The 288358-nt window shown below is 36.6% G+C and overlaps 1 protein-coding gene and 1 long non-coding RNA gene across 2 annotated transcripts; one reads left to right on the top strand and one right to left on the bottom strand.

The window, feature by feature from the left end:
- Positions 1–44165: 44165 nt before the first annotated feature.
- Positions 44166–47986, top strand: LOC135083766 (uncharacterized). The gene is made up of 4 exons (XR_010259693.1): positions 44166–44768; positions 45614–45828; positions 46520–46747; positions 47507–47986. It is a non-coding gene; the product is annotated as an uncharacterized LOC135083766 (long non-coding RNA).
- A 74593-nt stretch (positions 47987–122579) lies between these two features.
- Positions 122580–257384, bottom strand: LOC135083922 (5-hydroxytryptamine receptor 1). The gene is made up of 5 exons (XM_063978677.1): positions 257101–257384; positions 220851–220870; positions 190249–190278; positions 127163–128571; positions 122580–126622 (listed from the first exon to the last, which is right to left on the bottom strand). Exons 4-5 carry the CDS (start codon positions 128126–128128, stop codon positions 125879–125881), a joined length of 1710 nt encoding a protein of 569 aa, XP_063834747.1. The 5' UTR covers positions 128129–128571; positions 190249–190278; positions 220851–220870; positions 257101–257384; the 3' UTR covers positions 122580–125878.
- Between the last annotated feature and the right edge of the window lie 30974 nt (positions 257385–288358).

The following is a 288358-nucleotide window of genomic DNA, read 5'->3' as shown; positions in this document are numbered from 1 at the left end:
ATCGTTTGATGTGGAAACTTTTTAGTTTTTGTAATTTGTAACCGATTTTATTCTTTCTTCAACAGTTATTCACTCCCGTATTCACAAACATTACTGTGAGGTCTCACAGTGCGCACAGGGTGACACACGAACCAATCACAGAGCTCTATTCAACGCTGTGCGTTCGATTTGCTGCTTCACTTAAGCAAACATCGTTGGTGAATAATACGGGTGTAAGTCATTAGGTATACTTTATGTCTCTACATAAAAATTTTGATGAGACAAATACATTTGAATACCAAATGGTGTTACGTAATCGCAAAAAAATTCACGATTTACTTATTGGTAATGCAAATTGGAAAATGTATTCTCTCTTTAATCTATGGCGGCCAATTTGTTCTGTTCCATTTTGCTTTGACTAATCTTAATTTGGTAAGTACCTACTCGTAGCAACTTCAAAAATATTACCTAACTCAACCAGATGGATTCTTTAGTGTAGTAACATTTAGGCGTACTTTATTTTGTAACTAATAAAAAGTATTTTTAATTTAGTTATTTTTGGTCACTATCGCATAAAATGAACTTCACAGAATAAAGCCGTTGCTTATTCTACCTTTAAAGGTATCATTTACGACTTTTGTCTGCGGTATCTGCCTCCAAAACGAATTCAGAGATTTACACGGTAAACAAAAAGATAAGAATGGGTTTTGTCTGTTTACTTTGTAAAATATTTATCATTAAAATTATGGTGGTTTTTGGTGTAGAAATGATTATGTAATAAAGTTCCAGTAACTGAGATAAGCTTGAAATAAAATTATGAGTTTAGCAAATAAGAAGTAGGAAACGTACTTTGTTAAAAAAACTACATAAGGTGATCTGGCGATTTTAATCTAAATAATATATAACTCAAAGGTGAATGACTGACTGACTGACATAGTGATCTATCAACGCACAGCCCAAACCACTGGACGTATCGGGCTGAAATTTGGCATGCAAGTAGATGTTATGACGTAGGCATCCGCTAAGAATTTTACGAAACTCCACCCCTAAGGGGGTAAAACGGGATCCACGCGTACGAAGTCGCGGGCGGCCGCTAGTATGTCTATTCTGCAAGATTAAAATGTCACTTCATTGTCGTTATGTGTAAAAATGTCCAAGGATATTTATTATGTTTCCCGCGTATTTTTTAATAAAACATCAACTTGCTGAACAAGTCTTTCTCGTTTTTTGACCCCATCTCAGATTTGATATCGCTATGAAACTCGGATCATAACGCTGAGAGGGTTAGCACTCCGACTCTAATCTTTGTTATGACGCTCACAGCACTATTGCATTTTAAATCCCTCATTTGGCTAGATCGGACGAAGGTCGACGAACTCCACAAATCTTATATTTAATAAAGTTTCAAGTATCAGCTCCACAGTTGCAGGGAGAATATTAAAAACTTTCTTTAGTCCTTTGACCTTTAAAGGTACCAAATAGAACGCTAGCCTGACGTCGCGCTATAATAGCGCTATAGCGGTAGAAATGTAGACAGTTTCATGTCAAATGTCAAAGCAGTACACAATTCTCTGTCGTGGCCTATGGTCCTAACGCCGGCGCTGTTTGACACATTAGTTAATATTCCTTCGGAATAGAGCAACCTTCGAGCAGTCAATCGAAACCAATTTTAGGATGTCACAGGACGTCATTTGTGTATCAGTTTTCAGGATTATTTCACTGTTTTGTACAACAATCAATCACTACACCAGTTACCACGTTTTTGAAGAATTTCTCATAAACATCTACGAAAAAAATCTGAAAAAATCTCAGAGCTCAAATTTTCAGCGCGCCAATGGGTGCTAACGAACTGTCAAATAGTTGCAAAACCGGTTAAGTTACGTCGCATCACGCATCTCTTTCTATCACACAATGTTGCTACTAGTAACATCTCGCTCGCTTAGTCCTTTGTTGCTATATGTATTTCGCTAGGTGTATTATCTACGCGAAACTATCCACATTCTACCAACACAATTCGGCGCTATAGCGTGTAGCGTTCTAGCGCGCTAGGTACGCATTCTGTTTGGCAAAACCCTTAGACCATTCCGGTTTTGTTCCAAGTATTTATTGCCTTCCCAATCACTGTCCTTGTCGTTACCCCAGAAATGTCGTGGACAACAATACAATAGATTGAGATTGTAAATCGACAAGGACTTCGATGTAGTCAACCCTTGTCAAGTTATAGGTGAATTTCTTTATTCTAGCTCGTCTTCAATTAAAGTTACTCGGCTCTTTTGTGCCTTGCGTAGGATTTTATATATTTCGAGGTTACTGTGGTTGTCAAACTGATAAAAATTCTGGATCAACGAGATTTTTATTAACTAACAACTAATGTCTGTTTTTTGTTTGAGAAAAAATCCTTGATTAAGTACCTCCACATGTTCCTATGGAAAAAGGCCTTTGATTGAGAGATTGAAAGAACTTACTTTAACCGTAACTATAACAATAGCCGGTGCTTTTTGTATGGAGTTTGACAGCTTCTTGACGTTTGTTAAAGCTAAAGTAAAATGGTGCATCTCAACCCTATAGGTTAAGTTATTAATTTTAGGTCGTACCACAACCTAAAAAAATTGCAAGTCATAAGCCTCCGGTGTTGTAGAGAAAAATAAAAATATAAAAACTGAATGAAAACGCTCCGCAGAATTGGCATAGGTTATTGAAGCGGGAATTCAGTTATTGCTTTTGTGCGAAACATATTTTAATTTCAAACATTGCCCTGGAAACCGAACGGGATAACTTTTAAGCCTTTTTGTAAGCTCTATAGTTGGTATTTTTCGATTGCAAATAATACAGGCACATAGTACGCAGAACTGACGGCCGATAGTACAGCAAGGTTCTGGAATGGGGCTGCGTACCGGAAAACGCAGCGCTGGATATCCACCCACAAGGTGGACCGATGACATCATATAGGTAGCAGGGAAGCGCTGGACGCAGGCCGCTACCAATTGATAAACATGGAAAGCATTGGGGAGGCCTATGTTCAGTGGACGTCCTATGGCTGAAATGATGATGATGATGAACATCATAGTCTTATTATCAGCTTATATTGTATAATTTTATAACTCTATGCCTTTATGTTGCACCATCTTATTTTATCTGTAACAAACGTCAAAAGTCTCAAACTCCATACAAAACACCGGTTAAAGTAATAGTTACGATTAAAGTAAAAGTGGTGCAACTCGGCCTACGAAGAAAAATATTTATTTTTGTTTTTACCGAATATCTGTTAACTGGGCCGTCAAAATTCTATGTACTCGTATTTGTCGTAGCAACAAGCTTAAAAGTTGACTACGATGATTGGGATACTAACTACGCCGTAGCTCAGCCTCGTAGTACCTACCAGCTACGAAATTTTAATTTAACACAAGACCGCAGTTTTACTCTCGTGTTTTACCAACATACGGCCGCTGTCGGGTTAACAACAAGGTTTCCGTGTTTTACGTTGTAGTTAGTTTGAAAAAATTAAGACTTTTTTTTCCAGAAAAACTCAGATTTTTTTTCTTAAAATTACATGTACCTAAGTCTCAAAATTATCACACAAGATGGTTTAAAACCTCTGTTTTTTCGTAGAAATTTTTTGATAATTTTTGTCATTATTATTTTGAATATTTCAGGCGGTCACTAGCGCCTGGGCGACCTTGTATTTTTGCACTGTGAAAGTTTGTGGTACTTATAAACATACGCATACTATAAGCAGTTAGCAAACGTTGAACTCAAAGTATTCGAAGTCACTTGCACGAGTAAGTAATCACTACTGAGCACTTGCTTTTTCGATGGCTCCTACGTATAAGGGCGAAACTGCCGCTTACGCCTTTTTCCAATTATTTAAGCAATGATTTCACTTTGCTCTAATCTATAACATCAGTAAGAAAAAAAATTTTTTTTTCCATTAGATACAAAATAAAATTTTAGGCAAATAGGCGTATGTGCAAAACTACGCCACGTATAAAGCCCAATCATACGATTCGTCAATCTATACGAGTAGTTGCTTACATAAACATATATTTTTTATAATCCAAATCTTAAATAAAGCCATGAAAATATTTAGCAAATTGTTTTATTTATAAATTATGACACATTATATAGTTATTTAATTTTTAGTGTTAAGAGTCGCATCTCAAACTAATTTGAAAATTATAAATAACTTGAAAAAATCGAACTGCCTAAGGCATCGTGGGTTCAATTCCCGCCTTAGGCAATTCGATTTTTTCAAGTTATTTATATTTTTTAAAAATATGACACATTATGTTAAAAGACCTAACTAAATCTCGAGCACAGTATATGGGCGTATTTGCGTTAAAACGTAAAACGGTACATTAAACGACTTTTTCTAACTGATTTATTATTGATATAGCACATGATAACAATTAAAATAATTACATGCATAAATAAAGAGAGTAATCGCTTAAAATATTATATTTACGTTGTCATTTAAGTCTCTTTACGTTGAACAATATACATGAAATTATAGAAATATGCCGACGTAAAAGGGCAATGCGTAAAATCTCAAAATATATAAGAAAAATATAAAAATTGATAACAGCAGTAGCAAAAGCATTACATGTTAAGGCTAAATGTGAAATTTCATTAAATTCGTTTTAGTAGGTCAGAAGATATGACCCAAAAATATGGTTCTGGCCACTAAAATGGCTCTCCTGTAAAATTTACTTTTTTCACTTACGCCAGTATACGTAGGAGCCATCGTTTTTACCAATTTACATCTCCCTCCCGGTATTAACCGATCACTGGCCTGCAGCAAATTCCCACTGAACTCTTAACCCTTAAAATGGAAATGCCCTAAATTCATCAATAAAGCAAACATCCCTAACATTTCGTTTGTTATCACAAACGCCTCGGGTCGGGGCAGACAGATTCCGGCAATAATCATCAACATAAATATTCCACGGCGGCCATTTAAATATGGCGGTCTTTTGGCCTCTAGTGTTTTTGAAATTGGGATGCAAAATATTTTTTATTATAATAAACAAAACTGCCAATCACTTCAAAAATTTATAGCGCGGGCGCCCATACCTCAAAATAGTTATTATCGCGCGCCCTATTGATTTTTGCACTTTAACTGTGGAAATATCATGACATGGATGCGAATTTTTCTATGAATAAAGTATAGTCCTCGCGTGCTATTGACGTAAAATAATAATTATGAAAAATTAATGAAGTCACTGATTCTATAAGATTTTAAACTTTGGCGTTCCATTTCAATTAAAATAGTAACTCATTAATAAAAGTCGCGTTAAGACCCGTGTCTTACTATTTTAGTCACTGATTCTATCTGAGTCACTCCTGAAAATTTGGCGATACCTTGCAATGTCGCAAAAATATATGTTAGGTACCTACTGGTGAGATTCAAATCCGCTATTGTTCCGGTACGCGGAAAAGTCATTATTTAATAAAACTTTAGATTTTGTTTAAACATCGATAATCGACAATCGACGCCTCGCATCCCTTTATTCTATTCGAATTGGGTCGCAAGCACTATCTCTATCAAAATCTCCGAACGGATATTTAAGCCCTTCGATGCTGCGGTATGTACACAGTCGTGACGTCACATCAAACTATGCGCATAAGTAATAACAACATGTTTTTGTTCTCCCAAATACTTATGTACAACAATGGTTAATTAGTATTAAAGTTAATATTTTTAAGTAAATTAATATCACTATGTTTTTTTTACAGAATATATATAAGTAGGTAATTAATTTGTGTTGCACAAAATACTAATAGCTAATAGTCCCGGTAACCCCTTTTCTCTTTATGATTGAGTCCGTCACAAATAGACCAGCGGCAGCGGAGTTCGAACCAGCGTTCCTATTCTCGCTTAGAAGTATTTTGTTTTGAACAATGAACGTCTTACCTTCATGCAAACCATGGACTTATTACAAAAAGTTAGTCACAGTTTGAACCCTGGTTTAAATTGACATTTAGTATGGAAATTATATTTTAAACCAGAGTTTTTCCCCGGTTTAGCTTTTTTGTATTAAGGCCCATTATGTTCAACATGGACATTATCTATGTCCAACAACTAACAAAGCAATATGCAGGTCAGCGAGCACGGGCCTAAATCCGGACACACACTGCAGTACACTGATTGCCCGGGAAATAGGCCCAATCAATTACTCAGCTCGGAAATTATCGTTTATCGCGATTGTGATTACGCTGCGTTTTCATGCTGCGATTCATTTCAGTTAAATGGTTAAGTGTGAGTAATACATAAAAGTGCTTATTTTATACAAAATATTTTTACATGTGCCGAATCATTTGCTAAAATAACCAATCAATTAGAAACAGTACTGAGAAACAGCGGAAGATTTAGAGATAATTATTAATAATAAATAAGTCTTATTTGTTTCAAAAATGTTGGTTGAAGAAGGAGTGGACTATTCAGCATTGGGCGTCCTATGGGTTAACTGATGATGATGATGAAAGATTTGGAGGACCTATAACATCGACTTAAAAAACGCAACATGTAAACGCGGCGTGATTCGAAGCGGGACATGTTGGAACGTTGCGTATTATGATAATTTATTGACAGATTCATAATGTAGGTACGCTAATACGCTATGTTGTATATGCGTAAAAATGATTTTGAATACAACTTTGACTATACTGGACTATTCCCACCTCTCGTTCCAACCGCTGCAACTCCTGCCGCCTATAAAATCCCAGCCAGTGAAGGTCAAGTTTGTCCCTGGGGAAAGTTTAACTGTCATTGGACCCAACCACAGATCACAGAAACTAAAGGGAGATGTGACAAAGGGGCGGGGCCGGTGTCGCAGCAATATGCCCAAAAACGGAATACATTGCTGCAGGCAGACGTCATAATGTAAAACAATTTACATTGCTTGCGTAGTAGGTACTAAAGATTATTCGAATGTTGAGTACTGATACCGCAGTGGATAATGAGTACATATTTTGATTACTTTGTGGGTGTCAATTTCTAATGCGACACTGAGTTTTGAACTCAGCGCATTCATTGGCATATCTCTATATCTCTATGGACCCAACACACAACTTCGACTTCGTCTATCAAATAACGCAACATGTAAACGGGGCGTGATTCGAAGCGGGACATGTTGGAACGTGGCGTATTGTGATAATTGACAGTAGCCATTTGAAATGTAAATCTGTTTAGCGTTTGAGTGATTCGAACGGGTTAAAGTTAAGCCGTCAGTGCGCTGTCAAAACGTTTGTTTTGTTCGGATTTGGACGCACATTTTGATGACATTCGTATACTACTGAATAAGTAAAAAAATGTAGTGTGTACCCGATGCCCTTGACCAAAGTAGGCAGGCATTGCCAAATTGTCTACATACAATTTAATACATTCGAATCAGAAATAAGGAGATCCGTAAACGAACTAAAGTTGCTGACATAGCCCGACCGATTAGCAAGCTGAAGTGGCAATGGGCAGGGCACATAGTACGCAGAACTGACAGCCGATGGGGCAGCAAGGTTCTGGAGTGGAGGCCGCGTACCGGAAAACTCAGCGTGGGACGTCCACCCACAAGGTAGGAGGAAGGACATCATAAAGGTAGGAGGAAGGCGCTGGACGCAGGCCGCTACCAACCGGGCAATATGGAAAGCATTGGGGGAGGCCTATGTTCGGCAGTCGACGTCCCATGGCTGAGATGATGATGATAATGAATTTGATACAAATCTGCGCCACACGTAGTTATAACATTATATCTCTGTATTATCTCAAATAAACTCATAATAATGTTACACTGTTGCTCACTCCTTTAGGATTTCCCTCGACATCATGCTAAGTAACAATTGCACTACCAAAGTAGACCTTATTCCGTTTGAAATAAGAGCGATGTTATTGGCAATATGTTACTCTCGATGTGCCGTGCTGTCACATAGTCGCTAAGGATCTTGAAACAGTAACCAATTGGCTAATGGCTCATTATTTCCCTAGGATCAATTTCCTCGTGTCTTTATGGTGGTGACGTCATTTAATGTGTTTCGGGTGGGATGGCCATGCTTCTTAAGTTACCGGATATTATTCTCTCACATGAAGTTGTCATTGCAACTCCTGTGAGAACTTAATAGCCAATCTATAGGTACTCGTAAGAAGGATAAATTGCCCAGAAAATTTTGTAAGTAATATGAAAAAAATACGCAAGCAACAAAACATTTAAAAGATCTATCAACAGAATATGACGCCTATGTTTTTTGTTTAAAGTGACCTTTTATATTTTATTAGATTTTTACGTGTGTTTTATTTTTTTAGCTTTATTAAAATTTTAAGGATGTATAAATAAAATAGGATGATTAGGTATTACTGTTAGGTATTACTGTTATGAAAGCCTCTTATGAAAACAAAGTTATTTATTTTATCTATGATACTAATGTTTGTTTCCAGTCGGGCTAGGATGCGCGCCGTGATAAACTTTATCGACGTCAAAATGTATGGGCAAAAAATCTAGGCCTACAGGAGGATTCGAATCTAAAACAATCGTCACTGCACAATGCCAATCACTGGCGTTGTTGTCCAGTATGTGAACCAAAAGCCGTTATATTTAGTTAAGTATACAAGATTTATTATTATATCCGAAAACAAAAACAATAATTGGTAACCCTAAGAAATTCCCTATTGTTGGTTCAGTTCTTAAACCCTTGAGTGTCCTTAGGACATCTCATCCTTATAAACCTTCTTCAATTGCATTACGGTCTATTTTCGTACAACTATATCTGACCCAAGAGTCCGGTCTAACATATACAATCTATACTCAATATTTTGCTATAGGAATAGAGTTCATTTTCGAATGGCTGTTTGTGTAACAAAAGTGTCAAGCCACGTTGACTCTGTACCTTTGGCATTGCCGCTCTTTTGATTGGAAATTGGAACTAAGATACACAATGGTTTTTTGTCTAATAACGTTAATGGATATTTGTTATTAATACGTTAACGAAATAATAATACAAGAACCTGGAGACTATTGTCATATTGTGCTATTGCTGAAAAAATGGCTATTTGCCAAAAGACGTGGCTAAAATTTGACTGCCAGAGAATGCCACATGGCATTAAGTTCGCCACTGTACAGTTTTATGTGCAAAAAGTATAAATAAATCTATACAATTAATTTTGTTTTTCTTATTCAATAATCAATTTATTCAAAAATTAATAATATTGAATTTGAACGTGTCATGATCACACAATCTAAAAAAAGCGTGATCTTATAATCACGAAATTCATCATAAATATTTTAAAAAGTGGCCAAAAAACAGCGTCAGATATTCGACTATCAGATCTGCGATAGTTGATCTGAAAGCGAGCGGAGTGGAATCACGAGAATTCATATCCGAGCTCATCACTCGCTGTTCAGTCGAGTCAGTTAAGACCCTTCTGATGGCAACCGTAACTAGTCTCGGCGGAGACTATAAAGTCCGGAAAAAATCAAATGATATCGCGAGCTAAAGGCGCACAGTGCCATCTATTGGAGTTGCTGCGTAAACTTATACACGCGTGCTATTGAATTTGAAGGTGAAATAATGTGAATGAAAACGTGTTATTATTTTGACATTACATTTAGGAATGACAATTTTTATGAACAGGAACACTTTTTACCAAAAAAATGGTGCCAAAAAATGTCATTAAATGTATGACGGATTGTACACAGCGCCCCTAGCGAAAACTTCAAGACCTAAAATTTTCATACATTTTTTTTACGCGCTCACTAGTTACGACATTTGATGTAATCTCACATTAAGCCCTCAGAATTGGCAGAAGAAATTTAGTCACCTTTGTCAGCTTCTATTTATTCAATAAAATATTATCTGAATTTTCCACAGATTTTCAATTCAACCAACGTAGCCGAACACTTCAGCGCTATCTACGAACGATGAATAATAAATTAATTATTTCTGAAAAAAATAAGAGATGTTAAACATTTTTCTCCTGGGCTCCTGGGCTAAAGAAAAGTTAATATTATACAGTGTGAGTCACGTTAAAGTGTACATATGAAAATAGATGAAACTAGACCTGTATTTATCGACAAAAAAGAGGTCCAAAAATTTTTGAGATTTTTTTTTAAATTTTTTATCGAATTTTTTTTCTTCCAATTTCTTATTGTAAAGAAAACTTAATAACTTTTAAACTAAGCGGTATATCCTGATAAAATAAAAACAGTAATAATGCTAAATAACAGGCGATACTAAAAAAATACATGAAATACACAAAAAAGGCCAACAAATAATAAAAAAATATACTTTTTGAAAAAAAATCTGCTTAAAAATTCGTGTTTTTTTTTTGTTATTTGATAAATTTCTCCAAAAAATGTCCCTATAACCGGTAGTTTTTATTACTTTGTATTATTCTCTATCGTATTACCTTCGTAAAACCAAAAATCGCATGTCTCTATCCCTATCACAACGTTTGCAATGATTGTTTGAACTAAGCCTCTCCGGGCGCGCCATTCAACGCTTCGTTAACAACGAAACTGAAAATGGCTCTAGATTTGTAATTTTGATAAAGACAAGTTAGATTTCAAATAAAAACAAAAGATTTCGAAGTAAAATAAGCATTTTAGTTAAAATTAAAATTGTCTCTACCTGTAGCGGAGAATAATGTTGTGGCAGGCCTTTGTTCAAACGATCATAACAAATGTTGTGATAGGGATAGAGACATGCGATTTTTGGTTTTACAAAGATAATACGATAGAGAATAATACAAAGTAATAAAAACCACCTGTAATACGGGCATTTTTTTGAGAAATTTATCAAATAACCAAAAAAATACGAATTTTTAAGCAGATTTTTTTCAAAAAGTCTCATTTTTTATTAATTTTTGGCATTTTCTGGGTATTTTATGTTATTTTTCAGTATCGCCTATTATTTAGCATTATTACTATTTTTATTTTATCAGGATATACCGCTTAGTTTAAAAGTTATTACGTTTTCTTTACAATAAGTAATTGGAAGAAAAAAAATTCTATAAAAAATTAAGAAAAAATCTCAAAAAATTTTTGACCTCTTTTTTGACGATAAAAATAGGTCTAGTTTTATCTATTTTCATATGTACACTTTAACGTGACTCACACAGTATTATGGCCATTAAGTTTACTCAATTTTCATTTTCCGTGTAACTTTTCGATTAACAACCAATTATTAGCCTAGGCGCAGACCACCGACTTTTAGTTAGCCGATAGTTAATCGGGCTGTTGAGAATCGGGCTCAACTATCGGCCAACTAATTTGGTGGTCTGCGCCTAGGCTTAATTTTTATACATAGTACTGGATATGGATTTATAAGACAAACCAAATAAAATGGACAAGTAATAACGTTAGTTAAAGCCTACTTAACGTAGAAAATATGTATAGCAAGCTTCTACATAAGAGAAAAGTTTAAAATGCAAGTTAGTATGTAATCCAGCCAGGCCACGGTAAAGTTTTCTTCCTAAAGATGACAAAAGCGTAGCAAGTAATAAAAAGAAATTTCATTACCCCGAGAAAAATGTTTTACATTGCAGTTTCAATTTTAAACTTAAACTAATCTCATTTGAATGCATCAAAGTTGGTACTTTTGTACTACGTGACATTTTTTTCCTTCATTCGAATTCTGGGTAGAAAAATAGGGAATGTGTTCGTAAATAATGTAATGTATCTGTAATAGTATTTTTATTACGTCTGGAATTTTATTCTAAACGTAGAATTCGGGAAACCTTAACCAGTTGGTTTAGCGTTTAGTTTGAAGAATATGAAAATTCCTACTATTACCTATTATTATTATTATTATTCAGAAAAAACTGTTGATTTTGAAATTTGAATTGAATTTGAATTTCATTTGATTTTGATGTTTGGTTAAAAATAAAGAGTTAGATAAGTATGGGTATATTTTCTCCATATATTGTAAAAAGTGCGGTATTGTGTAATATTTTAAGAAGGATATAAAAATATAGCGCCATTCGGTGTCAAAGTTACGAGAAGCATATTTTTAAACTTCGCCCACTACAAGGAGCGTTCAAACTAGAACACCCACATGTAATAAACAATTTGAATTTGAATTTGTAACTTTTACCTAGAGGCGAATATAACCTTTATTGGTTGGGTTTTTATGGCGGTCAAGCTGTAGATCCTGGCTACACAGGAGTTGGTGGTGGTGGGAACGAGAGGTGGGAATTAGAATTAGTCCCGTTAGTGGCAAATATTTTAAACTACGAACTATTATTTTATTGTATTTACTTCGTATTTCGTATCATACCATATTTAGTATGTTTTATTGTAGTCTGACTCTACTTTTCTCTCTGTCAAAATAATGCACCTCCTGTATCACGAGAATCTACAGTTTGGCCTCCAACTAGTGACTAACTGAAATACAACCAGTGAAAGAGTAGTCCTTGGGATAGCTTACTATCTTGGAACCGTATCGAACATCCCTTTCTTGATTCCGAAAATTACACGCGAACGCTTTAGTTCCTATCCTCCTTTACACACCAAGAAATATTACGCTCACAGGCGAAGGCGACAGCATCAAATGCAGCGGTTTCACAACGATGGAGAATTTTCCGTTGCGCTAAAGTTTGCGGAGTAACGGAACAACCATAGCGCGCAATTATAACGGAGATGAAAGAGTGTGATTGATGGTGGTTCGTTGTTTGTGGACTGTGGAGTGGTGATTAGTCACCTTTACCACAGTATATATTATTATATGAGCTAAATCTACTGTGCCTTTATTAAGTAGTGTGGAATGAGTTAGACTATTCAACACAGTTTGTGATCTTTACTACATTTGTGTCACAAAGTAGTGTTGTTTACAAGTCTTGCTTTACTATGGTGTTGTCCAGTCAACAATCGTTATTTATATAAATAAATAAATAATGATTGTTAAATAATGATGTCGTGCCCTGCGTGCCCAAATAACTGCACGCAGGAAAATTTAATGAAGGCTACTGACAACGCCACTCTTGTGGTGGAGTTTTGGGCTGACGCTGTATAGGTTTGTTGTCGACTCGACAAGAAGAAGAAGGTTCTATTGTAGGATTTTTAATAATCATGGTATAGTAAAGTATGTTCCTTTTTATCTCGCTTTTATTAGATCGACTTGTAACGAACGAAATAACTGACTATGTAATAGACGAAGATACAATATAGAATAACTAAAAGTGTAATATCTTAAAGAGCTATAGATCAAAACATATTTACATGCGCCTACCACGTGTCCACCCACGCGAGCAATCTATCAATGAGAAGGCAGTTGTGTTTGTGTCGAACAAAGGGTGGGTGAATTGGAACTATTTATGTAACAAAACTGCTATAGATATTGAAGCGCTTTTTTCCATTTTTAAGATAAGATAATTTATTTATTGCACAGAAACATGGTACAGTACATGGTTTAGAACTGTGTAACTGTAAAGTTACAGATTTGTGTGTGGTCATGGGTTCCCTACATGACATTCATTCTATTCGATGTAGCGACTTTGGATGTTCTTTGGGAACCCTGAGGCATTTGTTTAAAATACTTAGAACAGCAACTGTTTGTATACTTTGTAGTAGATGTTAACATTACTGATCAGACTATGGCCAGCTATTACCAGTAGCTGTGACAAACCATTGTTGCTATTATATCGCGGAATTACCACCGTTATCTACAAAGGCTATCGCTCCGTTACTCTGTCTGTAGTGGCCAGATTACTTATCTTAGTGAATACTAGGCGCGACGTATAGCAATCGAAATAAATGGTATTGTAGTCTATATTCATCATCCCCATATTTCAAACTATAATTTAAAATACCTATCAAAAAAGTTCTAGGAACTTGAACATGTTTTTTGTAATAATTACTAAAAATCCTAAATTATTATCAGTAATACTAATTAAAATTTTTAGAGGTTGTTTGAAGCCAAAAATAACTAAAATTCAACAAGTTCTCATTAAAAGTACAAAATTAAATTAATTCCACAAATTCTACAACATAATCTTATTATCTGTAAACTGTTAACTGTGGTCAAATACCTGCCTTGTCATGCATAAAAACATATTAAAATTAATAAAATATTAAATAGTGTAATCAAGTTTAAAACGACCCGATGTCAAATCAAATAGATGTATTGATAAATCAATCAAAATAATCCGATGTCGACTGGTATAAGTGTGCGTTTATCCTACAGATTAGCAATAAGTCGTGTAACTAGGTAGGCATTTGATAGTTTGCAGTGCAGCAATCGAATCGGATTGCAGACACAACGCTGACAGCTCAACTTAATTGAATACTTGCCATTTATGTTTGGTTATTATTTTTATTCTAGGGAGGTTTAAAATAGATCCTTAGAAAAATCAAGGTTATTTATTAATGAGCTAGCTATGTACTCGGAACGGAAGAATCAATAGACAATAAAAAAGTATTTGGCAAAGGCATATCGTGATTATTCCCACCTCTCCTGCAACAGTAGCAAGGATCTACAGCTTGACTGCCAATAAAAACCTAACCATATGGCAAAGGCATTAAGTGAATACCTCTTATTAAAAGGCAGCTGAATGAAAGTAAGTTATTTAGAGTCACCGCTTCATTATCGTAGGAATCCATTTAATTAAAGATTATACCTGTAATTGTAATAAACATGCTTGGTAAAGGTAAAGTCGCCATCACATCCGACTAAAAATTTGTTGCATAATCGTTATTATTACAACTACAGTTAACAGTTGGTTTCTGTAGAGTGTAAGAGAAATCGTCTTTCCGTTTAGTGTGTTCATCAATCAATGGAATTAGAACTTAGCCAAATAAATTATCCGTAGTCTGATAGATCCCAGAGCCTGGGACCCAGTCACGGAGCAATCTTCCTTATCTTTTATACAGTGTGAGTCACGTTAAAGTGTACATATGAAAATAGATGAAACTAGACCTATTTTTATCGACAAAAAAGAGGTCAAAAAATTTTTGAGATTTTTTTTAAATTTTTTATAGAATTTTTTTTCTTCCAATTACTTATTGCAAAGAAAACGTAATAACTTTTAAACTAAGCGGTATATCCTGATAAAATAAAAACAGTAATAATGCTAAATAACAGGCGATATTAAAAAAATACATAAAATACACAAAAAATGCCAATAAATAATAAAAAATGATACTTTTTGAAAAAAATCTGCTTCTAAATTAGTGTTTTTTTGGTTATTTGATAAATTTCTCCAAAAAATGCCCCTATAACCGGTGGTTTTTATTACTTTGTATTATTCTTTATCGTATTACCTTCGTAAAACCAAAAATCGCATGTCTCTATCCCTATCACAACGTTTGCAATGATCGTTTGAATTAAGCCTCTCCGGGCGCGCCATTCAACGCTTCGTTAACAACGAAACTGAAAATGGCTCTAGATTTGTAATTTTGATAAAGACAAGTTAGATTTCTAATAAAAACAAAAGATTTCAAAGTAAAATAAGCATTTTAGTTAAAATTAAAATTGTCTCTACCTGTTGAGGACAATAATGTTGTGGCCGGCCTTTGTTCAAACGATCACAGCAAATGTTGTGATAGGGATAGAGACATGCGATTTTTGGTTTTACAAAGATAATACGATAGAGAATAATACAAAGTAATAAAAACCACCTATTATATGGGCATTTTTTGGAGAAATTTATCAAATAACCAAAAAAACACGAATTTTTAAGCAGATTTTTTTCAAAAAGTATCCTTTTTTATTATTTGTTGGCATTTTTTGTGTATTTTATGTATTTTTTTAGTATCGCCTGTTATTTAGCATTATTACTGTTTTTATTTTATTAGGATATACCGCATAGTTTAAAAGTTATTACGTTTTCTTTACAATAAGTAATTGGAAGAAAAAAAATTCTATAAAAAATTAAAAAAAAATCTCAAAAAATTTTTGACCTCTTTTTTGTCGATAAAAATAGGTCTAGTTTCATCTATTTTCATATGTACACTTTAACGTGACTCACACTGTATAACTTATAACAGACTGATTAATGTTAAGACTATAATAACGGAATTGATTATGTAATTTATTAGGGTCATAGATAATGAAAACAAAGACTGTTTTCCCAAATCATGTTTATAGTAGGTATCATCATCATCATTTCAGCCATAGGACGTTCACTGCTGAATCTAAGCCTCCCCCAATGATTTCCACAATTTCCGGTTGGTATAGTAGGTGTACTTATTTACAATATATTTTAATAGGTTTCTTAATCCTTCTATTAAACTGTTTTAATCGAGTGTTGAAAATGTGTATTATTAAAAAACATAAACAAAACAATTTTAGGGATTTAAATGTTTTGCAAAAAAAAAAAAAACAGCTAATCTGTAAATAATTAGGGGAGGCCTATGTTCAGCAGTGGACATTATGTGCCTGAATTGATAGTCCATGTGTCACATTTTCAATATTCGCTTCGCTCTCTCTTCCAATATTCCAATATTTGTCTAATAAATCAGTCCATAATTGCCGGAAGAATATTGGATAGTGGAAAAAAGTCGAATCGGAAAAGTGGCAGGATTTTTGATAGTTAAACGGTTATTGAAGATAATAACCGTTTGAACCGTTGGACGTAGTAAAAAAGGTTTGATCGTTTTTTTCTGAAAGGGTTTGCTACTTAAAAAAAGGTAATGGAAAGTAAATAAAAATTAATAATGAATGCTTGGGTATGGCCGTGGTATTTTTTCAGTTTTTTTTGTGTTTTGCTTGAAAATATTTATGCGAAGTGTCAAGCATGTAATTCGCGTAAATAATAAAGTTATTAACTTAAATTCGTGTTTGAGATTCAATTGAGTTTCAAGTTTCACTTTTACAATAGGTAAGATTTCTAGATTAGAAACAATGACTGGCTATTTTTAAATGGTTTCTTAAGTTGCATGTAACTTCTAATTACACATAGATTTTAGTTTACTATTAGCATGGAATAATAATAAGTAATGTATTAGTATAATGTCACTTTGTCTGATATACAGGTTGTCTTTCAATAGATATTAATCAAAAATACGACCGTTACATTTGAGCTATGTTTTAATGAACGGAAAGGAGTTTATTATTAATCGCTTTGAAAAAATTACCCTTTCCCGAGAACTGTATAATTGGGGAAAATTAACGAGCCTCAACTTTTTATTAGACTTTTTAATGGCGTCTCCAGTGATGTAAAAATATCAGTTGGTACATCTTATCAATAAAACAGGAAAAATATTTGTTAATTAAAATAATAAATACCTGCTTTTGTTGTTATTTTAAATTATTTTTATTTACTTTGCTTAATACTCGTAATGAATACTACGTTGTAAAAACTGTTAGATGTTTTTTATAATAATTTTAAATGTTCGTTTTTTGATTGTATTGTAATCTTCTTAAGTGAAACTGGAAAAACTTAGATAATTCTCTAGTATTTCCGTCCAATAATATAGACTATTAATATAGTGAGATTTATTCATAAGTAACTTTTCATAGTTAGTGTCGTCACGGCTTAAATAATAAAATGTTATTTCACAGGTAGAAAAAGTCTCGATAAGTTCGTAAAAATTAAGCTAGTACAACACTCGGCTCAATCAATTTTTGTCGAGGTAAGTAAAATCCTGTAAAACACCCTTCTGGAGAGATTGTGATACAGAATAAACTCATTCATTAATAAAGAAACTTGAAAATATATTTTGCTACGTTGTAATTTTTATAGGGGAAATGTTGCATTTTTATCATCATCACCATCATCAGGCCATATAGTCTCCACTGCAGGATCATGACCCTTTCTAATGTACCAGAGGAAAATGGAGGATTTAGCCTTCACTCCCCACACAGGCCAGAAAACTGATAAATTATCAGTTGTATCTTATAGTTCATCATCATCATCATCATCATTTCAGCCACAGGACGTCCACTGCTGAACATAGGTCTACCCCAATGATTCCCCATTCCATATTAACCGATGGGTAGCAGTCTGCATCCAGCGTTTTTATGCTGCTTTTATTTATGAGGTCGTCGGTCCACCTTGTCACGGACGTCCCACTCTGCGTTTTTCCGTCAGTTCTGCGTACTATGTGCGCTGTCCATTGCCACTTCAGCTTGCTAATGCCTTGAGTTATGTCAGTGACTTCAGTTCGTTTACGGATCTCATTTCTGATTCGATCTCGTAAAGAAACACCGAGCATAGCCCTCTCTATAGAACGCTGTGCAACTTTAAGATTCTTTATAAGGCTTATGTAGTTATAATAAGTGCTATTTTTGCACCAAACATGTAAAGCTTGATGTGCTATCGACGGTACGTTTTCAGTTCAAAACTCTTCAACACGTCAACGGAAAACCAACACGATTTCGATTTCCGGGCGGCAACCGATAGAATCATTTAATCTCCTTTGGTATTTCTGTTAGGAAATGTTCCATTTTAAATTATATTTTATTTATGAAAAATTCAATTTTGTATTCAAAAATAATTTAATATATTTTTAGCGCATTTAGGCGCTTCTTAGTTTCATGTACCTAGGTACCTAACATAAACATATTTATTTACAATAACACTCAAAATTTTACGTAGTTAGCTGTGCTTCGATGCAATATTAACCTGTCAATCTGCATTAAGTACCGAATATTCGTTGCATGGTAATGAATTATACGTTTTATGTATTTTGTTTTGTTTAATAACTAAGTAGTAGTGCACGTAGGAACCGTGACAGAATTTATCAACAAACAACTTGTATAGTAAGTAGTAAGTCTACTCAAAAGTTATTGCTGAATATCAACCGCCAACATGAAAGTGATACTTTGACAGATCCCTTAAAGTTTATGATTTATGGCAAAGGAATATTCCATCCATCGTTGTGACGTCACTTAGGTACTTACCTACTTCGTTTATAGGTTTTCCAGATAGACATACGGAACAAAAACAAATGAAAATCGAGCAAGTAAAAAATATGGTTCATTTGTTTTTTCAACCCATTGTCTGTAGCTCAATATTAAATAACAATTGACAGTCGTATAGGTACAAGAGCTATAATATAATTCTATGAAACAAATGCACGTCAAAAAATACGATTTTCAATTGTTTCAAAGTGAATTCCTCAGTCAGCTTGCTATTTCGATATCAAATAAAAGATAACATCGGCGCGCTTGTATTTTCAGCCGGTTCGAGCTTGTTATTCTGGCTTGTTCCACTTTTGTCAGGAGCTACCAATTCGCTGTGAAATTGGATATATTTTAAACTGACTTTCCCTGTGGAAAGTTTCCATTTGATAAACTTTGACTGCCGCCACCCTGTATTTTGTAAATTGAGGCGCGAAAATGGGTACATTTTTTACAGGACAGATTTTTGTTTTCGAGGGAAGAAATCTGTTTGAAAAGTGGGTACAAACGGTGAATACTATAGGTAAGGTAAAGTTTTTGCCCGTTTAGCTTCGTGAATTTAAGTTTGTTCTAAATAATGTAATTTCAATTAGTATAGATAATGTCTAATAATGTAATTTCAACAACTATTACAGAGTTCAGTTGGTTATTCATCTAGTTCTAGGTAGCTCTATTCAAGTAGCTCTTTCACGCAAAAACTACTGGACTGATTTTTATCTAACTTTACGATGTTAGAGCTGTCAGAATCTCTACTAATATTATAAATGCGAATGTAAACGTCACGCCTAAACCACTGAACCGATTTGAGTCCCGGGAAAAGACATATGATAGTTCTTATCCCGGTTTTTGAAAAAGGGACGCGCGCGATAAAGATTTTCTGTGAAAGACAAAATTTCACGCAGGCGAAGCCGCGGGCAGAAGCTACTAGCTTCTCGGACTTACACGGGACTATTCCCACCTCTCGTTCCCACCGCTGCAACTCCTGTGTAGCCAAAAGCTAGTACGTAAAACATAATTAATTAGTTAAGCTAATTTCTACCAAAATCTACCTAGACAAAATAACAGTCAAAAACGTAGTAGGTACCTAGGTAAGAATAATATTCCAACCAGAAATAGGTACTTAAGTTATCAATAATTCGGGGATGGAGAAGTAATTAAGTACTTACTACCACAACAAGCAGTGAGTTGGTCTCGAATTAAAGATCAACATGGGCTTATTTACTTAGGCGCCGACAAAGGTGAATCCACCAATTTGATGATATGAAATGAAAAGGAAGCAAGACTTGAAGGCCAGCAGAACTCGATTTGAATTTTGGAATTCGAACTTAGAATCTTGTGGAATATGAACTTCAAACTTATTCGCGAATCTTGCGACTACGTTTTTCTTGTGAGGGAAGTACGGAGTTTTGTTTATTTTAAAAAGAGTTACAAGATAAGTTTCTAGTTTTTATTTTACTTTACACCAGCCAGTAAAAAAACATTCCTTATTTAGAATTTTTGATATATTAATTAAATACGTTTAAGGTTGATCTCAAAAGAGCGTTTTTTTGTTTATACTAGTTTATCTCCAGATTTAAAACTCCAATATTTAAAACTTTGAATGGCGGATAAGGCTAAAAGCTAACTAGTGTGTAAATAAAAATCTTTCTACCTGCATGTTGCTATAGCTCGTGTTTATGATAGTAACATATGAGCCCAATTCAACCACCAAACTAGGCAACCTTAAGAAGTAACTTAGTAATTTCTCGTCTTCTTTGTTTTATTTGTCTCTCTATAATTAAGGATAAGCCTTATAAATTAAAGTAAACAATAGCAGCTGCTCTGTTGTCGTTGTAACAATAAATCTAATTAGCTAAGGGTAAAACTTAAATGTTTATTACAAGAATCTTGATTAAAGTAATGCTTAATGTTTTTAGGAAAGCTAAGCCCGCGCCAAGCGTTTCAATAACTCTTTTATAATGCGAACAGCTAGGGACTGGAATTTGCTGCCTGCTGCTGTCTTTCCCGAACACTATAATCCGGGCCTTTTCAAGGTGAGAGTGAATAGGCACTTACAGGGCAGATATTATGTACCATCCTAGACTGCATCCCACTTAACATCAGGTGCGATTGCGGTCAAATACCTGCCTTGTTATGCATAAATAAGGAAGCTTTTTACAATTTTCAACGTACCTACTGCTATATGTGAAATTAAAGAATGTGGGCGTGAAAAGACGAATTTTTAGCGAAAAACAAGTTATTTTTGTTTCCATTTATTACTTTTTTATCTAAGACTGTTTATGGTAGCCATAGAAACTTTGTAGCTTCCATTCTATGTGGGAGGTTAATCGTGTTGAATAACGGAAAAGCGGTTTCAATTTATTTTTCTGATGATTGGTGACAGACTTATAAACTGCCATTGGCATTTGTAACAGTTCAATCGTGCTTGACGTGCTATCAAAATGATTGGCACATGCAATCCATGTTGATTCAAGCTTGCTATAAATCAACCAGAACCAAATTGGTAATCATTAATTTCTATAATTTGTGATGCTACTGATTATCGAACCCGGTTTAAGGTATAAATGAATTGAACTCGTGAAATAAAAGAAATTTTGACATTGTAATTACTAAAAGGTCAATCGATACATTTTTTATGGATTCGACGAAGCCCGAAACTTTAAAAAAAATCTTTGAAATTCTCTACGCTTTTGTGAAAAACCGTAACTGAAAAGGTTCAAAAGCCTGATTTTTCCGGTTAATAAAATTTTAACGTCAAATGAAATACATTTAGTTAAAATGCAACACAATGACGTTAAGGTAATAATAGCATTGTGACCCTTTGTGCGTGTAGTAGCTGACCTATTAATTTTCAGATGCGATATATTTTTTCAAAAAAAGTCTAGTCTAGTTAGTATCTACCGAGCAGATTATACTTATGTAAAGTAAATCATGATTTCAGCCACATGACGTCCACTGCTGAACATAAGCCTCTTCTAATGTTTCAATGTTTTCCATAATGACCGGTACGTAGCAGCATGTGTCTTACAAAAATAGGTAATACGAAATTGCGTAGTATAATAAACAAAGTAGTGACGTGCTAATGTCTATCTAGACTTATGGATAACTGGCGCCGCCCGCGACTTCATACGCGTGGATCCCGTTTTACCCCCTTAGGGGTGGATTTTCGTTAAATCCTTTCTTAGCGGATCCGTCCAGTGGTTTGGGCTGTGCGTTGATAGATCACTATGTCAGTCAGTCAGTCAGTCAGTCAGTCACCTTTGAGTTATATAATTTAGATGTGTTGTGATCATACCCATGATGGTAGGTGTTTAATAAAGTATGAAATTAAGGTATTAGGAAAATAAGATTAAGATAAAACTTTTAAGAAAATGTAAAAGAGTATAGTCAAGTAAGTAAAACACCAGAAGAAAAATTAATAGCTTTAGGACCTTTATAAATAAATCACTTTCATTTCGTAAATCTTTGACAAATCTAGACAGGATAAAAATTACAACGGACTCCGCTATAGGTGTCTCTATCTTTGATGGCATAAAGTTCAAATTATGCTAGAATATTTCAGTGTCATTCCACTAGGGTGACATCATACTTGGGCTTTTTTGGAGACATTTTATTTCCATTTTTTTAACTTTGCTGAACGCTTCGTTGACCCAGAGTGGTCAGAGAGTTGAATTCTGTCAACTCTAGTGTTTTGATAATATCACTTCATGCATTTTCCTAGTTTGGTAACGTTATTGCAGACTTGAATCAACATGATTGTCGGTAAAAATATGATTGTGTTTCAAAAATACACTTTTAAGCCGTTTATCGTGATTAAGTTAGTCTGACTCCTGAAGTGGTTTATAAAAATTAGGCAGTGACCACATCCATGATAGAAAAATATTGGAGGGTCGTTTGTAACTATGACTAAGTTTAAAAAAAAAACTGTTTATTGTAAATAAAGATAACCCACTATGACTTATAATTTTTCCTCCTTTTGTAAATTATAGAGGATGGTGCTCCTGCAGTGCAGACTAAATTATAACCTGATCACGATTAACATAATTCCCTGGATATTCCTGTAAGTTCCACTCGCTTGGTCACCCCACATTCGAAAGCCGGACGAGGGATTTTTTCAACTAATCAAAGTTGTAAGATCTACATTAATTTGGAGGGAGTGGGGATAAGAATCTCTTTGGGAATGTAATGGATGGAAAGCTAATTTGATTTGTATCACTTAGCGGCTGTATTTTTGTACGAAAACTTGTCAAAAATGGCAAAGAAATACTGAAAGATCCAGTGTTCCTTTGCCATATTCGAGCAGGTTAATTATTTAATTGTATTTGGAATTCTTGTCACTTACGGTAAGTAATACCTAGATAAGAAAAGCATAAATCTCGTTTTAACAAAATGCCGTCCTTTGTATAAAAAAAGCCCCATGGATTTCCACAATGACCGGTCCTGCGCTTCCCGCATGCAGGTGCTTCCCGTGACCTTCACCAGGTCGTCGTTCCACCGAGGCCTTTACACTAATTTAATTTACGTTACGTCCTTTACAGCGTAGGCGAAAGGCGTAGGTATCTATGTAATGAAACCTATATGTTGGTCAACCTTTCCTAAGAAACTGAGTTCTTCCCTTCCTGTTTATTAATTCACCACCCACACTAAAGTGTTTCAGATCCCGCATGTAACCAAAACACCTTCCCAAATTAAACTTTAACTACATCAAAGTTAAAACCAATCCTTTGTCACCGAAGCGTGCGCGTTAAGGACGTAGCACACTTATCAACCCGGAAAGGGAACCGTATCAACTCGAGACGGTCAGTATTCTTTTTAAGGAACTCCATACTGCAACGCCCACTTTATGCGCACCGTAATGTAAACGCCTCGTGGTTGACAGCGCGCGAAAGATGATGATAGCTCGCGAAAGGGATACGGTGTTGATCCCTTTCTAAGTTGATAAGTCTGCTATGACCTTTACTTAGAAACGTACAATTAACATGCTTTTGTTGAATAAATAATGCTCATGTAAACACGTTTGCGGTCGCGGACAGACGCGGTCTCTGCGGTCAGAGCATGTTGGAATGTATTTACGTTAATTTACGTCATAATTTTCCATCCATTTTACTTGCAAACCTTTGAACACTTATTTTTCATGAATACAAATAGTAATATTACAATGGCTGTATAATGGTATTTGAGTTACTGAATAAGGGTAAAAAGCTTTATTAAATCCGTTGAAAAAAATATTATCTTATTTTAGATTTTTATTCAAAACAGAGTATTCTTAATCATTACCTTTTTATTTAATTCCGTAACAGTTACTTGCTATTATAATATTTTAGTACTTAGCTGTGCCTTAAAATCTGTAATTCCCAAGTCCCCTTTACCAAACATCTGTCACTTAGTAGGTTTAATTTAAGGGACAGGGTAGTACTAATTCTGTAATTTATCATGAGTCTAATTGGTCGAGTAAATCATTAGGGATGATGCGGGGCAAACAGGCCGTTTGCTGTGGTCACTGTGCACACAGGACTTGTGGTTATGGGCTCACTGGCTGTAGCCCGCGGCGTTGACCTTTCCTGAAAATTGAATTTGTGTAACAGAGAATCTAGGTTTGGTTGTCCCTAATACATAATAGACTTACATTTTCGTTTGCAGGATGATTCTTTACGAGAAGAAATGAGGAGATCCGTGAACGAACTAAAGTCGCTGACATAGTCCGACGGATTAGTAAGATGAAGTGGCAATGGGCAGGGCACATAGTAAGCGAAACTGACGGCCGATGAGGCAGCTAGGTTTTGGAGTGGAGGCCGCTTACCGGAAAACGCAGCGTGTGACGTCCACCCACAAGGTGGAAGTAAAACATTTTTGTTACCTAGTGATTAATCTCAGAACAAATCGTCAGTTTTGACACATTTCCCATACTGAAACTGTCAATGTGCCAGTTATACCAGGCCCCCTAGACAAAACGCACTTTTTGATCGAATCGAAAATCGAATCCGTCAAAACTCCATACAAAAAAGGGGCTTTTCGACCACTTTTCGACTGGTTTGCGATTATAATTTGCACTTTGTCTAGACCCACAGGAGTTATTCTCGGATAAAGTTTGGTCGAATCGGGCCTTAGTCGGTTTATTTCTCCTCGACTCTGTTAATTTATTCCCTGTATCGTTGGAGAAGTACATAAGTACTTTGAATACGTCTCTGTTGTGCTTAAATAAGCAGCTTAAGGGAACTGCTTTAATTTCAAAGGAATAAGATAATAATATTATTATTATGTTAGACTGCAATTCGCTTAATATTATTGAATTGTAATGAAGACTACTTGTTGGAAAACTTGGTATTGTGCTGTAATGGTGGGTTAATTGATAACTTTACTAGGAAGCTTTCTGTGTCTTTTTAATGATCTCAAAGATTTATTTGTGTATCTTAAACCCGTATTTCAGCGTTCTTACAGTCAGAGTGATGTCGACTATTTTATTAATTTCACTGTATGTTAGAGTCCGGCAAGCGAAAGGTTGTGGATTCAAGTCCCACTAGAGACAGATTGTTAAAATTAGTTTTTAACATTTTGAATGAGGTTGGTTGGAACCGTAACACCTTTCCTTCAATAGCTTGTATTACCAATACGAATATCCCAAGAGCATTTATTCTGAGAGCAAGTTTCAAAAAGCAATTTGGTCCTCCAACCGACCACATTTCAACTGCACGACCGCGCAAAGAGAATTTCTTCGCCCACAAGATGGTTTCAAACGGACAAACAGAGTGATGGGGTTAGGCTCTCAGCATACGTTGCAACTGTATCATGGGACATATTGAAGATTCGAGAAACGCTAGTTTGAACTTCAATATCCGACGACCGGCTGGACTATAAATTGTAGTTTAACTTATAGTCGTTGCAATTCACGAAGGCAAGTGAGCTTTACATGTGTGGTGGCTTCGTTACTGTTCGTTTTTCAAAAGTGTTGATAGACATTACTTCCACTTTTCGTGTCGACAACAAACCTACTCAGTGTCAGCCCAAAACTCCGCCACAAGAGTGGCGTTGTCAGTAGCACTCATCAAATCCTCCTGAGTGCAGTTGCTTGGGCACTCAGGGCACGACATCAGGTACTTCAACAAAACCGCACCTGCACTCCATGTTTAAGCCGTCCAAGAATCCCCACCTGACCAGATTGTCCTTACTACGGCCAACCTGCGTCCGAAGTCTATTTAAAGACTTCCAGGCAAGCCAGGGGAGCTCATGTCCAGGTGGAGGACTCTCAGACATAGGGGCAAAAGGGCAGGGGAGATCAGCTCTCTCGCGCCATAACCTGCATCTCTCTTTTGACCGATCGTCATGAAGAAGAGGGGACACACTTTTTACAAAATTACTTCGGCTTTTTAGCCTTGAGCCTTTTAGATCGTTTAATTGTGCATGTACACTTACACACACAAGTAAAGCTCACTCGCCTTCGTGTGTTGCAAGAACTATACCTAAAGGGGTTAACGGAATTGTCGAATTCGTTGGCAATAAATTGGATAGTAGGACTAGCTCCCTACTAAGCTAAAAAAATCTTTGAATAACTTTTAAAAAAAATAAAACCGACTTCAAATGCGTGAACACAAAAAAAAACTAAAAATTAAAAATATTGCGTATAAAAAAGTTCATCCCCAATTTTCCACCCTTGGGGGTGAAATATTTTCTTCAAATTCGCATGAAACCACCCTTTTGATAATACCTATTCAACAAAAAAATAATCGTTCAAATTGATTTATAATCGGCGGAGATATTGCGTATAAAAAAGTTCATCCCCAATTTTCAACCCTTGGGGGTTGTTTTTTCTATTATTAAATTTAAATGGGACCACCCTTGAGGTATTACCTATACGCCGAAAAAAGATTTGTTCAAATCGGTTCATAATTGGCGGAGTTATCGCGTAACAAACATAGAAAAAAAAAAACATACGGGTCGAATTGAGAAGAATCCTCCTTTTTTGAAGTCGGTTGAAAATAGTAGTGAAGGCGACTATAACGAGTGCGTGCGATCAACTTATCGAACAACAAAAAATGAAACTAAATATTGAATATGCAAACAGAAGTTCGGTAAAATGTGGTAGATTAGGTACTTACACTTCAAGTAAGCTAATTTGGTGTTTGTAGTTGCTGCAATGATTGCTTGATAATTCCAACTCTATCAATATTAGTAGGTACTTAGGGCATCATTAAATAACATTATTCTCTCGTTTTAATTAGAGGCTCATTCGTCAATTGTTTTCTTCCAGCCTATCTACTGTCTAGGAAATTAGCTACTTCGTATGCGGCGGCCCTAAATGCACCAGAATTAAAGTCCAGAACACAAAATGGCTTTTATCCGGGCTGCGGTTAGGGTTAAGGCAAAATAGCTGGTTCAGCCGGCCTGTACGACCCGTCCATGCAAATGTTGCAGGTTAACCTACCGAAATGACGAATTCCCGCAATGTATTTTGAACTCTATATCTATGTAGTAAGGTTCAATATCGATAGGTAAAATTTTAATTCTTGACGTTTTGTGGTAGGTGTCTGTATGCTCATCATGCTAAACTGAGCATCTTAAACGACGTGATTTTGCAACGAAAATAAGTAGTAGTCGGATGTGCTGTTGACGGTACAATTTAGGTAGGTACTAATTATTTTTATTATTAAATTCTATAGAAGATAATGCTTTACGCAATTTAGAAACTCCACTATGATTTAAAACATGACAAAAAATATTCAGCGACTACAAAAATCATAACAATGGTAATTTAGAGCCATATAATATTTCCTGTTGGTTCATCATCATCATCATTATTTCAGCCACTGGACGTCCGCTGAACATAGGCCTCCCCCAATGCTTTCCACAGCCTCTTGCATCCAGCATTTTCCCTACCGTCATAAGAATAAGAATAATAATATACAGATGTGGTTTTGTAAACAACGTCCGGCTCGGTCGTTTCGTCTTTCAACATAATTATTATGAATTTATGACAAATCGACATAAATTGTACGAGTAATCAAATGTCATCCCCATTGACTTACTGCCACTCAATGCTCGGATACGATTACATCCTGGAAATTTTCCCAGAATACAAGCGTAGATCCCGTATTGACATAAAGATGAGCGTTCTCTGGAAATATTGGTATTCCTGGAAAGGTACACCCTGTATGTCTTTAAATAGGTCATGACCAGGTTACCCAAATCCGTCTGAATAATAGAGCAATGCGTAAATAACTTGCATTTTGTGGGACTATTTTTTGTTTAAAATTAATAACCGGGGACTTAATTAACGAACGACCTTTTGCGTAGGTGTTTAATATGGTTTCATTTGACTTTTTTTCTACCTTTAGAGAATATTTTACAGTACTTGTCGTCTTACGTTTCAGAAAATTAGGTTAATATGAGGCAGATGACAAAATTTCCACATAGGATTTTAAGTAAGTACCTAAGTATCAACCACTTCTTTAGTAAAGGCACGGTGTAGGTTAGGGAATTCAAATACCTTTGATCTTAGGCGATATACAGGATGCACAGAATAAAATATTTGTTTAGATGACTTTTAGACACCTACAACAAAATGACCTCAAAACTCTGACAACAGAATGACAAAGTACACTTGTGTCAAGGGACCTGTCATTTGTCATCCATCAGTCTCAAGTTGACGACTTTTTGCTAAAGTAAAGTGTGGTAAAACAAGGCTGATTCGCTGATATGGCGCGCCTGGTTTTGGCGAGAAAAATGACAAATTGACATTGGATTCAAGTTTTGGCGATTAACTTAAGCGGCCTGTTTAAAAGTAGAAGTTTTTTTTATGTAACAGGAGGCAAACGAACAGACGGATCACCTGATGATTAGTGATTGGTTGACTTCATTTTAATGACAAAGCTAGACCCAATATTTTTTTAAGTAGATATTGAATACCTGGATGCGGGGAGCGCAGGACCGTGCATTGTGGAAACCTTGGAGGAGGCCATTGTCCAGTAGTGGACGTTATTTGGCTGAAACGAACGAACGAACTGAATACCTAATTGTACAGTAATTATATTTCGGCTTCGTTCCATTATGTAAATATTAATTAAGACTCCTGAAAGACTAATTAACCGAACGTACATTACTTAGTTACCGAAGTAAAAAAGAGGCGTACACTCAAAGGACCCCATCAATACTAACTCTAAATCCCCTTTAAACCCTCCAAAGACCGGTTCAAGACAAATCTTGCAAAAAAATATGTCGTGTAGAGCTTACCAGGGTTCTCTAAATAAACCTCGGGATTTCATTTACTGACGGCTTCTATTTATAAAGATTATAGCGGTACTAAAGATGTATTGGAATTTGGTGAAGTTTCTGCAGCTTGAATTAGTGATGTTGATGTGCAGTCGATATATCGATAAACAGTTCGATGGGCTTAAGAGAAAGTGTGGCTAACTAGTATTGACATTGAATTGACTCTGCCCCTAGTGATGTAGGTGCATAAACTTATCTCTCTATCAAAAAGTGAAATGATGGTCTAAATAATAAAAGTATAGGCTTTATTTTAATCGATTTTCATCATATTAATTTTAATTTACGAAGGCTTAAACTGTCTGTACTATCATACTTTTTTTAACCACAAGTCCCAAAGTGCTGTGTATAAATAACTAAGCTCATTTTGGTGCACAGGTTTATTTTACACAGGATTATTCTTTTCATATTAAAATCTTAACGTGTTTCACCTACTAAAAAGTCATCTACTTTACAGACCTTTTAGTTTTGAATCATCATCATCATCAACAGCCCTTTTCAGTCCACTGCTGGACTATGAGTCTCCTCCGCTATAGTGGAGGGTTTTGCCATAATCCCCACGCTTGGTCGGCGGATTGGAGATCGCAGTTTAAAAGACTGATGTTTTTCAGAGAGCGCTGCTGCCCGTTCTCTGTTTGATTATGAGTTTTAAATATAAAAAGTTTTAAATGAGTCACTCTTACACATTAATAAAGCGATAATTAGGGTTATCGATAACAATATAAAAGTATCGATACATTAGCAACACTAGTCGAAATTAAATTAAAGCAACTTGGAAACACTTTGAGGATGATAACTGAATAACTCCGAGTATTGGAGAACGATGTTTTTATTTGTCTGATGAAGTTAGTTTTTGCTTACTTTGTGTTAAAAGACAAGTTGCTTCATATTTATTAATGTTATTTCAGATTATTGTGTTTTTACGATATTATAATTATGCAAATGTAAGACTAAGCTGGCTAAATTACTTGATTTTAGCACTAGGTGCCTATAATAGAGAACTGGAAATATGTAATTAACATAAAAGTTACCTAATTGTGTTGGTGAACGTTATGGCTGTGGTTTTAGGGTTTGGCTTGTAAGGGATATTTTGACAGCTTATAAATGTTTGTCAATTGATTAGAAGTGTCAATTAATTACTCAATATTACACGTAGTTGGTAAGTAATTAATTATTACGTGTACGTGGGTTTTAGGTACAAAAATATCATCGGATATTAAGAAACGCTATGAAAATCAATGAGTAGGTAGGTACGTATTATTTTTATCAGAAAGCGCTGTACTTCAGGACTTATAAAATAAAGTACATTTTGCATTGGCCATATAATTTTATACATCAATTCAAACTTAGTATCGCCAAATTACCGGTCCAAACTTGGAAAGACCTGGGCTCCGCCATTTTTGATATTGATGTTACTGGTTTCGTTATCTTCAAGCTATTTTGTAAGGTCGTTATATGGAATTGCTCAAGAACTTCTTCTACATACAGCGAAGACATTTCAGCGAAAAGTTTCAGGACGATGGTATTAAAAATTTGTGTACTGTGCCTGAAGACAAAGTAAAAATTGTTATACGATGCCTTATTATCGTAAATTACTATGTGATGTTTTCTACGCAACTTAGGGCGTCGTAAAATAACAATTTCTACATAGATGGGACTTTTTATTTTGCTTTGGTTGCGGGCAGGGCAGGACCGGTCGTTATGGAAATCCTTGGGGGAGACCTTTGTCCAGCAGTGGACGTCATTTGGCTGAAACGAACGAACTATTTCTTTATTATATTCTAGCCCCCTTACTAAATATAAGTTAAACGCTTTTTGAACAGTGTCTCGACATTTCCATACTAAACGTCATTTTAAAGCACTGTTCAACGAATATTTTTTACTAGCGGCCGCCCGCGACTTCGTACGCGTGGATCCTGTTTTACCCCTTCATCTATCTTACGCGGTTTAGATTTTTTCATACAAATGTTTTTTCCCGCTAACTCCCGTTCCCGTTGGAATTTCGCAATATCCTGTTTAACTAAGCTTTAAGTTTACTAAGGGACCTGCATGCCAAATTTCAAGCTTCTAACTTAAGCGGTTTAGATTTTTCATACAAAAGGATTTTCCCGGTAATTCCTGTTCCTGTGGGAATTTCGGGAATTCCTTTCTTAGTGCACCTCTACGGTACCTAAGCTACGTCCCTTATAAATTTGAAGTACCTACGTTTAGCCGTTTAGGCTGTGCGTGGGTATGTCAGTGAGTCAGTCATACAAAAGGAATTTCCCGCTAATTCCAGTTCCCGTAGGAATTTTGCAATATCCTGTTATAACTAAGCTTTAAGTTTACTAAGGTACCTGCTTGCCAAATTTCAAGCGTCTAACTTAAGCGGTTTAGATTTTTCATACAAAAGGATTTTCCCGCTAATGCCCGTTCCCGTGGGAATTCCTAAGTATTCTATAACCTGCCCAGAAGTATGAAGAATAATTGTACCAAGTTTCGTTAAAATCCGTCGAGTAGTTTTTGTTTCTATAAGGAACATACAGACAGACAGACAGACAGACAGACAAAATTTTTACTGATTTCATTTTTGGCATCAGTATCGATCACTAATCACCCCCTGATAGTTGAAAATATATTTCATGTACAGAATTGACCTCTCTACAGATTTATTATAAGTATAGATAAGGGGGATGGATACCTGTAGTTTATTAATATTCGCGAGTAGAGCCTGGATGCGGGCAGCGCAGGACCGTGCATTGTGGAAAACCTTATAGGAGGCCTTTGTCCAGCAGTGGACGTCATTTGGCTGAAACGAACGAACGAACGAACGAATTAATATTCGTTGAATTTTGGGACACGATGTAGGAATATTTGGAAAATATGTTTGAAAAAATCGCTCGCTTCTGTCAAGATATGGATAACTGTCTTTACAATCATCAAGTTTTTCAACAAACATCCTTAATATTAAAGGAAGAAAGTATCTACTTCTCTTCCAAGAGAGTTAATTTTAGTAGTCTTTAAGAGCTTTTAAACTCCCTTGCGGCCATCGTTTTCAATAAATAAAACTAAGTTATTCTTCATTTATTTTTATTAAAAGGGGTAAGTGTTTTTCTTTCAATGTGTAAGCTTAAGTAACAAATCTATTAATAAAATAACCAAAAAACTGTTTCATTCTTGGCAGCAGACCCTTGCTAGATGGACTGACGACCTAAAACTCGACTCTAGATGTAAAAAGCAGGGGATTGTACTGTATGGTGGTCTTTGGAACGTTTAACTGACTTGTATAAAACATTCGCATGCAAATAAATAATTTTCATTTTCAATTTTCATTTTTCAAGCAGGGTGAACTTTTCTAACATCAAAGGTGTATTTTATTATGTCAAAAAAAGTGCCTTTGATTTTCAATAATCAGGATTATAACGCCAAATTCCAGAAAGTATAAGGTTAATAAATATAATATTTTATCGGTAGCTTTCCACATTGTATTCCCCGAACAATTTAAATAATTTCACCGAAGAATGAAATTTTATCCAACTCGTTTTGAAGAATTTGTTATTCCTCTAACCAATTTTGGTTTTCTATGAAGTATGTCAAAACAATGAAGATTAAACGAATATCAGTGAAACAGTTTTATTTTTGACTAGTAGCCCACCCCGGCTTCGCACGAGTAGATACTTTTATGCCTTTGTTTATTAGAAAAAAAAACTGGGTTTTAGTGGTGAAAGAATTTTTCAAATCGATCCAGTGATTTCGGAGCTTATTCAATACAGACATACAAAAATACAAAATCCTTCCCTCTATTTGCAATATTAGTATACATTTAGGTATATCGAAGTAAGTTATCAGGGAAGCGAACGGTTAACGCAAAGTTATTTGCAACCAAAGTTTCTTCTTTTGTTTCACTTGGAAACTTTGGCTCTCTTTTTCATATGAAAGTAAAAGATTTATTTTCCAACCAGTGCAGTGGTAACGATAGAGGTAGCAAATACTTTGTGAGATTTTAAGGGCTATTTATATTCTGTACATATTTATATCTGTCGGCCGTTTGGTGTACTTAGTGGTTCGAAACGGACTAGTACTATTCCGGAGTTAGCAGGTTCGAATCCCGCACAGTACAAACATTTGTGTGCATGAACATATTTGTTTGTATTGGACTGAGTGTTTTCTATGGTATAATAAGTACCTATGTATTTACAAAAAAAAAGTATTTAAGTATGTTTATATCCGTTGTCTAGTACCCATAGTACAAGCTTTGCTTAGTTTGGGACTAGAAGCGCAGTGTAAATGTCCAATGATATTTATTTATTTATTTATATTAGGTATTTATTTTTCAGACATTCTGCTTCATTTATACGACTGTTATTACGGATAATAGCACGTCAAGGTATCTTTCGACGTACCCAATCATAATAGAGGCAATATTGCAATAAATTATTTATTTATTTATGAATATGATATAGTCTGATGTGCTAACTCACATAAGTAATTGGGAATAACGTAACGAAGTGTTTTTACAGTCTCATATAAAATCAACCTGAAAACACACTACATAAACTTACTAGATTTTCGGAACAAACATTTTAGTGCTTTCATAAATTGCTTGGTGAATATTTACCAGACCATTTAGTCTCCATTGCTGGACGACTCTCTCTCTAAATTATGAGAAGAAAATGGAGGCAGAAAAAACTATTATCGTGACTCAAATACTGTCCCAGTTCGATCACTATAAAAGAGTTAATAGCTTCTGTATAATATACATTTTCACTTCAGCACTCTTGCTTGATTTCCGAGCATAATCCTCCAGCAAAAATATTTAGCGCAAGCCAAATTGTTTCTTATTAAAACGTGATAAGTCACGAATGGCCTCGCTAAGTCTTAAGTCTTTATTTACTCAAGCAGAAATTATGTTTAAGCTTCGTCTAATGGTGCAGTTACACTCTTGATCGAATCAGATAGTGTAAACAGCAGTTCAGTTCGTTTCGCCGTGCGTAGCCCATACTTCTGTGCGCGTGTTCGATCAAGTTCGCGCATAGTGTAACTGCGCCTTAAGAACTGAAGAGTTAATCCCAGTCTGTACAATGGCTTTGTTCGGTTATTCAAAGCTAGAAAGAAATAAATGCTATGTTGCAGTATTCTATTTTATCTACTGCATTCAAGTATGCAGTATTGGAGTATAAATGGTATTAGTGAAGGGTGCAACTTTATCGATAAAAAGATTTCTAAGACGTTTTATCAAGTTATTAAAATATTACAAAATAACAGAATTGTATAAGGGTATGAAAAAGATTGCGCTGCTCTAGGGCCATCATTTACCTGTGATACTTATAGTTACAATATAACTACGAGTAAATAATGGAGATTGTTAATAGTAGGTATAATACCTACCTTATTGCTAGTACCACTTGTAGCAATTTATAGTTAGTTGAACTCTAAGGCTGGGTTGCACCATCTTACTTTAACTTTGAAAAACGTCAAAAATCTGTCAAACTCCATACAAAAACACCGGTTATCATCAAAGTTACGGTCAAAGTTAGGTGGTGCAACTCAGCCTTAATCTACTAATACTATTGTACCTAATTGGTACCTACCTACCTTCACATTAATTCATACATTGAATAAAAACTAGAAACTATTCCAGAAGTTGTAACAGCATTGGAATATTTAAAAATATGTAACACGAGCACAAAATAGCAACCCTTTGGGCGTTCTTCCCTAACGTTAGCAAACGCCTACTCTCTATAAATCAAGTTCAAACTGGCACATGGGTGGGTAGTATAAATCGATATTTTGATATATCTTAGCTGTTGCCCATCACCTATAGAATAGAGCGTGCAATGTGCGGCACACAGGCATTTCTTAATCAACCTATCGAACGGGATGTAGGCGTAGGATGAGTTCCCTTTCTCATACTATTGAAACTACACATAGCTATAAAATCAAATTAAATTATTTATGATCTACCTCCTTCTAGGTGGACGTCTCACGCTGCATTTTCCGGTACGCGGCCTCCACTCCAGAACCTTGCTGCTTCATCGGCCATCAGTTTTGCCAGCCCTGCCCATTGCTGGGCTAAGCCTTATGAATATTCATTATCATCATCATCATTTTAGTCACAGGACATCTACTTCTGAACATTGGTTTCCCAGTAATTTCCAGATTGGCCAGTTGGTATTAGCGGCCTGCATCCAGCTTCTTTCAGCAACCTTCATGAGGCCATTTTTTCCATCTTTTAGGTGGACAAGCTGCCGATAAATTAGTTATGCAATGTATAGTATAATGTTACTCGTGAGTGACGTCACAATTGAGCTTTCGTTTTTGTCGCTTCAACAATCTACCTACATCTTTTGGAAAAGTACAAAAATGAAATTTTTAATAGTTTTATGCTGAGTATACAAGATTGTTTTATTAAACATAGAAGCCCTCAACCTCATGTAAATGAATAAAATAAAATTTTCCAATACTTGTTTAAAGAATTTAGTATAACAAATAAGTAAGAAATTGTGCGTGATAACACAACAGAATCAGTTCGGTTATTGTTTCAGGCGCGCAACAGTCGCTCCATCGGATACCGCCTGAGCCGAACGCGTCAAAGGCATTTTACTGACGTGGAATACAGACGAAGGGCTTAGATTAGAACGCATATTTATGGACATCATTTCTATGAAATTTGGTAGGTCTCGATTTTTTTCTTTCGGAAAATGCTTTGCCTTTTTTGTATCGGGAATTACCCACTACCTGATGGGGACGGCCCGTGCGTTATGTGGGACTCTCCTCGCCAGAAGGATATCCACTAAACACGACTTTCATCCGCGGATTGTCAGGCTTTTCCCTGTTGTGAGTATATTCTGTGGGAAATTGACAATAGTTATGGCGAACAAGAGTCGTCCACCTGGAGGAGTAGGCTAAATCCCCCATTCTAAAATTAGATGGGGTCGTTCTACTAAGACCTTAAAAACACATAAATTTGACACAGTAAAATCAGACTACCTACATAATTATATTTGAATAATACAGCTCGCCTTTCCCTACGTCTGTATTCCCGTACCCTAGAATTCAGATTGAAAGGGTTACTTCAGAGTTCGGGCGGAACGATAGTGTCTGTAAGCGATTCTGCGATCCATTGTTGCTTGATAAACCGGCCTATAGTATGGCAGTCGAGATAATTGGAAGAAACGCTGATATGCCACGCGAAATTCCACCTTCAGGCTTGGGGATAGAGGCAGGAGTGAGACAAAGGATCGGAAAATGCAACGGAGAATTGGTTTTTGAGCTTGTTAATCATCAGTCAGTCTGTCGAATACCAGTTTTCTATTTCCTTTTGTGAGGATGGATGGATCGATTTTTGTTACTTTTTCATGAATGACCGACCCTGACTCATTCATGGATTACAAAAGATTAATGCAATCTCCACTATAGGTCTAAAGCCTGGTCCGTGAGCACGTAGAATTTTGTCCAATGACCCCAAGCTACCCATCTTTATCGCTCGCGCGTATCTAATTATATTGCTGTCGCGACTGTGCGACAAAATTCTACGTGTTCACGGACCAGGCTTTAGACCTAAGTCGCTAGCGACTTCATAATATGCTTCAGATTTGTTTGTTCACGTCACAATATTATGTTATGTCACCTTTCCCGTGCCGCTCCCATGACATTAACCGAGTTAATAGCTAGACCGAAGATTTGATTACTTGTTTGTATCCGACTCCGAAACTACTGAACCGATTTCAAAAATTCTTTCATCATTCGAATCCTACATTATATTTTCTAAAGAATAGGTATAGGCGGGGCAGCGAACTAGTATTACAGTATAAGGAATAAAAATGACTGCTATTCCAGCATCGTGTGAAAAAATATCACACCAACTTAAACATAGCGGATGTCACTGTAACGAGTCAGAAGTTTGATAAATGAAAGCTACACGCCTCGCAAGTTATATTAGAAAACTTGGAGGCCTAGCCTAAACATGTCTGGGAGTCCCCCTGTCCATGTTTACTATGTAAGAGCTAGATTTTCTAGGAAAAGGATACAACTATAAACATGGTTAAAAAAGAAATATTTTTAGGTCATTTACTTAGGATAACAGTGAAAATAAACAGGGTAGAATTTTGTAGTTTCACCTGAAGGGAAACTACTATAATACTGTAGACAGAAAATTTTACTCAAAGAAAATATTCCTTTATTTTTAAAAAGAAAGAGAACTACATTCAAAGATTCGAAAATATTCAGGTGGCATTAAATTCCATCCTGTATAGCTGACCCTGCGAACTTTGTACCGCCAATAAAAAGTTGTCTTAACTTATCTATACTTAAAATATGTTCAATAGAGATAGTGTAGGATTGTAATGGCAAAAGAAGTCTTCGGTCTAATAGTCTTGAGGCCTACAAACAAAAGAAGTAACAATCAAATATTTCCTCCTTATAATTTTAGTGTACTCACGAGTACCTACATTATTTTATAAAATGTTACAGAATCACGTTCTTACGAGTATTATAATATGTATTGAGTGGTATTGTTTCTTTTTAACAAGGCACCAAAGATAAATAAAATAATATTCGTCTTACTTACTTTTAAGCATAAATGTTCTTATGATTTTTGTATTGAACCTACCAGACTAATTGGTTATTATAGTGAATTCATGAGACTTTTATTTAAATAAAAAGTGTTGGAAACATTATTTTCAAATACAGTGCCGTTTATCCACATTAAAATAGAGTTACAGAAAAAGTTCCACGTTGAATGCTCATTATTGTTTTAACACGTTACTGTTAAAGGATAAACCTACACGGTTTCCCTTTTATACTGAAAAGCCGTGTAAATTATTTAACGTACGAGCAACGTAAGACGAAAAGGAATGTTTTGGAAACGTAATCTTATCGCCTCCAGGGAAGGATAACGACTGAGTTCTATGAAGCTTAAAGGACGTCGCACATTCGTCAACTTGGAAAGGAATCGTTACCGTACCAACTCGAGGCGGTCAGTACCTATTCTTTGTATGAAACTCTGCAACGCACACTTATCCGCGCCGTAACGTAAACGCCTTGCCTCGCGATTGACAGTGCGCAAAAGGCGATGACAGCTTGCAAAAGGCGATGGCAGTATATAATAGTAGTCTTTGGGCGATGGTTATGTTAGATACGATGTTGATCCCTTTCCGAGTTGATAGCCTATGTTGTCACAATAAAAATAGTTTAGTTGTTCCTTTTATTGAATTGTATTCTGTGGTTGTGCCTTTAAATAAATAAATACATTTGAGTAAGTAATAATGAAAAAATAACGACAAAAGGAGCTTTAGCTACTAAAAGTCATAAAGGTCATTTATTTTCCGCAATAAGGCTTTTATAACCCTCCTTCTGGCAGTCGGGTAAAAAGTGCTTTTACAATAGCTTTTATACATATTCGTCAAACATATGCCTAATCTATTCATAAAAAATTGCTCCTACCGGGATTTGAATCCATGACCCTTGTATACTATCTAGGTCGCTAATCTAAATCTTCGCGAGGCCATTAGGTTTATTATCAGAATGTTTTCCCGAAACTGTAATTAAGATTTAATTTGTCTGATGGGACGTTAAGCGCTCAATTAGCCCGAGAAATGTATCTTCATTTCTGATTTTTTCTTCGCAATGTTAATGGTCTTAGGGCGGATTGTAATTGAAGTAAGCAAAATAGATATTTTTATAACTATGAAGTATTAGAGCTAACTTTTACATTATATTGCCTCATTTTATATACAATTTATCAAGCACCAAAAGTGCCGCGCGCGTCCCTTTTTTCTAACGTTTTTTAGTGTGACATTGACATTACGTCACTATGACAGCAGCTCATTGGCTATAACGATACCGTTATTTTACGTTTTAGATTTTTCACAATTATTAACAGTAGTAAACATTTACAGTTAATGGAATTTTTAAGCAATTACTTGATATTTACTGAATAAAACTCACGCAGGCGAAGCCGCCGCGGGCAAAGACACGACAAAAATATAAATCGAGACGTACGAGTTTTCACATAATTGTACAATCGATTAATATTAAATGACTCTCGTCCTCGCGTAACCTAGTTACCCGAAATATGACACGTGATTCAACGTTAACAGAATTCCCTTGTTATGCAATTTAATAATTATTTTATCGCGTTTCAGCTCTATGCTTTTCCCTCAAAATGGCAATCCACAATGAAGAATGTTCACTAATTTTGTTTTTTAGCTTTCTGTATTCTCTGTTAAAAATAAAAAATACACGTGAAAGAATTATTTCGATACGTCAATTAGTTTCCAAGATATTGAATTTTAAAAGTGCGGGCGGCGGCCGGCCCGCCATTTAATGCGCGTGACGTCATATTACAGTGACTGGCTCATATTTGTATGGGTGGAATCTTGCAAGCTGAATTACGACCCACTTCCGGGCAACCGATTAAGCTGAAATTTCGCATACACATGCGATTTGGATGACCATGCAATATTATGATGACGTGGAGCTGATCTGATGATGGAGCTGGAAGGTGGCCATAGGAACTCTATAATAAAACGACTTAAATCCATCGAGTTTGGGCTCGTTAGTTTTGTATTGATGAGTACTTTAATTCTATATAGTAATCAGGGTCTGATGATGGAGCTGGAAGGTAATTCGCAATAAAACGACACAATCGCATCAAGTTTGGGTTTGGTTCAATTTTAATTTCTGTCATGGGTCTGGGTGTTAATATGTATAATGAGTATGTATTTACAAAAAAAAATGTATTTAAGTATGTTTATATCCGTTTTCTAGTGAGCGGCCACTGTGAATGTACGTCACGCGGGGTCACGTGACCGTCGGCGGGTCTCGATATTTAAGCGAACTTTGAATGCCTATAAAATCATAACTACTTGGTATTTTTGAATGAAATAAAAACAAATGTATTTGTATATGTAAAAGCTTAACTGTAACATAGGTTTCAAGTGATTTTGCATACCTAGTAACATTCTCAATTCTCCAGTTACGAAACGAATCCGAGTGGAAAATAAATAGCGACGATGGAGAAAACTTGCTACGATTAGAGCTTAACCACTAGTGCAGTAAAAGAATAGACTCATATTAAAATTACAATGTTTTCAGGAAATACAAAAGAATAGACTAATATTAAAATTACAATATTTTCAGGGCACTCAACATCATCATTGAAAGATTTGATTGGTTGTTTCTATTGAATATGCTCCGAAACTACTGGCCAGATTTGAGACATTCTTCACCATTAGAATCTTAGATTATTTCTGATGAACATAGACATATTTTAGGCGGTACGAAATTCGCCGGTTGAGCTAGTATTTAGCCTAGGCGCAGACCATCAACTTTTAGTCAGCCGATAGTTGGTGTAAAATTGATGTAATGTGTGCACTGTAATGTCCATACTGATTAACTGCCCGACCCTACTATCGGACAACGAAAAATCGGTGGTCTGCGTCTAGGCTTATAATTTTTATTTTTCGAACTACGTAACTATAAGTGAAACTAATCGTACAAAAGCATCGACTAGCAAACAGTTTCAAGCGGAAAGCGCTCGCCGAGCGGAAAATCCCCCGGAAGATTGCGAGCGGTCCTACGACGTGAAATAATGCAGCTAGCATAGCTAAACAATACCTATACGTTACTGTAAAAGCCCGTATAGTAATAAGTATTAACAGGCCTGTTCATTTCCGCGAGTTTACATCGAAAACAAAACACGCACGATGGCCCACCTACAGGATACTATTCGACAAGGCCTCACATACGAGCGAACATTGACTCACGCACGCGTATTCTTGTGTATGATAGAAGAAAATAAAGAAAATGGTGTACTAAATACTGTGCAGTATTTAACTGCCTAAATAATAATAAAAACACAGAATGTACTTTTTTAAGTTGCCTCAAGACACTGAGAGGTAAATAAGTAGTTAATATAATTCATGATAATTCATGCTAAATCATGTATTTCCTCCGCCATTTTCCGCAGTTTGGCACCTCACGTCACATCATTTTATCGAAGTCAGCCCTATAGCTTCGGCGCAGTGCCGATCACTGACGTTTGTCAACAAAATGGTGCTTGACTCTTAAGACAGGCTAAATTACAACATATTGTTAATGACATTGAGCATACATTTTTTTAAATACCTTCGCGAAGTAAAACTTCTGTACGTAGTACTTATTATTATTCTGTGGTATTAATTACTAGCTATGGCCGTTTTAAATTTTGTCTGTCACAAAAAAACTTTAGCGCGCGTGTTTCAAAATATTGTAGAGCGCAGTAGCGCAGGTATTGACTGCAACATGTTAGTACTTGTATCATTAGTAGAGTCTTATTGTAAAAGGATAGCAATGATTTCCATTTCCCACTATACAATGTGTCTTGATAAAGTGCACATATAAAAAATAGGTGAAACTAGACCTATTTTTATCGACGGAAAAAGTGTCAAAAAATATCTGAGATTTTTTAATTTTTTTATAGATTTTTTTTTCTTTCAATTACTTATTGTAAAGATCAAACCTCACACTGTATAGTATCTATTTAGCTAATATTTCAACAGGTACCTACAGCCGCGATGTAGCGACAAAGTTGACACAACTTTGTGCCGGTAATTTATGTGTCGCGCCTCCGAGAAGTTGGTTATTACGCCGAGTTATGTCTCGTACACAGTTTCAGAAGCAACGCCTATTTTGGTGTCGATCGACTCTTTAAAGCTTCAGCTAAACCAACGCGTGCAGATCGCGTCGGCGATGGCGATCACTGCGCGTGCATAGATAGGCCAATGACAGGAAAAATCTGTCAAAAGTGATATTAATGCGCAAGGGCATCAGTCAAAACCACTTTTGACCCTTTATACATTTCATTAACATTGTGTAATAATTTATTGTTCATCATCATCATAATTTCAGCCACAGGACGTCCACTGCTGAAAATAGGCTTCCCCCAATGACTTCCACATCGCACGGTTGGTAGCGGCCTGCATACAGCGCCTTCCTGCTACTTTTCTCAGGTCGGCGGTTCACGGACGACGAAGCCCGACGGATTAGCAAGCTGAAGTGGCAATGGGCAGGGCACATAGTACGCAGAACTGACGGCCGATGGGGCAGCAAGGTTCTGGAGTGGAGGCCACGTACCGGAAAACGCAGCGTGGGACGTCCACCCACAATGTATTATTATATCTCTATTATTTGCAGTAAAGCAACAGTTTTTCTAAAATTATTCGTGATCGGCAAAGTCAAAGTCATCAAAGTCAATGCTTTTATTCAGTAACTTAGGCCCTCTCTCCAGTAGGGTAATTCAAGTGCAATCTGTCATTTCAATCTATTCTATTTGTCATTTAGCTTGTTTAATCTGTGCTGAATAAAGTGCACAATATTTAAGCAGGATATGGTTGCACGCGGATTTTTAGAGAGTTAAATCTTTTGGCCAATAGAAAACGTCATAATAGTTATTATATGAACTGGGATTGGTCAATGACTTTTGAAATTAAAATCCGATGGCCTGAAAAAATCGGTTTTCCAACAAACGTCAGTTACGCGCAAGGAGGTTTAGCTATTTATCCATCGAAGTTAATAAGGGAGAAGACATAAGACTAATTTTATTATTTGCCTGCCGCGACCCGGTTTTTACGAACAATGACGATGACGAACGATGAACCAGTAACGAGGAGCACACTTAGCAATGCTTCCAGGTTGCGCCTCGGTATCAATTAAGTAACATTTTCCGTTAAGTTTACTTTAGGGCCAACTAAAGGACTTTTGCCGTCTCCATGGACAAACTCGAAGTATGATAACTACAGTCATTGTCAAAATTTTGCACTGCCATTGCCGCTGGATACCATATATCGCTACTATATTCATAGATAATAGACTTTCAGTTAATCGTCAAAATTGACATTGTTTTTTAAATAACAACAAATGGTATGAATTTTTAAATGTGATATTTTTATAAAGGTAAGTCCCCAAAACAACATTTGATAGCCTATTTTCTTTCGTTGGCATCTAAGTTCCTGTTTTCTACATATATGTTACTACTACCTATTGGATAAGTAACTAAGAACTTTGTCGTTTATTCCATGTGAACAAAATCCCTAAAAGCCCATTTGTATTCTTACTAAACACTGCTGAAAAAGGACTAAACTTCTGAGCTATGAACGTATAATCCAGTAGCATTAAGTAGGTAGGTACGTATAGCGACGTTGGAACTTGATATAGAAGTTAGCTGTTTTATATTTTTTTTCACAGCAGAAATCTTTATCTTTGATCTTAATATCTGATCGTACGTATTGTCTTTTAAAATATTACATTTGCCTAAATAAAAATAACCGACCTGCTGCTTATGTAAATTATAATTATTTATAACCCTACTTACAATGCATAACAATCATAATTAGGTATTATAACCCTACTTAACAATGCATAACAATCATAAGATAGTTTGGCGTATAAGTAGGTAGGTAGGTACTATCTAGGCCGAAGGTGGAAGCGATCGACCCGGAAATATTCTCAACCATCTCAACTATCATAATATGTATTTAGAACAGTCCCTCCTTACCAATGATATTATAGATAATACCATTGCTCCTTACCATCAATGCAATCGAGCAGACAAAGGACATTGATAAAAATCGCCCTAAGATTTTCAAAGACTTAGTATGTACCATAATTTTATGTATATTTTATTTATTTACTTGCAAGTGTCCAAACCTATCGGACAAGTTGCAGTTCGAAAAAATATTTTAAAAGTATTTAAACGAAATCAAAGTCACCGACATATTGACAGAGCAGAGACAGAGATGCGCTTTTTTAATTCGATTTAAGTAAATAATGGTATGATCGATTAGACTAGAGTCTAATCATTAGACCTTTAGACGGGCGCAGATCCGCCGCGCCCGCGGCGCTTCAGTGGATTATTGCATTTTATGTATATTTAATCACATTTATTTACCTACATTTACATATTTACTCTTTTCTTTAAGTGTAGACACTGTTTATGTATAAGTCCACTATTGCATGCCGTGGCAACCTATAATTAAGGCAGCACTTAGATTAAGTTAAATACGTTGTAAATATTGATTGTCTTCCAGTGTATGTCTTGTTGGTTGTCCTATTAAATAAATAAAATAAATATTTATAGCAACACAATGTTTAAAATAATTTTTTTCAAAAACGATCAATTTAATCGATTATGTCTATTCTAAATGGACATCCCTATTTGTTAGTCAAATTGTCATTCACTCGCATCACCTTTTCTCTCTCACTCACTCTTGCTGTGTTGCTGTCTTGCTTGATCCTTCTTTGTGATTCGTTTGTGTTTTAGCTTTTATTTTCGGAACTTTATTAACTACAAACTTGGCTATTCAAACGGACTCTGATTGATTGCAATAACGACATACTCAGCCTGGGATTTACTGTTTTTGTGTGGCTCGGCCAAGGCTCGGCTGGTGGTTCTATGGTGTTAGAAAATGAGCAACTTAATTATACACAACAATGGGCAGCACCTCGATCGGTAAGTACCTACATTTTGCTCTGCAATCTTATGAATAAGTACTAGCCTTGCCAAACTTCTGAATTGCCATTCTCATGGCGGGTTGTCTTGAAATGAATGTTCCGCTTTTATCTGTGGTTCAACCCTGGACAGTGTGGACAGCCAGGCCCGATTCGATTGTAAGAAACTAGTCGATGGTACAGCGCAATGGAGGCATGAGCGAAACAACAATTATGTTGACAATCCAGCTGGTTTTGGTGTGAAAATGAAAATGAAAATACTTTTATTAAATAAACACTTTACAATTACAAGATATGTGCCGCTCTCGTATAAGGTTAACCTGTGTAACGAGAGTCAGGCTCCTCCTCAAAAAAACATAAGACTAAAATTTAGTGTTTAGATTAAATTTTATCTTTTAATTTAAAAAATAATTTAAATAGGAAAACAAAACAAAAATGTGTGTGTGATAGTGTGAGTGTGATTTTGTGTGTAACTGAATAAGTGTGCTAAGAGAAACTAGTAATTGTCTGGATTAACTTTTCTAAAGTGTCGTACGTATATTGTTCCATCCATTTTATAATAAGTTTTTTAAACGTTACCGAAACAAGTTGTGTGATGTCTTTACTTGTTGCAAGTATTTTGTTGTACAGTCTAGGGGCCATGTGTGAAAAATGCCGTTTCATGAGTGCTGAGTGTGTTATGGGAATAGTGAACCTAGGGACTCTCCTTTTGTCTAATGTAGTATGTGGGACTATTTTGTTGTGGAATCTACATAAGGTTAATAGTATGTATAATTTAAATCTAAGGAATTATTTACTTTGACACTATCTCCCTGCTCTCAATGAAAGCTTGTTTTGTTTTGTTTTTTGGAACTAAGACTACTAGATTATTATTTTTTGTAACTAAGTTTGTAACACGTCATAATTAATTATTATAACAACAATGCTTATTTACTAAAGCTGTTTAACCCTACCCTCTGACCCAAAATTCTACTAACAGCACATAATATTGAATTATCATTTTTTTTATGGTTTGCGGCTCAATTTATTCAACGCACAGGAGTATGTGTGGCATGGCATGCAATGAATCTATTTATTTTTACAGGTTACAGCTCATGATCTTATATGCACAACATGTTGGACCCAAGCCCAAGATACAACACAAATGCATCTACTTCAAATCTTAGCAGAAAATGTGTGCTTTGCAGTAGAACACTAGAGCCTAGAACACGTTCACATCAGCTCATGTCCCTGAGAACTAACACTCAACATCATATTAACATCAGGAACATAATTGTGGAACGACTAACTCCATTAGAGGTAATGCACGCTAAAGTCCTTATTTAATAAAATGTTATTGGCTATACAATCAGTCTAATTCTTGTAAAGTTATTGGTTTCTGTAAATCTATACTTATAATAAATCTGTAGAGAGGTCAATTCTGTACATGAAATATATCTTCAAAATAACTATCAGGGGGTGATTAGTGATCGATACTGATGCCAAAAATGCAATCAGTAAAATTTTTGTCTGTCTGTCTGTCTGTCTGTCTGTCTGTCTGTCTGTCCGTCTGTATGTTCCTTATAGAAACAAAAACTACTCGACGGATTTTAACGAAACTTGGTACAATTATTCTTCATACTCCTGGGCAGGTTATAGTATACTTAGGAATTCCCACGGGAACGGGAATTAGCGGGAAAATCCTTTTGTATGAAAAATCTTAACCGCTTAAGTTAGACGCTTGAAATTTGGCATGCAGGTATGTTAGTAAACTTAAAGCTTATTTACAACAGGATATTGCAAAATTCCCACGGAAACGGGAGTTAGCAAAAACATTTGTATGAAAAAATCTAAACCGCGTAAGATAGATGAAGGGGGTAAAACGGGATCCACGCGTACGAAGTCGTGGGCGGCCGCTAGTTAATACTAAAATAAAATAATTTAAGTGCGGGACATTAAAAAACTGATAATTTTTTTAAACTTATTTCTAATTATTATTATTTTTAAACAGGTTACTGCAAATGACTACATCTGTGGGGCTTGTCACTCATTATTGCAAAGAGATACCACACCTACTTCACAAGACTCTCCAGATATGCCAACCGGTGCCCCGGTAGGTCACCAACAAGTTTGTGTTGGATGTGGTTGTTCATTATTGCGAACTTGAAGTCATTGTTTGGATACAGAGAATAATCAAGATATATTAAACATTGTTCGAAATTGGATTCAACCCAGAGAGGTAAGAGCCCTGCCAGTTTTATAATACATAAAAATAATTATGCCGGTTTATTATAATAATAAAAAAGGTTTTTTCCGAATCAGCCTTCCCATCCTTCAACTCCTTCCATTGCTTTCAATCTGCCACTACTCTCATCCATACAGGTTATACAGGGTGGAAACGATAAGTGATCTCACTCGATTATTTCTAAACTACACAAGATATCGAAAAACTGGTTACTCATCCTGAAAGTGCTTCACGAGCTCTTTCTAACGGTATCAGTAAATAGTTACAGAATTAACTGGATCTATCCGAAAATTCAATGTTTTCAGCCTCCATACTAAATGTATGCCAGCCACACAATATTAAAAGTGTTATAGATCACTTATCGTTTCCACCCTGTATAATACAAATAGACTTATATTATTAAAATATTGCAATATTATTACTTACATAATATTAAACATAATTTTTACTATTATAAAGCCAGTTAAAAATTCCCTGAGCCAAATAAACTCAGTAAAGTTTTATTTATACTTCCTGCATAACAACAGACTACTCTTTTAAACTACCACTATTCTCACTCTCAATCCTCGTTCCTCATTCATCCCTTTCGTTTCCTCCATAGACCAATCATTCCTCATCATTCAGCGTTCAAATCATAAATTATCTTTCATCACTCATCTTACTATTCCGTTACACACAAAAGTCGTTAATCCTATATAAATATTGCTCTTCTTATTGTTGAACTGTGAATCTGATGTTTTATTTTATTTTCAGATTCGTCCTTCAGATCTTCTTTGCCATAGATACTATCAGAGAGCACGAATTACTACAGTTGGTGCTTATTTAATGAAGCTGAGGACCGGTGATTCAGATGACAGAATAGCTACATTACTTGGCATTTCAAGGAGTACTCTTACAAAATATGTAATGAAAGCACGCAGTATGATGGAGGAACATTTCGTACCAGCACATTTAGGGTTACAGCATATTAGTAGAGAGGAAGTAGCCCAAAGAAACCTTTATGTTCCAGTCTCTTTTCGGGAAGCCAGGAAACGATTTACCACAAAGAAAGGCTATTGTCATCATGGATGGTACATACATACATTTATGTGCAAAAAAGTAGCAATTATGCATACCAAAAAAAAAACTTATTCCCTATACAAATATCGGAATCTCGTTAAACCATTTATGGTACTTTGTTGTGATGGCGACATCATTGATGTATTGGGCCCATATTTAATAGAAAATGTAGAACATGACCATTAATAAATAATAAGTACCTACATACGTATTTTCATTTATACCTACATAACTGCCTACTTACCCTTGGGTCGGAATAAAGATATTTTTGGATTTAAATGTAAGTAAAATATATTAACTTCTTTTTAAAAAATGTTTGGCTTTTCCGTAGGCATTCCTATTTTTCCAATACGCAAAGTTCTATTTGCTGCTATTCATACGGTTTGACAAAGGGGTTCTTTATCGATCTACGATTTAAAGTGTAATTAAGACGTCTCTCCTACATATCTATACCTACTTATAATAAATCTGTAGAGAGGTCAATTCTGTACATGAAATATAATTTTCAAAATAACTATCAGGGGGTGATACTGATGCCAAAAATGCAATCAGTAAAATTTTTGTCTGTCTGTCTGTCCGTCTGTATGTTCCTTATAGAAACAAAAACTACTCGACGGATTTTAACGAAACTTGGTACAATTATTCTTCATACTCCTGGGCAGGTTATAGTATACTTAGGAATTCTCACGGGAACAGGAATTAGCGGGAAAATCCATTTGTATGAAAAATCTAAACCGCTTAAGTTAGACGCTTTAAATTTCGCACGTAGGTACTTTAGTAAACTAATTCCCACGGGAACGGGAATTCGCATTATTATACATATAATTCTTGACAATAAATAGTTTTATTAGCAACTAGCGGCCGCCCGCGACTTCGTACGCGTGGATCCCGTTTTACCCCCTTCATCTATCTTACGCGGTTTAGATTTTTTCGTTCAAATGTTTTTTCCCGTTCACGTGGGAATTTTGCAATATCCTGTTGTAACTAAGCTTTAAGTTTATTAAGATACCTACATGTCAAATTTCAAGCGTCTAACTAAAGCGGTTTAGATTTTTTTCATACAAAGGGATTTTCCCACGAATTCCAGTTCCCGTGGGAATTAGTTTACTAAAGTACCTACGTGCGAAATTTAAGGCGTCTAACTTAAGCGGTTTAGATTTTTCATACAAAAGGATTTTCCCGCTAATTCCTGTTCCCGTGGGAATTCCTAACTATACTATAACCTGCCCAGGAGTATGAAGAATAATTGTACCAAGTTTCGTTAAAATCCGTCGAGTAGTTTTTGTTTCTATAAGGAACATACAGACAGACAGACAGACAAAAATTTTACTGATTGCATTTTTGGCATCAGTATCACCCCCTGATAGTTATTTTGAAAATACAGGGTGTTTGGCGCATCGTGTGCCAAAATGATTTGGCGGATAGAATGGGTCATTTCCTATATTTTCAGCCCCCATAACACGTTCCATGCCAGGCGGCTACTTTTAAATTAATTTTTTTAGTAATTTCACCAAAATACCCAAATCGCATCATTTAATTTCGATTAAAAAAAACTACTAGGCGCAGCCCTAAAGTAAATATTTTGTTTTGACGTGCATTAATGTAGGGTTGCATCAAATCTAAATTTACTGGCAAATATCATCTAGTTTTTTTAAAATTCAGCTTTGAAGTTTTCAGAAAAGTTAAAAATGGACTGAACATTTAAGTTTACATGGGTATAATTTTCTTTTTTAAAAGAGATAGCGATCTTCGGATTTTATCAAAACTTCTCTAGTCTATCCTCATTCAAACGGTATACTAATCTTGTTTAAATAATAACAACAACTTCACAAATTACTTAAATTAGTGCATTGACTCTACTCGGACTGATTTGCGAAATTTGTGTTTATAGCCCCTTTATGTGTGAATAGCACGTTTAACACCTACAGGTAAAAATTATTTATCTTATGCAATGTAAAAACCTTTTCCCAATCGTTTTTCAATGTGGATTTCTTGAATTTAAAGACGAAAATAATTATTTTGATCGTTAATTAATTATTACAAATTTTGTTCAAAATGGCCTCGGCAACGTATACACTCACGACATCTTCTTCTAATTTTCTCTTTTTATTACTACAAAGGCGTTTTCTACTCGTGGATTGGAAGAGATGGCCCTATACAGTGGCCTACACGTTCCCCAGACCTAACTCCGTTCGATTTTTACGTCTGGGGACAAGCTAAAGAACTGGTGTACGTAACGGATTCAAACAATAGAAAAACTACAACGAATAGAAAACGCCTTATTAGTAATAAAAAGAGAAATGTGGCTGCATACGACAACAGTCGAAATTAGAAGAAGATGTCTTGAGTGTATACGTTGCCGAGGCGGACATTTTGAACAAAATTTGTAATAATTAATAAACGATCAAAATAATTATTTTCGTCTTTAATTTCAAGAAATCCACATTGAAAAACGATAGGGAAAAGGTTTTTACATTGCATAAGATAAATAATTTTTACCTGTTAGGTGTTCTACGTGCTATTCACACAAAAAGGAGCTATAAACACAAATTTCGCAAATCAGTCCGAGTAGAGTCAATGCACTAATTTAAGGAATTTGTGAAGTTGTTGTTATTATTTAAACAAGATTAGTATACCGTTTGAATGAGGATAGACTAGAGAAGTTTTGATAAAATCTGAAGATCGCTATCTCTTTTAAAAAAAAAATTATACCCTTGTAAACTTAAATGTTCAGTCCATTTTTAACTTTTCGGAAAACTTCAAAGCTGAATTTTAAAAAAACTAGATGATATTTGCCAATAAATTTAGATTTGATGCAACTAGGGTTTCTGATTTCTCGACCTATTTTTTTTCTCGAGTTTCGGGAATTCTCGAGGCGAAAGTCTCGAGTTTTCTCGGGTCTCGAGTCTTATAATTAAAACTGTTGAAATCGGTTGAAATTTAATAAAAACACAGGTTTTTTAATCTAATATACCTACTTTAATGCACAACAATCAATATTAGAATTTAGTACCACTTATTTTGGTAAGGAAACAAACAAAAAATGAAATCTTTTTACATAATTAATATTAAATAATAATCATACCTAACTTCGTTATTAACTAAAGGAACAAAAGTCATAAAGTCGCGTGTACTTTAAGGATAAATAACAATAAAAAATCTGGAGCTACAATTGAATCACTTGTTTTCCAAAGGACATAAGTCCAAATAGCAAAATTACGATGAATAGTTTTTTTTATAAACAAAAAACAATTTTTAATATTTTTTTAATTTCTTTAGGATAAAGACTTGAATAAACTTTACGACGAGGCACAAGTACCTAACCTAACAGACAGTTAATAAATTTTTCGGTATTTAAATCAGTCAGAGTTAAACATACATAATAAATAGGTATAGCATACTCGTAGGTAAACATTATTACTTAGTTTCGATTGAGATCATTAATTGCAAATCAAATCAGTTAAAAAAGGAAGACTAGGCCAGTCTAAAAGCAACGTTAACCTATTAAATAATTAAAAACTTACTTTTGTCTAAGAAAACTCAAGCTTTCAAGAGTATTTAAGCTTCAAAATCGAAACTCGAGAATTCTCGAGCTCCGGTCATTTTTTTCTCGTCTCGAATGAAGCCAAATTTCTCGAGTTTTCTCGAGTTCGAGAAGGCTCGAGCAGAAACCCTAGATGCAACCCTACATTAATGCACGTCAAAACAAAATATTTACTTTAGGGCTGCGCCTAGTAGTTTTTTTTTAAATCGAAATTAAATGATGCGATTTGGGTATTTTGGTGAAATTACTAAAAAAATTAATTTAAAAGTAGCCGCCTGGTATGGAACGTGTTATGGGGGCTGAAAATATAGGAAATGACCCATTCTATCCGCCAAATCATTTTGGCACACGATGCGCCAAACACCCTGTATATTTCATGTACAGAGTTGACCTCTCTACAGATTTATTATAAGTACCTATAGAAGATAGAAAATGGAAATGTACTTCTGTTATGCTAATAACCTCAAAATCTGAAGCATTTTTCCTATTGTAACGAATCTCCCGCTTATCCGTGCTTTAAGTCGCCCATGACTATTAACAATGTCGTATGTGAAAAACAGCAACTTTACAGGAGAGCGTTTCAAAGTTTAAAATGCTCATAATTTTGTACTTATTTTAGGCAGGGTTATGAAAGTTTGGAGTATTACTATGAAAGTTATTTATGTTTAGGACAATATTATGAGTACCCGGTATTTAATGTGTAAATATGAGAAAAGTCACTTGTGACCTTTTTAACGGAGTTATACTAGTGCTGATTTGTCATATCTACCAGAACCGACATTGTTGCTTGAACGAAATTAGTGATTACTTGTCGGAAATGCCACTTACGTCCTTGTTTAATTATTTATTTATGATTATACGTATGTCGTATGTAAAAATTACTGAAAAAAACACAAAAAATCTATAGAAATTATATACAGGATGTCCCAAAAAGTAGTGTCAAGTCGAAGCCCAGAGGTAGAGCATCACTAGGGCTACCCAAATCACCGTGACTTTTGATAGTTTTCGAGTTATGATTTTTTTTACAACATACAGGATTTTAGTTTTCATTCGTGTTATGGATGTAAATAATGCTGAATTAGCTAGGCCTAGTATTCATCTAATAATAATAAAAATATCAGCCATGTAACTTGACTATTTGAGCCACAGTGACCAAAAAAGTGCCTAAGCACAGAAATTTAAAACAATCATAACTTGAAGACTATAAAAAATCGCGGAACATACATGGGGGTGATTTGGATAGCCTTAGTGATGCTCTACCTCTGGGCTTCGGAGCTATTGAGTTAAGCATTATGTCACGTATAATGTTTCCAAAGATCACACTCCCACAAGATATGATGGGCAGACTGCTCATGACTGACTTCATCAGAAGAACACTCACAAAAAGGAGACGGAACTAGTTTGAATTCGTGAAACTTAAGTTTAAAGTTGCCTTGCCCCTTAAGGAACTGCGACAAGCAATGGTCGATATCTAGTCATCGCCTAGATATACGTTCGCGTACATTCAGGAAGAATTTATATAATTGACGCCCTTTGACTGACGTATCCCATCTTTTTTGCCATTCAGTAACTAATTCCTCTTCAACGACTTGTCGGGAATCAAATAATCAGCTTATTTTAGAACGATCGCGTTATTGAAGAACTTGGAGGTTATATTTTCCCGTGATGCGAAGTACATAGACGCACGCTTTTGTACCTTTAAGTCGACCGGCAGTACACCAGCCAGGACTAGCAGGGCTTTCGTGCTCACAGTTCTGTAAGCTTTGCAAAGAAAAATCAGTGCAAGGCGTTGACTTTGGAGTAATTTCCGTCGAGCGGCTCCTATAGTAGCTCTGTTGGCCCAAACTGGTGCACCATAGCAAATGGAGCTTAGACACGTAGCCACGTATATTATTCGGAGCATTTCAAATGATAGACCCCACGTCGAGGTTGATATGTGACTTAGAGCATAAAAGTTTCTTTGGTGGTGGAAGTGGTGACGGTACCGATGTTTTAACGGCGCTAGTAGCATTAACTTCCTTTACTGATAATATCTCGTCATCGTCATTGAATACATCACTAAGTAATTCCTGCATTTGAATCAATTCCTCTCTCTTCTTCTCTTCCTCAATAACTATAAAAAACTATAAGTAATTTAAATTATGTAAGGCCCGAATTAAAAAAAGTATAGTAGGTATATAAATAAAAGAAGGCATAAAAAGACATTTGCAAATTCATGCGTGCGAACAAAAATTATTTATAACAAACATGCTTATTTTATTTTACAGTCAGACAGTCAGTCAATCATCGTCATACAAGATACTAGCGACATTTTAGTATTTTACAAAACAACTAACAATGGCTAATAAGTTACTACCGAAAGTTTAACCCATTTGTAGAACGTTATAATAATGTCGGATGTGGAGCTACCGACATTTAAATTATTTAAGAAACATTCAATAACGTCGAATATGGTACTTCTGACATTTATCCCCTTCAAAGAAAAGCTTAACAACGTCGTATGTGGTACTACTGACATAAAGTGTTACAAAAATAAGATTAACAATGTCGGATATGGTACATCCTACAATTTTAAGTTATGTGTTAGGAAATGCTAATGCAAGTTGGTATTACATTCAAAATTATTTATATTTAATATAACTGCCGTAAAAAACAAATGACAACACGACGTCCGTTCATCCCGCTAACATAGCCAGAAGTGGGAGATCGCACGCGCTCACCCGCCTCCGCGCACCGCTAAATACGTCGGGAACAACTATCCGGCATTGTTAACGGACTATCTAGGCAATATCCGACATTTTTAATGTAGTTATCTCAAAAACTATGCATAAAATCATAATTTTTGTTTCACCTGATGATAGCTTGTATTATTTACGCACAAATTATGAAATAAAATGAAAATGGCAATTTTGCAGTTCCGACTATGTTAATAGTCATGGGCGAAGTATCTACACTAATATTATAAAGAGGAAAACTTTGTTTGTTTGGTTGTAATGAATAGACTCAAAAACTATTGGACCGTTTTTATTAAATTCTTTCACCATTCGAAAGCTACATTATCCACGAGTAACAGGCTAAATTTTATTTTGGAAAATAATAGGGTTCCGTAAAATATGTAGGTACCTAATGTAGGCCACGCGCGCGAAGCCGCGAGCGAAAAGCTAGTGGAGTATAAGGTGACAATCGTTAAGTAATTTCACATATAAAAATCATTATTTCATTGCTTGGGGGTCTTGGGGCGAACGATGTATGGACGCAGAACAATATCCTTTATTTTCAAATTTAAGCAAAAAGCATTCTGTGGTTATAAAATACCTATGCTTATTTGCACCTAGTTTATCAATCACCATGTTAATTCCATGCTTTCTATCCAGTCGACTGCTCTAACGACAAGGGTGGGCAGTCGTTGAGATGACAGCGCGAAAATCGTCGGCATCCACTAATTATGACCCTTATGTACCACTATATTGACAAAGTTCTCCGTCTTCGTACGCGATATTGGAAATTTGGCATCTACCATCGGCTGATCTGACATTAGGCGTAGTCTGGCTTTGATATTCAATTTTCAACTGTATTACCTTGACAATCAGTTCAAAATTGATTACTAGAAAATTATTTGACAGACGATTTCTACTCTCGACAAATGCATTTGAATTAGCCCACAGGGCATTTATACACTGAACTGTACTGAGCTGCAGGATTAACATTGAACTGTACTAATAAAAACTTAAAACAATTTAAGAAGTTATAATGTAATATGAACTGTAATTAGTAATTATCTTCCTTGTGAATAGAATACATAAACTCGTCCGTTCCAGCGCTGTTGATAATACCCGCAGACACCATATTTCATCACCCATAAATATCCTGTGAACAATAAATTTCGTCATCATCATTTAATTTGCATACATACGACTTCTACTGCTGGACATAGCTACGTCAAGACCTCAATATACACACCAGCATATTTAGGGGAACGGGAAAAAAGCATCAATACATCATTTCGAATTTTGGGTTCGAATCCCACCCCGCCGCTCGACTATTGTGGTGAGCCCACTCGTAACATAAGTACCTATATTTATTTGGCTTACCACGAGGGGCTAACGGGACAACAAAACACTAATAATCTATAAAAAAATTGAGGGGGACATACCCGTGATTAATTATTTCATTTGGTTAGTATTAATTCGAGCGACTCCAGAATCACTTTTTCAGCAATATCATTTTTACTCACCTTTTACCGTCGCCGTTTGGTCGTGATATTAAATTCTTAAGCGTGTACTTGTATGTGTGATCACACTTAAACATTTAGGTAGGTACTACGAGTGTGTGTCTTTTATTTAAGAATTAAAATTATTAATACCCATTGTTAACAGCCCGACAAAATTCTACAAGCCGACAAAACAAAAATTCTATATACAAGGAATTCTACGATTCTACAAAGACAAAATTCTACAAGGCTGGGTTGCACCACCTTATTATAACCGTAACAGAAACAATAACCGGTGCTTTTTGTATGGAGTTTGACAGATTTTTGACGTTTGTCATAGTCAAATTAAGATGGTCCAACTCAGCCTTCGTATTTAATCAGAAATATGGTAGGTACTTACTGAATCCTCGCTTACAATTGTACCAATACATATCACAAACCGATGGCAGATTCTTAAATGCATAAAAATCATTGGTTGGCCGGTGCATGGCACATACTGGATGACGAATCGTTCTGAAAATTCGTAAAGTGAATCAGTTTTAGAAGAAATCTTGCAACCCGATCGAGCTGAACTGCGGAACTAGCGGAAATGCGACTCTCCCTCGCACTTAGGCCGTTTTCTGACTTTAATCTATACATATAATAAATCTGTAGAGAGGTCAATTCTATACATGAAATATATTTTCAAAATAACTATCAGGGGGTGATTAGTGATCGATACTGATGCCAAAAGTGCAATCAGTAAAATTTTTGTCTGTCTGTCTGTCTGTATGTTCCTTATAGAAACAAAAACTACTCGACGGATTTTAACGAAACTTGGTACAATTATTATTCTTCATACTCCTGGGCAGGTTATAGTATACTTAGGAATTCCCACGGGAACGGGAATTAGCGGGAAAATCCTTTTGTATGAAAAATCTAAATCGCTTAAGTTAGACGCTTGAAATTTGGCATGTAGGTATCTTAGTAAAAGCTTAGTTACAGGATATTGCAAAATTCCCTCGGGAACGGGAGTTAGCGGGAAAAAACATTTGTATTAAAAAATCTTAACCGCGTAAGATAGATGAAGGGGGTAAAACGGGATCCACGCGTACGAAGTCGCGGGCGGCCGCTAGTAAATAATAAATAAATAAATAATAAATATCCTTGGACATTTTACACTACGCTTCTAGACCCAAACTAAGCAAAGTTTGTACTACGGGCACTAAACAACGGATATAAACATACTTAAATACTTTTTTTTTGTAAATACATACATATTATACATAGTAACACCCAGACCCGTCACAGACTTGTGGGTGCGGTAGCGGCACGACAACATCAGCACGCTCGGTATAAAGTACGTGGTACCGAAAGCTTATCAATCGCATTCCTTGATTGGCGCGGCACAGATTCAATCAGGAACGCTCGCTTGTTACCGCCCGTATCACCCCCGCATACCCCGCTACACCACCGAGTACCAGAGAATGAGGTGAATGACCGATAGCTCGCTCGCGTAACAATACCATAATTTCCTGATGTGTCGTGTATACTACCATCCCTGAGATGAGCGTTGTTTTACAAAACCACAAGGTAGGGCTAAGTTTTGGTAGGGCCCAAAAGATAAGGAGACGTGTAAAGTGCCCCATAAGGGTTACCTTTTCTTTTTTTATTATTTACTATATTTTGACGTTCATACGAGTAAGTGTCACTCTTGTGGTCTAAACTGAATAAATATTTTTGATTTTGATTTTTGACAATCAATCTTGAGACTAACTACAACCGGGCAACCGCGCCACCAGCCGGCCATTGTGGAAACCATTGAGGGAGACCAGTTGTTCAGCAGTGGACGTCCTGGCTGAAATGATGATAATGATGACTACAAAAAGCAGTTGACTTACTGACTCAGAAGACACTTGACGTAGTGATCGTAGCAGGTATACTTGCTATCTGGTTGGAACCAGTTCAAGTATTGGTCGTTGACGTAAGAGTAAGAGACCGTCGAGTACGCAGCATCAGGGTACACGTGTAATGCGTCATCGAAATCAGATTCTGGCATGTTTGTTTGCTCCACATAGAACGGTGCTAAAGTGCTTTTTCCTGTAAAAACAAAAATAAAAATCATAGTATTAATACATACAGGGTGAATTTGCAATCAGTATCCAAATTTTTAGGAGCGACCCAGATTTACGTAAAGAAAACAAAATTCATTCATAGAAAAATACGAAATTATTATCGGCTAAGGCATGCCTTAACCTTTAAAACTTAAGATATTTTATGGGCACCCGCGAATTAGATTTTCAATATTTCTTTTTTGCGAAAAATACCACGAATAAAAATAATAAAGATAAAGAAGTATTAAATTGTTCTATAGAGATTATTAGAAAAAAAATTGATGCTGTTTACAAAATCACTCTGTATAGAAATAGACCACTACTTTTCTGTTATTCCACACTATCTATGCAGTCTCAAAATTTACTATCAGTAGGTATATTTGATGGTCCTACTTACCCATATTTTTATCGTCAACAGTGTTGGAAAAAGAGAAAGACAATCCAGTTGTGGACTCTTGACCGAAAGCGCACAAATGATGCAATGTAAAGAACAAAAATAACGATTTCTTTCTATGTCCCATGGTCTTTTCTTTCTACACTGGACCTCAAAGAAAATGGGTCGGTTAGAAAATCTACTAAAACCCGGTCTCCGAGCACGTAGAATTTTGTTTTTTTCACGACAGCAATATAATTACGCGCGAGTGATAAGGATGGGTAGCTTGGGGTCATTGGACAAAATTCTACGTACTCAGCGACCAGACTGTACACCTTCAAAAGTACATGACCTAGCCTGACCGGAAAAACTAAATAAATAAATAATACCTTGCGGTCAAATACCTGCCTTGTGTAGCATAAAAAAAAATCTTTGGCCAATTTCACACAGCGCCAGCTAGCCCCAAAGTAAGCATTTTTATTTAATTTACGTTTAAAAAAACTAGCTTTTGCCCACGAATTCGCCCGCGTAAGATTCAGTTTGTCACATACCTACTTAATAGTATGTATGTATATTCTGGTGAGTAAACAATAATATTGTAAAGCTTCATCAAAATAACAAGTAACAAACATACATACAATTACATAGATCCACCACACAAACTTTTATAGTATAAAAGCTTGAATTAATTAATAGTATTTTTCCTAAATCAGGTACTTTTGAATATTTAAGATTTTCTGACCCTTTTTCTTTGCAGTCCAATGTAATTAAGGTACAACAGAAGTGGTTCAAATAAAGATGGATTAACGGAACTCTTAAGATAGTTCCACCATCGCCAATGTGATTAAAACTAATAAACACCATTAAAATGGAGTCATTAGGGCAGTGGGTGTACCGAGAGCGATGACGCAAAAGAAAAACTTTTTTAATATACATTTTTTTAAGAATTTCCGGGCCTTTTCAAGGCGAGAATGAATAGGCACTTATAGGGCAGGTGCATCCTAGACTGCATCTCATTTAATATCAGGTATGATTGCAGTCAAATACCTGCAATGTTCTACTTAAAGTGGTTAGCTAAGCTAACAGCTTATGTGATAAATCCCCATAGTACAGCGAGCTTACGAGCACGCACGGGTAACTTGTCACGGTGACAGTATATCTCTCCAAAGATAAGAATAAACACTACATTGTCTCTCTTTTTTATTTCATTCGTTTCAGCCAAATGACGTCCAGTCCTGTGCCGCCCGCATCCAGGCACCTCCCGCGACCTTCACCAGATCGGACCACCTAGTGAGGGGCCTGCCTACACTCCCGGCGCGTATTTTTCTATTATCATAAAAGTATAAAAGAGAAAGATATTATTATGTCACGGTGACAAAAAGGGTGACTTTTTGTCACCGCGCGCATAGATTTATACCTTTTCGCTTCTGTACTTCTACGCTCTCAGTAAAACCCTAGCCTTACACAGTTTAATCTTCCTCGTGCTTAAGTAGAAAACTTGTTAATTGCCAATCAATCTTTTTATGAAACAGGTTTAAGATTCTTAAAACGCCATATTTCAGGAATTTCGTTATTCTTATGTAACTAAATAAAATGGTCAATTATTTTTCGTGAAAGAAAAATTGAGAGAGTTGGTAGTACCGACTGAAAAAACTTCAAGTACCTATAAAATTGCCAGTAATACGTTTCTATCGCCCGTATTTACAAACATTACTATTAGGTCTCACAGTGCACGTGGACGCACAGGGTGACACACGAACCAATCACAGAGCTCCTTTAAGAGAATCACAGAGATTTAACGCTGTGCGTTCGATTGTCTGCTTCACTTAAGCAAGCATCGTTTGTGAATACGGGCGTATGAAAAGTACTTCAGTTAAATTGTACTTCAGAAGCGTATTAAATTGTTACAAGTTTTAACTTTTAATTCACATCTTAATTAGAATTTTATTAAGTAAAAATATAATTCAAGGTTTTTTGCTTCCCACTATTGTTCAACATCTTATTAAATTAATCTAGTCCATAAATTCTTAAAAGTCAAGCATAAAGGACAAAGCACATTATTATCAACCTGGAAGGGGATCGCAACCGTATCAACTCGAGGCAGTCAGTATTCTTTGTATGAAACTCCATCCGGATCGTAACGTAAACGCCTCGCCTCGCGATTGACAGCTCGCGAAAGGCGATGACAGCCTTCGAAAGGCGATACGATGTTGATCAGTCTGCTATGTATCGTATGCTATCGTAGTTCGAGCAACTAAGCACTTTCGATTTATGTATCTAAGGCGGTAATTTGTTTACAAGCAGTGTGAACTGGGGCGTAGTGGTGTAGAGCTATCAGTGTGAAACTGTCGATAGTTGGATTTAACAGGAAACGATATATGACGAAAAAAAAAGAATAAAATTGTTTTCTTTGTCAAATCAAGGTTAAGATGAATTTATGTTCATCCTGTTCAATTCAAGTTTTGTGATGGAGATAGGGAATATTGAGATGAAGGTTTGATATTTTAATAGTACCTAAGTAACTACCTACTTTTTAGATACATAAAAATGTCTTCTCAATTACTGCCTCTACTGTACCAAAAATTTGTGTAGTTAGAGAGAAAATGCGGCGGTAAAGATTAATTGCTAATTTTTCCAAAAAACTACATAGTGCGACCGTCGTTTGTCCTCGTATAATAACGTAACGTATAATAACTAACCCATAATCCTACCATAGGATCCTACTCCCCAATATCTAGACTCTGTAAATTGTATAATGAGTACAGCACTGAACTAGACTTATTTGGCATGTCGATTAATAAATTTAGGCGTCAAGCACACTTGTTAGATAAGTAGATCAATGTCTACAGTAACATACCTACTATTACGTTCATTATGCATGCTGTGTTTGCCCATCATATATTGTACAATTAGAAATTAAGTTAGAATTTAGTAATATAATACAAGTATTATTGTACAATTGTTGGCAGACCAATAAAATAAATAAATAAATAAATAAGACTTGCAACCGTTTATTGACTTCATTTTCGAAGTTATCGATACAAGCAAGTCGTATGTTACATCACTGGACGGACATGGGATCGCCTGACTTCACCTTTCAGCCTTGTCACTTTACAACTTGATAGGTTGACTTGTTGACAAATTCGCGTTTGCTTTGGTCACTTGCACACACTGTAAATTGTTATGTAACCTATGGACTTACGATTTACGATTATACAGTCACTATAAGATCAGAGGGCTGAGTGTGAGTTTACATCTAAAGTCGTCACTAGTGAGCGTAAAAAAATTACATTAAATGTATGACGGATTGTACAGCGCCCCTAGCGGAAACTTTCAAGAACTAAAATTTTCATAATTTTTTAACGCTCTTACTAGTGAGGACGTTTGATGTAAACTATTAATATTGCAATCTTTTAATATTGTATTTTTTTTTTTTGTTTTTTCTCTTTTGTTTGTTTTTTTTTTGTGTATTGTCTCATGTTTGTTTCCAGCTCTCTCCAAAAATGGTCACCGCAGAATAACAGCGTCATGTTCTGGGATTTATTTACCACTCCAGAGCATGACACATGCTGAGCGGTGGCCAATTTTGGTTCTAACTTGTTCTTGTTTTTTGTTATCTGATTCTGTGTGTTATATTTTAAGTTGAAACCAAATAAATGTTTTTCTTTCTTTCTAAACTCACACTAAGCCCTCAGCATAATATGAACATAATGTGACTGAGTTTCTTCCGCCACTTTCCAGCACCAGGCCATAATTATGTAGTCCCACCAGATCGGTGGTAGGGAAAGCTTATAATATTTGGGACGTGTATTATAAGCGCCCTGGAAAGTACTGAATAAAAGATTTGATATTAGTGAAGATGCTACAGGTACGCGTAAAATTTCCTACCACAAATTCAAATTCTTATTAATAAACAAAACACTAGTAATTAGGTACTGTACTGTACGATTATTGCTGTTTAAATGCATGGCTCGCCCTTGGGAGATATTGAAGTGTCGTATAATGTAGACTGTAGAGGTATACATCTTCACTTAACCTATTCTCAAGACGCTTTCTGAGATTATATATTTTTGTATGTAAGACAAGACAGGTATTAGACCGCAATCGCACCTGGTGTTGAGTGAGATGCAGTCTAGGATTGTAAGTATCTGCCCTGTAAGTGCCTATTCACTCTCGCTTTATAAAGGCCGGGATTATAGTATTCAGGAAAGACAGCATCAGGAATCCATAGCTGTTCGCATTATAAAAGAGTTATCGAAACGCTTAGTGCGAGCTGGTGACCTCATTAATAGCAAATTGCGGCAAAAAATGACGTCACAATGAAATATAGCAATCAAATTCAACAATGATTATTCCAATCCTCTAAAAGCGATCGTGTTTGTTGAGCAAATTGTTTGGCCAAGAACCGCTCCGAGCTTCAAAAGGCTGTTTGTGTTCAAACCAGCAAGCCTTCCTATGACACAGTATACATAGAGGCAGCAGTGTACTTGTCTATTTGTATACATTTTCCGAATATACCTACATAAGTTCATCTATGGGATTTACTGCGCTTCATCAACATCGTTTGCAAAAGTCCGATGGAGCGTGCTACGCTCGGAATTCACCTGCGTGATCGAATCAGAAATGAAGAGATCCGCAGGAGAACCAAAATGATTGAAATAGCCCGCAGAATCGCTAAAATCAAGTGGCAGTGGACGGAGAACATAGTTCGCAGAGCTGATGGTCGCTGGGGCAGAAAATTTCTCGAGTGACGAAGACGTAGTGAGGGCAGACTCCACTAGGTGGACTGACGATCTGGCGAAAGTCGTGGGAAGTGTCTGGATGCGGGCGGTACAGAACCAGTCGTTGTGGAAATCCTTGGAGGAGGCCTTTGTCCAGCAGTGAACGAACGAAAATTAAGAAATTTTTGACTTTGACTTATAAAATCAAGCACATTGTGGGGCTTTTGACCCTTTCTGTTTTATAGCCGAGACCGTTGCGTGCCTGTGTGTAGGAACAATAGAATGGAGCAGACCTTTATTTTTCCTGTCGGCGGAAATTGGTGGTGTAACGCGGCAACTCCGAAGCGATCTCGTGAATATGTAAAAATTACTCTGTACTGTGAAATTGGCAATCACTAGGTGAAATCTCTTTGAAAGAAAGTATTTATTTGATGCGAGTATTAATAGCTCTGTATAGTACTGTATAGTCTCTTTCTTTAGTTAGTGTGGCAGTCTTTTATTTATTTTAAAATTCGACGATAACACAAAATTATAATCTTTTTTTATAGAATTAAAAAAAAACATTTCCATACAAGATACTTTAGGCGTCTAAGGCTTGGTTGCACCATCTTACTTTAACTTTGACAAACGTCAAAAATCTGTCAAACTCCATACAAAAAGCACCGGTTATCGTCATAGTTACTGTCAAAGTAAGATGGTGCAACCCACCCTAAGATTCAAAACTTGTGTTACTATAAAATCCAAAACACCCTAACAAATCAAATAATTTATTATACAGTGGGCTCTATGCTTAACCTATTCAGGTACATTATTTTTTTTGTGACAGTTAAATTAAATTACAGTAACTTTATCCACCTAGTTTTTACCTAGTGAAATGCTTAATTGTTTGCCATATATTTGGAGTTCTGTATTTTTACAAGTATTTTACTTGTTTTTTACCGCAAGCGATTGAAATCAACTTGTACTGTTATAATAAACGTGAATCGCAGTTTGTCCACGTTGTTTCTTGGAGGGAGTTGTCCACTGGGAAGGTATAATCTCCTGATCAGACCAGGGTATAGACAACTCTATTCAATAGATTCCACGAAAAAAATACCCGTCATAATATAAAAACATTTTGCTAATAGAAAAAATATAAAGGAAACAAATGGCTGTCTAGAATGTGGAACGTAATGATGACTTTAAAATGTAGTCATCCATTATTGAAAAAAAAAAAATAGAAGTCTCATGCTGTAAGACGGTAGGTACCCAAAACTAGATATTTAAGTTTCTAGCATAACTTGTAGGATTAGTCCTTAGACCACCTGGCCAACTAACACCGTAGCACCTAAGTTTGTGGCCATAACAACAATGTTAACAGCATTGTTATGATTCTGCAGTTTTGAGTAAGATAGTCAATCGAGTGTCTGATGAGTAAGAAACTTCATAATCATAATATCTTTACTGCTTCCTTGAAACCTAAGAAACCTTAGGCTTCGCTTTCCAACCATCAGGTGAGACGTAGGCCCAGAGCATGCCAATTGAAATAATGTATTTTAAATATGTGATTGTGATAGGTGCTCGCGTTTCTACTTTGGTTTCTACTAATCCACGACTAATATGAAGCCACGATAGCCGAACGGTGAAGGGGTCGGACTGGCCGACTCGTGATCAGGGGAACGCAGGTTCGGTCCCCGCCGCCGCTCGACTATTGTAGTGAGCTCACTCGTGACACAAGCATATTTAGCTTAGTACGAGGGGCTAACGGTCTAATAAATCTTTAAAAAAAACATGGCTCTCGACAGTTGCAGTCTAACAACTAAGTGGTCTACCTCATGACTTCGAGCGTCCGCATTATCCCTTGACTTGGTATACAAAAGCTATACCAGGAAAATATTATGTGCACTTTCAATATTCATCATAAAGGATGAGCCGTGGTCTATTGACGCTTTGTTGTGCCCCATAACAACGGGTATAATTCGAAGAAATTGAGTCATACAGAGGACCTTTGTCTTTACCTTTTTTCTTTTGCCGATCTGTACAACGAAAGGTACAGTCAAGAGCATTAGACTATTTTGCTGTAAAATAGCACCTAACATAATGAAATAAGGTGCCATAGTATTTAGCTTGTACCTAGTATCATTTGTACTGTAAAAATTGTTGCTAAGTTACAATAATGCTTAAAAAAATTGTAACGATAAAAATACAAATGTCGAATGGCGCTGTGTGCTTGAAAAATCAAAATTTGCGTAGAGTAGCGCTAACAATTTTTTGTCATTCGTTAGTTTCAGCCAAATGACGTCCACTGCTGGACAAAGGCCTCCCCCAAGGATTTCCATAACGACCGGTCCTACGCTGCCCGCATTCAAGCTCTTCTCGCGACCTTCACCAGATCGTCACTCCGCCTTGTGGGGGGCCTGCCCATGCTACGTCTTCGGGCCCATGGTCGCCACTCGAGAACTTTTCTGCGCCATCTGTTTTTTATTAATTTAGCCAATATCGTGTCATTCATCATCGACATCATCAGGTCGTATAGTCTTCACTACAGGAGTACCACCTCTCTAGTTTACCAGAGGCAAATTTAGGTTTTCAAACATGCTTATATTAGGTCGTCGTGTATGTAACTATGTAATGGAATCTAAGAATCGGAATTACACGCACTTATAATTCTTGTCAAGGTCACCCAAAGGGCGATGGAGCGTGCTATGCTCGGAGTCCCCCTGCGTGATCGAATCAGAAATGAGATCCGTAGGAGAACCAGAGTGACTGACATAGCCCGCAGAATCGCTAAAATGAAGTGGCAGTGGGCGTGGCACATAGCTCGAAGAGCTGATGGCCGCTGGGGCAGGAATGTTCTTGACCACGAGCCGGAAGACGTAGCGTAGGCAGGCCTCCCACTAGGTGGACTGACGATCTGGTGAAGGTCGCGGGAGGTACCTGGATGCGAGCGGCGCAGGACCGGTCTTTGTGGAAATCCTTGGGGGAGGCCTTTGTCCAGCAGTGGACGTCTTTCGGCTGAAACAACAACAACTAATTCTTGTATCATCATGAAACTTGGCAATTATTTATATACATAAAAAACAATACAATATTATGGTTTGATAAAGCTGGTCTGATGATGGAGTCGGGAGGTGAACTATTAATTTATTATTTAATTTAATGGTACTGATGTTCGTTTTGAGCAAATGAGATATTTGATTTGATTTCGCATATCTCGTGTAGTTTCGTAATTCGATCAACACTTCGCACTCTAATTGCCTCCACGCTTAATCCGAGATGAAATTAAGACCGTTAAGTCTAATGAAGTGTCAACTCCTTCCAGTTTCGGTAAACACTTGGCGTTGGCACAATAACATTAGGTTCAGAAGGCACTGTTTGAAGGGAAGTCGACCTTTAATTTAAAATTTATTTTCTTTTGATTGAATTATTTTTTGATTCGATGCCTGAATCACAGGCCGCAAAAACTCAAAATGATTTCTTGTTAGTGACCAATGCAATAGAGCACTAAGAAGCAATAGGCTACAAGCTTCAGTGAAAAAAAAAGTTTTTTTGTAAAGATCTTTACAACCTGTAATAAACAACAACAATTTGTAATTGCTGTTCGCAAATAAAAATGAATTGATTTGATTACATATTAATATTTTTGATGCAAAATACTAAGGCTGAGTTGCACCACCTAACTTTGACCGTAACTATAAAAAAAATAAAAATTTTGCCTTCGAACCATTAGTGAACCACCATCGAACCTTACTATAACGTTAACCGGTGCTTTTAGTATAGAGTTTGACAGATATTTGACGTTTGATAAAGTAAGATTGTACATAGATGTTAGGTACTTATATGTATACCTACGTATTGTATTACAGTACTTACACTCATACCGTTGCTTGATCTTCGTCTGCCCTAAGTCTTAACTTATTTCTCTCCTAGACTACTGCATCCGTATTTGTTGTGGCGCCGGGATTAGCCGCGAAGGTTTCAGAATGTCCTGTGACGTCACACCCCAATGCATTTAAACGGGCACATTTAGACGCCATATTGCTAACAGACCGTAACTCATGAGAGGCGCACTGCGGATCTAGGGGATTTGAATTTATGTAAAATACGTAGGTAGTAGGTATATGGAAGGTTTTCTCACGCGTTAGGTATATTTGGTTGTCGTGCTGCCTATCGCTTTTGTGATTATCAGTAAATATCACTCGTTCCTACTCCTTTATAACGTAACCTCATGAACTAGTCAGTAGAAGTCCGCAATCAAGTCAAGTTTTACCACAAGACGTACTGCTGAAAACATTCAGAGTTCTTTTTACGTGTAAGCAGAAGTGTTTTTTGGCATAATCTAGATACGCAGCAGCGTGTCAAGCCAGTTTCAAATAACAAAACTGGCGAGTGTGTAATATTTTATATTACGAACCATTTTGAACTTTTGACCCCCTCATAACTCAAAAACTATTTCACATAAACGTGTCAAATTATGTACTACTTGACATACTTTATAATGCAATTAAATAATTTTAGTAATTATTTTGCTCTAAAAAACTAATTGAATATTTTTAAATAATATGTTATCGTTTTCAGCCAAATGACGTCCACTGCTGGACAAAGGCCTCCCCCAAGGTTTTCCACAATGAACGGTCCTGCGCTGCCCGCATCCAGGCTCTTTCCGCGACCTTCACCAGATCGTCGGTCCACCTAGTAGGAGGCCTGCCCACGCTACGTCTTCCAGCCCGTGGTCGCCACTCGAGAACTTTCCTGCCCCAACGGCCATCGTCTCTACGAGCTATGTGCCCCGCCCACTGCCACTTGATTTTAGCAATTCTGCGAGCTATATCGGTTACTTTGGTTCTCCTGCGGATCTCCTCATTTCTGATTCGATCACGCAGGGAAACTTCGAGCATAGCCCGCTCCATCGCCCTTTGGGTGACCTTGAGCCTTCTTATGAGGCCCATAGTAAGCGACCACGTCTCAGCTCCGTATACCATCACTGGCAACACACATTGGTCGAATACTTTCGACTTGAGACACTGCGGTATTTCGGACGTGAGTATATGGCGAAGCTTCCCGAACGCTGCCCATCCGAGTTGGATTCGACGATTGACCTCTTTCTCGAAGTTGGATCTACCTAACTGGACTGTTTGTCCCAGGTATACATAATTGTCAACAACTTCGAGTGTAGAGTCTCCAACCTTCAGAGGAGTGGGTGCAACACGGACATTAGACATGATTTTTGTCTTGTCCATGTTCATTCTGAGGCCCACTTGTTGAGAGGCTCTACTGAGGCCATCGAGCATTGTGCCTAGATCCTTCAAGGTCTCAGCCATGACTACGATATGTTATAAATAAATATTTTTAAATGTTAATCATTTTGAACATGAACAAGGCACGTGTATTCCCATAAGTATTCATGCCACTTCTAGTCCCATTTCGAAATGCTCTAAAATATAGAACAAGGACAGGCTAAAGAGCCATCGATTATTTATGTGAAATAATCTGAAGCCATTACAGCAATCAAATCCTAATGTATCAAAGCGTCGACTAGTGTAGGGTTGCCACGTCCGAAAAACAAAAGCCGGACTTGGCGCGTAATTTGGCCGGACATTTTACCTTAAATGAAATAGTTTATTCAGGCCCGTTCCAGGGCACTTATACAAGTCTCAAATATAGCTTGAGCTTGCCCTACCACCACTTCGGAACAACATATTATGGGCTGCTGCTGAGAAGGAGCTGAGAAGAACTAAAAACCGGACATTCATGGCTACGTTTATTCCGAAAAATATTGTTATGTGCTAGCAAATACTTTTGTGTTTTTTTAGAGCGTGATGCCCTAAGCAATTGCTGAATTTCATGGGTTAATCCTACATTAGGTATACGTATATTAGCTAGTGTTTACTGCGTGCGTCATTCAAAAGTTAGCAAATAAGGCCACTTATAAAGGCATAAAAAGCCTAACAAAAGCCGGACAGGCCGAACGAGAAAATATTTGGCTGGACACGTGCCTAAAAAGCAAACATTGTCATGTCCGGCTAAAACCGGACACTTGGCAACCCCGAGTGGCACGCTCTACCCTCTGCCCAATCAGTCGGCAGATAATGGGATGATAAGACGAACAATCTTACGGATGACTGGACGACTTTAGATTTCTAATACGACCTCTTTTACCCATACATATAAAAAAAAACTATAGGGATGAGAACATCAAACTTAGCACTGTATGTAGTTCGAATAAAAATTGAAATTCTTTATTCATGTAGACCCTTTTCAAGGCTTAGTGGTTTGGCTAAATGATGAGCTCATAAATTTTATTTTTAGACATTATTAGGTTAATTTTAAATTTTGATGAATAAAGCTATAATTGCATAAGGAATTCTGACATTTAAAACTAACGCAATTAATTAACGAAGGTTCTATTCAAGCAAAATAATTAAATCATTGAAAAGTTGGCAAATTATTTTTGATGATAAAACTAAAAACCAAGTTATTAGTAAAATAATTGGTTATGTCTAAAAAGCTTAGAAAGCTAATAATTAAGAGTAGTTTTTAAAATTTTCAAGAATTTTTAATTTAATCACATCTAATTTATCTTTTAAAATCTTTAAAGATTTTAATTGGGTTCTGCGAATAGTTCAGAGTATATATATAATAATAATCCTAATTAAAGGATAAGAAAAGTATACTAAAAAATCTACTTCAAAATAGAAAATAGTTTACCTATTGTATAATGTTTATTATCAGAACGCGAACGTCTACTTTGCATCTAATTCATTATTATAAATAGAAACTTTTTAATAAAGATATAAAGTAAAAAAACTAAAAATGTTCCATGAATTCCACATCGTGGGGAGTGTGGGTCATCTTTCATTTGTCAGTGGCATATTTTTTAACGAAAAAGGCAATTATTTTGGACTATTCTCTCAGTACCTACAAAAGTTACCGAAGCACTATGTGAAATGAACCGGATTCAATATCTGAAAAGTGTTTGTAATCGGGAGCCCATTCGTGCCCTTTTGTGAAGGTAAATGTACAGTCAGCAGGTAATATTTACTTCGGCACTGTCGTTTGCGTCAATTCCAGGCTATAATTTTTTTTTTTCAAAGAATAATGAGAAAGTGCCATCGCGGGTTTAAATCTTATTTTGAAAAGATCAGTTATGAGTTTATTTCTTAAATAAGGTACCTGTCTAGTAATTATGGTAGGGCAACCTAGGTGTGTGTACCATCCTAGACTTTTTCTTATTAAGGTCCTAAACTAACAGATCTGCATAATTTTGCTATACATAATATAAGATTTAGAAATGTCAGATAATAAAGTCAGGCATAAAATTAATGTTTTTTTTACAAAATGATAAAACTCCATTCAAAAGTTAAGACGGTTTAACACATAAGGAGCCTCTACAATTTTACATTTTCAGTACTAACGGCTTTAAGACGAACATTAATTTGGCAAGTGCTGAGAAGAAGCGTTTACTGTATAGCCCGGTTATAGCCATTACATGATGGAATGACATGAAGGCGCAGCTGCGTTCGGTACACATAGCAATAAGGTAGTAAGTAGGTCAACACTTGTTTTTTGTTTGAAAATAAGACAAATACAATGGATTGCCGTATTAAGATTGGAATGTGCATAAGTCCCCAAAAAGGGCATATTATTATAGACTAATAAAAACAATATTTGAATACCATGCAGTATGTATCTAGAATGTGATATTGATGAAAATCAATCAATGGCTTGGAATTTGGCATATTTGTTTTCTATGATATATTTCTGACGGTAATTTGGCATATTTCTGACGGTGTAGAGAGAAATCCGTGGAACACAATTTCTGACCTCGGGACTTTATTTAGACTAGTTAGTAGGTGAACATAGCAAAAGTCCCCGCCCTTAGCCCTTGAGCCGGCGGGGAGAGGGGGGTTTAAAGGTGCTACTTTTCGGTTTTTCGCTTAATCCTCGGAAACTATGCGTCCTAGTGACATGACTACTATGAACCAAAAAAAGCTTATTCAATTTGCTACAGGTGAGATAGTCAAGTTTTTCTATATCTTGTATGTTTTCGCGGCATCTGCTCTAGAAGGTCTGTAATATTGGAAATTTTATTTTTGTCTTACATGTTCCCATCAGGAGAAAATCGACTAAATCAATATTGAGCAAACATTCTAGACAAGCGGGAGCATGTTAAGCCTAGTTCCAGGGAGGGGACTGCACCGTACGTATATTTAGACGAACCAATTGGAGCCACTTTTGACTCCTCATCACCCAAAAACTACTGTGCATTAACACTTCAAATTTGGCTCATGTGTTGAGACTTGCAGGATAAATATCAGCTTCAAATTTCATAAATATACCTCAAACGGTTATTTAGGTATTGACGTTCAAAAATCTACATGTTTTATTCGGCTTTGTTCGCATCAGTTTTTCGCAACGACTGTACTACTACTTTGTACCTTTAGTATGTTTATCTGGGCTCTCTTACGTGGTGTTAACAAGGTAATAATGGCCGTGTGGGCGGTAAAGTTCTGTAATTGCAAAGGACTACCCTCATGGTCGCTCCTTTGCGACCTTAATACGTCCCTGGTTGCTATTTGCTTAAATAAGTTGGTTTAATTGTACAGCGAAACAAAGTACACAAAATATGAGTAGTTTTAGGCCATGAGCGAGTTTCAGGAAATTAAGGTTGCTTGTTTTTTTTTTTTAATAAATATTTTTTTAAAATATCCTTGGACATTTTACACTGCGCCTCTAGTCCCAAACTAAGCAAAGCTTGTACTATGGGTACTAGACAACGGATATAAACATACATAAATACTTTTTTTTTTAAATACATACTTCATACATATTATATAGAAAACACCCAGACCTGTCACAGAAATTGAAAGTATAAGTTTGTATAAAATATTAATTTTACTCTCAGCTTTCATAAACACATTTCTTGTGCGAGCCGTCCCCCAATGATTTCCACAAAGGCCGGCTGTTAGTGGCCTGCATCCAGCGCCTTCCTACTACCTTTATGAGGTCGTCGGTCCACCTTGTGAATGTATGTTCTACGCTGCGGTTTCCGGTACGTGCTTTGATTGTCATTTTATGTAATTTGCATTATTTATTTTGGTTTTAGACATGATATACCAGAAATTTTGCATAACAATAAATAAATAAGTACCTACTTCAAAAAAAAATATTACAGGTAAAAATTTGATTTCGATGCAATTTTATGACAAGCTTAAGTAATTAATTAAACACATACCTAGATGCCTACAGAAATCTTTGGACCTAATGGTATTTTATGCTTGAAACTTGATGTTTCTGAGATTTAATTTAAAGGTTTTTCTTGATTGACATGTCTCAGATAGTGAGTTTATAATTGAAATGCTTCAGACGCTCTATAAATCAACTTTTCCTAAACTGAATGTAACTTCAGAAATTCGTTATTAAATATACAAAATCCATCAAAACGGAGCCGGCTATTAACCAACCGTATCAAAACCACCAACTTAAATCCAATCTAAACAAAATTGTGTTGTTTCAACCTTTGGACGACACCAACGACCGCGAAATTAGTTTGGACGAAGCGCACGCCACTTAGAAGGATAGAAGCCGCGTGATTTTTTATGGGACCTTCAAAAATACTTGCAGTGCATACGAAGTGTACGTAATACGATTAGCAAATAATTATGAACACTGCCCCGATACGGGTTTTTTTCTGACTGACTACATTATCACTATTAACTGGTTCTGGTATATTATGTGGTAAAAATATCGGGATTGATTGACGCACCGGCTACTTCGTAATAAAGTAGAGCATCAAGGAAAACACTGTGGCAATTTATGACGTTATAGACTTGTAGTAGATGCTATTTTCCAACAAAAATGCATAGTCTGATGTAATATCGACTGTTGATTCACTCATTTGGATAAAGGTCGCCGAGAAGTCACTGAAGCATCTTCTTTTACAAAGAACAGCACTAGCCCCCTCTCTTACTAATAAAAAGTTACACAAGAGTTGATTTTAAACAAGACATGTGTTCAATATGCGTGTAACCTAACTCTTAGTAAAGGGTTAAGAGTTAAATACTGTGCCACATATGGGTGCAGTCTTGTCCCACATGTGGCACAGTATTAAACTCTTAACCCTTTACAAATGAGATGAAAACATCTTCACACATCTTTACCTTGATCGATGCACCGTTGAAAAACAATTAAGATGTTATTTACGACTTCAGTTGCTTGCTGCGTTATATGGAGTCTACAGTTACAGTTGTCTGTACCACCGCATACCATCGAAATAAATTTAACCGTTTACGAAAGGGGTTTTCTTGTTGTAATTTAATTAAGGTAAAGGGATATTGTAAGCGTCGATATTGGTGCCGGGTCCAATTATGTTGGTATTATGGGAAATATGTCAGGAAGAGCTTATATCATATCAATATTGTACCTACATACACGACTACACATTAACCTATCTGAAATAACGTATTTGTTCAGTAGATAACGTTCAAAATCAAGTGAAAAAATGTGTGATTCTGTATTCATAGATGTGATAATAAATTTTTAAGTGACTCTTATGGTAACACATAAAGGAATTTTGTTTTCATATGGGTCACTTATAAACGGGCACACATTTACTTTTAATTGCTACGAGTATTTGAGTTTATAAATATAGCTAAAATGTTGAAACTTTATTTATTTAATTTGAATCTGGCTCAAATATTTAATTCAATACTTGGCCAATCACTGACTTCGTAATTCATAGTGAGATACTAAATGACGAGAGAAAAAATAACATACAGGAACTGTCAATTTCTGGAGTGGTAGGAAAAGCTATAAAGTAGTAAGCGCCTTGAAAAGGGCTTATACTGATAGTTAGAAATTAATTTTGAATGAACGTATTCGGGCAGGCCCCCCACTAGGCGGTCCGACGATCTGGTGAAGGTCGCGGGAAGAGCCTGGATGCGGGAAGCGTAGGACCGTTCGTCATGGAAATCCTTGGGGCCTTTGTCCAAGACGTGGACTTCATTTGTCTGAAACGAACGAACGTATTCAAATATTGGTGCGTTTACCTGTACTCGGGTATGGTTGGGCTCACATCCAGTTTCATTCAGTGGCTCAAACTAAACATCCGTAATTGGTTTGTGCCTTAGGTATCCAAATTGCTCAGGGATGTGCTGCCTTTTTCGGATTAAACAGCAAATTAATGACTCGGTTTATTTATTCGGAAAACGTTGCGTTTTTTAAAAAAAACTTCAAATAGAGGAAGTTTCGATTCGGTTGGTATTGTTTTCTTAGTTTTTTTATCAACATCAATTTCCAAAGCTGTTTTTATTTATATACTCTTAATAGGTACTTCTTACTAATTAGAATGGGTGCACTAGTTCCAAACCAGGAACTAATAGTAAACTAGGTACTAATTTCAAGCCTCAAAATTATCTTATATTACTGACGTACTTCCAGTAAAAAACTCTTGTCGGAAACCACAATCGTAAAATTAATAGATAAAAAAAACTTAATCTTGACATTATTAATGTAATATTTTAACCATAAATTATTCAGCGATTAAGTAGAGAGTCAGATGGAACCCACAAAACAAATAAAGGAATGTCTACGACCTACAAATAATTCACAAAAGTATTCAAGAATAACATTTTACCGTCTTAGCAAATAAATTAAAAACATTACTACAATTAATTTTATACACGCTGTGCTTTGTTACAGAATTCAATCTTGAGAAAATATTCGTGAAAAACAGAGCATCTAAAATATAATAAAGAATCTGTAAAAAATGCTTTGTGTTGAATACAAAGGGAAATTCAAATAACATAATGAGAAACACGCTAGTGTATTCAAGCTTTTAGAGTGTGAGTTTATTAAAATGCCAACAAGAAAAGCACTGATAATAAAGGATTGGCCACACTGAATGCGTTCTGCGTTCTGTGATCTGCGGTCTGCGGTCAGGTCAAAATGAACGCAGTCCGCATTATGTATGAACAACATCGTCGGTCAGGGCAACGGTTAGCGATCCGGGAAAGACAATCTTATCTGTCACTGGTCGTGACAAGGCAAGTCAGCGGTGCGGTTTGCGTTCTTTGCTCGTGCCCGCAAGGTCAGAGGGCCTAGTGTGGGTTTACATCATCGAGTTCACTAGTGAGCGCGTAAAAAAATGACATTAAATGTATGACGGATTGTACAGCGCCCCTAGCGGAAACGTTCAAGTACTAAAATGTTCATACATTTTTCTAACGCGCTCACTAGTGAGGACATTTGATGTAAACTCACACTCAGCCCACAGATCGCATCAATACGAAATGTTATAAAGCGATTAGAGTCGCTTCTCAAACTTTAAATAAACACCTTGAGAAAAGGTCGTGGGTTCGATTCCCGCCATGCAGTTCGATTTTTTCAAGATGTTTATTAAAATACAGCCACAGGACGTCCACTGCTGAACATAGGCCTACCCCAATGACTTAAATTCCACATCGCCCGGCTGATAGCAGCCTGCATCCATCGCCTTCCTAAACGAAATGTATCTCTATACACTCTTACACTCGGTCTCTACCGACAATAAGTTCATACATAATGCGGAATGCGTTCACTCTACCGCAGACCGTAAAACGCACTCAGTGTGGCAAAACCTTAAGGCCTCAGCCTCGAACTTAGCGGGCAGCGGGGCGGGAGCGGCGGCGGCGCTGGAGCGGGGCGGGCAACGCAGACCCGTTCTCGAAACAAGCGGGCAGCTCGCGCGGCGCTTTAGCGGCGAAGTGTTGTGTTCGGGGTTGTGTTGTCGAGATATTTGTTTTTATTCGCAAACGAAATGTCTGAACAACGGCGACAATTTTATTTCGATTCAAATTTATTCCTAACGCTCGATTTATTGTGGGCAAAAGAAGGAGTGCGCTGCCCGCTCGTTGCCCGCTCCCTCGCCGCTGCCCGCTCGTTGCCCGCTGCCGCCCCGCTGCCGCGCCGCTGTTTTCGAGAACCGGTCTATTTGATTTTACGCATAAGATCCTGCCGCTCCCGCGCCGCCGCCGCCGCCGCCCCGCTGCCCGCTAAGTTCGAGGCTGAGGCCTAAGGCCTAAGGCCTCAGCCTCGAACTTAGCGGGCAGCGGCGCGGGAGCGGCGGCGGGGCGGGAGCGGCAGGATCTTATGCGTAAAATCAAATAGACCGGTTCTCGAAAACAGCGGCGCGGCAGCGGCGCCGGAGCGGGCAACGAGCGGGCAGCGGCGAGGGAGCGGGCAACGAGCGGGCAGCGCACTCCTTCTTTTTCCCACAATAAATCGAGCGTTAGGAATAAATTTGAATTGAAATAAAATTGTCGCCGTTGTTCAGACATTTCGTTTGCGAATAAAAACAAATATCTCGACAACACAACCCCGAACACAACACTTCGCCGCTAAAGCGCCGCGCGAGCTGCCCGCTGGTTTCGAGAACGGGTCTGCGTTGCCCGCCCCGCTCCAGCGCCGCCGCCGCTCCCGCCCCGCTGCCCGCTAAGTTCGAGGCTGAGGCCTTAAGCACAAAGTTGGTTTGGTACGCGTTTGCAGCAAGCAAGGCGGAAAAGTATTAGTTCCACTTCAGTAAGTTTTCTAGTCTTTTTGAACTTGTTCTAGTCTAGGATTAGTTTTGCTTCGCTGAAAACATTGTTGTACCTTTATCAATGTCATTTAAAGGCTTCAGTTTTTTTTATATCTACTTATGCCATTATTTAAGTGCAAAAATAGTTCTTTCTATTTATTTTTGTTTGTCTGTAATATGAATTATAAAATAACAGTGTATTTATACTAATATTATAAAAGCGAAAGTAACTCTGTCTGTCTTGCTTTCACGCCTAAACCACTGAAACTATTTTTATGAAATTTGGCAAAGAGATGAGTCCCGGAAAAGGACATAGGATAGTTTTTATCCCGGTTTTTGAAACAGGGATGCGCGCGATAAAGTTTTTCTGTGACAGACAAAATTCCGCGCGGGCGAAGCCGCGGGCGGAAAGCTAGTTTTTCCCATAAATCATGACTATCGCTTTTCAAGCAAATTATATGAAAATTAAACATGGTAATTCTTTATGAAGAGCTCGAACGAAATAGTCCATGTCTAAGCCTCAAAATACCTTTTTATACGTCTTAAAACCGCTATACGTCATTTAGTATGAGGAAATTTTGTTTTTGCCGCATTTCATGCTGTATTTCAGTAATTGTAGAGTCAAACTCGTTTATGCACATTTAGAATCATACAGGGTGTTTCCTGTAAGGTGTCAAGCCGGTGCCAGGTGACCATAGGTCAAGGAACTTTTTAAAATTCATACATGGGTTAGATCTATAGGTATGGTACCCACTTATCACTTGGAACAGGTTAGACACCAATAGGGGAGACCGAGGAGAGTTGTGACAGAGGCGAGCTGTTGTGATATTGTCGAATTTTCGAAACTTATTAACTACTAGCGAACTCGTAACAGTACACGCTTTTTAGTTTAAGTCTAGTCGTGCTAACAAAATACGCGCTGTTGCGAGCACGCCGATAGTCAAAAGGCTTAAAAAAATCGATAATGTCACAACTTTCCATCTGGAAATATCCTGTATATTTTGATAAGTAATGAGTAGTCTTTCAGAATACTTTAGACGAGATTGTACGCATGATAAACACTAACCTCTAACCTTTCCTAGTTTCTGGAAATATCGCCTCGACACTAATGTATGTTTCCATTTACTAAGAACTCAATCTTGTAAATGGATGCTTAGCTCGCTACATCATGATAATGATTGTACTTCTATTTAAAACCGAAAAATTCTTGAGGAAAAGTAATTTGTTGAAAGCATACACAACGGTCGTGTACAGTCGGCTAGATAAACTTACCTATATTCCAGAAAATAATGTGCATGACTAATGTATTCAGATAATATGTAGGTACATGAATCCAATTGTTTATGGGGGTAAGTACCACATGAAAATGTATTTTATTTTATTTTATTTGTTTAACAATGTTTCAACAGCATTGAATTGTACATAAATGTGCAGGAAGATACAACTAGATTGTTGTTGAATTATTATGAGGAATATGATTTAGGCTAGAAGCTAAAATGATGACTTCTTTTGCTCACACATTCATAAGTACTATCCCTAAATAGTCCAACTACCTAGATTAAGGAAATCTCGTAAAAATATCGAGTGTAAACATAGTTTAAATACAGACAACAATTTCCTGTAATTACCTATCATTATTGGTAATACGAGGCTAATACGCTATCAAACCAATTTATCCATTAAAAATAATTACTCCTTCTTTTGTATTTATTTGTAACTAGCTTTCCGTCCGAGGATTCGCCCGCGTGGAATTTTGTCTGTCACAGAAAAATTAATAGCGCGCGTCCCTGTTTCAACGACTGGAATAAAAACTATCATATGTCCTTTCCCGGGACTCAAACTATCTCTATGCCAAATTTCATCAACATCAGTTCGGTTTAGGCGTGAAAGACAGACAGACAGATAGTTACTTTCGCATTTATAATATTAGTATAGATTAGTATAAAAGTATAGATAACAACACTTTTACCTATAATACTCTGTTTCTTTGCCCAAATTCTTTTAACCAACCCATCTGCATTTTATTTCCCTTCATTTCCACAGGTTTAAAGGTGTAAAATGGCCATGACGCCGGAGGCGCGTCATAATGAACTTAAACTGGACTCGGGCTGGATTTAAAAATGTCTTGTATTTATTTTCACCTCGAAAATGGAAGTTTTATTACAAATTGCCTGGAGCGTAAAGGGTTTACCTTTAAAGATAACAGAGGGTTTTTTATTGCACCGCACTGTGGTTAGAAAAACTTTTGTCAACTATTTTTTTATTGTAAAGGTAGATTTATATTTGTCTGACGTGTTGTGACGTGACGCATCAGAACGGATTCGGTTTTATACATTTTGACCGAGTTGCACCACCTAATTTCAACCGTAACTAAACTGTAACTGGTGTTTTTAGGGTTCCGTACCTCATAAGGAAAAAACGGAACCCTTATAGGATCACTTTGTTGTCCGTCCGTCCGTCTGTCAAGACCCTTTATCTCAAGAACGCGTGAACGTATCAAGCTGAAATTCACATGAAATACTCAGGTCTATTGTCCCTTTAAGCTGTGAAAATATCAAACTTCTAAGCCAAGCCAATCAAAAGATACAGCCGATTATGTCGATATTTTCAACAAATTTTCGACACTCGCAAAGGAATCAAAACCTACAGGATACTTCCCGTAAACTCAGAATCTTGAAATTTGGCATAAAGCATTGTCATATAATGCAAATATAGGAAAAATTGCGAAAATTTCATTTTTTTAGTTATATAATATAATAAAAATATTTTAATAAAATGAAACTTACTACCTTATTTCTCACGAACGAATAAAGGTATCAAATTGAAATTTATACCAAATACCTAGATCTATTGTCCCTTTAAGAAGTAAAAAAATCAAACTTCTAAGTTAACGCGATCAAAAGATACAGCAGTTTATACCGACACCTTAGACGAATTTCCGTCACACGCTAGGGAATCAAAACCTACAAGGTACTTCCTGTGAACTCAGAATCTTGAAATTCGGCACGAAGCAACGTTATATAGTACAGATAAAGGAAAAATTGCGAAAATGATAAATTTGAAGTTATATAAAATTTAAAATATTATTTTTGCTTACATGACATAAAATATTTTTTTAATAATTATAAACTTACTACCTACCCTTTTTCACATGAACGCGTAGAGATATTAAAGTTGAAATTCATATCAAACACTTCTTAAATCTAATTGCCTCTAAACTGTGAGAAATTCTAAATCAACGCAAAAATTCAAAACGCTGAGGTAGGTACCTCCTACCTATAATGCAAATATAGGAAAAATAAATAAATAAAAAATAATCATACCGCATATTTTGAAATTCGCCACTACTCGCAACGGAATCAAGTAATTTGATTTATTTAATACGTCATAAATTGTAAACCGCTACGTTTGTACGGCGGAACCCTCGGTGTGCGAGCCCGACTCGCACTTGGCCGGTTTTTTTATATGGAGTATGACAGATTTTTGACGTTTGTTACAGTTAAAGTAAAATGGTGCAACCCAGCCTTAGTATGCTACACGTCAGAAACAATCATGACACGACACTCTATACTTTACCATAATATCTACGAAACCGGTTTCGTTCTGATACGTCACGACACAATACGTCAGATTTAACTGATTATTATGTGACATTAATTATACATTTCAATTAACTACGGTTTTGTAGATGGGTAGGCATGTATCGAAGAGATTACGAATTTAGATTGTTGGTAAACATCTTAGACACGCGTAGAATAAACCGATTTAGGTGTAGGACAAACCAGTTTAGGCTGAAATCGGGCTAGGGATAAACATAATATGAGGCTTAAGTGCCACGATTACACAATGTGTACACAAGCAGTTTGTATGAATTGAACCTCTTTTATAATGAATTCATAGATTAAAGTTATAAAGCCTAGATAGATAGCATGCGCAAGTGAGGCAACTCGAGTGGACCATTATGGCTCACTTGAAACGTCACATAAGTACTAAAATCCGACAATTTTTTTTAATTAAATGTCTTAATAAATAAGTATAAATACTTTTAACAAATAATGTAATTTTATAATGATAAAACTCTCCCACTTTCAGAAAAATCGCCTTTATTGTACATTTTTCTCAACGTAATGACAGTGGATGACATAACATTTTTGGCTACGAAGTGCTTCTATGAAGACTATCCATTTGGGCTTTATTAATCTATCAATGAATTTAAAAATGAAGTGAGTAGGTTACTTAAGCCTAAGATGTCACCAACATTATAACGGCTTTACTTCAAAACAAGATAAGGTGTCCAAAAATATAATGTAGCTGCATTTTTTATTTCCAACTATACTCAGCCCTTTATGGCGAAAAGCTGTATTTTGAAAAGATAAATGTTACCGACCCTTTTTGCGGTCGTAACGACCCATGTAAACGAGATAAGACGTGCACGTATATTGCGGTCAGAGGGTTATAATTATCTTGCATTTCTATTGTGTTATGAAAATTACGATGTTGTTATTTATAGCGTAAAGGGCAGCTCACATGGCTTAAAGGACATGAGAGAAAAGTAATTAGAAGATTAGTCCTTTAAGTTCACATACCTACTGCTGGCATAAGTGATTTTATGTTTATTTTTGGTAAGAAAACAGAAAAATATGCCTTCAATAATTGGAAAAAAAAAGAAAAAGAAAAATGTAGACATTACTCACTCACTCATGCATGTAGACAAACACTGGCGTCACGTATTTGTTGAACAAGAACTTTTTTTAACCTTTTTTTATCTATTCAACAAAAGGAGGAGGTTTTCAATTCGGTTGGTATTTTTTTTTATTTAAATTATAAAAACGTTATAAGTGTTTTACTATTGAATTTGAAAACCAAGAAGCAAATGTGTTGTCCTAATTTTCTGAAATATTTATGAAGATGATATTTAACCCTTAAAATGCTTTATCTATCCGCCCTTCAAAATGTTAACCGCCGGTTTAGAAGCGGGAATGTAAACGCAAAACGCGTGGGTGTAAAGAGTTTGGATCCGTTAATTAACTTTGCTAATTTCAACAGCAGGGTTAATTTTGGGCAGCGTTTTTATTTTGCGACCGCCATTATGGTGCATGTACAGGTTAACTTTATCATTAGTGTGTTGCGGTGTTTATAGCTCCTGAGTGTCTTATAAATGCTTAAATTTACACTAAAATTCGTAATTTTTGTCAAAATTTCAAAATTATTTAAGTATGTTTATTACACTTTTAATAGCTGCTAAAGGATATAATTAAGTTAGATTACTATATATTTTTTAAATGACTCAGTTAAATCTCACCTAAAAAGTAGGACATATAAAAAGTATGTTAACTATTTAAATATTAATTTCATTCTTAAAAACATTTTTATTCAGTAACACACGTAATTTATGAAGAAATGAATAAAATAAATTAAATTCCTTTTGTAGGCGGATGACAAAATACTCAACCTAAATCCCTGTGCACAAAAAATCCCAATTAAGGGTTAAATAGAGAACAGATGTACAAACACAAATTCCTTATTCAGTGTACTGAACCCTGAAATGTGTAGCAACTGTCTCCTATATTGCGAACTGTATGGTGCAGTGGCGCTCCCTGGCGGAAACTTACGGAACTAATCTGCGGTGTGAAGAAATGATGTCCCTTAACTCAAATATCGATGGAAATAGAAAACTATCTTAAGAAATATTTTTTTGGTTTGCAAAAGTAAATTAATTTGTAATACCTACTTAATTTTTTTTTGTTGAGAATTATGGTGTGTACCAAACCAGCAATGTCAGGCAATTTAGGAAGCTCTTTTACATTAAACGCAGTCATTCTCTGTAATATTTGTATCAAAATGTTTTTCAATACCTAAACAATTTGTTTATAACACGTGCTTAAAAATAGCACGCAATGATCTATAGATCGAACAAGCTTACGTAGATCACCAACAGATGGCGCTGTGCTCCTTTAGCTCGCGATATCATTTGATTTTTTCCGGACTTTATAGTCTCCGCCGAGACTTGTAACGGTTGCCATCAGAAGGGTCTTAACTGACTCGACTGAACAGCGAGTGATGAGCTTGGATATGAATACTCGTGATTCCACTCCGCTCGCTTTCAGATCAACTATCGCAGATCTGATAGTCGAATATCTGACGCTGTTTTTTGGCCACTTTTAAATGTTAATAAATAATAGTCTAGTTATTATAATAACCTGTGTTAAAGGGTTAATAATCAATAAAATTGAGTAAAAAATAATAATTAATATTACAATGTGTACTGTAGATATCACAGCTGTATTAACAAATTATTATTGTCACACAAACATACTCGTACATCAGACAGAAATCCATTATTATGCTATACTATAAATTTTAATATAAACTGGTTTCTCTGTTTCCGCGGCTTTGCTCTCACTTTTATAGTAGGAAATGAAAATTATGTATTTTTATTTATTTATAACTTAAACTTTCTATTCCTTAATTTTATTTTTTATGCTCAATTTATGAATAACTAGCTTTCCGCCCGCGGCTTCGCCCGCGTGGATTTTTGTCTGTTACTGAAAAACTTTATCGCGCGTTCCTGTTTCAAAAACCGGGATAAAAACTATCCTATGTCTTTTCCCGGGACTCAAACTATCTCTGTGCCAAATTTTATCAAAATCTGTTCAGTGGTTTGGGCGTGAAAGCAAGACAGACAGAGTTACTTTCGCATTTATAATATTAGCATTATATTTGATTTTTTTAAAACATAAATATTGTAAAAAAAAGTAGTTTATTCAGCTATTAAGGTCACGCTTTTTTATAGGACCATGGTCACGGTCAGCGGTCACGCCTAAAATAAATTATATTAATCATAGAGATTTTCGCATAAATGAGCTCTTATTCTATCGATATTGAACATCCCTACGATGTAGGAACGAAGTTCAGGCACTACCGATGCCTTGAAACTTGCCTGTTCCTAATTTATGTTTAGCAAAACTTCTTACATCGCTTTCTCACTATTTCTGTGGTTTTCTGAACAAGGAATGTGATAAATATTTACGACAATGTACTTGTAGAACCTATTCGGAATAAAGTTGTGAATTTTATTATTTGACTCCTTTGACCTAATTCTATCAGATTGCCGGTTACTTTATGTGCCAGATTTATCTCTATCAAAACCAGTGAGATCATAGTTGCAATTTATCTGACAGATAAGTTCCGGATAATCTATTGACAGCATAATTTAACGAAGTTTCTAAATTAAATGACAGCACACTGGTACTTACGCAGATATTACAAGATGTGTTATTTTGAAATAGAGAAGAGATGACAAAATATAATACTGAAGAATTTGATTCAACCATTTCGTAAATACAACTGCAAAAGTCAATCTTATTTCCCAGGGAAAAGGGCGTTTTCTAGGCCAATATTTATGCCCAATTTGCTTTTCTTTTTATCGGTTATCTTACATAAAAAAACTACTAACATTGAGTGTTGATTATAGGCGTAAAAATAACGATATCGTATCATAAAACGTTACTTTAACATATAACGGAATAACGTTATTTTCGTTGATATAACGACAGTTCGAGGACCTAGATAAATATTATTGGCGATCTAAGGCTATGAAAAAAATATCACTGGAAAAGGTCGTGACCTCTCGTGTTGTTGTACAGTCAGCGTCAAATAGCTCGTGACATCTAGTGGCCAAAAAGATGACAACACAACCTTATTCCAATGAGGGCTATCGTTTTAGCGCTCACCAGTTAGCGCCACTGTAGAGTAAGGTCCTGTCACTTGCTAGTAGCGAAGACAGTGGCGCCAAATTGTGAGCGCTAAAGTGGTAGGAGGACTATCGCATTTGCACTCATCAAGATGGCGCCACTGTAGAGTAAGGTCCTGTCAATCGCCAGGGGTGCCAACTGTTAAGTATAAAAACGATGGCCCTCATTGGGATGATGACTAGGTAATGAAATCGAAATTCTATTTAGTCGTCAGACAGATAAAAAAAATATTTGACACGTACTTTTCATTGTTTTCATAATCGAATCATTACAGTATTCATAGCACTTTTGAGTAAATCTACTCAAAAGTGACAGCACTGTTATTGTTTAATTAATAAAGAAAATAAAAAATACGAGTCTAATATTTTCTAATTATTCTAATTATCTGTCTGCCGGACAAATACCTAATTAAAATTTTGTGTAATAAAGACGTGTTGCGAACTTTTTGGCTAGTTTGGGTGTCACGAATTATTTGACGCTGACTGTAGTAAGATTTGTTAATGTTGACCTATAAAACGGCAGATAGTTTATCTGTGCTGAATAACAGATAGAATAACCATTCTTTTTCTTTTATTATTTGAAAAACACCATAAATCAGGTATTTGAAAAACACCAATTGGTATTAATTAATGGTGACCTATTTTTATTCATAAATATTTTAGTGTCTCAATAAAAATTACGAAACAACGAACAACAAGAAAGCAAACTATAAATAGCAAAGATATAGTTGTAATAACACGATACTGTCTACGACAAAAATATTATTGTCCTTAGATTTCATACAAAAAACGAATTTATTTTTCGAGCTCGATTTCAGTGCGATATTGTGACGACAAAAGATTTCAATTCTGCAGAGTTTGATACTCGTATGTGGGAATAAGAAAAAATACTGAGGGTTCCGTATCCTTCCTGATTTTCGTCGTACATCTTGCTTCTCCTATGCTGTAACGAATAATAATTTCGGGTTCAAAAATAAACATTATTTTGTTGTTGAAGCATACAAACACATCTCCGATTCTGTTTTTGTAAGTGGTAGGTTTGTAGACTTGTACTTAATAGTAAAAAAAATATGTCTTTAAAAATTAATAAGATTTTGTAAAACCTAATTTCTCACCCAATTGTTTGATTCTTAGACCGTAAGAAAAGATATTGATTTACTCACGAATATCAGAAAAGTAAGGCACAAAATTAATACACTTTTTTTTTATTATTTTAGAAGCTTGATTTTTACAATTTCATAAAGCCACAGAGCTTATTATTTCGTATCTCCAAGTGATCTGTGGGCTGAGTGTGAGTTTACATCAAACGCGTTCACTAGTGAGCGCGTCAAAAAATGACATATAATGTATGACGGATTTTACAGCGCCCCTAGCGGGAAACGGTCTAAAACTAAAATTTTCATACATTTTTTAAACGCGCTCACGAGTGACCCACTGCACTGGTTTAAAAAAAATATGAAAATTTTAGTTATTGGCCGTTTCCCCCTAGGGGCGCTGTACACTCCGTCATACATTTGATGAAAACTCACACTAGGCCCTCTGTACGTGTTCCTGATACACCGACATACTGACAATAGAATGATTTTTAAGGTTTCCATTATTGTTCCGAGGTTCGGAACCCTAAAATGATTTTTCCTTTATGATGGGATTCGTTAAGCCACGTCATACACCCGGTATGTGACAGATGACATCTTTTCTGAAAACTAGAGTCTCACAATGCAATGGTAAAAATAAAAATAAAGATTAATTTTTGAGAAATGTTACAGCCCCCCTAGACAAAACACACTTTTTGATCGAATCGAAAATCGAATCCGTCAAAACTCCATACAAAAAAGGGGCTTTTCGACCACTTTTCGACTGGTTTGCGATTATAAGTTGCACTTTGTCTAGACCCACAGGACCCTGACTATGCGTTTTTCCACTAAATTTAAAATTTCTGCACACGTTGGTAAAGTATTGGTTGAGAGTTTATGACAAATAATTTGTCAATATGTTCTACATCGTTATTTGAATGAAGCACATTAATTAATTTGTCTAAAGTTACCTTTACTACAAATTACCTCATAATGCCTCAATTAATGTAATGTTATTATTGATTCAATTACGAGATTGCTTCCCTTAATTACCTACAAAATAGACTAAAATTGATGATGAACAAAAACTTAGTTTAATGAACTTGAATTAGTGTTTAGAACTAGTTAAAATCATGATATACAGGTAGGTATTTATATAAAATATTTCCTCAGTACAAAATCTATTAATTCTCCGTACATATTTGGCTCTTCACTGTTTAGAAGAAAACAATAATTAATCCAAATTATATTATTATTAGATAAAATAAGAAACGAGGAAAATAAGCTAAAATTAGAACAAAGTCTAACACAGGGATAAATTAATTATTACATTTTACAGAGATATTAATATCTACAAACGAAGAAGGATTAACGTAAAGGCGTGCTTCATATTAATACGAAATTTTGACCTACATAATATCATGTCATCAGACCACTTAATTTTAAGGAGGTAAAGGCTTATCGAATACCACAAAGACAACTTTGGAGGGAAATCCGCTATTTTGGTCGTCAAATTTTGAAACAAAGAGGATTTTAATAAACTTTGGGGCAAAAGGAAACTTCCCATGAACCCGTAAAAGTAGATGGGGGTAAAAATTACCCGAAAAGTGGCCCCAAAGTTGAAAGCGATCGGTCGGTAACTTTTTGCCCTTCTAAGCCAAAGATCCTTTGGGGTTCCATGGTGTATTATGAAAACGGAGAGTCAGTTTGATAATTTGATAATTTTCTAATAACCCACATAACTTACAAATTATTAAATTAATTTCGTGCAAATAAAGAGACAACCTGACGATTTCAACCTTAGATGGTAATCAAAATCATGTGCTTATCGACGAATTTTTTATCGACTTAAATAATTTGTGGCACCTTAATTAGGTTTAATAGGAACGATTTGACGATTTAAAAGCGCTTTTTAAAAGCCTACTCTTAAAAAATCAATTAACGACTTATGAGTTTTTTTTATGATGTATGATCGGAGGTATTGTCAGGAAGGAAAAGAAGAAGTATATTGTGATTTGTGATTTTTTATGGACTGCATCTTTCTTTAGTATTTTTTCTACTAAAGTTTAATACACTTTCCCCCTTACTAATAATAGTTACACAGTTGTTGATCACCGTTTTAAAATGACATTTCCATACTAAATAAACGTCACTTTTAAACACTGTTCAACGAGCGTGTAAGTTTTATTAGTAAGAGGGTTTGTTAATAGGTACAAACATTTATGACAAGAAGGTATCACGTAAAGAACGATTTTAGAGGTTTCTAATATAAATAATAACAAAAACGGTCTGAGAATTCATTCAACAATAACGGAACCTTTCCCAAGCTATCCAATTGCACCGGTTCTGGCCTTCAATTTACAGACCCTAATAGAAAAATGGGGCCAACTGGACATACATTATGGGGCCAAAATGAGCCATCCACACTTTTTATGACCCGTTTCCTTCCTTCGAGCGAGTACGGTTGACTTTTTCACAATTTTTTCCTTTTACCGTTTTTCTTTTGTTTTTAAGTATTTGAACGTGTTATGTAATAAACTCCTTTTTTGAAGTGTGTGGGCTGAGTGTGAGTTTATATTTGTGCGTTTAAAAAATGAATGAAAATTTTAGTTTTTGAACGTTTCCCGCTAGGGGTGCTGTACAAACCGTCATACATTTAATGTCATTTTTTAACGCGCTTACTAGTGAGCGCGTTTGATGTAAACTCGCACTAGGCCCTCGGTTAAAAAAGTTTTATCATTTCTTTGCTTGTTTTGTAGATTTTTGCTTGTTTTCGAATGTTATTTGTTTAAATTTAGTTATCGTCCCAAAACGTCAAAATTATAATGCAATAAGGACCAAGTTTCCGATTTCCCAGTGGGAGTAAAATAACGAAGGATATTAATTTACAATAACTTCTTAATTTAACCTTTCAGTCATCCCGTTTCCCAATTATTGGAGGAAGAAATTTATTTTGCAAATTGCATCACAGTCACTTGTTGGATAATATGCCAGCTACTGTTCTATTAAAATTATGTCACGAAAGAGTGAGTCTAATGTAAAGGGCCTGGATTCGGGCAGCGCAGGACCGTGCATTGTGGAAAACCTTGGAGGAGGCCTTTGTCCAGCAGTGGACGTCATTTGGCTGAAACGAACGAACGAATGGAGTCTACACACGAGCCTCATTGACAAGCCGATATGAGTCTTCCACTTTTGACATGTTACCAAAAGTCATAGAAAGTTCAAGTCGTCTATAGAATTCTTTTGAAATAAAATTACCGGTGCCGGGCTGCTGTGTAGAGTCATTAAATAGATGTTCAACAAAGAACCATCCCAGCTATATCATTGTCACTGACAATTTGTCAGTAGGGCGCTACTATCTATACTGGATTATTAGTTCTGTTTTTTGCCACGTTGGACAAGCACATACTCGTAATTATGACATTTACAGGAGGGCGCTACAATCAATACTGGGATGTTATAGTTTTAGATTTTTGCCACTAGACGTTTCAGAATCATGGGACTATAATATTATTAGAGGCCGGTAGATCTATTCTCATAAATAAAACACTGGATACTCATCTTTCACATTATATTGCCTTATTTTAGATACAATTCGGAGTCGTCTTCGCGCGTCCCTCTATTCTGACGTTTGATTCTCGTGTGACATTGACATTACGTCAATGTCACTATGACAGCAGCTAATTGGCTATAACGATACCGTTATTTTAACGTTTTAGATTTTTCACAATTACCAATATCGTTGTTCTAATTTTCTGAAGAACGTTCTGACTTTGGTACAAAATGGCCGCCACATTCTCTCGTCAGCCAAAGAGTTATGTTAGTTATTTCGACTAAGCGTAAGGTAACATGAACGATACGCAATTACCTGAATTAATAGGCTAATTTAACCTCTTCATTAGATACGAAACACGTAACAGGCAGTTAAATGGCATACAACAAAATAGCACATAGTTAATTTTGCTTGGAAACGTAACATGTAATTTAATTAACTTAACTTACATTTTTCACATTAGATCCTTACCTATGTTAGCGTTTTGTATGGAGAATGTGAAAATTCATTTTTCCATTTTTGCAAATTTTGAAGGAACCACAAATTCAAATTTTATGAAATTTTGTGGGTAGATTAAAACAACATAAAGCTATAGGATACATTAAGAACATTTTTGAAAATTAGTATCTGTATAAAAATATTTGTATTTTTGTAACGGAAACGGACGTCACTTAGGACGAGCTGTCTTTGAAGATTTCATTCTAATTGAAAAAATATAAATATACATATAAACATTTTATACGTAAAAGTAAGTCCTTCAAATATATTTTTCAATTAAAAAAAGATGAACATAGCTATAATATGAAAGGAACTATTTACTAATGAGATACTATATAGAAGAGAAAAAAAAAACACTAATTTCATAGGTAAGGACCTAATAATAATTATGTTTACTACTCTCGTACTAGCACGTGTAAAAATTGGTACTAATGACAAACTTGTTAGTGTCAGCACAGAATACATAATAGGTATCAGCCAGTGTAACAATCCGTTGCTATCGACCTTTATCTACCCTACACATGTTCACGGGCTCGTGTAGCGAGACAAGTCTAGGGTTACTAGACGAAAAAATTCTAGATGAAAATTATTTTCTTGGCATGTCTGAAATTACGGCACAATTTTCAGGGAAAACCTTGAATTACTTTTCTAAATGGATAGCTAACAATCTCACTTTGAGCTATAATTAGAAACCAGATTCAACAAAATATTCAAAATACCTACTTAAGGATGAACCCAAAAAATTTGTTCCATACGATTCAATAATTTAATTTATTTTTCATTTTCATATAATTTTTATTGCATACATTGACAATGAAAGATTCATTATCGTTGTCGGCCTCTGTGCTTTAATCAAACCTCCATAACCTATTATTCAGGAACACTCTTATTTAGACATGGTAACCCTAAGCAAGGCTGCGTTTGGGGTAATTTAGCAGCGTTCCCCGGTCAGTAGTCGTGACGTCACACGACCGCGAGTGTCCGATGCAATTGCGTGTGTGCGTGATTTGTTAGGGTTACCCTAACGAGATGGGACTCGGGGATTGGAGTTAAGCTAATGGCGCAGTTACACTATGAGGGAAATTGATCGAGACATAGTGTAGACACGCACTTAAGTTAGTTACTTCGTGCGTCGCCGCCCATACTTCGGTGTGCATGTTCGCGTTTCTGTTCGATCAATTTTCCGTATAGTGTAATTGCGCCTAATAGAATAAGTATCATGGGATTTGCTTTAACCCGCGGCTTTGCTTGTGTCGTTAGTGGTCTGATAGAAAGGCCTTATAGAGATAGCGTCCGTTGTTCTAAAACACTGTATTTTTATTTATCCACAATGAGAAAGCTGGCCACAGTGGCCTGCATCTCAGCTAATGGAAACCGATGGATGATCAGGGCTAACTTGGAAGTGAGCTTCACCCTAAATCCTCAACCACAGAAGAATTGGCTGTTGGCAATTTTGTTGATGGCATAGTTATTATGGCGAAACACATAGGTAAGATGGTGGTGGCAGCCTGTCATAGAGGAACTTCTCGCCCGCGTGTCGCCTTTTATAATTATCTTATTTTACCAAATACATAATAACTAGGTTTCACCAACGTGAGATATGACGGATTTCCGATTCAAATTCTCATCCCCTATTTCAGCCCTTTCAAGTTTTATTTTCGCGTCCAATGTCATAAAATAGTTGCTTAGCACAGAAACAAAATAATATTGGTTACTTAGTATGTGCTACTCAATCAAATTAATTCCCTATGGTGTGTCAGAGTTCAGTCCAAAATTGACGCCAAAGTCATTTATACAAATGCCATCATTTATACATATAAAACCACGCGGCTCGCAGGTTAAGCGGGCTCATCAATCCATATAATGTTTCGCATAAATTGGTAGCCCGTTTTTCACGTCCCGCTCTTCCTGAGTAATCGATACGTATGAAATATTTCATTCATATTTTATAAATGACGCACAAGTTTCTTTTTTCGGGTATTCGTACGCCGCTGTTTTGTTACGATCGGCTCCGATGAATATGAATTTTGTTTTTGTTCGACGCAGGTATAAATTTAAAATGACAATTTTATTGCTAAAACATTGTAAAGAAACATTTTTATAGCAGGGAGACCGAGGAGAGTTGTAATAGAGGTGAGTTGTAACAGCCTATGACAGTTAGCGAGCTGTCGATTCCATGCAAGCAGTAGGTAGAGTATCGAAAGAGTAACGAATTCGCGAAGTTGCTAACTCGAAGTTAAGAAATTTACTTAGTTACAAGTTTACAACTCACCTATGTTTTAACTCTCCTCGATCTCCTCTACCATAGTAAGAAAAACAAAAAGATTTTGTACCATTTTATGTGCTTTGTTCTACCATAATTCTGCCTACTTGAATCCAAAGGGATAACTTTATATTGTTTCTTGTGGGCTAAGGGGATTTCGGCTGTAAATGAAAATGTATTGAGAATAGATTGCGAAAGTACGATTATAATTGTATAATCTATCGAGTCATTTTATCGAGTAGGTACTAGCTTTACGCCCGCGTACGCGTGGAATTTTTCAGGTTTTTATATAACCTATGACACTCAGCAATAATGTGGCTTTCTATTGGTGAAACAATTTTTAAAAACGGGTAAGTAGATCCCGAGATTACCCCTTACAATTTAACAAATATACAAACACACAAACTTTACCTCTTTATAATATTAGTATAGATAAACGATGGCAGCAGATTTGTCGTCTAAAATCGATATACCACAACAAATTTTATCGTGGCGCATATCTTAACCCGTCTGTTCGGCGGTGTACACCTGTTATTACGTAAAGGGTCGACCCTAAATGCAAGGGACAAATTAAATTGAGGGCTGTATACTGCCTGTCTTTTAATCTGCCGCCTTCGGGGACAAGGCTATGAAAGCGAAAGGACGGTGGAAATAACCCTTGTGTTTATTTTCGAAAACATGTGGATTACTGTCTGCTAAAGTCTCTTGGCTATCGATTTGTTACTCTTATTTATCTTTTATTTTATTCCTCGCTACAGTTGAGCCACGTTAAACTCTTATGGTGGCTCAGAAAGTATGATATTAGGAATATGACTTCACTTGTTACAATTCATTAGTTAGTACTTATCTAATAATAAGTTTGTTACTTTTTATTTTCGATACGAACGATATGGGAACACTCATGGGTAGGTAGGTGTTGTCACTATTTTATAAAACAAAGTTTCTTTGTGTCTGTCCCTATGTATGCTTAGATCTTTAAAACTACGCAACGCATTTTGATGGATTTTTTATCCGATAGAATGATTCAAGAGGAAGATTTATACATAAATGTATAAAACATGCTAGTATGGAAGAGAAAAGCGGAGAAATTCCATTGCAACCGTTCTCTCGCTCGCTTCAAAAGGCTACCTTCCTTTAGGTACACGAATTTTATGATTTTTTACGAAATACGTTTCTGTTGCAGAGATACTAAAGTTGAAAACACGCATAGGCTTAAATCAGCCTATTTTTCCTTTTCAACGTCGAGATATTTTAGAAAAAACTCCTTTGTATCCTTATAATTCCAAACTTGTCTAAACACACCGCTCTTTTCTTTGGTGACACGCTCAGTGCCTCGGGCAGGCAAAATGTGGACAAAATAAATTAAACAAAAGACCGTATTTCATTTTCCAATTTAAAAAGGACTGAACAGAAGTACAGGTAGGATGGCGCTTCAAAAAACATGGTTGAAAAGGCGGAACATTAACAGAATTAAATTCATTGGCAAATGAGTAAACGTGGTATTGGTTCAAATTATTTTCTCCCTTATTAATAGAAAGTTAAATCCTTGAGGGAGGCCTTCGTCGCTGACGCCACGTCATTTGGATGAAACGTACGAACAGTGAATATATTGAACTAGCTGTGCCCGCGACTTCGTGAAACTAGTGACACTCAAAAATATTTCCAGTTTTTGCAACATTTTTCTTACTGCTCCTTCCCTATTGGCTATAGGGTCATAGCCTAAATCCTTCCTCGATCCTTCCTGAGATAGTGCGTTGAAAAACAAAACCCTTCAGTTTCATAATATTAAGTATAATGAATATGAATAAGTTTTAGTCAAACCACATGCATTATAGTTTTATTTGACTGCCTTTGGTAAAAAGAAGGTTGATTTTCTTAAAAAATTTCAACCACCACTAAAGCACTAGTAACTTATTTTGAAGCACCTAACTAACTGCATAATGTTGTTTAAGCACGTAGCAATTTAGCAGGCAGAGCTCGTTACAAGTAATTATTTTAGACGCGTTCAGGAGCGCTCACTACATTTACTTTGCTTAAGTGCGCGTTTATAAATGAACAGTTTTCAGCACATAACTACGCTTTTCTGTTGAAAAATCGCTTCTATAACAACTACGTAAGATGGGATGCTAAAGTGCTATGTTTACCTTTTTGATCTTCAGTATTCGTGGAAGTTACTTAGCTAGGAACGCAGAGCAGGGCGAAAAGGTTCTGGAGTGGAGGCCACGTACCGGAAAACGCAGCGTGGGACGTCCACCCATACCTAAGGTGGACCGACGACCTGATAAAGGTAGCAGGAAGGCGCTGGATGAGATTATTTACCAATTTTAACGCGTCTTCCGAAGTATATGGAAAAGCTTATGACAAAAATGATTATCAAAGTACACGGCAGACTGTGTTGAAAAAGTATCGAACTGACTCCTGTTTTTGCTGATAATAAAAATATGCCAGCGTATCGATTTCAAAACGATGTTTCAATATTTCATGAATCGATATTCTGTTCCATCGGTTACCCGATACCAGCTTTTAGCACATTTCAGTTTCGCTTTTACATCAGATGAAAATGGCTCGGATGCCAATGTAAGCTCCTGGGATTATTAGTTCCATCCATTACCTAGAAGGTAAAGTTACTGGGGAAAAGACAAAGGTCTTAAAATAGGCTGATGGAATAATTTACAATAATTTAACTACTGGCGGGCTTCGTAATGCTTCAACCACACCAACGCGTGCAGATCGCCATCGCCGGCGCGATCACGGCACGATCAAAGGCTAATGACAGGTCGCGTAAACTGTCATAGATCGAGCGACCTGTCATTGGCCTTTGATCGCGCCGGCGATGGCGGTCTGCACGCGTTGGGTGTGGTTGAAGCTTAACGCCTTTTTTTCGTCAGGAAATGCATGAAATTGCATACCCACTGGCTCGGGGGAACCAGTGGGTTAATGTGAGGCTCTCCCTGCCGGATGGGCAGGGTCTACTAAAACCTGACGGTGTCCTACCAAGTCTAATAAACTAGACATTCTTCATGTTCATGTTCATCTGAAGTAATGTAAGATTCTAATGATGAAAAAATTTTTCCTCTTTATAATATTAGTGATGATTAGTGTGGATATAACCATGTGGTCCCGGCAGAAATTGATATATACTTTTCTCATAAATGTCGTAAGAGGCAGCTAAAGGACTAAGTAACTGTGTATGCATCAGGCCTCCCCAACCTTCGGTTATAGGGTTGGGAAGCGACTGGCCAGTTTAGGGATAGACCAAATCCTTCAGAAAAAATTGAGTTGTGCTCCTGAAATCTTAAGAACTAAAAAAATAATGGAATAAGGTGAACTGACGACCTCACAAAGGTAGGGCTGGATTCAGGCCGCAACCGATTATTATGGAAATCATTGGAGGAAACCTATGTTCAACAGTGGACATCCTATGACTGATATGACGATGATGAATGAAAAAATTACTATACTTCCGATACCCTATCGAGAAGTATTTTACTATCAACAATATTTATGATTACACATCAACAATGTTTATGACTACACATCGCAAAAAGCGCAATCAAAAATTCTGATTTATCACTGAAATACCGTTGCTACCAGAGTACGAACATGGATGGCGTGACCTTGAACTATCATTGCCTTCCTCAACCTTGTCGTTGACAAATGATACTGCTCGAACAAAAGACAAGCTTTTATGTTGGGCGAGCTACATTGTCTGGGGCAGTAGCGCTCAAACTTTTGCCAGAATCCATCAATAAAAGTCTGATTATCAAGAATATGAAAAACCTGATGGTTCTAGTTCGTCTTAGGTTAGATAGAACACTGTAGTTTCTGCCTAATATTCAGATTAACCTTGTTTCGTTGACAAATGATACTGCTCTAACAAAAGATAAGCTTTTATGTTGGGCGAGCTACATTGTCTGGGGCAGTAGTGCTCAAACTTTTGCTAGAACCCAGTAATGAATTTGGGCTTGTCAAATATGAAAAATCTGCCCTAGAAGATTATGTGGTCCAGGTCAATAGAGACTACTTATTTTTAAGTAAATATTATAGTATCATTAAAATCACTGCCAGTTAATCTTTACTTCTGTGAACAATATCTAATGTACCTATGTTAATGGGCATAATTTGTTAGAAAAAAGTTTTTAGTGGCCCCAACTATCGATACATTGATTGACACTGTCTACTGGTAAATAAATAATAAATGAATAAATGCATTTTTTTACTTATTCATTAATTTTACTAGAAGATACGCCCAATTAAAAACATACAAGGGAAATTCTACACTTATTTTTCACTAATAACGATTTTTTTTACGTAAAAAAATGGGTTTGGGTTGGTTACAATAACAAAAAAGATTGAGAACCTATGTTATACGAGAATTGTGTGTATGATGAACTTCAATCCACGAACAACGGGGGTGGCTAAAAATAACACGCTACGAATTACAATAACAAGAAATATTTTTGTAACGAATATATCGAAGAAGTTTCACTCTGATACAAACATTGTATAAGGGAGAAGTGTTTCTGAGCTCTAAATAATAATATTTACTTTCGTAGGAATAATATTGGATAAGCCGTGTGAAAATATTTTGATTTTATTATTTACTATGCTCACTATTTCGCATTAGTCGACATCACAACAAACTACTTAAGCTGAGTTGCACTACCTAACTTTAACGGTAACTATAACGATAACCGGTGCTTATTATAATAACTAGCTTTCCGCCCGCGGCTTCGCCCGCGTGGAATTTTGTCTGTCACAGAAAAACTTTATCGCGCGCGTCCCTGTTTCAAAAACCGGGATAAAAACTATCCTATGTTCTTTCCCGGGACTCAAACTATCTCTATGCCAAATTTCATCAAAATCGGTTGCGAGGTTTAAGCGGGGAAGCGTAACAGACAGACAGACAGACAGAGTTACTTTCGCATTTATAATATTAGTTGGGAAGTTGGGATATGGAGTTTGACAGATTTTTGGTTGTCCTTATCTTCTGGCTTACCACCATGAGTTTACGTTAAGTGTGCTCGCTAGCGAATGCTTGGCAAAAATCTATGAAGATTTTAGTTCTTAAAGGTTGCGGCTGCCCTGTACAATCTGTCATACATTTTAATGTATTTTTTTATGCAATTCATGGTAAGCACACTGTACATATAACTTTAACAAGTTCTTTTATTTTGTAATGCCAGAATAATGTCAATAAATTTTTGAATTTCACCTTACTACTGTCATTACAAATTAACTTGTATTTGAGAAAAAAAATGGTCTAATTTCAAATATTTACCCAATTACTAACTAACTGGCTAAACTTTTTGTTTACCCCGTGAAAACTTTATAATTAAGGCTCGAGGCAAAACAAAAGAATCAGGTGCAATGACAAAAACTTGAGGGTAGTCTATGACGACGTCATTGTCCGTGGTCATTTATCAGCTGTCAGGGTGTCCCTTGTTGACCTCGAACGTGTTTTGTGGCCCGAAAACACCCTTTGTTTTGGCCCTTGCCTTCTATATGTAGGGATAGGATAGGAGTGCAGAGATGACGATACAAAAACGAAATAATTATATTATACCTACTGTCTTTGTGGGATGATGACTGGGTAGTGTAATGAAATCGAAATTGTATTTAGTCCGTCAGACAGATAATAAAAAAAATATTGGACACGTATTTTTTCATTTTTTTATAATCGAAAAAATCTACATAGGCGTGACGTAACGTGCCATTTCAACTCAATGTAACACTGTTATTATTTAATTATGAAAGAAAATAAAAAATACGAGTCTAATATTTTCTAATTATCTGTCTGACGGACAAGTAATTTAAATGTCATTTAGCTTTATTATAACTCGTCGCTTGCCTCTCTAACTGACGCATCTAAAATTTTTTTCGAAACTGAGTTATCTACACCATCTTAATCAGTTTTGCAAGACGAATCGATCTGTCTAATGGCCTGAAAATTTTGCTAAATGTCAGTTAGGTCAGTTAGAGAGGCAAGCGACGCGACGAACTGAGTCAGTGCTTGAGGTATAGGAGCGACAAGAGAGGATGTTTTTTAGACGTAAAACGTCAGCGAGACTTCAGATCTCTGTCAGATTTGTATGCTCTGCCACGTCATTATGTCAATGTCAGCCCTCCCGTGTCGCTCCCATATCTCAGGCACTGACTCAGTTTTGTGGTTTAGCGCTTGACCTAGTTCTATCCTACTGTAATATAAAGGCGAGAGTTTGTACAGATGATATTTGTTAATGTTGATGATGTTGTTGTTGATGTATATTTGTTACTCTTTCACGCAAAAACTACTGAACGGATTTTGTTGAAACTTTACAGAATTATTGCTTATAGCCCAGACTAACTTAAAGGCTATAATTTATGCCGATTTGTGAAAATTTCACGCGGGTGAAGCCGCGGGCGAAAGCTAGTTTTTAATAAAATAGGGACGATATTCTGTCGACTGTTCAGACAGCATATCAAGTCATAAGTACATGACTGTACATGGCGTTTAGACCTAAAAGTTTTAGACAGGGCTAATCAGTTGTCTATTGTATAATAATATGTACGAGTATATTAGGTAAAGCCTAATATAATAATAATGAACTACCCAGTTCAAATTCTAAAGTGTACCTATTGTTGATTTTGTAAACGGTAAAAAATAATATGAACAGCTTACGAATATGTATAGGTCACTGTTGACAATGATTTGCATGCTATTTTTAAAAGCTTATACATTGTAAAAACCAACATCCTCATACCATTTTTGAAGCAAATAAACATTTAATGATTCTCGCGCTGCTTCTTCTTAGCACAGGCTCATAAATTACTGTCCCGAAGCAGTGGTAGGTTGGGACATGAAAAAGTGCTCTATAAGAAGTTTTTTTACAACAAATAAATTAATGATTTTATCATTTATCCTTTAACCAGGTTCTGGGGTTCATAGAGCCCACATCGATTTGAATTTTATGCTGTAAAAACACGGTTGAAAACCAATGACTTTTTGAGCCTGGTTAAGGGCAAGCAGAAGACTATTACTGCGTACGAATTAACAGGAACAGCTATTGTCTACATACCAAAGGTTATTGGCTAGATCATCCTTTGCATTACTCAAAGGAATAATAAATAATAAATAAATAAATAAATCTTTGGACAATTTCACACAGCGCCAGCTAGCCCCAAAGTAAGCAACTTAATGCTTGTGTTATGGGTGCTAGCTTAACGGATATACTACTTATATACTTTTTTTTTTTTTAAATACATAAATATTATACATAGTCACACCCAGACCCGTCACAGAAATTAAAATTCATCATTTCAATTTCTGCCCGGCCGGGAATCGAACCCGGGACCTCTCGGCATAGTAGTCCGTTCTGAACCACTACACCAAACGGCCGACGTACCCGAATACCCTCTATCGTCATACTTAGCGAGAAATTTCTCTATTCCTGGAATTTCAAACATTTGGCTTGTTTATTGACAAAGTGGGTTCTGAGAATCTTTTAGATTAACCACGAGAGATAGGTAGTACCTAACCAAATATTTACTTTCACACCAAGGGTAGGAATATATTTGGTAAGGGAAAACTGTCATATACTTTACTACCAAAGGGAAATACTGTTTTCTGTCTTTTAGTAAAAGTGTATTCGACATTTCTTATGATGATGATTATGATGGTGATAATGTTACCAATTACCAAGTTAGTTAAAGTTTGCCTCCTGTCACATAAAAAAATAAAGTTTGCAGTTACCAAGCACACTTATCAACCCAGAAAGGGAACGTAACAAATGATTGACAAATAAGTAGGTACCTATAGTGTCCATGGCGGTTACTTTCAAGAACTAACGATCGTATTCAGAAACATTACGGTGAGGTCTCATAGTACGCGTGGACACACGAACCAACCACAGAGCTCTACTCGACGCTGTGCGTTCGATTTGCTGCTTCACTTAAGCAAGCATCGTTTGTGAATACGGGCGTAAAAGTCATACATTTCTTTCACGTAAACTCTTAGTACAGCTACGGATCTGTCGCCAACATACTTATTTTCGTAAATTAATATTAAAATCTCCGTAAGCTCACGGTTCAAAGTAAAACATGAGCTATATTAGCATACTAAAATGGACTTTTAATGAAGTCGAGGTTCTCGCGAACTTTTCCATGTTAATGAATATATTGAACAAATGAAACATCCCAATTCGTTAAAAGTTAATTCGGATTTAAAAGGGAAAATACCAAAATGTCAAGACACTCAAAACCTAGTAATGAAAACAAATAAAGGTTTTTCAGTAAAGGTAGCAAGGCCGATGATGAAATAAAAACTTATTTATTCAGGCAACTCTTTGCATGGTTTATCGAATTAAATGGACTTATATCAAATCAAATCAAATAGTTAATACAGTACATAGGCCCTTTCTAAGGCGCATAAATACGTCCCAAATACAGATCAAATCGGATTTTATAAAATTTATTATGTATGAAAATTAAAAAAAAATTAAAATGATGATATCAAATTTCTGACTTCACCATACCATTTACATGACCATGTTAACATGGGCTAGTGTCGGCTCATATACCCATTTACCTAACACCCTGTATAGCTTGCCCTACCACCACTTCGGGACCACATAATATGGGCTGGTGCTGAGAAGAAGTGGCGAAAGAAACTCGAGTCACCTTTGTCAGCCTCTTTTTCAATCAAATAAAGTAATTTACAACTATACAATGCAAGAGTACACTTAGTTAAGTGTCTAATGCCCGCTTTCACCATCAATCCCTAATTTTTAAGTAAAACAAAATGCCTGTTAACTGTAACCAGAGGAATCACTTAAAAATTAGGGATTGATGGTGAAAACGGGCCTAAGATGTCTAAGATACTCCTATATTTATGTTGTAATATTCTAGAAAAGTAAAATAAGACCTCTCCCACTTTTCCCATGGATGTAGTAAAAGGCGATGTTATATTAATTAACCATCCTCTATGCCAAACATTAAAAACTTTTTATGTGCTTTTTCATTCAAAACAAACCAAATAAAATCTAGAAAAAAGATTTACAAGTATTTCAACAATGTTCATTATTTAACCAACCTTTATTTTGAAATGAGGTTTTACAAGTAAGCATTTTGATTTAGCCTATTGAATAGGCATAATGAGGTTTGTTTGAAAAGGCTTTTGCTTTTAAATTAAATGTAATACCTATCTGGCTTAATCTTTTTCGGGTACCCTATTCACATTTTAATTTTGTTAAATACGATTTGATTTAATCGTATACTTTTATAATGAAAATAAAATCTTTCAAGAGGCATAAGTTTCTCTTGTATTGAAGTATTCTACAAGAAATAAATGATTAACACGACCAAATAAGAAAAAAACAAAAACTACATAGTTTTAGATAGAGCTGTATTTAGATTCGTATAAGTAGTAAGGGCAAATGGAAGGACAATCAGCTGTGGACGTCCTGTGGCTGAAATTAAGATTTTATGAATGATCGTGAAGTGGGTACTTACAAAACTAACTGTTATTATTTTAATGATCACGTTTATAGTAAGACACGGGTCTTAACGCGACGTTTATTAATGAGTTACATTATGTACTCACGGCTTACCAGTCTGCTTATGACCACGTCAAGCAAGTACATATTATTATGTAACTCATTAATAGACGTCGCGTTAAGACTTGTCTTACTATTTTAGTTGAAATGAAACGCGAAAGTTTCAAATCTTATAGATCAAGTAAATGCTTAGAAACTTCTTATTTTTTAATCTACCTACTTTAAAAAGTCCCATGTTTCAAAAAAAGTGTAAGCTTCATAAAATTGGGTCCTGTTTATCTTAACAGCGTGCCTAACAACCACCGCGCCGGACTCGGGACGTCTAGGGACAAATTTTCCGTATATTTACGAGTTTAACAAGGTCTTGCCACTCATATATTTATAACTGACTCACTGAGCCCAGTTTTCAGCGGTTTTCCCCGGGGTTTTACTTTGAATTTTGTGAAAATGTTAGTTGGCGATTATTTTGCTCTACGTTGGTAACTTGCTGGGTGTGGAACTAAAAAGAGATGTTGTTTGAATTGTTGAACGTTCTCTCTGTCGTTGATTAACCTATTTTGTTTTACTTTTTATTGTTATATTGTAATGTTTTCCGTCTAAAGTCTAAAAGATATTTACATTTTATATTATGACTTTTTCATGTATTTAAGTTTGTTTAAAATAAATATTTATATTAAAACGAAATTGTCCCTGCCTATCCGTTACTCTCTCATCTGCCCTTATTAATTAAAATATAGGTACCTATGACACATTTTATTACAACCCTCTCCATAATTCATTGTTATATGTAATTAACTTTATTTGTGAATGTGATTTTATACTCATTCCAGTTTATTATGACCTCTCTTTTTAATATTTTAAACTTTTATGTTGCATTTTTACTATAAAATTATCACTTCACGGGATTTATTGCAACAATATCTATTTTAACGGTAAATAAAATCGCACACCTAGATCTAAACTGAGACAACTCAAAAATTGCCAATTTTGACTTATGCTTGTATTCAAATACTCGGCTATCATACGCATCTTTCCAACATAACAGGTTTAATAAAGCCTTGATCCATTTGCCGCTAGATGGCGATAACTTACTTTTGTTGAATCAACTCTTGTCAACCCCTTCCACCTAAACAAGCGTTTTGTCAGTTGACCTTCGCTAGTATCAGAGAGTGTACGTATTAAAATAAACGAAAACGCGGATATTTAGATTTGTTACAGTTAAGCAGAAAATATACAGGGTGTTAGGTAAATGGGTATATGAGCCGACACTAGCCCATGTTAACATGGGCATATAAATGGTATGGTGAAGTCAGAAAATTGATATCTTCATTTTAATTATTTTAATTTTCATACAAATCGGATTTTATAAAATTTATTTTGTATGAAAATTAAAAAAAAATAAAATGATGATGTCAAATTTCTGACTTCACCATACCATTTATATGCCCATGTTAACATGGGCTAGTGTCGGCTCATATACCCATTTACCTAACACCCTGTATAATGAGTTAATTTGAGTAGTAACAGTATTGATGAATTGTTCTGCAATAGTCCACCAGATCATTTTGACTTGTTCCAGTTTTGTTTGATAAAGTAACTTATATTTTGTTACTATTTTGAGTTGAGTTTGTTTTGATGAATCAACTTGTGAATTTCTAGTTGGCGTAGTTTTGTTGGAACAAATTTCAATTCAATGTTTTTCTATACAGAACGCGTAGTTTTGCATGTTTCACCTAAAATCAGGTACAGTATGATAATCCCTGTTTCTAAATAAAGTTAGTTTTATTCAAACTGTTCAACTGTTGTGTTTGAGAAGAGTGTTTTGAGTTAACTTACTATTGTTGGATAAGTAAAAATTACAGTGGATATTTTTTTTATTTTCCGAAAAAAATATGCTAGGTCGTTTTCTTTTAAATATTTTTAGAGAACAGTGTAAAGATAGTTAAAATGGCAATGTACAGACGACGGCACTTCAAGTTAAACACTGTAGTAACTAATGTAGTTGTAATACAAGTGTATAGTCTGATATGCTGTTGTCTGCACAAGAGATAAAACCTTCTCTAAAATGTAGAAATAAAAAATAATGTAGAAAAAAGGTGTATAATAAGTAAATAAATAATAAATAAACATATCAATCAGATGATGCTAAGAAAAAGTGGCTGAAGAAACTCAAACACCTATCATGTTCACCATGTCATGAAATCTTCATTTATATCTCTTATGCTGATCCAAATCGTGTTAAAAAAGAACTGTTTTCTCAAACAATTCCTAAATTGATGATTAAGGATATCGAAACATTCAATGAAAACACTTTAATAGTGCAGGAAGAGGACTGAACCATATCTTGAAATTTTGAAATACAGAGGGACCAAAGAACGTGGAAGAGATGACATTTGAAAAGTTTTATGACACTTAAAATCTTGCAAAAAATGTGGGCAACTAATTTGGTTGTAGACGAAAATCAGAATCAAGTTAAATGGCACGATATAAAAATTTTAAGTGTGGAAAAGGAGGACTCAAATCTCAAAATGTCCAAACAAAACTGATTCAAGTCTAAATGTACTTTATTATTTATAAAAAGTCATTCTCCTAAAATGTAACAACTAAAAAAACTGCGATTAAAGGTAAAAAGAATAGATTTTTTGACCCAGTTTATACATAGGGTCATTTCACAGCCTATCAATAATCCAAAATAAAACTGAGTTTCATAACTTCCCTAACAAAAAATGTAGTAATACGTTTTTTTCGCCTCCTGAAAAATGCCCTTTTTTGAGTTGTCTCAGTTTAGATCTAGGTGTGCGAAATATTTACCCTCCCGACGTTTCGGCTTGGTTGCACGAGTCATGGTCGCGGGCAGACTGAAGAGATGCGGCGTCGTCTGCTCCGGCGCGATGAGTTTTCTTCACCCACCCGCATTTGCACAATATTTTCGTCAGTGGTACAGTCAGTCCGACAAACTACACTAACAGTGTCCGGGTTTCTCTGAGACGGCCTAGAACGCGATTTGTACTTCGTTATCACCGGATTCCACGCTGATGATGACCTCTCTTTTATATGGGATTTCAGCCACAAATGACGTCACTATTCCGTAACTTATTAACTCCGTAGGTCGGTAGTAAAAGCAGTCTACCGACAACTGAAGTGTCGCAGATTCGACTCAATAAGGCCGTTGATTTTTACGGATATGAGTTATGTTATTAAGAAATTCAGCTATTTATTTTATGCCTGCCCATATAAAATCTTTACAAGTACCCAGTCCCCAAAACAAATGACGCGTGAAGTAGTTTCGTCGACACGTCTTAAAAATAAACCAAAAATATATCACCCGCGATAGTACTAAGGGGAAAGTGGGAGAAACTGTTCTGGAACGAAATTAAATGTCAGTAATATGTCACTCTTTACTTGATAGCCGGGTAATAATGTGGCGCTCTGAAGTGGTGTGGGTGTTTGGAGATGGTAGACTCGTATGATACTGATATGCCACTAATGCTATTAAAATGTAGACGTAAATAAACGCATATTAAACTTTTCAGGTAATTTTTTCCTTTAAAATATGACTAACGTATAAATACTTCACTAGTTGACGCTTAACTTACAAAAGTTCACAAGCACAATCTTAGCAATATCAACTCTTATTGATTTTGCTATGAATAACACCCCTATCTTCTTGCGTCCGGAGTTAAAAAGAGAACGAGAGAGATTAAGCTAAAAGCTGCGATATTGTGACATCGTATGTGCAATTTTTGCTATATTGCAACAAAACCATTGAGCAGATATTATGCCGTTGACTATACGTAGAAAAACGAAAAAGAGAATCAAAAATATGGAAATAACGGCTTTTATTTCCGAGAAAAAAGACGTACAGTCATTGATCAGAGTTCATTGTTTGAGCTTTCGCCAAAATGTCCCTCACTCACCCTATATTTAATTTTGCTTTCACATTTCAGACGGAGTCGACAACCTGTATCTCTAGCACGAAAAACTTTCGACTTCGAATCGTTTGCGTATTCGAATCGCCATCAAAAGATTTAGTAAGAAAACTTAAGCAGCGCCCCTGTGAACGTGACGTAAAGTGAACTTAGTATGATGGTAGCACGAAACTAATTTTGGCAATCGAGATCGTCACGTTATCGTTGAATTCGTAGGGTATCAAATTTTCTCGAATACGCAAACGATTCGAAGACGAAAGTTCGTGCTGAAGGTACTATATAGCTTTTTTCAGTTGTGAAAGAGCTATGTCAGTTCATTCTCGTCATATTGTGCACTTGCAGTGGGCCGGAAAAAATTGCGATCGACTGGCCGCGTCTGCCCTGTACGGATGATGGGGATCCACGATGCTTGGAAATTGTAATAAAACGAAGTAGTAATTCGTATTTTTATCTGTCTGTTATTGTATTTGCTGTATACTTTAGGCAGAGATACAATAGATACAATAAGGCCATTTCTACTCTTTCCGTGAATGTCGTAAATGACTAAGGGAGAAATATGAGAAAGAAAGAAAGAAAGAAAAATTATTTATTTGACAACTAAAAAGCACAAAAACAATGAGGCGGAGAAAACAAAAATGTTGCCAAAGAGGTCACCCACTCAGTATTATCTTGACAGTTGACATTTTACTGCCAAGTGCCAAGACACTGGTTTTCAGTGGGTGCCTTGTACGCAGGGGCGAAAAAATATAATAAAATAAATTCAAATTAATTAAAAATTCACATTAAAATAAAAAATAACAATTACAATAGAATTAAAAAAAAAAAAAAAAAACAATACAATTACTAAAATTTTAAATAAAACATGTCCAAAAAAAAAATATAAAAAATTAAAATTCACAATAAAATAAAAATTACAATAAGAATAAAATTAACAACAAAAAAAAAAAAAAAAAACAAAAAACAATACAATTAATTTCAAATAAACATGTCAAAATAAATTAAAATTCACATTAAAAAATAAAATACCAAATTAACGACACAGACAGGACAATAATAATTTAAATTAGACAAATGTAATAAATAATAATTATTATTAATGAAATAAAACAAAAACAAAACAAAACGCCGCTTGGCTGCGGTCGATGAACGCGGCCAAAGAGTCAGGTGACGGGCCGTGAAAAAATAATAAAAAAGTGACAAGAAAAAGTCACCTGACGTTCACGTTTGCCACGTAAATCAGCCACGTAGCGACAGAACACTTTCACCTTAACAATGTACTAATATTATACAGGGTGACTGGAACCGAACCCGCCACAGCCAATAGGCGCATAGAGGAGGTCATCCGCCAATTATTGAACCCTACTTTCCACGGCTAAAGCTTTATAGTTCAGGAGACACGTCAACCCCCATACTTCTTTCAGACTTTTCCGAAACCCGACCTAAAAACCGCTTCAATTTTCCTTGTCGCGTGACTTCAACAGTCCCCTCTATTTGATATTAACATCGAATATGTCTTTATTCAAATAAAATAAATTTCTGATCCAGACAACGATTGAACAGCCAGCCACGAGCCGCCAAAGTTCAACAAAAGCACAAACCACGATAAAAAATTCTACTTCAAATTCGATTGAAACAAAAACTAATCGTGATAATGGACCGCCAATAATCCCAAAAACCTTAGAAAAGAATAGCCCTCCCAACAGTACATAGAGGCCAAATCCATTATTTGCCCTTGGTAACTTAAAAAGATCCATAAACGAACTAAAGTCGCTGACAGTAGCAGAAAGGATGCAGGCCGCCACCAACCGGCCATTGTAGAAAACATTGGGGGAGGTCTATGTTAGGCAGTGGACGTGAAATTTGATAAGTTTGATTTATAATTTTGCATGCCAAAAGGTGGAAGATGGAGATACTAAAATACTTGTAATACCTACGTTTACCCATGTTCGCAAAATAAATATATTTGATTTGATTTGATTTGACGTCCGCATCCTATGGCTGAAATGATGATGATGATGAACTTAAAAAGGGGCGCACTTCTGTGATTTGCACTGTGCGCTTTTTAGTGTGTTTTCAACTGCTGATGCTGTGGAGACTAAAATAATGACCTACTGGTGATGATGAGTGCGTAATTTTAATCTAGGACTATAATCGATACAGTTATTAATTGCCTCGGGAAGTAGAACCAATGACCTTTCGTTTGAGTGGCTTTAACTGTTTCATCATAGTTTTATCAATGCAAAATAGTATTCAAACATGAGATTGTGCATGAGATTAGGGAAAATACGTCTAAAATTTTGTTTTTGTCAACGTTATGAAGTCCGTAGTAATTTGTCTCCAAACTGACAGCGGAACACCGTGAATGTTTTATCACCCGTGAAAATTTAATGTAATTTTTCCCCTTGACACACGGGGCGACAGGCTTCATGAAAAATTCATAGTGTCATAGTTATCTAAGCAAACTTAACCAGTGCGTTGTTTGTCTGTTTCAATCAATATTAAGTGTTAGTCAACACGATTTATTTGCTGCTATACTGTACTATGTAGTGCGGTGTTTTTTTTATAACTTAGTTACTTTATCGATTCCTGAATGAACGAATAAAAGACAATGCCGGAAATTGGCGTCTTTTTTTTTCGCGCGGCCATTGACCAAACCTTGTTTTTTAATTACAAAATAGTGTAATAAACCAAACTTAGTATGACATGTATACCTCTAAACTCAGTCTGAACTGAGTTACGAGCATCAGAAGTTTGATGATTTTCATACTAGATTTGCTGTTTGGGCGCAAGTTTTGTAAGAAATTGCAACAAAATAATGACATTGTATGTGTAAACAAACAATACCATCCATTAAAGGCTCCAGACATCAGTATGCAGCAGAATCAGCGCAATAAAAAAATAGCGCAATATTTTGTTGCAATTTCTTACAAAACTTGCGCGCAAAAAGCAAATCTAGTATGAAAATAATTAAACTTCTAATGCTCGTAACTCAGTTCAGACTGAGTTTAGAGGTATACATGCCGTAGTAAGTTTGGTTTAAAACACTATTTTGAAATCAAAAAACAAAGTTTGGTCGACGGCCGCGCGAAAAAAAAAAGACGCCACCTTCCATGCAAAATCTGGCATTGCCATTTGAAATGTGAATGAATGACCGTATTAAAATAAAATTCAGAATTTGACTATAATGTAAATTTCGTGGAGAACGAATGAATGATCACATTCTCGGCGTACGTCCCCCAAAGCGGCAACTAAACCTTTTTGACAGCAGCTTTCCGACTTTAGAATGAATGAGCGTGAATGAACGATTGCATTACAATTGAATTCAGAATTTGATTACTTTACATAAAGAACGAACGAATGATCACATTCATAGCGTACATTTCCCAAAAGGGCAACTTCGACAGCAGCTTTCCGACGTTAGAACGAATGAATATACCTGCGTATGAATGAATTGAAAGAAGAAATTGAATGATCACATACTCGGCGTACCTACATCTCCCAAAGCGGCAACTAAGCCTTTTTCGACAGCAGCTTTCCGACTTTAGAATGAATGAACGTGAATGAATGATCGCATTATCGTTGTAAATCTCGCCGGCAAGTGCGTGCGGCTTATCGCCGATGATTGATTGGACGTAATGGCGCGAGCGGGCCCGCTCGTTAATCAGACGTGTGGAAGGAACACGGCAGCCGTTAACGATTAAATTGTACGTGAAGAATTTGGTAGCACCCCTGAATTTGATTTGATGTTTGGGAAGCAAATGAGCGGTAGACCATGCTAAAGGCATACTACTAAGGTAGGGAAACGCATTCGTTTTAATTTACGTTAAGAGCCAAAGCACATGCGTTGAAGTCACTGACGTACACAAAAATATTATTATGACAGCTGCCAGTCCGGTGTGTAAGAAAACTGGTCAGTGGTTGCGGACTTGCGGCGTCACACCGCAAAGATTTCGTCGTATCGCGCGACGCGGATATTTCTATGAGACGATGCAGCGACACCGCTCCGGCGTCGCACCGCCGCCACAACGCATCGACACCGCTCCGGTGTCGCACCGCCGCCACAACGCATCGTGTGCTCTGACTCTAACGGTGAGGCCCCATTAGTCCGTTGCGCTGCGAGCGACGCTTTCCGTATATTTTTTATGACGCGACGCAGCGCAACGCACTAAAACGCGACATTAGCCCAACGATTTTAGCATCGGACTGTATACACCATTTTCGTGATTTTAAAATTCGGTACATGCTCTGGGTCTGTTTGTCATCTGTGTGTCTATTACCATCACCAACCCAACCAGGGTTTATTGTTGACTTAACTCTAGATATTTTCTACGGAAATTGCATGGATGATTGATTATGGTATAGTTCCATAATTTCAGACTATTCTTTGCCTGTGTAAATACTAACAAGTTCTTTTATTATGGAAAGCGGAAACATATAAATTCACTGGAATGTTAATGTGGGCTCTTTTACCAAGGGTCGTATTAATATTTACGACATTCTACCACAAAATAGGAAGACACAAAAGGTCTATTTCGTTCGCTTCAGCCAAATGACGTCCACTGAAGGAAAAAAGGCTTCCCCAAGGGTTTCTACAACGACTGATCCTGTGCTGCCCGTACCCAGGTGCTTCCTACGATCTTCACGAGATCGTGAAAAAGGTGTACTTATTGTACAGCTAAATATCATCTATTTTTACTACATTTTAGTGTTAAATCTAATCTTCTTTTTCGTGATAAAATAACTTCTACAATGTGTTTGGGATAGGCGATGTTGATATAAATTTTATCGACAAAAATGTCCCCATATGTGCCCCCCCCCCTCCTCTACCTGACTGACTCTACATAAAAATTGTTTGTATTTCTTATGTGCCCGTCTTACAGATAAATAAAATATTGCATTTGTAAGCCAATAATGTGTCATTAAAAAAAAAACACAGAAATGAAAAATAATGACCAAAAAACTTTAAAAAAATTAACGAATTTTAGTTTTTATCAAAAAATTCAGTTTTGACGGGCACGTTTTTGGGGGCATTTTTGTCGACAAAATTGACATAATAACATCGTCTTAAATTATCGCTAGCCCTATCCCAAACACACTGAATAAAGTTATATAATAATACAATACATTGAGGAGTGAACAGAACATTGCACAATGGACAAAATTTTTGATTCTACCTATAAAAATATCCATGGACGATCTAGATTTAGCATACTGTTCCCACGTACACTGTGACGCTATGTTGTAGCATTTGCATATTTTTGCACGTGTTTGAAGCGATTGCACGTGAGAAATGAGTAGGTACATGCATTTATATGAGATGTTAATATGGTCACCTTTTGGCGAAATTAGTTGTCCAAGAGCGGGGAAGTTAAGGTAAAAAGGACCTGTGGGATTTATGACCTTGGAAAGTTTATGGGGAAAATTACATAAATAAATAAATAAATAACCAGACAGGTGACCCGTAGTCTCCATCCATAGCCCAGTAACCAGTCCCTCCATCCTTCATCCATAACCCTTAGTCCTTTCATCAATAACTGCAATAGCTCCTGTGCACAGGCTGGGGATGGTCTCTGGCTACATCCCATGATATAGTCAGAGACTAGATCCAGCATGTGCACCACTTTCACTTTTGTCGATTATTTTGCGCTTAAAACGGCCTCTACGTGTTGGATCTGTATCCCCACGCAAGCCTTATAAATGACCGGGCCACTTTTGACCTATGAACTCCAAAGCGTACAAATAATAATAATAAATAAATAAACATTTATTTTCCAAAAAAGAAAGGACTAAGGACATGAACTGACTAATCTTAGTTAGGATGTACACCCAGAATTTTGCTTGCCGACGTGTCTAGCTACTGCGACAGAGACATTTGGTTACCCTGTCAAATTTGTCGATAAGTTTTTCGACATTTAAGTAGGTACAACCCTAGAAGTTTATATTCCTCTTCATCATAAACAACTATTTACAGTCTAACGCTGGACGTGCTAAAAACACCAAAGAGGACTTTCTTTCACTGTTAGTATCAGACTTCTTAAAAGTTTGTTAAATCAGAACTACTTAAATTAAACCGATTTGATTCATCAATGTACACTTTATGAATTTACATACGAATAGTACTCGTCATTTTGACAATAACTATTTTACGATGAACTTTAATGAAACGATACATGTAGTAATTTTATTTGTTGGATAGTGATAATTGGTCTACAAAATCTTACAAAAATATATTATTGTAGCCTAAAAATGATATTGTGCTATGTACATACAATCCCTAAATAAATAAATATCGTACCTAGATAATTATATTTATTACCAAGTTAAATTGAGCTCAAGTCATAATAATAATAACTCGTAGTAGGCCTCGCTTTGTGAAGCATCATGGTGTCATGGGATATCCTCGTTGTACCTTCAAAGGGATTGCAAAGGAAATGTTATATAATATCGCGTATGATTTTAATTACCCTCTCGACGTAGCAATAATTAGCTGGCTCATTATCCGTAAGATCTAATTAATATTCTAATTATGCATCGCTTCATTGTTTCCAATTAACCTCAAAACGGCGCGCACGTCAAAATGGGCTTAAATTGCCAAAATAATTTCGTAGCCGTGTTAGAAAATGGAAAAACCTAGATATTTTTTTCACCCTTTTTCCTGACGAGTCTCGTTACATATTTATTTATTATCTGTCTGGTTGAATTTTATTATCAGACTGGAAAATAACTCTGGGTTTCAGCTAGAGGGCAATTTAAATAATCACTATAGTGGGTACCTATTATTTTCACAAGGATTGTTGAAGAATTTATGACAAGAGATTGTAGTACTTTAACAATATTCGATGACCACCCTTACCGATAGACGCACGATCTCATTATGATACAGAACTAATTTATTACGGATAGAAGTTCCTTGAAATCAGATAAATCTATGTCCTTATTGAAAAAGTTAATTTTAACCAATTACCTAAGAGCGTTTACGCGAAGCGCGGCGTTTCAAGGGGCATCATTGGAAATGATTCGCGCGCGGCGTTTTTTAATAGTTTTCAAATGTTTATAGCAAAACAATAACAATGAATTATATATCGTTTCAAAGTAAATATTTTAAAGAAGATGTTATTTTATTATATTAAGCCATTTATATGTTGAATTAAAGAAGAATAATGGTGTAAAAATCACTTAGATTTTTGGGTATTTCACGTTCTTTGAATTTGTGATTTCTTATTGTAAATTGTTTAAATCTAAGAATTTTCTCAACTAACTATTTGCCTAAGGACCTATGATATACGATATAAATGTTTGTTATATCGTTTTCACAGTATTTTTATAAAGATTTCAGCTTGTAAACTGACGCTAAAGTGGAAATTTGAAAACCTGTGTGGACTTATCTTGATAGAATTCTTAAATACTATACTAATCGAAATATTTTATCAACTAACTATTTAGACGACGAAATTGCCTAATTATTTATGCCTATAACATATTTGTAATGTAACTGGTTAATGATTGTAACGGCACAGAATAAGTAATAGTACAGGTACAGAAGGATTACTCCGCAAGACGATTTAAATAAATGGGAGTCTTGCTACGACGCGATACAGTGGAATTCAGCTCACACAGCACTACGTACCTACAATTTTATTCACCTACAAGTTTTGTCTCTTTCTATCGCGTGCCTCTGAACTCTTCTTACGCTGTTAGGGTTGCTGTCTAGTAGTGTCTAGTAAAAAAATAATTAATCTACTTATTTTTAATGAGGTACGATAGTAAGTAAGTACGCATTCATTATGGAAAACCTTGGGAGAGGCCTTTGTCCAGCAGTGGACGTCATTTGGCTGAAACGAACGAACGCATTCTGAGCAGTAGTCATGGTAGGTTAGGTTCCTATACTATCCTAAGAATTATTGATTACCTACATAGCCAACATACCTTTCAGCATCTTTGGGAAGCGAAAAAAAAGATAAATCCGGTAGATTTCTTTTCGAATTTAAACACCCGAACGCCGCCGCACAATAATATTTCTTTCTCTTTATGTCCATTTTTAAATAATACTTCGATCATAGAATTAGGTACTACAACGCACGCCAGCGTCTTGACGGGCGCGCGCGTGACACTCGACTGATATAATACCCGCCGGCGGGGCGCTTCGCTGTAGGTAATTATCGGATGCACCGCGCGGAGTGAGCCAGGCCTGGTAACGGGTTGAAAAAGTAGGTACTGTTTTTGCGTCAAACGGCGTAAACGCTCTTAAGTGATTGCTATAGTAATTAGCCTATACATAGTTATTGGTATATGGTATTGTTAATAAGTAAGAGACATAATTAATTACTACATTGGACTGCGTATTGCTCAGAAAAAATATTAGGCTTGTTTCTTTTCTTTTAGGCAAGTTGGCCAATAACTATGTATTGTATTGGCTAATTACTATAGCGATCACCTACCTACCGATATTCCTTAAAAACAGATTTCAAAAAGGGAGCAGGTAAAATTATGTAGGTATGTTATTTAAACTAGTTAATTTAATAGAAGGCACTCCACTAACCTGTGTTTGCTCGAGCATTTCTTTTAAACTGCAACCTGGGATAACGACCGGTCCTGCGCTGCCTGCATCCAGGTGCATCCCGCAACCTTCACTAGATTGTCAATATTCACCAGAGCTCGAGCACTTTAATAGCACTAAACACTTCACAAACATTCCTCGACACGTCCGTTCACCGTGGAGGTCGGTTAGCGACTGACTGTCTGGTACTTGATTTGCTATAAAGTGAACTAGTGAGTGAGTGATTGAACTTGAATGAGTTAGTGCACCGAATGAATGACGTTACTGTGTGAGTTTCAATCTGACGTGATTGACGTATAGAACATTTAATATGTTTTTTATTTTTATTGTAATTTTTTTAAAGAATGGGTCTTTAAAACATCAAGAGATGGCGCTGTATGTACGATGCAACTCGGTGGAGTTTTGCTAAAACGATATTGTGTATATTTAATTTAAAATCGAATCAAAAATATTTATTTTATTTTGAACAGTGTTTTGGCACTGTGTAATAATAATTGAGCATAGGACCGGTAGTTGTGAAAATCATTGGTGAAGGCTTTTATCCAACAGTAGGCGTTATTTGACTGACGCGAATGAGTAATTTGTAAATGTTTCCTACCTTGCGAATATCGTGTGAAAATAGTATACATAATCTTGCTTGTTCTTGCAGGTGGCGGCCCAACACACCCTCCCTAAAATGTCAAGTTCGCTGAAAGGGCAAAATGACGTATGCCATCTCCATTGTCAATATTTCCGCGCCATATCGCCCACGTCAAAATTGTCCAAATTGCTCAGCACAAAAACACTTTCTTGGCAATAAAACAGTATAACAGTAACAGCAAATGTATTCAGCCCCTCGCCCCACCGAATAATTAAAACAATTACCGTCCACATTAACTTCGTGGAAATAACGAGTGACGTCACAATGTACAATTTGAAATTCTGATCTCACGCTACGCTTATTAATTATGAAAATTCCAACACTGATTATTAAAATGTACACGGTCGCTGTGTTACAGATTTTTTGAGACATTTATTGCCTAATTTGTTTGGGGTACTAACAATGTTTACCTACTTAATTTAATCCACTTGATCATATTCTAACCCACTTACTTACCTTCAATAAATACACGCTCCAGCCTAAAATAGATCAATTTACATAAGATTATAATATTAAGTCACATCCATACAAGTAAGAGTATGTTTGTATGGATGGTATGGATAATGGTCTCCCAGAACCCGACAAAATTTTGGATGGTTATTACTCAAGTAATAAGTGCCGCACGACGCGATTTTATGCCTCCTCGGTCCAAACACAGTTAAATCTGAAGCTACTGAAATGGTCGAAAGCAGCACGTGGAGGGAAAATGTTTAAACCGAGAAATTGGGTGGGCCTCTGAAACCCGACTCGACGTCCATAGTTAAAGGTCAATAAAGAACCACTAGTAGACAATCTTTTTTGAGCTGCAGACTAGAGATTTTCTCTCGTAGTGTGTTAATTGACCAGTGTGTGAACTATCCTATAATATATGTGACTAGTTTCCAAGAACGATCCATATCCACCATTTCAAGCAATATCCGCAATAAAGCATATTGCAAATATTGCAATATTCGAATCCATTGTGTTTTTCTGTTTGATCCGTTCTGAATCTGTTTTGTTTTGGGTAACATTGACGATGGATGAAATACGTAGTATGAATCCCAAATATAAAACAGAACGCCTAGTATTTTCATTTAATAATTTCCACAGGATTTGGCACACTAAGGATAATTTCCCATGGATAAAATGTAGCCTTTTAGGAACTTGTGTCTTGGATATCGATTTATCTTGTCAGTATAGTGAGAAAGTAAACATAGTATTGAACGTAATGCCTATCATTAAAACGTACTTTAGTAATGTCACAAAGGAGAAAATATACGAAATACATTTCACGAAATAGTATTCTGAAAATCCTTTATTTGGAAGTCCCACCACAAAAACACAGTAAAACTAAAAATACGTATTGGACGTTAAAAATACACAGCTGAAAATATAAGGATACATTTCCAAAGCACAATAGGTTCTTGCTATCTTGCTCTTTTTAACTGGGTGTGGACATTACACAGTAAAAATATACAGTTCCACAGTTTATTTCACATTTTTGTTCACATTGTAGGCGTTTTTTTTTTCGTCTTCATCATCATCATTACAGCCGTAGACGCCCGCTGCTGAACATAGGTTTCCTCAATCTATTACCTACTTTATTTGGAGAAATGATGATTTTCAGATTGGCCGGCTGGCAGCGGTCTGCATCCTTCCTTCCTACAACCTTTATGGGGTCGTCTGTCCATCTTAGGGCTGGACGTCCTATTCTGCGTTTACTGTAAGCCTTTTAAGGATGTTGAAAGTTATTTTTCTTTTGTGATTTTTTTAAGGCATTATTTTTCAACTTTTTGCTTTCGCTTTTTACCAAACGACTGTTCTTCCACCGACGTAGGTCAGAATTTTCCAGGGAGGTAGAGACCTTTTTTCTATCAACTTGAAATTTATCACGAACTAGCTTTCCGCCTGCGGCTTTGCGCGGATGGCCTACATTATCTACATAATTTACGGAAACCTATTTTTTTTTTTCAAAATAAAATTTAGCCTATGTTACTCGTGGATAATGTAGCTTTCGAATGGTGAAAGAATTTTTAAAAACGGTCCATTAGTTTTTGAGCCTATTCACTAGATACAACCAAACAAACAAACAAACAAAGCTTTCCTCATTATAATATTAGTGTAGAAGTGTAGACATAGCCTACTGCACCCTCTTTGCTTTATGGCCATAAACCCTACGGTTTCCCATTAAGTTTTGACGTGGGGTATTCGGGAAGATAAATAATTTCTGCAGAGGACTTCAAGAGACGTGTACCTTGGCTACGCAATATATCATTTTCCCCATGCCATGCGTAGATCTTATGAAGGACATTTGAATGTGGGTGAATGAGTTTATTGTGACAAATGGAAGTGATTCTATCTTCAGTTAAATTGGGAGTTTGCAACGGCTGAAAGATATTGAAAAATTGTAATGATTACCGAGCTTTGCTGTTTTTATTGCACATTCTTACTTTTTAGTATAAAACTTTCTTACTTTTTAGTATTCCGTATTCCTTTAGATGGGTGACTTATCGATTAAGCTTTTTAGGCTGAGTTGCACCACCTAAAACATTAATGGTAACCTAATTATAAAGTGTTTTTTGTATGGAGTTTGAAAGATAGTTGACGTTTGTGAAAGTCAGATTAAGATTGTGCAACCCAGCCTTTAATCATTTAACGAATACCTACCTAACTAAAACAAATGTATAACAACAACTCAAATAGTTTCTTTTTCTCCATAATGGAAGATCATAAGAGTACGTCATCGATCATAGGATCGTTATCTCTTTATTGAAAATAGTTCGCAATTTCTTCAGCTAGAATTGCTACGTATTCCTAATACATTTGTCTTCAGTGTTCCTAGAAAACGTTTCTCATCACACTGCGTTTTTTGCTATAGTAAACGATCAATTATTTCTCATTACAAACACCGTGTGACGTTTTAATTAACCAGTACTTACTGTGATTGCTTGAGAACATAATCATGACTAATTGTTTTCACAATCAATTAGATTCTATTCGGATTTAACAAGTACTTATGCTGAATGAATGTCATAGTTTTTACCTTCGCTAGCTGTTCCCGCGCCTTCGTACGCGTGAAAATAGTTTTGAAATATTATTTCCCGTTTTAGTAATATTTTTCTTTACTATTCCGCCCGTATTGGCTGTAGATTGATGTTATAGTCTAAAGCATTCCTCGATAAATGGGATATTAAACACAAAAATATTTTTTCATATCGGACCAGTAGTAGTTCCTGAGATTAGCGGGTTCAAAAAAACAAAAAAAGCTTTATAATATTAGTATACATTACGAGAAACAAAATACGATAGGTAATTAACACGTTATATTTTCGTTATTTGTACAGTCTCAGGCAAAGTTGTTATAAATATTCATATGTTTGTCAGTTTAGTTGACAGAATCCACAACAGTTTACACGTGAGTGTGTTGTTAACACCTCAGAATGGATTAATAAAAAGTTTTTTGTCTTTTTATAAAGGGCTTAAGTAGTAAATTAGGTTGTCGAAAACTTTATTTTGTGAGTTCATTCCAGATGACATACTTTTGTGTTGAAAAATAGTGAAATAACTTTGTAGATTTTTTCAAATGTAGCATATCCTAAGATTTAAATAATTTTGATTTTAATTTTGTTAAATTAATATTATTTAATGAAAGAAACGAACGAACGAAAATAATACTTAATAATTTTATGTAGATGCATTTAATCGAGGTTTTTAATTGGTTCAATTTAAATAAGCCAATAACGGAACGGATTTATGACTGGTGAACATAAATCAATTTAGAGCGTTATTTTGTAACGGATCTAAAACATGACTTAATCACTTCAGAACTTCAAATTAAGTGGATGATTATTGGTCAAAGTAATGTTAATTTTGTCTTCATCAATGTCCAAAGTTACCAGTTTTCAAACAAAAGTTACTATTGCGACCAAGAACACTAATATTCTGTCGTTAACTGTACAGTCAGCGTCAAATAGTTCGTGACACCCAAAGTAGCCAAAAAGTTCGCATTGATCACATTTTTTTTATCCACAACGAGGAAGCTCTTGGCCTGTATCTACCTGATGGTAAGTAACGATCAGGCCGAAGGTGGAAGCGAGCATCACCCGGAATCCTCAACCACGGAGGAACTGGCTATCTTAACCTCTCTGCCGGAACACAATAATGCTGTTAACATTTTTGTTATGGCGACAGACTTAGGTAAGATGGTGGTAGCTAGCCAGGCGGACTTAGAACAAGCCCTACCACCAACCAAACCGAACAGAAAAATCTGCCCCCACTGGGAATCGAACCCGGGCCTCTGCTTCTGAAGTAGGTGATCTTACCACTAGACTACAGAGGCGGTTAATCTTTGTTATATTGGAATAAGGTTGTGTCATCTTTTAGCCACTTTGGGTGTTACGAACTGTGTGACGCCGACTGTACAGTATTGATTACTTCAAAGACTATTCCTGTACGACTGTCATTTTTAAAATTGCCCTCTTCAAACTGTAATGACGTCGAATTGCGCTTGACAAAATAGGCTGACGTCATTGACTCGTTTTTAAAACAGTGCTCACTTAAGTATCAGTAGGTGCGCTGAATTATACTAGTATAGAATTTTCTCATCAAGCTTCATCAATCGTCATCAGATCATTTAGTTTTCATTGCAGGAGAGAAGACCCTTTTTCTTTACCAGAGGAGAATTAAGCCTACACTCCTTTGCTGACGGGTTGGGGATGTCTGATGTTACGAGAAGCAATTAAGGGATAAATATTTGTATAGGAAGAATGGGAGTGATTCTATTCTACTGGGTTTATCCAGTGTCTAAGTAGCTCAGTTGCCCGGCAAGCGAAAGTTCGTGGGTTCGATTCCCACCTTAGACAGTTCGATTTTTTTAAGTTTCTTATTAAAAACGTACTACTAAGTACTAAGTAGTATCTCTGGCGCCAATCTCCTACAATATAAAATACATACAGGAACTTTTGGGCGCATTGTTTTTGACACTTGTTTTTAAACTGGAATTAATAATAGGTATAGTCAGCATCAAATAGTTGACACCCAATGTTGACAACACAACGAAGACGTGTTGTGAACTTATTGGCTACTTTTTGGTGTCACGGGCTGTTTGACGCTGACTGTAGAATCAGCGGGGTTACTCCGAAAAACGTTATCCGAAGTTTCGAATGTTGCCATCCTTCTCACGCAAAGCGCGATGCCAGCATGAGCGAGGGTGACAGATAGACCCGTGACTACGTGAATAGCGTTTCGGGGTAGCCCTGCTGAAAGCAAGTCGATTCATTCAATTCAAGTGGGCCTTCTACTCCTAATCCTTTTTTAATCTATGGCTGGCATGCAGTATTAACATAATGAGTTCATTATGCTAACGACACCTATTTTGAGACAGGAAGGTCAATGCTTGAAGAGGGATTAGGCAGGATAGGCTTGTCGCAGTTATTTTTTTAAGGTTGGATAGAGACAGCTGTTGTGGCCAACATTGATACTTGCGTCATGACGTGTACTTCAAATAGTTAATTAGGACTAACTATTATAGCCCTCAAAGTGTGTGAAATGATAACCCGATGATTGACTGGTTCCTGGAGAACAAAAGGTGTTTAACCATTGTGTGGATGTAGTAATATAAATGTGAATCTATGCTCATATATGCGAAAGTAATGTGGTCTATTTGTTGGCGTTTTCGATCGTAAATTACTAGGGTAGTTTTATGAATATTTTAGTAAGGTCACAGATGGAAAACAAGAAAAGGTTCAGTTCCTTCAATTGCAAATATAATGTCAGAGAGTAATGTTACTGTGAAGAGGGACTATAACTATAATGTTAGCGGTATTAAAACTCATGTGTAGTCATTAAACTTCTATGACAGCTTCTATTTACGAGTACATATTAAGTATGTTTGATTGTAAGACGCGTGAATGAAAATAACTGATATTCAAGCGGACAAAGCCTAATAGTGTAAGTACATTTCAAGCATTCAAGATCAAGATCGGAAAGACAGAAATTCCAGCAATAAATTCAATAAGGAATATTACTGACCGTTGAGTTAATGCGTTAAGATAATGCCATATCGCTTACTGGAAGTGACTGGCAAATTCCAAAATGACTGGCCTGTATGCCAGGAAGCCAAGGTGGGCCCGGTCGTGTCGCGACAGCTGCGTGATGCCGTTGTATAAGCGGACACGCAATTTGGCAGCAAATAGTCTTTAGGATGCAGTCATAGAATACTGTCCTAGCGGATTTCCTAGCGGAAATTTCAGCCAAGATGTAACTTTGTACAGAACGTCAAAGAAGCGGTAGCGGTAGACAAACTACGGGAAACACGAAAAGAATTATAACTAGTAATTGGCCATGGAAAATCGTCTACTCCCAATAATTGTCATTGGGGTGTGTAAAAGGTTAATTAATTACACGTTCAGTCATCAAAGAGAGGTGGGATGTCCCTTAAGTGCCATCCTAGACTGCATCTCACTTAATATAATATCAGGTGTGATGACGGTCAAAATAGGACTGCCTTATTCTGCATAACAAAAATGTCATCTAAACCCAATTCTAGATTATAAACTTACGAAACTTACGACAGCAAATGACGTCGTATTAGTTAAATACTAACTGTAATCATTATGCCATTTTACATTCGCTAAATTCAACACTATGAACTCGCCCTGCTTATTGAAAAAGCGTACATATTATTATGTCGAACCAAACCCAAGGTTATATCAGTTCAGTGTTTCATGAGTGTCCGGTGTTGATATTTAAGTACGAGTGGATGCGTGAATGCGCAAACTAAAAATAACAAAGTACAGACGAGAGCACGTCAAGCTGTACACTGTGGGATCTTATTCAGTTGTAATAGACACGATTTTGGAATGAATATGTACAGTCTAATGTGCCGTCGTATATACATATGGTGGTGGCGTAGTGAGGCGGGTCGTTACATTCCCTCTAATATGGTCGAGTGAAGCGATGGCTGGTTCACTCGTCATGTCTGTGAACAGGCGCTGCTTTCGGGGACTGGTCAATCCAAGTTATTCCAATTTATGTATGCGAGTCATTTCTACTAGTATTTAAGTATGTAATCTGTAAGTCTAGATATTAGCACGTCACTACCTTGTTTAATATACCACGCAATTTTGTATACCCATTATACACTATACAAGAATGCATGGTAAATTCAGTGAACTGCTCCTGAATCGAATGTACCTACTACTGCTATTTCTATTTATTTATATTAACCGGCAGACAGTGGTGACTGAGTTTGTTGCGGCGCTTCTTCTCAGCACTTGCCAAATGTTGGTCTCGAAGCGCTGGTAGGGTAAAAAGATTATGAGACATGTAGAGGCTCCTTAAGAGCAAAATGACGATTTGTAAGAACTATTTATTAGTCTAAACAAAGAAATTTTGACTTTGACTTTGACTTTGACATAAACTGTGGGCGTAGGGGAGATTGGCAACGGAGTCTATAAATATAAATGAAGTGTTTTGTAAAAGATTTTTAGTAAATGCATTTTAGTTTGCGTATAAGTACTAAAAAGGTTTAGTTTGTTTCGTCTAATCTAATAGGTACGATAAATTGTACCGAAATTATACTAAATAAATAAAAGAAACAAAATTTAAACTACTCAATTTCGTCTTATCTATGAAGCGAACTCTTTTAGATTACCAAGGAAAAGTACTTAGTTCAATTCATGTAGTTTGTCTACTACAAACTAAATAAGGTAGAAATTATTTTGTACTGAAAGATTTCCACTGAATAAAAATGTCTTTAATTGAGGGTAGATACTTACTCCAACTGATCTTCAGCAGAGTTGTTCTTCAACAAAACTCTCAAGGATAATAAAACGAATTATATTTCGAAATCTAATTTTTATTTCGTCGCATTTAGGACCCTACATAAGAAAAATACAATGCCAAAAAAAGTATTCCGATTTGTTCGCTACTTATTTGTTAAAAGTTTTTCTGTACAGACTCAGTACGTTATGGTTAGGGCTACAGTACACTGCATAAGAGCGATAGCGATGCTATAAAAAGTTTTATTTATTTTATAACAAGAATAATAATATGAAGGACTTAACTTGCCATTCTAAACTTCCGAAGTTCCAACTTCATTAAGTTGGTAATTTAATAGTAATGTTGTTGAAACTACGTAGCTGACATACTCCTGTAAGTAGGTATTTTGACAAGCTTGTGATAGTTTGGATGAGTTTGAAAACGAATGAAAATTATTACAGTGAATTCATATTAAAGTTTTTTAAATCAAGGTACATACTTAGTGCATAATGTTTTTTTTTTTCAATTTGACGTCATACAATCCAAATTCAGTGAAAAAATAATCAATTAAATAGACTAATCATGCTTAAACTAATTATAAAGTAGCAATACTATCGCTCTTAGTACATTTTACTAATATCTGACTTACTAATTTATGCTTACATGGCTTACTTAGGTTTAAAATACTTCGGATTTGTAAAAATAGTTACAGTTAGGTTACATTTTCCACTAATAATATCCTTAAGATTAAATTTTATGGTGTGGATTGAAAGGAAGCATTGTTCTAAAGGCTGATATTTCAATCATCGAATAAGTTTTACTGAAGAATAAAAAATATCCATTTTGTTATTGAGATAAAAATATCCGACGGTTGAAAAATCAACCATAAAGCAATTAAGTGCTTTTTCTTTTTAATTCACCTACTCAAAAAAAATCGTTTGTTAATAGCTGGGATCAAAAATTTTGTAGCCCAAAATTACAAATAAACACTAAATAATTATTCTCGATTCTTCTTTTATCTTCGAAAATCTACCTTGGACCTGAAAATTCAATATTATCCTGTTCAGTGGAATGGTACCTTAAAATTGTTTTAGGTATTCATTCAACTGACATACGAAGTTCGCGAGTTTTTCATTTCTTCAAATTGGAGTGCTCTTACTGTTCAATTTGCGAAGTTATAATCCGCAATCGAAAAAATCTTAAATGAAAGTAATAAAATAACATTTACATTGTGTCTATTGTCGCGTGAATATACAATACAGTGTATTGCGAATCGGTGGCTGAGTTTTTTCGGAAAATTATCTAACTTCTAATAACATAAATAAACATAACGTCTCCTCTCTTGTATCGTTTTATAATAGAGTTATCGTATTAACAGTATAACGTTCTATTAAGTTCTTAAGATAAATTAGAGCAATATCTTGCCTTTGGTTGTAAAGACAAGTTTGAAAATTATAATTTTTCAGGCACTCTTCATTCCCCGGTATCTCCTATGTTCTTCTGATTAATTTTGTGCAATGATAGTATAAAATTATCCTGGGACAAGCTTGACCTTCACTGGTTGGGTTTTTATTGGCGATCAAGTTGTAGATCCTGGTTATACAGGAGTTGCAGCAGTTGGATCGAGAGGTGGGAACAGTCCCGAATCTTTCTGATAACTTTTTTTAGTACTATTAAAAGCTAAAGGTCACTTACTGACTCACTCATCACGAAATCTCAGAAACTAGAAGTGCTAGAAGACTCAAATTTTGCATGGGGTTTCCTTTTAGAACGTAGATGCTCACTAAGGCGGGATGTTGCAAAGTTCAACCCCTAAGGAGGTAAAACGGAGTCCACGCGTACTAAGTCGCAGGCGGCCGCTAGTACTTAGGTACATAAATGAGTTTATCGCACTATTCTACAAATCCGAAGTAACATTTTTATTAGACACAAGAAATGGAAAGGTCAAGGCATGGTACCATTAGTCCATTAGTAGACAGATACTGTAGCGAAATTCCGTGGTCATAAACAATTAATATCCACATACAACCACATTATTATCTATGCAAAGAAACTACATCAAAGAAAGTTTAGTATTTAAATTAAACATCAATTTGTCGAATTAATATTTTTTTCCAAGCGTAGTTTCCCCACACGGTGTCTGCATATTTCACCTACAATTATTATTAACTTATTATTAATTTATGTCAATTGTGCACTATTAACAATATTTACAAACACCGACATAGTTATTTTTATTTTATATTAATAAATCTTAAAGCGAAAGTTTCGTTAGGCCGGTCAATAATATATAGGTCATTTCATATCCATGTTGTACAAAAACCTATTTTTTAACGAAAAGGATACCTTGTACATAATATCAGTAAAATATTGAAAGAGGTTAGCATAAAAATGAATATCTTATGCTTGTTTTATTAAAAAGAGAATACTGACAACAGTACCGCGATCTCTTCAACTTTGGACGCGGTTGAAGCCGCAGGCAACAGTTAGTACAGTCAGCGTCAAATAGTTCGTGACACCCAAAGTGGCCAAAAAGTTGACAACACCTTATTCAAATTGTAACAAAGACGTTGCGAACTTTTTAGCTACTTTGGGTGTCACGAACTATTTGACGCTGACTGTAGGTAAAGCCTGGTCCGTGAGCACGTAGAATCCCGTCCAATGACCCCAAGCTACCCATCCTTATCGCTCGCGCGTAATTATATTGCTGTCGCGACTGTGCGACGCGCGCCCGCAGTGAGTGTGCGAGCGCGACAGCAACATAATTACGTGGATTCTACGTGCTCACGGACCAGGCTTTACCCAATTTTAACAGTGAACTTTGATCTTTTAATTCAATACTCTACTTTATAGTAACAATATATCAACCGACCTAAAGAATTACGTATGTACTTAAATATTTTATTGTTTCTATGAAACATGAAATTAATAAAAAGCGATATGCCGAAGTGATGTGTAGTTTATATAGAAATTATGTATTTTTACACATTTTTGAAACATGCGTTGTGAATAGAATATATTATGCAAAATATATTGTAACATTTAGACAATAATAATGTCATACAAATACTTTTAACTTATTTTTACGTTTTGTGGCAGTGCCAATTGTGAAATAATTCTATTTTATTTGAAATACAATTACAAGATTAGTACCAATACCAAAATTTACCCTATAATAGCCAATTATATAAATAAACTATATAACATTGCTAATAAATACATGAAAATATAGACTTATAATACTTTATAAAATACAGGGTGGCCCAGAAAGTAATGTCAAATCAGGAGATAGAATACCCTTCGGACTATATTTTTTTTAAACTCCAATCCTTATATCTCTATTGTCAATAACTAATCACAGAAGAAAATGTAACCAAGTTCAGTTCAATATTTTGATCTTAATGATTCATATAGATGAGATCGTCACAAATTATAACAATCTACAATACTGTACGACATCAAAGGGTACCTTGGAGTAGATAGATTTTCTGAATTTGACACTACTTTTAGACAACCGTATTAACACTTTAAGGATAAACAAACTAAAATAAATATTTATACGTGAAAAACAATTGGCAATGAAAATCAAATTTAAGACACTAAACGTAAATTAGTTCTACATATTACCTACTATCACATGGATTAAAATACTTCTGACTTCTATTTGCAATGTCAATATACACTTCACATAACAACATAATAGGAATTAATACTATAGTTACTAAATTCACAACAGCCTATATTATAAAACATCTTCACTAAAGTTAGACATTTCTTTGGTCATTCCAAAACACATCGAAATACTTCAAATCTTCCCTGAATTTATACACTTGCCAAAGTTACCTAATTTATACATCGTTATATATATTTTAATAAAAACAACCTGACTAAATCTCTGAGGAATAATTATTTATAAATAAGTAACGACTAGGTTTGAAACGTCTTATGCAACAACGTAAGTGAAAATCAACACAGTTAGACCGTGGTTTATATTAAAGTCTTAATTACATCACAGTATCGCGGTCTTTGGTGTCGACCTCAAGCATTGACAATCATAGAAAACTCTCAGAGGCTCTGGTCTCCTCTCGGTCGACGGCAGACACGATTTCAACACCCTCGTCATAGTTATGCACTTTGGTAGTATTATTCACACAGTAATGCTGGTCAGGATCACCGTACTGGCTGTGGTAGAACTCCTCACGCATCATATGATTTAAGTTAGAACACCTGAAGAAGAGAATCTCTTGGAACGGCTTCCTAAAGTCTCTGTTGAGAGTCGCGTAAATTATGGGGTTAAGCAAACTGTTTATGTAACCTAACCATAGGAACAACGCACTGATGGCGTCTGGGATGGCCCCTTCTTCGAGGAACGGCCTTATGAGGGCCAGCACGAAGAATGGAAACCAGCAGATGACGAATGCCGACATTATAATGCCGAGGGTTGTCGACGCCTTTCGCTCTTTAGCGAGCTGGAACCGCAGCTTCTTCTGGTGTGGCGAGTGGGTGGTGTGAAGTAAGTCTTTGGCAATGTGGCTTTTTTGAGCAAAATTTGAGAGGGACGAGCGAATTCTGTTCGCTGTAAGCTTGTTACTGCTCTCTGAGGATTGTCTTCGTCTCTCTTTGACCTGGAGTTTATTATTGTCTGGAGTCTGACCCACTTGGGACGTGGAGCGGTTGATGGTGTGGATAGGTTTTGTGGGAGTCTTTTGGGCCAGCATCGGACACTGCGACTCATTCGACTTTCGCTGCCCGCTGAAGCATCTCCCTATAGTGCTTTCTGTTTTCTCTACACTGATCTGTAAAGACAATAATTATGTGATTAGCCTTCAATTACAGGGCAACTGGTTTATTAAGTGTTGGTTGTTAATTTCTAAAGATTGTGACATCTTCAATTAAACAAATCGAGAAATTGCACTACATTGTTTCGTGGGATCTAGTTTTTACTGTAGTTAATATTGCTTTGACAGACTTGAATCGACCCGTATGTCTTTGAAAAAATTACGGTTCTTTGTTTCAAATGTTACCTTAAGGCATCGATTCAATGGGGTTGTTGATACCACGTCTTTTTATTGGCTGTCTCGACTCTTTCATAAATTATGTATGGGAAAGGAATTTGTCACGAATTTTTTTCACAACTCAATAGATTGATTTTTTAATAATTTTTTAGAACAATTCAAGTAATGTGTTATTGTGTGTTGTAGTGCCTTATTGATTGATGATGTCTACAACCCATTTGAGTCATACGGGGACTATTATCAGGTTATGTTATGACCTCAGTGTTACCTACTACAATCTACCCTATAAAAAAGATTGTTTAATTCAAGTATTATACTTACAGTAGTATTTGTGCTAGCAGTAGACCCTCTGGCAGTTGGTTGAGCTGCCTGCGTCCCTAGCAGCCTCGCTTCAGCCGCCCCTCCATTCTTGACATTGATTTCAAGATAGCAGTGCGTCTCAAGATGGGACTGCGCTCGCTTCTCATCCTTCACAATCTTCCTAGCAGCGCTAAATATCTTGTAATAAACAACCATCATCACCGTGAGCGGTATGTAAAACGAAACGAGCGTCGCGTAAATCTGATACACCTTATTTTGGGACACCAAACATGACGTATCAGTCTTCTCATTACCCAAAATTAGAACTGGCGGCAGCGATATGAAAGCAGCACTCATCCAGACTATGAAGACACAAAAAAACATTCTCCTAGGCGTTCTCTTGACACCGTACTCCAAGGGTTTCGTGATCGCATAGTATCGGTCAACAGATATCATGCACAGGTTGAGAATACTGGCAGCGCACGAGAGAACGTCACTCGATACCCAGAAATCACAGATCACAGGTCCGAAAGGCCATGTTCCCATTATGTCGTACACCATAGCTATCGGCATCACTATGATAGCTACGCACAGATCGCTCACTGCCAACGATACGATCAAGTAATTGCTGGGTCTTCTCAATTTTCTGACTAAGCACACGGCGATGCAAACAAGAATGTTGCCGATGATGGTCCCAGATATGACTATGAGGAATATAATGGAGAGAATAATACTGAAGGCGGTGGAGTATTTGTAGTGCTTTATGTGGATTGGCTGGATAAAAGTCGAGTTGTCTTCGAAAAGAGTCCAGTTGAGTGTGGAGTTCGGACTGGTGAAGTTGAAATCAATGTCCAGCGATTCGTTGATGTCTTCCGAGGCCACCACAGCGTTGACTTGGAGCAATACTAAAGATACCAGTATGAGAAGACGCGAAGATAAAGCAACAAAGTTGGGCAGTGAACAGTAGTTAAGACTTTGAGTCGCCATACGAATCCCTGGCTTGGGTGTCGTTGAAGATCGTTCTATTGACTATGCCATACATTGGTTTTGATTGTCTTCTTTTTGTTTCCACGCGATCAAAAGCAGGATGCAAAACGAAAAGAATGCCGAGTCAGGTCTGAAAAACTACTTCGTCATGTAACTTTTTGGATTTCCGTGCTTGATTACAATTGGGAATCAGTTCTAATTGACATATCGCTTGGATTGACTTTCCAATCCCGGGCATAGCCATTGGAATCCGGGTCGTTCGGGGTTTTCGTTCTTATGGCTTGGGTAATACAGTTTGTTTTCGCTTGCAGTGACTTTGGTATAAATTGGTAGAGCTTGTTGGTTGTTTTATTGCTTGAAGGTAGTTCGAGTGGCTGCTAGTTCAATATCCCGTCTGTGGGAAGCTTCATTAGTGCCGTTGATTGGTGAAGAAATTTTCCAATCTGAAAAGAAAGAAAAAGTGTTTAACTTCGGATACAAATCGCTAGGGAGCTATAAGGTTAAAAGTTGACGAACAATGTTCAAGCTTTTGTATGTTATCTTTGCCGATTCTCCATATTTTAGCGACTCATTATTATGGATGGAATATAATGGTTTCGAGTATCATTGAGCCGTAAAATGTTGTAGCATTTTCCATCCATTACATCTATTTTAATATTGTGGAATATACTGTTGATTTCAGTTAAAAATCATTATTTAAATCTGAATTGAACAAAAACCTTTTAATGTGTTACCATGAAATACATCTAAATCTGCGATAAGTCCTTCTAGAGTCTGACAAGTGGATAGTTTTAAACGACATAAATGCGCCTCTTGAAATCTTGAGTCTCAAAACGATGTACCTAATCAGTCGCTATAGATTCCAATTCATATTTGCAATGTCTCTAGTTATAATAAAAATAGGGTTTGTATTAAACTGTATCCTAAAATCTGTATTCTGTTACGCACTGGATTCCTATAATTCTATTGCAACTGGTAAGACCATGGAAGCATTGCAAAAAGTCATCATTTGATTTTGCGACGCTATCATTTAGATGATAGCGTCGCAACATGACTTCATTTACCTACGCCATTGAGCTATACATTCCATAATCGTTCCGACGTGGTATCCGTTGAATATGGAAACGTTTTCAATGGCTGCAGACGCTCCGCGTACTATGTGGGTCACGGTTTCCCTTATAAAATATAGGCTCGCTTCTAATGTTAGGGCTCTTATACACCTTGATGGTAATTTTATGGCTTAAGCTGGAACAAGGTTGTATCTGCTAGCTTTTTAGTACCTAAGTATTATTTATGTTGGTTAATCTTTATGAATAAAGGCATTCGATATTTATTTATTAACAAAACAAAGCACTTTCGCACTTAGCACTTAGTGCTCTCTGATTACCGAATAACATTCGGTAACGTTTCTACCCTTAAAATACCAAGTAACGTTATAATTATGTTGCTTAATGTATCATTTTTGCGTACTAAATTAGGCCGAATGGTACGTTTAAAAATACGTGTCGAGTATTTTTTGATAAGTTAACCGACAGACGAATTCAAACTCTTGTTTTTTTACCCAGGAAACATCCTTATTCAAACTTTAAAATAATATCATTTGAATAATTGCAGCGTGGGACGTCCCACCCACCCACAAGGTGGACCGACGACATCGTAAAGGTAGCGGGAAAGCGCTGGACGCAGGCCGCTACCAACCGGGTAACATGGAAAGCAGGGGAGGAGGGAGGCCTATGTTCAGCAGTGGACATCCTATGGCTGAGATGATAATGATAATGATTTGAATAATTCAGAGGACCAAATAACCATTCGATAACATTCTGTCTCAATTTTAATATTTTCCAGCGGTATAAAATTACGATGCTCATAATTTTAATCAACACGCCACTCAATTGAAAAGGCGCGCGAGTATTACCTCCGGGTGCCGTCCTGGCATTCAATCAAGCTGGATCATGTATTTATTATCTAGGACACGTACTATATACAGGACAAAGAATTTTCACTGATATTATTACTGGGAAAATGTTCAGGAATTCTCAATATTTGGCCCCTTTTGGAGATTATTCTGCAAATTAAAAGAGTTTGTATGGAAATTAAAATACAAAATGTGATGAGACTTTTGTTCAAATATTCATTAATACTTCAGTCTTAGCAGAAACCAGCACATTTCATTATATTGAGATGCCGTCTGCACCTACATAAAATTTTAATATTTGTAATAACTATGGAACTGTATAATAAAGCCTCAGTCGCACTACCTCCAACATCCTTCACGTGACTCAAAATCGCAAAAATTGCACTTTTATCAAGAGGTGATGAATTTTAAAGGTGTGAACAAGCCCTAAGGGTTCCCATTGAAGGAAATAAGTGACCGAGCCCGCTTTCACCGAGCGATGACGCGGATACATCGCTAATGGAGTCTAAATAGAACACGCGTAAACCAACATTATTATGTACTTTGTACATGATTTTTATATAAAAGCACCACGTGTAGGTCGCGGGAAACACAGGCAAGTTATAAGTACTTTGTATAGTGCATGAGTTTTATACAAAATCACCGGAAACATAAGCACATTATAGGTAAGTACTTTGTATAGGACATGATTTTTTTTATATAAATGCACCATGTGTCGAGGGAAATATCTGAATACCGCGCAGGACCGTTGAGGAAATTTTTTAGAAGTTAAATCATGTTGCCATGCGAAAAAAATACACGACATTGAATACCTTATGTCATAGATAGTTACATGAACATGGCGCTCATTTAAAACGCATATTAATACCATCAGATCTACGCAAATCAATCTCCAGATCTAAATTGCAACAATGAGCCATTCGCAATAAAAAATAAACACTAAACATATGTTCAGGACTCCATAACTATCATTCAATTGCTCATACAACTCATATAAGGCGAATAAACAATTAACCTGGATAGTAACTGTCTTCTATATTAGTTTTTATTATATTTACACGAATTTGAACTCTAAAATGTTAAGCAGAAAGGTCTCGGGAACATCTACTACGGTGGCTTAATTAAGGTGCGCTCACACTCCGTATATTGCGTGTAACAGACGTGTTAAAATTGAGTGATATGGCTCAACGCAGATAATTTTCATTAAGGTATGTTTCAATTTGAGGGAATTAATTGGAGACAGTCATATTCCCAATTTTAATTGGCTGTAATGAAGATTGCTTTTTAGATATTATTTGGTTACAAAATAAGTACAGACTACAAATATTAAATAATCATAATAATAAATAAATAAATATCTGTGATATTTTACACTGCGCTTCTAGTCCCAAACTAAGCAAAGCTTGTACTATGGGTAGTAGACAACGGATATAAACATACTTAAATACTTTTTTTTTGTTAATACATACTACTTATTATACATAAAAATGACAGCATATCATCTTAAAACATTGTACGACTTTTCCTTTCAGCCAAATGACGTACACTGCTGGACAAAGACCTTTCTCAAGGCTTTCCATAATGAACGGTCCTGCGCTGCCCGCATCCAGGTTCTTCCCGCGATCTTTACCACAATGTCGGTCCACCTAGTAGGAATTATAGAACTTTAAGTAGTTGTAATAGCAACATTTCCTATTTTCAAATGCCGCTATATCAATACAGTACATTGCCAAAGTATTACCTTAATGATCAAAAATTGAATAGGAAGAAGAACGCTTAAAAGAAAGTTTTCCAATAAAATAGGTCTATTCGGCGAGCTGTAATGAAGTATACAGGACATAATAGAACAGCCCGGACAAGCTATTAATTGAAGAGAACCTGTGGCCATACAATAGGCCTTTCAATTCGCCGCGAGCGCTTTTGTGTGAACCCACCTTTAGACAGTTTGACGACCATAATGGGAAATGGTGACGTTCTGTGCCCGTATTAGCTTTTACATTAATATTTTACGAGACAATGAATCATAATTACATTTGAGTACGTAAACCATTGTTTTTAAGGTAAAGGTGCCCTTAAAATTTCAACTCCATAAGTACCCAGTTGGTTTACTTTAAAAAAAATCAGGCATTCGTGTGCTGAAATCACTTGTTTAGTATTAAAACTAAAGAAGTCCAAAATAATGATCAATGGTAATTTAAAATTAAAATAAAGTATGCAGTTCATTTAAAATTAAAACAAATGTTTAGTTAGTCCAGTCAATGAATGCTTTAACGACGGTGTAGAGAGAAATCCGTGGAACACAATTTCTAACCTCGGGACTTTATTTAGACTAGTTAGGAGGTGAACATAGCAAAAGTCCCCGCCCTTAGCCCTTGAGCCGGCGGGGAGAGGGGGGTTTAAAGGTACCACTTTTCGGTTTTTCGCTTAATCCTCGGAAACTATGCGTCCTAGTGACATGGCTACTATGAACCAAAAAAAGCTTATTCAATTTGCTACAGGTGAGACAGTCAAGTTTTTCTATATCTTGTATAGTTTTTGCGGCATCTGCTCTAGAAGGTCTGTAATATTGGAAATTTTAATTTTGTCTTACATGTTCCCATCAGGAGAAAATCGACTAAATCAATATTAAGCAAACATTATAGACATGCGGGAGCATGTTAAGCCTAGTTCCAGGGAGGGGACTGCATTGTGCGTATATTTAGACGAACTAATTGGAGCCACTTTTGACTCCTCATCACTCAAAAAGCACTGTGCATTAACATTTCAAATTAGGCTCATGTGTTGAGACTTGCAAGATAAACATCAGCTTCAAATTTCATAAATATACCTCAGTCGGTTATTTAGGTATTGACTTTCAAAAATCGACATTTAGGACACTAAAATCTATCTATCACCTGAAATGTTAAAATTTACTGGTTTTTTATTTGTTCCTTTGTATTTACACAACTACCTATCTGGATGCCAAATTTGAACCTTCAAGGTCATCTGGAAGTGGTTAGAATTTGGTCTTATAGGTCAGCCATGTAGATTTTTAGACGTCAATACCTAAAGAACCGTTTGAGGTATATTTATGAAATTTGAAGCTGATGTTTACCTTGTAAGTCTCAACACATGAGCCAAATTTAAAGTGTTAATGCACAGTACTTTTTGAGTGATGAGGAGTCAGAAGTGGCTCCAATTGGTTCGTCTAAATATACGCACGGTGCAGTCCCCTCCCTGGAACTAGACTTAACATGCTCCTGCATGTCTAGAATATTAGCTCAATGTTGATTTAGTCGATTTTCTCCTGATGGAAACATGTAAGACAAAAATCAAATTTTCAATATTACAGACCTTCTAGAGCTGATGCCGCGAAAACTATACAAGATATAGAAAAACTTGACTATCTCACCTGTAGCAAATTGAATAAGCTTTTTTTGGTTCATAGTAGTCATGTCACTAGGACGCATAGTTTCCGAGGATTAAGCGAAAAACCGAAAAGTGGTACCTTTAAACCCCCCTCTCCCCGCCGGCTCAAGGGCTAAGGGCGGGGACTTTTGCTATGTTCACCTTCTAACTAGTCTAAATAAAGTCCCGAAGTCAAAAATTGTGTTCCATGGATTTCCATCTATAATGCTTTATTGACTGGACTAAGTTACATTATGTTCTTCAAAATTTTCAGATTTTAAAGAAAATTAAGAATTGGTACTTTTTTATCTGTTGCTACGTAGGTCGACAACTGACACATTTCTGACTATAAAACGTTGTTGCAAAAAACATAACCCACCTTCTGGCAATTTTTTTACCTTCACGTGCATTTTTGACTAAACTAAGTAAGAAACGTTATGCCACCCTTCACGCTTCATTTATAGGTAATATTGAAATTATATTGAATACTGAATTAATTAAAAATCACATTTGCCGATACAATCCGGCTTATTACTTCCCGAACCGCAATCATCTAATTAATTTGTCTCGGCTCCAAAACAAGAAATCATTCCGTTCATTCGTTCCAGTCATTCATCAATCTTCCGGTCTCAGACATTCATTCTGGACGTATCTAATCTCCCCATCGATCTTTGCCCCGGATTTTGTATCCCTGAATATATTTTACAGCGTGGTTACTTCATTCAGGTCAAGAAACTATACTGTATAACTTTGATATTTTATAAGCGGAAGAATGCCATAACAGCCATAATTAATATGCTATCTTTTCACGATTTAAGTACGACTTGCAAATAGATATTTTGATGCAAGCTCCAAACACTGTTGTTATTAAATTACTGTCTCCTTCTAGCATACAGTATTTGGTTTTGTAAAACAACGCCCATCAGTCAGGGGTGGTTGTACACATGAAATTAACAAGAAAAATATAAATTTTTAACTGTGATTTTATTAGTAAAAAACCTTGTTCATAATATATATATTTAAGTTTTTATTAGAGAGTTAAATCTATACTTAATTCTGTACATGAAATATATTTTCAAAATAACTATCAGGGGGTGATTAGTTATCGATACTGATTTTTTTTTTATGTGATAGGAGGCAAACGAGCAGACGGATCACCTGATAAATATAAATTAAGCAAGCAATTGCCGTCGCCCATGTACACCCGCAACATCAGTGAAGTCACAAGTGCGCTGCCAACCTTTTAAATCCCATTCCCCCCCAATTGGGCCTCCGGTATCCTCACTCACTCGGCGAAACACAGCGCAAGCGCTGCTTCACGCCGGTTTTTTGTGAGGCCGTGGTATCACTCTGGTCGAGCCGGCCCATTCATGCCGAAGCGTGGCTCTCCCACGGAAAATGCAATCAGTAAATTTTTTGTCTGTCTGTCTGTCTGTCTGTCTGTGTGTATGTTCCTTATAGAAACAAAAACTACTCGACGGATGTTAACGAAACTTGGTACAATTATTCTTCATACTCCTGGGCAGGTTATAGTATACTTAAGAATTCCCACGGGAACGGGATTTAGCGGGAAAATCCTTTTGTATGAAAAATCTAAACCGCTTAAGTTAGACGCTTGAAATTTGGCATGTAGGTACCTTAGTAAACTTAAAGCTTAGTTACAACAGGATATTGCAAAATTCCCACGGGAACGGGAGTTAGCGGGAAAAAACATTTGTATGAAAAAATCTAAACCGCGTAAGATAGATGAAGGGGGTAAAACGGGATCCACGCGTACGAAGTCGCGGGCGGCCGCTAGTGTTTAATATTTTGATGACTTAGCACCCATTAGGATGTGTGATAAGTACTAAAAAATATGAATTTTAGAGAACCTTTTAAAACGACCCAACAAAGACCCATCTCTAAAAAATGTCCTTGTATCAAAATAAAATATTAATATTTAACTTTTTGTAAACAAAATCCTCTTTATATGTAACATACGCAAACTGTTATTTTAATTAAATCACCCCTTTTTAGAGCATAAATTGAAATAACTCTGTACCGCCGGGGGCTTAGCAAAAACTTGATGAGCTGAAAACCCGGTGCGTTAGTGATGTGCGTAGAGTTATCGATAGATTTTTAAGTTATTTACCTGTACTCAGTATTCGTCCACGCACAAGGCGGACTGACGAACGTCCTGTGGCTGAAATGATGATGATGATGAGTCAGTATTTCCCTAATACAACTTAGTTTGACAACAGTTTTCGTGGGCAGCTACTAATTATTGAAAGAAGTATTTCTTCTTTTTGCAAAACCGTCACATATACGAGTACAGGTATTTCACCGTGTTTGCGTCCCAGTCTCAGTTGGTGAGATTAAAAAAAATACTGTCCTTCAAAGCTTCATACCTGCTAACACCTAGGAATCCAACAAACATAAAATACCTAAATACAATTTTGGCTATAAAACAGCTCAACTCTGACGACAAAAAATAAAAGCCGACCCATCCCTTAATACGTGGTTCACCAAAATAATACACAGCCAGATTACTCCGGGTCCACACGTGGGTGATCCATTCAGAAGTGTACCTTACCCCTTTGGTAATAAAGACGAGGTATTACAGAAGATTATAATGCTGGGACCGGAGGATTACGAACCAAATGAGGTCGAGATGTCAGTTTCCAATTGCTGGGACACAACGTATTTTTGAACGGAGGTGTTCGGAAAATGACAGCTGTAGCGACCGGATGGATAAAGGGTTCGTTTGGAACACCTTTTAAAATTTGAATATTGTAGCGTTCTTTTTATTACTTTTTGTGCTTTTTTGTCTGTGAAAAAAAGGCTATTGGGAAATTTCCGAATGGAAGCCCAAAAACCTTTTGTATCGTATTTAACTAATAAAGCTTCGTATGAATAATTTTGAGATAATATCTCAATTTGAGTAAGTAGGTACTCGTAGTACTTCTTCCATATTTCTTTCTTTCATACTTTCACACTCTTTCTGTTTTTAAATTCTCGGGCAACATGGAAAGCATTGTGGGAGGCCTATGTTCAGCAGCAGTGGACGTCCTATGGCTGAGATGATGATGATGATTTTATTAGTCTTTATGTAATCTTTTAATACAACTATTGAAATTATTGGTAACTAGGTATGTACATAATTAGTGTCGACATTCCTATTTTCTCAACTAAATATATTCTAGCTAGACCTAACAACTTTATGATATCTTTAATTAAACAAGAAAAATGTGGGCAAATATTGTATCTTTACTGCTTTCTTCTAGGGACTTTAATGGGCAGTTACTTCGCCTTATTTTGATTTTACTGCTCTTTTACGTTTTTGTTTATTCTTATGTTCTGGGAACGGTAACAGCACGTGTTTAACGTCACGCAATTAATCTATTCTATCATATATCTTTGAAATGCTTGAGTGTTGAGTCAGTGGGGGCAAAATACGGGTATCTTTAGTTCACAGTTCTATCACCACATCTCATAATGCTTTGACCACACCAACGCGTGCAGCTCGCCATCGCCAGGCGATCACGGCGCGACGCGACCTGTCATAGGTCGCGTGACCTGTCATTGGCCTTTGATCGCGCTGGCGATGGCGACATTGGCGATCTACACGCGTTGGTGTGGTTGAAGCTTAGGTAGCGGGAAGGCGCTGCTAACTGGCTTATCTGGAAATCATCGGGAGAGACCTATGTTCAACAGTGGACGTTCTGTGGTTGAAACGATGATGACGAATAATAATCCTCCGTGGTTGAGGATTCCGGGAGTAGCTCGCTTCCACCTTCGGCCTGATCATCATTTACCATCAGATGAGATACAGGCCAAGAGCTTCCTTGTTTTGATAAAAAAAATATTATCACTGTCAATTTTTTAGTTTTTTAGCAAGCCTATAAAGTAATGGCGGCTGTGGCAGATGATGGGTGCAGATCAAAACTTGAATTTGCCTCTGGGTCATGCTCTTGCAGTGGAGATTAATCATATGCCATTTTTTTATTGAGAATTTAGCTTAGCTGATAAAAGAAAGGCAAACCAAGAACAGTTATTAAAAAAGAATTTGAATTTGAACATATTCGGTCAACTCTAGCTGCAGTCCGATTACAATGAAAGTTCTTATCGACTTTTTATCTCTCTTACTTCAGCGAATTTTGCAGCTTGTGTAACAAAGACAGATGTTTCCGGAATCAGTTATCTGTTTTACAAAGGAATTACTTTATCAAAGGATTTTCTGAGCAGAGACTAGCTAATAGGCTTGAGAAGCACTGATTGATACAATCGGAGAATTTGAATAATTTGCATTATTCTATCTAACTTAGTCATCTGAATATAAGCGAAGACTATCTCAAAGAGAATTACTAGTCTATGTGTTGTTTAAATGCAACACATTTTTTTAATTAGAAAAAAAAAAATCTTTGGACAATTTCACACAGCGCCAGCTAGCCCCAAAGTAACCAACTTAATGCTTGTGTTATGGGTGCTAGCTTAACGGATATAATATTTATATACGTTTTGTTAATACATACATATTATAACATAGTAACAAATGAATGGCTTAATTCGTTAAAACAAAGAAACATCGACTATAATAAAGGTGAAATGGCAAAAATTGACTTCTCAAGATTTTTCACTTCACTATTGAAATTCCTATAAAAATGCCTTCCAAACTTTAGATACATAGTTTTAAAGAGAAGTGTGTTAGTAAGTTACTATGATTGAATTAATTTTACACGCGTGTGATGAAGTATGACGACGCGTGTGAATAAAATTCACAAGGCCAAAGCCACGGGCAAAAGCTGGTAGGTATTTAAGTTGAATATTAAAACAATAGCTGTTTGCTTCAGTCATTCACTTTGCTTTGATCGTATAACCTACATTAATACGACAATCAGAACATCAAAGCATTTACTCGGCCACTTACGCCTTCAAATAAAACCTCATTTTTCAGTACACACACGCGATGTTTTGCACTCCTAACCCATTCCATTTTCAGCTCTGCTTCCTGGACGTAAGGATCTTAATCATTTTTGTGTACAATAGGCATAACATAACGAGTGACCAAAACAATATTTCCATTGAAGTCAAGCTGACACGGGTCTGACCAAAGGGGAGACAGGGGAACAATGGTCTTGATGGAACCCTCCTTGCCGTGGTCATTCCGGCAAGGGGAAACGTCTTTTAACTTAGGGTCGAACTTGAGGGATAGTCTGCCCCAGATATTAGTATAATGTTAAGTTTTTGTTAGGACTATATAAGGGTAAAGGCGTAGGTTTCTGCATAGTTGCTAAAATTTATGTTGGTTAGTAATTAATTTATTTAGTAATGCTACATTATGATCCCTAGATCATCCTAATTTGGTGGCCCTTGCTCTAGCCTAAAGTAACATTCGTGACAGATTTTATTTCGAAACCGCTTCACGGAGCTAAGTAACTATACAAAAAAGCTTTGGAACGAAGCAATTTCTGATTAGAATTTTATGTAGAGGAGTTGATCTCAATCGATCATCTGACCTAGTGGTTCATGTGCCGCACTACTATACAGGAAGTTACGGATTTAATTTACTTAATACGTTGATATACGGTTCATTGGAATTTCTCATTTTATGAAATTAAATCGCGTGGATATACAAACTACTGACAAGAGCAAACATTCACAAATATTAAACCTAGATCCACCAAATTCATCCTCTTGGGAGCCATTGTCATACTGATATTAAATTACTTGCTGTATTTCATTCGATTCGACATTCGACGTGATACCGATATTGATGCCAAACTTTTGTCCAAAACAATGACATTGTTTGAAACGAATTTGTGGAAATGTAATTTGTTAGCGTTCAAACATTTATCGTTGGAATCCGAGAACGAATATGAAATAGTTTGTGCAAAATTAAATTCAGTTGTCGACTGGACGATTATTGGTAAAGTTACCTGATTTGAAACTGTTGCTATGAGTGGTCGAAGAACGAACCACTTTAAAAATTAGGTCATCATCATTTCAGCCATAGGACGTCCACTGCTGAACATTTGCCTCCCCCAATGATTTCCTCAATGGACGGTTGGTGGCGGTATGCATCCAGCGCCTTCCTGCTACCTTTATGAGGTCATCGGTCCATCTTGTGGGAGGACGTCCTACGCTGCGCTTTAACAATTAGGTACAAGATACATAGCACATGGTAGGGCCCAAAAGTTAAGTAAAGAGTACCTACCTACCTTTATTTAAAAGCCCATTAGTGTTATATTGTTCGAAATTGAATCAAGATAAATTTAATTTCATTTATACATGTGGTTTGTCCACGTGGTGAAATTAGAGAGCGCCACGATTTCTTTTTTACCATGATACTATTACTTATTCTGTGCTATTACAGAATGAATCAGGCTTACCATGAGTTTACGTTACGTGTGCTCGCTAGCAAGTACGTCAAAAAATCTATGAAAATTTTAGTTTTTGAAAGTTGCCGGAGCGCTGTACAATCTGTCACAATTTAATTTCATTTTTTACGCAGTCACTAGCGAGCACACGTAACGTAAATTTAACGTAAGCACACTGAAAACTCGATTCAATCTCGAGCCTAATTTCAAGCTTTTGATTGGTTAAATCTCTCTTTCCCACCACTGCAACTTCTGTATAGCCAGGATCTCAGTTTGGCCTCCAATGAGACCCAATCAGTGTAAGTTTGTTGAGTAAGTAGTCCCGAGGGATAGCTTACTGTCTTCGATCCTCTCTCAATATTCATACCAATGACAAGACAGAATTTATGACCGAGATTAAATCAAACGTTGTTTTGTTTTAAGATCTATATTTTTTTATAGATCGTTTTATGCACGAAGACGCGCCCCAACAATTTTTGGTCGAGGGATGCGCAGGGTGCGAGGAGTTTGATCCGAGCAATCCGAGCGTCATTATTGTACTTTGCCTTTGCGTGCACTCATGGATAATTAGCGTGTACCGATAACACTCAAAGATTAGCGGAAGAATGGTGGGGCGTGTTTTCGTGGATGAAACGATCTATAATAATTTAAGCCACTTAGAACAAGGATGGAATGTTTTCTGTAGATTCCCATCAAAATTCCACCTACGCACCATCATTAACATCTTCGTACGCCATCATAATCCACGTGAGAACTTAGTGGAACTCATTTACGAAACTTTTAATGAAGCTGAGGTGAGCGACGAAGGGTAGTCAGTTCCAATAGAAACTGGCAATTTATGTAACAAATAAATCCAAACAAAATTGGTAATGAGCTGCCTATGAAAATAGTTTCATTTTTTTTTCATTGAATATTGCTCTGCTCTTATTCGTCTATAGACTTTCTCAATAAATGGGCTACACAAAAATAATTGTTCCAATCGGACCAGTAGCTGTGTGGTTGGTGTGGTTGAACAAACTCAGCTTTATAGTATTAGTTTAGATATAATATTAATAGCTATAGATAGATAAGTAAAGGTATATCAAACGTCTTTGATTACAAAGTGAAGTAATGTTATGGATACTGAGGCAGTTCAATCTCTATTTGAATCGTTATTAAACATAATCTACATCTACACTACTAATATTATAAAGAGGAAATATTTGATTGGTTGTTAATTCGTATTGAATAGGCTCCAAAACTACGGGATTAATTTGAAAAATTCTTGCACCATTAGAATCCTACATTAGCTATTATCTGATGAACATAGGCGGTACGAAATTCGCTTGCAGCTAGTGCTTGTACAAAATTATTAATTTATATGGGCGCGTACGTAAGCGAGTTGACAGCACTCACCACTTTTAATTGGGTTATGAATTAGTGTAATAGGGAAAATATGACCACGCACCGGGCGCAGAAATAGTTTGAGCTTGACACAATTTGTGCCAGATTTAACTAAATTGGGCTTATTAACGTAAAGTGATACTAAACTGCAGTTTATTTGACTTTTTGCTATAAAACTGCAGGAAAAAGGTGATGCTAGGTATGGCCACATGGTAATATATTTTTTTTTTTCAAAATTAAACCAGCTGTTCATCTAATTGCATGACGTGATTAGTAAATTACTTGATACTTAATATCTACCTTTTATCATCATCGTCAATTAATGTATAAGTCCACTGCTGGACAAAGTGAGAACTTCTTCAACCTCTTTGGTTCAATCTTTAACCAATGCATGCTGGTCCTGGTTTTTACCTTTAGTCAATCGTTGAAACTCCGAGAGTTTCCCTGCATGACCGAATCAGAAATGTGGAGATCCGCAGGAGAACCAAAGTGACAGACAATCTCGCAGAATTGCTAAAAATATCAAGTGGCAGTGGGCGGGGCAGAAAAGACCTATTTCCTAACAAAATACGCCTTCTATTTTGGTATAAACAAAAATTGATTTTACCTTCATAGAAAAAAACCTTTGCAGACATCACATCAAGTTTAACACTGCCATCTTATGTAGTTGTAATAGATGCTATTTTGCAACGAAACTGTATAGGCTGACATGCTCTGGTTGTAGATATAAATCTAATAAAGGAAAAAGTACTCAATACAAGGACGTTCCACCCGATAACTGGCAAAACACTCGTATAGAAATTTAATTAAAGCTATTGATAACGTATTGACTCGATTGACTGATAACGCTGTCAGACACAACTGGTGTCTAGACGGAAATTTTCCTCGTTTATTACCCATTTATAGTGATTTGGAACTGCTTCAATGAATATTGCGGGTTCGATTCTCGCACTTACCGGGGGAAAGTCAAACTGTCATTGGACCCGCAACGAAATTAATCAGAAGAACATAGGAGGAGTTCGAAGTTAAGGTTCGACTTCCCTTCAACCTAACCGAACTAGATAACTTTATCATAAGCAATTAACAACATTTAAATTGAAAAAGTAAGTCAATTTTCAAGTCATTAAAATAAATATCTAATATAAAAAGTTACTAAAATTTTATTTAACTACCAGCCAGGCGTAAAATTTCCCTAAAAAGTAGCGCGTTCCCTAAAAACGCGAAAACCAAACGTACAAAAAGTGCAATTAAAATGTTTCATGAAGAACTTAACGGGTGCTTAAAACTCAACCAGGGCCGGCTACTCCACGCTTAATTCGACCACTTAACAGCGGTTTAAGAAACCCCCAAAGGTTTCGTTCAACACATTATGCCAGGGGTTCCCAAACTTTTTTACGGTGATGCCCTTGGGAATTTGTTATTTTTACGCGAATTTGAAAATTAAAAAAGATATTATTTTGGAATGGCTAATAATGAGAAGAATGCTTGCTTTTCGGAACATAGTTTTTTTTATCCACAATGAGGAAGCTCTTGGCGTGCATCTGATGGAAATTGATGATCAGGCCGATGGTGGAAGCGAGTTTCACCCGGTATCCTCAACCATAGAGAAACTGGCTATCTTACCTCTAACTGTCGGAACACAAACTATGCTGTTAACAGTGTCGTTATGGCGACAGACTGCGGATGATAGGGAATAAAGGTAAAGAGATGCACAAAAGATCCCTAAACGTGGCCCTGCACAATATAAGTAAATGGCGATAGACTTAGGTAAAATGGTGGTCGCTAGCAAGGCGGAAAGAAAAATCTGCCTCTACTGAGAATTTAACTCGGGACATCTGGGTCTGAAGCAGGGAGACCAACCACTAGACCACAGAAGCAGTCTTCTTCTCGCAACGGGACTGAAGTTTGAAAATTGCCACTCTTGGGATAATGCCACGACGCGTTCCCAGGGGATGCGGTAATGCTAAGGGTGCAACGCACAGTTTGAGAAACCCCGCATTAAGCAACGCCCCAAAGCAGTTTTGGCCCACTTAAAGCAATTTCTGTTATAATTAGAATCGTAACGTTATAATTTTGGTAGGAATTGCCTTTGGATGTTACGTTTTATTACTGTTGCAAATTAATTTCGTGAAGACCAGGAATGTTAGAATAATTAAATGATTCGAAGTAGCTTTGTATTATTTGAGGTGAGATTAAGTTAGCTTAAAGCATTTTGATACTTTTGATATGATTATGAAAACTGTATGACAGTCTTACAATCGTGTGCTAACAATAGAATCAAAATAAAACACTTTTTATTACAGTTAATGTACTGACAATAGCACTATGAATACATTTTTGTCGCAAAATCACCTCTATTACTAGTTTTATAAGTGGTTCCGTGCTTTGCTTGATGTGCCGTATGTAGGTACGTTACTACAGGTTGTGTGCAAAAAGTTCTTTGCTCCAAGTTTTTATCGTTTTGTGACTTTGTCGTACAAATGCCAGCACTTCAGCCTATTTTATAGGTAACATTCATCTTAGATTGGGCTAGCTGCAGCTGGAGTATTTTTCAATCTCTAGATTTCTAAATGATACATGACCAGTATCTGTACCAAGTATCTATACCAGAGTATATTACCTATTCAGATACTCGTATAAACAGTCTAGTATCTCAAAACAGTAAAAAACTATGCGAGGAAAAATAATAAACCATGATATAGCCTCGCGTAGGAAGTTATCTTTTTTATGTAAAAACACCCAGATCTATCGGTGTTTCTATACTCTGAATATCTGAAACCCACTTTTTCATGTAAATTCACATTCGCAGTATAACACTATATCTATACCCAGACTTATTCTAACCCGAAAACTAATATCTTCATTTTACCATACGAAAGCTATAGCACAGTGTAAGGAACTCATGCATAATGTATCAAAATCTATTGGGGGCAGTATAAAGCCGACTTGTAGGCCGGTGGGCCAGCTTTTTATTAGGCACAAAATATTTTCCCCCGATTCTAGGATAATATTATTATGAATGTTGGACGTTGGTGGTAGGTACCTACATCAATAAATGTCAAGGTGTCGGTCGAAATAATTAACCCGGCGTCAATGACGCTGGGTCATATTGACCCGAGGCATTTTCAAACGTTCATAATTTTTTTTTGCGACCATTTTGTGGTTCGAGCGTTCGTATAGCTGGAGATAGAACCTCCCTAAGTCCATTCCGTTAGTTAACTCATTGTGACTCCGCTTGCGTAGCGAGATACACAGGCTTCAAATTAAAACGGGTCATTATGACCCGGCGTCATCGGTGGCGCGGTGATTTTGTGACTTACTTTTATTCGCTTATTTTGTGTTTAGTGCTAGCTTATGTTGTTTTTTTTTAAGTTTTAGTCAAAATGTCTTTGTTAAATGACCCAGCAAGAATGAAGCGTTGCTGGAAGAGTCGGATTCCGAGATTGAAGAATTTCAGGCTGTAATAGCCAGAACTTAGAAATGGCAACGAATGTGAAAAAGACGCAAGTAATGTGGACTCAGTCGTCGGATAATCTTGAACTTACATTAGTACGACGCCGGCAAGTGCGTCATGCCACATTTACATGCCCAAACCATTTGATTACATACTGCACCAGTTGCAGCAGTTCCATGGCTCTGAATGATGAAGTAGAAGACTGAACTCATTGTATCTGCATATAAAAAGTTGATTTTATCTCTTTTTCACTATATAACATTGTTGATTCTTATTAATACTAATAATCTTTACCTAAAACAACAAATATAGACTCAAATGTGTTTCTATACAGGATTTTTTCATGTTTTGTTTAAAAAATCATAAAAAATGATTTATTTCATGTGGTCGTTTTATTTTTGTTTTATTAGCTCAGTAAAGAACCCTATATACATAGACAGTAATTAAAATTAAGATTACTTGTACCATTTCCTGAAAAATGATCGATGAAATGTGGGTCAATATGACCCGGGGTCATCGTCTTTGCAATTATTTTCACGTCATTGGCGCCGGGTTAATCAATTTGAGATCTTGACCAAGTAAGTCCGTTGTTGCCAGTCACAAAAATATTATTCTATCTTTGCTAATATTAGTGGTTTGCTTGAACTCATCTTGAATCTCAGGAACTACCCAGGTCCGATTTGAAAAAAAACATTTTTGTGTTGGATACACCATTTATCGAGGAAGACTTCAAATTAACATACCCTACCGCCAATAGGGGCGGAACAGTAAAGAAAAATGTTGCAAAAACGCGAAATATTATTTAAACTATTCTCACGCGTACGAAGTCGCGGGCACAGCTAGTATTTATATAAAATTGTATTGATGAAACTACTGAAAGCCTCTACAAAGTTGGCGTGTGTAGACAAGATTTAGATATACGGCAAAGTACGAGTACCTACATACATACTTATGAGGTGGCCCGATAAAATCTTCCGTACTAAGTGAACGCTTCACTTTATAGGCCGTAAAAACTAAATGAGCTAGTGGTGTATGAACACTAAGGGTTCTAGCAGACTTATCAACTCGGAAAGGGATCAACACCGTATCGCCTTTTGCGAGCTGAGTGCTGAGTGTGAGTTTTTATCAAAATTTTCATACATTTTTTAAACGCGCTCACTAGTGAGCGCGTTTGATGTAAACTCACACTCAGCCCACTGTCATCGCCATTCGCGCGCTGTCAACCGCGAGGCGAGTTGTAGAATGTGCGTTGCAGTATGGAGTTTCATACAAAGAATACTGACTGCCTCGAGTTGATACGGTTACCGTTTCCAGGTTGATAAGTGTGCTACGTCCTTATACATATAGCCAAGATAAAAGTACGATGGGCTCTATTACTGTGTTTTTCTTTGTTGGACATCTGTCATTCGCTTTTCCACTGAGGAAAACTCGATCCGAAAACTTTTTTCAGTTTAGTGGCAGGTCTAAAGACTTCGTTCGTTCGTTTCAGCCGAAAGACGTCCACTGCTGGACAAAGGCCTCCCTCAAGGATTTCTACAAAGACCGGTCCTGCGCCGCTCGCATCCAATCACCTTCCGCGACCTTCACCAACCATCACCAATGTAAGGTTTCATTTTGTACACATACTTACTTTCGCAATTTTAAAGACAAATTTCCATTTAAATCGAGTCGGTTTTCCTTCTTTTCCTTAACATTTTATTGTTCAAAAATTAATTACCTACTTTTGCCCTCTGGCAATGTTATTGAGTAGGTTTAGGGAAAATGTACCTATTGTTGTTTGAACTAATTAAAAGAATGGTAACATTTTACATAGAAATAAACTTATTTTGATGTTGGTAATAATCTGAATTCAGAGGACAACGAATCTCTTGCTTTTATTTTATAATAATCCAATATTTTTTTATTAAATGTCTTAAATTATAGTTTTATATATTTTTGTAACTGCAATACTTTTTTTAGGTGAAGTTTATTATTTTTTTAATTCACAAGTGTAGGTACAAGTTTTCCTAATTTGAGGCTAAGTTTGGTTAATGAGTATTTGAAGGACATTTAATTTTACCCCAAGTTTGTTTGTTTGTTTGTTTTCAATATGCCCTTTGTAGCTTAAACCGCTTTATCGGAATAATAATCATCCATTGATTTACAGATTAAAAGGGTCCAGTAGACTCACTATAATTCTATGACAGTGTCAAACTATAGACATCCTCAATAAATGCTATGTCGTATAAGGTTCAAATCAATCAAGAAAATTTGACATTTTATGGTTGGTTGATAATTGGCCATAGTTCACAAGTTCTTATTCTTTTTGGCTAATGAAAATGGAACACTAGATTTACTACTTTAGAGATTATCAAAAATGCAATAAGCCTTCTTTATTTCAATTTTATTGTGCTTATAAATTTGTTTAAAGTCAACCCGCGTCATTGTGCTCCATTGAATAGCGAAACATTATTAATATTCATGGGTTTATTATTCAAAATTTTCACCTTATACAGTCGGCTTTGTGGGGCGTATGACGTATTATTTTGGTAACGATTAAAGGATCAGCCGGATTTAGAGCTTGTGCACCTGAGTTTTACAGTATCAATATTTTTAACGCAATATTTATACGCGCAGGCGGTAAGCTATAAAATTGGGGAAGTAGCGAACATTCCATAAAGTTGGCACGATCAGGTTGATGGCACGTGAATACGTGAATTTTCCAAGCAATATTGCATTCTAGCTTCTAATACTTGAAGAGAACAAGACGTTTGCTTATGAGCTTTATTTCTTCCTCTAGTGTGAATTATATTAAGCACTTGCTCAAAGGCTACTTAATTATGAAACTAACCATTTTGTTTAAGAATTCGTAATTTTTCTCTTTTAATGAAACACTGGCATTTTTTAGAATCCAACAAGTAAATTTTTGTATGACTTTTTGATAAGGAAATAATAAAATTGGTAGAATATAGACTAGTGTTTGTGGACTCTTACCCTTAATTTACCATATTCCCCCTTACATATTTTTGGCGTGGTAATCCAAAATCCGACTAACCCACATTGACGGAAAGATTAATTATGTATACAGTTAAAATATGCACGGTCGTAAGTCCGCAAACCCTCAGGTGAGTCAAAGGGCGTAGGGCCGGCTTACTGAACTAAAGGACACAGTAGGTACTTAGCGTACATTATAAGCGTCCTTATGGGTATGAAAATTAGGGCCAAGATGACATTTTGAGGTTCGGAGAAAGCAATAGATTCATTCGTTGGTTTTAGATAAATGAGATCCACTGCTGGAAAAAAAACTCCTCCAAGGATTTCCACAAGGACCGGTCCTGCGCTGCCCGCATCCAGGTGCTTCCCATGATTCCCTGACCTTCATCAGATTAATCGATAAACTCTGTTTCCTAAGTATAAACATCATAAAGTCCTAGTATTCGTTCATTTTTTAAGACCACCGTGCACTTATTTTATGCGTAAATCTCGAGTACATCAGTAGGCCTAGGATGCGCACCGCGATAAAATTTTATCGCGCTATTTTATAATTTTTTCGTGATAAACCAATCTGTTTGTCGTCTAAAATCTTCGATAAGATTTTGTCCTAGCCCCGGAAGATGTCAATTATGGCACAACAATTCTAACACCACCGTTGGAAAACCCGAACAATAAAAGATGAATTGGTTCACTTATACGGTTTCGTATAGCTTTTAATAATTGTGTAATATAATATGATACACGTGTTATAAGATTAGAGGGATTTACACAATACATCCCTGATACCGTACTGCTTAGTAGAACACAGCTTACAAGGTAATTAGTTAATAAAGAAACTCATTTTATATTAATTTAGCCTGTAGACCTATCTGTAAAGCTTCAACCACACCAACGCGTGCAGATCGCTGACGGCGCGATCATAGGCTAATGACAGGTCGCGCGACCCATGACAGTTCACGCGACCTATCATTGGCCTATGATCGCGCCAACGATCTGACGCTTTGGTGTGGTTGAAGCATAAGAGCCACAGCACACATGCTTATTATAGCATCGGCGATCGACAATTTAGCCGCTTTTTAGAAGCATTCAGCAACCACACACTTAAAATCACAAAGCGCAGCGACTAAATCGTTTTTCGGAAGCAGCGACAGCATTCGCCAAATCACGTCATGAAGTGTCTGCCATACTAATGAATGTTAGCATCGGCTCTGTCTTTACTAATGTAATATTTTAAGTAAGGAAGTTAATGTAAGTTATTTCAGTTCATGCTTGCCCCATTGGCCGTCAGATCTGCGTACTATGTGCCCTGCCCATTACCACTTCAGCTTGCTTATCCGTCGGGTGTATTGAAAGTGGATAGACGACCTCATAAAGGTAGCAGGAAGGCGCTGGATGCAGGCCGCTACTAACCGGTTAATTTGGAAATGAAATCTTCCTCGAATAAACAATAACTGACATTGAATAAATCATGACACTGTATTTAACTTCTTAAAACTAACTAACACCTTTTCACCCAGGGACCAGAGTTGGTTAAACAAAACCAGCGAAAATAAAACCCATAAAACCAAGAACAATACTTTATGGTTATAAAATTCTGACGTCCAAATTATCTTCCGTGAGAAATGTTTTCATACATTTTAAGTAAGAAAACCGGCGTAATGAATAAAAGAAGGCTGAATCAGGTATGCTAGGAGTTATTCGAAGCGAAAATAATCTTCGAATGAAACGGGATCGGTTCCATTCATACCATTCTTTGAAGTTTTCAAGTCAGAGGATAAAGATGGGCCGTACGTCACACCGTCTTGGTAATAAACCACTAAAATCAGTTAAAAATAAGTATTGGAAATACAAAATTATGTTTACACATCCAAAAAGTTGAAACTGTTAGCTTTAATAAATCTTTAAGTCTATACTGACTGATGCTTTAAGCTTCGGTATAGTAGGGATCAGCTTTTAAAGTTTTCAGTAATGGCCCGTACTTGTAGGTTCTGTACTTATCTAAATATATAAAAGGAGAAACTGACTGACTGACTGACATATCAACGCACAGCCTAAACGGCTAAACGTAGGCACTTGAAATTTGGAAGGGACGTAGCTTAGGTACCGTAGAGGTGCACTAAGAAAGGAATTTCCGAAATTCCCACGGGAACGGGAACTAGCGGGAAAATCCTTTTGTATGAAAAATGTAAACCGCTTAAGTTAGACGCTTGAAATTTGGCATGCAGGTACCTTAGTAAACTTAAAGCTTAGTTACAACAGGATATTGCAAAATTCCCACGGGAACGGGAGTTGGCGGGAAAAAACATTTGTATGAAAAAATCTAAACCGCGTAAGATAGATGAAGGGGGTAAAACGGGATCCACGCGTACGAAGTCGCGGGCGGCTGCTAGTGAGTAATGTGACTTCATAGATTAGTAGTGAGTCAGTTACTTCTTTAGCACTGGACAAAAGATAAAAGGTACGAGTAGGTTTAAGAGCGATTTAGCAACGCGACAAACGCGCGACAGTCGCGCTGCCGAAAAGTTCAAACTATGTGACAGCGGATGCATGCCTTCACATTGTAAAAATGCTGCTGCCGCACTGCTGTCGCGCTTCTAACGCCCTAATGTAAAAGCGCTCTAAGTGGCGTGCAAAAAGTATAAAATATAATAGTACATTAGTCTGCCCTTTAGAACGTATATAGAATTGTCTCCTAAAAGTAGGAGTGTTTTTATTTTCTGACCTAAATAAATAAACACTTCGGACCTAAATAAATAAACACTTCTTACCCATTTAATTTTGTTACCCTCATTTTCGCAACTTATCGACTTTACGGTTATTATCTCCAATTTATTTATACAAATATTGACTGTTGGCTTAATTTTCTCTACTCGGAGATTTCCTAAGGGACCCCTGTGTTTTACGGACCCCGCGTAATTACGATCCATTAAAGGGCAATGGATAAAATACCTATTTGAGAGTAAAACCGTTTTGTATCAGATATTAATTCGACTACAAGTTTTGTCAAGGGAAATGTCTTTGTTGTTTGATTTTTTTCATGAGTTATTTTATCAGTAATTTAACAAAACAATTTGTTCAGCTTGAGTTCTGTCAACATTAAGTTATATGTTACTAATTTACTAGAATAATAAAACAAAAAACCTTTCACGGAATGTGCTTGGTAAAACATTACGAATTATTTCATTTTATCGTTCTTTCGTTTCATTTTATAAACTAGCGGCCGCCCGCGACTTCGTTCGCGTGGATCCACCCCTAAGGGGGTAGTTTCGTAAAATCCTTTCTTAGCGGATGCCTACGTCATAACATCTGCCTACATGCCAAATTTCAGCCCGATCCGTCCAGTGGTTTGGGCTGTGCGTTGATAGATCACTATGTCAGTCAGTCAGTCAGTCAGTCAGTCACCTTTGAGTTATATTCAGATAGTATTTTATTCACGCTCGCATAAAAAATGTTTATAAGGACTGTAACACAAACCCAATTCTAAAGAAGCAAGAGCAAGCTTAAACATTTATTTCTTTCTAAGAATGATTAATAAGATTCATTTGTTTAATTTAATGTTAAAAAATCCAAACAATACCCCATCGGTGTGACTGCAGCCAATTTTTACCGTTCCGCCTGATCCTCGCCAGCTATCTTCATTTCAATTGCTAATACACTCGTAAACTCTAGGAGCCTGCTTGGAGAGATAGCGCAATTTTATAACGCAATATGGCGGATGGAATAGCTGATGAATTTCCTTTCAGATTTCAGTATGTTAAATCGGTGAGATTAATTCACGTTATAATGCAAAAGTCACAGCTGAGAATTGCATGTTGAAATTACAGGTAAGAATTTAATTCTGCAAGCACCAATGAGGTCATAGCACACGCCTTTCGCCGGGCTATCAACCGTGACTCCGCGAGACGAGGCGTTTGCGTTACGGTGCGGATAAGTGCGTTGCATGCAGTACGGAGTTTCATACAAAGAATAAGGACCGCGTCGAGTTGATACGGTTACGATCCGTTTTCGGGTTGATAAGTGTGCTACGTCCTTTAGTCTGAAACTAAGCTTATCCAATAGTGCAGGTGTAGATAATGGGTTAATTTAGTCTGATACCTACTTCTTTTTATGTGCCTAGGTACAGATTATGAAACGGCCAGACTAATACAATCAGATATTTCCTTTTATACACACAAATGTTTGTATTGTGCGGAGATTAGAATCCGCTTCCCCCGGTGAAGTATCTTATTTCCTTAACCTCGGCAATAATCCCGTCATTGTGTGAAAGAAAGAAATACAGACTACGTGCATTTGTTTAGAAGACAAAAGAGTGCTAAGTTCAGGTTTTCCTCGAGGTAACAGTTTTCTAAAAAGATTTCAATTAACTACATCCCCCTTTACTAATAAAAGCGAAATGCGCGTTGAACACTTCTTTGAATTGACATTAAGGCTGAGTTGCACCAACTAACATTGGCCGTAACTTTAACGATAACCGGTGTTTTTTGTATGGAGTTTGCCAGATTTTTGACGTTTGTCAAAGTTAAAGTAAGATGGTGCAACCCAGCCTTAGTGTGGAAATGACGTATAAAACTTGTGATCAATGTACCTAACCTTTTATTACTAAGGGGGAATTTATTATCATAATGTGAAGAAAAGCGTACGTTACATCGTCATTTTTATATGAATATTTTTGAAGTGACACGTGTCAACAGGTGCTCGCCTCGCGCATGTCATAAATAATAAATACTTTCGATCATCGGAAGATTCAGTAAACTGTTTGTTTAAGTGACTTCACTATAAATAATTCTACGCCCGTATTCACAAACATTACTTTAAGGTCTCACAGTGCGCGTGGACGCACAGGGTGATCCGCAAACCAATCACAGAGCTCTATTCTTTTTTTTTTTTTTATGTGATAGGAGGCAAACGAGCAGACGGATCACCTGATGGTAAGTGATTACCGTCGCCCATAGACACCCGCAGACCCAGGGGCGTTACAGGTGCGTTGCCGGCCTTTAAGGTAAAGATACGCTCTCCTCTTGAAAGCTTGCAGGTCGTATCCGTCCGGAAACACCGCAGACGACAGTCCATTCCACAGTTTGGTTGTACGGGGCAGGAAGTTTCTAGAGAAACGTACTGTTGTGGACTGCCAACCATCTAAGTGATGGGGGTGGAAGTGCTGTCGGGTAGATCGGTGGCGAAAAGTGGCGGCAGGAATAAGTCCGGATAATTCTTCGGAGCACTCCCCGTGATACATGCGATAGAAGATGCACAGTGAGGATACATCTCTACGCAGCGCCAAGGGGTCAAGCCGATCCGAAATGTCCTGGCAGTCAACGATTCGAGCTGCTCTCCGTTCAATGCGGTCCAGAGGGAGAAGCTGGTACTGGGGCGCACCTGCCCAAAGATGAGAACAGTATTCCATATGAGGCCGAACCTGCGCCTTGTAAAGTTGCAGACGATGGGCTGGAGTGAAATACCGTCTCGATCTATTGAGCACACCAAGCTTCTTCGAGGCTAATTTAGCCTTACCCTCTAAATGACCACGGAACTGGACTTCGCTCGATATGTCGACACCAAGGATTCCGATATTGGCTGAGGCAGTTAGGGGAGTGCTCTCGAAACAGCGGGATACGACAAACGGCAACTTTTTGGCGGTGAACGCGCAAACTTGTGTCTTTGTAGGGTTAAATTGGACCAAATTGCGTCGACCCCAGTCTGAGACCTCCTTCAAGGAGGTTTCAATTTCGGACACAAGTTTGTTACGGCTCTCAATGACGTTCTCCCGAGAGATATTTGCGCGGCCGGTATAAGCGGCATCAACCGTGCTATCGTCCGCATAGCAATGAATGCCGCTAATTTGCAGCATATCATTGATATGCAGAAGGAAGAGCGTAGGCGATAGCACACAGCCTTGGGGGACACCAGCATTCACAGACATAGAGTCTGAGCATTTGCTGTCGACAACGACCTTAATGCTTCTGTCTGCTAAAAAGCTGGCGACCCATCCGCATAATTTCTCGGGAAGCCCATAGGAAGGGAGCTTCGAAAGAAGCGCTTTGTGCCAAACCCGATCGAAGGCCTTCGCCATGTCCAAACTGACCGCCAATGCTTCCCCCTTAGTCTCGATCGCCTGTGCCCAACAATGTGTCAAGTAGACCAGAAGATCACCAGCCGAGCGACCTCCACGGAAACCGTACTGTCGGTCACTTAGCAACTGGTGGGCCTCTAGGTACCGAAGGAGCTGGCTGTTGATAATGGATTCCATTATCTTCGAGAACAAGGAGGTGATTGCTATCGGCCTATAGTTGGACGGATTTGAGCGGTCACCTTTTTTAGGGATCGGGTGCACCAAAGCTGTCCTCCATGAGGTCGGGACTATGCCAGAGAGGTAGGAGAGCCGAAAAAGGCGCGTTAAAACCGGTGCTAACTCTGGAGCGCACGTCCTCAGCACGATAGGAGGGATTCCATCGGGCCCACTCGACTTATGGATATCCAGGGAAAATAGAGCCAGGCGTACTGAGCTTTGGTGGAACCGGATATCCGGCATACAGCTCTCACACCTTGGTATAATCGGTGGCTCATGTCCCCCGTCATCCAGTGTCGAGTTGGACGCAAAGAGTTTGCCCAGAAGATCGGCTTTCTCCTTTGCATCGTGGGCCAACGAACCGTTTCCCATGTGCAGGGGTGGAAATGATGGCGTGCAGAAATTTCCTTGGATAGCTTTGGCAAGAGACCAGAACGCACGAGTTCCAGAAGGAAGACGCTCTAGCTTCCCACCAATTCTACCAATGTGCTCCGACTTCGCCCTTGCAATGACTCTTTTGAAAGACCTAGAGGCAAAGTTAAACTCCTTTTTTAATGCGCTGGTGTTTTCATCCCGTAGCCTCGCTGCATTTGCCCAGGCTTGGTAGGATTCCTGCTTCCGGCGTAAAACCTTTTTGCAGGATTGACTAAACCAAGGCTGAGATTTGCCACCAATGGGAACAACAGAAGACGGTATGAAGAGTTCCATACCCTGCAGCACCACATCAGCAACAAGATCAGCAACGACGCTGGGATCATCCTGCGTGAAGCAAACCTGCCTCCAGGGGTAAGATGCGAAGAAGGACCGCATCTCATCCCAGTCTGCTGACCTGTAGTGCCACACGCGGCGACTGCATGCAACTCGTGGTCGCGGCGAGCACGTGAGTGGCACCGTACTCCGGATAAGGCAATGGTCCGAGGAGCCCAGAGGGGCGCCAACGGATAGCTGATAGCCATCCGGATGGGAAGTCAGCAGAAGGTCCAACAGTGAAGGTTCTTGGCTCTCTACATCTGGGATTCGCGTGGGCGTAGTAACCAGTTGTGTCAAGCCATATGCGAAGGCGAAGTCGTGAACAGATCTCCCTGCATGATCGGTTTTGCTCGATCCGAGCCATTCGGTGTGATGGGCGTTGAAATCGCCAAGTATCACGATCTCTGCAGAGGGGATCTGCTGCTGCACTGATTCTGCAGCCATTTGGACGTGCTCAATTCTGTGCGTTCGATTTGCTGCTTCACATGCAAGCATCGTTTGTGAATACGGGCGTTAGTCAATTTAAAATGTTTACCGTGAAGATGGAAGACAAATCGAACTAAAATAAGAGTAGGTACAACACCAAATAATTTCGTTCGTTTGTTCATTTCAGCCAAATGACCTCCACTGCTGGGCAAAGGCCTACCCCAAGGATTTCCATAACGACCAGTCCTGCGCTGCCCGCATCCAGGTTCTTCCAGCGACCTTCACCAGATCGTCAGTCTACCTAGTGGGAGGCCTGCCAACGCTACGTCTTCCAGCCCATGGTCGCCACTTGAGAACGTTTCTGCCCCAATGGCTATCAGCTCTACGAGCTATGAGCCCCGCCCACTGCCACTTTATTTTAGCAATTCTGCGGACTTTGTCCAAAAATGTAAATGACTAAAAACTGACCAACTTCTTAATAATGCTACAAAAGAGAATGATGAAAAACAAAAAATAACACAAGAGAGAGAAATTAATTATACTGTAAGCGACAGACAACCTATTGACATAGTATACATAGATAGAATTTTATACGAGAATAATATAGATTCTTTCTGCGGACCCTTAAAGAGGCTCTCAATTTTCATGGGTCACTGGTTCCAATGAATTACGTACTTAGTACCTTTATATTCTAAATCAAATTAATTCGGGTAAGCATTGAAAAGAAAATGATGACCGGTTTGAAAGGCCGCATAGATAGTATAGATTCATTCATCGATGAATGGTCAATATTACTTTGAACTTTTTTCTTACGGATGACGAAACATTCTAAATGTAGTTTAAAGGGTTTAATTTGAGTCCTAATGAAATTGTAACTTACGTTGCGGTTCCACTAACAGTATAACTAAATGTAATGTGCTTAAAACGAGGAAGCTCTTGGCCTGTATCTCACCTGATGGTAAGTGATGATCAGGCCGTAGGTGGAAGCGAGCTTCACCCGGAATCCTCAACCACGGAGGAACTGGCTATCTTACCTTTAACTGCCGGAACACAACAATGCTTTTAACATTGTTGTTATGGCGACAGACTTAAGTAAGATGGTGGTAGCTAGCCAGTACCAATACCCAAAGCTCCAAAATCGACCTATTATTTTGAAAGTCCAACTTTCAAATACGAGTAATTCCAAATTCTTAGGAAAGAACATGAAAAATCTTTTATTCTGTATCGTTTAATACATTTCATTAAAAGTGGCTGGGGTCTTCTTTTAACATATATTAGGAGGCCCAGCTCTTTCTTAAAATTACAAAGATACTAGTGTAGGTACAGATTAAAGCTAGTTTATTTTAATACATAAGAATATAATAAATACTTTTTAAATCAAAATAATCGTTCGTTTCAGCCGAAAGACGTCCACTGCTGGACAAAGCCCCCCCCCCAAGGATTGCCACAAAGACCGGTCCTGTGCCGCTCGCATCCAGGCACCTCCCGCGACCTTCACCAGATCGTCGGTCCACATAGTAGTGGGAGGCCTGCCCACGCTACGTCTTCCGGGTCGTGGTCGCCACTCAAGAACAAAATAATGCAGTTGAAAATAAAAAAAATAATTATCAGCAGTAAATATTACATATCAAGGTAAAACAGGATTTCATATACACCGTATAAACCCGCAAACAAAATCCGGTTTGTTTATTCCAAATTATAAGCAGGAAGAATGGATACGGTTTACGTTAACATCGTTCCTGAAGATAATACTTCCTTTCGGCAGCCATTTTGCTCATTAATGGCAAAAATATTGTTCCGAGATGTATCAGGAATATTTTGATTCCATCCGCGTTCGTTATGGCAACAGCGGATCGAAGTTGTAGCTAAAATAGAAAAGCCAGTTTACAGTGGATTTGCAGATTAATAAATAGAAAAACAGACCATTTATGCTTGGCCATTTTTAAGGCGTCAGAATTCTAATAAAGAGAGGCTACATAAAAAATCTGAGAAAAAAAATGGTTTTATGGGAGGTTTTATGTGGATACTTGTGATCTTTCCTTAAAATCTTGCCCCTGGTATACCGGTTTGACCGGGACAGGCCTCGTCCTGGCTGGGTCGGCACTATCGTATCGTATCGTATCGATACTTGTGATAAACAGACTTTACTTAAATCCTACTAATATTATAAATGCGAAAGTTTGGATGTCTGGATGTCTGGTTGAATGTTTGTTACTCTTTTATGAAAATAATACTGAACGGATTTTGATAAAACTTTACAGTATTATTCTTTATAACCCAGAATAACATATAGGCTATAATTTATGCCGACCTGTGACAAACTAAATTTCACGCTGGTGAAGCCGCGGGCAAATCGCTTTAAGTATTTAACGTTCAATAATCCTCCACGACTAATTTAGTCGATTTGCTATCGTATTTGTTGTGTATGTACCGTCTTCTAGAGCAACAAATATGCTTTAAATACCGTTTAATTACTGTAATTTAACTGTAGAAACGTTATTGATGCGTGTTTGCAAAATTATAAAGGGCTGTGGTTAAAAAAAAATTACTACAAGATAAAATAAAATTGCATTTAATGGACTAGCTGTTCTAAATGTTTATACGTACCTACACAGAATACACGGCAATTCTTAGCTTGTATTAAGTTTGTTTATCCCTTGATGGCTTGTTAACATCGTACCGAAGTTCGTACCACAAATTAGACGTAATTTCATTGCAAGAGTTATGTGAAAGTGTTCTGCCGTGTTTAACGGTAATTACCGTGATAATACAAGTTCTGTTACCGCAACAAAATTTGAAACTTCATTGCAAATAAAATGCATATTATTTGCTTATTTTTTTATTGAATCAAAAATAACTAGGTTTTTCCTAATTTATAGTTAGACACTTACAGTCTGCGTCAAATAGGTGACATCCAAAAGTAGCCGAACATTGGAATAGGTTAATGTTGTTAACTATTTGGCCACTGGGTGTCATGAACTATCTATTTGACTCTAACTGTGTGAACGATGATACCTAACATCGAACATTATAACAACACTGCTTTCCTGAAAACTAGGCCTTGAAGGACAAATTGTTATCATCCATATCAACTGTACTTCAAAGCTCATAGCAGACTTATCAACTCTCAAATACCACGGGCAACACCGTGGGTATCGCCTCTCGCGAGCTGTCATCGACTTTCGCGCGCTGTCAATCGTGAGGCGAGGCGTTTACGTTACGGTGCGGATAAGTTTTCGTTGATGTTTGGAGTTTCATACAAAGAATACTTACTGACCAACTCGAGTTGATACGGTTACGACCCCTTTCCGGATTGACTAGTGTGCTACGCCTTATAATTATCTCAATAATAAAAAACTCAATAAAACTCATTTATTTCTGTAAATAGGCTTAAAAAAAGCACTTTTACACGTCCCAGTATTAACCCTACCACTGCTATCTTTGAAATAAAATCAATAGGACTAAAGTCTTTAGGCTCTGTAAACATGTATTTATCTCATACTCCGTGATTCTCCTTAATGTATAGTATAACCTACAGTTTCCTGAAAATCTATTTAAACTTCCACACAGTTCAAATGCTTAAATTTAAATCCGTTAAGACTACAATGCTGTGAGCTGGAGATACGCCGTCAGTCTTTATGATGCGCTGCCTTTGAGGCCGCCTGACTTCAATAGATAATTTCTGCTTTTAGGAAATGTAATAAGGATGTTTCCTGGGTAAAAAGCAAGAGTTTGAAGTCCATCGGTTAACTTATCAAAGAATACTCGACATGTATTTTTCACTTTTTCAAATTAATGAATATGGAAAGAGATAATGCGCGCCTAAGTTCTAAAGAAAAGCCGTGTGACGTCAAGACGTGCTTAAAAGTGTAGCACTTTGTGACAACACGCGGAACTTCAACGCGTCATGACTTCGTAATTACTAGTTTTGATTGCGAAAAAAATATACATACATGTGTCCAATATTTTTGATAATGTGATTGACGGAGCAAAGCTTTTTTTTTTTAGGAAACTAGCCTATTCTCTGAAGATGTTATTCTTAGAATACTGGTTATTCTTAAAAGCTAAAAACTATTATATGTGGTTAGCCTGATTCTGTTGGTTCTTAGAAACCAAAAAAGTATTTTGGGGTCTATCAGTTTAGAACTTTTGAATTTTATTGATAACTTATTTCAAGAAGAGGACTAAGTACCTAGTATTTATTTATTATGTAGTAAGGGCCTTAGGCGTATTGTATACAAGTAAAGATTTGGTGATACAAAGAAACAATGATTTACTTTTTTAATAACGCAGATGTGACAATGATTGAAAGAAGCATCGGGAAAGATTTATTAATAACAAGATTGCTCAGTGAATTCTTCTTGAAACGCTGTAATAAAAATTTGAATAGTATTTTCTGAATTATTAGCCAGTGTCTAGTGTGAGTTTACATCAAATCAAAAAATGACATTAAATGTATGACGGATTGTACAGCGTCCCTAGCGGGAAACGTTCAAAAACATCCATTTTTTATTGTAAACTCACACTCTGCCCACAGTTGAATACTCGTACAAGTTCGAAATAATTATCGTCATAAAGATTTGAATTTTTGCGAAATAATTATAGTAGTGTATACTAATAAATTTCATGGAAATACACAACACTGGTATTGAATTAATTCTGTCACTCTTAATCAATTTCAGTAGACAATTACAAAAAGAATCAGTGGGGTAATTCAAATGCATTTGTCGAGAGTAGAAATCGTCTGTCAAATAATTTTCTAGTAATCAATTTTGAACTGATTGTCAAGGTAATACAGTTGAAAATTGAATATCAAAGCCAGACAACGCCTAATGTCATTCAGCCGATGGTAGATGCCAAATTTCCAATATCGCGTACGAAGACGGAGAACTTTGTCAATATAGTGGTACATAAGGGTCATAATTAGTGGATGCCGACGATTTTCGCGCTGTCATCTCAACGACTGCCCACCCTTGTCGTTAGAGCAGTCGACTGGATAGAAAGCATGGAAATAACATGGTGATTGATAAACTAGGTGCAAATAAACATATTTTATAAACACAGAATGCTTTTTGCTTAAATTTGAACATAAATTTACCATAATATAACTTATTACACTTATGTCTGGATTTGTAAGCAGAAATATGGATAGGTACCTACTGGATGGAGTGGATGACATAGTGGATGGAGTGTTTTGTAAAACTGCAAAAAAACTTTACCACTAGCTGCTACTAACTGTAACTTACACAAACTTCTGCCGTTCACCGCTAGGGGCGCTGTGCAATCTGCCATACATTTTGTACGCACTTGGTAAGGTTAAACTTATGGTAGAGCTACAGAACTTTCATATAATAAATTATCATGCGCAAAAATTAGTCTGTTTGGGCCCGCCATACACGGACAGTTCGAGCAATTAGCCAGTGGTCAACATAAAGGCACGGACCGCTTTTGCAGCCAGTCAACAGCTTGAATCTACCATTGATAGGTAACTGCTGGAGTAGTTGGTAGTGAAACTGCTCAACAGGTCACAATTTCATTTTCATTCAAATCAGTAGCAACATTGATTTTGAGGAAGAGGAACCACTGCTACTTTGTAATATTTGCTCGAGCAGTCAGTATAAAATATACCTGGCAACTGAAATTTCACCGTGCCGAAGTAGTCACAACTGCTCGAGCAGTACCGTGTATGTGTGTATGTAGAAAACAGTTGTCAGTATGCAGTTGCAGCAAGAGTGCCTAAAATGATTTGTGTCTTAGTTTTACTGCTATAAATTTATACTACCCATACCAATATTATAAATGCAAAAGGAACTCTGTCTGTCTTGCTTTCAACCGATTTTGATGAAATTTGGCATAGAGATAGTTTAACTCCCGGGAAAGGACATCGATAGTTTTTATCCCGGTTTTTGAAACAGGGACGCGCACGGTAATGTATTTCGGTGACAGACAAAATTCCACGCGGGCGAAGCCGCGGGTGGAAAGCTAGTATAAGTATTATAACCCTTTGTTTGATGTGCTTGTAGCTTAATGATTTTTAATGCTTAGAAAGGCACGATAAATGTTGGTCTGGGCTAATATCTCTTTTCGACATTTTCAAAGGCTTTACAACAGTTTTTAACTGTATTATCACATTGTAACACCTATATTACTATTAAGTATGGAAGCAATAAACGTATTGAGTATTGAGTATTGAGTAGGTATTTGATAAAATCTAACATTAAGATTGACCCCTTCCCTCGCACACCCACATCTCTCCACCTAGATTAAATTATTGTCATTATTTACTGTGTTCATTTGATTTGGTGCATCATAATCTGAAAACCATTTAAAGATTTAACCATTTACAATGAAAATAATTAGCTCGAATTCGTACAGTTTTTTTTATTTGTCATTTTTGACAATTAGTGTAATGTTTTAAATAAGACCGAAAATGATACGATTTTGTTGATGGTTTTTGTATTAGTTTGTTTTTAAAATTCACTTTATTGGCTCTGTGCACGATTACAGCGCCAACTAGCGTCCACAACTTTGTGGGCTCTGTCAAATTGACATTTAGGTCGTATATTTGTGAAAAAATATTGAAATGAAAAAATAACAAATATTTTCAACTAATAAATTGTTGTGATACCACGATTTGGGTGGAAAAAAGGTTTTGAAATAATTTTGGTCATTCAAATCAAATGAAGTAAGTCCAAAAAGTGTGTTTAATTTTGATTGTGTCAGGGTTTGTTTACTTCATTTATAGTTGTAGTTTTACAGTAGGTAAAACAAAAAGAAAAAGCTACTTTAACGGTTTCATTATATAACAGTAAATATATTTAAATGTTCCTGTATCACTAGTAATAAATTAAATATCGTTTTCAGATCGAAATGAGTATTGTTTTGAAGACCGGGTTTGTGAGTTTTACAATATCAAATTCCAACCACAAACCGTATTTAAAGGAAAATTGTTGGTATTGGCTGGACAAGTCCGAGATGTAGAAGAATTAAGAACAAAACAAGGGCAGAGTTTAATAATTCACGCTCTCATCATAAGGCAAACATCTGTGCACAACAACTACTGTGACTCATTTTTGTACTACCACGTTGTATAGTCTAGTTATTTCCAAATTGTAAACGGCTATTAAACCAGCCCTATCGAAATACAGTCCACTCTTTTATTTAAGTTCCCAGTAGGACCCTTTTCATGCGATTAATTAATTATATTAAAATGTATTATGTAGAATCGCTTTGCCATTGACAGATACATCTGATGACAGAGCTTACAATATTTCTACTTTTGACCACCATGAGCGCTGCGATCGATTATGTTACCCCCACCTAGTACTTCGCACCCAGCGAATAGTAAATTACAGATAAATCCAGATTTAATCACAGTGTTATTTATTAAATATACCTAAAAATATATATAAAAATGTCTTCATTAAAGTAAATATATTATGTAATTTTAACAGAGGGACTTATATTAGGCTGTCTTTACATAACTAAATTATTATTTTATAGCTCTAATGTAAACTTTCATCAATCATTCCTCCCTCCAATCCAATGACATATAAAAACATCTTAAAGATGACCTAAACTCTATGCCTAAACTGAACTGTCCCACCAAACTCATTGATAAGGGGGCGCTACCGTCGTTCAACTATATAGTTTCCAACATGGCAAAAATCGGAACCAGCGATCCGGTATTGACGGTGGCGCCCCGCTGCCAATGTCAAGGTTTTATTTCTATCATATTTTTTTTACCACCAAAACTGTCAGATGCTATTTTTCAAATAGCCCTATCCTACTATTTGATACAAAATCTAACGAAATGAATACTTTACATTTCTTGTGGGCTGCCCACAGGGAAGAATTGCGGAGAAGGCGGAAAATGAGAGAATTAGCCAGAATATATGAAGAAAATTTTGAAGACATGCCAGAGCTTCTGTTCAGGCAACGTTACAGGCTTAACAAAGGCCAATTTCAGGAGCTTTGTCATATATTGAAACAGGAAACCTCTTTGCGGGGAAATACAATAATTTCTCTGGAATCCAAGGTTTAATATCTTACATAATATTATTTAAATGCGAAAGTGTGTGTGAATGTATGTTTATGCGAGTATAAAGATAAAGATACATTTATTTGTTTAAACATGTGTAGGTACCTACATAAGGTGTTAAGTCAGCATTTAAAATGGTATCAACATGACTTACCCTTGCGGTGTACAAATTAAAATTAAATTAAAAGAGTATTATGAATGTTACTCTTTCACGCAAAAACTACTGAACGGATTTTAATTAAACCTTACAGTATTATTTTTTATAACACAGAATAACATTATAGGCTATAGGGGTAAAACAGGGTCCACGCATACGCAGTCGCGGGCGGCCGCTAGTGCCCAATATATTGTTTGGATAACTTATCTATCAAATTATTATCTTTTTAGTTTCTTCTCCCTTTTCTTTATTTTAAGAAATGCTGTCAAAATATCTGATTACTTAACTAAAACTTGTAATATTGTTTTAGATGAGCTGCCTGCAGGATCTGTTGCAACAGCCACTTTTCTGGAGCATTTTAACAATTTATTTGATTTACTTAATGCGCATGCATTCACCAGACTGGCAAGAAGGGAAGCAATCAGTGTGTATAATATTAATTAAAAGATTTTGTTTAATAGAGAACAGAAGGTTCTCCACTGAATCTGCCTAGTAAAGGCTGCCAAAAAAAAAAAATATATTAAAAAATTCATACCTCCTTGTTTTATTGAAGCAGCTCTATAATGTACATTTGTTTAGTTTTGAGCAAGTTAGAGCAGTTAAGCCATAAAATTTGTTTCTTCATAACTTCTTGCTTTAAATTAAATGAATGAATGAATAAATAAAACTTGAATAATTGTGAAAGAACTGCGCTGCCCAGACAGTAGATTTATTAAATTAGTTATAGCTTTCGATGTTTAGGTTTCACAAATTGAATACCTTACTATGAAGTTTTCACAGTTATATCCTAAATCCTCTCAAAAGGACAGTGCCAATCCATGTATGGAAGTTGGACCAAGTGCTGCCCAGAATGAAACTATAGTGCATTTTGTTCCTTAGGCCAATACTAATTTGTAAACCGGAGCGAACTGAAATCTATCCCTGGAGTTAAGAGAAAAAAAGAGTTTTGTTTGGAATTACTTACATACAAATATCATCGATGTATACCTACTACGCATAAGATTTCGCGATTTTAGAATTAAATAACACTCGCTGTGTTGAACTTAACCATATTGCATCCGTACACCTTAATTTAGTACGACTTCGGCATTATTTATAAGCGATCAAGCGCTGTTGTTGCAGTAGTTTGGTTAGTTGACCGAAATTAATTTAAGAAGTCGAATTAAGAAGTTTTACCTTACAATAACTTCAATAATCGATTGTAATACACCAATAAATTGATTTTTCGCAAGGATAGAGAACTAAAACTTCTTGCTTCATTTTCGAAATTATAATGATTTCTGTCAACTAACCAAACTATTGCAACAGCGCTAGATCGCTTATAAAGAATGTCTAAGTCGCACTAATGTAAGGTGTACGGATGCAGTATGGTTAAATTCAACATAGCGAGTGTTATTTAATGCCAAAATCACGAAATCTTATGCGTAGTACGTATATATCGATGATATTTTGTATGTAAATATTTCAAAACAAAACTCTTTTTTTCCCTTAACTCCAGGGATAGATTGCAATGCGCTTCGGTTTACACATTAGTATTGGCCTGAGGAACAAAATTCTCTATGAGTTGATTCTGGGCAGCACTTGGTCCAGACCCTGGCACTATCCTTTGGTTGTGTTGGATGAGTTTTTTGAAAAGATCACTCTGTCCAGGGATATCGGTAACCGAAACTTTCGGTTATCCGAAACCGTAACCGATTTAAAAGTTTCGGATGTAGGCAGTTTTAATTGTTTTTGTATAGCATTATATGTAAAGGCAAAACAGTCTGATTTACCTTTATAATGCCATCTAGTATAAATTTATATTATTTATTACTTTTAATTCGATGTAAAGTGTGCGGCCATGAATGAACCGAAAAAAATATCCGTAACCGAAACCGATATAATATTATTCCTATATCCGTAACCGTATCCATAACCGAAACTACATATCCATAACAGCCCTAAGTAACTCAGTCCACACGCACATGGCTCAAGGTATTTACAGCTTAATTACTATCCGTTCGCTTTAAGTTTGCCGCTGGCGATATGACGTCACTCGAAGGGAAACGTCTATAACTATAACAAACTATATTTAGAATGTTTTTTATTTATTAATATTGATAAGAATTGTGTATTTGCATAAAATAAGACACATTTATTGCGTTTAATCACTAACCGATTGCCTTTAATCGCGGTTGGGGGAGGGGACGCGCGTAGTGTCGATGGGAATGAAGATGTATGGTCCTTATAAATAACCCACGACACCTGGCTTGGTAGTGTAGAAGGGAAAAAATATTCCCCACGACACTACTGGTAGTGTGGTTTGTTGGTGCGGTCGGTCAGAAGGGCGGCAAACTTAGCGCGAACGGGTAGTATGTGAGCCATTCCACACGTACATAGGTACGAGTAGTACCTATGGCATGCTATGCTAATAATAATTATTATTGTCTTTGCAACACGTCTAGCATAAATATGAAGGGTATACCTACTAGGTAAAAATAGGTGATTTATTGTAGGGCTTTTGTTCACCCGGAAAAAATTACAAAGTTTTTAGTTACTTATCAAATAGGTAGTAGTAACATATATGTAGAAAACAGGAACTTAGATGCCAACGAAAGAAAATAGGCTATCAAATGTTGTTTTGGGGACTTACCTTTATAAAAATATCACATTTAAAAATTCATCATACCATTTGTTGTTATTTAAAAAACAATGTCAATTTTGACGATTAACTGAAAGTCTATTATCTATGAATATAGTAGCGATATATGGTATCCAGCGGCAATGGCAGTGCAAAATTTTGACAATGACTGTAGTTATCATACTTCGAGTTTGTCCATGGAGACGGCAAAAGTCCTTTAGTTGGCCATAAAGTAAACTTAACGAAAAATGTTACTTAATTGATATCGAGGCGCAACCTGGAAGCATTGCTAAGTGTGCTCCTCGTTACTGGTTCATCGTTCGTCATCGTCATTGTTCGTAAAAACCGGGTCGCGGCAGGCAAATAATAAAATTAGTCTTATGTCTTCTCCCTTATTAACTTCGATGGATAAATAGCTAAACCTCCTTGCGCGTAACTGACGTTTGTTGGAAAACCGATTTTTTCAGGCCATCGGATTTTAATTTCAAAAGTCATTGACCAATCCCAGTTCATATAATAACTATTATGACGTTTTCTATTGGCCAAAAGATTTAACTCTCTAAAAATCCGCGTGCAACCATATCCTGCTTAAATATTGTGCACTTTATTGAGCACAGATTAAACAAGCTAAATGACAAATAGAATAGATTGAAATGAAAGTGGGTCTAGACAAAGTGCCATTATAATCGCAAACCAGTCGAAAAGTGGTCGAAAAGCCCCTTTTTTGTATGGAATTTGACGGATTCGATTTTCGATTCGATCAAAAAGTGCGTTTTGTCTAGGGGGGCAGATTGCACTTGAATTAACCTACAGGTGGCACTTTGGGTGTAGAAAGTTTATTTTTAAGCATAATACTTTTTAAGAATTGAATAATCTCTTGAGTTCATTTGTTTATTTTTTATTTTCTTCTGTTTTTCGTATTTTTGACCAGTAATTTTTCATTACACTTATTTTACGAATAATTCAATAAATAAGTTGAAAATAAAAGTATTTCTTTTTTCCAAACGGCCATGTTTGATTTTGTTAGAGTTGTTGTCAACTTTTTGCGTAATAAAAAAGTGGGCATCAAATATTTCGCGATCCTTTGACGAGCGAGCGATAGGTGAGCCAAATAACTTTTTCGTTTGTTTGTATTGCTTTTTCATTCGCAAACCAGTTAGCTTTTTAGTTCCGACAGGATTGGTTTATTGCTAGTTGGAATAATACTTTTTGTTTCTTTTCAGCACTGACCTACAAGTGGGTCGGGTGAATTTGAGAAAATTGGATGTCGTATAAAATTATTAAAAAGTAAAAGATTATATCTACGTACTATGTGCCCTGCCCATTGCCACTTCAGCTTGCTAATCTGTCGGGCTATGTCAGTGACTTTAGTTAGTTTACGGATCTCCTCATTTCTGATTTGATCTCGTAAAGAAACACCGAGCATAGCCCTTTCCATAGTACGCTGTGCAACTTTGAGCTTCTTTATGAGGACTATTATAGTGAGAGGCCACGTCTGTGTGTGTGTCGCCACCAGTGTGTGTTACTAGTGATGAAAAATGCATGTCGTGTAAATTTTTTAAAGGCTTTTAAAAGATTATCAGAATTTTAATTATCTGGTCATTTAATCTCTACTGCAATAGCTCGACCAAACGCAAATGAAAGATTGGACCTACATTCCCTAATTAGGGAGTAGGGTGGTGGTAAGTATATTCTGTTCTGTTGGAACCTTAAAATTAATTATTGTGATTTTTAATTATAAATTCGTAAGATATTTTCTGATGTGAAATGTTCGGCTTCATGTTAACTATAACTATTTAACTGTTATTTTTGTTGAAGTTAATTTATATGTACTTGATATTTTTAGTTACAGTATTCTAATTACAACTATAAATTAGCTTGGCATGTCAACAGCCTATTTTCACTACAATGGTCTAGTTTCTGATGAGTTTTACTGTCATGATAAGCCCCCGGTGCGATCACGTTTTTTTGACACTTTAGGTAACGATGCGGAGTCACGATACATGGAGCATGCCAAAAATGTTAGCTACAGTAGTTATACAATCGATAGTACATCAACGTAGGTACTACTTGTATTGTATTTTTGGCAAATAAACGTTTTGAATTTGAATTTGAAAATTGAATTTGTAACGCCCGTATTCATGAACATTACTATAAAGTCTCATAGTGCGCGTGAATTTACTGTTTCTCTTAAGCAAGCATCGTTTGTGAATACGGGTGTAAGTATATTGTATAAATAAGAATTTCCGTCAATTCCGTCATTTGATAAGGTTAAAAATCATCCATTGAGCAATGTGAAAATTCTTCACAATTCTGCAATCCTCAGCATCGTTACCTTGTAAGCTTTCTGTGATGGTTCATCGGAGTATAGAGGTATTCCTAGAAGCGCGCTCATTTGATTACTATAAGTAGATATCACCTTAAAGGTGCGCTTGAGGAATAATTCATGTAGGTGCGCTTCATTAGGTGCACTTGAAAATAGGTGCGTTTCAAAGAATACTTCGGAGTAAGAAAGTAATAATGTACCGCTTACGACACTATGTGAGGAAGAAGCATAATCAAACTAACTACTCTACGTATGACCTAATAAGAGATCGATATCGGTCGCATTGATACTAAGACTCCATTGAACTAGATGAGTCGCTCAACAATATGTCCCGGGTTCGATACCCAGTGGGGGCAGATTTTTCTGTTCAGTTTGGTTGGTGGTAGGGCTTGTTCAAAGTCCGCCTGGCTAGCAACCACCATCTTACCTAAGTCTGTCGCCATAACAACAATGTTAAGAGCATTGTAGTGTTCCGGCAGTTAGAGGTAAGATAGCCAGTTCCTCTGTAGTTGAGGATTCCGGGTGAAGCTCGCTTCCACCTTCGGCCTCTATCACTTACTATCAGGTGAGATACAGGCCAAGGCTTCCTCGTTGTTAATAAAAAACATATAAAATAAACTAACAATATTGCTAAAAGTAACAAATCAAATCCATAAATACATATACGTAAATCCAATAATATAAAACACTTATAGAAACATCTTAGGTCCAATAAAGACCCTCGCCCACATCAACGTCGGTGGGCAGACAGGTGCTACTAAGTAATGGGATGCCGACACTCTGATAATTCGGATATATCCGTCTTGCTCTTTCAAGTTCAGATGCCAAGTCGAGGGAAAAAGACAGACAGCCAAAATAACAAGTGACGTTCCAATAAATTGCGAATATGCAGGGAATAAGTTGTTGTGATTTGGATATATCCATTTGGCTCTTTCAAGCTGAGATGCCAACTCGAAGAAGACAAAATATTAGGGGGAAATGTTATAGGAAGTGGGAAAATATTCCTCAGAAGTGTGATTAACTTTTTAGCCAATATCAAAATGTCTCTAAAATTACTATTTACCTAAATGTACCCAAAGAATCAATGAAGTTTACTACTACCAAAATTACATTGTGCTAAATATTCCTTTTAAAATACCTTGAGTGGAAAGTGACATGATTTCTTCTTGAGGATTGAAGCACAGAACGTGCTTACTTTGCATGTGCGTTATTAACCGACCTAGGGTGGATTCGACCAAACAAGAGTAAATTAATCTCAGAATAAATCGTCAGTTTTGACATATTTCCCACACTGAAACTGTCAATGTGCCAGTTATACCAGGAGTTATTCTCGGATAAAATTTTGGTCGAATAGAGCCATAGTCGTTTATTGAACTAGCGTACAAACTTAATAATATCGTACGCTAAGACGCGCAGGCGACGGCTACAAAGTAATGGGCTATCTATCCGGCGGCTCTGACAGCAGTGACAGCCCGATAGCCCTTCGCTGACAGCGGGCGAGGCATTAGCGGTAGTTGGGAATTACCCAGTAGAGCTACCAAAAGGGCTTTATTACGAAATCTATTTATATTCAAGCGAGAATAGACTGTCTGTGAATGAAAATCATTTCGTTCCTAAGCGATATTGCAAAAAATGACACATGATAAATCCCCATAATTAAACCGTAGTGTATCTCTTTATTTACAGCAGTGACAGTCTTCGCTGACAGTGAGCGAAGCATCAGAGGTATTCGAGAATCACCACTAAAAGGGCCTTATTACGAAAGGACAAAGGAATAACCCTAGACTTCTATTTATTTATTTAGACACAAATTAATAATACCTACTCCCGTTAGCCCCTCATACTAAGCTGAATATGCGTGTATCTCGAGTGAGCTCACCACAATAGTCGAGCGGCGGCAGGGCCCGAACCCGATCACGAGTCGGCCAGTCCGACCCCTTCACCGTTCGGCTATCGTGGCGCTTATCTTACTTCAGATACTTTCTTCTACACTTCATTTAAATAACTTAAATGTCTCAAAAACGCTACAATACAGATCTGACTAGGGAAAAATATTTCATTATTAGTAAGAAGATAGGTACACCAATGAGTGACATAATACTTTGCTTTTCACTCTAAAAATATAAATTCCGAAAAATGCGCAGTCATTCATTAATCTAAAGAACGTGGGCGGGCCCATGACAAAAGCTAGTGTTTTTTTTCCGAGATCGTTCAAAGAGTATTGGGCAATAAAATTAATGAAGCTGTCAATAGGTCCTCCGGGCCACTCTGGGTTGACACATGACGTCACTGCCTAAGAGCATTCGATGGTCAAATGTTTGCGGTCACTTGATACTTTTTCTCTAGTCCCAATACTTTTAGTGCTGTTGACTAATTTGTTGGGCACTCCGATTAGGTTCCGCTGTCACTTGATATGTGGGTAAGAGTGTGGAGGCACCCTTAGAGCCTATAATGATGTAATTAGTTTGAGTGTATTTGTGTGTTTGTCTATACTACAGTGATTAGTCTATGTCACTTGAAAACTAATGTATTATTTCGGTCCTATTTATTTAATACCCTAAACCTTCATCAATAATAAATTGATGATCAACTGTGACTTTAGCAGCGACTGTAACTATGGGTCTATTAGCTTAAGACTTCCGCCCGTATTCACAAACGATGCTTGCTTAAGTGAAGCAGCAAATCGAACGCACAGCGTTGAATAGACCCTGTGCATCTACGCGCACTGTGAGACCTCATAGTAATGTTTGTGAATACGAGCGTCAGTCAGTGTCAGTCAACATTTTAGAGGTATGGTCTGTCATAGTAGCGGCACGGGAGGTTGTTTTTGAGACGTCAATCGTCAAGACTTCATCTTAATATGTAATAATCATATCTCAGGCACTGACTGAGTTAAGTGCTAAGCACATATTATTATAAATACATACTGTATACAAAAACTATGCTTTCGGGTATAAATGCTCGAATTCACCACAACCGCAACGTTCTAATCCATTACGCAAACCACTAAGCTGGCTGTTACGAAGATTGGTTATTTCAAGACGTATTTCTTGTAATTGTGGTGTATTTTCTCAGTATTTTACAGAAACGTCAACTCTTTAACATAGAAAATTCTACTGAAACCACTCTTCTTTTAAATGTCACATTTAATCGGCCGCTTGCAACCCAATTAGCGTCTACGCATCATCTGTCTTCACATCCACCCACACATGTACCAGATTATCCAAAATCACAACAAAACACACTATTTTGAACCTTAGCATCACTAACATAAAGGCCACAAAAATTTTAGTTGCTAGTGTTTTAGAAATTAGATTTTAAAGGACAGGCACCAAATGCACTCCTTGAGGCAGTCCAAATTTAACATCGTTAAAATTAAATTCTAAAGTAACACGCTGTGTAATTGGACAATTTTGTTAATGGTGTTTGACAAGACACATACGGTTGACATGATTATTATGCGTGGACACAATAATGCTATTATTATTATTATTTTAACTATATTTTCTAGACCTACTGTTAGTTATATCCTACCATATTTAATCAAGAAGATTAGTCTAATAACTAGAAGGCCTTCATTGACGTTCCTTTTTGACCTTCATTGGTTGGGTTTTTATGGCGGTCAAGCTGTAAGTAGGTAGATCCTGGCTACACAGGAGTTGCAGCGGTGGGAACGAGAGGTGGGAATAGTCCCGTAATAACTAGAGGTCACCATCCTGATGTCAGACTTTATGAGATGCCATAGGCGTCTGACACAATTCATTTGACGGCTTAAATGTCTTCTCAAAGGACAAAAACATGGGTTTTATTAACGGTCAATATTGTTTGAGTCAAGCATGTAAAGGCGTCGTCAAGTGACATTAATATTTTTAACATCGGCATTATAGTAAAGTACCTACAATAATAGCACTCTTTTTTAATTAGTAAAACGAATGGTCCAGTAAAATCTTCTCTATTAAGGTAAATGTTTGTCTAAGAGAATTAAAATAAACAACCTAACCAAGCCCAAATTACTGCTAAACCAACTGAAAAAGGTTTATACTTCCATCGATATCACTTAGCGGGTACTCCGGCTATAGAAGAGCCCTAATTACAGTAGATGGCCGTAAAGGGCCGATAAAAGGGTCAATTGGTTTTAATATTCAGCCTCTTTTTTAGGGTTCCGTAGTCCTGACAAGGAACTCTTAAAGTTTCGATATTTATGTCTGTCTGTCTGTCTGTCCGAGTTTTGCTTGGAAACTATTGGCACTAGAGAGCTGTAATTTTGTGGAGGTATGTATATCAATCACACCGACAAAACGGTAAAATAAAATTTTGGAATAACATTTTTTTAGGGTAGCTCCCCTACATGTAATGGGGATTGTTTTTTTTTGCATCTTTGTTTTTCATGACGTTTGTCAAAATTAAAGTAAGATGGTGCAATCCCTAATTCTTTTTAAAAACATTTCAGCTTGTTCTCGTAAATGTCAGCGATTTTAAGCTTGGATTTATTTATTTGTAAAAGGTTTGTTTTTGAGACGATGCCAACAAAGGCTGATAACTGAAAAAGACGTAATATCATGTTAAGCATGCCGTCATGTATTACGTAGATAGATAAATGATATCTAAAAGCCTACGCCACACATAAACTGTAATTTGCAAGATACCTACGAAAGTTGTATCTACGTGGTTACCTCCCACGTTATGTGTGCTTTGAACTTGAATAAGACTGAAGTGTATTGTCGATGATACTGAATAAACATTTATTTTCTTCTTCTCTCTTTCTTAAAGTCTTTTTTATGTAATAGTAGCAGCCGCGACTTCGTTTTACTCGCTTAGGGGTGGACTTTCATAAAATCCGTTCTTAGCCAAATTTCAAGTTTGTAGGTCTTTTAGCTTCTGAGATTTCGTGATTAATCAGTGAGTAGTATTTTACTATATTATTATAGATATGTACCTACTTGAATTGAAGTTCATTAATTTATTGGCATAAGTACGACCAGCGTGACGTGATTATTCCATACAATTTAGCCTCAGATCATAGAAGGGGGGGTCCTTTCTATGATCTGAGAATTTAGCAGACGTCTCACACCAGCTGTATATTGTGGGCTTTACTGTAATATTATCATGTAGGTATCTACTGCTAAATGCAAATCCTTAAATCGATTTTGCGCTCGATTACCTTACAGCTTTCCATCAACCCCGGATCCCTTAACGAAATAGCTTAACGCCACGCCATAAATCAGTAGAATTACGGAAAAATGGACGCCTGATACAACATGCACTCATATTATACCATATTACGTGATCCCTCGCCCACAGAAATAGGGCCATGATCGATATCACCATGCGAATCTAGAGTTACAGAGTTAAAATATACCATGAAGCTTTCTGAATAAAGCTCAGTTTAGTTTGATCCAAAAGCTGCTGAAACGTCGTAAAGTCAAGTATCGCAACACTATTATTTTGTAGCGCAGTATGATTTGCAATTTTATGGGACCAAATATAGGGTATTTGAATGTCCCCAATTGATATGCCTTACAAGAAATTGTTTTCGGTCTAAATCGGAAGGTCGTCTAGCAATTTGTGTGGGATGGTGTAGGATTTCAGTAATGCTTTGAAGTTATTTATAGGTTAACTCTTAACTTAGTTAGGCCCTGAGGTATAGGAGCGGCACGGGAGGTGCGACACCCGCTTGTTACTAGCGTTCTTTTAAAATAACGCTAGTTTTTACATAAATATTTTTACTAATGTGGGAAGTGTAAACAATTTTTATATGCAACATTTGAAAGATGAGGTGTGTACACTGACGTAAATAACTATAAAGTTTTGGAGCGATTGTTTTGAGATAAATTTATCTATCATGACTGATTTAAGGTAAGTGATAGAAAAAGTAAATTCCGTAACAAGTGGGTTAACATTTATGACGTGACCGGGCATACAAATCTGAGATCTCGCTGACGTCTGACCGTCACAAAATCACCTTCCTGTGGCACTCTCATACCTCAGATCTATAGTTTCAACTATCACACGATCGTTCTTTCGTTCGTTTCAGCTGAAAGACGTCCACTGCTGGACAAAGGCCTCCCCCAAGGATTTCCACAAAGACCGGTCCTGCGCCGCTCGCATCCAGGCACCTCCCGCGACCCTCACCAGATCGTCGGTCCACCTAGTGGGAGACCTGCCCACGCTTCGTCTTCCGGCTCGTGGTCGCCACTCAAGAACGATTACACGATCATACTGAAATAATCTGGGGGCACGGCAGTGCCCCCACCAAGTCGAGCAAAAAAGCGGCACGGCCGTACCATCCTTTTCTCGAAGCAATTCAGGCCATTTTCGACCGCCTGTAACTTCGTTGTGGATAAAACTAGAAGGCTGAATTTTCATTAGCTATGCAGGCATTGTAAAGACACGGTATATTTAAAATTTCATTCAATTTGAACCAGTAGTTTAAGAATTATATCGGGTCAAAGTTACTTAATTTTGTCACTCACTGACTGACTCACTGACTCACTGACTCACCGATCATCAAAACTCTAAGGCACTTCTAGCAGACCTAGAAGCTTCAAATTTGGAATATAAGTAGTGTTTGGTGTATGAATCAAGGAAAAACTAAAATATTTGGGGGCACGGTAGTGCAACCGCCAAGTCGAGTAAAATTTTTCAATTTCGGTCCAGTTTTCTAGATACATAACTGCTGTCTACAAAATACAAAAAGAAATGATAGTTGGGGGCACGGTAGTGCAACCGCCAAGTCGAGTAAAATTTTTCAATTTCGGTCCAGTTTTCTAGATACATAACTGCTGTCTACAAAATACAAAAAGAAATGAGATCCCATCAAAAACAATACTTGTCAAAAAAACCAAGTCTCGCAACTCAGTTGTTCTACGGTAAAAAGTTGTGAGATCCATGTAATACCAAGTCCAGGCCAGGAAATCTTTAACGTTTTACATAAATATATTGACTTGGTCATCGCATGAAAACACGTGTAAATAAAATTATTTAGTGCGATGGCCAAGTCAATAATTTATGTAAAACGTTAAAGATTTCCTGGCCTGGACTTGGTATTACATGGATCTCACAACTTTTTACCGTAGAACAACTGAGTTGCGAGACTTGGTTTTTTTGACAAGTATTGTTTTTGATGGGTCATACTTGTCTAAAATGGTGTATGTCTTGTTGGTGTTAATAAATAAATAAATAAATAAATAAATAAATAAATAAATAAATAAATAAATAAATAAATAAATAAATAAATAAATAAATAAATTAATTAATTAATTAAAATTGATTCGGTGACGGGTGTTATTGTGACGTGTACCTAATGTCAGCGAGACTTCTTATTATTACGTGCTACAGATTTTTATGCTCTGTCACGTCATAATGTCAATGTCAATGTCACTCCTCCTTTGCCGCTCCCATACACTGACTGAGGGGATTCCGTGGAGGGTAGTTGAACGGGAAGCATGGTCGATCTGTTTTAATGGTTTCAATTTATTATTTAATGGACTTTAGTGTACAAATTTGGTGTTATTTTGTGTTCTAAAGTGCAGTGAAGTGATAAATTATAAAAAACATTGAAATACTTCGAATTTGAGCGCGCATCGAGTGTCGAGTGGGTTGTCGTATGAACAACCCGCTTTGGACCCGGTGGCGTCTCGAAACCTGCTTACGGGCATACTTAACTCCACGGAATCCATGAAAAATCAATAGAACTGAAACACCCACGTTCTATTGATAACTATGTCAATATTTTTCACTCGACATTGGCAGAAATAAACCTCCCAGAGAGGTTTGGTTGCCACAAATAAAAAATAAATAAAAAACACTGACTAAGTTAAGCGCTAGACCTATTTTTAATTTACCAACTAAAGTACGGCCAACGAAAAGCGACACCAAATGTAAACAAACCCAATGTCATGGGTGAACTCAACCCGTCTGACTTTGACATATTTTGGCGGGAGAACGAGACATTTAATGCACAATATGGGAAGAGACAGAATAATATTGTCAATTAGACAGTCGTATCGACCTTTTGTATCGCTGCTAGTTGGCCGTACTTTAATCCTTATTTTCACCTCCACGGAAAGAAAAATATAAAAGAGCGCACATTTTGTCTCGTTATCCATTAGCTCTTCTCGTTTCCGTCTGTTGTTTAATTTATTAAGAAGGCTGTTAGTCAGCCAGTAATTACTTAACAATTTGAGGATGCTCTTGGGGATTTTGACCCAATTTAGGGGTCACCTTTTTGAGTGTCTTATTCAACGGTTCTACTTCTATGGGCTTTGTTTTGAAATGAGGATTATTGTTTGTCTATTTATTTAAGTTTTTAATATTTAGTACATCAAAAAAATCAAATAGTGGTAAATATCAGAATATCGCAGGCTATTATATTATTATTATACACAAGAAGAACTATTTTAACCAAGAATATACAACAAATTATACAGAAAAGAAAAAGTATTTATTTGATAACATTTATTTGCTAGCTTTTGCTAGCTTTTGCCAGCGGGTTCGCCTGCCTTAATTTAAGTCTGTTGCAGAGTTATCTTCCTCTCCAAAGTCGAGATAAAAACTTGTTTTTTATCCTATGTTTTTACTTAAGTTTCAAACTATTACTGTACCAAATATCTTCTAAATCGGTTCAGAAATTTAAGCAGGAAAAGGTGACAGGGTTTACTTTCGCTCCTAATATTAATTCCTTGAACTCTAGAGTATTAATAAGACCACTTCAAAGAATGGAATGGCATTACATTCATAATTTACATACACTTATCAATAAAAAGTCTGCACAAAGAGACTAGGTGACAATTAAAAAAAACTAGATTGATGATACTATAATCTAAATCAACTAGGTATCTTCTAAATCTAGAATCCACAATATCTTCAAAAATATGCTTTTAAAAACACATAATTCCTAAGACTCTTTTACTAGTATTAATTTATAGAAAATACCCCTAAAATTTCCGGAAAACTAAAGGAAGGTTGTAGACAGTACGTATGTATGATTTTGTTACCATAATAATAAATAAATGATAAATGAATTCTTCATTGAATAACTTATTGACAGTTTTTAACAATAGGCTAATTTATAATATAATAGGTAAAAGTACATACGTGCCTGAACTAAGAATTATAATTCCTGTATCTCAGGCAAAAAAAAGGCTTACATTACTTTATTATTGATAATGATAAGATAATGGCTCAATAGAAACTGTTTACACAGTCATCGAGCCATTTGCCCGACCAATGATGGCTGCAATAGAAGACGCTCAATTAAAGTGTCATTTGTCGTGTCCATGACAGTGCTATTGATGCAATGTCAGCCCGTGCTATAGGGTTGTCACATAGCAGATCAGTAGGTCTAGGATACGCGCCGCGATAAGCTTTTAACGCGCCATTTTATCGATTTTACGCGATAAGTCCATACGTTTGTCGTCTAAAAGCATGATAAGTTTACATCATGCGCGCGCACCCTAAGCCGGCTGTATTGAAACAACTAAAGGCCTTTAAAGAGATCACTCCCTAAGGATATGTCTGCCTGCCTAAATAAATTACTGCCTTTATTTTTTTAGTTTTGTTTGAGAGAATTTCCGTATCATCATTATTTCAGCCACAGGACGTCAACTGCTGAACATGATTTCTAGATTGCTAGCGGCCTACGTTCAGCGTCTTCCTGCTATAGATCGTTTCATCCACGAAGATGCGCCCCATAATTCCGCCGCTAATGTTTGAGTGTTATCGGTACACGCTAAATTATCCATGAGTGCACACGCACACTACAATAATGACGCTCGGATTGCTCGGATCAAACTCCCTGCACCTCGCGCTTCCGTCGACCAAAAATTGGTGGGGCGCGTCTTCGTGGTTGAAACGATCTATACCTGTCCACCTTGGGGGTAGAAGTCCTACCTTTTCATCAAAAAGTAAGTAATAATTTATGTAAGTAAATGTTTATTAGTCTTAACTAAACATTTTTATCAGTGATAAGATAAGAGATTGTTTACCCAAAACTATTTTGAAAGTATTTACATAACAAAAGGTGTTTTTAAAGTATTGACAATCTCAACAACAGTTACTCGTACCTACGTCATGATAATTTAAAGACTGCGTAAGTTTTTAAATCTTTTTTATCAGTTACAGCAAATGCTAGGCAAATGCCTCTGTAATTAATCATGTGAATTATTTTAAACAATGAATCTGGATGTACCTATTCATTTTTATTCATAGTGTTTGACTAGCTTCCTTTCGTGGCTTTACCCGTGTGAATTTTGGCCTTAATGGCAATGGCTTAATTTGGCAATGATTTTGATCCTTATTTGTTGCAAAATAAAAATAGGATAAGTTTACTCCTGTAGGCTTAGGATGCGGCTCAATAAGTTTGTCGTCTTAAACCATCGAAAATAATTTTATCACGGCGCGCATCTTTTCCCGGCTGGGATCATACGGAAACATCTACCTTTTTTGTACTTTTTAGCTGACAACACATCAAACTTCATATTTTGCAAAATCACGTGTAGGTAACAAAATACCTCGTTGTTTACCCTGATATGACATATTATCGTCCTTAAGTGTTTTAAATAAATTATAGTTTTAAATAAATAAACACAAGGTGACAGCCCTAAGGCATACCATTGTCCACCAATTGGTAGCTGATCCCGCTTCCGTGTTAAAGCGCGTCTCATCATCGCTTGTCAGCTGTTCACTTGACTTTAGCCAGTAACTCAAATGGAGCTCAATTTATAGATAGATTTTATACCTATAGGTATGCCTTCCGCTTGCGACTTTGTCCAGTTCTGACACAAACGTAACGTCAAAAACACTTTTTATCAAAAGTTATTTTTGAATTATAAACAAAATACACTAGATCCCTTACCCCTTTGTTCCCAAAAACGTCCTTTAATATTTTCCACTAAGGTTCATTAATATTTAATTTTATGGAGAATATAAAACGATATAGCGGATATAGGGGGTTTCTTCACGTTCCCACCGCTGCAACTCGTGTGTAGCCAAAGTCTACAGCTTGACCGCTAATATACCCCAAAACAGTGACAGAATATGCACGCAATTAGTATACATAATTACGACACACACATTCACGATAAATATTCATAGATATAAAATAATAATATTACGTTAACGTAAAATACAATTAAGTGCTATGACAAAATTACTAATATCCACAACCACACATAAAACACATAACGATCATGTCATAGTCATAGTCATATTATGTAATAAATAATGTGTGATAACAATGTCGATTTACTAGGCGATAATAGCTATAGCCCACATCAAACTAGCTTTATGGATAGTACAATGGTCCAATAGATGATTGTAATAAAGTTAAAGATAGTAAGTCATGTTGTTATAAATGCTTTAATGTTGATGTTGAAACGGATACTTTGTGACCACAAAAGTTACACGACTTTTCCTTACATTAAATCAATCTATTCTGTTTACTTTATGACAATGAAAAAGTGTAAATTTTAATAGTTAAAATAAAATTATGTTTTCGTTACAACAATGGTAAAAATTAGGATATTTTTTCAACAACAACAAAATTCAGAAACTGTAAATCGATTTCACGTTCTTTTTGTTTTAATTTTGACCCCGGATACCATTAAGAAACGACATGAAATGTTTTTATTCAGTTAAGATTAAGATTGGCACTTTATCAGACATTATTTTAGAACTTTCACTTCTGAACGTAAGTCAAGTATTACAGCTGTCCATTAAAGTTGCAGTCAGCATCAAATCGTTCGTGATACCCAAAATAGCCAAAAAGTTCGCAACACGTCTTTGTTACAATTGGAATAAGGTTTTGTTGACGACTTTTTGGCCACTTTGAGTGTCACGAACTACGAGTATTTGACGCTGACTCTACCTACTGTCCAATAAACTTTACTGTGGCCCATCTATAGTCACGTCCGACGATTTTATAGTCCCGTCGCAAGACGCGGGCCATAAACCAGCTGAATTGCTTACAAAACAGTCTAACCTCTTGATTATTTGCGGGAAGTGTCCATAAATTGCTCTAAACGCTGTGTTAATTCAACACTGTAAACACTACATGTGTTTCGCCTATTATGTCGAGAGAGTTATTAATTCAGACCGTATAAATTTGAGAGTTATTTAGATATATCCTCACCGTGTGTAGTGTTGAAAATGACTAAAGCGGCTGCATTTACTGACTATAATTTACGGTCTAATTGGTCAAACTGGTCAAAAACGGTCATTTTCGGTCAATTTGATTTCAGTAATAGTTTATTACTTTTTAAGTTTTTTCTTAGATTTTGTGATTGATAAGAGTCTACAACATCTTAATTGAATTAAAAAGGTGGTTTTTTAATGATTTATTACAGTTAAACATTTTATGAATAGAAACATTAATCAACAATGGGATTTTCGATCGATAAACTTGTCAAGTAGCCTGTAAAATAGTCTTCAATAAAACATTACCTAAAAGTAAAGTTACGAAAGATTGTAAGTGTTTTTCTTTCGCGAAAACAAATCTTTCCAGATTTATGCGCAGCGATCCGTCTTTAGCTCTGTTCAATATCAGAGATAAATAATTTGCCCAATCAGTTCTAGAAACAAACAAATCTATGGAACTTCTAACAGTCGAAAATATTCGTAAATCAAGACTTTGCATAAAGGCTATCGGGCTGAATGCTAAGCTATGAATTTAAAATAAGACAAGAAATTGACAATAATTACACATCGTCAAAATTCAGCAATAGGACGTCTACCGCTAGACACCCCACAGGCTACAGACTTTACGCTCGTATTCACAAACATTACACGAGGTCTTATAGTGTGCGTGGACGCACAGGGTGACACACGGACCAATCACAGAGCTCTTTTCAACGTTGTACGTTCGATTTGCTGCTTCACATAAGCAAGCATCGTTTGTGAATACGGGCGTTAGTCTCGTCTCACTCTCGCATTGAAGAAGCCCGGATTATAGTGTTCGGGAAAGACAGGAGCAGGCAGCGAATTCCAGTCTCTAGCTGTTTGCAATAAAAAAGAATTATCGAAGCGCTTAGTACAAGATGACAATGCAGGTTATGCAGGGATGTTACGCTAACCTGCATCTGCTTCCCCGACGATGGAAGATGATGATGATTGGAAATCATACCCTGAATCTTTCGTTCGTTTCAGCCGAAAGACGTCCAGGTCCACTGCTGGACCAAGGCCTCCCCCAAGGATTTCCACAAAGACCGGTCCTGCGCCGCTAGCATCCAGTCACCTCCCGCGACCCTCACCAGATCGTCGGTCCACCTAGTGGGAGGCCTGCCCACGCTACGTCTTCCAGCTCGTGGTCGCCACACTCAAGAACTTTCCTGCCCCAGCGGCCATCAGCTCTACGAGCTATGTGCCCCGCTCACTGCCGCTTGATTTTAGCCATTCTGCGGGCTATGTCAGTTACTCTGGTTCTCCTACGGATCTCCTCATTTCTGATTCGATCATGCCCTGAATCTTTGCCCAATAGTTATTTAGGTCTTAAAACGTCTTAAAAAGTATAGTTTACGTGTAGCTCACACTGTGCTGTATCGTTTCCAAGATAAATAGCAAAGATATGATTAATCGCCGGATTTCAACGGACTCTGAAATGGATTCCATTGGATATCTAGACTGGGAGAGCCATTTATTTTACACTGTATACATGGTTTTAAAAGCTGTAATATAAATCACGTGTTAGAAAAAAACAACTGCCTATATTTTTCTAAAACTGCAGAATAAAATGTAGAAAGCTTACATTGATGGATTTGATAAATTTACAGTGTAATAATATTATTGCAACATAAAAATGTGCTATGCTACTCCCATGAAATTGAAAGTCATTTGAAATTTCATACAAATAACTAAATATGTATTTGTCTAGCAGTGGACGACTTACAGGTGAAAAGGAATACTGGATAAAATACTTAGATTTTTATACGAAAACTGTTTACTTCAGTACATATTTTGATGAAAACTTACAATGGTTAAGCTTATGTGCGCTTTACTAAAGCATGGTTACAAGTCTTAATTCTTAACAGATTTTCATAATGTGAGTCTCATTCATCTCCGTATGTTCTTCTGATTAATTTCGGTGCGGGTCCAATGACAGTTTAACTTTCCCCCGGGACAAACTTTTCACTGGTTGGGTTTTTGTTGGCGGTCAAGCTGTTGTTCCTGGCTACATAGGATAGGAGTTGCAGCGGTGGGAACGAGGTGGGATTATTCCCGTTAAAAATCTCATTGATAGTGTATGTACGAAAAGTAAGTACCTACTTGTAAGATCAGACAAAAATATTACTGCAAAATTTTGCGATTGGCTAAGAAAGCCAACGATAATATTTACTATACCGTCACAAACCGACGATAGTTGGATAGTTCCCGTTAATGTGGTTCTAAAAATACTATGCTAATCAATACTGCAAAATAATACATTGGCCTTGGGGCATCTAACAACAGAACTATCATGGGCAAGGTTGAATCAAATAGAAGTTTGTTTAATAGTTTAGTTACGAGTTATTAATTACATAAATGTAGTTGAATTTAATGAATTGTAATGTATGTTGTGATCGTTATCTATGTATCGACACTAATGTTATAAAGAGGATTTTATTGTTTGGATGTATTGAATAGGCTCCGAAGTAGGTACTGGACCGATTTGAAAAATTTTTTCACTGAGAATTAAGAAATTAAATTCTAATGAGAATCCAACATTATTATCTTCTTTTACTACAATAATCCCTTAATTATTTCTGATGAATATGGGCAGTATGAAGTTTACCGGGGCCGCTAGTCTCTTTTAAAATTGGCTATGTAAGAACACTATGTGTAACATGTATAAGTGTGTGTATTGCCATTAACAATTTTAGATTTAGAGGAAAAGAAAAACCAGCAAAATAAAATTTCCCTGCATTTAATTTGATTGACAAGACATTTTTATCCTAAAAGAGCAATGGAATAATTTTAAGTCAATGACGAAGTCAGAAGCATAATTATAGCTAAGTACTATACATTGCAATGTTAGAGCAATGACACATGAGTAGGTACATTTCTTGTGCCAGCTTTTCGTGATGGTGTCATATTGAAACCTACTACAAAAACAATATTAAAAAAACGTCTTATGAGAAGCCCATAGGAAGAATTAGTAACTATCTTTATTTAGAAAATTACACATACGTTATTATGTTGTCAAAGTTTTCATTCGCCAATCCATTTGTATGTTTTTGTAAAAATACTGATTGAAAACCACTTCACACTTTCAGTCTCTTTGTCTTGAAACATCGTGGTTTGGCGCAAGAGTTGGGAAAAGGCGGAGAAATTCTGATATAAAATATCAATTTCTAATAAAAAACAAGTACTTACCTAATGTACCTACAAGTACCTGTCTTGTCAATTAAATAATGTTAGTAGTTTAACGTCGGTTAACTTTCAGTTTATCGTTACTTTAGCTATTGCGAAGTTGTTTCTTCTTGTCAGTCGCCTTATAATATTTTTTTCGGTCTTTTACTTTTTCTATGCAATTCTTTCGCCTCTTTTTTGTTCTGTGATTTTTTTCCCTACGAATTGTTTTCTTTTATGAATATGTTTGTTTATAATAATTATCTTCCCTGGAAAGGGATAGCTTCCCTAACACTTTTCTTTTAGAACCGCAACCTCTTTTGCCTTACAACCGGTCCATCTTTCAACGAAAGCTGCCGGTTCATATTGAGGAACATAAATAAATAACACTCGATCATCACAGGCATTCTTCCAGAAACCATCTATATTTAGCGTCGAGGTTAGATAGAGCATTCTGTGGTAGCTAGTAATTTGTTGCTTGTGGTTTTTACTACTATGATTAACGTTTGAAGGGCTAGATAACGTGATTTGAGGTGTGTTTTGACTCGTAAATAAATGTGATGGGTACGTGATTGATGCCAAAGGAAGTACCCATTTATTTATAGTTTACATTTTGGTTCCAAATTAGTATCTATTACAACGATATAAGATACTTCAGTGATTATTTAGCTTTATATGCCTCCATTTACATGCATTAGGTATGCGTAGATGACTGTAAATTATTATCTTTATCATTGTAAACACTGTTAATATAAATTCTTATCCCAACACAGGCTAACAGAAAAATTAAACATTTGCAACTTTTCTAGCTATACGTGGCTATACTTAGGCTGAGTTGCATCAACTTATTTTAACCGTAACAATAACAATAACCGGTGCTTTTTGTATGGAGTTTGACAGATATTTGACATTTATCTTAGTTAAATTAAGATGGTGCAACTCAGCCTTAGTCTTGAAATGTCAAAGACACGAAATCCTAGGAATTATTTTTTATCAAACAATACAAAAACATGTTTGTAATTTTTAAATATCTTATCTGTAATGCTATAGAATAATCATACTTATTATCATCGTGTGTAATTATACGGTTGCCACCATACTCTATTTTTTCTTTATTCAAACTGTTAAAAAAAATTACTAATATTATTTTTTGTTTTTCTTTATTGTCTGTTTCTTTCTTAGTACTAAATAAATAAAAAGAACTTTTTTCTTTTAAACTGTATTTTTTTTTCAAAAATTTTCCGTCGTACATCATCCAATTTTATTCTAACTTTCTTTTTATCATCTCAAATATACAAATCGGATTTTTGTTCTTCGCTTCTTTAATTTTACTCATGATTAATTTCAGGACGATTTGTTAGAAGTTTCTTTTGAAAGAACCTTACTTGGATTTTCTGGGCCGAATCAACTTGAGATCGACTTTCACTAATCAAGTAAGGATTTCTAAAATGTGGGAATATAAGGACTTGGAGATTCTCTTAGATTATTTGTCGAGGACAATAGGATTGATTCTTACAAATCAAATTCTTACGGTAGAATTGAAATAGCCTCTTTGATGGGTCTATTTCTTTTGTTTGAAAAAGTACGGGAAAATTTCACCGCTCATCGTGATTCACTGTCAAAAGATTTGTAAACAATGTACAAACGGTACATCAAGATACACTGTGGTATCTAATGTAGTTGTAATAATTACTATTTTGCAGCGAAAATGATAATATGCAGTACTGTAACAAAGATCTTAGCAAATGAATATTGGAGTTTAATTTTACATTAAGCTCTTATGTCCGTATTCACAAACATTACTATGAGGTCTTACAGTGCGCGTGGACGCATAGGGTGACACACGAACCAATCACAGAGCTCTATTCAATGCTGTGCGTTCGATTTGGCATCGTTTGTCAATACGTGATACGGGCGTAAGCAAATTTTGAGTACCATATTCGAGTTTAACTTTTACACTAAGCTCTTACTCTCCTTCTCATTATAATAACGCGAAATGTTATAAGACATTGTTTAATGAGAATTCTTACACAAAAAGTATAAGGGTTTCATATCAGGACTATGGAACCGTAAAAGGGTAAATAATGTCAAAAGGGCACTAAAATGGAACAGTAAAAGACGTAATCACTTTTTAGTAAATATAAGTATTTTCAACACATGTGGAATTAATTTTCAGTGTGTAAAAGTGTTGTATTGCCAAGCGGTATAATGTAACATTCGTCACTGTAAGTTAGGACAAAATATTATTGTATTTTATTATAAATTATAATTTTGCATGTCTAGATACGAGTACATGCTGAATTGCTGATGCATGATACAGTTACATTTATTTTTCTAGCATTTAAAGTTACTTCTTTCTGAAATATCTTTACAATGCCAAGAAATATTTTTTCCCAAGCCAAATGTTTAAAATGAAAGCACTGACAATGTGAAAATCCAAAACAGAAATTACACGTTTAGACGCCAGGACGGCGCCACAGTCGCATTCCTTTACAACTTTATGACGTTTTATTTGTAGTAAGATAATGTTTTTAGTACCGCAGTATTTGATTACGCTGTGCACTTTTATAGCACACTTCGAGATGCATAGTGAGAGGGTAAATGAGTGTGGATGATAGTGGTTTTATGTGAAAAAATACGAGTGCATTTACGTCCTTTTGCGTTATGTGGGACAGATATGAAAAATATAAAATGCAGTAAGTATCTACTTTATGATTTATGAAAAGTTATGCGTTGGTATAATATGTTTAGTTGGAATAAAGTGTCTATGTTTTTTCCAACAGATATGCCCGTGACTTCGTACGCGTGTAAATATTTTGAATAATATTTCCCGTTTTTCAACATTTTTCTTTACTGCTCCGCTCCTATAGGCTGTAGGGTGATGTTTTATAGCCTTAAAGCCTTCCTCGATAAATGGGCTATCCAAAAAAATATTTTTTTTTTCAAATCGGACCAGTAATTTGTGATATTAGCGCGTTCAAACAAACAAACTCTTCAGCTTTGTGACATTAGCATAGAAGTATACTTAGATGAGTTACTTTCGTAAATCATGTCTACAACTTCTCAGGTTTCGACTTGAATGATAAATAGATAGAATTAGCCAAAACTCTTCGAAAGAAATTTCCTGGTACGCTTCTTTATTCAATGAGAAGTAGGAAACAATTTGTTAGCTCGTATGAGTACAGTCGACAGCATGTCAAATCGTCGCTTGCCTCTCTAACTGACGTACCTAACTGACATTTTGCAAAATTTTCAGGCGATTAGACAGATCGATTCGTCTTTCGAAATTGATTAAGATGGTGAAGATAACTCAGTTTCGAAAAAAATGTCAGATACGTCAGTTAGAGAGGCAAGCGACGAAATGGCACATTAATTTGTTCAACTAATTTTGGACTATATGCTCAGGACCGGTCGTTATGGAAATCCTTGTGGGAGACCTGGACGTCATTTGGTTGAAAATAATGCTTAAATAGTCTTTCGGCTGAAACGAACGAACGAACGAACGAAAGCTCATGAAATTGAATTCGTATCTAAAGCTTCAACCATACCAATGCAGATCACCATCGCCGGCGCGATCATAGGCCTCACCTTCACGTGTTGGTGTGGTTGAAGCATTAGTGGTAAAGTCCGGTCGCCAAGCACGTAGAATTTCGTTAAAGCTACCCATCGTTATCGCTCGCGCGTAATTATATTGCTGTCGCGACTGTGCGATGGGTGACCGCAGTGAGTGTGCGAGCGCGACAGCAATATAATTACGCGCGAGCGATAAGGATGGGTAGCTTGGGGTCATTGGACAAAATTCTACGTGCTCGGCGACCGGACTTTAGTAAAGTGTAAATGGCGACCGCTGAAGTCTAGCGTTCTCCCAAGAATTGAGACCTTGATCTATCAAGTATCTTCCTGTTTTAGAAGATAAATTAAATTTTGGTTCAGCCTAGCCTATTTCAGACTAGTCAGAGGCCTGATCTGTCACATATTAGACGTGAGGTTTGTGTCCTGGGATTTAACAGACCTCGATTTAACTGTTTGGTTAAATACTAAAATACATAATATTTAATGTAGTGGTAGTTATATTTTGCGAGCGAAATATTTAATCTAATCTGCTTCCTATATACACTGTACATTTATACTTACATTGCCTCCAGATATTAATCTCAATAACCATTGAGGAAGTTCATCCTTTTGTGGTAGATTGATGCGCCTTCGACTGTACAACAGCAATAATGGAAGCAGTCAATACTAACGCGATCCCGACCGATGGCGGTTCGTAAAAGAAACTTGTGTGTGAACCATAGCATAAGTAAATAACCCAGTTTATTATTTACTAGCGGCCGCCCGGGATTTAGCACGCGTGGATCCCGTTTTACCCCCTTAGGGGTTGAATTTTGCAAAATTTCGTCTTAGTCAGCACCTACGTTCTAAAAGGACAAAATTGACAAAATTTAGCGGTGAGGTGCGCCGAATTTTGTCAGTGTGTGCGTGCGCACCGCATACGCGTTGGCGTGCTCACATACAAACCGCGCCCGTGCGTTCCTATGAAGATTACCTACTCATTTGTATTTACTCTGGTATTAAACTGTGTTCCAATCAAAAACAAAAGAGATCTAACAACAGGTTCTGCTCGCGATAAATAAAACAGATGAGCATCAATGCCAGATTAATGTAAATGTTGTTACTAAATCAAGATGAAATCTACTAGCCTTGATAGATGAAGTTCAAGAAGTGAATGAATATCTTCCCAATAACAATATCATCACTTCATGATTGACTCTACATTTTTTTTCTATTGCAAAATGAATGAAAAGGTCATGTACTAAATTAAAATGTGTTCAAAGACTAAGCCCGGTTTCTGAATTGAGAATTTTAGCTTGAGCGTTCTCAACTCCTAATCAAGTTTAACCTTTCAATTCATCCTTGAGTAAAAGATATGTTACTCAAGCTGGAAATCTTAGTTTAGAAATCGGATCTAACTCCAGACTTTTATAACAATAGGTTTCTTAAAAGAAAAAGTAAGCAAAAATCTCAAAAAGATAAAGGCCTTGTAACAAAATGAGTTGGCTGACTTATTAGGGCTGTGGCAAAACTTTGCTGAACAAATATAGTTCCTGCTGAGAAAATAGCGTGCCATTAGCGTGGTTTAGCTGTTTTATTATTTACGCCAATTCTGTTAAAGGACGACTGAACGAGTAATGTGGTACATTATCGACTGGGGAACATCTGGTGATTAAACGTAGTTTATGTCTTACCACTAAGTACATTTACACATTAGTACATTTACAATATGACAAGAACAATTTCTAAGTTTTAGAAGTTTTTTTTTTTCAAAGACATTAGTAGGTAATTTGTGGTTACGAGTTTGTACTTTGGCATTTGTACGCCCGTATTCACAAACGATACTTGCTTAAGTGAAGCAGCAAATCGAACGCCCAGCGTACAATAGAGCTCTGTTATTGGTTCGTGTGTGACATTGTGCGTCCACGCGCACTGTGAGACCTCATAATAATGTTTGTGTGAAAGTTTCGTTATGACCTCGTAGTATGCTATATTATGCTTGTGTTACAAGTGGATTCACCATGAATTTTATTTAAGTAGGTACAAGATATCACATAAAGTCTCACTATCTAGTGAGGAGTACCGTAATACTCTGGATTGAAAAATTTACGGGCAATAAATACCGAAGCGTGCACCTCCCACTGAATCGGCACGTGACCTCCCAATAAGGGGAGTGTAATTTTTCCCACCTGTAGTACAGTTGACAGCACATCCTGCGACATTTTTGTTGTAAAATGGTACCTATTACAATTACATAAGATGCTACAATTGATCTGCCGGTCTGTACTTCGGAATTCGTAAGGCGGAGTGCAAAGGGCAATAGCCGGCGTTAGTTTTGAAGAATGTCCCTGAAGAAAAATGACGATCGATTGATAAGAAATGGTTGGACATGGAGAAGACAAAAGAATTCTATTTTCAAATCTCGAATATCGTAGCGTCGAAAGAAAACCAAAGAGTGCGGTTTTCGAATTCTAACACTGTCATTTATTTTCAACCGACTTCAAAAAAGGAGGAGGTTCTCAATTCGACCCGTATGTTTTTTTTTTTTTCTATGTTTGTTACGCGATAACTCCGCCAATTATGAACCGATTTGAACAAATCTTTTTTCTGCGTATAGGTAATACCTCAAGGGTGGTCCCATTTAAATTTAATAATAGAAAAAACAATCCCCAAGGGTGGAAAATTGGGGATGAACTTTTTTATACGCAATATCTCCGCCGATTATAAATCAATTTGAACGATTATTTTTTTGTTGAATAGGTATTATCAAAAGGGTGGTTTCATGCGAATTTGAAGAAAATATTTCACCCCCAAGGGTGGAAAATTGGGGATGAACTTTTTTATACGCAATATTTTCAATTTTTAGTTTTTTTTTGTGTTCACGCATTTGAAGTCGGTTTTATTTTTTTTAAAAGTTAATTATTTTGAAGACAATGTTCCGATTGAAATTAAAACGTTTTATTGTGATTGATTGAATATAAAAATTTAGGACAATCGCAGATTTTTACATGTAAATTAAATGTAGTAGGTAGTTCGATATAGGACTAACTACCATTCATTTATTTCATGTGATTTATAATTCATATTGTTAAAACAGAGCGACTTCAGCTAAGTGAGAAAATTACTTACTAAATAATTTTTTTTATAAATAAACCTATAAAAAGAATACTCACTTTTTTATGATGAGAGGACTAGTCGTCTACCTGTAAATAAATAAAAAAACAAGTTAATATAACTTCAATAATAAAAACAATTAACAAGACTTCAAAATCGCAAAACATCAAATACCTCTTTGTAAAACATTGATAGATTAATGGTTTGCAAATTCAGACAATAAGATAATCAGACAAAGGATTTTAATTGAGTTTTTAACAAAACCCGACGACTATTATGGGTTTTCATTCGGTTGGATAAATTTAATTCGATTGGACGATTTCGTAGCTAATTTAGGTACCTATTTGACTTATCAACCGATTAATCGCTTTAACAAAAGGAGTTTTTTTAACTCTAACTTCATGGTTGGGCTTTATATCATTGCAATACGGTCATGCGCAGCATATTATTGTCATCGTTTCCAGTATAAACACTTTCGCCGACGATCTCACAGAATAAAGACCAATAGTGCGTGACGGTACTATAATAATAATAAAGAAATCGCAGTAAGGAACCATAGACACAAAATATAACAGAAGACAAACTCCATACTAAACGCGCTCGAGACACGCACACATAGACACCGCTCTAGCAAGACTGTCTTGGACGAATGCGAGCGCGACGTGGCGCGAGCGCGACAGACGTTCGCCACACGTTCGCTGTGGTTCGCTTGAGTCACGCGCCGGTCAACCGCCTGTGATATTATTTTGTTTTGCGAAATTGACGAAAATGAGTGAACAGAAAAAGTCATATTATAATTGTTCGGTATTTGGTTGCTTAAACTCATCATTAAATACCGAATTTTCATTTTTTAAATTACCAGTTGATTCGGGGAGGTAAGTAAGTTATTTATTTGAATTTCAATTGAAATTGAAAGCCAACTCAATTATTAGGAATATCGAATTGTTTTAGAGAGGTTTTATGAATTATTGGATAACTAGCTTTTGCCCGTGGCTTCACCCGCGTGAAATTCAGTTTGTCACAGATCGTCATAAATTATAGCCTATATGTTATTCTGAGTTACAAACAATAATACTGTAAAGTTACATCAAAATCCGTTCAGTAGTTTTTGCGTGAAAGAGCAACAAACAGTTGGATAATAGTGTCAACCACTCAACTAAATACTACTTCCTTCTCGTGTATTTGTTTGCAAACTATAACTATAATAACGTACTAAATATAAATAAGTATACGTGTATATCTGTTATTGTCTTTCTTGCATAGTATTAAGAGTAATATTTTTCTATCATAACGAAATAAACGCAACACATGACAAGACAACCCTAGCGCGACGGCCGAGCGTGCGAGCGAGAGAGGTATGCAAAGCGAGGTACATACATGAGTTTACCTTCTGTTATATTTTGTGCCATAGACTTGGCACGACTGTGTCTAGATTTCATTACTTTTTAGAGGTAAACAAGCAGCTCCATCGAGGCTTGGCTAGTTTTTTACAGAAAGTTTTTGGTGGGATAAAGTTTTTCGCCGACGATCTCACAGAATTAAGACCAATTATTAGTTTAGTGCGTGACGGTACTTGGAGAAGAAAATTAAATAATAACCAGGGGGTTGACTCAGATTATTCTACCCACCATACGGATCGCGCACTCGACGCTCCAGTCAGCCTGACTCCATTCCATTCAGTGGAATTAGGCCTTTCGCTAAAATATGTTATCGAGAATTCGATTTCGAATAACTGACACTTTAGAATGTAATAGGAATTCTAGGAATACCTAACTATTTTAGGATACGCCGGTCCCAGACGCTAAAAGTAGCACGTCTACTGTGGCCCTTTAGGTATTCCTTAGTCCTATTTTTGAATATTGAATTGATAAGTTCTTGATTTGAATCCACCAAAACATTTGAAATGACAAATTATATAAATCACAGAAATCAACAGATCATAAACGTCAAATCACAATTCGAATTTCAAATTTGAATTTAGAAGCGTTTATACGATTCTCAGATGAACACCTGCAAATTTAATGGCGCCGTTTTCTTTAATAACCTACTTTATGTTAATTATTCTTATTAATGCCCCATAGCGTATTCATGGCGGCTTAATTAAAACCATCAAAGGGCAAAACACATCAAAATATATTGCGATCGTTTGTGAAGGGGACTTTATGATCGAGGAAAATTTGAACAGATGAATTATTACTTTATAATATTATATTCTCTAGCCTTCTTACCCCCATAGTGTAAGAGGGAGATAGATAAATTGAACTGGACTGAATATATTGAAACGGATCAGGGATTTGGAATTAATGATAATTATTATTAAGAGGAGATTGTCATTATCTTAATTATAATACCTTTCTTTGTGAGAAAGATAAAGCTTTTGATTGTAATGAGCAAGAGGAACTGTTGTGCACGCATTGCAAAACGCACGACACGGTCGCACACTGATGGTTTTTATACCATAGAAAATGATAATTTTCCCTTCTTCTTCTTCTTGTCGTGTCGACAACAAACCTACATAGTGTCAGCCCGAAAGTCCGCTACAAGAGTGGCGTTGTCAGCAGCGTTCACTAAATCCTCCTGCGTGCAGTTGCTCGGGCACTCAGGGCACGACAATTTCCCTTAAAAATTATCCTTTTTCTTTCTTTCTCACTATTCTTCTTCTTTTGAACTCGTGGATGTGTTTCTTATTGCTGCACTGGGAAGCTCACTTCAGATAATATAAGTAGCTTTCTGTCGTTATGTACTTTCTGTCGTTCTTCTATTTCTTTTAAACCAAAAAGAGAACCACTGCTGGATAATTCCGCAACCACCGATACTGCACTGATCTCATCATGCCAGAGTGTGTTATGGTAAGTTTATATCTCCCTAACACTAATAAGTACTTATCAATGGAATTTGGTAACAACATTAATTTAATGTAGAATTTTAACCATAAAGCCCTAGGATTAACGATCAAATTCAAATAACACGATGGACGACCTACATTTCAAGTTGATACATAGAAAATTTTTAAACGAATCAGGAGAAATTTGTTCAAAACTAATCTGTCAAGAAGTTTTTGCACCAAAACCGAATTTGTTTCGGCCTTCTGATCTTGTTAGGAAAGGGCTCGAACAAAACAAAAACAATACAACTCAGTTGGTAACACTTAAGTTTGATTATTACCCTTTTACCGTGATGCTTTCTGAATAAGGAATGTAAACACACAAGCACCGTTTGAATGTTTCTTACTTAAAGATTTTTTCTGCTAAATGTCAAAACATCATTAAAATTTATGGAAATTCTGCGAAAAGGTTATGTCAAATAACCCAAATATTGTGTTAATTTTGTAATAAATATTTTTATTAAGATTTATGTCATTTATGCCTCATCTTACGAGTGGGCTGTCACAAGAGAAGTTAATAACCCTGGTGAGGTACCATAGGCATCTGACATTTGACATTATGCCCTTAAAGTTTAAATGAAAATTGGAAAATTTTGCGAAACATTTACATTAAATGCAGATATAATTTACTTAAATGAAGCTTAATTTAAAAAGAACTTAATATAGAAAATTGTACGATTTTTTTCCAAAATGTAATAAATAAAATCACAAGAATTTATTAGATATTGCTAATACTCTTTCGATTGGCTCCAATTAGCAAAAAAGCAATCTTAGCCAAAGTATTATCAAAATAAAGAACATTCTAGATTAGGAAACTAGTCTCTAATTGTAGCTATATCTGGAACTGGCATCCAAATTATTTGTACAATTAGACTTTCTTAATTTGTTAGGGTAACACTTAAATCAATTATTCATTAATTTTGCCTTTTTGCCTTCGTCTGGCGTTCTAAGTTGTTTGTATTTCTTAGTCCTTAGGTATACTTTATACAAAAAAGTACTTTATTATTCGATCTATCCTTACGATAACCTTGACTTCTTATCATCAGAAGATTTTGCAAAAAAGCATAAAATTAACGCTATTATTTATTTTAAGGGTAAGTATATACATATACAGGGTGTCCCGTAATGCAACGTCAAGCCGAAACTGGGTGTTGAGGCAAGTTATGCTGGTTATCAGAAAAATATAAAAAAAATCTATGTGTCATTCTGTCAAAATAATAGGCATTTAAAAAAAAACAAAAAAATCTACTCTCGGTGACGGTCTTTTTACTCGTGTTGCCACAAATCTTCACTTTTTCAAATTTTTGTTTTTGTTATGTAACCCTGAATAATGCTTCTCTAAATTGTTATCAAAATTACAAAACCAGCTGCTCCAGCTTGGATGAAAAAAATACATTATTCCCAAAAAAAATTTCAAAATAAAAATTTTGCCTAGTTTAAACTGACTGTACTGAAAAAAAATTGTACTACGCGAGTATGGCAAGTGACGTCATAATTTGGCGCATTTAGTAAGGATTCCAAAATGGTATAACACTTGGTAAATTCTTGCTGTAATTGTCGACAATTTTTGTTTTTTTGGAAATAATCCCGTTTTTAACTTTATCTACCTTGGTTAAAAATTATTATTCTAATGTGCCCAAAATTCAAGTTTCTGTGACTGACTACCGTACAGCCAGTCACAGAAACTTTTGTCACCATGACAGTAATTAGTAGTTGACATACTGTGACAAAAGTCACCCGTGCGCGCGCGCCTTTACTACCTGCTCTGCCTGCACTTGTACTTGGTAACAGGGATAATAAGGATATGAAGTTTCGGTTATGGATACGGTTACGGATATTAGAATAATATTATACCGGTTTCGGTTACGGTCACGGATATGAAATCATTTCAGATTATCCGAAAGTTTCGGATAATTTCGGTTACGGAATTATTAGAATTTCAAAAATGTAGGTATTATTCAAATAGCAAGATGCTGCGTGACCCACATAGCTACTTTATGTACCAACTAAGACGACACCTATGTATGATAAAGGTAAAACAGGCTGGCATATTAGATGGTGCCAGGGAATGCCAGACAAGTTGGTAACAAATATTAAGATTTAAGGTACAATTCCAAGACGGGCCGCAGACCCCAAACAGCAAAACTCTATGAAATCGGCAGCGCGGCATTGCAGCTGCGGCGTGCATACTGCAGATTTCATAGAGTTTTACAGTTTGGAATAATTGTACTCTTAGACTCCGCCTTTATCCGAAACTATCCGTAACTTTTGAATCAGTTTCGGTTACGGTTATGGATATTTTTTTATTTCGGATATCCGATAGTTTCGGTTACGGTTACGGATATCCATAACATCCCTGCTTGGTAAGATGGCCCTCTCCGTCGCGCTCATACCTTTTAAAATGGCTTCTCCACCTCACTTAAGCCAGAAACTTGGATTTTGGGCACATTAGAATAATAATTTTTAACCAAGGTAGATAAAGTTAAAAACGGGATTATTTCCAAAAAAACAAAAATTGTCGACAATTACAGCAAGAATTTACCAAGTGTTATACCATTTTGGAATCCTTACTAAATGCGCCAAATTATGACGTCACTTGCCACACTCGCGTAGTACAATTTTTTTTCAGTACAGTCAGTTTAAACTAGGCAAAATTTTTATTTTGAAAAATTTTTTGGGAATAATGTATTTTTTTCATCCAAGCTGGAGCAGCTGGTTTTGTAATTTTGATAACAATTTAGAGAAGCATTATTCAGGGTTACATAACAAAAAAAAAATTTGGAAAAAGTGAAGATTTGTGGCAACACAAGTAAAAAGACCGTCACCGGGAGTAGAGATTTTTGTTTTTTTTTTAATGCCTATTATTTTGACAAAATGCCACATAGATTTTTTTTTATATTTTTCTGATAACCAGTATAACTTGCCTCAACACCCAGTTCCGGCTTGACGTTACATTACGGGACACCCTGTATAAGTCTTAGATGTTGAACGTAAGGCGTGGGTGTGTCCTTATGTGTGCTTATGCAGGCAGGAAAATGGCACAGAATAAGTAGGTAAGTAAGAATGTAACTAATTTAACTTTAAATAGATTTCTATAATCCTGATCTTTTTTGTTTTCAATAAAAAATAGATTTTTTTGAATATATCATATTATTATATTGGCAGTTTTTTAAAGATGTGTTAAAAATCATTGACATTTTTATGACTCAAGGACAGCCTATATAAGTAACTGGACGTAAGCCTCCTAAGAGCATCAAATACCACAATTTTACCCTTTTATTCCATCCAATCATCAGACCTTTCTGAGATCTTTTGACTGATAAATTTTTCTATCGCTTAGAAAATTTTATCTTTACATTTCCTTAAAATAAGATAATTTGAATTAAGCAACGTGTAACCTATACACCAGCAAGCAGGAATTTGAAACTGTGTTTACACGTACAGTTTTAATATTTCATTTAACCCTAACCACAGTATAATTACTCCACAAAACTCCGCTCGTACTTAACCGCAGGTCTACCTTCCCCGCTGCAAGTCATGGTAAACGATCAATCACACTTATGTGACATCACACCCGCATGATGGATTCGACCTGGATATTACTTCCAGACCTAACGGGGTGGGTGACGTCATAATGACCGTCGTTTTACAGATGAAGTAGTTTGGTGAAGTATGGATCGATTTGGAGAGATATTTTGGACAGTCACATTTCAAAATCCCTTTACTCTAATTTATAGAAAGTCTAGTTTTTGCCCGAAGCTTCGCTCGCGTTCAACTTTTTGCCTCCATTTCATCTGCTTAAGGGGTGAATTTAACCTTATCTTAGGGGTTGCTTACGTCATAAATTAAGTAGTTATTATTCATGAGTTTCAGCGTTATCCTTTCAATTAGCTATACCTACACACAGCTTTTGTGATTGATCTGTCAGGTTGCCTTTTATTAAAATATATTTTTTATTTAGAACCGATTAATGAGTACTCTACGTTATTTACGTCATCGTACATTTATTTATGTGTAAGTCGTACATCGTACGGTATTCTACAAATTGTTTAGTTATCGTGAAAGGAATAGAGTTTGAGGAATTGATTTTAATGACGATTCATTTCAATTGGAATCGGGTTCTAAAAATCACTTATTTTTCAGATTACTTTTCATCAAAAGTATAATAACTATCCCATAGCTAGAGTAGCTTATCAGTTGCTATTTATACGCTGTTCACAGATCGCTGAGCAACAAACACAATATCTTTTGACATCGACATACATAGTACTATATCTCTACCTACTTTATATCCTAACAAAATGCAAATCACTCTGCTAATTACTCATTCAACGATTTCACGCTGGTTGACGAACAAAAACAGTATAATGTTGTTATTTATAATTATTACTGTGACAAACAAATTGACGCTTTTCAGTTGTTTTTTTTTTCATGAATTCGTTCGTTCATTTAGAACATTATTCAGTAAGATTTCTATGACATACGAGTATAAAGGCTGATTTACACGTATTAGTAGCTAACTGAATTTTAACTTGCTACTAAATTCTGTGTTTACATGCCAGTAATCACTTAAAATTAAGTTAACATTTAGTTAACTACTTGATACGAGTACGTGTAAATCAGCCTTATGTGAAATATGAGTAAAATAAAAATACCCTTTGCAATCTATGTGAAGTTTACTTAAATTAGTCAATCGCTCATCAAAGATAGATTTATAAGTATGTACGGGCGTCACATCAACCTGAGTTACAGTGGCGTCTTATTTCGTTGTAATACGGTCTATTTTGAAACATAAAAGTACAGCCTGATGTGCTGTCTACCTCACAAGTATCAATTCATTCAATCCGCTACATTCAAGTCTATGTCATTAAGAACGCGTTTCAACAATTGAAACTCAAATCGAGTCGGCAACTTAAACAAGAGGGTCCATTGTAAGTCTCACTTAAACAAAAAACTCCAGTTAATAATTTAAATTCTACCCTTAATGAGTCAAGTTCGCATGATGTATAGAGCTTCTGTAATTTTAAATGCGAGTTAAAGTTAGGTTTAAGGTTCTAATTTTGTTTTGAAGTCTGCAACTTTGTAAACAACTAAATTGCTTTGCAATGAAACTGCGTTAAGATATTTAAATCCACTTAAACTCTGAGTTTTTAAATTTTTGATTGGCATTCAATTGCTTGCTGGTCAAGGTCATAAGTAAAACAAGTTAGATATTGACAAAGTAATAAAATGCCCATGCATTAATTTACTCAAAAGCTTATTAATATGCTATTATTGTAAGAAATCTCTCTTAAAAGACGTTTATTAAAAACCCTTCAGCTATAACGGTTTTTTTAACACCCTGTATAGTACACACAATATTTGTGGCTTCAGTCCGGTCAGCAAACCACTAAATCTATCAGCAGTGTATTACTTATAATATTTTTCCATTCCCATCTGAAAAGTACCCAACAAACTGTACCTAAAACAACGCTTCGCGAAGCGCTTCTATAAATATAACCATAAACCACAGTTTAAAAGTAACACTTCACTGTTACAAAATCACACCGACCCAGAATATAAATCAAATACGTCACGAACGTCGATTCGGAAACGATTGTGTAAACATGCAACTGTCGGTGAGCGGTGCGAGCGGTGCGATTTGTTGGAGGAAGTAATCGATTATAGCAGAAATAGATCGGCAAATGCATAATATTATAGTTTGTTGCGATCAAAAGGAGTTTTCTAGCGACTTGCCCCACTATTAGACTGGTCCACGGGCCAAATCACTGGATTGAATTTTTAAATATTTTTTCTTTCGGCAACAGTGCACTCTAAGATTCTAGAGTACGTTTTTGTTGATTTGGTGTTTAATTTGTTAACAATGGTTCATTTGCCGGAAGAAAAAATATTTAAAAATTCAATCCAGCGACATGGCCCGTGGACCAAGCTAAAAGTGGGCCAAGTCGCTGGAAGACTCATCAAAAGTACATCGTCGTACGCTGCTGTTGCCGATGGACGGATAACCTCATAAAGTAAGGAAGGTGCTGGATGCAGGCCGCTACCAACCGGAAATCGTTCGGGGAGGCATATGTTCTCAGCAGTGGACGTCCTATGACTGAAATGACGACGTAACGCATTACAACTGCAACCAGTTTTAGAAAGATAAGTGTATTAAAGATACGGATTCACAAGTATTCAGCGCCAACACCCGTTGAATACTTTTTGCCTTACATTACCGAACTATCAACACAATTACTGACGTAATATCTTTTCTTTTTCCAGAAACTATATTTTTAACAAGGACTGCTGGCCGTTCTCCTCTAGTCTGTGGCATATTATCGCAAACAATAGGGATCGTGAGCTGCGACGTGCTACTGTGTAGGTGCGATTTTCTATCGCATTGACGTAGGTTATAATAATATACAAAGGTTATTTTAATACACACCATTTATGGGTTAATTTATTCTATTTGTGTTGGCATTTTGTTATTTTGTTGATAATTTAAAAAGTCTACACAACACATTAAAATACGTATGTATTACAAAACAACGCTCGGAATTTGATTTAAACTCAGTCATAGATTTTGTACCAATCAAAAGTCTCTATACTGTGCTCGAAATACATAGAATCGAAGTTTGAGCTACTTACGCACATTGGCTGCGGAAAGTACCTACTATATTATTATTATTGCTGCTGAAAATATTTCTACAGAAAAATGGCTACTAAAAGTACTTTAATTACATTCTTACGCCCGAGTTCACAAACATTACTATGAGGTCTCACAGTGCGCGTGGATGCACAGGAACACACATGAACCAATCACAGAGCTCAATTTATTATTAAACGCTGTGCGTTCGATTTGCTGCTTCGCTTTGACAAGCATCGTTTGTGAATACGGGTTGACTATCTCCAGACAGGTAAACCTAGATTAGAAGAAGTTTCAATGTTTATTTTGTTCTTCAAATTCATTACAGGCAAAAAATACTTAGAATTGGAACTAAAGCAAAAAGACAAGGTTGTAGCGACAGAATTTCAGATCCTATACATTTACAAAATAACGTTAGTTACCGCAAAATTTATAGATCGTTTCATCCACGAAGACGCGCCCTACCATTTTCCCGCTAATGTTTGAGTGTTATCGGTACACGCTAAATTATCCATGAGTGCACACGCACATGACAATAATGACGCTCGGATTGCTCGGGTCACACTCCCCGCACCCCGCGCTTCCCTCGACCAAAAATTGGTGGGGCGCGTCTTCGTGGATGAAACGAACACGACTTGATGTGCAGTCGTCCATTTGGCTAGCTGGAAGACAGACCAAATTCAAAATTTAAATCTTTAGCAAAGTATAAATTAAAAAAGTTTAATCCACGATCCATTCATTCATTTAACTCTCAATTATATACTTTCGAACAATAGAGAGACGAGCCATGACAAAAGACTGAATTAAATTATCTTCAGACTTAATGGCTTTTATGTTTGGGCATTTATAAATACCAAAGTACATTAACACTGTCGATAGTCAAACAAATAAATGTCAATGCTACGCGTCGTAAAATACCGATTCTCTTAATTAGTAACTACCTGTTATATTGTTTTTATTGCCGGTAATCTTTAGTGCACTAATGGATCAACACACGGTAGACTCGATTGGAAAACGAAGCTATAAGAGTTTATTTTCCGTGTAGAAAAAAAAGAAAAAGAATTCAATAAGGAAAATTTTATTTTCAAAACAGTTCTATCGTGAAGAAAATACTACCTGTAGTTACGTAGGTCAGGGGTCTCCAAACTTTGAAGCTTTGGGGCCATAATAATGTTTTCGGTATGTTGTTAGGGACATAACAATTTTAGTTTTTCTGCCCACTTATACGAACATAGGCTTTTATTGCATTTCAATAAACTGTCGCGGGCCGGATTGATGGCAGTGGCGGGCCGGATATGGCCCGCGGGCCCTAGTTTGGAGACCTCTGACGTAATATAAACTTGTCTATCATAGCACTGCGTGGTCTTTGGCGTGGTCTTATCGTAAACCAAATTAAGTCATAACAAATTTTAAAATCCTTTTGTACTTTGTTTATCCATTCTTGAAATCGCAGCCAAATCTCTTGAGTCAATAAAATCCAACTCTTTAACAACATTCTGTCGATCAATTTTATTATTCACGTTAATGTTGAGAACTCAAATCAGCACTGACTCTACCATAAGTTTATACATCTTTACTGTCTATTAGTTGCCAAATTACTTCCTCAGTTAACCATTTGGCTGCCAAATTGTTTAGTCACTAATCAACTTTGTCTCTAATTTAGTTTTATTTGTACAGCGCGCTGTAGTTCTTGTTCTGTTGAAGCGTTTATGTTTCATGAGTGACAGAATAATGCCTGTAACCTATTCGTATAATGATAAAAGCGTTTTCATTTTACTTTCAGACTAATTTAAGTTTTAATTCTGTCATCATAATTCTCGTAGATATAATCAAATCGTACCGTTTCCCAAAATTGTGGTATTTGGACAGGATAGGTAGGGGAAAAAGTGATAAACTGGGTTGAAAAATCTTATTTTTACTATAAAAAACGTCAAAAATCTGTCAAAATCCATACATATTTTCCTTTTGAGGTACGGAACCCTAAAAATACCGGTCATGGTTATAGTTACGGTTATAGTTAGGTGGTGCATCTTAGCCTCAGTGTTTTTTGAAACTAGAAAATTAGACGCTTTTTACAATACTGTGTGAAATTCTGATACTCCATACACCGTAAAAATTTAAATCGATTGAATAAAATGTTCATAAGTGGCGACCACGATCCGGAAGACGTAGCGTGGGCAGGCCTCCCACTAGGTGGACCGACGATCTGGTGAAGGTCGCGGGAGGTGCCTGGATGCGAGCGGCGCAGGACCGGTCTTTCTGGAAATCCTTGGGGGAGGCCTTTGTCCAGCAGTGGACGTCTTTCGGCTGAAACGAAGGAACGAATAAAATGTAACATTTTCGGTAAACTGTTATATTGACAATTGTTTAGCAGTGTAGATATTGAACAATGTACATTTATAAAGTGTAATCTCAACAAGTTATCTAGTTAAAAGAAATCACTTCACCAAGCAAGCTTACTCTATTCCCGAGTGAACTAACTTCATAACTAAGTACCTCTACTCTCCATTTTATTCCAGGAATATTGTTCTTCCTTAGGGATCATTCTGTAATTAATATCGCAAACAGAACCAGGGTAGAATACTAGTGCTTAGTTAGATCTAAGAGCGCTTTCACAGGCGATTTAGCAGCGCGGCAAAAAATTTTATACTATGTGACAGCTGATGCCTCCCTTCACATTACAAAAACGCCGCTGCCGCGCTGCTGTCGCACTACCATACCAGAGTAAATACAAATGAGTAGGTCATCTTCATAGAAACGCACGGGCGTGGTTTGTATGTGAGCGCGCCAACACGTATACGGCACTGACAAAATTTAGCGGGGATTAGCGGGGAGCCAGTCGTGGTTGCGCCGAATTACAAACCGCAATTACATACAAACCGCGCTCGGCACTACTAACGCCCTAATGTGAAAGCGCTCTAAATCTATGGGAATACATTAACCAGATTGGAAGATAACATAAAGATCATTCAGTTGCCAATGAATTGAAAGTTTATTTATAAAAGCAGGTGCACTCTAGAGCAATTACGCAGATAAATATTACCTATCAAGTAAATAATCTAAATATATATAACTCAAAGGCAGCTGTAACTGCTAACTGACTGATTGACTGACTGACATAGTGATCTATCAACGCACAGCCCAAACCACTGGACGGATTGGGCTGAAATTTGGAATGCAGGTAGATGTTATGACGTAGGCATACGCTAAGAAAAGATTTTACGAAAGTCCACCCCTAAGGGGGTAAAACGGGATCCACGCGTACGAAGTCGTGGGCGGCCGCTAGATTTTTTATAAACAAACAAATTAGGTCTTAAAACAGATACATTTTTGAATATCGACCACGGACCGGAAGACGGTGTAGACAATCCTCCCAATTGGTGAACTGACGATCTGGTGAAAAGCGCGGGAACCACAGAACCGGTAATTGTGAAAACTCTTGAGGAAGGTCTTAATCTAGCAATGGATGTCCTTTGGTTCAATAAAAGACCCGATCACATGACTCTACATAATAATACATATTTTATACTGGACTTTCATGCCGACATTATAATATTTAACTATACTGAATAACAGCATTGTCATAACAATTTTTGTAAGTCGCACAATGTCAGATACCCATCATTACAACGTCAACCTTAATTTCCACACGCAAGACAAATGATGCGTCAGTATTGACAAAAACAGAGATTAATGCAGTAGGCTTGATGGCCTGGTGGTTATGTTAGCCGGGGCACCTGTGGTTGCGGGTGCGAATTTGGCTGGTGTCAAAGGACGTAGGGAGTAAAGGCATGCTCGAAGATAGAGCCGCTTTAGTACATGTTTAATATTATAAGCATTTTAGCTTTTGGTTTCTATAAATTATTATTATGTAATGGAATAAAATACCAACATTTATCGTTCTAGTTGATGAAAAATCTAGAAGAAATTGATGGGATTTGTTGAATTTCAAAATAAAAACCATGGACAATGTTTAATCTCTGGTTGTTATATTTGAGTCGTGTCAATTATATTAAAAATCACACACACACAGGATAATATACAGCAGAACACCCATAGAATAAGAAATGCTATTGTTCAAGTAACAGTTCATATCCTACTGTACACCATGCTTTATTGTGGTAAATAATACTGACGTTTGCTCAAGTCAAGGTCAAAGGTCAAAGACTAGCTACCGAGTGAATCTTCCGGCTTTGCTGGTTATTACGAAATCGTTTATCGTTGTTGTAGATTGACCTTTGATTATAAACAGATTTGATGTGGTAATCAGCTGATGAACGTAATTTTTGAAATTAGTTTTATATCATCTTGTTATCACGTGATTTCTCTGCCATCGGCAGTCAATTTCAGGTAGTTAAGAGCTTCACTATTAATTTTTATGCCTGATCTCCAACTTTTTGTACAGTCACTGCTAATATCTATCTGTGCCTACATAATATAATACACTAGTATCTAATTGTGATTAAGCATTCGTTATCTCGTACTTAGTAAGTACTTTAGATGAAAGTTATTTATTTATTTATTAATAAAGGTAGGGTGATCGCTATAGTAATTAGCCAATACATAGTTATTGACCAACTTGCCTAAAATAAAAAGAAACAAGCCTAATGGAAGTTATTAAGAGAGGAAAAGAGACAAATATTTTTTCTGAGCAATACGCAGTCCAATGTAGTAAATATTTTTGTCTCTTACTTATTAACAATCCAATATAACAATAACAATGTATAGGCTAATTACTATAGCAATCACCCTACCTACACCAACAGCAAGACACATTTAGGACATTCATAATTTTATAGTATACATAGTTAGTAAGTATAGTACCAAGAGATAAACATAGGATAGTGTTTCTCTCGATTTTTAACCCTTTTAGAGCCAAGCGCTTTAAGTATTTATTTCTGTGACATACTTAAATTAAACCGGGTGAAGCTGCTTTTATTTTAATACCCAGAGAACGTACACAACAGAGTTATAATTACCCTCGAAAACTAACTCGGCATTATAAAACGTGACCCACATCGTAACAGCTTCTTTACGTATGTCAAAGAGTAACACCAGTAACATTTTATCGCATCGTTAAAATTGTTAGCAAAACCCATCGTTAGGGTTATCATTTTCCAATAGAAATTGAGATAGTAAGTTCACGCCTTACTTTGTCTATTTGCCATTGTTGTGTTCCGGCAGTTAGAGGTAAGATAGCCAGTTCTTATGATTGTGGTTGAGGATTCCGGGTGAAGTTCGCTTCCACCTTCGGCCTGATCGTCACTTACCATCAGGTGAGATACAGGCCAAGAGCTTTCTCGTTGTGGACAAAAAAAAAGTAAAAAATACTTTACAAAAGAAAATATTTTGAAAAATACGGCCATGGGCCGGAAGATGTAGTGGCCCCCCACTAGGTGGACCGACGACCTGGGAATATCGCGGGAGGTGCCAGGATGCGGGCGGCGCAGGACCGGTCGTTTTGGAAATCCTTGGGGGAAGCCTATGTACAGCAGTGGACGACATTTGGCTGAAACGAACAAACGATGTAGAAAAATATGTGAAAGGAAAAATCACTTTCTATAATGAGCTTTAATGACGATTTTTCCAAGTCTTCTTAGTGACAAATAACGATGAAGAAATAGCGTAAGCTCTTAGTACAAGAGTAACAAGATCGTCTGTCCGTGATTTTGTTCAACTGATCTGCGACAAATTTAACAAAAAACAACAATTTTAACAGCATTATTGTGTTCCGGCAGTTAGAGGTAAGATAACCAGTTCCTCCGTGGTTGAGGATTCCGGGTGAAGCTCGCTTCCACCTTCGGCCTGATCGTCACCTACCATCAGGTGAGATACATGATACAGGCCAAGAGCTTCCTCGTTGTGGATAAAAAAAAATACATGCGGTCATTCTACGCTTTATTCCATTATGGATATCATGTTTATTTCAGCTATAAAAGTAGCGCATAACTACTTGGATTGTGTTTTATTAATACGTTTATGTTATTTTGATGTGATAATAGATTGTTATCTTTGGAGTATGTTAGTTCAAATAATGATTTAAGTAGTAAACATTTTATGTCGCAATAATGTGTTTTAGTTTTTATGCGTAAGAGAGTTTATAAATTATGATGATGCATTGAGCCTATGTTCAGCAGTGGATGTCCTATGAATGAAATTAATGATAATGATGATGATGATTGAGCAAAACTTTTAGCATAACTAAGCTAGTTTTTTCAAAGAAAGTTGGGCAATAATGAAGCTGAACAAAATTGTCATTGGTTGACATTTAGGTAAAGGCAGTTAGTTCTTTTAGGTTATGAAAGGAAAAACGACCCCAAAACTATAAGTCAAACATTGAAGTTATGAGCGAAAGAAATATTGTTTGCTTTTGTCGTAAGGTTTTGGCAATAAAAGTGAGGCAGTAGACTCATAATGTTTTTTGCTGAATGACGTAACATTATAAGTTCTTCATTAGCTGCCCAATGTGACTGCTATGCATGAATTCTCTTTCATCTTCTCAAAATCCATAGTTGGACATAGAAATTGGCAAACACAGCGTGAAACGTCTACTCACTAGGTGGACAGCTGACTTCTTAAAGGGTGCAGGAAGGCGCGAGATGTAGGCCGCTACTAACCAGCCAATCTGGTAATCATTAGGGGAGGACTATGTTCAGCAGTGGATGTCCTGTGGCTGAAATGATCATGACAGAGCACGTTTTAAAAGAACGCTCTGCTCCAAGAAGATTCTTCTACGTTGGTTGTCAATTATTATGAGGATGACGTGGCAGCAATACCCACGGCCCATTAATTTCTAACGCACCGTAGATCACGGATATGCTGAGTCCAAATACACTGGGTCTCATTGCAATGATCATTGTTATTGCTAAAAGTACCTACACGCTTTTTTATTTTATTATGTTTTTATGTGTTACTGTTATGTTTTTATGAATCTTTTTGTCTTTGTGTCCATGGTATTAAACGTTTCTTTTTGTCTTTCTTCCTAATTTATATGCACCCTTAGTATGCATCAAGCCTACCGTGTCTTTTTCAACTTTCGCACTTCAGTCTCAAAGAAAAGGGTTCAAAGTTATAACGACTAAAGTTTTGTTTATACTTTTATAATTGTTTGGTGACAAACGATCCGCTTGCCAAGCTTGGCAGTTAGGTTTTCAGGATTTTGCTAAGGTACGTCAAAGCTCATTATGGAGCATGCACATAATTTTTGCGTCGTTTTAAAGAAATTTTATTTAATAGCCCGACGGATTAGCAAGCTTAGAGGCAACGGGGAAGGGGACATAGTACGCAGAACTGACGGCCGACGGGGCAGCAAGATTCTAGAATGGAGGCCGCGTACCGGAATATGCAGCGTTGGACGTCCACCCGCAAGGTGGACCGACGACATCCTAAAGGTAGCAGGAAGGCGCTGGACGCAGGCCGCTACCAATCGATTAACATGGTAAATATTGGGGGAGACCTATGTTCAGCAGTGGACGTCCTATGGCTGAAATGGTGATGATGATGATGATACCACAGGCTATTGACGAAAGGTAGATTACTTCGGTTCTCGAATGAAGACCACGTCTGGGCATAGCAGCATAGATCGCCCACCTGCTCGGTAGACTGACGAGCTCAAGAAGATTGCTAGTAGTGGCTAGATGCAAAAAGAAGGATATTGTACTTTATGTCATTCCTCCATTACGTCATATACGTCCAGGAGTGGTCTGCCAAAGGCTAAAATGTCCCAACATTAATATAATGCCATACTTTAGGGCTCCTGTAACAAAACAACTCACAAAACTCAATTAAAACTTGATAAACTAAATCTGTTTTGGGTGAATTTTAATTCATTCATAAGACGCCTTAGAAGTGTTAATGAGAGAGGTGTTGGAGCCAACATGGCACACTTGGCTCCAATACTTGGCTCATACTCCAATTTGGATCCAAGGTTGGACACATCCAATGTGTGAACGAGAAATAATATGCTATGCACGGATTAAAAACGTTAACTCATTTTGTGATAATTTATAACGCTTGGTAATGTAGATTGTGTGTTCGTCACACCGCGCTTATCCGAAGTTCCTATCATGGCATACTTTAGACAATTGCATGGTCATCAGCACATTAAATTATACATTTTCATGGCAAAACCGATCCTATTACAATTGCGTAAGATCCTACAGTGTTTAGCTTGTGTTGTCATCTGTATATAAGGAAAAAACTCTGTTCACTCACACACACTTCAGATAAAAGACCTTATTTCTCTGTAATAAGGACTAGACCTGATGGTCATCTTCCAAGAACTGTCAAGTTGTTTTTGGTTGCGTTTTCCTAAACAGTTCCAGTTATTGAAGAGTTCAGACTACGTTGAGGTTACCGAAATGCACCGAGCAGTAACAATGTGAAAGGGCTTTTTTGCAGAAACTGTTTTTTGCAGGATCCCCTTTAGTAGTATTTCATCATCATCATTATCATCATCATCATCTCAGCCATAGGACGTCCACTGCTGAACATAGGCCCCCCAATGCGCTTAGTAGTATACGTGTTTTAATAAAGTTCACACTAACATCCCTTTTGCAGTGTCTCGCAATATACCGATCCTTTCGAATTTTGGATTCAAAACTGGATTAACGTGCCTTGTAAAGAGTTGATACTACAATGAGGTCACTGAAATGGTCACATTGAAATGCACCACAGTCAAACAGTTGTGAAAAAATCAATTTACAGTTACCAGTTCCAAAAATTGATCATGCCAACATTTTCTGTGACAATGACAAATGACAAAACACAACATTACTGATTCCACGTACACGATGACGTCAATTGTAATTACTTCTAGGATACATTCGCTATAGATTAATTTATAGATAAAACGAACAAACAAATTGTTTTCAGTTTGGGTTGCTGCTGTTATAAAATCATGAAGTTGTTGATGACTCTACAAATGTTTTTTTTACGGGTGCTCAAATTATTCTATGAATTTTACTACTTTCCTTGATTTATTTTGAACCATAATTGCAAATAATTTAGATGGTCTAGAAGTACCTAGCAAATCTACCTACGATACCGTAACTTGAATCAAATGTAACAAAAATAAATTAATCAACCGTGACAGAGTCCAACAACCATGAAGTCCTAATTTCTATACAAATTATTGTGGTGAGGCTGGGTTGCACCATCTTACTTTAACTTTGACAAACGTCAAAAATCTGTTAAACTCCATACAAAATATACCGGTTATCGTCATAGTTACGGTTAAAATTAGATGGTGCAACTTTGTCTTACTCTTGAGTTTGAAAGTATTATGACAGATTGTACAGCGTCCCTAGCGGTTACTTTCAAGAACTAAAATAAAATCATTATATATTTTAAGAAGCACTAGCTAACGATTACTTTTAATGTAGAGGATAGGAGGTTAGATGATAGAAGAGCTACTGGACAGCATCCAATTACGTAAACCTCCGAAGATTATACCTCGCACCATACGACCGCGCTGTCCCATTTCGTTGAAAGGTCTCATTATAAATTCAACCAAGGTCTGAAGTCCGTCCTAAGCTAAAGGGCCCCATCCAATATTCAGTACAGGTTTCGCCGAATATAGGACAAGAAATGCCCACTTGTTGAATAAAATACAAGCAAAGTTTCCGAATCTACTTCAGATTGAGTTAAAAATTGATGATGGAGGTTGAAGGATCGGGCTGAACTAGTTCTTCACTGATTTTATAGCGTTCTATATCAACTAAAATAGAGACGCACAGGTCTCAACGCGACATTTTGAGTCTTCCAGCGATTAGGCCCACTTTTAGCTTGGTCCACGGGCCAAGTTTTGAATTTTTGAATAGTTTTTCTTCCAGTGACTGGGCCCACCTCTAAAATTCTAGAGTAGATTTTTGTTGATTTGGTGTTTAATTTCTTAATAAAACGTTGAAGGTGGGCCCAGTCACTGGAAGAAAAACTATTTAAAAATTCAAATCAGCGACTTGGCTCGTGTGGATCAAGCTAAAAGTGGGCCAAGTCACTGGAAGACGTTTTTTACACAATTTAACAACACTGAAGACATTGATAGGTGGGCGCTACTACTACTGGATTGTTAGTTCAGATTTTTGCCACTTGACGTACCTATCAGAATCGTTGCACTATGTTACATTAGAAGGTACTAGACAGTCACAGCTAGGTTTCGGGTGTATCTCTATTTTCAACCGACTTCAAAAAAGGAGAAGGTTCTCAATTCGACCCGTATGTTTTTTTTTTTTCTATGTTTGTTACGCGATAACTCCGCCAATTATGAACCGATTTGAACAAATCTTTTTTCGGCGTATAGGTAATACCTCAAGGGTGGTCCCATTTAAATTTAATAATAGAAAAAACAACCCCCAAGGGTGGAAAATTGGGGATGAACTTTTTTATACGCAATATCTCCGCCGATTATAAATCAATTTGAACGATTATTTTTTTGTTGAATAGGTATTATCAAAAGGGTGGTTTCATGCGAATTTGAAGAAAATATTTCACCCCCAAGGGTGGAAAATTGGGGATGAACTTTTTTATACGCAATATTTTTAATTTTTAGTTTTTTTTGTGTTCACGCATTTGAAGTCGGTTTTATTTTTTTTAAAAGTTATAATAGTTCTTTTCAGCATTTGCCAAATGTTGTCTCGATTCGCTTTGGTAGGGAAAAAAATAATGAGACATGTTCTTAACAGGCTCCATAAATTGGTCCAAACTCGTGACGCAATCATTGTGCGTCATTTTGGCATTGCAATTATGCTTCTAGAAATTATATGTAAAGTATTAGCATCAAGATATGAACCCGAAACCATCTGGCTTCATAGTTCAGCCAGCAAACCACAAAGCAATGCGTATTTTTTTCGTATCGGTAATAGTTATAAAATTTACATAAATAATAAACAATAAACAAGAAAAGTTTCTCCTTATATTCGTTATTTATTAGGTAAACAACTAAAAGTAAATTGTATGGTATTTTTGGAGTTCTGTACAAGCTTTGAAAAAATGTACTCCTTATAAGGCCATACCTACACGGACAGTTCGAGCAGTTGGCCAGTGATACATCGCTCGAGCGGTTCCGTATACAGGGTGTTAGGTAAATAGGTTTACAAACCGACACTAGCCCATGTTAACATGTGCATTTAAATGGCATGGTAAAGTCAGAAAATTGATATCATATTTTTTTTTTATTTTCATACAAATCTGATTTTATAAATTTTATTTTGTATGAAAATTAAAAAATATATATACCCATTTACCTAACACTCTGTATGTGTCTACGTAGAATACTGTAGTTTGCTAATCAGTCGCAGCTTGAAGCTATCGATTTTAGCTTCTTTAAGCTGTCCATGTATGGTGGGCCTATGATCAATCGAGTCATTGTCTAAAATAGGCATACCTACTTTTTCTACAGAACAGCGCGCGGCATTTTCGTTGTTGACAACGCAATGTTTGTTAAGTTTGTCTATGGGCGACGGTAATCACTTACCATCAGGTGATCCATCTGCTCGTTTGCCTCCTGTCACATAAAAAAAATGATATAAAAAATATTGCGATGGATTCTATTACTGATTCTGAACAATAGTTTTAAGATTTCGTATATACTAAAAATAACCTTGTAGTTTTAGACGCGAACCCTATTTCAGTTAAATAAAACTGGAACTTGACCGCTTTTTTGTTTTGACAGGGCAGTAAAAACGATACGCCACACTGCATGCAGGTAATATTATGCCTTATTCCGTTGTACAGCAGACAAGAGCGGATCAAACTATACATTTTTATTGCAAAATCGCCCGTAATCCAGCTACATAAGATTCCACAATGTTTGTTTACACCAAAAGTGATTCATATTGTGTGTTTTCGCTTAATTTCAAACTGTTCGCAAACACAATAGAAAATTAATAGTATCGTGTCGTGGCTACGCTAAGGTCAAGGTGTTAATCAAAGCTGAAGCCATTAAAGCTGGATCCACACTAATCATGCGTGTCGTGGGGTGATGTTATTATGCATGCTAACAGAAGCTTATAAGAGAACTAGCGGCCGCCCGCGACTTCGTACGCGTGGATCCCGTTTTACCCCCTTAGGCTGGTTTTAGAGTCACGCTGACGCACGCTGACCGTCAGCGCTGGCAGCCGAATTGTATGAAGCATCGGCGCCGAGCGATCAGCGTTACTTCACTCAGGAACGTTCCCTTCAATTACATACATATTGATCTGTCAGCGCCGACGATCAGCGTGCGGTCAGCGCGACTCTAAAACCAGCCTTAGAGTTTGAATTTTGCAAAATCCCGTCTGAGTGAGCACCTAAGTTCTGAAAGGAACCCCGATGCAAAATTTGAGACTCCTAGCACTTATAGTTTCTGAGATTTCGTGATGAGTGAGTAAGTCAGTCAATCAGCAGCGGCCTTTCGCTTTTAGAGATTTAGGCTGCGTTGCACGGGCACCACCTAACCGTAACTAAGACAATAATCGGTGTATTTTGTATGGAGTTTGACAGATTTTTGACGTTTGTCAAAGTTAAAGATGGTGCAACCCAGCCTTAGATTCTGTATGAAGGCGTGTATTGTTAGTCTAGATTCCTAGAATGTCAGAGCGTCCGTATGAGGATATTGGGTGGATTTGTATTTATAATGAAAAAAAATTTTATAAAAAAAAATAAAACCGACTCCAAAAAACCTACACTAAAACATAGAAAAATAATTAATAATTACCTACTTATTTATTAGGACGAATTATTAATATTTATATAGGTATACCATGATTGATACTTCTGGAGTCGGTGCCAAGTTTATGAAACATGTAAAGTTTGCCTGCACCGACTCCAAAAGTATCAATCATGGTATACCTACATAAATATTAATAATTCGTCCTAATAAATAAGTAGGTAATTAGTAATTATTTTTCTACGTTTTAGTGTAGGTTTTTTGGAGTCGGTTTTATTTTTTTTTATAAAATTTTACTTATTTCTTGCTTTTTAGTTAACTAATTATTACCTTGATGTTACCACTGAAGGTAGGCAGTACACTGAGACCAAAAAAAATTGGTTCATAATCGGCGGAGATATTGCGTATAAAAAAAAGTTCATCCCCAATTTTCCACCCTTGGGGGTGAAATATTTTCTTCAAATTCGCATGAAACCACCCTTTTGATAATACCTATTCAACAAAAAAATAATCGTTCAAATTGGTTTATAATCGGCGGAGATATTGCGTATAAAAAAGTTCATCCCCAATTTTCCACCCTTGGGGGTTGTTTTTTTTATTATTAAATTTAAATGGGACCACCCTTGAGGTATTACCTATACGCCGAAAAAAGATTTGTTCAAATCGGTTCATAATTGGCGGAGTTATCGCGTAACAAACATAGAAAAAAAAAAAAAAAAAAAAACATACGGGTCGAATACGTACCAGATACTCGGAGAACATGCTTTGACATCCCTATTCACAAACATTACTATGAGGTCTCACAATTACTTGAGTAGCGAATTGACACGCACAAACCAATCACAGAGCTCTATTCAACGCTGTGCATTACTTCGCATAGCGTTGCTGCTTCACATGCAAGCATCGTTTGTGAGTTGTCAGCCTGCTTAATATCTGCCGTCCAGTGAAGTTATTTAGAGTAAATTGGCCAGCGTACGTGGTAAAGCTATTATCAACCGACTTCAAAAAAGGAGGAGGTTCTCAATTCGACCCGTATGTTTTTTTTCTATGTTTGTTACGCGATAACTCCGCCAATTATGAACCGATTTGAACAAATCTTTTTTCGGCGTATAGGTAATACCTCAAGGGTGGTCCCATTTAAATTTAATAATAGAAAAACCAACCCCCAAGGGTGGAAAATTGGGGATGAACTTTTTTATACGCAATATCTCCGCCGATTATAAATCAATTTGAACGATTATTTTTTTGTTGAATAGGTATTATCAAAAGGGTGGTTTCATGCGAATTTGAAGAAAATATTTCACCCCCAAGGGTGGAAAATTGGGGATGAACTTTTTTATACGCAATATTTTTAATTTTTAGTTTTTTTTTGTGTTCACGCATTTGAAGTCGGTTTTATTTTTTTTAAAAGTTAATTATGGATAATGCGTCGTTACGTGCAATAAAACAAGTGAAACGAAGAACTACAGGAACAATGGAGTCATTTACTACATGTAAGTATTGCAAATCCATTGGTATTTTGCTTATAAATAAAAAAAACTAAACATACAGTGTGAGTCACGTTAAAGTGTACATATGAAAATAGATGAAACTAGACCTATTTTTATCGACAAAAAAGAGGTCAAAAATTTTTTGAGATTTTTTTTAAATTTTTTATAGAATTTGTTTTCTTCCAATTTCTTATTGTAAAGAAAACGTAATAACTTTTAAACCAAGCGGTATATCCTGATAAAATAAAAACAGTAATAATGCTAAATAACAGGCGATACTAAAAAATACATAAAATACACAAAAAAGGCCAACAAATAATAAAAAAATATACTTTTTGAAAAAAATCTGCAAAACACGAATTTAAAAAATTCGTGTTTTTTTGGTTATTTGATAAATTTCTCCAAAAAATGCCCCTATAACCGGTGGTTTTTATTACTTTGTATTATTCTCTATCGTATTACCTTCGTAAAACCAAAAATCGCATGTCTCTATCCCTATCACAACGTTTGCAATGATAGTTTGAACAAAGGCCTACCACAACATTATTCTCCTCTACAGGTAGGGACAATTTTAATTTTAACTAAAATGCTTATTTTACTTCGAAATCTTTTGTTTTTACTTGAAATCTAACTTGTCTTTATCAAAATTACAAATCTAGAGCCATTTTCAGTTTCGTTGTTAACGAAGCGTTGAATGGCGCGCCCGGAGAGGCTTAGTTCAAACGATAATAGCAAATGTTGTGATAGGGATAGAGTCATGCGATTTTTGGTTTTACAAAGACATACGATACAGAATAATTCAAAGTCATAAAAACCACCTTTTATAGGGGTATTTTTTGGAGAAATTTATCAAATAACCAAAAAAAACACGAATTTTTAAGCAGATTTTTTTCAAAAAGTATCATTTTTTATTATTTGTTGGCATTTTTTGTGTATTTTATGTATTTTTTTAGTATCGCCTGTTATTTAGCATTATTACTGTTTTTATTTTATTAGGATATACCGCTTAGTTTAAAAGTTATTACGTTTTCTTTACAGTAAGTAATTGGAAGAAAAAAAATTAAAAAAAAATCTCAAAAAAAATTTAACCTCTTTTTTGTCGATAAAAATAGGTCTACTTTCATCTATTTTCATATGTACACTTTAACGTGACTCACACTGTATTTACGAACGAATTCAGTACCGTAACAGTTACTGCGATATCGAAATCAGTGGTGATAAAAATTCTAACACACTTGTACATTGACGATTTAAATAGCAACCACTTTATGTCATGCTCAACTACTGCGCAATGTATTTAATTTCTTCCGATATACACTGTCGTGTGAAAATACACAGTACGGCCGCATGTGCCGGTCGTAACATAGTGCCGTGCTCGTGTTCTAATGCGGTTTCTTATTATCGATAAATAGAAGTAAATTATAATTTTCTAATTTGTAATTTTAAATAAAAAAATGATGTGTTACTTGCGATTATAAGATTTTACAAAAAAAATAATAACAGTAGATGTAATTAGTAACTGTCAACTATGTAATTACTATAAGAGCTAGTTGAAAGCCTAATATAGGCATTATTTTTGATAAACATATGCGGTACGCAGATCGCCATAATTAAAAAGTAAATGCGTGATAGTAGTTAATAATAACGTATAATAATAAAAAGGTTTTCATACATAAGCATTTTGTGAAATCAGTTTCGAGCCTTGCCCCTAGCGATTTAAAGTATCGATATCTTGTCGACTCGCATTTTATCTTTGTTCTCTCACTAGCGTTTTCAAAGTGTGCGTCACGTCACGCGGCCATTGATTGGCCATAAGGCATGCCTTCTGGCCAATCACAGCACTTTTAAGCCGGTTGCACATGTTGTCGTAGACTCTCAGTCGCTTTGTTTTTACACAGTTGAATGTGTGTGTGGGAGCTGTGGTGGGGGAAATGTGGGGACACTGGTTCTCATTGTAGATACGCGCGACTTCATATCTATTCTCTTTCTATGATCTGAGGTGAACACCCATCACTAGAGCATCAACTCTCACGCCCGTATTCACAAACGATGCTTGCTTAAGTGAAGCAGCAAATTGAACGCACAAAGCGTTGAATAGAGCTATTTGATTGGTTCATGTGTCACCCTGTGCTTCCACGTGTACTGTCAGACCTCATAGTAATGTTTGTGAATACGGGCGTCAAACATTCTCCGACGCTTCACTGCGTTATTTGAGTGTTAAGGCAACCATTCACCTGAAGCACTCGTGAAACGTAACAATGTAAGATACGATTGTGAGCTTTATGTGTAAACATTACTCGTATGTTCAACATTGAGTCTTGCATCATTACACGTTAATGCTCCAAGTGAATGAGCGCCTTTAACGATTCTTAAAAACAAATGACAGTCGCTATCACAGATGCTCAATTGTTTAATTTTAGATAAACTCCAATTAGACACAAAGCTCACAAAATCTTCGTTTGGAATACTCGTAGGTAGGTATTTCATAATTTCAACATAAGTGGTGGTAGGTCTAGCGCATAACTCAGTTAGTGCCTGAGGTATGGGAGCAGCACGGGGTGGTGTTTTTGTTGATGTTAAACGACAGCGAACGAACTAAAGTCGCTGACATAGCCCGACGGATTAGCAAGCTGAAGTGGCATTGGGCAGGGCACATAGTGCGCAGAACTGACGGCCGATGGGGCAGCAAGGTTCTGGAATGGAGGCCGCGTACCGGAAGGCGCAGCGTGGGACGTCCACCTACAAGGTGGACCGACGACATCGTAAAGATAGCAGGGAAGCGCTGGATGCAGGCCGCTACCAATCGATCAACGTGGAAAGCATTAGGGGAGGCCTACGTTCAGCAGTGGACGTCCTATGGCTGACATGATGATGATGATGAAACGTCAGCGAGACTTCAAATTTGTATGCTCTGTCACGTCACCTTCCGTGCACTGACTGAGTTAAGCACCTATAGCCAGTAGGTATGTAATTTTATGGTATAGGTGAATGACATAATTATCCAGAGCCAGTACGCTTAGTGACAGAAGGTACCTAACCTTCATTAATGGTCCATGAAAACAAATGAAAACCGATATCACAGATGCGCAATTGTCTAGTATTTAAAAGTAACCGGACACAAAACTCCCGAATCTTCCATTTATATCGATTCAACACTCGACTCGTAGGACTGATAAGGTAGTAATTTTGACATTAATTAATATGTCGCCAACGTTATCAGTTATTTTATCGGTATCAATTATGGGCAACGGTAGCGGCGTATTGTCAAAAGATATGATAACAATACTTCATGGAAATTAGGATATGAGCCAATACGTTTTCAAATTATTGCGTTTATTGTTTTAATTATTGAAAATATTGAAAGGTCTTTGCTATTGTAAAAAAGCCTATAGATGTAATTTTACAAGATAAAATACTACGGGAAGTAAATTAATTACTCATTCATAACGCATAATAAATATGTATAAAGCAGCACATAGCTCGACGGATTAGCAAGCTAAAGTTGCAATGGGCAGGGCACATAGTACGCAGAACCGACGGCAGATGGGGCAGCAATTTTCAGGAGTGGAGGCCACATACCAGAAAGCGTAGCATGAGACGTCCACCCACAAGGTGGACAGACGACCTTATAAAGGTAGCAGGTAGGTGCTGGATGCAGGCTAACAACCGGGCAATCTGGCAATCAGTGGCTGAAATGACGATAGTAATGATGAACGTTTAAATTTTAATAACCTTCATAATTTATCGATAAGAAAATACAATCTGGGGGTTTTTCCCACAAATCACAATCTTTTTATGATACCTACGCTGTTTATCTTTCGAAATCCTAAAAATCTTAATGTTGTGACAACATTATTTCAGGGTTAAGAAGAAACTCCTTCGATCTTTGTTTCATTAAAGCAACTTGGTATAACCACAGTCATAATTTTAGGACGATAAAGTTGAAAATTGCGTTGCGTATAGCCATAAGCAGCTGGATATTATGCATATTCAAGCTCTCTTATGTGGATAACAATAAGGTTGTCTGTCGAGTGTCTGGCAAAGAGTGAGTGAACAATGAGTTGGAAGGCCATTAAAACTTGAAGGAAGGACTTCACGTCTCAGTCACTGCAAGAGATTTCCATTTGAAGGGTTCAAGTTTTTAGGTTAAATAATAATCTATACCTAATAGTCATAATCTGATAGGGCTTCTTCCGTCGGTTCCTGATAAAGTCCCTAATGGCCAATTAACTTATTTGACAGATTAATCACTATTGCTTTTACAAGTCTCCTGTATAGTACCTACATAGTTATTATTTTGTCAGAAAAGTCACTGGAAAATCTTATCTTTATTGATTACATTCTGATAGTGTTTTACTCGCTTAGTAACACGAAAAATAGATCGTAATAAGTAAATCAAAATACCTACTTTTGATTTAATTACAAAATATAGAGTACCTATTGAAATTATTTTAATAGATCTCGCTTCTCATTGCTAAGGATTCTTAAAAACAATATTCTCAGATTTTTTATTATAACGCAAACTCAGCTTTACACAGCACGCGTTTAATCATTTTGAACTTTATACTAAAAGCAGAAAGCTCAAAATGTTGTGTGTGTTGCTGTGGCCACAATAATAACCTAGGTTATACCAAGTAAACGTTTAATAACGCTCGTAAGAATTCTAAAACAAGCAATACAAATAGTTGCACACGCGAAACGCTCGCATTACAAGCGTTTCGATTTCACACTAAACGCGAGGAAGCTTAAAAATGTAGAGCTTTTACCACCTCGCTTTAAAGTTTCACCGTAGCTCAGTATCTGAAGAGCAAACAGCACAAGGAATCTCTTCAACTGAAAGAACTTTTTTATGGAAACAAAAGCTTTCGATTTCTTTTGACACCCCGCAGACTACAGTTTAGTTGGACTAACTAAAGACTACAGAGGGCCTAGTGTGAGTGTCAAAAAATGACATTAAATGTATGACGGATTGTAAAGCGCCCCTAGCGGGAAACGTTCAAAAACTAAAATTTTCATACATTTTTTAAACGCGCTCACTAGTAAACGCGTTTGATGTAAACTCACACTCACCCCTCATATAGGTAGTTTGGAGAACATTTACGCAAATTACCTACACCGATTCGGTATTGGCCGATTCCTCATACAAATTAGAAACCGACCAAGTTATCGGCCGACTAAGAGTCTGTGAATCTTCGGGAAGTCTAACTGTAATTATTTTCCAAAGTGGAAACGTTCGAATCAAGCTTAACTGACTGAAGCAATAGAATAATAATTATTTTTATGCATAACAAACAAGGCCAGGTATTTGACCACAATCGCACCTGGTGTTAAGTGATATGCAGTCTAGGATGGTACATCTGCCCTCATATCTGGCAGAATCCTCTAATTTTCAACTATTAGCAGTTACAGTTTAGGGCTACTGTTAAATACTTGAAACACTTCTGTAATGATCGCCGAAACTACATATTTTATCAACTATTAAGTTTCCGTTAAAGTTCTAAACCACTCTCGATGTACAATGCGATAAGTTTTCTCGACATAAAGGACAAATTCCAAATCGACAATGCCTTTATTTGGCCTGTTTGTTACCTAGTTCGACCTTCCTTTCGATTTTATGTCCTATTAATAAATCATGGATCAGTTTTGGGCCATTTCACAAACTGTTTTTCTTATGCTGTGTCAGATAAGACCATAGTATAGGTAAAGGCAGTAAGACTTCCGTCATTATAGTTATTGGGGCAGATTTATGTACCATCCTAGACTGCATCTCAAACCAAGTGCGATTGCGGTCAATAAGTCATAGTGCTTGGATAAAGAAATATTCTTGAGTTTTAATTTCAAAGTTTACGGAGCAAAGTAACTAATGAACCTACAAAAAGCGCCGAAGCAAAGCGTTTTCGTAATAACAACTGTCACGTCTGTAACTTTGTCTAGGAGAATGACAGTAGGTACCCCGTACTTTGAATAATAAATACGGGGATTGGCAGTCCGATGTAAACACTGATATCCATTTTTCGTCTGAAATTTCTATTTTATTCCTATTCTTTTAATTTATGTCACAAAATTGTAGGCTATGTAGAAATGGCTTTGTGGTTTCCCACATCTGTTTTATTGTTGCGTTCAATGTTGCTGGTTATTTTAATTGCAGAGATTAACCTCTGTGGTCACAAATAATTGCTGTATCCACATCGATGCAACAAGTCACATCATGTCATTATGTGGTTATGTGATATGATAGTTTTTATTGCTATTTTGTCCCAAAATTAACACGCCTTAAGCTCATTTACCTCTGGTGTCAGTGTGCCGTGCAAATTTTGGGACACCCTGTATATTATGTTTTATGTGTAACTATGTTTTTACACTTTCCCCTTTTTTAATAAGTCCTGTACTTGAAGATCATGAATTTTATTTAGTCAATGATTTAAGACCTCCATGACGATTACCTAAATGTACAATTTTATGACATGTTAAGAAAATTCTTTTTTAGTTATATTCAATTATGTTCTTTAACTTCTGAAGGGCTTAAAATAGATGCACGTGATGGATATTATAGCGTAATGTGTATCGCTTACACACACCCCAATTATATCACCTCATCGATGAACAACAGAGTTTAAAGTTCGACGACAACATTACGTTCCTATACAAAATCTCCAAGTTGTCCTAAATGAGACTACTGGATATCTATCACCTATGGCCCGATCGTAAAGGTGTGGGAGGCTGCCAATTTAGCGCTCACCGTAATTTATACAACGCAACTTCAAGATCGAAACTCCAAATCCGAAGGGCTCGATACAAAGCCACAGTCTGGAATTTGAGATATTTAAAATTTTGTCTAAGCCCCAAATCCTTTTAACCCTTCGGCTGCTTATTTATTCGCGTCTGAAAGGTTCAAGAGGTTATGAAATAGCTTTCGCGGTTCTGTTAAATCTATGGATTTAAAGTGGATATAGAAGGTTGTTAATTCTTAATTAGTTTTTACCCTTAGCAAGTATTTAGAGGTTTGTACTTACATTTTCTCCAGTACAGCAATCTGAAAAGATAGAAAAAGGTTTCATCAATATTTTGTTTATCTGAAAATCGTTAGGGATAAGGCCTATTTCCAGCAATGGACGTCGTATCGCTGAAATGATGATGAAACAAAGTGACAAAGAGGTTAAACGCAGTTTAGTTCGAAATAACTTTTTAGACTAGTAATAAATAAAAACAAAATAAAATTGCAACCGTGGTTTTTTTTTGCAGTATTATTTTGTTTTCTTTCCATGTTTTTTACCTAAAAACAACTGTTTACAACTTAAATTTTTTTCTGTTATTTTCCTTCTTTCTTTATATTTATGTAGAACGCTTCCCTAGTGTTGTGTAAACGACTGTATCTCATAGCGGTTTCGCAAACATATTATTTAAAATGGCCACGGGTCGGGAAGCTGCCTTGGAATTACATTTCATAAAATTTTACACCGACGCATTTACCAGATGGACATTTACGAATACAGACAGCATATCAAACCATTCATTTTTGTTGCAAAATCGCCCCTAATGTAACTACATAAGACCTTACAGGGTAAAGCTTTACCTCCCGTCTAACGTACTTAATTTCGCGGGGGTGAAATTCAAGGACCCATTTCGTCAAATGTTTTTAATTTGACAAAGGTCTTCAGGCGTTTCGCCCACGAGTGCTTCGGACCGCGGTGTTGTACCATATTTTGTTCCAAATTTGTTCCAAATTTTCACAATATCATCCAATCACAGGCTTTATCCTGAATCTATGCAAGTGTTTCTGCCCGCGGTCGCTAAAGTGGCTAATAAAAGTTAACTGCATGTTGAACACTAGTTTAAAATGAGTTTTCATACTAACTTAATGTCGCTTTAAACTAGTGCTCAACGCGCATGTAAATTTTATTAGTGAGGAGAAATGTACACCCATTTGAAAGTTTTAATAGCATTTTGTCTTTCATTTTATATTTTAATGAAAGTTACAGCCAAAAATAATTTCAAAATGAACATGAAACGATCAACCTGTCAACATGTCTTACGCCTGTAATTTTTCACTCGGTTTATAAATAAAATCGACTGGGAATCGATTGTGCATTAAAATTGCAGCGATGATTATTCGAGGTCAAATCTTCGGCATCGATTAGTTACGGCAATATTGTGTACAAATAAGATCAGCCATTACATTTGTAGCAGTTACAAGTATAGCCGTAATGTTAGTCTCTTTAATTTTATGAAATGAACTCTGCACACGGTCGGTGTCATTGTCTCTTTGCCAATAACTTCTTTGAAAATTGAAAATTGTCTCTTCTACAGCAACAGCAGATTCTGGCTACACAGGAATTGCAGCGGTGGAAACGAGAGGTGGGAATAGTCCCGTGCTATAGCGACAGCAATAAAATTTTAGCGAAGGTTTTTTTCTCAGATGTCTGTGATTTTTAACGCACTTACCATTTTTTTTTTTATTGGTAAAAACAAGGTAGATAAAAGTTAAAAGGCAGAAAAAAATATCGTAACAGATGCAATTGAATAATTGAATCAATGAATTGGCTGTTTTATTTTTACTGCGGGGTGTACCGATGCATGTGGGTCAGTTCTCATGTCTATTTTGATGTTGAATATTGGATGGGATGTGGCCATTAGCTACAATTTCCGATTCGTCTGTCCGTGGTTAAGTTTAGAGTCCAAACCGATTTTATGAATGGGAAAGCAAGCATTGAGTTTTGAAATAAAGATAGATTAGACCTGAAAAAGATACTTATTTCGGTTGCAATAACTAGACTTGGTTTATGCATTTTGCACGACCAAAAATGAATCTTTGATTGATTTAAGCCTGTGATGTCCTTTTTACTGAAAACAAATACTTCAATTGTTTACAACAGTAATACCGGTTGCAGACCAAGAGCTAAGCTAAGTTAGTTTCGTTTAGCTCGCATAGCTGACGCAGTTTCCCATAGTCGTGTGTAGACTGAAAACTATGCCAATTCTATGGGAAACTGCGTCAGCTATGCGAGCTAAACGAAACTAACTTAGCTTAGCTCTTGGTCTGCAACCGGCATTAGGCTGAGTTACACCAGCTAACTTTGACCGTAACTATGATGATAACCGGTGTTTTTTGTATGGAGTTTGACAGATTTTTGACGTTTGTCAAAGTTAAAGTAAGATGGTGCAACCCAGCCTTACTATTTGCGCCTCAATTACGGATCGTCTAATCAAGTAGTTGACAGCACATGCTGTATTATATTTCAAAATAGTATCTAATTATATTTTTATCCACAACGAGGAAGCTCTTGACCTGTCTCTCTTCTAATGGAAAGTGATTATCATACACATACAACTGCATAAGATTACACAATGCTTATTTTGATTACATAATAATAATTACCTATATAAAATAAAATATTTATAACCAATCCAAATATAAAAGTGTCAACGAAACAAAACTAAAGGTCAGCATTGATAAAAATTCAAACTAAATCGTGTTTACAATCCTCTTAGAAACAAGATATAAGATACAAGATACCATTGTACATACAATTTGAAAGATTCTGACCTCTCTGATAGCTTGAATTGACGGATCAAGAGCTATCGTTAGGTTAATGAATTAATTACAAATAAAACATGTAGGTATATCAATGCACGTGCGGTGTGATGCAAAAAATTATCTTGTTTTCGGCTTATCATATAAAAAATTATGTTTTTAATAATTTTATATTGGCTCAGGGCATTGTAGAGCGTAATATATAACCTACTTTAGCTTGTTAATCCGCATGCATGGATGCAGGCCGCTACCAACCGGGAGATATGGAAATCATTTGGGGAGACCTATGTCACATGTCCTGTCGCCGAAATGATGAGGAGAATATTACCTATGTTCAATTGTCGGTAAAGTCGATCTAGAATATTCTTTTCTTTTAATTTGGTCACGACACGACCAAAAAATTTTACTAGACATACTTACATTTTATCTCAAAAATTATGAATGAGTTGTTTTGTTTTCTTATCAACACTGTCGATATAAATTATTGAACACGAATAAATCATAACATCTGGCGAAACGTGGCGAAATTTTCCATTTCACTTTACAAAAACATCCGGAGACAACGGACAGTCTTGTGGAAAAAAACAGTACATAATTATTTGCTACTAAAGTAGTACCTATTTGTTATTTACATGTTAACCTCTACACTGTGGCTAATACCAATTCAAGAACAAAACTGCAAAACCGTTGTAATAAAAAAATATTGCCACAGAAGAGCTTTTAACTCTAGAGTTCTTATTGTAAGATGACCAATAACATCATATCGATGTTTTTTTTTAAATATCGACCTATGAAAGTCTACTATAAGGTACCTCCTGCATGTGATTATGAAAAAGTATTTTTAAAAGAGTAGGTTTAAAGATAAAAATAACAGGACCGTTATAATACCGTTAACCTTGAAATAAGCAGTACAATAAGTGATGTCGAATATTGCTTACATTTTGCAATAATATTGGCCCTTAATTAAGGTGGGTGGGTGGTATATGTATAGTAACTACATAATATAATACACAGAAGTTCCTGTTAAAATTTCCAAAAACACAATGCTAATCAATCATTATAACAATACGCATGGCCTTGTCTATTTTGTACAAATAAGGAAGGAAAGAGATAATTTAATAGTATGTTGATGATTAATTAAGAAAAAGTGGAAAAACCGGATTCGAACCCATTATTGTAACAAATCAAGTAAAGGTCATTTGGTAACCAAATAAGGTTGTTATAAGGTCTAATGTTGAAGCCACACGTTTGTTTCGTTTGTGAGAATTTAGTACCTAATAAAATGTGTTAATCGGTGTAAGATACAATACCTAACAATTTCAAGACAATGACATAACTTATTTTAAACACTACACTTTAATCCGGACCATTTCAAGGCGAGATTGAATAGGCATTTACATGGCAGATAATATTATGTACCATCCTAGACTGCATCTCACTTAACACCAGGTGCGATCGCGGTCAAATACCTGCCTTGTTAAGCATAAAAAAATCCGCATCACGCAGTCGAGGGGTATAAAGGACACTAATAAATGCTTACCCTGAATTTAAAGTCACTTATTAATTTGAATTTGGATTTTAAGTATGTGATTATAGCCTACTGGATGACGAAAATTTCTGCGTTCTGGTCTTACCCAGAGGTTCTCAAATAGGGGCCTGAAAATGCTGCGAAATAGTTCCAGTAAAGGATGCTACTGCCGTGCCCCCCGATTCGAATTCGTCTAGGTTTGAAATCAACAAATAATTGATTGGTTTGGTCAATTTTATTGTGTGTTATTGTGTGTAAAGGTGTGACGAAATAATGACTTCAAAGGTTCATCAGTTTTTTGTGTGTGAACACGGCCCTACATCTCAAAAACTGTTTTGTAAGAATTCAATTTGCCTACAAACCATGAATAATGCATGTTCAATATGTAAATCAGGAACCACCTGGTTGTCTGTTTGCTTAAAGAGAACGATTACCTTTAAAACGTTTAGTAGTGCTTAATCCATGTAAGCCAAAATATAGAGACGGCCATTCAAGTTACTAATGAATGCCCATGATTTTATTATAATTCAATTAAGTTAAATGTGTGTAAGTGTTTTTCCTCTGAAGTTGTTTAGTTGTTTGAAAGAACTTACTTGGTTTACTAGTAATTGGCTTACATTGCTATGATTTTTCCAGCATCGAGATTTGAGCAATTTGGTTAGATTTTTTTTTTATTGAAATAAAGTTTTATCTTTTATCTAAGCCATAAGTGTTCAAAGAGACACCGATATTTTAAACGAACGGGAAATTAGCTGGTTCCCTTAGGATACCGAAAAAGTTACAATCTATAGTACTTTTAGGAAATGTTCAGATATCAGATTATTCATAAATGCAATGAAAGCCCTATTAACCCATTGTAAAAACTGACCATAAAGTTTGCATGAACCCCTTGATGTTATTTTCGTGGAAAAATGATCGTAAACATATCAATTTAGGCCAAAACTAGCCGCCAACTAATAAGGAGTTGTGCGCGCGAACCAACCCTCCACTGCTCATAGTAAATTGACTCTAATAAAAATTTACGGCGAGCATAACCTAGGGTTGGGACGAGGGTATTTTTAGTCTGAACCCAAAAATTTGGGTTCGTTTCACAAATCGGAATAGGCACAGTCGACAACAGTCTACATTTTAATTTAAAAAATGCTTATTAAATCTACTTAATAAAAATGCCTCAATGTATACTTTGATTTGTGGTCATCCGTACGAATGAATTAAGTGTATGAGTGCGGCAAAGAGCAAAATAAATAAACTGATATAAAAATAATAATATAACATTTTATTTAATTCTGAGCGTAATATTATCTAATAACCGATGAATCGTGGTGCATTGCACAATGTGCAATAATAAGTCATAAGACTTAAATACAATAAAAATTCTATCGGTGAAAAATAATTCTGAAGACACTACGTTCCATCGCATACATAAAGTTCAATGTAATATTGAGAGTATACACAAAATGGCAGATCAAAAAAGACCTAAATTAGTCCTAAAATATAGAGTACAATTCACATAAAAATACCGAAAAGGCTAGACATCCCATCACTAGCACACTCCGCCAGAGGTCACCAGAATGTTTTAGTACTTGTTATTAAAATTTACTACGAGCTGGTTCCAGGTTTCTAGAACACTTTTGGTAATGGCGACTGATGTCTCTAAGAGATTTAAGTCGTAAAACAAACTTAGGGTTTACTTTTAACGATCAGAGGTTATGAGTTCTTCAAGATGGCGAGATGGTAAGGCACGATAAATCACAACTCGAATGACTACGACCACTCTATCACGATGTAGGTAATGACGGAGAAGATGGAAGACGTCATTTGACAATTTTTTTTTATTAAAAAAAAAATTATAAAAGCCAAAAATAATAATAAATAAATAATAATAATAAATATCCTGGGACATTTTACACTGCGCTTATAGTCCCAAACTAAGCAAAGCTTGTACTATGGGTACTATACAACCGATATAAACATACTTAAATACTTTTTTTTTGTAAATACATACATATACAATACATAGAAAACACCCAGTCCAATACAAACAAATATGTTCATGCACACAAATGTTTGTACTGTGCGGGAATCGAACCCGCAACCTCCGGAATAGTAGTCCGTTCGAACCACTACACCAAACGGCCGACATAAATGAAAAATGCTAAAATATTATTCTAATGTCAACTGATGTTGTAAAGAGCAGATAGGTATCTAATAATAATACAACTGTCTATATTTTACGCCTAAACGATTGAACCAATTCTGTTGAATTGAAAAAATAGATTGTATTGAAAGTAAAAGTTTACAATAATATATGAAAGTTTGTCTGGGAATCAAATATTTCTCAATCGAGCGATATGAGTACTCAACATTATTAGTTTTTGCAATAATGGAGATTTTATTGGTGCGGGCGTGGGATGATCGAAACCCTCGTGAAATATTTTATTAAAAATAATGTTCATATAACTTTGATATTAACTACGCCTCACGTAAATTTTCTTATTATTATTGTAAAGAACATAAACAAATATCATTGATTTTTCTGATAATACTAATCCATCCTTTTATAGTATTGATAACAAAAGGAATATTTTTTTATCGTTGTATTTTATTGAGATGCCCATAAAATCGTCCTTGTTTACCACTGTCGATTCATAATTTTGGGGTTAAAGTACGATGACAACGTAAACATTGTGGCATCTTATGTAAATTGTTTTAAGAGCGAATTTGCAACAAAAAAAATTATCTGATGTATTGTCATCTGATTTTTTTTTCTTTTCAGATTTATAGAAAATGTTAATCCTACCAAAACATTTTCAAGTAAAATGATGCCAAGGCGAACCGTGTGCCTCGAATTGTGAACAACTATCAGTGTGCTTACCATGAGCTTATTCACTTTGTTTTAGGTTTTTCTCGCTAGCGAGTGCGTCAAAAAATCTATAAATATTTTAGTTCTTGAAAGTAACCGCTAGGGGCGCTGTACAAACTGTCATGCATTTAATGACATTTGCATCGTTTGCAATTCACAATTCTCTATGTTCCAGTCTCTGTTTAAATAAAAACATGCCTATGAACATGGAACATAAAAATTTAACCTTGATTATGCCCGTTTACCGAGACATTGTAATCAGACTGGTTATTAGTTTTATTAAAACAAAAAAATATCAAACAAATACAAGACCTTATCATTATTAACATTCATGCCACGCCCCAATTATTATCCTATATTGAGATATTTTTGTTTGCGTCATTATGCACGCTAGTGATGGATGTTTATTATCGTTTTTATCGATAGACGTTCTAAATCGATCTTTGACAATGAGTTGTCATTTACATAACGCAATAATGTCGCATTTAAGTATTGCAAAATAATTATTTTATGTAAATTAAAACTATTCTAGTTCTAAATTACGCTTACAGTGACTTGTCAAAAAGATATTATAATAAAGAGAGTTTCTAATTTCTTGTTCATTACGTAGATGACACCATTAAGCAAAAATTTGAATATACAATTTCTCTAAAATACTGAACTCTCCGAAAACCCCATATTATGTTTGTTAGTTGCTGTGAAATAAACATTATGCGACGGATTCTTATGTTCTACAAAATGTATGGAGGGATCGAAACCATAATTTAAATATAAATAAATAAATAAATAAATCTTTGGACAATTTCACACAGCGCCAGCTAGCCCCAAAGTAAGCAACTTAATGCTTGTGTTATGGGTGCCAGCTTAACGGATATACTACTTATATACTTTTTTTTTAATACATAAATATTATACATAGTCACACCCAGACCCGTCACAGAAATTAAAATTCATCATTTCAATTTCTGCCCGGCCGGGAATCGAACCCGGGACCTCTCGGCATAGTAGTCCGTTCTGAATCACTACACCAAACGGCCGACAAAATTTGTCTCATCTGTACGTATAAATGATCATCTTTCGCATTATAAATAATTTATAGAGTTTTATTAATTTCATGAATTCTAATCCCAAGGTTCCTTGAATATAATAAATCAAAAACTCCTTAAAAATTAGGCCAAACTTTGCATCACGTGCTTATCATTTACGCAATAAAGACACCATTGATAACGCGTGACGCAGTCAGATAATTGAAGAGTTTTCAGAAACCAACTGTTTCATCGATAGTCGACATTCTCGATCTTTTTCATCGATACAATAGTCACAATTTTCCTATTTTCTCGCAACACTACATAATTACAGTGACCGTAAAAAGTATATTTCCTTTATACAAATAGCAGTAAAAAATTACTTCCTTTCAACAAATAACAAATGAAAAACAATTAAGCACAAGCATCAACCATTTTGTCTTTGAAAGAATTTCTGACGTCATAAGTTTACACAAATGTTTTTGCTAAGCAAAACTGTAAAGGTGACATTTTAAAAATAATTCGCAATAATTTATTTTAATAGGTTTTTCTTTTAAAAATTCTAACACCAAGTAGTTTTACGTCTTGGTTTTTTTTACAAAGGAATAGTTTATCTACAAAATGGCTATTTATCTAACACCACCAAAATAATAAAATAAACAAGAAATTTAATTATCTCAATTATTTCTTTAGCATCTTAACGAATTGATTTTAATTAATGACGTAGAACTTAAAATAAAAAGTGCCCATTAATTAAAGTAATTGCTAAATGAACTCGAAGATCAGACTAGCGAGGCTTTCTTTTACACTTTCTTACTCAACTGAATCAAGTGATAAAGTTAATTATTTTTTTGTTCTTTTTTAAATAAAATTTAATTATTGCGACATCGTATGACGAACCCTTTTGGAATGCTTATTCGGATGAACAATTTTAAATTGATAAAGAACTAGTTTATTATTTTTTTTAGCTTCCTTACATTTTATAGTATAAACGTTTTTTCTTTTAAAAAAAATGTATAATCTCAAGTAATATACGGGGTATTTTAGGTCAAGAATCAAGAATTTGCCAGCGAAATTAGTAACCAAAACAAATTAACACAGGATGTCGATTCGAAAAATGGCACGCAAAGGTCATTCGGGTTCAGACTTATATTTTTTGCCTAAATCGCTGTATCTTACCTACATTCCTTTTTATTTTCCCCCACGCGGCTTATATTAACTTTCGGGCAATGCTGAAGTAACTTTCTATTGTATTGGCAACAATGCCAGATTATTATGGGCATTCTTTCACTTACCAAGTGTAGGAGGATGAATAAAAGTCTTCATTTACGAATTTGGGGCAAATTCAAAGATTTTTTGTCAAGTCTTACACCCGTATTCACATACGATGCTTGCTTAGGTGAAGCAGCAATGCTATGCGAAGTCGAACGCACAGCGTCGAATAGAGCTCTGTCGCCCGTATTCACAAACATTACTATAAGGTCTCACAGTGCGCGTGGACGCACAGGGTCACACACGAACCAATGACAGAGCTATATTTAACGCTGTGCGTTCGATTTGCTGCTTCACTTAAGCAAGTATCGTTTGTGGATACGGGTGAGTGTCACTCCGCCACTCAAGTATTGTTTATTTATGAATAGGTTTTTGGGACACTGTGAGAACTCATAGTAATGTTTGTGAATACGGATGTTAACCATCTAACATCCGTATTCACAAAGCATAACCATGCTTTGTGATTTAACGCTCTGCGTAGGCATATTTCATTCTGTTTTGGATAATTTAATCGCGGTACTTATTTTGGTTGAAGATAAAGATATGCCTACCTAAAGATAAAATCATTATGATAATAGATAAAACTTCAACTAAATCTCTATGACTTGTTACTATGATAAAAATGCGGGTAATACCTATTTCTTTCATAAATGTTTATCAGTTGGTACATGAAAGGTAGTGAAATGATACTTGAGTATGAATTTAGATTTAAACAATCACTGGTTTGAGACTTTTTGGTTCTATTGAAAAAAAAATCATAATTTGTAATTCCTGAACTTGAACAACTTCGTACAACTGATTGTACTCAGGCCTTAATAAAACTATACTATACATACATTATATTTTAAGTAGCTTTCCGCCCGCGGCTTCGCCCGCGTGGAATTTTGTCTGTCACAGAAAAACTATATCGCGCGCGTCCCTGTTTCAAAAACCGGAATAAAAACAGACTATTCTTTGTCCTTTCCCGGGACTCAAACTATCTCTATGTCCAATTTCATCAAAACAGGTTCAGTGGTTTAGGCGTGAAAACAAGACAGACAGACAGAGTTACTTTCGCATTTATAATATTAGTATAGATAGATATTATAGAAGTATAGATATTAGATAGTATAGATATTAGTATAGAAGTATAGATAGATATATTGCAACTGGAAAATATAGACTCAACGATAGGTCACACACAAAGGAATATTATAAGTGCATAGTTTACTTTAGAGGCACCTGTTATTTACCAAACGCGATGCTTTGTTTGCAATATAGCAATAAGTCATTATAATGCGCTCCTGGTGTTTATCACGGTGTATATTATAATAAAACATATTGAGTCAAAACATAATCGAGTGAATTTCCAATCGATTTTAATAAGTTGAGTCATGTATGAACCATTTTTGGTCACATTCATCATCAACATCTTCATCCTAAGATCATTTAGGCTGGGTTGCACCATCTTACTTTAACTATAAAAAACGTCAAAAATCTGTCAAACTCCGTACAAAAAGCACCGGTTATCGTTAAAGTTACCGTTAAAGTTAGGTGGTGCAACACAGCAGAATTCGAATTTACCAGAGGATAAATGAAAATGAAGAGAAAAATGAGGATTAAGCCCACATTCCTCACTTATTACTGAGATTTTCGAGTTTTAAACTCTGTTTTGTTACACTAATCTTAAATAACTTTAAATTTAAAGACCTTGGGGGAGGCCTTTGTCCAGCAGTGGACGTCATTTGGCTGAAACGAACGAATCTTACGCCCGTATTCACAAACATTACTTTGAGGTCTCACAGTGCGCGTGGACGCACAGGGTGACACACAAACCAATCACAGAGTTCTATTCAACACTGTGCGTTCGATTTGCTGCTTCACTTAAGCAAGCATCGTTTATGAATACCGGCGTTAAAGATCTATCCCCTACCATCACCCTGTCTATTCAATGTGTCTAGTCCTACATTATTTTATAGAAAAAAAATTACCCCATCATAATACAATCCTAAATCAAAATCATTTCTCGCGGTACAAAATCAAGGACAAAAGTAACAAAAAATATCCTACTCATATCATTTTCTAAAACACTATGTCAGTGTTATCATTTGCGACTTTATTGATATTCACCCGAAGAGTTCTTATTGAAAAAGTTTCTACAAAACGTATTACGGTGGCTTAGGCGCCTCAATGAATTTCATGAGGATTTTTACATAACCCATGAAAACCGAACAACTTAATAAAAAAAGAATAACGGAGTTACATCGAAAGCTGCGTGTAGACGTGTGTAACGGGAATAGATATGTAACGTGTAATGTAACGTGAAGATGAGTACAGACTAGAGCATTTCTATTTTCTATGTAACGCAGCGTGAGACGCCCACCCACAAGGTGGACCGACGACCTGATAAAGGTAGCAGGAAGGCGCTGGATGCAGGCCGCTACCAACCATGCGATGTGAAAGTCATTGGGGGAGGCCTATGTTCAGCTGTGGACGTCCTATGGCTGAAATGATGATGATGATGATTTGTATGTAATGTAGGTACCTAACGTTCTTACTTACGTAAGGTGAGTGTAGAATGTAGTCTAGAGCGTTTCTATTCGGTGGATAAGGTGGACCGACGACCTCATAAAGGTAGCAGGAAGGCGAACTAACGTGAATATTGCATCTGGATTAGTACTATGTAACTCTGGCAATTACCAAGCATAGGGATTATCTTAAATCATTTATTAATTCATAAAGGCAATATCTAATTATACATATAAGCGCGCGCGAACTTCTAGTGTTGCTTATATTGTAGGTATTTCAAAAATTTTTTAAAAATTTTTGAGGAATAAAGTCTATAATTCTAACACCAACCTACATCCAATAGAGGCGGGGCAGTAAAGAAAAATGTTGCAAAAACGGGAAATATTATTCAAACTATTTTCACGCGTACGAAATCGCGGGCACAGCTAGTCTAACATAAAACAAAAACATAAGTGTTGATCATCGACTCGAAAACATCGAGTCATCATTAAATCTGTGAAAAGATTGCGTAAGAACATACAATCTTTTTTATCTTATCTAGTCAAGTATGTTGCCGATTTCTGATCTTGATATAAAGTTGGGTGAATGAATGCTGGCTACTTGTATTAGCAAGAAAATCAAACTTTTCTGTACGTTAATTCAAAGATTTTTTATTTCAAACGTAACTTTTTCTTGAGTCGCTTATTGCACTAGCATTACAAGACCAAACAAACGACACAAAATCTAATTTTAAGAAGTCTCTAACAGACAAACTCAATGTGATTTTCGGTCACCGACATCAGTTTTCAAAGTTTTTAGTTAAATATAAATTTATTTATTTATATCTTTATTAAACACTAATATTTAGGTTCAAAAGGCGAACTCCATGCCGTGTGGCATTCTCTACCAGTTAGGTAACTTATTATATTTTGGCATTTCTTTACAACAGAAAATTAAGAAAGAAAAAATATTTATTTGGTACTAAATGATACATTTTTACTGTACAAATTACTAAGTAAATATTGTATACGATACGATTCAAACTGGGTTGGTTTTAAATAGCGTATCGGTTTATTTACTTGAATATTGTTGAACCATCAAACTACGTAACTAACTAAAAACTGTTGCGGAAACTTTTTAAAAACTTGGAAGTTGTTGTAGTTGTTGATCATGTTAGCAACATTTTCCGTAAACGACAGCACAAAAGACTACACTTTTGTTGTAAATTCGCCTCTATTACAGCTAAGACAGGGTTTAGATTCATGTGCAGTTGACTGTTCTATACTTACGATCAAAAGTATGCAATCACCCCGTTATGTTTTGTTCCGAGCGATCTTAAGAACTGAATGACCGATTTGGTAAAGAACCCGGATGCAGCAGATGCTGAGGGCAGCGCAGGACCGGTCTTTATAGAAATCCTTGGGGGAGGCCTTTGTCCACCAGTGGACGTCGTTTGGCTGAAACAAACGACGAAGGAACGAACGAACGCTCGCGAGTGTATAGTTGTTGCAATTCACGAAGGCGAGTGAGTTTTACATGTGTGGTGGCTCGCTACTGTTCGTTTTTCAAAAGTTTTCATTGACAGTTATGTGCATGTACACTTACACGCACAAGTAATGCTCACTCGCCTTCGTGAGTTGCAAGAACTATAGTTATAATAAAGTTCTAAAAGTATTGAACTCCCAAAGAGAGTGCCAGGCAGACATCCATCAGACGTATCTATGAATAGATCTCTTCAGTCTAGCTAGACTGTAATGCGTCTAGACTGATTTAGTGCTAGATAAAAAAAGAATGCACATTAACAAAATATATTGCCAATCGAGATTTTTTGTATGCGTGAAAAACTGGATTTTTATAATAATAAATATTCTTTGACGGTGCCATCAAGTCTCTAATGAATCTTATATTAAGAGACAACTTACAATTTGATTTGATTTGATATTGCTTTGATTCTTCACTTCAGGAGCACAACCTTCTCTAATTTATCAGAGGAAAATGGAGGTTTTTTTCCAGAGCTTCTTTATGAGGTCTATAGTGGGAGGACGAAACGTAAAAGGCAGCGTGTCACGTTCCACTCACAAGGTGGACCGACGACATCATAAAGGTAGCAGGAAGGCGCTGGACGCAGGCCGCTACCAACCGGTCAACATAGAAATCATTGGGGGAGGACTATGTTCAGCAGTGGACGTCCTATGGCTGAAATGATGACGATGAGTCTCATTAAACTATGTCGTGGCCGCATACAGCCGCCTCCTGCGGCCGGCTGCGGGACACTGGCCACTGAGAAACTATGTTATTTTTTCTTAACAAAAATATTATTTTTGTTCTTTTGTTTTTTCTCTAGCTTTCTTTCAACCTTCCGTTGTGGCTAAACGTAAACCGCAAAAGCCAAGAAAAAAATAATGATTCGATTATTCACGTACTTTTGTATTTGCACGGCTTGATTTTCATCATCATCATCATCTTCTCAGCCATAGGACGTCCACTGCTGAACATAGGCATCCCCCAATGGTTCCATGTTGCCCGGTTGGTAGCGGCCTGCGTCCAGCGCCTTCCTGCTAACTTTACGATGTCGTGGCGGCTTGATTTTGTAAATAATTAATTATTGTAATTCTCGTTTACCCTGTATATCGAATACACCTTATTTCCACGACTACGTGTTAGTATAAAGTAGGTATGTTATTTAAATAAGTTTTCAAGTATAATTATGTTATGTTTTGAAAATAATGCATTGTTTGCATTCGTGATGAGTTTGGGGAAAGTTTAATTGTTTCTTTTTAATTTGATCCTTATCGGAGACCGAAGGATCCAAACTTGGGGATAATAATCCATCCAAATTGAATTTTCGATTAATTTATAAAGTTGCCGAAAGTTTTTATCGGGGTGGTGTTTTGGCCGTCTTAAAGCTGCGGTTGCGGCTTCAAATCTTGCTGGGGGGTCAAATGTTTTATTTGATGAACGAAGGGTACTCGTATTATATTATCTAGAGTTATGTTTCAGGGTAATTTATAGCGGTAATTTGATCTTCCTCAAAATATTTAACACTGAACTCTCATATTATCATGTTGTTTTAGTTACTATTTACTTCTAACTTATAAGTATATGTAGATGTGATGTCAATTGTAAAATATTATATTGTTTGGTCAACAACATTAACAAATTGTTTTGACATTTTTCACTAAGTACCTGTTTCCCTACTTCAAACAACGGAGTTCAGGCGATAATAGTACCTAGCCAACAAAACAGGATAAAGTACCTATATTACAAGCTTTTATTTACTTTCTGTCTGTCGTCAAATCTTGCAACTTAAAATTGACCCAGTTCCCAGTTTTTCATAGAGCTGGAATTTTGCATGCTTGTGTAAGTCGGATGACAATGTAATATTTTTTACGTTTCTATTACAACTTTTTCATATCACTAAAACCCTGTTGTAACATAATACTATGAACAATCAAGATAAAGCATTACCTAGAACAGTCCAGGTCATAAATCACCGTTTTCATAATAATACCCACTCCAGTAGTTGAGCAATGAATGGCTACTACGTTTTAATAAGCATAGTTAATAGCCGACCGTTTGTGGAGTGAAATATTAATTGTACGTAATCGGTATGTTTGTAGTTTTGTTATTAGTTATTAGGCTTTAGTTTTTTCATTTGCCTCTGGTAAAGTAGAGAGGGACGTGTTTTTACAGTGAAGTCTAAATGACCTGATGGTTATGGCTGTGTTTTTGTAAGCAAGTGGCATTACCTAAGGTCTTACGCTTGTATTTCCAAACACTACTATGAGGTCTCACAGTGCGCGTGGACGCACAGGGTGACACAAGAACCAATCACAGAGCTTTATTCAACGCTGTGTGTTCGATTTGCATAAGCAAATCGGACATCACTTAAGCAGCAGTGAATTATCACTTAAGCAGAAAAACGCAATGGAGCTCTATGATTGGTTCGTGTCACCCTGTGCGTCCACTCGCACTGTGAGACCTCATAGTAATGTTTGTGAATACGGGCGTTAGTCCAGCAGTGGTCGTCTTTTGGCTAAAACGAACAAACAATGCACGAACGTTGTTCTTAATGAGAAGAAGGTATTATAGTTAATGGGTTGTAAATTGTTTCTCATAACTACACGCGTAAGGAATCACACCATTTGTAAAGTCACGAGAAAATTTTGCATTTCTATAGGACATTCTAGTAATTTCCTTGCAGACATTTGCATTATAATGACAATTGTTGTAATTTGTACTTGGAAATGTGTGTTATTGAAACGACATAGCAATTAAATTTCATTTTCTTTTAAAAAAATCTTTTCGCTGAGACTTTAATAGGTACTGACCAATATTTTTGATGAAGTGTTAAATAAAACATCTACGAATATGTAGAATTACTTACGATGGACTCTATTCTACTGTAATTTTATGAACTAGAATCTAGTTCTAGATAAAATAATTAGGCTGAGTTGCATCACCTTACTGTAACTATAACAAAGAAAAACAAGCAAAACCTCGGACAGACAGACAGACAGACGGACATAACGAAACCATAGTCCTGACAAGGAACCCTAAAAACAATAACCGGTGTTTTCTGTGTGAAGTTTGACAGACTTTTGACGTTTGTTAAAATTAAAGATAGTGCAACCCAGCATTATTAAATTAACTAGCGACCGCCCGCGACTTCGTACGCGTGGATCCCGTTTTACCCTCTTAGGGGTGGAGTTTCGTAAAATTATTTATTAGCGTGCATGCTTTACGTGCATGCTTTACCTGCATGCCAAATTTCAGCCCGATCCGTCCAGTGGTTTGGACTGTGCGTTGATAGATCACTATGTCAGTCAGTCAGTCAGTCAGTCACCTTTGAGTCATATTTAGATGTAGTTTGTAGTTTCGTGTTTTCTTAAGTGATGAAAGAGGACATCAAAGTAAATATACCACAGTCGGTAACTCCCGACGTGCGTAGACTAATGTTCCTTAAGGTAATTTACATGACAATGATGATTGCACTGATGTACAGGCAACCTCTCAATTGTAACCGTAGCACTACAAAAGTCGCTCTTATGTCATTGAGAATAAGGTCGATGTCAAGGTGAAGATTGCTGTACTTGAAGAGTACTGTAGGTAGCCATTATGGACGGTAATTTACCACTTTAGATATTTATCTTCGGTTGACTTATCAATCTAAGTACTTGGCTGATGAGTTATGCTTTAACAGACTGTTTTATCAGTTAGACGAGTATGATTTAAGAACATAAGTATTCTATGTAAATGGATCACACTAATATGCAAATAATTTATAACTTTATCGTTTTTTTACATTAAAATATCAATAACTTATCTTAATAAATTAACTTTTAAAAAAAATAAAACCGACTTCAAATGCGTGAACACAAAAAGAAACTAAAAATTAAAAATATTGCGTATAAAAAAGTTCATCCCCAATTTTCCACCCTTGGGGGTGAAATATTTTCTTCAAATTCGCATGAAACCACCCTTTTGATAATACCTATTCAACAAAAAAATTATCGTTCAAATTGATTTATAATCGGCGGAGATATTGCGTATAAAAAAATTCATCCCCAATTTCCCACCCTTGGGGGTTGTTTTTTCTATTATTAAATTTAAATGGGACCACCCTTGAGGTATTACCTATACGCCGAAAAAAGATTTTTTCAAATCGGTTCATAATTGGCGGAGTTATCGCGTAACAAACATAGAAAAAAAAAAAAACATACGGGTCGAATTGAGAACCTCCTCCTTTTTTGAAGTCGGTTGAAAAGAAGCCACGATACCCGAACGGTGAAGGGGTCGGACTGGCCGACTCGTGATCAGGGGAACGTGGGTTCGGTCCCCGCCGCCACACGACTATTGTGGTGAGCTCACTCGTGATACAAGCATATTTAGCTTAGTACGAGGGGCTAACGGGAGAATTTGTAAAAAAATGCTTTCTTGATACGTGGCCATAAATAGATACCAGTAAAGTATGTGACTGCGTGTGGTTTTACCGTGTTAAAAGTGATGTCACGACTATGCACACGCATAAGCAGTTATTATAGATTTTTCAGCCAGTCTTAGTCCATTCTTTTCTTAAAAAGTTTATGTCTCTATAGTTTTGGAGAGCCCGTGACTGAAATAGTATTTTTTCATCATTTAATGGCCGATTTCTTTCAATGTAAGAAGTAAATACTACCTGTATACATATTATTATGTATAAGTAGGTAAGTACTCGTAGATAATAAAATGTATTATATTAATGTAATGAACTTGAACGTTCATAAATATTTTATTATTGGCCAAGGCCTTGACAAGATGGCGTATAAAATTTCCAAATATTTATTCATTATTTAAATTAAACGTCCTAGAGTACAATGAATATTGAGTAATGGAATAACTACCATTTATTATCATTATTATCGAGTGATACAACTCTTGTTTATTTTTATAGACTTCTTACTGTTGCTATAATAAAGGAATTTAGTTTTAATCATTCAAAAGTGACATTTGAAGTATTAGCATTATCTTTATGATAAGCCTTATCAAAGGAAGTCCTTGGGCAATCTAAATTATTATTTATGCTTTCAGAACAATGAACCATCGTTATAAACCAACTCATTCTATGTGCAATCAATATAAGAATCAGACTATAAGTTTTTGTTGGAAAATAGCATCTATCACAAGCACAAAAGGTGCTACATCCGTACTTATTGTAAGTATCTATTAACTACCTGTTATGGAAAAATACTTTTAATTACGATTGTAAATTAAATGAAACCTTTTTGACCACCTCTTATGGAAAAATACTTTTAATTACGATTGTAATTTAAATGAAACCTTTAAATGCGTAATTAAATTTTTAACAAGACAATTAAGTAGTTTTTTCAGTATCTACACATCATTTTTGTAATAAAGTAGTGCCCATTACTAATAGTAGCTGTAATTTGTATAACTAGATGACACATTAGCTAACACTATGAATTAGTTTGTTAATAAGTGAGATTTTGGTTTGTGCAAACTTATAAATCCGTACTTATATTAAAAATGCGATAGTAACTCCGTATCTCTGTTGCGTTTTCAGAAATAAAGTACTGAACCGATTTGAATTGGATTAAATTTCGTATAGAAATAGACTGAAATCCAAGGCCAGAACCAAATAAAAGATAGTTTTTAGAAATAATTACAATAAATTGGAATTTTTAATTGTTCAGTACTTATTAAAAAAAATTGGATACTGATTGCAAATTCACTCTGTGTTCTTTCTGCGATAAAAGAGATCCCATCAAAAACAATACTTGTCAAAAAAAAACAAGTCTCGCAACTCAGTTGTTCTACGGTAAAAAGTTGTGAGATCCATGTAATACCAAGTCCAGGCCAGGAAATCTTTAACGTTTTACATAAATTATTTATTGACTTGGCCATCGCACTAAATAATTTTATTTACACGTGTTTTCATGCGATGACCAAGTCAATATATTTATGTAAAACGTTAAAGATTTCCTGGCCTGGACTTGGTATTACATGGATCTCACAACTTTTTACCGTAGAACAACTGAGTTGCGAGACTTGGTTTTTTTGACAAGTATTGTTTTTGATGGGATCTCATTTCTTTTTGTATTTTGTAGACAGCAGTTATGTATCTAGAAAACTGGACCGAAATTGAAAAATTTTACTCGACTTGGCGGTTGCACTACCGTGCCCCCAAATATTTTAGTTTTTCCTTGATTCATACACCAAACACTACTTATATTTCAAATTTGAAGCTTCTAGGTCTGCTAGAAGTGCCTTAGAGTTTTGATGATCGGTGAGTCAGTGAGTCAGTGAGTCAGTCAGTGAGTGACAAAATTAAGTAACTTTGACCCGTTATAATTCTTAAACTACTGGTTCAAATTGAATGAAATTTTAAATATACCGTGTCTTTACAATGCCTGCATAGCTAATGAAAATTCAGCCTTCTAGTTTTATCCACAACGAAGTTACAGGCGGTCGAAAATGGCCTGAATTGCTTCGAGAAAAGGATGGTACGGCCGTGCCGCTTTTTTGCTCGACTTGGTGGGGGCACTGCCGTGCCCCCAGATTCACGCGGGTGAAAACATAACCGTAGGAAGTGGGTCTAATTCAGCTTACAAGATTCCCCCTGAACTCATAATAGCAAAATCAAAGTGTTTACTAATGTTTGTCCTAATAGAAACGAATAAGTATCAAAAGGCAGTCCTAACTATGTAATTACGGTAAGCACTGGCCTTTCTCCCACAGCCACTCATGTGGATTTAAGTTGGGCAATAAAACTTGGCGGTTTATTGTTTTATTGCTTTTTATAGTTTGTGTTACTTCCTTTTATGGCATGAAAACTCTTGAAGTTATCTTTCATTTTGAGATCATCATCATCATTTCAGCCATAGGACGTCCACTGCTGAACATAGGCCTCCCCCAATGCTTCCACATCGCACGGTTGGTAGCGGCCTGCATCCAGCGCCTTCCTGCTACCTTTATCAGGTCGTCGGTCCACCTTGTTGGTGGACGTCCCATTTTGAGATAAATAAAATGTATCAGTTGTCAATATAGAGTCACATCTTTAGTAAAACTTAAGCTCCATCGTTGATTGAAATGAATAGATACACATTACTAATAGTCCCGTTAACCCCTCGTACTAAGCTAATATGCTTGTGTTACGAGTGGGTTCACCACAATAGTCCAGCTGTGGAGTTCGAACAAGCGTTCTTCAGATATCGAGTCGGTAAGTCCGACACCTTCACCGTTCAACTCATAGAGATAATTATAGAGAGATGCCAACTAATGCGCTGAGTACGAAACTCAGTGCCGCATTAGAAATTCACACGCACAAATTAATCAAAATATGTGCTCATTATCCACTGCGGTATCAGTACTCAACGTTCCAATAATCTTTAGTACTACGCAAGCAATGTAAGCTTTACATAATGACGTCGCTGCTGTCATCATTGACTGTTTTTGGGCATATTGCTGCGACACCGGCCACGCCCCCTTGTCACACCGCCCTTTAGTTTCTGTGATATGTGGTTCGACTTATTTGACGCTTATCATCTAGTTTACTAGATTAGAATTTATTCAATAATGAAAAGCCCTAAGTAAAGAACGAAAAAAAAATCAGATTATGCTAAACAATAATACCCAAAGAATTCATTCAACATCCCTCCATATAAATACTTCTTTTGATTTGACATCGTCAATAGTCGTTCCTATTTTTCGGAGTGTCCTTCGAATATAAAAGAATCCGAATAAGTAAATTCCAAAATGGCCGATTGTTATTCTTTCGTTCTGCTCTTTGCTTTTGTGGTAAATCAATGTTTGATGAATGGTTTGTTATTTTATCAAGGCGTGGTTTAAATCTAGATCCAATTGATATTTGATTGATGACATAAACAAGTCTTATGTAAAGACTGTGTTAATGTAAGATTTGAATGTAGATTGAGTTAAGACTGTTTTTCCTGAAGACTTTGTTGAGTTGTGACTGGTAGTACATTTCATTCATGAAAGTAATTTGTACTTGATACAAATTATCTATTATATCACAAAAAGATTACTTTAGGTATATAATATTAACTTTAATATTAAGCCTTACTTTAAAGGAATTCAGTCAAAAGTCATTGGGGAAATTCTTTATTTATTAGTAAGATGAAACTTTGTATTAAGAGTCTTAAAATAAAGTCAATTCAGATTCTTTATTTTGTTTGCAAAACCGCGTAACTTTTATCCATATTTTATTAAACTATATTGTATTAATAAAATAATAATAACCATAGCCTGTTATCAGTTACTAAACCTATTTATTTAATTAAGAACAGCTTTAACTGTGAAATTATTTCTATTCTGAAATAAGCTCTAACAAACAAACTTACTATCTTGGGCAAAGTTATTAAAGCTTAGTAGCCATTCTATTTATAATCGACCTAGATCTAGTTAGAGTAATTATTTTACGCTTTAGCAATTGAAGAGCTTTAAAAGCTCATCGGGTATTAGACTTTGCGATATTTTAGAAACGCCGGGCTCAAAATCCACATAAATCTTGATTTGTCTACCGTTTATGCTTTAGCAAGTGACCCGATTTTAATGAAATATAGTATAGAGATAGTTTGAAAACCAAGGAAAAACATATGATAGTTTTCATCCCAGTATTTAATACAGTTTGTCTGTGACAGACACCCAAATTCACACAGCTGAAGCCGTAGGTATAAGCTAGTAACTTATAATAACAAAAAGTATTTACAAATATTTTTGCCTAATAATGGTATAAGATATAAGGTTCTGCAGGCATTTTTTTTTTGTATTACCGTCAGAACACATAAACCAAACAACATCTAAATTACCTTTCCAAAGTGTTTGCCAAACTGTCCATTACAGCCAATTATTCAGTATTCAACAAAAATAAATGTTATTTCAAAAACAATATTATGAGATATCTCTTTAGATAATAATATGCGCATAACACACTGTGAGTCATATCTGTTTGTATCACTATGCTGTATTGTAATTAAAAACAAATAAATGATAAATTTTAGATTGCAGATATGAGATTTATGTTTATTTACTACCATTATAGTGACTGAGTTTCTTGCGCTGCTTCTTCTCAGCACTAGCCCATTTATTGTACCGAAGCAGTGGTAGTAGTGTAAAAGTGCTTTTTGAAAATCTACTTGCAAAAATAAAATGAGTTTCATGAGTTTTTATGCCCGTGGCTCTGTTTTCGTAGACTTACATACTCGTAATGTACAGGGTAGTTTTTATGTGTGCATAGGGAGTTGTTATTTGACCTCCATTTCGTAAGTTCTTTGTCAATGTCAGTTTTTAGGATTCCGTATAAGTTTTAAGAAAACGTAATTTTCTTATAATATCACCTTTTATTATTTACTGTTAATTTATTAATTAAATTTTCAGTCAGCCTAACATAATTTTATATCAACAAATTTCTCCAATTGATATTTAGATTCATACGTTTAGCATAAGGACAAATTTTAATGTATCTCCAAGATTGCATCTACGAGTATATTGAAAATGTACAGAATCTGTACGCGAATCAAACGTGCACTTACTCGGTTTTTGCTTATCAAAACATCAGTATCTGCTTCATCATGACTGATATTATTATATCGAGACAATTTTATCAGAAAACAAATCTTTTGTAAAATACTAAATACTCGAGTTACTACTACTTCGAGTTGCATACCTACTTACTTGAGGTGCTATCTTTTGGTAAAGATAATGATACTTTTGATAATGATGCAAATGGGAAAATCCATGAGTAAAGATTCACGGGTTGAAAGATAAGAATTTTAAATTTTAATAGACTTGCGTTTTTATACTTCCTGTTATTCTTCAAGTAATAATACTCATTATTATAACTATGGTTTAATCGAGCTGTTAATCAGTATGAACAAAGCTATATGTCGGCTATTAGTGGTTTGTAACGGACTACTTCAGCTGTGCTAAAGGTTCGATTCCCGCGCACAGCACAAACAGCAATTATTGTTATAGATATCCAATAAAGCAAAGAAATAGAGTTTAATACTTGTTCATAGTGTTATTTTGTTCCTACAAATACATATTTGGATTTTGCATAGAACTTGGCACTCATTTAGATCTCCATTCTTTTTGCGTCGAAGCCCACAGCCAAGCATAAATATTGTATTGAACTTGGCTCTCCTTTTTAGGGTTCCGTAGTTTACATTTATGTTTTTGGTGGAATTATGAAAGTAGGTACGCACATTACACCAATTTGGTAACAGGCTGATTCCTCGTACAAATTAGAAACTGACCAAACCATTGGCCAACAAAGTCTACAGTCTACGGTAGTTAATCACTGTTTGCCCCCAAAATATGTACAATGTACACTGTAGACACAATACCACGTAACACGAATGTAATCCTTGGCTTAACTTAAGGCTATTATTGGTTATGAGTCTAGTGCATTCCGAGCAGAGCTAGTTTCAGCTACCTATACTCTGAGGAAGTTTGTATGAATAAACATAAGTATTTTTTTACGGGACTATTCCCACCTCTCGTTCCCACCACTGCAACTCCTGTGTAGCCAGGATCTACAGCTTGACCGCCACAAAAACCCACATAAGCATTTGTGTTTGGGTTAAGGATATTGTATAATATCTGTCTGTTTATATATTTGATAGAAATCACATTAAGAGAAACATATAAATAAATGATATACGACAGTGTAACTTTCCTCCGGGGCAAACTTGACATTCACTGGTTGGGTTTTAATTGGCGGTCAAGCTGTAGATCCTGGCTACACAGGAGTTGCAGCGGTGGGAACGAGAGGTGGGAATAGTCCCGTATCATGAGAAATACTTATCTTAATTATGGCTTAGATGTGACTTTGCAAAAAATTGTTTTAAAAACCATTGTTATTGTAAGTATCCTAATAATCCTTTGAGTTACTAAACTTTATAATCCAAATGTGCTATAATAACGTTCACACAAATTATTCTTCTGATTCTGTAGAATATGTGCTTCAGAAAACATATTATATCTATCGTATTGAGCCGCGTCAGACGTCTTATACTTAAATTAAACATATTATACTTTGCTCATAAATTCTGACATCGGGGTTGTGACCCCAGTATTTTCTATCTCATTAATTTCACCGTTTGACGTTTTCAATAAATAGCCAAATTCCAATATATTTTCTCATTTAACTTGCGACCAAATGTTATTTGCCGTTTGAAGTTTCCAAATTGGTTTCGTAGACAGAACTTTTCATTTAAGAATTACACCGGCCGTAATTTAGGCCACTGAATGTATTAGTTTTTGCCCGTGTCTTCGCTCGCGTATTTTGAACCCTCGTTTCATCCCATAGGGGATGCATTTTAGGAAAATCCTTTCCTTTGGGGATGTCTACGTCATCTATATCTATAAAAGCGAAAGGTCACTGACTCACTTACTCACTCATTACGAAATCTCAGAAACTACAAGTGCTAGGATTCTCAAATTTTGCATGGGGGTAGGTGCTCACTAAGACGGGATTTTGCAAAATTCAACCCCTAAGATGGTAAAACGGAATCCACGCGTACGAAGTCACGGGCGGCCGCTAGTATTTAATAACTATCTTACCTTTCAGCAAATTCGAATTCAAATAGTTTATTCAGTACATAGGTCCTTTATAGGGCACTTATACACGTCCCAAATATTATTATAGCTTGCCCTACCACCACTTCGGGACAACATATTATGGGCTGGTGCTGAGAAGAAGTCCTACATTCAGTGTTTTGAGTCCTGTAACCCAACTACGGACAAAATACTAAAATATAAGAGAGAGACGCTGTTTGTTTAAGTTTTCATTCATCAAACAATCGATAACCTATTCATCAAAATCGTATTAATATTGTAGGCGCACTTCCTCCATTCATAAATACACATTAAAGAGTCATAATAATTCTCCTATTTGCTCCGCCGTAGTCAGTAAAAAAGTTTGATTCAAACACTAGTAATGTAGATAGCTACAGCACATAAAACTATTATTTTCTGTTGCAACATAGCTCTTATTACAATGACTTAAGATTCCAGTCTTTACCTTGACGATGTCTGTCAGGCGACAAAGTATTGATGAAAAAGCGCAACTCCCACGCAGTTAGTAGCTGCCGACCAATTCAGCGCATCTTAACAGACCAATTGAGTCTTCCGTTATCGCTACAATGATCGGCTAGGGTCATACGTAGTTTTATAGCGACTAGGTACACTTGGATGTTGTGACTTTTACAATCATGATTTTCACACTAATAATATCATTCATAAGATGCGCGCACGTTTACCAACAAGATTGGCTACTGTAGCCATGTGAGGGCACATGATAGGGCGGCCCAGCGTAGCCCTCTTATTGCGGACTAAAGGAATTTTGTGGTAGTTACGTCGTCCACCTTAGACTTCGTAAAGGTAGCAGGAAAGCGCTACATGCAGGCTGCTACCAACCGGCCATTGTGAAAATCATTGGGGGAGGCCTATGTTCAGCGGTGGACGTCCTATGATTGAAATTATGATGATGATGATGAATATCATTCATTCATCATCATCGTGGTTTCAGTCGCAGGACATTCTCACTCAGCCCACTGCTGAATATAAGCCACCTCATTCATCAAATATCATAAAATTAATCCAAAATACATTATCAATGTAAAACATACTAAAAAGAATAGAATGCAATCCATCACCGTTTCTGCAAGTCACTTTTTTAAAGCAGTTTTACATGTTCTAGTCCAATAGTACAATCCGTTGTCTAGTACCCATAGTACAAGCTTTGCTTAGTTTGGGACTAGAAGTGTAGTGTAAAATTTCCAAGGATATTTATTATTATTAAAGAACTGCTTCAGTACAAAGGTGGTTAAATAGAAAGTCAGTCAATATTGTCAGCTTAACTTTTTTGAAGGATTACAGTACCTATCTAAATAGTATTTTATATTGATGTGAGCTGGGCAGTTATAAAACGATTTGGACCATAAATAAAAACATAAAGGTAAGATCTCTCGTACCTTTTTATCAATCTTTTAAGAATATTTCCATGGCTGTATTTCAATACATGCTTTGAATTCTTAAAAAGGTAGGCCTATAACAGTGGAAATTTACTGAAAATCATAATGCATTCTCACAATGGAATTATGATCTATAGAAAGGACAACGGGACAACGGACAGAAAGTAAAGGTTGAAATCACTTGAACTCGTCAAGTTTCCCATTGTGTTTCATAACGATCACTTCAGCATGTACAAAGAGCACATCAAGCTTTACATTAAATCTTATGTAGTTGTAATTAGGTTGTATTTTAACAAAAATCTATGCTGTAGGAATACTATGGCTGTAAACTGTACGTACTAAGACATAAATTTTAATCTTATGTGGTGGGAATAGGTGCGGTTTTGCAACGAAAATCTGCACTTCATACTAAGGACTCGTACACATTAACACGATACTTCATCGTATCGTGCTACGACGCGCGACGCGGCATCGTATCATGATGCGACGTATCATGGGATAATAATGACCAGTGAGAGTGACGACATCGACTTTATACAATTACTCTCCTTATTAATAAATTGAAAGAAATGGACGTATCCAGTATCTTCTGTGTATCACTTTGTTCTTTATCAGCATGAGGAGAACTCGTCTAATGCGGTCCATTTTTCGAGATGAACTGCTACCAACCACACGACCAAATGTGATGTCGTGTCACTCGCTCGTTATAGATTCCCACGATAGGTACGACGTCGATCTACGAGGTAAACCGACGAACTCATAAAGGTAACAGGAAGGCGCTGGATGCAGGCCCCTACTAGCCGATGGGGAAATCATTGAGGGAGTCCTGTTAAGTAGTGGACGTCCTATGGCTCATACGATAATGATGATGATCGTAGCACGATGTGACGTCACATCGTGTTAATATGTACGAGCCCTAATGGGAGCCTGCCCCTTATAATTTCCTCAAATGCACGTCTTGGCTTAAGCCTCCCTATAATTTCGCAGTGTAGGGCCGAGATTTGAGAGCGAGTGCGAGCAATTAGAAATTCTATAGCTATGTATAATAGGAGGGAATTTACCATGTCACCAAGTCAGAAACATATCAAGTTTCGTTGTGTACTGAAATGGGTCGAAGATTCAATGTTTCTGGTGCCACTCTCATTTGGTTTTAATGCTGAAAGCAGTCCCATCTACTATTATTATTAAAGTTAAATAACGTGTGTTCTTATAAGTTGAAGAGCATTCTTTTTATTACTAAGTAAAATTTCGACGTCACTAATTTAACTCACAAATATTTCTCTTAAAAGCCGTTAACAGCAGATTACTTGAGCATTTGTTAAAAATATTGAGTACCTAAATACAATTCTATAGACAGTTTTTTGTAACTAAATCACGTTTTTCGTTTGTTTTTACTGAATTACCATAAATTAGCATGAAACGTGAGGATGTTTATTTTAATAGAGATTTTAACGTCAGAAATTATTGTGAGTTGGGTAAATGGAATGGAATAAATGGATGACGTCAGAAGTCAAATCGTTGAATAAGGGATTTAGGCAGAATCAACCATTGATATTTAGGCTCACATTAAACGATGATAAGATAAAATATGTTTCTTCTGAAAGTTTTTTTAAATGTTTGAACGCAAAAAGTTATTAAAAGTAATTTAAAATGAATGTTTGAATGTTACAGTCCACTGCTGGACTATGAGCCTCCTCCACTATAGTGGAGGGTTTTGCCTTAATCTCCACGCTCGGCAGGCGGGTTGGAGATCGCAGTTTAAAAGATTGATGTTTTTCAGAGAGCACTTCCGTCCGTTCTCTGTTTGATGTTTCTTCGTTTGAATTCGATAATCGTCAATGGGGGGCTTTGTTAAGTAGTGGATGTTTTTTTACTGAAATGATGATGATCATGAAACACACATTCCACAGGAGCTGACTCTGGCTTTATAACACAGTCTGTTGAAAAGCAAAGATAATTTAAAACGATCACAGTCATGTGTTGTTTTGAAAAAAACCGGAACTCTACACGTGCCTACTCGTATAATGTGGTAAGTACTTATATTATTTTTGACTTGTTTGTTATTGAGGTAGGTTTCAAATGAACATAGTTGTAAGTAGCTCGTGCGATAGAAGACCCGCACTTCTAGTCTAGTCATTTTTGCACTACGAATAGTTCGAATCGTAAATGTATATTAGTTGTAAGTATAAGACCTATGTCTTTAGTCATTTCTGACCACGTGTGATTCGTATTACACGGTGTGAATCGTCCAAGTCCAAATCGACTCTTATGGTACTAATGATTCCTTAAACCATCCGTCCAGAAGTGATTTTCATCAATATCTTTCATTTAATAACGTCTTGTCTTAGGCGGGTGCTCAAAGTGGAATATTTCACAGATCTCCTTAGGGTGCGAAAAGCTCTATTCAATCAATAGCTCTTGGGCACTAGCTCTAGCCCTAAATGTATCTCAAAACCCACTGTTAATGTATAAGCGACAATAACTGAACAGTGGAGGTGTCGGACTGACCAATAAAGATCCGAGGACCGCTGGTTCGAACTCCGCCGCTGGACTATTGTGGTGAACCCACTCCAAGCATGTTTTGCTTAGCCTTAGTAAGGGTTAACGTTTAAAAATAGCAATACTAAGGCTCGTTTGCACCAACTTTAACCTTAGCAAACGTCAAAAGCCACACGAACTCTATAGGTACATAAAACACCGGTTATCGTTATAGTTACGGTAAAAGTAAGATGGTACAACTCAGCCCAAGTGCACTCATAGAGACGCAAAAAGGTTTTTCCTCTTTTTTCTTTTACACGTTTTATGAATAAGAGCGTAAATCTTTCTCGTCATGAAACACATCTATCACAATTATTAATTTGTTGACACGTACGGACGACGGCACATAAAGCTTTACACTGTAGCATCCTATGGGACTGTAATAGGAGCTATTTTTCAAGGAAAATGTATAGTCGGATATGCTTTCAGCTAGAGTGCTAATTTGATTATACCTAAGTGTACTCGTAATATTTTTACGTGACTTTCTTGTAGACTGATACAATGATTACATCGTTTGCTGCTAGTGATGTCACAATTTGGTCACCGTTTTTCAATTGACACACTTTTATGAGCTGTCAAGAAGATTCACCTTAGATTTTGTATGGCAAAAAGTAATGACGTCACTTTTTTACGACCTCGTATTAGCATATAAACTCAATTAAGTAACTTTTATTGACGTCAAGACTAATTAGCATGTACTTTTTACCATTTACTTAGAAATTTTCAAATTCCAATTATGAAGAAGAAACAAAATTACGATAAAAGTTGAAATTAACTGAAAATCTTGCACCCTACCTAACAGTAAATTAATAAAATTGATAACAATTTTTTCGGGAAAAATCATTAGTTTATTAGCATTATAATGAATGAATGACAATTTTTTTTTAGTTTAGCATAATAAAACAATGTTTTGTACACCGAATTGGTACCTATAAAACTATAGAAAAACCAGTATTTCTAGTATCAAGATGTAACTCTCTGACTTTGATAAACCTTGGAACGTGAACTCGTAAAATTATAATTTATCTGAAAGATACTTCTTATCAGCAGCTACTATCTGACCCCCTGAACAAATTCGTTCTTCGCTTGTACTTAGTTAATTAAATTGATTAATGTTGGCACAGTTGTTTTACTTTGCTTATAATTTTATTTGTTGATACGTCATGTAGATTATGATTAAAATACAAGACAGCCTGTTTTCTTTCTTTTTTAGGGTTCCGTACCTCGAAAGGAAAAAACGGAACCCTTATTACCCGGATTGTTAGCGACGTCGACCAAGGAAATACGCTAACTTATTAATTAGAATCGATTAGCAACATTAATAGTCAGATAATGTTGTAAAATAATCAATTAGAGTCGATTAGGTATAAATAACATTCCATCTCTTTCTCACATTATCTCTCATCTCGCTTGCACATCAATTACTCTTCCACACACTTCTGGAATATTCGAGAGAAAAAGAAACGGGACGGCAACATCGGACCTCTCGCTTCGAACATTCCAGAACTATGGTCCAGAACATGAGAGACAGAGACAGGAATATTGGGAGAGAAAGGGATGGATATAGCCCGGGGCCCTATAAATACGGAGCGAGGCGCTCCGGGAGACAGTTTAAGTTTATTTAAAGTTGTTGTGTTCAGTTCAGAGAACAAGTGCTCCAAGCAACAAGTGATCTGAAGAAGCAAGAACTGAGAAAAGGAAGCGAATAATAAACGCGAGAAGTCTCAGCAAGTGAAATAGTGGTTTTATTCCTGCAAGTAGCACCTACTACGCCTGACATAGTAAGGGCAAGCTCTCAACGGCAGTCATCATCGTCCGGTCAGCGCTCTCGAACACACACAAACGCATACAGTCCACTGCAGTCCACCACATTTTCCTGGTCCTTCGAGTAGCCGGATTACGGGAATAGCGAAGATGCCTGTCACCAGGTCGGAGAAGCTACGAGGTGCCGCCGCCGCGGCTAGCGCCGCCGCCGCAGGGAGAATTACGTCGCCGCCGGTTCATGGAGGAAGTACTCCGACGGAAACCACGGATACTTCATCAACGCTGACCCCGTATCCCGCCGGGGGCGCGTCCTCACCGCGCATCGCCAGGGACCACGCCGCGCCGGCTGTTAGCACCCGGGTTATGGGAGAGCCCGGTGTGCATTTGGGAAGAGGGGAACCAGCACCGCGCTCCTACACAGAGGAGATAACCGCCGACGTCACGAAGCCACACGAAGCACTAAGGGCCCGTATCGCGGAAGCAGAGAAGAGACGTGCCGCCGCCGCCGCCGCCGCCGCCGCAGCCGCCGCCGCCGCAGCCGCCGCCGCCGCCTCCACGCCCACCGCGGCCAATGTTGCCGCCGCCACCGTCGCCGCCGCCAACGCCGCCGCTGCGACTCCCGTGACTACGGTGACCACCGTGCCGAATGTTGAAGGACAGTACGCGCCGCCCAAGCCGCAAGTACATGAACAAACGCCGCGACTGTCACGAGTGAATCAAGACACGCGCTCCGTCCGCTCATCAAGAAGAAGGGCAGAAATAGAGGCCAAATTAAGAGTGGCCCGCCAGGAACTGGAAGTTGCCAAAGCGGAATTGGAGTTGGCCCAATTGGATTCCGAAGAATTGGAAGAGGATCCAGAAGAAGTGCAATACAGGCAAATGCAGATCGAAGATTGGTCGGACCACTCGAGCATCATCGCCGAGAAGGTACCGGCGAAACCACAGCCGCTACCGCCGCCGCCGACCGCCGCGCCGCTGCCGCCGCCGCCGCAAGTTCTACCGCTGCCGTCGTCGCTGTCGCCGCCGCAAGTGTTGCCGCCGTTGCTGCCGCAAGTGTTGCCGCCGACGCCGCCGCCGCAGCCACTAACTTCGGAAGGGAGGACCGATATTCAAGAATTGGCCATGGCCATCACCAAGCTGTCACAGAGGGCAGAAGGTGGCCTCACAATGCAACTAGTCGACCTCCCAAGCTTCAACGGCGCATGTGAAGAATGGCTCGCGTTCAGAAGGTCTTATGAAGACACCGCGCGCTCCTTCACGCCGGCACAGAATTTGGCGCGACTACGAAGGTGTCTCCAGGGGCACGCGAGGGAGGCAGTCAAGAGCCTCCTGTTCACCGCCGAGGATCCGGAAGAGCTGATGAAGAGCCTGGAGGTCCGGTTTGGCAGACCTGGAGCGATTGCCCTGGCGGAATTGAAGAAGATGGAAATGCTGCCAAGGGTCAACGAGTCATCAGGGGAGATCTGCATGTTTGCCAGCCGAGTCCGCAATGCCGTGGCCACCATCAGGGCACTCGGCAAGATGGAATATTTGTGCGCACCAGGAGCCGTAGAGTGTCTTATTGAGAAGATGCCGCCGACAATGAAGTCTCGGTGGTTGATGTATCAACGTGAGCGCCGGGCAGAAGGAAAACCAGCGCTCGAACTTATGTATGACTTCATGGAAGTTGAAGCAGATATGAACAGCGACTACGCTCCCCCAGAAGTGTCCTGAGACCAAAAGAGGAACACGTTCAAGAGGCCGGTCCACCACGTCCCACAAGCGGAGGGATACTACGGAGATCAGAAGACCGACGTGAAGAAGTGCCCAGAATGCCGAGAAGATCACTGGCTGTACGAGTGCAAGAGGTACAGGGAATCCAGTGTAGACGGAAAATGGGAAATGGCAAAGAAGGCAAGAATGTGTTTCAAATGCTTGCGCTTCAAGCACGCAAGGAACACATGCCGGGCACAGCCGTGCAAGAAGTGCACGAGGTGGCATCACATCAGTCTTCACTCGGAGAAGTCCGCAGCAACGAAGACTCAAGAGAAGCCCGCCAAAGGAGTTGTGTCGTCGGTGCACGCCACGAGCTGCGGAAGGACCTACCTCAAAATGACGCCGGTAAACCTTTACGGGCCCAAGGGGACAGCAAGAGTGCTTGCGCTCCTGGACGAAGGATCCACCGTCACGCTGCTGGACTCTTCAGTAGCGAAGAAGATTGGGGCGCAAGGGAAGCCGGAAGCCATCACCATCGCGATGGTCGGGGGGAACGGTATGCAGAAGAGCAACTCCCAGAAGATCAACATGAAGATCAAGGGGGTCCATTGTAGAAATAAACTCAACATGGAAGCGAGAACTATCGACAACTTGAAGCTGACGAAGCAAGGTGTCGAAGAAAGAATGCTTCAAAACTGGAAACACCTGAAGAAAATTAGAAAGAAGCTGGTCTACGACAAAGAAGTACCTAGACTTCTGATTGGGCAAGACAATTGGGGGCTGATAGTCACACGGAGACTACGCAGAGGGAAGGCCTCCGAACCAGTTGCCTCTTTGACCAGCCTTGGCTGGGTTCTGCATGGATGCAACACTGGAAGAAGTGATCCAGTGAAGTTAGTGCACCACAGCAGACTAGTAGAAGATGGAACGGAAGCCTTGGTTCACCGACACTTCGAGAAAGAGGACATCGGAGTGGAACCACGTCGGCCATGCAGCAGCGCCGACAAACCGGCTCGCAGTGTCCTGAAGAAGACCAACAGAGGGCATCAGGCGCACCAGCGTCCCATCAATAAGAAGTTGGATGATCATCCCACCAGGATGTTTGAACATGGGAGGTGCCTAGGAAAGAAGGGTCCGCACGGTGAAGACGACACTAATGGCCGTCCTGGAAGAAAAGACATCACCGGAAGAAGTCTTGCACACGTTCCTTCTCGAAGCGAAACACATTGTGAGTTCGCGTCCACTTACCTGTATCAGCGCGGATCCCAAAGACGAAGAAAGCCTAACGCCGAACCACTTCCTCATCGGAAGATCCTGCGGAGCGATGACGCCGGGCGTGTTCAAGGACCGCGACTTCATCGGGAAGGCGAACTGGAGGACAGCGCAGCGCTTGACGGACCACTTCTGGCGAAGATGGCTAAAAGAGTACCTGCCAACTTTGATGCCAAGGAAGATAGCCGGACGGGAAACAGAAGACCCTCGAGTCAGCGACGTCGTTTTTATAGTCGACGTATCGCTTCCAAGGAACACTTGGCCACGAGGGGAAGTGCAGAGGGTATACCCCGGTCCGGACGGAAGAGTATCTACGAGTCCTCGACGTGCGAACACCCAGAGGAGTGCTACGGCGACCGACGCGACAAGTGGTAGTCCTGGTTCCTGCCAAGACGTCGCATCCGGAAGAGGGAGTGCTTCGCACTGCGGGGGAGATTGTTAGCGACGTCGACCAAGGAAATACGCTAACTTATTAATTAGAATCGATTAGCAACATTAATAGTCAGATAATGTTGTAAAATAATCAATTAGAGTCGATTAGGTATAAATAACATTCCATCTCTTTCTCACATTATCTCTCATCTCGCTTGCACATCAATTACTCTTCCACACACTTCTGGAATATTCGAGAGAAAAAGAAACGGGACGGCAACATCGGACCTCTCGCTTCGAACATTCCAGAACTATGGTCCAGAACATGAGAGACAGAGACAGGAATATTGGGAGAGAAAGGGATGGATATAGCCCGGGGCCCTATAAATACGGAGCGAGGCGCTCCGGGAGACAAGTTAAGTTTATTTAAAGTTTATGTATTGTTTTGTTCAGTTCAGAGAACAAGTGCTCCAAGCAACAAGTGATCTGAAGAAGCAAGAACTGAGAAAAGGAAGCGAATAATAAACGCGAGAAGTCTCAGCAAGTGAAATAGTGGTTTTATTCCTGCAAGTAGCACCTACTACGCCTGACATAGTAAGGGCAAGCTCTCAACGGCAGTCATCATCGTCCGGTCAGCGCTCTCGAACACACACAAACGCATACAGTCCACTGCAGTCCACCACACGGATTATCCATATAGGGCTTAATTTAAGAATGACCATTAATTTAAAAACAAAAGTCTGTAAAGAGAATTAAATTGAAATCTAAAATGTTACTGATAAATTATTTCGGAAGATAAACTGGAAAAACCTCAGCAGTAAAGAACATCGCAATGTAAAGTCAACTAAAATGCGAGTTGAAGTACCCTAAAGACATTTTCTTTTTAAGTAAACACTGTCAATTGTTTTTTGTAGAATGTAAAATAAAAATTAAAGATCTTCATTTCTTTTGTTGACACGATCCCTTCCATTGGGGTCGAATAGTCATCCGACACTTCCCAACTTTTTCAACAATGGGAATAATGCTATGGTAAATAAAACTATGTACACAACAAATACATAAATCTCAGTAAATACACGTATACCGACTAACGTCAAATACAAACTGTGCTATTTGTTTAGGTTTTCATACCATTTGCGTCATTACGTACTTAGTTTAAGAAAGGATGAGCAAAATCACGCAAAAAATTGTTTGGTGCACGTTAGAATAGCTTCTTAAATCAAGTGGTATAACTACTGAGGTCATGACCAGTGTCAGACTTAATGTGTCATGTCTGACTTGTTTCTATCAAAAAAGTATGTATTGTACGTCTTAAATAATTATGTAAATAAAAAGGCTTGATGTGCCCGTCGTTACTCGTAATTATATCGTTGGAACACCTGCAATGTTCTACTTAGGTATAGTTAACTAAGATAATTTTTAATAAAATCATATACCTACTTTTAAAATATTGATTAAAAATGTAATGTAGAGTGTATTCGGAAAATTTTGGAAGATGAGGATGGAAAATCGATGTCAGCGGCATCAAGGAATTTATTGGAAAGAAAATGGTGTACATCTTTTTAAAAAAAGTAACTTATTTGGACAACAAGATATTAATTAAATTGTAAGATTATTATTTTTGTGACACAGTAAACTAATAATATTTCAAATTTTTTATTCATTATTATTTATCTTTCATAGTCAAAAATGCAGTATCATGGTATCTAGAAGTAAATTAAGTAGCAAGATTACGGTAAAAAAGATAAAACTGAGCAGTTTTTTGTCTGAATTTTTCTTTATACAGCGCCCTTTGTGATAAAGAGGATTTTCCTTTTTCATTAAAGGTGTTCGCTTCGAAATAAATGAAAGCAGAAATCGCATGAAAGACTTTGAAAGCAATAGGCAGCTTGTGTGATAATCGAAGTATTTAACAAAGAATTATTAATGATATTGTAAATAGTATACTTAAAGTAAACAGTAGGAATATTTTTAATATTTTTTACGTAGAATTTTTTACACTGAAATGTCTTTTTCCTCGTTGGAAAACTTTTCATGAGAGTAATCGGCAATTTTCCGAAAGATGCGACATGATCTTTTTCTGTTAAGTTTTCCAATTAAATTGTTGGTCTTATTTTCCTTCGTAAAAATGTAAATAAGTTTAAATTTAAAGTGAAAAAAAAAAACGTGAACAATGTTTTTTTCATTAATGGGTTAGTGGTGAATTTATTTTATTTTATAAAATGCGTGATAATATACTCTTCTAATCGATTTTAAATATGCTTCCGGCAGTCAACACTGTCCTTAGACGAACATATTCAAATATGTATGTAAACATAAATTATCTTTTAATTCAAGGCTCTTACACTGTCACGCAGTTATAAACTTTTTTTAACATCGCAATTAGATAAAATAAAAATAATATTTAAATAGGTACTTACATTTCAGGTGAAAAACTAAAGATGAAAGGGTCCAAAGATGAATATTGAAAAACTATCAAACTTGAAACACTTAATTTGTTTCTAAAAATTCACTTATAATCAATTTAATCTTTGCCACATCACTTTATCAGTTAAAAAAATTGACGCACTGCGATAAGGTAACAAGTACAGTTTTGGTACTTCACTTCACAGCACTGCGAATCTTTTCAATTTTATCTTTCGAGTTTTTTCGGTGCGCGTAACATGTAAGCGGGGAACGCGCGACGTCCTTCCAACGTCATGCCCGCGACACTACTGGCGCTACTCTAGTTCGTAACTCGCCGCGACGTCGCACCTGTATTCGAAATTCGAATTTTGATATTTTCGGCCAGTTATCAGATTATACCGATTAATTATATCTAGCGGGTTCGGATTTGACAATCGATAAATGCGGATCTCGATTTGGGAGTGGAAATTCGAAAAAGAAAATCTTTGTGTACGATCGCCTGAATATTGTTGTTTTTTTTTTAGTTCTATGCAGCTATAGTTTGGGTATTCGAGAACGCTAAAAATTTTGTAACTTTGTGTTAAATAATGTTATGAGCGATTCGCAGTAATAATAGAATTAAGGACTATTTAAACACATTTAATGTTTTTACCAAATTAATAAAATATTGTCAATCCTGAAAAAAAAAATCTTTAAAAACAAGTTTTTTTATGATCATGTTTACAATAGACTGGTGACGTCATAAGTCTCTATTACTGAAAAAACTCACACAAGATACGTCACCGATCTTTATTGCAGAAAAAAAAACCTTTGGAAAAATTGTGGTTTGACATCTCATAAAAAGATTTTCGATTGATTTTATTGGTGTAAAATATCAACTATGTACAATGATCTACAAAATCATTTCATTAAGATTTTTTTTTTCAAAAATTTCGGTATTCATGACGTAGTTTTATGTTTAAAATTAAAAACATGACAACTTTGGGAATTCTGAATGTTGTTTACTGTTTGTCCTCACTAACATCGGGTCGTACGGACGACAGAACGTCAAGGTAAACACTGGAATCTCAAGCACTTGTAATACGGTTAATTTTACAAAAAAATATATTTAATAACGACAAGTATAGACGCATGTGTTGGCGACTGTTCCAATGGAAATCTAAATAAGTAAATATTAATGTTACTTCTTACAGTGTTTTGCTGTTTTGAAGTGTGTATGCGGTCAAATATGAGTTTCTTTGAAATTATTTTGACGTTTAAATAAGAAATAGAGAAAATCGGGTTTTTCCGCCAGAACTTAATAAATTAACAAAAATTGGTAACCTTATTATAAGTAGAGGTAGAGGTGAAGTGTCTGTTCATTTTGGAACATTACCAAGAGAAAACGAGTCTAATCGATTGTATCAATCTTCATTAGGATCCCTGCAGGAGTGGATGAAGAAGGTCACCGTGCTTAATTTATTAGACACTTGTCTTTGGACGCGGCTTTGCCTGTGTTTGTTTAAGTTATTCCTGCCGCCACTTTTCGCCACCGATCTACCCGACAGCACTTCCACCCCCATCACTTAGATGGTTGGCAGTCCACAACAGTACGTTTCTCTAGAAACTTCCTGCCCCGTACAACCAAACTGTGGAATGGACTGTCGTCTGCGGTGTTTCCGGACGGATACGACCTGCAAGCTTTCAAAAGGAGAGCGTATCTTCACCTTAAAGGCCGGCAACGCACCTGTAACGCCCCTGGGTCTGCGGGTGTCTATGGGCGGCGGTAATCACTTACCATCAGGTGATCCATCTGCTCGTTTCTGTTACTCTGTTCTAAATCTGTAGGTGCTTACTGTGATTTTGGGGCGCATTACCTCATTCTGTATTATACGCGGATTCACCCGCGTGAAATTTAGTTTGTCACTGATCGTCATAAATTATAGCCAATATGTTATTCTGGGTTATAAACAATAATACTGTAAAGTTTCATCAAAATCCGTTCAGTAGTTTTTGTGTGAAAGAGTAACAAACATGTTAACATCCAGAAATCCATACAAACTTTCGCATTTATAATATTAGTAAGATTCTATCTTCTATAATATAAAAATGAATCGCAAAATGTGTTGGTAAGCGCATAACTCAACAACGCCTGGACCAATTTTACCAATTCTTTTTTTTAAATGTTTGTTGAAGTCCAAGGATGGTTTTTACAGCGAGAAAAGTTTGAATAATTTCCGGGTAAACCCTAAAAAACTCGAAACTTCACCCCTAAGGGTAAAACGGGGTCCACGCGTACGAAGTCGCGGGCGGCCGCTAGTACGTAATAAAAATAGCATACTAGTTGAGCATGTTGGAAACTTAAGGAAAATCTTAATTATAGAGACTTTTAATAAGCTTTGATTTTCTTTTGTATTCTGCGTACCGCGATTATCTGTATAAATTAACATAATAGGTAGGTATAATTATTTGAAAATAATAGGAAATTCTACGATAGTAATAAATAAAATTGTAATGAAGATTCAAGGATTTTATTAAAGTTGTAATTAGATCTAAATTCTTATTAAAACAAAACTTAAGATAATTTTCAGACACAAGTCGTTTTTAAAATTAAATTATCTTACTATACGAACAATTTTCCTTGTTTTTTCAGAATTTTGGCAAGCTTCCAAGAATTCCTGAAAAATACATAACTTTTCAAGTTATAAAATCAAGTTTGCATTAATATTAAAAGACGAGACTGTTCTCTTTTAAATAATAATATGCAAATTAAGTAAAAAAAATAGTAATAATATTGAGCAAAAACAGTTCGTCTGCGAATATTTTCGTAGCTAAAGTAAGTACTTCTAAAATTCACAACTGACCTAGTTTTGTAATCTGGATTCTTTCAGTGAAAGAACGCTTCAGTTCTCGAATTTCATAGTTTGTTTTTTATTTTGGGAACACAACAATGCTCGTTGAATATGCATATTGTTTTTGACTACTGAAAATATCTAGTTTTCAGCATAACATATCTATACGTGTTTACGTACGGACAAAATCCACGGGTGATGAACTAGCAGCGAACGTTCTGTGAACAAAGAACAATGTTCGGTTCGTAAGCAAACATCAGCGAACAGCAATTTTGAACAGTCACTTCAATTACTGAACTAAACGGTCTATCATTGTAATTACCAAAGTCAATTATTTTTAATTCGCCACAAGTCTATCGAAGCAACAATACTTTTTGTCAAAATAACATCTGCCAGCACTATTTTTCTATCACATTTAATTTAAATTATGAATGGTAATAATATCACCACTAGCAGTCCACCGTTGGAAGCGTTCCTGAAGAAAGGTCATAGAATACGACCCTTTTAAGCTCTTGGCCTTAATATCACCTGATAGAAAGTGGTGATCAGGCCGAAGGTTGAAGCGAGCTTCCTGGAATCGTCAACCACAGACGAACTAGCTATCTTACTTCTAACTACCGAAACATAACAATACCATACTGTTACAGTCAATAGCTTCATCATCATCATCGTTTTCAGCCCTAGGACGTCCACTGCTGGATGTAGGCCTCCCCCAATGATTTCCACAATGGCCGGTTGGAGGCGGCCTGCTTTCAGCGCCTTCCCGCTACCTTATGAGGTACTAGCTTTCCGCCCGCGGCTTCGCCCGCGTGGAATTTTGTCTGTCACAGTAAAACTTAATCGCGCGCGTCCCTGTTTCAAAAACCGGGATAAAAACTATCCTATGTCCTTTCCCGGGACTCAAACTATCTCTCTGCCAAATTTCATCAAAATCGGTTCAGTGGTTTAGGCGTAAAAGCATGACAGACAGACAGAGTTACTTTCGCATTTATAATATTAGTACCTATAGATAGTATAGATTAGTCAATAGCTTACGAACTATAAAACCAAAACTGTTGCTTATTACATGCGAGAAAAGACATAGGTATAAACTAGTAATTCATATTTAGATAGGGTTATAACCTTCACCCTGAATAAAACTTTTGAAAAAAAACTTCCTCGAAATAATGTCATTATTCAAACCATCTAACCTTAATGTTTACTTAAGCATGTTTTAATGCGTTTTTTAATAAAGTCCCCACAATCCATTTTTCATGTTCCATACTCCATCAATCTAGCGTCGGTAATAAAATGTTGATTTCCACGTGATAATAGCTGTAGGTCAGGGATGGCAACCCAATGGCATTCGTGCCATTGATGGCACGTGCCACAATATTTTGGGCACACCACCAATCGAAAAATTCATCTTCTAAATATATACAGGGTGTAAAAAAACCTATCACGAAGACTGAAACCACGCATTCTGTACACCCAACCAAGTAATATTACAAAATATTATTCGTGGGAATTAATTTTTATTTTTAAGATTAAAAAAAATACAATATTCCGCAGCCCGCAATGTACAGCGCGCCACGCAACGCAACGACTTTGCCTATGTGTGTGTGAGTGATTGGAGCGTACGCGCTTTCCCGCCACTACCTACCGCGACCGCAGAAGTATTTTGTACACAAAATTACCAGATTAATCACTTCCTACATTTAAAAAACACATTCCTTTAGCATTTGTTTAGGTTTAGAGCTAAGTACTTACCGACTATTCCACTTCGTCGTCTGGAATCGGCCGCTCCAACCGGACAAGTTGTGGCTCGAACTGACGACCTTCCACGTGCAAGCAAACGCGTGCCCGGTAAAGTGTGTTTTGATGTACGCGCTCCAGTATGCCCTCACGTACAGACCGGTATTTAAGCTCATCAAATACGTCAATAATTTTTTGACGCATTTGTTCGCTGGTCTCACAAGGGCGGTCAAAAACACGGTCTTTTACGTAACCCCACAGAAAAAAGTCTAACGGCGTCAAATCGGGCGAACGGGCAGGCCACGCATGCGGCCCATATCTGCCGATCCAGTGGTCGCCAAACAGCTCCGTCAGCCGCTCCCGAACTGGTCTCACAATGTGAGGCGGCGCACCGTCGTGCTGGTACCACGTATCCCGCAGCTCGGCCAGCGGCATGTCGTCCAAGGCCTCCGACAAGTGTCCATTGATCAAATTCAAATACGCGGCCCCGTCCATTCTAGGTGGCAAGAAAACGGGACCGAGGATCCGGTTCCCCACAATGCCTGCCCACACATTATGCTTCCACCGCGCCTGGAAGCCCGTTTCTTGGGTCTGGTTTGGGTTTACGGCAGACCAGTAGTGAGCATTGCGACGGTTCCACATTCCGTTGTTTGTGAAGGTGCTCTCGTCCGTAAAAATGATGCGCCGCACAAACCCTCGGTCTTGTCTCAGCAGCCACTGACAATAAGCCATGCGGCGCTGGGCGTCGCCCGGGACCAGTGCTTGCACGCGGTGAATTTTGTATGGCCTTTGCCTGTCCCTTCTTAGCACTTTATGCACGGTGGAATGAGACACGACATGACGAGCGCGATGACCATGCCTTCTACGCAGCAGTCTAGCTGCCGATCGCACGCCTAGACGAGGGTTTTCCCTCATCACATCTAGGATGGCTTGTTCCGCCGCAGGTCGTATTTGGCCGCGCCCGCCCTCCAACACTGGCACAATCGGCTGATTGTCCAGCAGGCGTTGTACAGCCCGAACAAAAATACGTGCATCAGTAGGGTGGTGCGCTGTAGGATGTTCAGCCCGATACAGCCGCAGGGCTTCAGATGCATTTCCATGTGCCCTCCCATAACTGTAAACCATGTTTACGTACTCACGAGCACTGTACGTATGGTTAGGCATTTTCCTAACACTCACTCACTCACTATTACCACACTCACTATCACCACACTCACTATCACACGTTCACACACTAACTACTCAAAACCGCCCGAGAAAACAATTAAAGTCGCAAATTTGCAATGAGAAAAGCGCATTCGATGACCGAAGAAACCGAACTGGCCGCGCGAGTGGCGCTGGCGCGAGGCGCGGAGCGGCCTAGCAACAAAGGCGCTGCCCAGCGCGGCGAGACTGACCAATCACAGTCAAGCAATACGTCTATCGAATGACGTCATCGCTTTGTTATTATTCTTAATTTTCAACTACAAATTTACGTAATTTTTAACATAACAAAACTTTAATTTCGTTAGTTTAGTACATGCAAGTCTATCAACGAATGAGAATGTAAAAGCGGCGGGAAAAATACTTTGTTTAATCTTGGTAACTAAAGATCCGTCCTAGCATACTTAATAATAATTAATGCTCTTAGCAAACTTCCAAAATACTCAAATTTGAATGAATTGTAGATACGCAATCGTTATTAATAAAACAATAATAATACCAATACATTTTGATAGTTATTTCGTGTAATAAAGTTACGTTCATTTAAAATAATCCCAAACAAGACGATGAATTATTTTTTGTAAATTATGAAGAATGTAAGTAATTGGTATGAAAGAAGTGCTAAAAGATATGAAATTTTGTTTAGTTTCTAAAATCAATCGAGTTTATAAACAAAATCTTATCTTTTATCTCATATCGAAAGTGAAAGAACAAGAGTTTGTCGGTGATTTATTTCTAGGCGTTCAGATGGCATTAATAAGTAAGTTAAGTTTTATTTTATTAATTACTATCGTAAAGACGTTAAAGTTATTAAGGTAGAGAGCTAGAAATGTAAGCAATAATGAACCTGTGTGTAAAGAGCATTTGTCGTCTGTTTACAGTACTTTTTAATGATACAAGTTTATCACACCTGCTTACTACCTGTGATTAGCGATTAAAATTACGTTTATTTAGAATCGCGTGCATGACGATTATTTATTTCAAGTAAATTATTAAGAAAGGAAGTAATGAGTATGGAAGGAGTGAAAAAAGATACTTTTTTATTTAGTTGCTGAAATCATTTAAGTTTACAAAACACACAATCATAACTCCTAACTCGAAAGTGAATGCCTCAATCAACGATAGGCGCAACATTGCTAGGGTGTTTATTCTAGGCGTTTAGAGCGGTGTGGTGTAAGCAATAATTTGAGTTTTACTTTATTAATTTCATTACTATCGTAAAGACTTCAGTTATTGAAGTAGAGAGTTATGAATGTAAAGAATGACGAGCCTGATTCAAAAGACCATTCATTATTCATCTGTTTACGGTACTTTTTAATGACACTACTTGTCTTACGCTTATCACACTTGCGTAGGTACTAGGACCTGTGATACTACATTGTGATAGAATGATGGTTATGCGTAAAAGCATGGTTTAGTTAAAAATGTTAACCAAGGTTCTGTAAGATTTTTTATTTTGCGGAAAGAAACAAATTCGTGTAAAGGTAAAAACCCTTTACACGAATTTTAATTAAAGGGTAATTTATTAGTTTTTAGAACAAAAACTAAAGTGGTAAGGTGATAAGGTGTAAGTGACTAATTTAAGTACTCATTTCATTTTTACAAATTGGGTAGATTCGTAGTCGTTGAACTCACAGTAAAGTTGAATGACTCACGGGCGAGCGCGGGTTGCGGGGCGTGGGGGCAGCGCCTGAGCGTGTGTGCGCGCGCTACTGTACATTTCTTATTGTAAAGACAAAAGCCTAATTGTGACGAAAATACTCAAAATTTAAATAAGGTTTCTTAGAAAAAAAGTTTCTAAATAACGAATTGAAATTGATATTGTAAAAATCTTGAAAAAATAATTCTGACTTTGACCTTCAATATCTCCTAAACCACAAGTTTCCCAGGTATGGTCCCAAAGAAAAAAATGATCCTCATGATGTGGAGAATAAGTAGCCTTCGGCTTCGGGATAGGTTTTTTTACACCCGTTATAACTCAAAGGTGACTGACTGACTGACTGACTGACTGACTGACTGACTGAAGGATTTTACGAACTCCACCACTAAGGGGGTAAATCGGGATCCATGCGTACGAAGTCGCGGGCGGCCGCTAGTATAATATAAAATAGTATAATGTGCAACCCAGGCACCATTAATTTCTTACCTTAACTATAACGAACTTCAAAAATCTGACAAAATCCATACAAAAAACACCAGTCATTGTTATAGATACGGTTAAAGTAAGTTGGTACAACTCAGCCTAAGTTATTTATTTTGAATAAGGGCTATCGTATTTGCCTTCATCAGTTAGTGCCACTTTAGAGTAAGGTCAAACTGCTGTCAATCGCCAGTGGCGCCACTTGAAATATTTCCTCTCATTGATGGCATTAGGTGATATTTGATGGTACGACTCATCATCATCATCATCATTTCAGCCATAGGACGTTCATTGCTGAACATATAGGCCTCCCCCAATGATTTCCATGTTGACCGGTTGGTAGCGTACCACATCTAGCGCCTTCCTGCTACATTTTTTTAGAAAAATCAAAAGTGATACATATAGGTTCGCCATCCCTGCCGTAGCTTAATATCCATATCGCATGTGTTTTGTAACATTGACGTTGATTTTACATATTGAGGGGTTTTAAAATGAGAATAGAAGGGATTCCGATTCGATGTTCGTTTGTTTTTTTTTATGAACGAGCTCTTTTCCAACTTGATTTTCTTCTGTTTTCAACCGACTTCAAAAAAGGAGGAGGTTCTCAATTCGACCCGTATGTTTTTTTTTTTTTTTTTTTTTTTTTTTCTATGTTTGTTACGCGATAACTCCGCCAATTATGAACCGATTTGAACAAATCTTTTTTCGGCGTATAGGTAATACCTCAAGGGTGGTCCCATTTAAATTTAATAATAAAAAAAACAACCCCCAAGGGTGGAAAATTGGGGATGAACTTTTTTATACGCAATATCTCCGCCGATTATAAACCAATTTGAACGATTATTTTTTTGTTGAATAGGTATTATCAAAGGGGTGGTTTTATGCGAATTTGAAGAAAATATTTCGCCCCCAAGGGTGGAAAATTGGGGATGAACTTTTTTATACGCAATATCTCCGCCGATTATGAACCAATTTTTTTTGGTCTCAGTGTACTGCCTACCTTCAGTGGTAACATCAAGGTAATAATTAGTTAACTAAAAAGCAAAAAATAAGTAAAATTTTATAAAAAAAAATAAAACCGACTCCAAAAAACCTACACTAAAACGTAGAAAAATAATTACTAATTACCTACTTATTTATTAGGACGAATTATTAATATTTATGTAGGTATACCATGATTGATACTTTTGGAGTCGGTGCCAAGATTATGAAACATGTAAAGTTTGCCTGGAGTCGGTTTTATTTTTTTTTATAAAATTTTTACGAATGAACACGCGTTTTTTTTCGATTTCATGTTCTTTTGTTTTTTTAAAGTCGAGTTAAAAATTCAAAATTAAAAATCCACAAGACGTTTATTTTTTTCATAACCTGTTTGAGAAATAAAAACAACAAAAACCTTGTTTGTTACAGTTAAATACGAGATGGCAGTTTACATGTACAGTCACGGAATAAAAAGGTTCGTCAGTTTTCAAATTGATTCCTTCAACGAATCGCGAGCACATATTACCTTTTGAAACTATGTTACAGAATAATCTCGAGTTCGAGAAAATAATCTTTAACTGTTCGTCAGTAAAGTTCAAAATTATTCAGATCAAAGTTGCTTGACGATTTAACTTGTCAAGAAGATTATTATGATTGATAAAACTAAAACCTTCTTGTTGGTTCAACCTGCCATTATCTATTAAATAAAAAAACTACATTGTGTAACATTGCACTGATGGGATAGAAAATTAAACAAGCAAAACCTTATTCGTTAGCAAACGTCATATTTATATAAATGTTAGCAGCACTGTTTCTTGCACGGGTATGTTGGCAGGTTTAACTCTTACAGTAACCTAGTGCAAGCGAAAACTGACATTAAGGTGACGAACCTTTTTATTCCGCGACTGTACTTTAACTGTTGCTGCATTTTATAGCGAAAGAAAAAACATTTTGAAACGTTTTGAATTAACAATTTAATATGAAAATTTACTATGAGCGCTGCAGTATCGGATTTTATTTAGTATCGGGAAACCTTTTGTTTTTGTTTACTTACTTTTTTGTTTCTTTTATGGTATAAAGCCTAACTATACTCAACATCAAATAAACCGCACCTTCCGCGACGCGAACTTTAACGATTTTCTTCTGACACAATCATGGTGCCCCAACAATGTTGGTGTTATTTGAAAGCCCAATAAATATCCTTAAAGAAAAACACATTTAATTTCTTAATAAATCATTAACATATACCATAAATGTGACTTGAAAAAATACCTCACTTTGGGCCCACCTATGGGATCAATTAGACCAATTTGTATGGTTATAAAACCAAATAATGATCTCACGTGTCCTCTTTAACAGATGGATGGCGATTAATCCCAACTTAACAGTTTTATAGCCATAAAAGTTGGCTCAAGCGTAACTACCTATTTTTTGAAGAAGTGACTCTGGATCCTTCTAAAGACACATTTTTGGGGTAAAAACCTTTCCTTTAATGAAATGAAGGTTAGAACTAGGCTTTTTAATGGTGCCAATATTGGTGGGAAGTGGGGATGCATACGTTTGAAAATGCTTGTCGCGGGAGGTGCGATTTATTTGATGTCGAGTGTAGTTTATTGAACAATTCTGTTGAATTTATTGCAGCTGAGTTTCAGTATCTAATTTCTAACAGTTTTAAAAAGTTTATTTACTAGAAACTTGTTAAAAAATTTATTACTGGAACAAACGAACTTTTCTGTCCGTTTACTCATAAAACTAATTTTAAGAACTAAACGGACTACTTCATTTGTTAGAACTACATAAGATGCCTTAATTACCTAAATATATAAATAAAATAAAACAAATAAATAAATGTTAATTTGGCAGAACACAATATTAATTTTTTTCAAATACAAATTTATTTTCTGCTCAACCCAAAGGTATACTGGTCGAGAATGCTTTAGTGCATTAAGTTCGCCTTATGTACAAATTTATTTTGGCATTAAAGTTTAAATAAATAAATAAAACTTAAACCTAAAAATAAAATTGTACCAAACAGGTCCTCGCTCAGCATATTATTGTGCCAAGGCACGATAGTACCTCAACGCTGATATCTAAAATAAGCTTAATCTGTGACCTGTAACTTGGTAACATCACACATACTTATATTTACTTTGGTTATAAAATTGCCTTAGTTATTGTACTACGAGTAACATCAAACAGCGACAAATCCTCGATTTGAGGTCAAGAACACGTTTCCACAGAAAATCTAACGAGAAAATGTATCCAGTCTTAGGCAACGCATCCACTAAAGATGTACTGTGACGTAGTGGCTGATAGTAAGTGGATAGAATGGTCCTTTTTTTATCTACAACGAGGAAGCACTTAGCCTGTATCTCACCTGATGGTAAGTGACGATCAGGCCGAAGGTGGAAGCGAGCTTCACCCGGAATCCTCAACCACGGAGGATCAGGAGGAGGTCAATGGTCGCTACTTGAGAACATTTTTGCCCCAGCGGCCATCAGCTCTACGAGCTATATGCCCCGCCCACTGCCACTTGATTTTAGCAATTCTGCGGGATATGTCGGTCATATATTGTTTAGTTTGATTTAATTTCATTATTGTACCTTTCACAGATAATTATTTTTATATCTCTGGTGGAAAATCAATTTTAATGTGGCGTGTAAACCCAGCCTAAAATTAGGTCACTTAGGTATGCCCGTTTTCACCATCAAGCCCTAATTTTTAAGTGATCCTTATGGTAACAAATAACAGGAGTTTTGTTTACATAAGGGTCACTTAAAAATTAGGGCTTGATGGTGAAAACGGGCCTTATTTTCCTAAAATGGAAAATTGGCTAACCTTGCCTTAGTTTTGACGTCGAACTATCAAAACTGCTACTAACTTTCCGTTTCATTAGGAGTTACTGGCGAAACAAGAACTTGGCAATGTTCTGTCACACATGCCAAGTTGGGAAGTCTTCCAAGTTTGTTTGTCCAGTAATAAATGGGGGTTTAGTTACCCATGTTATAGAAAGGTCATACTGAATCGATGGAAGTTTAATGTTGTAAGCGAGTATTGAGTTTACTGCAAATTGTTTTCCATTATTTGGACAAATCTATGTATGCCACTATACTTTTACTTATGTTATAAAGCTTAAGAGATTTTTGTAAAAAGATTTTTAGCGATTTGTATTGCTCAAATTACTAATAGTCCCGATAGCCCCTCGTGATAAGTTAAATAAGCTTGTGTTACGAGTGGGCCTCAGATCATAGAAATTCTATGATCTGAGGAGTGGGCTCACCACAATAGTCGAGCGGGCGGCAGGATTCGAACCCGTGTTCCTCGGGTCTCGAGTCGGCCAGTCCGACCCCTTCACTGTTCGGTTATCCCAAGATAGAAAGATTGTTAGGTTGAACGCGCTAATCTCGTTTGTTGAAAATGTTTCGAAAACGGACGAAAAAACTAACAAGTAGGTAGGTAGTTGATGGCATAGCTACTTACTAATAGTCCCGCTTGACCGTCAGTAAAACCCTAATCAGTGAAGGCCAAGTTTGTCCCGGGGGAAAGTTCAACTGCTATTAGACCCACAGCGAAATTGGAGGTGTTGATACTTGTCAACATTTTAGTGAGCAATGTCTCAGTTTAATACAAGCTGAGATAACAGCACGTCAAGCTTGACACTGTAGCCTCTTAAATAGTCGCAATAGAGTTCATTTTGCAACAAAATATTAGCTTTATGTGCGTCTGTGCGTAGAAGTACAGACACACGACAGATAATTGACACAGCAGCAATTTCATCAGACCTTGACGATGACAGACGATCAGTCTCGCGGGTATGAAACGCAATTTGCATTCTGTATTGGTTCCTATTGTTTGTATGTACTACTATGTTGTTAATACGAAGAAATGTACCTGTAAGTGTAAAATAATAATTTCTTTAAACTATCTCAATATCTGTGGGCGCGTTAAAAAAATGTATGAAAATTTTAGTTCTTGAACGTTTCCGCTAGGGGCGCTGTACAATCCGTTATATACATTTAATGTCATCAGTGTGTCAAACTCACACTAGGCCCTCTGGACTATTCCCACTTCTCGTTCCCACCGCTGTAACTCCTGTGTAGCCAGGATCTACATCTTGACCGCCAATAAGTGAAGGTCAAGTTTGTCCCGGGGGAAAGTTAAACTGTCATTGGACCCGCAACGAACTTAATTCGAAGAATCTGTAGGAGTAGTTATGGAGTCAAATTATCTTACTATACCTAGCTGACACTGACATGTGACGTCACAAAAACACCCTCCCGTGTCACTCCTATACCTCAGGGACTGACTACTTACCTACTACTGTACTACTTCCTATCCTACTAATCCTACTAATATTATAAATGCGAAAGTTTGGATGTCTGTATGTTTGTTACTCTTTCACGCAAAAACTAATGAACGGAATTTGATGAAACTTTGCAGAATTATTGTTTATAATCCAGAATAACATATAGGCTATAATTTGTGCCAATTTGTGACACTAAATTTCACGCGGGTGAAGCCGCGGGCAAAAGCTAGTTTTCTATAAAGAAAAATCAAAACCCGCCAACCTATGCAAACTGCTAAAAATGTGCTCATCATAAAGTAAGACTTTATGATGAGCACATTTTTAGCAGTTAGCCTAGGAACAATATCGTAAAGTAGAGACCGAAAACTGTCCAAACATTTCACCAACTGCCGTTATTCACGGCGAGCCTAAACAAAGTCTGGCCACTTTATTATGGCCCACTTTGATCTTCATAGTACATGGTAACATGTCTCAATGAACTTTGTGTTTTTAAAAATACATGGCGCTACTGTCTTAAGGTAACAACAGATTTTCTTCAAAATTACGTAGCGTGGGCACGCCTCGGGTAGGTGGACCGACGATCTGGTAAAGGTCCTGGGAAGAGCCTGGATGCGGACAGCGCAGGACCGTTCATTGTGGAAAACCTTGGGGGAGGCTTTTGTCCAGTGGACGTCATTTGGCTGAAAACGTGACAGTTGTAATTCTGAAATCGCTTCGCTCCAGTGCTTTTTGTATGTAGTTAGGGCTCGCGCGCACGGGTGACTTGTCGCCGTAACTTTTTTCTCACCTCCTTTATAGATGTATGGAAAATATAAAAAAAGTTTCTGTGACTGTCACGTCGCTATGTGCGCGCGCCTCCATACACGTGCATCCTCCATGCGCCTCCACGGCGAACAAAAGTCAGCTGTGCGCGCTAGCCTTTACTTACTTCGCTAGTGAAGTGCATTTGAGATTAAACTGTCACGAATATAATCTTCTAAGGTTAAACCTGTAACATGTCATACTGCAGGGCCTAATCCCAACTGCGAGGCAGCTCAGGCATGTAATATCTCTACACGTGATTTATTAATAGACATAGGTTTTTATTTCACTGTTCAGATTATTAATTGATTAATTAAGGAAATTTATTTCATAACTAATTTAGTTTTTATACGACAAGACAAACGATCGTTTCTAATAACTTGAGTGTAATGAGTAATTTACGAAGGCAAATATTTTCTTTGCCCTAATAAAATTAAAACTGTTGATATTACATTTTTCTTTATTCTATAGCTTTAGTGTAGAGCTAGCCAGGCGGATGTAATAAAAGAGTCCAACTAATACGAACAGAAACTTTACCTCCACTGAAAATCGAACCTGGGTTTTCTGGGTTAAAACACAGCGGCGGTGAGTCTGTTTAATTTTGGTCAGCCACCAAAATTCTTACAATATACAGGGTGAAAACACCACCACATAAAAAATCTAACAAAAGCTGGACATGCCGGACGAGAACATTTTTTTTATGCAAGCCACGGAAATTATTTGACCGAAATCGCACCTGGTGTTAAGTGAGATGCAGTCTAGGATGGTACATATCTGCCCTGTAAGTGCCTATTCACTCTCTCCCTGAAAAGGTCCGGATTATAGTGTTTAGGAAAGACAGCAGCAGGCAGCATATTTGGTCGGACACGTCCGTAAAAAGTCAATCATGTCCGGCTAAAGCCGGACACCTGGCAACCCTATTCACGAGCACTGTAAGCTGTTATTGATACCGTTTGATAGATGCCGAGAAAGACTTTCTTTCAGAAAGACAGTTTTTCGATATCTTGTATAATTTGGAAATAATCGAGTAAGACCACCTTGTATACTCATAATATGAATCTCAATAAAATCTTTAAAAAAGTTTAGGTTTAAAATTGTCGAACCAACTCCATCTCCAATGAAATCGAATTGAAAAATCTCACACCAGATCCAGTTCAGAACAAAAGTGCCAAGTTCCACAAAAAAGTTCTAAAGTTCATCCTAGACTCGTAGAGTTGCTGAGCTTACGAAACTGTAAACTTTACTGTGATTGCACCGAATGGGATACTTTTACAGAAGAAGAATGTAGGGTAGGTACCTACTTACAATTTGTTAAAAGTAATGGAACCTGGAGTAGGTACTTTAATGAAAAATGACTATTCTAGATTCTATAGTAAACACATAATATGCAATAAAAAAAATTGAATTTGAACTTCAGACATAGGTAAAGGATTAAATAACTGCCTAGCTCGCAGCAATATCAATATTATGAACTATTGAATGCATGATATTGTATTATGTAGATTTAAAAGAATTACTTACTGAGCGAACAGTTTTCTAACATTGTTACTATAATATTGATCTAAAATAGTCTCAATTTTCCCTACCTAAGAATTTTATTGCTCACGTTTTTGAGATGCACTTTTTCTAACTGGGTATTTATATACAGCTATAGGTAGCTTCTGACAAAAAAAAACAATGTGGGTACCTATTTAGATTCAACTTACTTGGTTTTGGAAATAAATACTCTATTACTCTACAATATAAATCAAATTGGCGTATCTACGAAATGCAGGCTCTGCACCGAGCCTACCTTCAAACGAGCTTGCATTTTCACTGCAGTTCTCGATTTAATGATCACTTAATTTATCTGCCTTTCAATCCAAATTGTACCTAGTATTAGTTTGGCGAAAGTCCAAAATCGTTTTGCTATTGGTATAGATTAACGATTCTTAGATGATAAAAAAAAATTGAGAATCAGTATATGATACTATAGTTATTTTTTTGCCAAATAGTACCACTACACGGTGCTACAATGTTTTGCATGATATTCTGTATCAGTATGAATACTGGCTTACTTTATGTGAATTAAGGTAATGTGGACGTCCTACAGCTGAAATGATGACGATGAAAAAAAAATCCATCGCAACTGGTTGGCAAAGAAGCTCAGGCTGTTGTCATGATCAGAAATTTATCTTGACACACCTACCTAGACGTATAAAAATATTTGAAAATTGATGTCAAATTGTTACATCTACTTAATTATTAATTAAACAGAATATTTCGTTACATTATTACGTAGAACTTTTGTTTCATTACAACTCTATGTGTAAGACAAAGTAAGTCGAATTAATGAAAGATCTAGGTGTTAAATTTGAGATCCACAGTAACCTGTATTTCAGGAGACGACGAACGTTCGTGTGATAAATTTTAATTAAATCCTCATCTATCTTAGAGCGCTTGTTCTAGTGTACCTAGTTTGATTGAATGCAACGTGAAATAGTTTGATTAAGATTCTATTGTATTTTGCTGCTAAGCAGTTATCATCATCATTTTAGCCACAGGATGACTTTTTGTCAAACTTGACCTTTGCTGGTTAGGTTTTTAATGGCAGTCAAGCTGTAGATCCTGGCTACACAGGAGTTGCAGCGGTGGGAACAAGAGGTGGGAATATTGTTGAACACAAGCCTATCCCAATGATTTCTAGGTTGGTCGGTTGGAAGCGGCCTGTATCCAGCGCCTTCTTGCAACCTTAGGTCATCTGTCTACCTAACGACATAGCCTACAGAATTGCTAAAATCAAGTAGTAGTGGGCGGGGCACACAGCTCGGTAGAGCTGTTGGCCGCTGGGGCAGAAAAGTTCTCAAGGCGATCATGGGCCGAAAGACTTAGTGTCTCACTAGGTGGACTGACGATCTGGTGAATGTCGCGGGAGGTGCCTGGGTGCAGGCGGCTATTTAAAAATATAATTTCTGTATCTATTAACAATGCAGTAAAAGAATTTAACGGAATAACTATAGTAATTTAGGTTGAATTAATTTCGGTACTAGTCAGGCCATTGTCGGCTTAAATGTAGAGCAAAGAGAAGCGACAGCACAACTTCAATTTCTCATTTTCTTGGATTAGCGTTAGAGTATAGTTAGGTAGTGGCCACTTGCATAGTGAGGCTAGCAAATAATTTCAAACTTATGCTTCCAGTTGAAATACTTCAATTTGTAAAAGATTTGTTTTCGAAATCATAATTTCATGACTACGCTTTGTTGATAAATTGCGGTAATCATAATACTCGTATTAGGTACAACTAACTTGAATGACTCGTTTTTTTTCAACCTTTTTAAATAGAGCCGTATAATTGTGAATTCCGTCAGATTATAATCTGACGCAGATATAGGTTACAATCTAACCTAACCTCGCACTCTTAGGCTGAGTTGCACCATCTAACTTTGACCGTAACTTTAACGATAGCCAATGTTTTTATATGGAGTTAGACAGATTTTTGACGTTTGTCAAAGTTAAAGTAAGATGGTGCAACCCAGCTTTAGTTTACAATCTCGCGCGTTATATTATAAACTGACGAATTTCACAATTTTACGATGATTGACACACAAAACACTACTGGCTGTTCTCACACAACTACGTTTAAAGTATTAATTTGCAAGCGAGCGAGAGTGGTTTTATAAATAGTCCAGGTCCGTAATTCCAGCCCAGCTGAACATTTTGAGCTACACAAATTACGCCCCGAACAGGACGGCTAATTCAACGGCATGGCAAGCTTAATATAAAGCACTTTATGTACTTTCAATAGGGTCGACATTACAACAAAAATGTAAAGCCTTATGTGCTGTCGTTTGTTCCACATATGGGAAAGTTTACACGCATTTGAGGTAGCATTTTTGAAGTTTATGCTGCAAATGTGGTTGTTGTTTGAAATTATATTAGAATTGTGAGAATTTGTAATTGGGAAGCTTTATTTGGAAATAATTTTAATAATTGAACCAGATTTGGATAGCTAAGCAGCACAATTATTGGTAGTTTTCCAGAATTCACGAATATAATATTCTCTCAAGTCATAAGGATGGGCTTAAGTAATATAAAGGGTGTCCCAAAAAATTGTGTAGCCGAAGCCCAGAGGCCATCACTAGGGCTACCCCAATATCCCTGTCCCTCACTTTTTTTCAATTATTTTTACCCATTCATCCCAAAGTCAAGTCCTCTTAAAATACAATCTGCAAAACAAATTCCCATTTGATTGTATGAACCCGGTTTCATACACCAAAAGCAATCACATCCATTTGCATACTGCATACGAGCAATATTTAGTTCGCGTGCACTTCAAACAAAGGCGGATCGTTGACTGTACATCAAATTCGTGTCTAAAAATTAACAAAATACTTTAGCAGTTCCTATATTTATTATTGGGCATGGCACATACCTAGTAACTACGCAGAAATGACGGCCGATGGGGCAGCAAGGTTCTGGAGTGGAGGCCACGTATCGGAAAACGTAGCATGGGATGTCCACCCACAAAATGGACCGACGACATCATAAAGGTAGCAGGAAAGGAAGGCGCTGGAAGCAGGCCGCTACCAACCGGGCAACATGGAAAACATTGGGGGAGGCCTATGTTAAGCAGTGGACGTCCTATGGCTGAGATGATGATGATTTTTATTTTTATCTACCTACTAGAAACTTAGATTTTTTTATGCAGAACAAGGCAGGTATTCGACCGCAATCGCATCTGGTGTTAATAAATGAGAAAAGCAGTCTAGAATGGTACAAATCTAAGTGCCTATTCACTCTCGCCTTGAAAAGGTCCGGTAAAAGAGTTATCGAAATGCTTTGTGCGAGCTGGTGGAATGGATAAGGAATAAAAACAGATATTACCAGTTTCCCATATTTAAATTTTCATTTCATATTTAACTAGCGAGTAAGTACTTACTACTTTTTTTTGTTGAAGTCGGTTAATAAATAAAGTAATGATTCCGTTCGTTTGAATTATTCCAATCCCAAAACCAATAGAAATCTTTCCATCGAAGCAAAACATTAAGAAAAATATTTACTCTACTTCTGAAGCTTCACTAATAATATTTATGAGTGCCTGAAATATAATAAAAACTACAGACGGTTTAACATTATCTCAATGGAAGCTTTTTGAATGTGTTATTAGCTTTTTTTGTATATTTGAGTCTTTTTATTTTATTACTCGACTCTTTAGAAATTATTTGCGGATGCGGGTTGTGAAAGAAAATATTGATGAATGAAGTGGAAAGCTGGAAAACTATTTACTAAACGATGCGAATAAAACTGAAATGAATACCTACTGAGCATGACATAACCTACTTATTTGAATTGATGGTAAATAAGGTCACGTAGACATAAAATATTAGGCTCGTTAGATGCGTCTTAGACCCGCTACCTCCGGTGTCAGTGTGACGTGCTAATTTTATGACACCCTGTATAATTACCAAAAGCTTAAGTATTTATCTGAGAGATACATTTCTAATAAGCTGACGAATCTATTCACCAGCATGTGAAGATACCGGCCTTATACAGTCTTCACTACGCAGTTCACGACATGTAGGTACTCACTTTCCCCGCACTTTCCCGTATATGCAAATGGCCGGCCGTTACTAGCTACACACGGTATGTCAGTGAGAACGGTCAGTGCTAGTGGAGCCAATCACGGAATGTTAGGCTAGAATAGACCAACGTGTCGGCATCGGACTACTGATTAGAGAGTCGCTAGTTATATTCCCGTCGATGGCTAGACTATTGCGGTGGTCTCTGTTTGAATGCAAGTAATATTTAGGAGAGGTCGAAGAGTATTTGCAATTTGTTCACTACAAAAAAACAGTAGAACCGAAAGCTTTTATTTAACTTGATAGATAAGTTTCTAGACTTTCAGATCTTTATTAACAAGTGGAAAAGTAATTCCACATTTTGCTTTATACTGAAACGTAAACTACTCACATATTCTGCACTTTGCCCGCTCGTTCCCGTCGACATGCAAATGGCCGGTCGTTACTAGCTACACACGGTACGTCAGTGAGAACGGTCAGTGCTGGACGCTAGTGAAGCCAATCACGGAATGTAAGGCGAGAATAGACCAACGTGTCGGCATCGGACTACTGATTAGAGAGTCGCTTGTTATATTCCCGTCGATGGCTAGACTATTGCGGTGGTCTCTGTTTGAATGCAAGTAATATTTAGGAGAGGTCGAAGAGTATTTGCAATTTGTTCACTACAAAAAAACAGTAGAACCGAAAGCTTTTATTTAACTTGATAGATAAGTTTCTAGACTTTCAGATCTTTATTAACAAGTGGAAAAGTAATTCCACATTTTGCTTAACACTAAAGGGTAAACGACTCAGATATTCTGTACTCACTTTCCGCGCCCGTTCCCGTCGATATGCAAATGGCCGGTCGTTACTAGCTACACACGGTACGTCAGTCTATCGGTCAGAGCTAGACGCTAGTGAAGCCAATCACGGAATGCAAGGCAATGCCCGTTTTGCACGGTGATTAGAGTCCATAAAACCATTTGAATGTTCAACAAGTCATTTTGAATAATTTCAAAGTTTTACTCGTAACTTTTTAGGTAGGTATAACATAAGTAGGTACATGCAAAAAAACACACTCGAATTGAGAACCTCCTTTTTTGAAGTCGGTTAAAAACTTCTATGCTGTGTGTATAAGGATGACGGTTTAATAAAGCTAAACATAGTTGTAACTTTGTAAGAGGAAAGTTAGATTGGTTAGTTCATTCTTGTCAAAAACATTGGTTTATTCAAGTAAATTGTCCAAAAACACTTATAAAACACAATGTATTTTTTTTTCGTTACTTTTTATATGAGCTTACTCAATAACCTCAAAATCAACGTTTCATGAAATATATGAATAATAAATCAAATCTGAAATGAAACTTTACTATTTTACGTAACTTAAATACGAATGGGAATTCAGTTAGTTATATTTTCAGCGATTTATAAACGAAAATATTAACTTGTGGCTTTTTACTGCGAAATTCAAATAACCAATTTTACCAATATAAAATATGAATTGATATGTGCTACGTACTGTAAATACAATAGAGATTTTGATTACAAATAGTTACTTAGCCTCGAGTCTTCACAAAATAATGGCAATATATTTATTATTCGTTCTACTTCTCAGTAGATATTTTATATACGCTTTATCAAAGGTTAGCTAAAAGGCACATTAGTAGAGGACACAGCTGATTAAATATGACATCTACAGACCTCTATAAACATGGTTTAATATTTGAATGACTACCTACAACCGACCTCGAAATAAAAGTCATCATTCATTATCATCATTTCAGCCACAGGACGTCCACTGCTGAACATAGGCCTCCCCCAATAATTTCCACATCGCCCGGTTGGTAGCGGCCTGCATAAAATGAAAGTGATTCCTACCAATAAGTTCAACCTACCATAAACCACGTTTCAGATCCCATATAATCATCATAAGAAGGCTCAAGATCACCCAAAGGGCAATGGAGAGGGCTATGCTTGGAGTTTCCCTGCGTGATCAAATCAGAAATGAGGAGATCCGCAGGAGAACCAAAGTAACCGACATAGCTCGCAGAATTGCTAAAATCAAGTGGCAGTGGGCGAGGCACATAGCTTGTAGAGACGATAGCCGTGTGGCGATCACGGACTGGGAGTCGTAGCGTGGGCAGGCCTCCTACTAGGTGGACCAACGATCTGGTAAAGGTCGCGGAAAGAAGAAGCCAGGATGCGGGCAGCGCAGGACCGTCCATTGTGGAAAACCTTGGGGGAGGCCTTTGTTCAGCAGTGGACGTCATTTGGCTGAAACGAACGAACCATAAACCAGAGTAAAGATACGCCAATCAGTGAAAAAGCTGCTGTTAAAAAAGCAGGACATTTAATAAAACACGTTAACTGACATATTATACACGTACATTAGATCACTGTCCCTTCCGGGAGAGTGCACTTCACCGCAACGACAGCGCAAGAAGAACAGCCAGCACGTTTTTTATAAAAGAGTAAAGTATCATCCACCTGGCTAGTTATCATTATTTAGCAGAACCAGACAGATGTTTGACGCTGGTCCGTTCCTTCACAAAGGAAGCAAGTTGAATGGCATTTTAAATGGCAGCGTCCAGCGCTGACCAGCGCGTGTTGAAACTTGTCGGCACCGTTCAGTCACAGTAGTTCAGTGCTTATCGCCGCGCGTTCATATATTTTCCTGCGCAACCAGCGCTGTCAAGCGCCGGTAAGCGCTTATAAGTTTCCAGCTTTCTTTCTGTATACGGCATTAAGTGAAATGCAGTATGGAATTGCCCGTATTTAAAGAAAGAGGGACAGAAAAAATATTCGTTTGGGATCAAATACAATTTTATTAATTATTTTTGTTTGACCTGCCATACCTGGTAGGTACACAATGACAGGGCTCGTTGTGCTAACCCTGTTATTGTGTACCTACGAGTTGAATTATGCTGGCTGTTCTCTCTGTTCTGTCCCACGTATCTCGGGCCGCTACCCTTTTCAATTTGCGATATAATACACCCTCTGTGATTACAGTCGAAACCGGATGGGAAATCGCGTTTAGATTAAATACGGATTTCATGTATTATGATGTTTGTATGGCACGTTTTTACGTCTTACATTGCGTCTTCGTCGTCGAACAACGACGTATCTGCATCAAAAAAAATCAAAATCAAAAGTATTTATTCAGTTTAGACCACAAGTGGCACTTATGAACGTCAATAGAAAATAATAAAAAAAAGAAAAGGTAGCCCTTATGGGGCACTTTACATGTCTCCTTATCTTTTGGGCCCTACCAGCGCTTCGAGACAAACATATGGCAAGTGCTGAGAAGAAACGCCGGAACAAACTCAGCAAAATGTTGCAAAATGTTATCTTGCAAACATGTCTCTGTACTGCTTTAAAATAATCACATCCATGTTTGATTCTGTAACTTCGATATGTTTATGAAGTTTGAAAAATAAAAATATTTTTATTTATAGGAGCTACGTTAACAGTTTAATGCCCAAAAACAGATGTTGGTGGATGTAGACATGCGACGTTGTTCGACGACGACGACGATTGAAGGTAAGTAGGCAAAGAAGGTAAACACTGTGGGATCTTATGTAGTTTGTAATAGGTACTATTTTGCAACAAGAATGTATTGTTTGAGGCGCTGTTGACTGTATCTACTTACATCTATAAAGTTGAGGATTTTTCTTAAAGGACTTATTGACTAAAGGGTCTATTCTACTTGGCCTTTTAACGAGGTCTTTTACTTCGTCCATTCATAAACCATCGGTCTTCCATGTAAATTTAGTTACGTCGCATTATTTATTTTATTTCTTTTCGCCGCTGTAGTAACGACAACATTTAACTTTATTCGTAGAGCTAATATTGTAATGCTAGGCACACAAGTGTGCCTTTCGTTCGTTCGTTCGTTTTAGCCCAATGACATCCACTGCTGGCTAAAGGCCTCCCCCAAGTTTTTCCACAATTTTCCACAAAAGTGTGCCTTTACGTCAATCCAACGTTATCTTACTTGTTCCTGAAAAATAATTTCTCGTAATTTCATGAAAATTGTGTTTGAAATTGTTCGTGTGAACATCATAGTGAACCGTAGCCGGAAGACGTAGTGTGGGCAGGCCCCCCACTAGGTGGACCGACGATTTATTCTGGTAAGGATCACGGGAGGTGCCTGGATGCGGGCGGCGCAAGATCGGTCGTTGTGGAAATCCTTGGGGGAGGCCTTTGTCCAGCAGTGGACGTCATTTGGCTGAAACGAACGAACTACTTACTAAACGGAATCCTGCAAAAATTGTATATATCCGTGGATTTAAGTCCTCACACTTTCTAGTTTCCTACTACATTTATTCCTATTTCATTTATTTCTGTACATACCCTAGTAAGATTGATAGACAGGGTGAAAAACCAACAGGGCGTCCAGTGAACCGCGCGACAACCCACGTCAGGGCCGCAATAAGGGGGCCGAGTATTTCCCGATACCACTCGTCCGGCCGGCTACATTGTGAGGGCGCACTTGAAACACAATCGTGGACGGCCCTTTGCGTTTTCAACGGAATTATGCGATTCGAAAATATTTGCCGTTGAGTTTTTGTTCATGCCTACATACCTACCTGTTTGGATGTTTTATATAGACGTTGAATTTTGAGTAGGTAATTCTTCGAATAAGTTTAGTAAGTCGAAAGATCGGGCATCTTAATACAGGTTTATCTAAACTTAAAAGGAAACTCCCAACCCCTGGAAATGTATACCTTATTTGAATTTGAAAATCAGCATAAAGGATTACTGTTTAAATACAATAATGCTTTTAATTGTTTTTAAACTACCTTAAGTCGGTTATAAATTATGAATTTGAAAATCAGCATTAAGGATTAGTGTACATACAATAATGCTTTTACTTGTTTTTAAGCCACCTTATAGACCGAGAAAGTTATTGCCTTGAAGCAATTGTAGTATGAATTATATTAACACCTTCGCTGCCAGCCTAAAAATGGCACTGTTCCGTTCGGGCCATGGGGGACAATGATGGGCGACACTTTAACTTTCCGTTCGGGCCGCGTCGGACAATGATGACCGCGAGTCAGACCTATGTTTAAACCTCTGTATTGAGCCGATGGACAGCATTTCTTCAATAATTCTCATATAAGCTGACCCGCGCGGCTCCCAAGATTAGTGTACGTCACTTGGTTCTCAGGTAAAGCTCGGACTTAGAAAAAAAAATGTGGATAACGGTAGCGCAATGAAACATGGTAATTATACAATGCATTTTTGCAAATTTATCAACTTTTTAGCAAGATAATAACGGTTTATTAATTAAAACATATCGTTTACTTATTTTATATCATTTATAATATGCAGGACAATAAAAAAAATCACTTTCATTGTTGAACAACCACTTTCTATGAAGGGTTGGTACAGGTACTAAGTTCTTTGTACAGCTACAAAACTTATGCCATTTAAAACCTTATTAGTGGCATAAATTATTGTACTTATTAGATGCTTACACCTAGCAGGATTGTCGAGAAAAATAGATTTGTTTAATGTATGAAAAAAAAATTTTTCTCTTATGGATACTCTATTCTAGAACTTTTTTTATTATTCATGTAGGTCAAATTATTGGCATGTTAAATCAGCTATGTCATTATAATTATTTTTAATTTTAAGTATATTTTTAAATATTATTTGTAGATATACTGACAATTCAATATTGTTTTGAAAAAAGAACCGATCGAAAGTGACACTACAGTGATGGATGAAAAATTCAAAATACAGTCAAACAATTTCTAAAACGTCAAGTCGCAAAAATTGGATTAATAACCCAGTGGTTAGTAGCACCTTCCTGTAAATTTCATAATTATATTGCTGTCCAACGAGGCAAAAATGGGAACTAATAGTTCAGTATTGATAGTAGCGCCTTCCTGACAATGCCATAGCTGGGACGGCTCAGTTTTGGACAACTTTTATACAAATTATTGATAAAGTAAATTTTTAAAATAAATTTTAATTAAAACAATTTGAAAAAAATCACTTTTAGCGTTCCTTTTACGGTATCATCGATTTATTTATTATTATTTTTAATCACTATTTAAGACTTATCCTGCTAGTTTCGTTTCTCATTTTATACCTTATAATATTCCTATTTATGCGTAATATAATATATCAAAAACCTATCAATGTACAACTCTTTATTTTTTTGGTTGTTCTCCTTTTTTTTTTGGATGCGAGCGGGGATGGTCGACAACATGACCGCGCGGCCCTACGGAACGGATTTTCGAATTTTCGCTCGCTGGGGCCATGGGGGTCAATGATGTCCGACGCTTAATAATTCGATGTAGAGACTCAAAAACAACTATATGTTAATAAAATCCTTTATTTATGTTTATAATGTAACGATTTAACAAAAAAAAACAATCGACGAAAATTGAAAAAAATTGAAATTATTACTTGGCCTGGTAGAAAAGTGCAGTGTCGGACAACATTGACCGCGTTGGCGTTCAATGTGTTAAAATAGAATAGAAATTAAAATTCAATTTCAAATTTTAATTGCATATTAAGAATACTTCGTGCCACAGATGTTCATTAAAAATAATGAAGGATTCTAACGGTGAAAGAATTTTTCAAATCAAACCAGCATTTTCGGAGCCTATTCAATACATACAAATAACCTCTCCTCCTTCGTCCTCGTTTCAGCCAAATGACGTCCACTGCTGGACAAAGGCCTCCCTCTAGCATTTTCACAATGACCGGTCCTGCGCTCCCCGCATCCAGGCTCTTCCCGCGACCTTTACCAGATCGTCGGTCCACCTAGTAGGAGGCCTGCCCACGCTACGTCTTCCAGCCCGTGGTCGCCACTCGAGAACTTTCCTGCCCCAACGGCCATAGTCTCTACGAGCTATGTGCCCCGCCCACTCCTCCTTATGATATTATTATTAAGTGTTAATGTAGCCATAAGCCATTTGCTTAAAGCAAATAACTTATTTATCGTGTCGATTGATTGAATACGAGTATATTTTTCATTCAAATCTTTGCCAAAAATGTACACACGGCCACACTGTTAACTATCCATTTCCGTTTTTGCTCTCGCTCTAATCAAATGGCGATTCTTTGATAGAACGAAATGACATGACTGGCAATGGGCATTAACACTGTTGCCGATAGTACCTACCTACTCATATTGAATACGTATAGTTCGTAACTATCCAACAGTAGTTTATCTTATCTTACAGATTATTTTCACGGTTTATCTATATCCATCTGATAGCTAAATATTAATATGATGGCTGAAACAGTAAGCCTACTTGAACTGATTAGCAATTCATACAATATTACTATTCAGGTTTTTGCAAAGGTTTTTTTTTAATAAGAACTAATATTAAGAAATGTATCGAATCAAAAATGAGAAGAGCCGTAAACAAACTAAAGTCGTTGTCACAGTCCGACGGATTAGCAAGCTGAAGTGTCAATGGGCAGGGCACATTGTACGCAGAACTACCATCCGATGGGGCAGCAAGGTTCTGGAGTGGAGGCCGCCGAACAGAGTGATTATTTTTCATTTTTGTGTTTTTTTAATGACACATTATTGGCTTACAAATGCAATTTTTTATTTATCTGTAAGACGGGCACATAAGAAATACAAACAGTTTTTATGTAGAGTCACATAAAAAATTAAGTGAAAATTTACATCATAACATCGTCTTAAATTATCGCTAGTCCTATCCCAAACACCCTGTATAACCTACATTACAACGCAAACAAATTAATTAAAACTAACTTTCATACAATTTGTTCACAGTTATTTCAAACTAGAAGTTATTACGCTTTTCAAAAACATAGAATTTCGAATAACATCTACTGAACCAAAACAAAGTGATTGAATAAATTATCATTTTAACCTGAACTCGGAGAAAAATAATTTAAGTTTCATTCGTCTTGATAAAATTATGTTTATATAATCTTATTAGCTATTTCCACAGTCTGAAATTAAAATTAGAGATAGAGTCATATTTTTGATAGAAGATAAATTTGTTATTCCTAGTCTGCATGAATTTTAAATAGATATTTCGTATTCATATAGGTAAGTATGATTAGTTTCATTTCGAATACCTACGATATCCTTCAAACTGTTTAAAAACATGTCTTTTACGTTTAATTAAATTATTATACATCATACTGAATAATCTAGGTTATAAATACATCTTGATAAAGTTAAGGAAACTAGATTTTTGCTAGAACTACAAATATTAAAAAATCTTACCTCTCGTTACACTCAGTGATGTGCAGGCAGCTCCTGTAAAGATAAATAAAAGATTTTTAGCAGCATTCCAGATATGAGTAGACTCTTGATTTGAAATAGAAACAAAAGGTACATCAAACCTGTTGCAGAATAGCCCTTAGACTAGGCGCAAACCACCGACTTTTAGTTGGCTGATAGTTGGGCCCGATTCTAATTTGTAAGAATTGGCCGATACCAAATCTATGTAATGTGCGCACTTTCATACATCTCCATAATGATTAACAGCCCGACCCAACTATCGGCCAACTAAAAGTCGGTGGTCTGCGCCTAGGCTTAATGTCATAGTACATTTTACATAATACGTAGCTTTTCACAAACCAGTACACCACAATTTTATCTACTAAAATCGTACCTACTCGACTTAAAGGGAGGCTTATCGCTCCACTTACATGTCTGCTAGAAATCTATTTGTATAACTTTGTCTTAAGGATCTAAAACGATTGACAAAGCACTATTCAAAGATTTCCTTCCAGATTATTCCACTTGGTTACCCATCAAAATGGAATAACGGCGCGCTTTGTGGAAGACATATTTTTTAGATAGACCATTGTATTTCGTGATCATAATCAAGAATACTGTCTAAAATAAGTTATAACAGGTGATTTTTCGCATTGTGAGTTAATCATTTGGAAGAAAACTATTTTTTCCAGGCCCTATCTGACAATGAAGTAATCTTAGTAATGGCTTTCTTATTATTTTATCAGTTTGTGTAATAGTTGTAGTTAAGCTAAGTATTCACTAGGGACAAAAGAATGACCTGCGAAAGGTGTCATTTGTTTCGAGGCGAAATCAAGCAAAATAATTTTACACACAAACACCTTTAAATATACCCCACGCTTAGATTTCAAAAATGTTTGCGAGTAACACTACTATTTTGTCTCAATAAATGTCATTAACATGAGTACTACCCGTTCGCGCTAAGTTTGCCGGTCCGTGGAATGCGCGTCCCCTCTCCCAACCGCGATTAAAGGCAATTAGTTAGTGATTAAACGCAATTAATGTGTCTTATTTTACGCAAATACACAATTCTTATCAATATTAATAAATAAAAAATATTTAAAATATAGTTTGTTAAAGTTATAGACGTTTCCCTTCGAGTGACGTCATATCGCCAGCGGCAAACTTAAAGCGAACGGATAGTACTCATGTTAATGACATTTATTGAGACAAAATAGTAGTGTTACTCGCAATAGCAGTAGCTTTTATGGATTAATTAGATAAGTGAAGTGAAGAAAAGAGTTTAAAAACACTGTTTTCTATTTCAATCACTATAAAATAGACTAGTACTGACCTGCGGCGGCTCCAGCAGTATGTACGTACGCTTTAATAAACACAAAAACACTTCACTCACTTCACTCACGAACATAAAAAAAAACTTCCCCGAGGCCTCTGTTCACCGCGGAGGTTGGAAAGCAACTGACTTTCTGGTACTCGAATTATTATAAAGTAAACTAGCGAATGAGTGAATGAAATTAAAATATGAGAGAGTGAACCGAATGAATGATTGCAATGACTTATCGCAATCTGACGTGAAAATAAATCCAACACGTATGAAAATTCAAATTCTTAAAAAAAAGTATTTTGTAGTATTTTTTAATAGGTTAACTAAAATATTACCAGAGCTCTAAAAAGTTCAGTATCAATATTGCAAGGTTCGCAAGACTGACATTGGCAGACGTATCATGTTATGTCAGGCGTATTCCACCGATGTTTTTACACGTGACACGCGTCGGGAGTCATTTATCCCCAGTGAATACACGACTTTACTCTCTATAAAAGATGTAGATAATTTATCCGTCTCGTTTACCAGAAAACTAGATGTTTGAGAAAGACGGATGGAACCGTTTTAACGTACGGCCTGGGAGGTTTTCTTTTAGAGACTTTGATTCAGTATTAATATTAGTGATCTAACGTTACATACTTAGTTCTAAGACCCTTAGGTATAGATTAAATATCTATAGAAACAGACCATAAATTTTGATTTGATTTTTATCTACCCACAAGATGGACAGATGACCTCATAAAGGTAGCAGGAAGGCACTGGATGTAGGCCGCTACCAACCGGGCAATCTGGAAATTATTGGGGAAGGCCTATGTTCAGCAGTGGACGTCCTGTGGCTGAAATGATGATGATGATGATTTTTCGTCTTATCCCAAGTTCTCTGTAAAATAAAATACTTGGCTCATTGTGCCTACCGTGAGTTTACGTTAGGTGTGCTCGCTAGCGAGTGCGTCAAAAATCTACGAATATTTTAGTTCCTGAAAGTAACCGCTAGGGGCGCTGTACAGTCTGTCATACATTTCATGTAATTTTTTAAGCAGTCTTTAGCGAGCTCACCTAAAGTAAACTCATGGTAAGCACACAGAATACGTTTTCTTATCGCAAAGTGCTACGACATAAATTGCAACGCGAAAAATGGGCTTGGTGATAAAATGCATTATTTATGAGCTGCAGACTCACTTAGGCACAACGTGGTAATGAATAATGAACCGTAGTGCATATTATTTTGTGATAAATTAGCTTTTTTATCATCATGTCTTTTAATTTTAAAGAATGGAAACGACTTTGAAAACTAGTTCATAACTGAGTCAGTGTCTGAGGTAGGTATGAGAGCGGCACGAGAGCTTCGAGAGGGTGTTTTGAAACGTCAAACGTCATCGGGACATCAAAATACGTGTCAGATTTGTATGCGTTGTCATGTTATAATATCGCCCGTATTCACAAACATTTCTATGAGGTTTCAGTGCGCGTGGACGCACAAATACGTACATCGCACACGAACCAATCACAGAGCTCTATTCAACGCTGTGCGTTCGATTTGCTGCTTCACTTAAGCAAGCATCGTTTGTGAATAGGGGCGTTGTCAATGTGCTAGACTTATTGATTCAAACTCAAAAACTCACTGAATTATTCGACCCTATTTTTCTTTTCTTCTTATGATTAAGATGATGTTGCACTTCAGATTATTTTTTGACAACGCAATAGATAAAAAAAACATTTACAAACCAAAAACCAAACTCGCTAATAACAAAATGTTCATGCTTTACCTATTTCTGTTCCCAATAACCAAACAAAATAAACGATGTCGATTGGTTTTATAAAATGCGTTATAAATGTGCACTGCGCTTTACTTTCCTTTGAGAAGGGTACATCGCAAACAACGTTGTTTTCCTTTCAATTAGCAACTTTGCGGAGTAAAGAATGTTAAAACTGCTTCTGTGGAGCTGTGAGACACATTTTTTGTGGTATGAGATAAAATAAATATGATACAAGTTTTTTTTAAAAGGAAAAGGTGCCATTTTCTCTATTTTTACCTACCTGCGGCATGTTAGTAGTGGAAAACAGGAATGACACTTATTTTTAAAGAAAAATCTCATAAATCTGAATAAAATTAAATACTTTTGTTACGAGTCGGTTCACCAATACTTCAGCGACGCGTAACAATAACAATAACCGGTGCTTTTTGTAT

Source organism: Ostrinia nubilalis, chromosome 24 (assembly GCF_963855985.1).
Source record: "Ostrinia nubilalis chromosome 24, ilOstNubi1.1, whole genome shotgun sequence".
NCBI lineage: Eukaryota > Metazoa > Arthropoda > Insecta > Lepidoptera > Crambidae > Ostrinia > Ostrinia nubilalis.
The sequence above is the reverse complement of the archived record's forward strand: the minus strand, read 5'-3'. Positions and strand labels throughout refer to the sequence as shown.

Excerpts from the sequence above, each read along its gene's own strand:
- LOC135083922 (XM_063978677.1), bottom strand. The coding sequence starts at position 128,128 with ATGGCGACTCAAAGTCTTAACTACTGTTCACTGCCCAACTTTGTTGCT. Across the intron at positions 126,623-127,162 it reads CTGCTAGCACAAATACTACT|ATCAGTGTAGAGAAAACAGA; the intron begins GTAAGTATAATA and ends TTGTCTTTACAG.